At 44.0% G+C, this 267,849-nt stretch overlaps 2 long non-coding RNA genes across 2 annotated transcripts; one reads left to right on the top strand and one right to left on the bottom strand.

Annotated features, from left to right (window-relative positions):
• Nucleotides 1-131,461: 131,461 nt before the first annotated feature.
• LOC149872829 (uncharacterized) lies at nt 131,462-173,671 on the top strand. The gene is made up of 3 exons (XR_016439805.1): nt 131,462-131,553; nt 165,621-165,748; nt 172,057-173,671. It is a non-coding gene; the product is annotated as an uncharacterized LOC149872829 (long non-coding RNA).
• A 9,432-nt stretch (nt 173,672-183,103) lies between these two features.
• LOC149872828 (uncharacterized) lies at nt 183,104-249,525 on the bottom strand. The gene is made up of 3 exons (XR_016439803.1): nt 249,503-249,525; nt 191,611-191,695; nt 183,104-183,157 (listed from the first exon to the last, which is right to left on the bottom strand). It is a non-coding gene; the product is annotated as an uncharacterized LOC149872828 (long non-coding RNA).
• Between the last annotated feature and the right edge of the window lie 18,324 nt (nt 249,526-267,849).

Here is a 267,849-nt window from a genome sequence, read left to right as displayed (position 1 = left end):
TGATTTATTATGTCAAAGAATGTGACACTGGAGAAAGTAAACATCCTGCACACAGTACTGGCAGCTTTATCAATAGGAGCACAGTTTTTTCTTTTTCAGTCATATTTATAAGGCTACAGTCTCTGCCAGACTTGGCATAATTTTTAAAGCAGTCAGAGCCACAGTTTCTTTTAACTTGTCCCTACAAGGATCTAGTATTATGCTATCCCGTCATGGTAAAAGTAGATAGCCCTTAGACTAATGAAAGAACTTTCTGTACTGCACTCTCAGATTAGGCAACACTTTAATTGGCAGTCTGTTCAAGAAAAAAATATCACTAAATGACAGTTGTTATCTTAAGATGTATATTATATCTTGTTAGCATAACATATTACAATAATACTATATTTCTCCACGTTTTTTACATGAAAGCACTAGACTGTGTCAGCTCTTCAGTGAAGTGTCACTGCCCCTAGAGGAACAAAGCTCTAGTTCTGGCTCCCATTTTCAGTGCTGTTTATCCATTTTATCTAATGATTAGTCAATGTAAAATGGATAAACAGAATAGACCAGAACACAGGTCTCCCTCCCTCTCAGGATGGTACCCTCTGCAGTGAGCCAGAAAGCCAGCTCCCTCTTGCTTTTCCTCCTTCTGGTCCCCTATTTTTCACTCCTGGCTATCAAGTGACCCAGGAGGAATAGCAAACACCCTACAGCCCTACCTAGCCCATGGCCTGGCAATTAAAGCACTATTCTGGAAATTAGGACATCTGTGTTCAAATTTCCTGAGAATAAATGACAATAGAATCCAGGTCTTCTGTGTCCTGGAAAGGAGGCTAAATCACTACACTTTAGGGAAACAGGTACCGCCACCATGTCTTGCTCCTCCTTCATCAAACACTAGATACTTAAATTTTTTCTCTGATTAAGGATTTGGGGGTTTACACAGAATTTAATCAATATCCCAGATGTGTGGGGTATCAAAAGACTGTTGTCTAGAGTGCAATATTACTATATTTAGGGCATGTCTACAAATGAATGTAAAATGGATTAAAGTTAATGTCCATTAAACTAATGCAGATTAAGTGGGTGTTGGCAGATGTATACACATGGTGGGACTTGGGGTTAACTTTAGTTCAGGTCACTTCAGGCCTGCCATGTGCCCCTGTGGCCACAGGGAATAGCTCCAGCCTTCAGACACATGGCTGTCAGCACTTGGTAGCCATGCTAAAGCCAGACTTAGTTGCCAGCATTTGACAGCCATCTTGGAAATACACCCCTACTCTCTGATGCCTGGCCCTTCCCTGCCCAGGAGCCACATGCCCACCACAAGCCAGTACATGCCAGTTCCCTCCTTGCTCATCCTGCCTCTGTGCACCAGGGCTACTCCTGCCCCTGACAGCAATGCCCAGCACCCCACTGCTCCGGCCTGGCCCCTGCCAGTGATGACTGATGCCCCACACTCCTGCTGGCCACAGTGCTGGCCCTGCTGGCCCCATAGGCACCCTGCCACCCAGGCCCCAGGAGATCCTTCACCTGCCAGTTGGGACCAGGGCCCCTGCACCCACCAGTGGGCACCCACTAGTGGGGACTGGCTGTGGGAGGCCCTTGCTGACCTCCTCCCCTTGCACTTCCCACTCCAGCCCATCTGCTCTACTGCCCACATACCTCCTACCTCTTTCCCATCCCCAGCATCCTTCTTAGGATATGCACATGTTTGAAACAAAAAACTTTATTATCCTTACAACACCCACCCCATCTCTCCTCCTTTAACAAAGTGTCCCTCTACCATCCTCCCCACTCACCAATAATAAAAAGCCCTCTTACAAGTGGCAAACCGTATAGTAAGCAGCCCAGACTTGTGGGAGTGGAGGGAGAGGAAGACACCAGCCAGGAGCCCTGGGGCTGAGCTCTGGCCAGCCCTCTCATTGCTTGGCAGACCCAGGAGTAAATTCCCTGCATTAATGCAGAGTAATGCATTGTGGCAGTGCACTGTTTCTGCCTGCCACTTTAAGAATATCATTCAGACTGTGGAGTAGCTGTCAGGTTGGTCCAGGTCCAATTAGGTGGTTACCTGACCACAGGTGGCTGCCTGATTGGAGAAGGGCTGGGCAGGGAGTGAATAAGTCCAGACTCTGGGAGCAGGGCTGGCAGTCACATTTGGGGAGCCAAAAGAGCAACATCTCCCAGACAAAAGACTGTAGCTCCTGGAACATCTGGAGGTTAGGGTAGGAACTATGGGGGTGGAGGAGGTTCCTGTTGGTCCTGGGTAAAACCTGAAACTGCACCCTGCTGTGTGGTGGGACTGCCTATGGCTGGGCAGTCCTCAGGAAATGCCATGCCTGCATGTCCCCTATGAAAAGTGAGGATGGTGTGCTAAAATACCTCAGCCCCCGCTGCCTTGTGGGTACCCCATAGAGAGGAAGGGTGAGGGGAGCACACCCTGACAGAAAAGCACAGGGTCCAGGTCCATGGAGTGAGGCCTGAGACAAGGCCAAGGTCCACTGAAGGGGACTAAAGGCCCAAGATAAGAGTGGGCCCAGACAGAGGCCAGGCCAAGATTCTCAGTATGAAGCCTGTAGCCAATCGTGAGCAGAGATGGACTGAACGTGAGCAGAGATGGACTGTAGAGTAGGATCCAAGCGAAGTTGAGTTGGCTCAAAGAACTGCACAGAGTAAGGTCTAAGTTAGAGAAGTGTAGGTCTAGGAGGGGCCAGGATGGCCAAGGTACACAGAGTGGGGCCTAAGGCCGGGTTTGGGCCAAGGGCCGAATGTGGCACAGCAAAGGGGCTGGGGGAGTTGTAGACAATTTTGGATGCCATCTACAAGGCATAGGACATGGTGTAGGAGGGGTTCAGAACCATGTATTTGGCTCAGTATACCAGGGCTGGAATTAGGGCAGTCTCCCACATTTTCATCAGTTTACATCAAGGCACAGCTAGCAGTGAGGGCAGACTCCCCTAGAGCTGCGGGGGCATTGATTTTTTTCAGGTGTCCAGGGCCCCCCCTGTTACATGCATCTACACATGCACTAATCCAGATTAACTAATCCCATTTAAATTTGATACTTGGTTTGGGCAGGTCTCAAATTTAGGCTCACATAGCCTAAAATCACCATTTTAAAGCTGCATTATAAGGGCACGCACATGTAAACACATGCCCATAACCTGACTTAAACTGGGCATTAAATGACCATGTGTAAACATGCCCTTAGAAACTTAAATACCATGCAAGGACATTTAGAGGAAGAATAGGACCTGGGGCCCTAACATCTAAAATACAGACTACAAAAGCTGTTGTATGTTTAAAATTATTAAATAGTTTACAACTACACTATATATTTTGTTTGTATTGTGCTTTGAACTCTATACCAAGTACTTACACCTGCTTTAGCTGAATCCAGCAGATCCATGTGTGTCTGGAAAAATAACAGCATGAGATGTGTAAAGGAATTCTATCAACTGCCAAAATCATTTGTGCATAAAATAGGAGTGTGTAGGAGGGGATTGGGGGAGGAAGAGGTAGATATCTAGATGCATAGGGAAAAGAAATGGGAACAAAAGCTGAGCTTCACATGAAAACAAAGAGGCTAGATGTATATCCTACTGAAAACAGTCAATATTAAAAATTCAGCTTTAGGTAGCAATTATCACAAAACCTGAAGTAGCATATTCATATTTTAAGTGCAGAACTGTGTAAGGACAGTTAGCAATGAAGCCCATGGGTTTTCATTTACTTTCATTTACCCATGTGCTAGGTAAGCTTGAGTGTATCTGCTATTCCGTCTGGGCCACATAACAGCCAAGAGTTCATAGGACCAGAAGGAGAATAAGCAAGAGAAAGCTGGCTAGGTACACTGTCCTTCTTGGCCTGAATCTGTACCTGTTGCACTCCAGCTATTCCCAGCTGCGTTATGTCAGGGCCAAGACAAAGCTCAGCAAAAAGTGGGAGAATGTTATCCTACTCATATTGGCTGCTTTCTACAGTAGGCAGATAAGGTCCAGATTGAAGAAACTGATTCATAAATAACAGCCACTAGACTGAGTCAGATGAAGATGAGAGAAGATGAGAGATCTATGTGAAACAAAATTACTGTATTTTTCCTGGATTTAACATATCATTCCATATTTTGGCAACCTGTTGAAGCAGTTATCTGTAGTGATAGTGGGAAAAAACCCTCCCTTCCTCCCCCACCCTCCGCCTCCACCCCGCCCTTGAAGCCGAGCTTAAAACACCTATTAAATTCAATGATTTTACGTTTTATATTAATTGGTCTTCCACTGTTGCCCGCATATCTTCTGGTAGTACCTAAACATGATGGTGTTTAGTACATTACCTTCTTATGGATAAAGAAAGCTTGTTTTTCATCTTCTGTTTAATTACTTAAGAAATGTTTCTGCTCATCCTAAATGAAGATATTCTGTCTGTGTTCCAAAAATAGAAATAATTCTTTCCATTTTTGTGCAATATATGGTCAGTTTTACTTAGACGTGTTAAATCAGGTTACATCATATGAAACTCTATAACCCAACATAATCCAGCACAACCCAACATGTCTGAGTTGACATTTAAAGAAATATGGGTTTGGGGGGTTTTTTAATTGTGGGAGGACATGGATGGTATCCAGGAAAAGAGCATATAGTTCTTTGGCTTGCAGCTTATGGTAGTTATTCTAGATGCTCGTGCCAGTTAATTCCTTATTATTCTAATGAACTCATTTATAAAATGTAAATGTACAATAGTAAATGTTATGTTTTTTCCTAACATGATCTTCCTACAGCACTTCAAGTCCCTTTATTCTGCTTTTATGCCCTATGGTGTTCTACCCAATATGTGTAATAAGACAAAGATTTCCAGCTTTCATCAAACTCAAGATCATCATCACAGACTGGCCTTGTCTATCTTGAAAGACAAAGCAGTCTAGAAAATGCAGAAGGCTTTATTTTTACAATAATCATAAACTTGCTTGACAGATCTCTAACTTTTCAATAATTTACTTTCTTTTCACATAATAGGACTGATCATCCGCTAGTATATTTCAACATTGCTCCTTTAAAATTGTTACACACACAGGGGATTTAGTCAATGATCATGTCTTTAGTTGAATCTAGGTTGTGTGTGTGTGTGTGTATATATAAGTATATGTATATGTATATATGTTATGGATACATCTAATAAAAAGAAATATGTCCTAGCCAGTAAATAACAGTACTCACTAACAGTTTAACAATTCATTTTCCTTTCTTTACTGCGTTACCATTGAATGAAGGATCAGAGGCAATAATATTTAAATGGGAAGACTAGAAACTGCATGAGGGAGCCAAAATGTAAATCCCAAATTTAATAAATCATAGCAAGAACATTTTTGTTCTGTTTCTCTCCTAAAAGGAAGAGACTGTCAATATAATTAATAAAGTGTGACAATTCTTCCTTTATGAGGGCTGAACCATAAGCTTCTTTCTTAATTAACACAGGAAATACACAGAAAACTAATCTTAAGTAGACCCAGGTGTGTTCCAGTATTGTTTTGTTCTTGGATTTTAAATCCCTTCAGATATCAACAATGTCAAGCTAAGAATGAAACTGAACTTGATTTACTGGGATGCAGTAGCTCAGTGCCTTCTCCACCACTCACACTTCACAGTGCGTGACAAATGCAGGAAGGCCAGCAGAACATGGAGATTCCAAACTCTGTCTGAAGATCATGTCTCCAGACAGATTGGTTCATCGGAAGGCCAATGGAGGGATCATGTGATTGATAGTTATATAGTTACAGAAGCCAATGCCGCAGAACAACAGCAACCACAGCTGCTTTTTAAAATACCTGAACCAGTAAAGAGACTGCATAGCCTTCCTGTAGCTTGGATCCCACTTAATAGCCCACACATGCCTGATTATTTAGTGTCTATGCCAGAGGAATGCATTTCATCCTGAACAAATAAGGGAACATGCCAACAAACTGCCTACAAATTTCTTATTATAAATGAACTCTATGGAAGAGATACATTATGTTTATGTAATAGGCAATCATAGTTCCTCTGGATCATGGTGTACATGTAAGTGGTCTAGTCACCAACACTTTTGCCATGTACACATAGGCAAAAGCATGGAGAGTTGGAGGCTGCCCAAGACCTACCATCCCTTCTTTAGACCATAGAGACAGTATCCTAAGGCCAGACTGAGTCCAGATATTCAGTGCCTCAATGATTGTAGAGCAACAGATAAGAACTGCTGCTGACTACCTAATAGGCCTATGTGAAGAAGCAACTATTCCATTTGGATTCAGATGTGCCTCATTTGAGGGACAGTGATTTGATTCAGTGATTCGAATCACTGCACCGATTTGATTCGGCTAATTCAGATTTGGAGATTCAGCCACCAAATCGACTACGGAAGCTTCAGACAGCCCTAACAGATAGGGATATGTTCTCAGGTGGTGAAGGATGGAATGAGGCTGGGACTAGGGAAGGGGTGGGGGGAAGGGTTCTGTTTCCAGAGCTCCACTGTGCTCCAACTGTCCCCACTTACCCCAGCTCCTGGGCTTTGCCATGCTGTGGGGCAGGTAGCTGGTGTCGGCTGCTCCCAGGGCCACTGCAGTAGGGGCTGGGGGAATAGCAACAAGTGGAGCCCTGGGCAGCGCGGGACATGGCACATCTTGTCTGCACTCACCTTAGCCCCCACTGCTATGGCCTCAGGAGTGACCATGGAAAATGCCAGTTGGTGTGGAGGGAGTGATCAGGGTGCACCTCTTGCTGCTCCATGCCCCCTGGGAGGGCTGTGGACTGTGGGGCTGTGTTGGGCTCTTCCCAGGGGTGTGTGCCCCCCGGATCTGGACACAGGATAACAGCAGGTTGCCACTGCTGGCTGAGGCCAGTCGTGGCACCAGGCTGATTCTTCCCGGTGCTCAGGGTGGGCGCACTGAATGCCAGGAACAGCCCAGTGCTATCAATAGCCCCAGCCTGCAGTGACAGCCTGCTGTCATCCTGCATCCAGATCAGGGGCACTAGATTGTTCCTGGAGCTTGGGACAGGGGCACCAAGTACCAGGAAGTATCAGCCACTGGTGGGGAGCATGCACTCCCAGAAAGAGCCCAACACAGCCCCCATCCCTCCTGGGGGGCATGGAGCAACAAGAGGTGTACCGCACCTCTCCCCCCCACACCCGCTGACAGTTCTCATTCCAGTTGGCACTGGTCATGCCTGGGGCCACTGCAGCAGGGTCTGGGGGAAGTGGCAGCAAACAGAGCCCCGAGCAGCGTGGAACGCAGCACAACTTGTCCACACTCGCCCTCACCCCCACTGCAGTGGGCCCAGGAACAACCAGGACCAGCTGCAATGGGAACTGTCAGTGCATTGGGGGGGCATGCCTCTTGCTGCTCTTTGCTCCCCTAGGAGGGCTGCAGGCTGTAAGGGTGTGTCAGGCTCTTCCCAGGGGTATGTGCCTCTGGATGTGGATGCAGAATGACAGCAGGCTGCTGCTACAGGCTGAAATCAGCGATGGCACCAGACTGATTCTTCTCAACACTCAGCACACCTGCCCCAAGCACCAGGAACATCCCAATGCTCCTGGATCTAGACATGGGATGACAGCAGGCTGCCACTGCAGGCTGGGGCCAGTAGCAGCACTGGGCTGTTCCTGGTGCTTGGTACACCTACCCTGAATGTCAGAAAGAATCAGCCTGGTGCTGCCACCAGCCCCAGCCTGCAGCGGCAGCCTGCTGTCATCCCACATCCAGATCCAGGGGCACATACTCCCAGGAAGAGCCCAACACAGCCCCTCACCCTGAAGCCCTCCCAGAGGGCATGGAGTAACAAGAGGATTCCCCCCACACACACACACACCCACTGACAGTTCCCATTGCAGCTGGTACTTGTTGCTCCCGGGGCTGCTGCAGTGGAGGCTGGGATGAGTATGGACAAACTGTGCTGCATCCCATGCCGCCCAGGACTCCACTTGCTGCCACTCCCCCACAGCCTCTGCTGCAGCAGCCATGGGAACAGCTGACACCAGCTGCCTGCATCATGGCATGGTGCAGCCCGGGAGCTAGGCTGCATGGGGACAGATAGAGGCCAAGTACAGGGGGACACGTGGAGCATGGTGCAGCCCTGGGAATGGCACCCCTTCCCCTGCCCCTTCCCTAGTTCCAGTCTCCCTCCCTCCCTCACCTCCTTTGGAACCTAACCTATCCCTATTTGTTACATAATAAAATGGGTTCACTTTATGCAAGGCTTAAGGGAAACCTGTATAGTCTATGGCCAAATCTTCAAATCAGTGCCAAATCTCTCCAAATCGATTTAGAGGCTTCTGATTCAATTCTGACCTCTTAATGAGTCTCCCAATTCAATTCAATTTGGATTTAGAAATTTCCCCATGAATCAGGCTGAATCTCCCTGAATCGAATTGGCTACCAAAGCTTCACACAGCCCTACTGCCTAACACCTCAGTGAGGGCACTTTTCTGCTAGGGTGATGTCCCTTAGCAGTGGGACTAGGGTTTTAAGGTAGCTCAAATGAAAAATCAGAGACATCTGTTTCCACCCTCACAACCTTCCTTGCCACTAAGAATACCAAGAAGTCTTCAGACACTGAAGCCTAAAGCCAGTGGTGCTATGAAGATAAGTACTTTGTTCCCTTGATGGCCCATTCCACACAAATAGCAGTCTAGCAGGTTCCCACAAGTCTGCGTCTTTCCCTGTGTACAAGCTATTCAGGGAAATAGAAGCATGCAACATTATTGTAATATAAACAAATTTAACCCTAAAATATTATAAATCCCCATTGTCTGTCATACCATGTATACAGGCAGGAACATTAGGAACATACATGGTTAAAGTCTGAAGACAACTATTCTTTTCCCAACGTAATCAAGGAGCAAGAGTTGATAAGACAAGACCTAACTTTATCATACCACCCAGCTTCAGATAAGGTGAAAATTGGAAATGACATAAATAGGTATTTAGAGTGCAGACAGAAGTCATGATTTTCACCTGATCTGGCCCCTGAAACTGCTCTACAGCTGTGACTGAACACAAGTGCACAGCTGCAAAGTGCTTTAAAAGGACCTGAAACCAGAACAGCTCATTCTGGTGTTTGTCTGGCAGGTGTTAGAGGATGAGATAGGTAAATTTGAGCCCCCTCATCCCCGCCTCCCCCCCCGAGGTAGGGAGCTCCAATCCACCCTTTCTCTACTCCACCACAGGACTTCCAGAAGGCCTTCGACACTGTCTCTCACCCCATTCTCATTAAGAAACTGGGGGACTGTGGTGTCGATGCCCACACAGTCAATTGGGTCACCAACTGGCTGGAGGGCTGCACCCTGAGGGTGGTAGTGGATGGGTCCTTCTCAACCTGGAAGGACGTGGGCAGTGGGGTTCTGCAGGGCTCTGTCCTTGGGCCCACACTGTTCAACATCTTCATCAGTAATTTGGATGAGGGGGTAAAAAGCACCCTGTTCAAATTTGCTGATGACACTAAGATGTGGGGGGATGTGGGCACACTAGAAGGTAGCATCAGGCTTCAATCAGACCTAGACAGGGTACAAGAGTGGGCGGATGTGAATAGGATGGGATTCAACACCGACAAGTGCAAGGTAATGCACCCGGGGGGGAACAACCTGCACCATACCTACAGGTTGGAGAACTTCCCTCTTGTCAGCACGGAGGCAGAAAAGGATCTTGGAGTCATAATTGACTCCAAAATGAACATGGGCCTGCAGTGTGGGGACGCAGTCAGGAAGGCCAACTGTACCTTGTCATGCATCCACAGATGCATCATAAGCAGGTCCAAAGAGGTGATCCTCCCCCTGTATGCGGCACAGGTCAGGCCACAACTGGAGTACTGCTTCCAGTTCTGGGTGCCGCACTTCAAGAGGGATGTGGACAGCATGGAGAGGGTCCAGAGGAGGGCCACTCTCATGATCAGGGGACAACAGGGCAGGCCCTATGAGGAGAGGCTACGGGACCTGAACCTGTTCAGCCTCCAAAAGAGAAGGCTGAGGGGGGATCTAGTGGCCTGTTATAAACTAGTCAGGGGGGATCAGCAGGCATTGGGGGAGTCACTGGTCCCCCGTGCACTGCCACGAGTGACCAGGAATAATGGTCACAAGCTGGCAGAGGGCAGGTTTAGGCTTGATATCAGGAAGCACTACTTCACGGTCAGGGTGGCTAGGATCTGGAACCAACTTCCAAGAGTGGTGGTCCTGGCTCCTACCTTGGGGGGTTTTAAGAAGAGGTTGGATGAATATCTTGCTGGGGTCATTTGACCCCAGTATTATTTCCTGCCATGGCGGGGGGTCAGACTAGATGATCTACTCAGGTCCCTTCCAACCCTAGAAACTATGAAACTATGTGACAAAGCCCACCACTGTGTCTGAGGCTCCCTGCCCCCATGCTGATGCTGACCAGCCCCTGGGCTGCCACCTGGACCCCAGCAAGGATGCTAAAGATGTTCATATGGACAACACCAAGGGTACCTTCCACAAGCTCCTGGGGCTCCAGTCCTACCATCTGTGGGCCCAGCCTGCCAGCCAAAACTAGTGGCTCCATGTTGTCCAGCACACCTCAGACAATGAGCAGTGGCTGGACTCAATCTGGATGAGCTGGGCCATATTTCAGGAACTTCTCAACCAGCTATGCAGCAGTCCACAACCATGCAGATACTCCTTCCCACAGAGACTGGCTGGCCAGCTCTCTGCTCAAGGTGGCCATACCCATCAGCCTGTGCTACACTGGCCACCTCTTCAACGTAGGCAAGGCAATTGCCAGAGAGGCCATCCTGGAGGTCTGCAGCACCCTCCAGGACATGCTGGGGCACACTGTACTCCACAGCCCCCTGGAGTTGATGGTGGGGTTCAAAGCTCAGATCTTCCCACAGTGCTTCCCACATCCCTATCACTTGCCCACCCTGTGGGGCTTTGATTCGGTCATGTTACAGGTTGTCATGGACCACCAGGGTGCCACTATACCTCAGCCCAAGCCCACTGCAGGGCTTGCTGCTGGGCAGCAGGCAGCTGAGAGGAGGCAGGCAGGGCCAGGCTGGAAGATGGGCATCAGGAGGCACAACAGAGACTGCCAGGGCCAGGATGGCGTCCTCCTCTGTGGCATCCACTACCCTGACCCCAAAGTGGCCTGCCACTCCCGGGTCTCCAGCATCCTCTTGAGGAGGGCAATGTGCCTCAACTTGAGAGCCAAGAGTCTCTCCTGGAATGCCCAGTCCTCCTGATCCCTGTCACACAGCCTTCTCCTGCTCACACACAGCCCTTGTCCACTCCCACATGAGCCTCCCCACTCACACATGAATTCCACAGCATGCCAGACCCGTGAGTTGACCAGCTGCTCCTCCACCATGGTGACTAGTTAGTCCAGCAGCAGGGTACAGTCTTGCATCACTGCTGGAAGATGGTGCATATGAAGGGCCCTGGCTGAGGGTGGAAGTGACTCTGAGGGTGCTTCCCCAGTGGCAGCTGGTACCTCTTCCCCACATGCATCTCCTGGATGTGAAGAGCCAGGAGAAAGAGGCCATTTATGAGAGTGTGCAACATTTCAGAGATAGTATGCACTATACCAGGGACTGTGTGCTGCCTGGCCTGAGATTGGAGGTTGTGCACACAAAGGTGCCCAGGGACCATGATAAGTCAGCTGGGAGGCCCCGTCACCAGCAGCTGCCAGCCAAGCTTTCCATTCCTGCTCCCTCCACAGGGGCAGGTGTCCCACTAGGTGCTTTTCACAGGCAGTCTGCCTTCCCCACCCCCTTCCCAGGGGTTAGGGCTGGCTTCTGGAAGCAGCTGCCAAGCCTACTCCATATCCACTCTTCCCCTTCTCTTCCTGCAGGCCAGGCAGTCAGCTCCCATGGTGCCAAGCCCACACCAGCTGGGATCAGGGGTGAGAAGGCCCCGGGCAACTGGGATGCAGAGCTGGTGATAACTCTGCCCTCCCCTGAGAGGCCTCTCTATAGAAATGGCCTCAGGCAGGGTCCTCCCCTGCTGATGGTCTGCACCCTGATCATGTCTCTGGTGAGAGTCCATCAAGCATGCTGCAATGAGCTGTTCAAGCTCACAAACCCTGGCCCACTATGCCTTGCTGATTTCATAGACTTCATAGATTTCATAGACATTCAGGCTGGAAGGGACCTGAAGGATCATCAAGTCCAGCCCCCTGCCCAGGGGCAGGAAGTCAGCAGGGATCATAGGATCCTAGCAAGATAAACATCCAAAAGTGTCTTGAAGGCATTCAAAGTGGGTGTTTGAACCACTCCAGTGGCAGTCTATTTCAAACCTTGGGGGCTCGGACAGTAAAGAAGTTCTTCCTTATGTCCAGCCTGAAACGGTCACAGAGGAGTTTGTGACCAATTGATCTTGTCATCCCTTGGGGTACTCTGGTGAACAGATGTTCCCCCAGATCCTGGTGAACACCCTAATAAACTTATAGGTGGCCACCAGATCACCCCTGAGCCTGCACTTTTCCAGGCTGAAGAGTCCCATGGCTCTCAGCCTCTCATCATAAGGTCTGTTATCCTGACCTCTGATCATGCACGTGGCTCTCCTCTGGACTCTCTCAAGCTTCTCCACATCCTTTTTGAATTGTGGAGCCCAAAACTGGATGCAGTACTCCAGCTGTGGCCTCACCAAGGCCAAGTACAATGAGAGAATGACATCCTGGGATTTGCTTGAGAAGCATCTATGGATGCAAGCCAGCATTTTGCTCACTTTACTAGCTGCAGCATCACATTGAAGGCTCATGTTCATCTTGTGGTCAATCATGACCCCCAAGTCCCTTTCATCTGTAGTGCTAACCAGTGTAGCACTGCCAAGCCTATAAGGATGCTGCAGGTTTTTCCTCCCAAGGTGGAGAACCTTGCATTTTTTGGTGTTAAACACCATCAGGTTCTCATCCACCCATTTCATGAGCCTGTCAAGATCTGCCTGGATCACCCTCCTGTCCTCAGGTGTGGATGCTTTACCCTCAGAGTTTGGTGTCATCAGTGAAAACTTGGCCAGCCTCACTTCTGACACCAATGTCTACATCATTGATGAAGATGTTAAAAAGTAAGGCCCTAGGACAGAGCCTTGAGGGACCCCCACTGGTCACAGGGCACCACGATGATTGATTTCCATCAATCCACCACCCTCTGGGTCCTGCCATGGAGCCAATTCCCCAGCCAGTGGATGGTGGTGAGGTTGAGGTCGCAATTAGCCAGTTTTGCCAAGAGGTGATCATGGGATACCAGATCAAAGGCTTTTTTAAAGTCAAGATATATGACATCAATCTCTTTCCCCCTTGTCCGGGTGATAGGTCACCTGGTTGTAAAAGGAAATGAGATTGGTCAAGCAAGACCTACCCACAACAAACCCATGCTGGGTATCCCTCAGGATATTGCCGTCAGCTAGCCTGTATAAGATGGCCTTTTTGATAATCTTTTCCAAGACCTTCCCCAGGATAGAGGTCAGGCTGATGGGTCTGTAGTTTGCTGGATCTACTTTCCTGCCTTTTCTTGAAGACAGGCAGCAGACTGGCCTTCTTCCAATTTTCGAGCACTTCACTAGAGCACCAGGAGTTCTCAAAGATCCATGCCAGGGGCTGAGCTATGATGCCTGCCAGTTCTTTAAGTACCCTTGGGTGTAAACCGTCAGGGCCATCTGACTTGAAGGTATCCCACCTGTTAAGGTGTTCCTTCACAAGGTCAGCTTTGATGGATGGTAAGCTCCTTCATCCAGGCCTCCCTGTCCCACAGTGGGCAGAGTTGTCCCATGGGACTGGTGAAAAACTGACTCAAAGCACCCGTTTAGCAAGTTGGCTTTTTCCTGGGCCTTGGTTATCAGTTGTCCCATCTGGTTTAGCAGGGGTCCAATGTTGCTCTGGCTTTTCCTCCAGCTCCCCACATATCTAAAAAAGGACTTCTTATTGTCCTTGATATTTGTAGCTAGCTGGAGTTCCATCACAGCCTTGGCTTTCCTAGTTTGCTCTCTGCAAGTCTGGACCAGAGCAGAGTATTCCTCCTTTGAGGTGGTTCCAGTCCTCCATCCTTTGTAGGTCTTCCTTTTAAGACACAGGAGGTCTGCTAGTTCCCTGGAGAGCCAAGGGGACTGCTGTGCCCTTTTGCTGGGATAGATTTTGCTTCCACATCCAGGATCGTGCCGTTGAGGAGCAACCGCTTGTCCTGAACTCCCCTCCCCTTTGGGTTGTGGCCCTTTAGGGCCTCACTGACAAGCCTCCTGAGCTTGTCAAAGTCAGCTTTCCTGAAGTTGAGGACTTCTGTCTTGCTGACTGACTCACCAGCTTTATGGTGGATGGTGAAAGTGATCAGCTTGTGGTCACTGTCACTCAGCTTCCCTTCAATCATTAGGTCACTGATTAGGTTGTCCCCAGTTGCTAGTACCAGGTCAAGCAGCGCTTTACATCTCATCAGCCTGTAGACTTTCTGTGTCAGATAGAGGTCATCCACACATGAGAGAAAGCTTTGTGCCCACTCAGATCTGGCTGAGTGCTCCTCCCACCAGGTGTCTGGGTAGTTAATGTCTCCCATGACAACCATACACCGGGAGTGTGCGGCCTCAGCCAATTACCTGGCAAACTCCTGGTCAAGATCTTGACCCTGGGTAGGGGGTCTGTAGTAGACTCCCAACATAGTGTCCCCTGTGCCATGTTCTCCATGGATTTTAACCCAAAGGGTCTCAAGTCAGGGGTGCCAATGTCGGCTTGCAGGGATGCGTAGCTTTCCTTGACATAGAGAGCTACGCCCCCACTCCTTTTGTCCACTCGATCCCTCATGTACAGGGTATAGCCATTTATACCTGTGGCCCATAGGTGGAGTCCCATCAGGTCTCTGTTATCCCTATGACATCATAGTTATTTGTGTTTAGCAGGAGGACAAGTTCCTTCTGTTTGTTCCCTAAGCTCCTGGCATTCACATACAAGCACACAAGTGTCCCCTTGGGGGCCCTTGCCTTGCCTACAGTTCATTCCAGGGCCACAGCAGGGGTGGGCTCCCTTAAGTGCCTTGGCCTTCTGGCTTTTCAAGGGTTTCTCATAAGGCCAGCAGTGGCGGTAGTCCCCCCATCCCCCATGGGCTTAGTTTAAAGCCTGGTGGAACAGGTCAGCCAGTGTGGCTGAGAAGAGCCTCCTCCCCAGTGGAGAGAGGTGGAGGCCATCCCTTCCCAGCAGCTCACTGCCTCTATCACCAAAGGGTGGACTGTGATCATGGAAGCCAAAGCCTTCCTAATGACACCAGCGCCACAGTCGTTGGTTCACTACCTGGATCCTCCTCTCCCTCCTTAGCCCATAGCCCGAGACTGGGAGGGTCAATGAGAACACCACCTGCTCCCCCAACCCCTTAAGCCCTACTCCCAAACCCCTGTAGTGCTTCATGACCTGGCTGCGAGTGCTCCAAGCCTTGTCATTAGTGCCCACATGGATGAGGAGCATAGGGTACTGGTCAGTGGGATGGAGGAGTTCAGGGATCTTCACCACAGTGTCTCAGATCTGGGCTCCTGGGAAGCAACACACCCAAGCTAAGGAGTCAGGGTGGCAGATTGCCTCCTCTGTCCCCCTCAGGATGAAGTCTCCCATGACAAACACTGCATTTTGTCTTAGGGAGAGCAGGGGTTGTAGCTACAGTAGAGCCTGTGTTGCCTGCAGGAGCTGGCAACTCAGCAGGCTCTTATGGGGCTACAAGAGGTTCATACCTGTTGCAAAGCTCCAGCGGTAGGGGGGCCTTGGTGCGGCAGGCCTTGGGGCCCTTGACCACCTTCGTCCAACCCATGGGCTGGGCAGCACAGGAGGTCCTTGAGTCCTCCCCAGTCCTGGAAGGTGACCATGGTCGACCCTCCATCTGCAGCCTGAAGCTCCTCCAGCTGGCATGCCACCTGGCTCATGCACTGGCAGCCATGTCGTGTGTCTCCCTGGGGGGTTAGGCCAAGTAGGAGTCGGGGGGGCATGACTCTCCTTGGCCCACTCATCCCAGTCCCGGTTGACTAGGCCCCTCCCTCCATGGGAGTTTACCTGCGGGCAGGCTGGGGCTCACTGGGGGGCTTTGGGGTCTCTGCTGGGGTCCCTAGGCTCACGGGGGTGCAGTGGGTTTACACCCGTGTGTCTCACACTGGAGCCAGGACACAAATGATCATCATCATGGTGCCCCAGGTGCACCAGCAAACCTGGGGTTGGACCCTGAGCTTTGACAGTGTCCCAGGCAAGTCTGCACCTCCCCACAAAGGTGGACTACCGGCATTGTTTCTGGGATGAGCTATTCCTTAGAGAAAGAGCACAGAACATTTCTGCACTGTGCTGACTTGCACCACATGCCCCTGAATGCTGCTCGTATTAATACCTCAAAGGGAAACCTATTTTGCTTGTCCTGCCAATATGGGAGTTTGAAATCTGTACTTCCTTGGTACATGTGATATCTTAAATCTACAGTCACATATAAGCTAGGTACAGACATTCAAAAAGCTTGAGGAAAAATCAATCTAAGTTATGTGGTTTTCTGTAAGCTATGTAGTTTATATTGGTATTGATTGGTTAGACTTTGTGTTTCATCATTTTTAAAACAGTCTATATGTGCTGAACTTCATTGCAAGAATAAAAGGTAGACTCATGCATAAAGCTTGTCTACATGAACAGACTAACATAGATGTGAGATTCTTGAGCATAACTACTTCAGATTAATCAGTATGATGAAGTAGGCACATCTAAATTAACAACCAGCTTTTACTCTCTACAAGTCATTGCTCCCCTACATTGTGGGGGATTTCCTCCAAAGTAAATACATGTAAAAATATAAAAAGTCTTTAATATTTCTAAATTGTAAAAATGCTGTTTAATATTTCTAAATTGTAAAAGTACTGTATGATTTCATGTAGTAAACATTACTTAAACCAGATTGTGTGCCAGCATGGTAAACCTTGTGTAAATAGCCCTCCCTGATGCATACAAGAAACTATTTTGTGCATTGATGCAAGACTCTCCAGAAAAAGATGGGAAGGGTAACCATATCCCTGCCTTAACCCTGAATCTTGTTAGTAGCAGATAGAGCTGTCACTGTGAACTATGTCCCACACTCTCATAGACATTGCCAGATTTGGGTGCTGCATCCCAGGCTGCTGAGGGAATTGGAAGAGGTCAATGCAGGACCTCTGGCATGGCTTTATGAGCACTTGTGGTGCTCTGGCCATGTGTCAGAGGACTGGAAAAGGGCCAATGTGGTCCCCACTTTCAAAAAAGGGAGAAAGGAGGACCTGGGTAATGATAGGCCCATAAATCTTAACTTAGTCCTGGGGAAGCTCTTTGAGAAAAGTATCCAGGAACATATCTGCAAGGGACCAGCAGGGGAGATTATGCTTAGGGGCAATGAACATGGGTTCATTAGGGGCAGTTCATAGAATCATAAAATCATAGAAGTAGGGTCAGAAGGGACCTTGTAGATCTTCAAGTCCGACCCCCCGCCTGGGCGGGAGAAAAAAACAAACAAACTAGGCTCAAATGAGTCCAGCCAGGTAGTCATCAAGCCTCTTCTTAAAGATCCCCAGGGTAGGAGCCAGCACCACTTCCCTAGGAAGTTGGTTCCAGCTCCTAGCTGCCCTAACTGAGACAGTTCCTGTCACACCAACCTGGTTGCCTTCTATGACCAGGTCAAAAAATTCTTAGATGCAGTTCTCACGGTAGACATAGTTTTTCTGAACTTTAGGAAGGCCTTCAACACTGTCTCTCACCCCATTCTCATTAAAAAATTAGGCAACTGTGGCATTGATGCCTACACAGTCAGATGGGTTGCAAATTGACTGGAGGGCTGCACCCAGAGAGTGGTGGTGGATGGGTCATTTTCTATCTGGAGGGATGTGGGCAGTGGGGTCCCCCAGGGCTTGGTCTTTGGGCCCTCACTGTTTAACATCTTCATCAGTGATTTGGACGAGGGGGTGAAAAGCACCTTTTTCAAATTCATGGATGACACTAAGATGTGGGGAGAGGTAGGCACACTAGAAGGGAGGGACAGATTACAACTAGATCTGGACAGGTTACAGGAGTGGGTGGATGAGAATAGGATGGGATTCAATACTGACAAGTGCAAGGTACTGCACCTAGGGAGAAAGAACCAGCATCATACCCATAGGCTAAGGAACTCCCTTCTTGTCAGCACAGAGGCAGAAAAGGATCTTGGAGTCATCATTGATTCCAAGATAAACATGGGCCACCAATGTGAGGACGCGGTCAGGAAGGCCAACTGCACCCTGTTATGTATCCACAGATGCATCTCAAGCAGGTCCAAGGAGGTGATCCTCCTTCTGTATGCAACATTAGTCAGGCCACAGTTGAAGTACTGCATCCAGTTCTGGGTGCCGCACTTCAGGAGGGTTGTGGACAGCATCAAGAGAGCCCAGAGGAGGGCCACTCTCACGATTAGGGGGCAGCAGGGCAGGCCCTACGAGGAGAGGCTACGGGACCTGAACCTGTTCACCCTCCACAAGAGAAGGCTGAGAGGGGATCTGGTGGCCATCTATAAACTTACCAGGAGGGACCAGCAGGGAACGGGACAACACCTGTTCCCCCGAGCACTACTTCCAAGTAACTAGGAATAACGGCCACAAGTTGACTGAGAGTAGGTCCAGGCTAGATATCAAGAAACACTACACACTCAGGGCAGCTAGGATCTGGAACCAACTTCCAAGGGAAGTAATGCTCGCTCCTACCCTGGGGGGTTTCAGAAGGAGGCTAGATAATCACCTAGCTGAAGTCATTTGACCCCAGCATTCTTTCCTTCCCATGGCAGGAGGTCAGACTTGATGATCTGCTCAGGTCTTCTGACCCTACCAACTATGAAACTATGACTTCCTGGGGCTCCTGCCAAACTCTCTAAGGCTCCTGCTGCTGTTTTGTGGCTCCACTGTATTGATTACCAGTAATGCTACACAGTGAGCCTTACCTTTGCAGTGTAATTAGATTTAAAATACATATTAACAGGAGAAAATGTAGGAACACAGGATATTGGGTTACACCTGAGGGACATCTAGTCCCTCGAACTTCTCTGGCTGCCCCGGAGCAATACTCTGGCTGCCCACACCCATAGACCCTCTTTAACACCCACACATTCCCTTAGTCCCATTTTCCCTCTCCCCACCGACCCTTGGAGCTCCCCCATAGCTCTGGCTCCAGTCCCAGCCTCTGTGCTGGCATCGCTCCCCTGTTCTGCAGGCTTTGTACATTGTCTTTTAATCAATTAAGATCAATTAACCTAAAGTTACCCCCGAGCCTCTGTTCTTCAGCCTAAGCCCCTCTAGTCTACCATTTCTAATCCCAGTCCTGGTGACTTTCACTCTCAGCAACTTTCACTCCCTAAACTTCTACTTTCTTACCTTAACCTTTCCCCAGTTATCCCAAGTACACCAAGCACATACATACATACACATCACAACACCCAACTTAAGAACTCACCTGTGTGTATGTGTAAGTGGGTGGTATGTGTGTGAATTAGTAAATATATATATATACACACACACACATACACATACACACACACACACATATATATACATATCATTGTGTGTGTGTGGTATATTCATAGTTTCATAGTAGTTAGTGGTCAGAAGGGACCCCTAGACCATCTAGTCTAACCCCCCGCCACTGACTGGAGCACATGCTGGGATGACATGACCCCAGACAGGTGTTCATCCAACCTCTTTCTGAATTTACCCAAGGTCGGAGTGAGGACCACTTCCCTAGGAAGTTGGTTCCAGTGTAGGCCCCGGGACCAAGCCCAGGGGGACCCCACTATTCACATCCCACCAGGTGCACCTCATCAGCCAATTTTTGACCGATCCAACTGTGTAGGCATCAATGCCACAGTCGCTCAATTTATTAATGAGAATGTGTCAAAGGTCTTCTTAAAGTTCAGAAAGACTACGTTCACAGTGACACCATCTTCCAGGGATTTAGTTACCTGATCATAAAAGGCCATCAGGTTGGTCTGGCAGGACCTGCCTTTTATGAACCCATGTTGATTTCCCCTGGGCATGATCTCCCCTGCTGGCCCCTCACAGATGTGATCCTTGATAATTTTTTCAAGAATTTTCCCCAAGACCGATGTGAGGCTTATGGGCCTATAGTTTTCTGAGTCCTCCTTTTTCCCTTTCTTATAAATGGGGACCACATTAGCTTGTTTCCAATCTCCGCAAACCTGGCCCATGGACCACAATCACTCGTACAGCCGGACAAAGGGCACAGTAATGACCCCCACCAACTAATATGAATTAGTATTCCACTTACGTGTATTGGATGTGTAGGTGTTGGTAACTGATTCTGTCTAAACTTGGTGTGTGTAGCGTGTATGGATACTACACCTGTACCACCAGAAATGTAATATATTTCATCTAATGCACCAAATGCCCTAATGGAAAATATGTAGGAGAAACCCAACCACACCTGCTTACAAGAATGAATGCACACTGAAGATCTATCAAAGACAAGAATAACCAATGCTGACCTCGTGAAGGAACACCTTGAGAAGCTGGATACCTTCAAGTCAGCCAGCCCTGACAATCTGCACCCCAGGGTACTCAAGGAGCTGGCGAGCGTCATAGCCCAGCCCCTGGCACGGATCTTTGAAAACTCCTGGCGCTCTGGTGTAGTGCCCGAAGACTGGAAGAAGGCCAATGTGGTACCTATCTTCAAGAAAGGGAGGAGAGTGGATCCGGCCCATTAGCCTGACTTCTATCCTGGGGAAGATCTTAGAAAAGTTTATTAAGGAGGCCATCCTTGAGGGACTGGCCCAGGCTAACATTCTAAGGGACAGCCATCACGGGTTTGTTGCGGGTAGGTCTTGTTTGACCAATCTCATTTCCTTCTATGACCAAGTGACCTATCACCTGGACAAGGGAGAAGAGATTGATGTCATATATCTTGACTTCAAAAAAGTTTTTGATCTGGTATCCCATGATCACCTCTTGGCCAAACTGGACAGTTGAGGCCTTGGCTCCACCACAATCCGCTGGCTGGGAAATTGGCTTCGTGGTCGGACCCAGAGGGTTGTGATTGATGGCAGTCACTCATCATGGTGCCCTGTGACCACTGGGGTCCCTCAAGGCTCTGTCCTTGGACCCATACTGTTCAACATCCTCATTAACGATGTGGACATTGGAGTCAGGTGTGGACTGGCCAAGTTCGCCGATGACACCAAACTTTGGGGCAAAGCATCCACGCCAGAAGATAGGCGGGTGATCCAGGCTGACCAGGACAAGCTCAGCAAATGGGCAGATGAGAACCTGATGGTGTTTAACACCGAAAAATGCAAGGTTCTCCACCTTGGGAGGAAAAACCTGCAGCATCCTTATAGGCTCGGCAGTGCTACGTTGGTTAGCACTACAGAAGAAAGAGACTTGGGGGTCATCATTGACCACAAGATGAACATGAGCCTGCAATGCGATGCTGCAGCTAGTAAAGCGACCAAAATGCTGGCGTGCATCCATAGATGCTTCTCAAGCAAATCCCGGGACGTCATTCTCCCCTTGTACTCGGCCTTGGTGAGGCTGCAGCTGGAGTACTGTGTCCAGTTTTGGGCTCCACAATTCAAAAAGGATGTGGAGAAGCTTGAGAGTGTCCAGAGGAGAGCCACGCGCATGATCAGAGGTCAGGAAAACAAATCTTTCAATGACAGGCTGAGAGCCATGGGACTCTTTAGCCTGGAAAAGCCCAGGCTCAGGGGTGATCTGATGGCCACCTATAAGTTTATCAGGGGTGACCACCAGGATCTGGGGGAACGTCTGTTCACCAGAGCGCCCCAAGGGATGACGAGGTCAAACGGTCACAAACTCCTGCAAGACCATTTCAGGCTGGACATAAGGAAGAATTTCTTTACTATCCGAGCCACCAAGGTCTGGAACAGTCTGCCAGTGGAGGTGGTTCAAGCACCTACATTGAACACCTTCAAGAGTAAATTGGATGCTTATCTTGCTGGGATCCTATGACCCCAGCTGACTTCCTGCCCTTTGGGCAGGGGGCTGGACTCGATGATCTCCTGAGGTCCCTTCCGGCCCTAATGTCTATGAAATCTATGAAATTACCTGTGGGGGCACATTTCTCCCAAGAAAACCACTCTCTCTCCAACCTTTCGGTCCTAATCCTCAAAGGAAATTTACAAAACACCTTTCACAGACAAGCCTACGAACTTCACTTCATCAACCTACTGTATACAAAAAATCATGGACTAAATATAGACATTGGATTCATGACACATTATAAGCCTCTGGCTTCTTTATTATTCCATCCAGGAAGAGCACAGACCAACTGCCGATACTTTCTCAGCCTGATAAAGGGTATTTGAGCTCATGTTACAGAGGCTACTATTGTTCAAGTTAGAAGGATGCTATATTGTTAACGCTTGTGACAGGCACAGTGTACTAACTGTAACAGATAAGACATGGTAAAATAGGTTCTGTTTTAGAGTGTAAACTCAGTTTCTCCATATGCATCTTTTGTTGCTTTCCAAGTTACTACTTGGAAAAATCCCAGATTACTACTTCCCTTAAAATACTAAAGACTATGCAAGTAAGGAATTCCTTTGTGGACAATGGCTTTCATGCTTGGCATAAAGTGCATTGAATCATACCAGGTTAAATGCACTGAAATAACTAATATGTTAGAGTAGCTTTATTACACTGAATTTTTAACCCAACAAGAAGAATAAATTTCCGCTGATGTATTGCGTGTCAATATATAAAAAGGGGTGACAGAACTAACTAAACTACAACAATAATAATAAACACACAATAAAAATAATAAAAATTTGTGATGCTGTCATTGTAACAATGAGAACAATGAGACCAGCACTCCTTGGGCTGAAAGCAAAAACAGAAATCTGACCTGTTACAATGCATCTTTGCAATACCAAAGCGCAGTTAATAATGACAGTTTGGCAATACCCTGTCCCCCACTGAGACTTTAGAAGTGGAGTGGAATTCAGTGAATGATGGGGAAAATTAATTACAAACAGGTTCACAAAACCTAAATCATGATTTAGTTTTGCACTTTGTAAACCTTTTGTTCACTTTCCTGTGGATATTTGTGCACATCTTTTGGATTTGAATTTAATTACAAGAATAAAATATCAGGAAATTAACTATGAGAATAAATCTTCTTGGATCCCAGTGACTTTATTCCTGTAATACTCTAGCCAGCCAATTGCATTGACTGTTTATCTGAGACTGAAAATGTTAGGGTTCAAGATGAGATTTGTAAAGAAAATTAGGAGTAACAGTGAACAGGAAAAGGAAACAAAAATGAGCAGAAGGAAGAAAAGAACCCTCCAATATTTTCATGAATGACTTGATGAAGGAATAGACATACATTGCCTGATTAAACTGGAAAGGTTTGTAAGTATTTTGTAGAATGGGACTGGGATTGAAAATGATCATTGCAACTAAAAAATATCTGAAATAAGTCATTCAATTCAAGAAGGAAAACATATTACTACATTTAGGTATGACTTATCAACAATATAAACACAGACTTGAATGACTGGCTGGGAAGTAGTTCAGCAGTAAAAGGTCTTGGGATATAACAAGTGTCATACTGATATGAAACAAGCGTCATACTGACATGAAAAATCAAACACCATGTCATATGTAGTACACATGATGTAATCTTTTAAGCATGTTCAGCTTTGGTAACCCCTCAGGTGAAGTAGTGTGTCCAGCTTTGTACACAGTACTTCAAGAAAGGAAGGAGAGTCCAGAAAAAAAACAAGAAAAATGATCAAAGGTTTACATAACAAGAAACATGAGAAAAGCTTGAAAGAATTAGGTTTGTTTAGTCTAGAGAAAAAAAGGCTTAGAGGAAACATGATAAGAGTCTTCAAATACATAAAAGGTTACTGTACAGAGGAAGTTAATAAATTGTTCTCATGTCCACATGGGGATAAGACAAGAAGTAGTACACCTAAACTGAAATGAGGGAGATTCAAGTTTAACATTAGGAAAAAACCTTTTAGCTGTAAGGATTTTTAAGGATAATTAACCTTGTAATATCTTAATGATCTCTCAGAATGGTTTTGGTAAAGTTCATCTTGCCTTATAACAGGGGAATGAACTAAATGATTTCTAAAAAACACTCTTCCAAGCCTGTATTTTATGATGCTATACTGTTCAAGGAAAAGACAGGCCTTGACACAGAAACACCAGTCATGGCCTAGCCCTCAAACATGGAGTGAAGTGTCTGCACTTTGGCCATATGCTGGGTTGAAAACAATCTCTGTGGACAACTGGCATGAAAAAAGCACCTTTACTCAAAGCAAAGGACCATTGTAGGGCCTGATATGCTTCCTTCCTTCTCCAAAGTGCTCTCAACATTTTCTGATGTTTTTAACACTTAAATGACAGTGTATGGTTCAGGAACATGGACTCATACTCACCAGATGTGAATAATTTTCCTAGCTCTGACAAAGACTTCCTGCACAATCTTTGGGAAATCCTCCAATCATTCTACATCCCAATTCCCCATGCAGAATGTGAAGATTCTGCTTGTTTTACCTCAAGCAGGTGTTTTAATTTTATATGCAGAAAATATGAATGGATAAAAAAATCAAGACTGACTTCTTATTTCTTATATTTATCAGGGAACACCTGGCATATCACATAGGCTAAATACAGATGTTCAAAAAGCCCCTGGCTGAAGTGTTCTAACTATCATACTTTATCTAAAGCACTATAAGTTACAGTGGAAGCAAATGAAACAGCCGTTCACAGTTCGGGGGGGGGGCGGAGCTCAGAACTTGCCTCATCAAGGCCAGCAGGTGAGGGACACTCGCATATGCTTCTCAGGAGGCTGCCCTCTCCCAAGTCTCCTCCTCCCTGCCAGCTGGCAGCTGGAGGGGGAAGGGGAGGAGGAGCTGTTATGCCATGTGGGCCCCCCCAGATTGCTGGGTCAGGTCTTGGGGGAGGCTGAACTGGGTTCATGTGGCAGGGGGGCTCCTTTTCTCCACCCCCAGTTCCCGGCTTGGCCAAAAGCTGAGCCAGGCAGTCTCATGCTGTAGGTGCTAGTTGCAGCTGTCAAAAAGCGGGGCTGGGGAGAAAGAGCTACCTGCTGCATTACCTCCCCCTGATTGCTGAGTCAGACCTTGTGGGAGGGGGAGGGCTGAGCCAGGTCTATGTAGCAAGGTCTATTTCCCTGCCCACTGGCCAGCCATGCAGAGAGGAGACGGAGGTTTTTCTGGGGGCCCCAGAACAGAAGATGTGGCATGTGTCAGCTTCTGACCTATGGTCTGAGGAGCCAGGAAGGTGTTCATCAGGGCCCACTTTGGAGAGCAGCAGCACAGGAGGGGAGGGGGACACCTAGGCTACTAGTGGTCAGCATAGGTGCAGGCCCCCAACAGGTTCCAGGCCAGTCCTGGAAGAACATGGAACCACTCAGAATCCTCAGCAGTCCCTTGGAGTTGAGAATAATGTCCACCAGGCTTGATGGCTCCTCAGGTGACTGAGGACCCTGATTCTGGATACATATTCTTCAGCAATGGGGGTATGTTGTTGCACGGGGGAGTGGAATTCATAACCCTGGGTTGGTCTCCTTCTCCTCCCTCCACCTCTGCTATTCCACCTCATTATCAAGTCATTGGGCCTTGAAGTGGTGCACACCTTGGTGAACCAGGTGGTGCCACACTGAACAGTCAGCAGCTTGCTCTTCCCAGATGTTGGTGTCAATGCCTCCATGCTTGAGGACGACTTTAAGTGTGTGTTTGTACCATTTCCTTTAGCTGCCCTTTGAGCACTGGCTAGCAGAGAGCTGGGAAAAAAGAATCTGGCAAGGGAGGTGTTTCTCGGACATCTGGATGCAGTGGCCCATCCATCGGAGTTGATTTCTCAAGAGCAAGACTTTGATGTTGGTGGACGCAGCTTCATGGAGGACACTCACACTGGTCCGGCAGTCTTCCCATTTGAACCCCAGGATTCGACGCAAGCACTGCTTGTGAAAGCTCTTGAGGGTCTTAATGTGGCATCAGTAGATGGTCCGGGTTTCACTGCAGTAGAAGAGGGTGGTCAGCATGACAGCCTTGTAAACCAGGACCTCCGTTGACTTCCAAAGGCCTCTATTTTCAAAGACACATTGTTGCAGCTTGAAAAAGGCAGCACTGGTGCATCTGAGCCGGTGCTGGACTTTGTCATCAATGGTAGCCCATCGAGAGAGGTGGCTACCAAGACACAGATATACTCCAGAGCCTCCCAATCTATGTAGATAGGGCAAGAAATGTCCATCTGGCCTCTGGAGGGTCAGTGGACAACCTTCATCTTGGCAACATTCAAGGACAGACCAAGTCTCCTATACAAAGCATTGAAGAGATCTAAGGTTACTTGCACATCCTGTGCACAGTGAGCCATCACACAGCAATTGTTCACAAACTGAAGGTCATGGATGTCCTACGTGGTGAGCTTTGTTTTTGTCCAGAAATGCCCAAGATTGAAAGGCTTCCTGTCCAGTCGATACTGGATACTGATGCTGGATGGTAGATCATGTCAGATGAGGTGGATGATGATGGTCAGGTAGATGGTGAACAGGGTGCGGGCAATTACACAACCTTGTTTGACTCCAGTCCAGATGCAGAAGGTGTGAGTTTCAGATCTTCCACTCAGTACAGTGGTGGTCATATCATCATGCAGGAGCTTCAGCATGGTGACAAACTTCAGCAGGCAGTCAAGGCATTGTAGGATGGTCCACAGAGCTTCACAATTTAAGGAATCAAATGCCTTGGTCAGGTCAATGAAGGCAAGAAATAGTTCTTGAGTTTGCTCCCAACATTTTTCTTGGATCTGCCTGGCAATGAAAACCAGTCCGCAGTGCCCCATTATGGTACACTCAGAATGGAGGGGTGGTGGCCCACCAGCCCCTACACCCAGGCCACTCCAAGCCTGGGTCCTAATGCAGAGGATCAATGCAGCCTTTGTGGGGATAGGTAGGCACCTGTCCTCAAATCCAAGTTCTGGAGTGGGAAACATTCCAGTTTTTCTTAATTATGCACATGAAATGTTTGGCAGTTGCAAAATTTAATTAAACTGAGGGGTGTCAGTTTTGCATGTAGCATTCCCCCTGCCTCCCCAAGGAAGGTTTTTGTGTTTGTTGAGTTGAGCCCCAGCAGCTTCTCATCCCTCCTCCCCAACATCATAACTGTCCAGTGCAGCCAGAGTCTTTCCCCACTATCCAAATGTTAACTGAGAAGGTGGCTTCAAGTTCCAGTCGGTAACACTGTATGGTTTTTCTTTAATAAACGCACTAAAATTTGGGCAGTTTCAACATTTGATTAAAATGAAGCAAATCCCTGCTTTGGGCCACATTCCCCCACACCCAGTGTGTGCCCCTAGTAAGGGTTGGAGAGAGAGAGAGGGAAAAGGGAATAGCGTCCAGCCCAACTGTTTTGTAGGTAGTGCTGCCTGGGAGCTACAGGAACCTGGCACTGGAGACTCATGGCCTGGTGCCAGGGCAGCTGTACTGAAAGCCCACCACGTCTTCTTATCCAGGGAGGGTTCCCAGTCCATGTGGGTGGGGAGGTAGCCAGCCAGGGCTTCAGATATCCAGACAGCTTGACACTGCGCAGGGTCAGGACCACAAACATCAGCAGGGGGCGTGCCCTCTCCCCCATCTTTGCGTCATGTGTGCTCCTGGTGCCAGCCCCTGTCAGTAGTTGAAGTTCTCTTTCTGGTGGTCCAGCTATCCCACACAGGGCCTCATGAGCCCGGGTAGAAAGGGGTAAGCTGGACCCCTGACAAGGACTCGGGGGTGGGGGAGACGATGACATCACTAATGATGAAATCAGGGACTCCAGGAGCACAGCGTCCGCTCTCCATTATCCTGGGGAATGGGGAGTTGAGCAAGACACAGGCATCATCCTCATCAGTCACATGAAAGTTGGTGGCCCAGTCATGCTCTGGATGTCTGTGGTGTATTCGTGTGTGTGTGTGCCCGTGCACCCCATATATACACACATACATAGAACCCAGGCATTCTGGACTTGCACATGTGCACACATACATGCGCACACACACACAGGACCCAGGTATCACACACACACACACACACACACACACACACACACAAACTTGGAAGGCACAGGGTGTACTGGGCAACCATGTGTGGAACAGCCAGCTGGTGGCTCATGGCCATGAGGGTGCTTGCCATGATGAGCCACTGCTGCATCAGGTCCAGGTGAGAGAGGCCATGATGTCCCATAGCCTCCAGTGAAACTCACACAGGGCAACCAGCAGGACCTACCACAGCTCCTGGGTCTTCCTGCTTGGTTGCACAGGCCAGGAAATGAAGGCACGTGCAAGTCACAATGGCAGTGGGGCTAGGGATGTGGTTGCCTATTACCGGCAGCCTATCGGGGTGTCTAGGTCATTCAGCTCGGTTTGGGAGTCTTTGACAGCCCAGAGAGCCTGCTGGGAGGCATGTGAAAGCCTCCTCCACCTGCTGGACTCAGCCTGTGGAGGCAGGCTTCAAGCCCCACCCTGCAGAAGGGCTAATGTGTTCTATTTGATCCAAACCTAATTTTGGACACTTAAAGTTTGAAAATTAAAGTGCTTCCACCTCAGGCTTCTTGAATGCCTGTACTTAACCTAAGGTGCTATCCTGCTCCAGCTTCTGACAAACTTCAATTTAACAGGGCTAGCCACCTCTATCAGTTAGTACAGGCCCAGGTCTCTCTCCCATTTAGCATCCCCATCTGTAATCCGCTTAGATTGCTCTTGTTGGGTTTTTTTTTTTTCTTTTTCAATTCATTTCATTTTGACCTTTCATTCTGTAAAATTAAATTCCGTCTGACACTTTACATGCATATCCTGCTTTATTCAACCTTCTCTATGTCCTCTGCTATATAGTACCTTCTTTTCCTCCTATCCTAGTATCATCAATGACACATACAACCTTGCAGTTTTTCCTAATATGAAGTCATTTAAATGAACCTTAAAATAGAGTGGGTCCCAACACCCCCTTTATTGTTTTATTCCAAGCCAATTTCTTTTAATCTACTACTACTGTCTACAGTCTTCTACCCAGACAGTTTTCTATCCATGTTATTCTTCAGTGACAGACTGGAATGGAGAGAATTACCATTTACTTATTATCTTGTTGATCTTTATGAAAAGCCTGTCTAAGATCCAGTTAAACTTCCATTGTCAACTTATTTAAATACTTAAATCCCATTGAAATAATTATTCTGTCAGATTTGCTTGAGGAGGTACAGCATGATTCTTATAAACTAATGTTAACTATTGTTTAATCTCCCTTTGGCTAACTTTGCACTACCAAGGACTAAAGGAAATTCCATAAGAGCTTTAAATTGGCATGTCATTACAAACAGAATTTTCAGATTGGTAGACTACAATTAAATGTTACTGGAAGGCTTGATACTTTTCAAGATTCAGGTATATGGGAAAGGTTACTTGATCTGTAGCATGATTTCATGTGTAAATAAACTTAATGATGTTCCTTGATCCAAAAGCTTAGCCAGAAATCATCACGTTTCCATTAGAAGGGGAATTTCATTATACAGTCCAAATATGTCTTATACTAAAACATAACCAAAGTTAGTCCTGGTTCCCTTAATGCAGTGGGAATGCACAATAGTGTGAAGTTTCCTTGCTCACAGGTTCTACATCTGATATTCCAGACAGTCCTTTGCCTTGGGGACTCCCTACTCCCATGCCTCTCAGCTGCTTCTTCTTTGGCTTCTGCTGGCTTTCTGCATCTGCAATCAATCAAAGCCTTTGGCCTTTGCATTGGCAAGTATTCCCATGAGAAATTCCTTAGCTTCTTCCCAGGGCTTACCAGGTTGGACAGTCCCTGGCACACTTGATTGTTTTATTTCAGCCATCACTGCCCAAAAAGGGAATTCAACTGATTTCTCATTTAGACAAGTGAAGGGTGTTTAGCATAACAGGTTGGAAAATAGGATCCCTGATCTCCACAAATTTCCAATGGTTTAAAATACCTCAATTCCAAAACAGAACAAAAAACATCGGTAACATTTCAAAGAGAGTGGAATTTTGGAAGATACTCTTGGAAAATAAATATATATTAATTCTGGCCCCTCTGAAACGTTTTCAAGGCTCCTTGGAAATCAGGTAGCTTGAAGACCTGGTAACCAGCAGCTTAAGAAACCTGGGAAACAGGGTTCCTAATGCATTCAAAATCTAGACAAGCCAGGAGGTTGTGGCTTCAAAGCAGCCCACCTGGCAGAGTGCAGTAGAGCTGGGAACCCTAGAATCTGAGGGCATCGCAGTTCTAGGGCAGACCCTCAGTCAGCTTGCCTCAATGCCAGAGCTCTTAAAAAATCCTAGGTTCAAAGGTTATCATCCTCCCCCTTTACTCAGCCTTGGTGAGGCTGCGGCTGGAATACTGTATCCAATTCTGAGCTCTGCAATTCAGAAAGGATTTGGAAAAGCTTGAGAGGGTCCAGAGGAGAGCCACACGCATGATCAGAGGACAAGAGAGCAGGCCTTATGTGGATAGGCTAAGAGCCATGAGACTCTTCAGCCTGGAAAAGCATTGGCTCAGGGGTGACTTGGTGGTCACCTATCAGTACATAAGAGGTGTTCATCAGGACCTGGGAGAATGTCTGTTCACCAGGGGACCCCAAGGGAAGACAAGGTCCAACAGTCACAAACTGCTGGAAGACTGTTTTAGGGGGACATAAGGAAAAAGTTCTTTACTGTCCGAGTCCCCAGGGCATGGGATAAACTCTGCCCAGAAGTGGTGCGAGTATGTACTCTGGACACTTGCAAGAAATACTTGGATGCCTATCTTGCTGGGATCATTTGACCACAGCTGACTTCCTGCCCCCTGGCTAGAGGGCTGGACCCAATGATCTTGCGAGGTCCCTTCCAGCCCTATCATCTATGATATCTATGAAGAAGCTAGGAGTCTCGGAGCTTGGAAACCATAGCTGGAAACTAGAAGGGCTGCCAAGGAGCTGAGCAAAAAAGTGACCTGACAAGACCAGATGGAAGCTTAGGTTTCAAGACAAACTTTCCTGGATACTGTTGCATATTTGCTAAAATTATCTTGCTCCCATTGAAGAGTATAGTTATGATGAATTGGCATTTTCTAATTTAAAAAAATATAAGCTCCTGTGTATTTTTACCCATAAACTTTAATCAAGTCTGTAATTAATGACAAACAATCAACACGACTTCTGGCTTTTACAATACTATTTTTTTTCTTTTTCTCTTTTTCTCTCTTTTTCTTTATTGTAAGTTATTCTGAGTGTTTGGGGGAAAGGCAGCATGAAACTACAATAAATAAACAAATATTTTCAGGGATTTCTTCCTGTTAATATCCTAAAAATATATTGTCCTCATTTGGTTTTTATGTAGAGACGCAAGAAAGTAGGCCCATTTGCTTTACTAAAGGTACTCATGTCCTTAATGTTATACATGGATTTACAGGCTTTGCTATTTGAAAAGTTTGAGCGGTAAGTAAGAGTGCTGAATAAATAATTAGCTTTTGTGTGTGTGTTGGGGCGGGGGGTGCATGGACATGTGCGTAAAGGCCAGTGACAAAATTACTTCAGATTTTCATGGGTCTGTGTTTGATATTCAATAGACCTCCTAAGGGCAAGATACTTTCCTGGGAAAATAAATTAACTTGTTGATGCATTATCTTATTTCCTGTGGCAAAGATTTTGCTTCCTGGCTCTGGATACAGACAAGTCCTCATAGTCAGCTCTTAACTCCTCGTGGAATCTTGGCAACCCATTGCACTGTCTCTATTGCAGCATTCTGTCATACAGATCGCTTCTCGGGCATATGTGAATCTTTTATAAGGATTTTAGGTCTGATTTTTTCACATCCCATAGCCAACAAAGCAATGTTATCAGGACTTTGTAGTGTAGACAAGGGCTTTAAGGTATCTACAATAAGTATAATTATAAGGCACACACACACAGAGACACCTCTTAGCATTAGCTAGCATACCACATGCCTAGGGTCCATGGGGCTGGGGTCCATGCTGTGGGAGATGGGAGATGGGAGGGAAAGAGGGCGAGATTCCTGCTTGAGCAGTGAGCAGCCCAGTGTGGGTAGGGCAGGGGGTAGCCAGGCAGACCCTGCTGTGCCTGAAGTCTGCCAGAGCTCCAGCCAGAGAGCAGAGGGGAAGGGGCAGGCCAGAGAGCATGCCAGAATACTGGGGGAGTCTGGCTTATCTTAAACCAGCAAAGGGTCTGGACAGACACTGCATAAACTGATTTGACTCAAATCAGTTAAGCCTGATACTACATTCAACAGGGTTTATCTCTAACTGGTTTCAGCCAGTTACAGACTGGTTTATGTGCACTAAACATCTGTTCTGTTGCAGGTTTAAACCAGTTTTTGATCACTTAAACCAGTTTATGTGTAATGTCTGTCCCTAGCCATAGTGCCACTGGTATCTCTTCCTTCCCAGAGTTAAATTTATATTAAATTTATATTAAATTTATTTAGTGATATGATTATTAACATTTTAATGTCTCTGCAGGAACTATAAAAATGCAATGCTTTCCATTTAAGGAAAATCAAATGGTGCATCTGGTTTCTTTACTTGTCTGTGTTGTTAGTCTTTGTTGAAGTTAGGAATCACTGACTCATATTTTCTTTGTTACAGTTGCCTGCTTTATTTTTATGTCATCACCAGGGCAAGACTGAATTGCTGAAATTTTAGCGTTTTGATCTTAACAGATTTTAATAAGTTTATTTCGTTACACTGAATTTTAAATCATTGATCTGGTTTATTTATCTATTCTAACATCATAAAGAATCATGTTCCTAAGCATACATGGAATAATGCAAGAGAAACTTAATTTTCTTAACTTTCCTGCCACAAATTGGAATAAACTGCAGAGGGCTTTAAAGGCAGGTTTTAACTGCAGGTGTTAATGACATAATGTTTGGTGCAAATGTATGTCTACTTCTCTGGTGCACTTGTGTGCTTAAAACAGGTATTTGCAAATAAAAAAAGCCATTCTGAATTTAATCATAGGCACCAAATGTACAAATGTAGGTGCATAGTTTCAAAACCACCTTTACAAAAATACATCAACCAGTAATTAAAAAAAAAAACAGCTGCATGTCATTTGCAATTTGATTAAATTTCATAACATATGGTTGCATTTCCATATCATAGAAAAAAGTCTTCAAATAATTACCTGCATTAAAACATGTACTAGAATTCTGAGTGATAAATTGACAAATGAATATGCAAAATGCTTATTAGTAGTGTTACTGGTACTTTTAATGGCAAAATTTCAATTAGTGAATGGATTGGAACCGAATGGGTATTTATGTGAATTGTATGTGCAATTACACATGACATTATGGACACATTTTTGCATGTTATTTCAGGTATATCTGTCTGAAAATGTCCTGTTGACTAAACCAAAGTTCTGCCAAAACCAGCACTCAAAAGGACTTGTATGGTTAAAACTTGGCAGTTTCTATAGGTAAGAGCATCTGAGGGAGTGATGTTGCTAGCATCATGTCCATGTCCCTTTGTCTCATCGACCTGAATGATCGGGTACTCATCTGTAACTAGGTTAGCTGGAGTGGCTTATGGAATAATTCCAGGATGGGGCTTGAACTGACATCTTGAGAGATTTGGCAAAATACTTTAGCAATTGTACCACCATGCTCATAATCCAATATAGTGGAATCATTTCTTGTCACATGTGTTGATGGATTGTGGGAAGAAGACAAGGAGTTTAAGTCATAAAGGAGCGAAATAAACCTCCCAGTTTTTGCTAGATTTAAACGATGCTAGATTTACATTGAAGGTAACAAGTGAACTATAATGATTCAATGAAGAAAAACAAATAGATAAAGTTTCACAAATAGATCATCTTGCTTAAGAATGCCTTTGTATGCCTTATTCTTTCAAGAAAAATATATGAAATGGGTTTGCATTTTCTGTTAACAATCATGAAATTTGAGGCTTAAATAAATAGTTCACTTAAAAAACTGAAAGTCCCCCCCCTCATTTATTTTTGTATTCTCAATTTGTTAAAGTCTTAAACCAAAGGTTCACTGGTAGCTTACTGTAATGAAATAATACAAAAAAAATGGAAAATCTGTTCCAAATTAAGTTCAAAATGATAAATATATTGCATGTATTTTTCCCACAATACTGAGCAGATTAATCCCAATTTTATTTTTTCATTCAACTATTTATCATTATTATTAGCACCATTGATATAATGCCATAAATTTATATGGGATTTTGCAAAAAGTAATAATACACATTCTCTACCCCAAAGGTCTTCATATGTCCTGATTCCTCAAAATCCATAAACCCATTTGTTACCTTAAGCATGAATACACTTAGTAGGGTCAATGCAATTACTCATGTGCTTGAAGTTGAAAGCATCCACGAATGCCAAAAGCATCCACAAATGCCTCAAAGCCAAAAAGGAGGCATACACCCAATGGAAGGGAGGGGCCATCGCCATCGAGGATTTTATATCCTTGGCTCAAGATTGTAGGGGGCGTATTAGGAAGGCTAAGGCAGAGATGGAACTGGGACTAGTGACCCAGTCAAAGATAACAAGAAGTCCTTTTTAAAATATATAGGGGGTAAGAAGAAGGTGCCAAATAATGTGGGGCCTCTGCAGGACATGCTTGGTAATCTGGTGGTAGCACCAGATGACAAAACTAATCTCTTTAACAGATTCTTTGCTTCCACTTTTCTGAGCAGAGACAGGGACATCCCGTCCACTAGGATTCCAGACAGACCCAGGGGAGGCACAGCCAGGCCCAGAGTTAGTGAGGGCCTAGTCAAGGAACTTCTGGAGGGACTAAATGTGTTCAAATCAGCAGGTCCTGATGATCTTCAAACCCTGGAGTGCTTAGAGAACTGTCAGAGGTCATTGCAGGACCCCTAGCAAAGCTTTATGATCATTCATGGTGCTCTGGTGAGGTGCCTGACAACTGGAAAAGGTCCAATGTGGTCCCAATTTTCAAAAAACGGAGGAAAGAGGACCCAGGAAACTATAGGCCCATTAGTCTAACCTTGGTCCTGGGGAAGATTTTTAATAAAATTATCCAGGAACACAGCTGGGAGGGGCCAGCAGGGGAGTTTATGCTTAGGGGCAATCAACACGGGTTAATTAGAAGCAGGTCCTGTCAGACCAACCTGGTGGCCTTCTATGACCAGGTCACAAAAGCCTTGGACATAGGTGTCAGGGTGGACATAGTCTTCCTAGACTTTAGGAAGGCCTTCGACACTGTCTCTCACCCCATCCTCATTAAAAAATTAGGCATCTGTGGTGTCAACGCCTACATAGTCAGATGGGTTGCAAATTGGATGGAGGGCTGCACCCAGAGAGTGGTGGTGGAGAGATGTGGGCAGTGCTCAGTCTTCGGGCCTGCACTGTTCAATATCTTCATCAGCGATTTGGACGAGGGGATGAAAAGCACCTTGTTCAAGTTTGCAGGTAATACTAAGATGTGGGAAGAAGTGCTCACGCTAGAAGAGAGGGACAGGCTACAACTAGATCTGGACAGGTTACAGGGGTGGGTGGATGAGAATAGGATGGGTTTCAATATGGACAAGTGCAAGGTGTTGCACCTGGGGAGGAAGAACCAGCATCATACCTACAGTCTGGGGAACTCCCTTCTCGTCAGCACAGAGACAGAGAAGGATCTTGGAATCACTATTGATTCCAAGATGAACATGGGCTGCGTGAATGTGGAGGCACAATCAGGAAGGCTAACTGCACTTTGTCATGCATCCATAGATGCATCATGAGCAGGTCCAAGGAGGTGATCCTCCCGCTCTATGCAACGTCGGTCAGGCTGCAGTTGAAGTACTGCATCCAGTTCTGGGTGCCGCACTTCAGGAGGGATGTGGACAGCATGGAGAGGGTCCAGAGGAGGGCCACTCGCATGATTAGGAGGCAGCAGGGCAGGCCCTACGAGGAGAGGTTACGGGACCTGAACCTGTTCACCCTCCACAAAAGAAGGCTGAGAGGGGATCTGGTGGCCATCTATAAACTTGCCAAGGGGGACCAGCAGGCAGTGGGAGAGTCCCTGTTCCCCTGAGCACTACAGGGGGTAATAAGGAACAACGGCCATAAGTTGACTGAGAGTAGATTCAGGCTAGATATCAGGAGGCACTACTTCACTGTCAGCGTGCCTAGGAGCTAGAACCAACTTCCAAGGGAAGTGGTGCTTGCCCCTACCCTGGGGGTCTTCAAAAGTAGGCTAGACAGCCACCTAGCTGGGGTCATTTGACCCCAGCATTCTTTTCTACCCATGACAAGGGGTTGGATTAGATGATCTGCTTAGGTCCCTTCCGACCCTACCAACTATGAAACTATGAAACTATGAAGATGGCTGTGTTTAACATCTTCATTGAATCCAGGCCCAAAGATTTAAACTAAAGGAGAGTGTCATCAATAGAAGTCTTCTTATTAGTGTAGTATTTAAGTAAGCAATAATTTATTTCACGTAGTAAGTGTGTAAGTGGATTTATACTCCTCCCCACTCCCAAGACCAGTGCCCATCATCAGCTGAACACACAACCCCAACACCAACCCTGGCCCACCCTGTGGCCGCTCCAGACTTGTGTAGCCAGAGCAGACCAGCCAGAACTCATGTGCACAGTCCCAAGGTCAGCCCACACTGTGCCTGTTCTGGACTGCCCACCCACACTGAGGAGAGGCAGCAGTGGTGGTGGCCAGGCAGAAGTTCTTGCTGGCATGCAGGAAAAACGGCCCCTTCCCCTCACCACTGCTGCAGCTGCCCAGAGACTTCATTTGGGATGCCCTGAGGCTCCTCTCGACCACTGTCTCTGCCATCTCCAGGCCACCCAGAGGGGCAGCAGTGTCAGTGAAGAGGTGCTACAGGGCAACCCAGATGTGGGCTCCAGCCAACTGCAGCAAGAAGAGCCTGGCAGCAGTAAGGGGGAGGGGCCACTTTTCCCCCAAGCCAAGCAGTAGCTTCTGCCTGGCCACTGCTGCTGCTGCCACTGCTCAGCGTGGGCGGGTGGTCTGAAACAGGTGTGAGGAGGGCTGGGGTTGGAGCTGTGCATTCAGGTTTCATCTGGTTTAGAGGTGATCTACTCTGGCTAAGGCAAGTCCAGAACAGGTGTGGGGTGGGCCAGGGTCAGGGCTGTATGCACAGGTCGCCAGTAGTACCATGTGGCTGGGGCCAGCAGTAGCAGCAGCCGGAAGTAACCACCACTGCCTGGGCTGCCTAGAAATGTAGTCCAGCCACAGACCTACCCCAGCCCCACTGCATGCCTGGGGGCAGTAGGACACACCACGAGCCAGATGGCATCTGGGATAGGTGGGACCAAGGGGCCCACCACGGTCTGAACAAAGTCCCTCCATGGGCCAGATCCAGTCTGCAGACTGTATTTTGCCCACTCCTATCCTAATCTGTTCTTTCACTACTGCGGGCTGCTCATTTCCTCCCCAGACTTTGCTGCCCAGTGCCATAATCTGGGAGCTGACCTTGCCTGTGAAGACCAAAGTAAAAAAGGTGAGTATTTCAGCCTTTTCCACAGCATCAGTTACTAGGTGGCCTCCCCCACATTTTCCCTCTTGTTGCTAACATACTTGTAGAAACCCTTCTTCTTACCCTTTATGTCCCTTGCTAGCTGCAACTGCAACTGCACTTTGGCTTTCCCGATTTCATCCCTGCATGCCTGAGCAATATTCTTATACTCCTCCCTAGCCATCTGTCCAAGCTTCCATTCCTTGTACGCTTCTACATCCTCCACTTCTTGTAAGCAACTACATCTTTGTAAAGATTTCATATCATAACTAAGAGAAAAAAATAGACACCTTTTAAATTTTTTAATTATTTTTCTCACATAAATACAGAACATTTAGACAGAATACTCTCTCTGGGCCACTCCTACAGTCACTGAGGGAAGCATAAGAATTTCCACTTATATTATTAAAAGTAAGATAAGGCCCTAGGAAACTCAATTTAGAATTTTTAGAAATGTTTGACAAATGTATTTTGTATATTAAAAAAAAATTAAAAATACTTCTACTGTGCAATCTTTATTGACTAATATCATATACTATGTACTCTGGGCGCACACAAACTATTCCCCTGCCCCATCATTCTTTGTAAATTGAGTTTATGCTGAGCGTTATGGAATATCATTTTTATCTCATAAAAACTGAGAAAAGTCATATATTGTATTAGAAAAAAATTAGGTTCCCTGGAACTACAAGTTTACCGACAGAAAAACTGAGCTTAGCTCTTCATCCTTGCAAGCCAGTACTCAGTGCTGTAGTGTTTGCTGTGCAGGATCTCACATCCTGACTATTCTGCTTGAAGATTAAGGATGTTCTAGTATTATTTTGGGGGTTGTCTCAGTGTTATCCTCCACCATGGTGATGCAGTTTGTGTCCTGTTTCAGTTCACTGCTTCCAAAAGTCCAGTAATTTTGTGTTCTTCTAAATATGTGTACAACCAAAACTCAATTAATGTATTAGTCCTCTGAAGTAGAAATTACTAGATCTATATATCTACCTTACATACTCACCTGCAAAAAAATCTTTCATGTACTAAAACAATAACATTTACTAGACTCATCTGACCCTTTCTGATAACAATCACTAACCCTAATCTACATAACCAACCCTTTAAACAAAAGCCCTTTAACAGGAAAAATCTTAATTTGCACATAGTCCTTGAGATAAATCTTTTTTCCTGAAAGCTGACACAAACTACAGCATATGAGCTACAGATGTAAGGAGCATCGTGAGTTAATTAGATCTAGGTTTCTGCAGTCAGTTCAAACCTCTCTATGACTGATTAGGTGAAAGTATAATAAAATGTCCTTTTATCTTTTTAGTGTCCTCTGAGGAGATGATATAATATTGTATCCATCTAACTCTTTCGCTATCTTCAGTAGAAAGGGAAATGCTCTAAAACAATGCAGAAATTCCAAAGGAACTGAAATCTCTCATGAGAGTCTGGTCCAGAAGACTGAGATTGCAGCAATTGATCAAAAACGTTGATTTTATGTTAAAAAAATGTGGGCATAATCAGCCTTACTGTCTGTGAGCAATTGCCATAAATGTGTGTGGAATTTAATCAGTTGTGCACTCAAAGCTGTATCTGGGCAACTAATTACTCATCTGCATATGTAATAACCTAAATTATATTCAAAATTCAGTACCTTTGCATATTTGCATAGCCTCATATTTTTCAGCTCTTCTCACAACAGAGCCAAAAGTGCAAAAACTGCTCCTCTAGATAGTAGAAAATTCTAGAAGATGCTATCAAATTATTTCTGTAATAGCCTTCATCTTAGATGACACCTTACAAACCACTATAGACAACATACCTACAGACCACCACACTCATGTCTACAAAACTAGCAGTCAACCCAAAAACACCAAGAAAGCTGTATAATCTATAGTGAAGCCCTCAGGTACCACCACATTTGTTCAGAAGAGACAATTTGTGACTCCTACCTTACCAACCTGAAAACTTAAGTAGAGAAACAGAACACATCTTTGTACTACCCAAATGCCCCGTGCTACAATGCAAAGAAAACCCCTTAGTGACCACATACCCCTAATTGTCACATACCACCCCACACTACAAGAAGGATTATGAAACAATTACAGCCTAAACTTTGTTTCAAAAAAGAATCAGACTGTGAAATAAAAGTTCCCAACCCCCTCCTCTCTCCTTGTGCTCCTGGCTTTCAAACAACTTCCAAATCTCATTCAACTCAACAGCAGAAGCACAGTCCTTACTGATCAGTAGACACCAAACTAACATAACCCTGCCTTAACAATAAAAACCAAACCTGTCAACATATTTCCACTGCCACCACAACCAGCACCCCAATATTGAAACCATCAGTATCTATACATGAGCTCCTACACATGTTGTCTATCACAGAATGTTGCATATCTCTTCCAGTGCACCAGATGCCCTAATGGAAACTATGTAGGTAAAGGACTAAACAAAGACTATGGGTCAAAATGCACTCTGGGAGAAAAAAAAAGATAAAGAACAGACACACAAATGCAGGTAGGAAGACACTTTTCACAGAACAAGCGGCCCCTTTTTGACATTACCATCCCTGTAATCAGGGGTAATCTACAAGCACCTTCAGAAGACTAACCTAAGAACAAAAATTCATAACCTTACTGCACACTGAAAACCATGGACTACATACGAACAATGGCTTTCTGACTCATTACAATTAACCTGCTACCTCTGCCAACCTCTGCACCCCACAGACAATAATGACCCTTTTCTATTTTTTATGATTTTCCTCCTCCACATAATGAGGTTATCTATTCCATTCCACGTCACTTGTTTACAAGCTGCTCCTAATAACATCTCTTTTGCTTCTACTTTGCAGCCCTCCTCTATTCTCTATGTGTCTTTTTTCATTGATACATGAAGTTATACACAAGCCAGTTTTTGGTTGTTTACCTCAAGCTGTGTTTGCTTCTTTTCCAAACCTGAGAAAGAGCACTTTGTGCCCCAAAGCTTTGTCTCCTCACTATACAGTTGGTCCAATAAAAGATATCACAAAAAAATTGCCTCATATATAAATACTTACAATCATTTTAAAAATGCAAGCAAGTCTTCCAGAATACCTGGGTGTCCAAAGTAAGAACTATGGCTAAACTTTACACCTGCATAAAATGAGTTATTTTCATGAGACCAAATGAAGCCTTAAGAGTGGTGTGCTTGTTCTCCAAAGCAAGGGTAAACAGGAGAACATTACTCAATTTGTATCCAAATGGAAAAAGTTCCTGTTATTTGGGATAAATAGACAGCCAGAGCCTGCATGCATAATGTGCCTAACCAAGATTCTGACTGAATCAAATGGGAAATGTTTGCAATATAGAATGTATATATATGTGAAGATTAGACAAGTGTAACTGATGAAAAGCAGGACTCATTGAACAGGAGCATGAAAAGCAGGAGTCGGCAAGATGTGGCCCCCAAGGAGCCAATGGATCTAGCCCCAGGAGCTGGAGGGCTTTGCCTATGCCCAGTACCCACACCAGGCCAGGCAACAAAGAGCTGTACCAGGACTGGGCAGCTTCCAGCTCTGTGTGGTGCCATTTATCCACCCCCTTTCCCTTCCCTTCCAACTGTTGGAGAACTATGTCAGGGCCACGCAACTGCAACCTGCATCTGTGCTGCCCATGATACTCCCAGTCCCTCCCTTCAACTCCCAGCTATAGCATAGCTGCCCATGGACCCATTACACAGCCATGAGGCAGGGGTGGGGAGGGCATAGAAGTGGGGGCAGCATGGATGCAGTTTACAGCTGCCTGGCCTTGATGTAGCTCCCCACCAGATGGAAGCTATGGTGCCACAGCCAGGGTGTAGGGAGGCCAGGAGAAGCAGCAGCAGCATAAGTGCAGCTTCTAGCTGCCTCACTCTGGCGCAGAAATAGGCAAAGCCCCCCATCACAATTCAAAAAGGATGTGGAGAAGCTTGAGAGAGTCCAGAGGAGAATCACGCGCATGATCAGAGGTCAGGAAAACAGATCTTACGATGACAGGCTGAGAGACATGGGACTCTTTAGCCTGGAAAAGCGCAGGCTCAGGGGTGATCTGATGGCCACCTATAAGTTTATCAGGGGTGACCACCAGGATCTGGGGGAACGTTTGTTCACCAGAGCACCCCAAGGGATGACTAGGTCGAACGGTCACAAACTCCTGCAAGACCATTTCAGGCTGGACATAAGGAAGAATTTCTTTACTGTCCGGGCCCCCAAGGTCTGGAACAGCCTGCCATTGGAGGTGGTTCAAGCACCTACATTGAACACCTTCAAGAGTAAATTGGATGCTTATCTTGCTGGGATCCTATGACCCCAGCTGACTTCCTGCCCTTTGGGCAGGGGGCTGGACTCAATGATCTCCTGAGGTCCCTTCCAGCCCTGATGTCTATGAAATCTATGAACTGATCAGTACAAAGTTCTGCTCTATCTGCAAATTATTATCACTTTGTAATGTCCAAAAATAAGTTATTATTGCTATTGTTATCTTCTGCCATTGTCAGAAAGTTTGATTTACTGCCCTTCTTTCTCCTCTTCTTCCTACTTTACAAACTGAAAAAGGACCATTTGTGGGCTCCGCTGTCAGAGATTCAGCATTTAGATGTACTGTACAGACAATGACTTAAAAAATAATTAAGCACGGTCAAATAGACCATGAATACAATTGGACTGAAATTGGGGAAAAAAAACAAATAAAGAAAATAAAAAGGAATGAGAAATAATGGAGCCATAATTGTACCAAAACAGATTATCTAAGCTGAGCAATTTAAATTGGCTGCATTTGCACTAATTAACTGCATTAAAAACAGCCAGATTAGGTTTCATATTAAAACAATTACTCTAGATGTTAAAACCATGTGCTCCAGATGGGATGCATATGCCTAGTGTTGTGTCACAGCCCTCCAAAAGCATCTGTTTCGCCTTCTACTCATATTCAGGCTACCCTATATGGCCATTACCTGCTGCTGACTATTTTTTTTAAGGTCTAACCCAGGAGTTTTAATTTGGGGGGCAAAATGTCTTTCTTTTCTTTTTTTTCTAGAGGATAAGAGGACATTTTATTCATTAGCAAATAGGAAACTGCTGAGGTGGTTTAACTCTGTAATGGCAAACCAAATATAGCTTCATGACTTCCCAGAAGCTGCTGATGCATCAGTTATCATACAACAAGGACTTTGTGAAGTGAAAACAAAAAAATCATTACATGAAATGACCAAGATTGCTATTTATTTCAAGCAAACAGGAGCATTTAACTCATTTTTATATCATCAAAAGATACATTAAAGATAGACCCACCAGTCTAGAGCTCTCAGATGCCTACTCATTTGGGGTGTTTTACTAGAGATGCTTGGGACTTCATTTTTAAAGGTATATATATTGTATAGTATTTTATATGTTGAGAGCATTGCTCCTGTTGAGCTCCAATGTAGCCGCATACAGGCCTTGTTACACAGTAATTTTTAGGCAGCTCTTAACCCCTAGATTGCCTGCACATTAACACCTGAAACTAGTTTTAAATACACTTTAGGCAGTTTAAAGTTATGCCATTCTAGGGCAGGTTTATCTCTGATCTGTGCTACCCAGCTCATGTTCCATTAATGTGTGGCCACTCTGCAGATAAGCCACCCAAATTGCAGTCCTCCAGCATCCCAGGATTCAGTGTCCTGCACCCCACCCTCCTGTTCTGTGTGGCCAAACTTCCTACCCCTTGAACTCTACTGCCCAGGGGGCACCAACCCCTCCTGCACCTGGGTATGTGACCTTCCCACTTCCTGTTAGGCTGGAAGTTGTAGTGTCCCCAGACTGACTAATTGGTTTGCTTAAGAAATTTGCTTAACTGTCAGTTAGCACATGATCAATGTGGGTCAAACTCAGAAGATTCTGGGCGCTTTGAATTTTCAAATTGGCATTACATTGTGACCTACTTTTCGGTTATGAGCATGCCTAGTTCACAGTTGTTTTGGTGCCAGAAAGGTACAGAATACCCCTTGAGGTGATTATTGATCAGATTGGTTAATGCAGGGCTGGGCAAAATACAGCCCATGGGCCAGATCTGGCCCACAAGGCCATTCTATCTGGCCCATGGGGCCCCTAAAAATGTAGAAAATTAATATTTCTCTGCCCTTGGTTCCTGTCAAAAAACCAGGGGCAGTAGGACCCAGGGGAAGCCTGGCAGGCTCCAACAACAGCGGGGTCTGCCCAGCCCAGCCCTGCCCCACCAGCTGGAACTCCCTGCCAGGGCATCTAGCTTGGGAGTATGTGGCTACCCCACACTGGAACCTCAGGTAAGTTATAGGGGGAGAAGGGACGGGAGAAGAAGGGGAGGGGGGACCCTGGGCAGGGAAGGAGCTTAGGGTGGGAGGGAAGTGGCCAGAGCCCTGTGCTGCAGCTGCTCCCAGCTACTCACAGCCCACCTGGGACTGCCTGTGCCTGCTCCAGACAGCCCCAAATGGGCTGTGAGCACCTGCAGCAGGAAGCACTGGCCATGGGGTGGGGGAGGGGTCACTTTCCCCCCCTGCACTCAGCTTTTCCCTGGGCTTCTTACCTGTGTGGAGACAAGCAGCCCCTCACCCACCCCATGGCCAGCACTCCCTGGTGCAGGCACTCACAGCCCATGCGGGGCTACCTGGAGCAGGCACAGGCAGCCCCAGGCAGACTGCGAGTGGCTGCAGCATGGGCCACTGGGCATGGGGCAGGGAGAGGCTCTTTTCCCCACCACTCTAAGCATCACCTTGTAACCTGGCCCCACTGCCAGGCTGGCAGCGGGGTGGGTTACAAGCTGGTGCTGAGCATGGGTAGAGTGGCCCCTCACTTGCTATGTGGCTGGTGCCCCATGCTGGAGCCACTCACAGCCCACGTGGTGCTGCCTGTGCCTGCTCCAGACAGCCCCACATGGGCTGTGAGTGCCTGCAGCAGAGAGCATCAGCCATGGGGTGGGCGAGGGGCTGCTTTTCTCCACACTCAGCACCAGCTTCTTCCCTGCCAGCAATCAGGGGGTCAGGACTGTGCACTGCCCCCCACCTGTACTGTGGGGCTGGGGGGCACTGGATATGAGTGGGCAGGGAGCCAGCAGCAGCACGGGGCCCGCACCGGTGTCCTGGGGCCAGTGCTGGTGGGGCCCAGAGCAGGGTAGCAGGAGCACAGGGTCCCAGCCGGCAGGGGCTCTGTGGAGCTGGGCCAGCTCCCCCCTCTCCCTGCTGGTGCAGCCCAACCCAGCTCCATGGACCCCTGCCAGCCTGCACCCCACTTTGGGCCCCACCAGTGCTAGCCCTGGGACATTCGTCCCAAGACATTGGGACATTGCTCTCAAGATGGTTAACAGGGGGCAGGGCACCTGTCAAGGGGTGGGGCACCTGTCAAGGGGTGGGGCTACCCACGAGGCCCTCAACAGCCTGCCAAAACTGGATAAGCAGCCCTCTGCCCAAAATAATTGTCTGCCCCTGGGTTAATGTGTGGGATGTATTAAGTTTGTAGCAAATGATATTGAGTGACAGCCACCACTGAAAGATTGATTGGATTAGGAGGTGATTGGTGAAGCTTGTGTGATTGAATGTGAGGACTGGAAGGCCTGGGAGGCCAGTGACTCCTCACGTGAGTTCTGCATGCAGGTGCTGGATGTGCTGTTGTGTTGTGTCCATGTAAGTGTGAGGGCATGAGCCACTTGTAAGCTTAGCATGAGCCTAGTGGAAGTCCGGAAACTGATTTGTGTGTGTCTCCTGAGTCTCTAGTGAGAGCTCCTCAGGTGAAACCCTAATTGCAGTCCACAGCAATCCAGAGGGAACATAGTCTCCAAAGGATCTTGCATTTATGGTTACATATCACCCCACCCTGGAAACCAAGGAAGGTGAGTGCCTGTGGGAGGGACAGATTCTCAAGAGAGGTGGATGATTAGTGTTGCATGACTCACTTCTTTGCTGAGTAATAGACTGTAAGTCATGCCTGCAGTGTTGCTGTGAGGGTGAGAGTGTACATATGATTTCTATGTCTTCTCATCCTATCATTTGTATACCTTGTAGTTACTCTGCCAAGCTTGTTTGTTAATTGGTTGTATATATTGTATCTTGTTAATGCGAATTAGTTATTTGTTAATGATATACCATATTGCTTAACCCTTAATTGGACTCGCTTGTTATTCCAAGTGCAAGTTCACTAGCACACACCAGACATATTAGCTTAGGCTAGCAAGTGTTTAATCCACCACCTCTTTCACTGTGGGAGGAAGAATTTTGGAGGATTAATGACCTAAATTTACCTACTGACATTACCCATCTCCAACACCCTAGGGGTGTAAACCTGTGCAATCAGCCCAATTAGCATCCCAGCTCCGAAGCGAGATGCGCAGGTGTAAGCCCGCTGTGACCCCGTGAGCCCCGTGAGCCCAGGACCCTTGACAAGCCCTGGCCTGCCAGCAGGTGAGCAGGAGTCCATGGAGGGAAGGATCTAGCCAGCTGGCACTGAGCTAAGTGGACTGAGGAGGGTCATGCCCCCCCAGCTCCTACTTGGCCCAGCCCCCCATGGAGACGTGTGACCCCCCTGCAGGTGCACGTGCCAGGTTAGAGGGAAGTCACCCACCTGTTCCTTCCCTCAGTGGAAGGGAGGGACCCCCCTTAGCCCTCCAAAAGCATTGAGGTGCTGGTCAGCCCTTCTGAGCATGCGAGCATTTTAAAAAGGGCCCGGCAATGGCATAAGCCTCATTAGCATCCCAGCTCCTGTGCAAGATGCACAGGTGTAAGCCTACTGCACCCCTGTGAGCCCAGGGAACCCAGCAGCAACCCCAGAACCCCTGACAAGCCCTGGCAGGGGATGACGAGGTCGAATGGTTATAAACTACTGCAAGACCATTCAAGGCTGGACATAAGGAAGAATTTCTTTACTGTCCGAGCCCCCAAGGTCTGGAATAGCCCACCATCGGCGGTGGTTCAAGCACCTACATTGAACACCTTCAAGAGCAAATTGGATGCTCATCTTGCTGGGATCCTATGACCCCAGCTGACTTCCTGCCCTTTGGCCAGGGACTGGACTCGATGATCTTCCGAGGTCCCTTCCAGCCCTGATGTCTATGAAATCTAAAAATAATGGGAAATGTTCCTTCTCAGAGAAGCATTTCTATTTCTATTAACTGCTAGAAATAACTGCTACAAGTATCCCTCCAAACCTTTGCTTGTGTAGACTGTTAAAAGGACATGCTTATCAGAAATTTGTGCAAACTAATCACAAACTGAATTTGCACTAAATTGTAATTGAATCTTGAGATTGCTTAATAATTATGAATCCACAATATGTCATTATTTTATTGAACCATAGCTGGGAAAGTCAGATTTAGTTAGCTGGAAAACAGTTGACACAATTGTGTATTCTTTGGACACTTAAGTATTTTTTTGGTTTTCCTCATATTCCAGCATATATGAAAAAAATTTCAGTGTTATGGGAAAAAATGCAGTGTTGTGAGCATTTAAGAACATAAAAAATGCCATACTACATCAGATCAATGGTCCATCTAACCCAGTATCCTGTCTCCAACAGTGGCAAGAGTGAATGCTTTAGAGGCACAGCATTCGACTGAATATATCTAGAGTGATCTATCCCTTGTTGATTACCCTCCCTGGCATCCAGCATTATTAATTGATAAATGCCAAAGGAAACATCTCCAAACATTCTGTTAAACAGTTATTAATAGATCTATCATCCATGAATTTGCCTAAACCCTTTTGAACCTGGCTATGCTATCTGCTTCTACCACCACCTGTGGCCATTCCTGTGCCAATAAATTCTATTTTGGTTGTCGCTGCCCATTGAGCTGATTAGAACATCTACAATACCTACAAGGTCTCTTTCCTGAATTATAATAACTAGTTCAGAACCCAGCCTTGAATACTTGAGGTTATTTTTCCCCATATGGATTACCTTGCACTTATCAACACTGAAGGTCATCTGCCCCTTTTCTGCCTACTTACTTAATTTGGTGAGATCTTTTTGAAACTTCTCTCCATCAGCTTGGAACTTGACTATCTGCAAACTTGGAGATTTTGGTGTCCACCCCCATTTCTAGAACATTGATGAAAATGTTGAACAAAATTGGGCTTAGCATAGATCCCTGTGGGACCCCACTCTTGACCTCCCTCCATCCTGAAAAGCGACCATTTGGCCCTACCCTTTGCTTCCTATCTTTTAACCAGCTCTCAAGCCACAGAAAAACCTTCCCTCCAACCTCATGGCAACTCATTTTTTTTAAAAGCCTTTGGTAAGAGACCTTGTTGAAAACTTTTTGAAAATCCAGATACATCAACTAGTTCTTGCTCCATGTGTTTCTTAACACCTTAAAGAACTCCAGTAGATTAGTAAGGCAAGATTTCCCTTTACAAATGTCATACTGACTCCTCTCCATTACTCCTATTTGTCCATGTGGCTGCTGATTTTATTCCTTATTCTAGATTCTACCAACTTGCAGGGATGGACATTTCCAGGATCACTGGTATATAGTTCCCAGGATCACTTCTGGAACTCTTTCTGAAGATGGGTGAATTAAGTTAGTCCAGTACACTGAATTTTTGCACCAGATCCCCTATTGAGTCAAGTTAGGTCCCAGTCCTCTGGCACCCCATGCTCCTTTGTGAGTCCCTGCTAGCCCCCACCTGCAGGAAGGCACACTGGAACTTGCCCTATGCTTGGCTGCTTGGGCCTAGCACCAAAGCATGCCTTCATGATCTCCCATAGCCAAACCAATAAAACCTCTGTACCTAACTCTGCCTCCTGCCTGAGGCACCTCACTGCCTCATCTATAGCCAGGCAGTGAGGTGGGGAAGAAACAGAGGCTTCTGTGGTCCCTGCATGCTCCCCAGAACCTGCATACCCACGTCCCTGGGTCATGCCCCTGAACTCTGTCATAAAGCACCCTGTGATGTATACACAGACCTGACACAGAGTCCAGGAGAATGTGTGTGTGTGTGCAGCCCCACGAAACACACCCTGGCTCCCACACACCAGGGAACACTATGCCCCCATATATATTGGCATAACCCCACAAACTGCACCCCTGGCTCCTGCACCACATTTCAGTGGCCAGAGCCAGTAACCCTGCCACCCAGACCCCAGCATGGAACCACCTCGCAAGCAGCAGCCTGTGCAGGTTGCTCACTTCTGGTGGGTCAGGGTTGCAGGAGGCAGAACATTTGGACTGTGCTTGAACAGAGGCACCCCTGTGACCTCTGTGGCTTGGCCACTGCTAGCAGGTACCTGGTCCATGGGCACCTGACATGCTGCAAGTCTTTTTAAGACCAGAGCTACAGAGTCCTGGAGTAGTAGGGTGGGGGGAGGTGTAGGGGAGCCACTAAATATCCAAGCTGCGGGAAGTAGGTGGGGCATGGTGAGCTGCCTCCATGTTGCAAGTAGGGGCACTGGAAATTTCCAGATTGTGGTATGGGGCACTGACAGAATCACGAGGTGTCTGCAGGAAGCCCCTGGATAGTGCTAAGGTGCATTACAATGAAAATGTGGTTTGCTAACGTATGCCCAGGCTACTTGCACTGCATGCTGAAGAAATGCCATGTATACACTCTTAGAGTGACTCTGGCTATATCCAGCACTGCTCTCATGAGTATGCCCAAAACTTAGATCCTGAGAGTGGACATGCACACTCTGCTAGAATTGTCTATATGGCTTTTTTTCTTGGCATCTGGCATATGTACAGTGAGAATGAGCGGGCAGAACATGTTTTTATGGTAGCATTCCCTAGCATCATCTGATATGTGACAGATAGCCCAGAGATATTTTCCCAGAAGCACATCAGGGCTAAAACCTGGTAATATGTTTGGAATGGGTGAGGCTATTCTAAAAAGAGACCTGAATGAGGCATAAAACCTCAAGTGGGTCGATGCTGTCAGAGGCTGGACATAGATAGGACACAAATAATGCTTCAAATAAATGAACCTATTATTTGAACTGTGGACTGAAGGGCCAGATTGAAGTAAGAAGTAAATCTATCTCTGGATGAGTGACTGTAAGAGAACAGGTTTGAGAGGTGTACATCTCAGGCTCAAATTTTCTGTTAGCCAATAAAAGGTTTAAGAATATACACATTTAATAGCAATGCTATGAGAAAACAAATACTTTAAATTATCATTAGATGGTAGCATCATTTGTTTTCTATGATCATTTAATTGTTGTCCTTGACTATGTGTTTTATGTGCTTGAACCTACTTAGGTTTCTTTTTAATGTGAGGCCTCTGGAACTGTGTTTTGTGGAAGGTCACTTATAAATAAATGTGATTCACTATTAGATAGATATTAACGATTAATATACCCCCATAAAACATAAAACTGTGAAACCCTTGCAGCAGGTATCATGCATTCTTTATCTGCACATTCCAATCTGCCACTTGTGAGGAAGAAATATACAGTGCATTTGATGGAAGTTCTATGAATATAAGTGGTGAACTGTATTTAATCTTCCAGAATGAGAAACTCCCAGCTTCCTTTTCATGAAAACCTATCAGGAATAAGAATCTTGCCAAGATTGCAACTGGAAATATTTTATGAATGCATGTTTTACATTCTGTTATATTCCAAGATGACAATAGAATATACTCTGTTCTGCATGAGGAATTTTCATTGACGTCAATGGGAGACTACACAATGATGGAGAGAATAAGATACAAGGTCTATATAGACTGTGGCTCCCTTATTTGTTTCAGTTAGGCAAGTTGACCCATTTTTTTAATCTTGTCCTTCTCAGTAGAAAAAATTCACCTACTATGGAACTGTAATAACCTGTATTAATCTAAACTACTGAAAAAACAAGAATAGGTTATAAATAGGGGTGTCCCCCTGTAACAGATTGTTCTGTTAAAGTGAACTCTTTTCTTAGAATTTGCTTTTAATACTATGCTTTTAATACTACTATGCTAATTCACTTTTAATACTGTGCTTCAAAAATGTTTTGGTTCATATAGTCAGCATATTATGCCAAACCTTTCACTTAATCTTTATATAATATAAAACAGACTGTCCTGCTGACAACCTGCAGGCTCCATGAGGCCTGCAAGGGTTAAAGTTATAGTCCTTGGGCTCCCGATCAGCTGTAATTCCTGGCCTCACCCCCTTCTTCCAGCTTCCAGTTCTTAGCTCTGCCCAGGGAGCAGGGCAGTGCATCATAGCATGGGGAGCTGAAGCTACATGGGAGTGCTGTGGAGCAGGGGCGTAGGGGTTCCCCCACAAATGCAGAATGCAGTGGTGGTGGGAGGCCTGAGGCTGGCCCTGGTATGGCCCACAGGCATGCAAACCACAGACACAAACACTAAACGGTTGTGTAAGAAAACATTACAACTTTATATGGGCAACACTTTGCATTGGCAGGCTTTTGACATTCATTTTTTAGGTGTAATTCTGGAGAAAGAGGGTGCATTATTCAATACTACTCTTTTGCCTTATCTTTCAACTGCTTTACACTTTTAATGTAATCTTTCATGGAAAAAACATTCATAAAAAAGCATAGATTTTCTTTAAAAACACAGGGTCATTTATAGCTTTTTGTTTTTTCATTTTCTTTCCTGGCTATTCCTCAAGCACAATGTTCCAAATTCTACTCACAGTTTCATCATTGTAAATTTAGAATAATTAGGGAATAACGTCATTGCCTTGGGCCATGTTACTCAGAATTTAGAATGGTGGTATACTGAGAAAACAATTCCTCCCCACCAACTTCAAGACTGTGAAATTTAATACAGTTTTAAATATAATGGCATGAGATGCATTAGAATGATAGACAGACTGTATGGACATAACAGTACTTATAAGTTTTGGTTCTGCTAATTTATTGTTCATTATCTTAGTGTTTTGTCACCTATTCTTTTGCTTTCAGTATTTAAACTGCTTTTCCTTGGGGTTTTTTTATTTCTTTCCTCTTGTGCTTTTCCCTTTCTTTAACACACAAACCATATGCAGCTTCCTCCTCTCCATCGTTTTTATTCCACTTAACTGTTTGCCACCATACTCTATGACATCAGTTGCCCCCAAATCTTCAGAGGTGTTCAGGTGTGTGTTTGACCTCAAGTCCTGTACATAGGTAGTAGGACTGAACACTGATACTGGGAGGGGGGAAACTATGAACAATCAACACACAGCAAGAAATACCACTAACAATTTCTAGATTCTACAGTTTAAACTCTAAGTTTGCATAAAGTGCTCCAGAGAAGGATTAAACTGAATCCAGTAGTACTAAAAATAACAGATTGAAAATCAGGAATTGCTGAGAAATGCAAGAGATGCACATAAAGGAGAGAGCAAAACAACATAACAATGTCAGAGTTTAGGTCAGAGTTTTTAAGGTGTAATATGCCAAAGACATCACTGAGATGTTCAACAAAGATAGAATTAAGAATCCTCCAAATTACTTGAGAAGGAAAGGTGTTGCATCAGATTGTCAAAGGTGGTAAGCATATAGAAAAGACTGTATATGCTTAATGGAATAATGAAGCATACTGACTAAAACAGGAAGTTGGTAACATACAGCCTGCAAGCTGGATCTGGCCTGCAGAGCCAGTGGATTGTACCAGCCACAGCTGAGCTGGAGCAAGGTAGAGTGGGGAGCTGGAATCTGTGCCCGTTATCTGTGCCTCTTCTCCCTGCCCTGCCCTCCCTTTTACCCTCTCCCTCCATTCCCAAGAGGCAGTGTGAGCACAGCTTCTCACTGGAGTAGAAGTAGAGCATGGGGCAGCAGTGGAGAACAATGTGGAAGAAGTTTTTAGCTGTTTTTAGCTGGGTAGAAGCTGGACTTGAACGACAGCCAGGGGGTCTATGGCAGGCTGGGAGAAGTAACAACAACCCAGGGGCCTGAGAGCTGGAGTATGTTTCCACAATGCTCCTGGTCTCATATCTACTCAGCCTGGCCCCAGGACAGCTCCATTCCACCTGGAGGCTGTGTTCACACTTCAAGCAAGGAGCAGGAGGCTACAAGAAGCAGCATCAGTTGGGCCACAGCTCCCAGTCGTGTGGCTCCAAAATCAGGGCAGGGAAAGCCCATTCACTGCTCAGGCTTTCTGGTCTATATCTGACCAAAACTGAGTTGTTTCAGCCCACGGGTTGAAAAAGGTTTCATAGATTTCATAGACATTAGGGCTGGAAGGGACCTCGGAAGATCATCGAGTCCAGCCCCCCGACCAAAGGGCAGGAAGTCAGCTGGGGTCATAGGATCCCAGCAAGATAAGCATCTAATTTGCTCTTGAAGGTGTTCAATGTAGGTGCTTGAACCACCTCCAATCGCAGACTGTTCCAGACCTTGGACAGTAAAGAAATTCTTCCTTATGTCCAGCCTGAAATGGTCACGCAGGAGTTTATGACCGTTCAACCTCGTCATCCCTTGGGGCACTGTGGTGAACAAATGTTCCCCCAGATCCTGGTGGTCACCCCTGATAAACTTATAGGTGAACATCAGGTCACCCCTGAGCCTGGGTTTTTCCAGGCTAAAGAGCCCCATGGCTCTCAGCCTGTCATAGCAAGGTCTGTTTTCCTGACCTGTGATCATGCACGTGGCTCTTCTCTGCACTCTCTCTAGCTTCTCCACATCCTTTTTTAATTGTGGAGCCCAAAACTGGACGCAGTACTCCAGCTGTGGCCTCACCAAGGCCGAGTACAACAGGAGAATGGCATTCCGGGATTTGCTTGAGAAGCACCTATGGATGCAAGCCAGCATTTCAGTTGCTTTACTAGCTACAGCATCACATTGTAGGCTCATGTTCATCTTATAGTCAGTGATGACCCCCAAGTCTCTTTCTTCTGTAGTGCTAGCCAGCGTAGCACTGCTGAGCCTATAAGGATGCTGTAGGTTTTTCTTCCCAAGGTGGAGAACCTTGCATTTTTTGGTGTTAAACACCATCAGGTTCTCATCTGCCCATTTGCTGAGCCTGTCCAGGTCAGCCTGGATCACCCACCTATCTTCTGGTGTGGATGCTTTACCCCAAAGTTTGGTGTCATCAGTGAACTTGGCCAGTCTGCTACTGATTCCAGTGTCTACATCATTAATGAAGATGTTGAACAATATGGGTCCAAGGACAGAGCCTTGGGGGACCCCACTGGTCACAGGACACCAGGATGAGTGACTGCCATCAATTACAACCCTCTGGGACTGACCACGGAGCCAATTTCCCAGCCAGTGGATTGTGGTGGACCCAAGGCCACAATTGGCCAGTTTTGCCAAGAGGTGATCATGGGATACCAGATCAAAGGCTTATCGACCTCTAAACTAAAATGATACTTTTTTCCCCCCTCATGATTCCATTGTCATCTAATCCAAGCTCACTTCATTTCTCTCCTTCTTAAGATCTTTGTCATCCAAAATTTCTAGAGCAAACTGAAAGTCTCACAAACCAGAGTAAGAATGGGGTATCAAAAATGATGCAGAATGGTACAAACAGATCTGTTCACATAAGACCTCAAAGACCAGTCCCAATGCCTACATTTGCCAGTTGGGCTATGGTCCTATCTAACCACACAAGTTAAACAATGTAATCATATTAATATGGGAGTTTTCTAAAGAATATTACAAATGTAGCATTAGATGAATAGCACTCCTTCATCATATACTGTATCTCTTATGCCCCAGCCAGGTCATGAGGCACTACAGGGATTTGGGAGCAGGGCTAAAGGGTTTGGGGGCACAGGTGTTGTTCTTGTTGATCCTCCCAGTCTCGGGCTATGGGCTGAGGAGGGAGAGGAGGATCCACGTAGTCAACCAAAGACTGAGGCGCTGGTGTCATTGGGAAGTCTTTGGCTTCCATGACCACAGCCAACCCGAGAGAGGCAGCGAGCTGCTGGGAAGAGATGGCTTCCACCTCTCTCCCCTGGTGAGGAGGGTCTTCTCAGCCAGATTGGCAGACCTGCTTCAAGCCATTGCAATTAGATCAGCCAATTATCCATGACCCAATTATGGTCCACATGCTGAAATCTAAGGACATTATTTCTAGAGAACTTCTATGTGCCTTCTATGAGTCACAAGTGACTGAAGACAGAGACAGATTTACTAAAGTCGTTTTTCCTTTTTTCCTATATCAATGTTTTTGTCTAATAATTAACAAAGAATACCATTTTCAAAATTAACTCCAGAACACAATACAAAATAACCACAGAAAATAATCAAAATTCTTAATTATCAATTTGTCCAGGTTACTGGTTTCTGTTTGTTAGATATTATCATACTAATGTATGTATACCTGATGTATGTATAACTGAATGAATATCTACTTGAAGCACTTTGTGCTATGACTTGAATATATAACAATGTGTAGGCCCATCTTCTAAAGGTTCCCCAGTTAGTTCTTTCCCATTGCAGTGTGATTTATTTACTGACACATGAGAAGGTGAAATTTACCAACAGACACCAAAATCACTAATCCTATTTCTCATTTTCATCTTTTATTTATTATAAAGAGAAAGTAACAGCCACATTTGTTTCAATTGACCTTGTCACAGTTTCATTAGAAGATTCCTTTCTCAAACATCTGATTCATCAGAAAAATGTGACACCAGCACACCTAATATCATGTCTGGGGCACTTGATAACCACACAGGTTAGACATTTAGGGCACATCCAGACCAACTGGCCTGGGTAGGGCCCGTGCATGCAAGACCCACCCTGGCACAACAGGTGGTTCCCATGAGCAGTATGGGACTCTGGCTGACAACCCAAGCAGCCTGGAGCTGCCCAAAAGTGCACAGCTCTGAGCCAAGCCAGGCCAGGCCCACACAACAAGGCGCAGGCAGCACTGGGTGCCAGGCAGCCGGGGCAGCTCTGTGCCATGCAGGGAGGCTGTGCCAGGAGGCCCCAAGCACCCTGATGGCAGCTGCTGCTGCAGGTGAGTTCTGGCTCCATGAGAAGCAGGGGCTTGGTGGGGGGGTGCTGTGCCCTGTGAGGGGGCTTTGGCCCCTGTAGAGGGCTTTGGGCGGAGAAGGACTGTAACCCCTGCGGGAGTGGAAGGCTGTGGCCCCTGTGGGGGAGCAGTCTGTGAGCTGTGTGGGGAGCTATGCCCTGTGGACAGCAAGGGACCCACCCTTCCTGAGCAGCCCCACTCACATGCCCCCCCTCACCCAGTCCCCCACAATCTGCCCACAAACCCCACACCCACAATCCACCCCCACAAACCCCTCACCCATGTACCTGGCCCTGTGGGTTAGAAGAAAGGGGGTTGGGGTGGGGAGCAGGCTGTGGGCTCAGAGTGAGGGGCAAGGGCAGGGGCAGGGCACTGGCATATCAGTACTGCTCAGTGCTACACACCTTGGTGAGTGAAGGGTGCAGGGGCAGCTCTGATTCATCTATGACAAAAAAAGCCAAAAGTAAATGCCAAAGTGTATAGATATTTAGAATTTATATTATTATGATGATAGAGGCACTGGTAGGCTTCCAGATTGCTTTAAACTTGTAAATATATTGATAATTTATTGCCCAACTGATCTCTCTATATATAGTAGCATTTCATTTTAATAACAAAAGAACACCATTTTGGGTATTTCAATGACAGAATGTGGGTTTCTTATCAGAGAATTTGCAATTTTTAAACAGAGGACACCAAGATCTTTGCTTGGGAAACAAGTGGCAAGACCTGGGCAGGGGATCCTGTCCATAGTCAGCACTGGGAACCCAACTGGAGGGCAAATGAGCTGGCTGACCTCTTGGCTGTTTGGGGCCAAGAGGACACACTTAAACAATTCAAAGAGGGCCACCACAAGGAGCACATCTTCTGGGTGATAGCTGCCCAGATAGCAGAACAGGGGCACCCCATCTGGGTCTTGCAGGTGCACAGTCATAGTCCAAAGGGGTAGGTGCTGGCACAGGGGGCAGCAGGTCACAGCCAGACAGCAACCCCCACTGCCAGGCTGCTGCAGTGGGTAGAGAAGGCAGGGGCCACTCCAGGTGAGGGCTGCTTCAGCAGTCTAGCTGGCACAAGGGGTAGTGTCCCCAGATACCAACTGGCCATGCCCAAGAAGGTCCTGTCTGTTTGTATTACCCAAATGCTATGGATCCAAAGCCCACCCAACTAACTAGTGGCCCCTATGGCGTGGGACCAATGAATGAATAACACAACTAATTCCTTGGGACAACTCAAGCAAAAATAGGGTAGGAGAGATGTGGGGTTCAAAGGTTTAAAATGTGAAAATAAGTACTCCAGAGGGGGACACCAAACAGAGCAGAAGGGACAGGAGACAGTGTCAGTGAAGCTCTCCACATACACGCCCATGGCAATGGCTTCATGGAGGAGCCACCAGCTGAGGTCCCCAATGTGTCATGAGATGAGGGTAGAGTACAGACTCAGCCACTGGGGTGCCGCAGCCATGCCCTTGCCAAGCAGGTCCCACCACTTGGTGTCTGAGCAGGACACGAGGGTGGCATGATGGACAGTGTGGCATATGAGTGTGTAGAGGTGGCGGCAATGGATGGTGGAAAAGTGAACCTGTCTGGTGTCCTCCAGCTGGCTCAGGTGGTGGAGTGGGGAGCACCGTGAGGCCAGGCAAGGCACTGACCCCATGACAAACTCTGGTGGGCTGGAGGACACAGGGGGGTGGGGACCACCACCATGCGGGACCTGGTCAACAAAGGCAAGGGCATCAGGAGGAAGGGCAGATTTCACCTCCTGGACCAGATGGCAAGTTGCACTTGTCGTGGGTAGACCCATGCACTGGGCCAGCACAGTAGGATCCACCCACTCCTGCCTGTCATAGTCTAGGAGGTCTCCAAGATGAGTGACAACAGCCAGGATCAACCTCTGTCACAACTGAGGTGACTCTGCCATTGGCACCTCTAGCTGGGGGTTCCAGAGGAGGGACTTGATGAGCAGGTCAGCACCCTGGGCAAGTCTTGTGGGTGGCCTGGAGGCAGAGATCAGGAGAAGCTCCTGAGAGCAAATACCCTGAGCTGCTTGCCAGGGCAGGTTTTTATAGTGCTGGTGCTGGCCCCAGACTCTAGCTCTCCCTGCAGATCCAGGAGGAACTGGGCAGGGTTATTTTTCCAAGTGGCACAATTTGTTCCACACCAAAGTGCATGTCTGGGCACATGCACTGAGGGAAAAATCTCCAGCTCAAATTTGTGCCACTCCTATTTGAGCTGCTGCAAGTGCATGTGTTTGCATGTGTGGATGTACCCTTATATGGTAAATATATTTGGCTGGAGGAAATAGCTATTTAATGAGCTGCAAAGTTTTATTCAGTGCTGTCAATAGAAATGCAGGCAATTCCAATGTGATGAAGAGCTACAAATGCACATGAGCTAAATTGTTTCACCTACATTGTTTTGAGTTAGAAATGTCATTTTGTCATTGTATGCTGTTATTGTATGTATGTAAAATGATATTTGGCATATTGGCTGCATATTATCTTTGTTTAAAGGCTTAATACAGAATGCTCAGCTTTAGTGCTGAGTTTGCTACTGCCTTATGCTATCTTAGTTTCTCCTTCAAATATGTCCCTCTGTTATGGTGGTTCTCAAAGTTTTAGGGGGTTGCGTACCTCTTTTTGAGTTTCTTATTTTGCTGTATATACAGGCAAATCCATGTTATAGATAACAAAATTAATAATATCATTTCACAGCAACCACAATGTAATTTCTCCAACACCTTAGATGTAGTAGAGATGTAGTAATTTTAATTTAAATCTGCTAATGCCAATACGTGCATAGTTTTATTTTAAGGTTACAATATGTTCTGTGCCTGCCAGTCTGGCAGCACTCCTTCCCACACTGGTGGCTGGAGTCATTTATTTATGAAGGCCCTGAGACAAAACTAACAGTACCCTCAAAATGTTTGCAAGATGCTCCAGTTTGAGGAACAGTGCTCAGTTATTTCCATAAAGTATTTCTTTAAACTTGGCTTTGAGTCACTACAGTGATGATCCACTTAGGTACTTTATCTCATCTAACTATAAACACAAACAAAATAAGTAGTGGCTATACATTTTTTATGGCATTCCTCAATAGCTGCTGTTGTCAAGGAATTCTTTAGTTATTTTTACTGGTCTTCTCTTAGTCTGTATTGCTGCAGTAAGTCAGCTGTGGTCTATGTAGTTAATTTCTTAATTGGATCATGTACAAGAGTGAAAAAGGAAAGCATTTAAAAGGAGATTTATAGAGGTCTCTAGGGCATACTTGAGTTAGTTACTCAGAAAGATTCCACCTGCATATTTACCAAGTCACTTGTTTTTTCCACAAACTGTATTTAGGATCTGGCATGTTGAAAAAGCTCTTTATCTAACAATAGTTTTCCATTATTTTGCATAAGTTACAGCTGGGAGTTGCTCCAACATATCAGTAAAAGCCTCTTAGTTGCTAGGAATTCAAATGAAAAGGTTTGGGAGTTCCTTATGCTTTGCCCTGGGGACTAGCCCCCCACACAATAACTGGGGCACAACAGTCATTTTGCATTCCCCTTTCTGAGTTGTTCTGTGCACCGTGTATTCCCAAATATATAGGGCCAGACCTAAAAAAAAAATAGGCACCTAAAGTACAACCTTATGGTGGCGTGTGCAAGTAAGTTATCAACAGAAGCACCTACCTGTTTAGACAGCAGCAACAGTGAGCAGAGGAAAGCAAGGCAAGGGAAGGAGAGAAGAGATAAGGTCATTCTTGACCTGCAGTAGTCTTGATCCACCCACCCCGAGGGGTGCATGGCTTGACCTTTTCTGCTGCTGGTATAGGCTCCTCCTCATTCAATGCCAGGGCTTCATACCTGTTCTTCAGCTAGACAGCCACATGTCCATAAAAGGCAGAGGCAACAAGCTGCCTGATTCAGCTTCCTGAGTATCTGTGTATTCCGTATTTTCCAATGCCTTCTCTGGCTTTTCCTCATCCATGATGTAGGAGGTCTCTTTGTAGACCTCATGTTCCCCAATGAGTTTATCCACCTGCCTCTGCAGCTTCCGTACCAGGGGGCATCCCTCACACTCCAAGCACTCCCTTTGCCCCTGGCAGGGATATGTAGGCCACAGGCCATTCAAAGCCAGACCAAAACCTTGGTGGAAGCCTTCATGGTCAGTGCCCATGCCTGAATATAGCTTGCATAGGTGCAGGAAGGGGAAGAGTTGTCAGTGGCAGAGGCATTGGCATTGTGGCATATTCCATCTATTCTGTTGAATCACCTGCTAGTTCCTTCTTCTTCCATAGCACCTTCTTCCTCCTTACCTTTTTCTGTTCAGCAAGCTTTCAGTGAAGAAAGTGTTAGTGTCAAGACAAACTCCCCAGCAAACACCCCTATCTGAAAGGAAAAAAGCATGTTCAAGGGAATTTGAAGGTTTTATTTTACAGTGCATGTTGTCAAGTATTTCTGTTAGAGGAAAACATGATAGCTTGTGCCTCTTAGTTCACCTGTCCAAGCTGCCCCAACAAAAAAGTTCTGCCTCCCACACAGAACCCTTATTATATCTTTATTACAGACAGCTCTGTCATGCCAAAAGAGAGAATTTCTTAACCAGAGTCTATCACAGATTCAGGTAGTGTTTGGGATGTCTTGCCTCTAGGGAAAGGAACACCTTGAAGATAATGGTTGAGACCTTGAACTTAATCTGCAATTCTATGAGAAGCCCAAATGAGAGGCAGATTTGACGTGTCAGTGGTAGCTTTTATTAGTAAGGAAAAATGTTCCAGGATTCAGTATCAGTTACAGTTTCCCAAATGTTATAGGCTTCATGCCTAGGTATATCATATTGCAATGGGCCAGCCAAAAGATGATGAAAGCATGAACAACCGAGGTCCGATCAGCATCTGCCAGAAGGAAATGAATTTCCCAGCCAATTGAGGATGATCTAAAGCAGTGGTTCTCAGCCCTTTTTAGATAGATTCTGGGAACCCCTCAAAAATGCCAGGTCCTAGTTTTCATTTGCTTTTGACTACAAAAAAAATAATAGAACTATTCTTCTGTTTCAAATAATTCAAAAAGACAACAGGTCAGAATGTGTTTTGCACTATGGATTCCTATTTGAAATCTCTGGGAACCACTGAAATATTTTTTTAAAAGCAATATACACTGGCTCCATGGTTGTGTTTGGAAGGCAAGAGTTTTTTTGTTACAGATTATGGAAGGAGTTTTTAGGGAACTTGTGCTGATAATAGACTTGAACAGAATTTAAATGCAATGACTTTATACCAAATGAAGTCTTCAGTCAGGAGCCATACAGTCATAGTGGGGCATTATTTATCTTTACTTACAATTTCAGAGTTCCTTTAGTAAGCAAAGAGTATTTTAGTTGCTACTTCATCATCCTATCACTGAAGAGAATGATGTTCACCTCTTAAAGAGACAATGGCTACTTTCAATCTAGTTGCAAAGTGTGACAGGACACTGTAGGTGCCTGCCACTTTAAGGGCCTGAAGCTAGCTGCCGACAGGTGCCTGATGAGGGCAGCCATTTTGGATCATTTTGGAGGGCTGCCCATATAAACAGGGCAGTTTTGCTGCCGGAAGTCAGGTAGCAACATTGCCTGGCTGTGGGGCTGCTGGTGTCATCTGGAGTTAAGGGAGGAGCTGTAGGGGATGGTCAGGAGGCTTCTGGTCCTGCGTACAACCTAAAAATGCATCCTGCTGGGAGTGGGTGGCCTGGTGGGGATCTCAGTGGTGCAGGAGACCCCAGGAAATGCCAGGCCAGTTACCCCCCTGGTGAAAGGTGGGTAGGGGCGCCTTAAACCTAGCCCTCACATTTGGGTAGGTTTGGATACCATTGGAGGTAGTTGGGGGCCAGGCATGGCCATGGCCACCTGAGGCTTGTGGGGGTGCAAACCCTGAGGAGAAGAGTGGGGTCAGGCATGGCTGTGGCCACCTGAGCCCACTGGGGAGCAAACCCCCATGGCCCCCCAGTGAGGGGACAGTCTGGAGCCCCAAGTGAGAGGGGTAGAAATTAGGACCCCAGTGAGGCAGTAGCTACAGTGAAAGGGAGTGAGATCTGTAGACCCAAGTGAAAGCTGGTGTGGTAGCCCCAAGTGAGGGGGAAGAGTTGTGGAGCCCCAGTGAGGGGGTAGTCCCAAATAAGGGGTGGAGATCTGGTAGGCCCAAGTGAGGGGGCAGAGTTGTGGAACCCAAGTGAAAGGGACTCAGCCCCAGAGTGAGAGAGGTGATTCCTGACCCCGGTAAGTCCTCCACTGCTGGGAGGCCAAGTGTGGGTCAAATGTAAGATCTAAAGTAGCACTATGATCTGCTGCCCCACAGGGGGAATGAGAGTCACCTGTGAGACCCTGGGGCACCACAGTCGTGGTGTTAGGTACCCACATTCAGGAGGGTGGACCTGGAGAGAATGTGGGGCTAGAGAGGCCGGGAGTAGAGTGTCCCCTCGACTGGTCCATGCTGGGGCCAGGACCAAGAAGGTCAAAAGGGCCAGGCACCCACCACATGGGGCACCCAGAGTCATGGGCCTGGGACCCTGCCTGGCCTTTGAGGTGAGGCCAGAGCCTGTGTATGGCCGAAGGTCCCAAGTGCGGACCACGCCCAAGAGGGGAGCCAGCTACGAGGAGCTCAACAACCTAAATGAAGATGGTGTAGGCCGCCTTAGTAGAGGGATCAAAGGAGGGTCCTACCAGGAGGATTCTCAAACTTAGTGTGGGGCTGGTGTGACTGTTAACATCTGGATGCCATCTGTGAGGCTTGGGCTGCGGTGTAGGGGAGGAACAGAGCCGCAGATAGCGCCCCTTGGCATTGGGGCAAGAAATGGGCAGCCTCATGCCTTATTTAACAACTTATTAATTTTCCAACAAGTTGTGGTGGGCAAGACAGGCAGGCAGCGTGCTCAGAGGCAGGTGGTAGACCAGTGATGGCTGGCCTGAGAGAAGCCCACCTCGCCACAAAAAGCCACTGAATTCAGCAGTTATACTAGGAACAATGCATAAGCAGTAATGCATTCTAATCTAAACTGAACAATGGATTTAATATGAGACTCTGAACAATTGATTCAAATTCCTATGCCTCTGAAATAGAAGGAACAGGTCTGGTTTTGCTAAAATCTACTTCTAGTTAATCTAAGATAATACCAATTAACAAAAACTAGTAGATGGCATTTTTCCAAGTTTTCCTCTATTGTTGTTCTCTGAGGCTGCATCTACACAAGACGCTTTACTGTGCACCAGATTAATTTGCCACACAATGAAGCATCAGCATCTACACATGCACAGAAATTAAGGCACAGTAGACTAATTTACTGTGCTTCTGGATTGTCCTGTCAAATACAAGTGGTATCTGGCAGCACAGTAAATTACTGTGTTTAAATGAACATGTAGATGGTGATATCAGGATTAACTCGGTGATCTCCTGAGGTCCCTTCCAGCCCTAATGTCTATGAAATCTATGAAATAATTTTGAGCTGGAATATTTGAGCCAGAGTGTATTCAGTCATATTAATTGCACATGTAGACACACCCTGTGACTTTTTCTTTAATAAACTTTTTATAAAGCACAATAAAAATACTATTAGCTGGAGTAGCTTCAAAAACACTATCTTATATTTTTAAGTGAGCATCTTCTTTGTTTACTCCTAATCTGCTGGCATATTTTTATTTTCAAAGAATAAAGTACCTACCTTTTGAAGGTACCCTTTTGTAAATCACAATAAAGTGTTCTATTGATTCAAAGTTTAATGTCTAAAAGCTTCCATTGGATGCAACTGGATAGAATTGCATTGGTGGGAATGATACCCACCATTTTATGGTGTTTAATAGTATCACTCTTTTTTCCCCAAAAGAACGATTTGCAACAATAAAAGGACCATGACAACATAAGTATATTTAGGTTCAAGTTAAAGTTATTTTCAATAGAAGTGAAAAAATAATGTAATACAATTGAAAAAGCCAGCAAAAAGATTAGCGGCAACAATGCCTTTGTGATGGTATTTTGGAGTCATTGTCATCATCTCCAGTCCCATCTTCCCTTTTTTTGAATGCCTTCATTTTCTTGGTCACCTAATAGGGAGTTCAATGGCATCCATCTACATTACTGTCCTATTGGAACAATTAGAAAGTATAACCATCTTGTGATAAATTTACCGTGGGACCACAATGTAGACAATAGTGGTCAATGTGATCCCATACGAAATTTACCAGAGTTGAATTCTAGTTTTTGGAGATTTCCATGATGAGGTTTTGTGGCAAGTTTAGTGTGATAAGAAATAACACTGGTGTCTAATGTAAGTAGTGGCAGATGCAGGCTTTTGGGCTTTTTATTTTTAAATTTCTCCTGACCAACCAGGTAGTCCAAAAGTACAAGATAACACCCATGGCTAGGGACAGAAATTACACATAAAATGGTTTATATGATAAGAAACTGGTTTAAACCTGTAACTGAACATAAGATAAGTGAACATAAACCAGTTTCAAAATGGCTGAAATTGTTTTTAGGTAAACCTGCTTGAATGTAGCATTAGGCTTAACTGATTGAGCTCAAACCAGTTTATGGAATTTGTGTCCCAGGCCCCTTCCTGGTTTACCCCTTCCTGGTTTAAGTTAAACCAGAGTTCCCTCCCCACCCCACCCCCCAGCATGCTCTGCAGCCCTGCTTCAGCAGAACAGGGCTGGCCCTACCCCACTACTTCCTAGCTGGAGCAGCAGTGGGCAGGGGTGGGAGCATGGCCAGATGCCAGCCCCACACGAAATGAAGGGGGCAGGGAAAAGGTTTATTCCCCCCTCCCTCCCCTGTCCCTCCAGCACAGACCTGCTAGACATTTCTCTGCTCAATACTCCAATGGCAGAGATGCGTCTAGCCCCAGCAGTAGCCTTAAGTGAATTTAGCCAGGGAGAAGGTTTAATTCCCCTCTCCCTGTCCCACTGTCATGGACCTGAGCCAGGATCTGCCTGGTACTCCCTCCTCACTGCAGTAGTGGCAGGGGTGGGGGTGCAGTCAGACACTGGCTGGCATGGCCCCCTGAGGTGAAGTGGGCAGGGAGGGGGTTTATTTCTCTCTCCGCCCCTTCTGCCCCCAAGAGACCACAGCCAGAGTCTGCCAGCCCCAACTGCCACTTTTGCCAACTGCTCCCTGGGTGGGGCAAGCAGTGGAATAAGCTACCTCCCTGCCTCCTGCACCAGACACAAGAGGGAGGGGGAAAGTAACCTCCCTCCATGCCCCCCCTTGCCTAAGGGGGCCATACAGTATGGCCTCTGACTGCACCCCCACCCCTACCAGTGGAGCAGCAAGGGGGCAGGGATCATGAAGGGGACAATTAGCCAATCTTTCAACCTGCAAAGATTGAATCAATTCAGGCTCCAGCTTTTTTAATGTCTGTCCCTAGCCCATGTGCTTAGTTTAAGGATGCCTGAAAAAGATTATTTTTGCATTTTCTTCATAGTTTTTTTTCTGCCAGAAAGTTGGAACAGAAAAAAGAAAGACGCTGGCACACATTCTTTCCTTAATGTCATATCCAGAAATGTAATTTAATGAACGTTACAGCCAAAAAAAGAACTAATGTATATGCATATATGCATGTATTAACAATAGGTCACCTATCTGAGAGTGTTTCAATGCCTGAGCAAATTAAGTCTCAATAGAACAGATGGAACAAATTACAATAGTTTATATCAGGTTATGTGTCTTTACTTGTGTAGAGAATTACTGTGTGATTATAAATGTTCTTTTTCACTAATCCCATCTGAATCAAAGTCTGATCTAGGTCTGTGACATAGTTCAGCATTTGTGTCCAGATGGAAGCAGAAACACTTGCTTCCTTGTTCAGGAAATGCCAGAGAAGAAATGGACTTGATACATGTAAGAAGGGAGATTAATTCCTCACAACACCACATTTTAAAATACCTTGCAAAATACTCTTCATTCTTCCTCAAAAAAATTATTCACCTTTCCATTCATTGCAAAATATCTCATTCCCTACAGTAATACTCATGCATGATCTTAATTCTTCCACAGAAAACTGTACTTCAACTGTTATCCATGCTAAATGCTTTGTAGTAATTTCAAAGAAGATAAAGAATTATTGCTGCTTAAAGCAGTCTGGATATTAGGACTAATGGTTCAATTTGAATACACCATTAATAGTTGGTTAACCAAAATAAATTTGCATGTAGTTGTACTTTATAAAGCATCCTTTATTATCCTTTACATACTACTTTCTTATAAAGTTGTGTAAAACTGGGCTATGATGAATGGCATTATCTTAATTCTGAAAGAAAACAGATGATAAATAAACCATACTAATTGCATATTAAGCAAATTACATATAGTAACTACCTGGATTAAATTAATTTGAAAGTAACTAAAAATTTCATTCAACGATATGCCTAAACTTACTAACGCAGCTAAATACAGTGTGGATGAGTTATATCTAAAAGGTAAGAAGATTGTCTATACTCATTAATACACCTTACCTTTGGCCTACTTTACAAAAAAAAGCTCTCCAAAACTGTTGGTAGACTGTTATTTTAGTTTTACACAGACATTTCACTGAGAGAACCATATTACTGGAATCAAATAGGAATAACATTTATGATGCTGTTAGTCTCTTCATACTGATGGATAAGATTAGGTGTCCATGCTGATATTGTTAGATCTTTACTTTGCAGTTGAATGGACCACAAGATGTACTTTGTACTTACAAGTATGTGGATAATGGATAAGGCTCCCTTTAGATGACACTTCTATTTTCAGCTTAAGAAGTCATAAGAAGTTTGTTATTGCTCATCTGTTTTGAGAACATTCCTTTGTATGTGTCACCAGGGGCATGTCTACAATTAATGCACCTAATTAATGCACCTGAATTTTCTGAGGAGAAAATTTAGGCTTATTAAAGTGATCCCTGGCACACATTTACATGTGCACCCCTGTCAGGAGCAAATTGAGCCCAACAGGAGCAGCCCATCCCAGGGTTGCTCCTACTTTGCTCTGCCCACCTGAGGCAGGCAGGGGGAGCTCCAGACTCTCCCAGATCTCAGTCCAAGCCTGGCAGGGGACACGGGGCTTAGCCCTGAGCTCTGGAGTGTAGGGTGGGGCTGTCAAGGCCAGCCAGGGGAAGATCAGGCTGGTCCTGACCAGGGGATACTTCTCTGAGCTGCCGGGAAGCTGCCTCCCAGCCATGTGGAGTTGGAAAGTAGCTTCCTGGAAGCCAGGACAGTTCTTCCTGCCCAGTAGAGATTGTCATTGTCTGCACATATGATATGATATATTAGTTAATGCAACATTTTTCTAGCACCTGCAAATGTTGGTGATGCTTTACTACACATTAGATTAGTTTAATGCACAGCAAAGCATATTGTGTAGATGCACCTTAGGGCTTTATCTTGCCACACCTCTTGCTCAACATCTATTTGGCCTATGCTGCTGAAGAGAGAATTGTCCATTTGAAGAGTAGGAGGAATTTCTAATGTCACTGGCTTCAGACAGGGGGGAGCTTTCAGTTAGCATGAACTCTTCTCCGTAAGCTACTTGAATTCATGTCCTTTCCTGGTCACAACCTAGTTTGTGACAGCTCTGGCATAAACCAAAGTGCTGGCAGTACATCTAGGGCAGGGGTCAGCAACCCCAGGCATGTGTGCCAGAGCATGGCACATGCGGCTATTTTGCTTAGCATGCCACAGCTGGCCCAGGCTCTGGGCAGTCACTGCCAGCCTTGGAGTCCAGCCTGCCCACAGCAGGCAGCCAGTGCCCAGAGCCTGGGGTGACTCTAGCAGACAGCTGGGAGGCTGCAACGAGCTGCACCGGGGTCTGGAGCCCCAGAACTGGCTCCATGGCAGTGGTGACTGCACACACACCTCAGGACATATGGCAGGGAAGGGACCTGGGTAGCACAACCCCAGCCCCCTTCTGGCCATGTGCCTTGAGGCCCATGTAAAGCCACCACCCCCACAGAGTTAGTGCCAGAGCTCCAGACACCAGTGCAGCTGTTTGCAGCTCACTTTCCACCTGCTGCACTTGACGAGAGCCTGGGCCAGCAGTGGGAGGCTGCAAGCAGCTGAACCAAGGTCCAGAACCCAAGCTAGGCTCCCTGGCAGTGGCAGCTGCATGCATGCCTTGGGGCACATGGCTGAGAAGGGGCTGGGGCAGCACAACCCTAGCCCCTCCCCTGCCTGATGCTTGGAAGTACAAAGTGAGGATCCACCCCTGCACCTGCCACCAGCAAGAAGGATCAGGCCTCTTACAGCTTCCCCACCATGTGCTCCTGGCATGCCAAGTCAAGGAATGGATCATGGTTGGAGTGTTTTTGGCACTCCAACCAAAACGTTACTGACTCCTGATCTAGTGGATGTATCCACCTCCCACTGACAAATCTAGTTCCCAGACTTAGCCTCTGTAATCAGAGCCTTTTACCATTCTTTATGCTGAAGGGAAGCTACATATAAATAAAATAGACCCTACCACCTATCAGGAGAAGAGCGTAACCGTTTCTTGCCAATAGAATTGCTACATGGAGTTAGTATTCATTTATCAACAATGTAAGTAATATCTTCACTTAGCCATGTGCTTTAACTTCTCCATCCAGATTGATACAAATGGTGGAAGATGCTGCTTTAACAATAAGACTCATCTCTGATTTTAAAAAGGGCAGCTTTTAGGAATAAGAAGGCTGCTTACTTCACAGGATCAATTAACTCTGCTGAATCTGGAAACCCATGTGGTAATTCATGTCAGCTGTAGTGACCATGCTACATGTGAGCCTTTCCAATAGGAAACCACAACATATTTCAAAGAGATCAAAGAAAAATAAGTGTTGGTTACTAACAACCTAGGAAACAGAAAAGCTTTGTTTCCCACTGACAACCTCTGGAACCATTTACTTTACCCTAAATAGTACTATTAATATATGGTACTGTGGATAAATATATGGATAAATAACCTAACCTGTATTCTGATCAAATTTTCCTATCTAGAAAGATAACCAAAAACTGAAAAAAATATGAAGTCAACAAGAATTAAACTGCTAAAAACTCCCTAAATCAAGGGTGCGCAACTTTTTCTGGGTGCATGGCATAATGACCAGGTTAAAGGAGGGCACCAGAACCCTGATGCTGCTGGTTGCCTCCCCTTTGGCTCAGGAAAGCAACTGCAGCCATACTTCTCTCTGCAGCGGCACAGGCAGAACACCTGCAGAAGGGCCCTCCTTGCAGCTGAATCCCACCAACACACCATGTCTGCAGGCCAAATTGAGAGGTTTCATGGTCCAGATCTGGCAAGCGGCAGGTTGCCACCCCCTTCTCGAAATTAGAATTCTGAAGAAACTGTGCATCTGAAACATTTCTATATGGGAGTAACAATTGCAGGCTCCAGACCTTTTCTGCTAGAGCCTATAAAAACAACTGTGAAAATTCTGTCACTGCAGACAGGCTATTAACAGTACAATTGTTCTGTCCCTGGCTGTACAAGTTGGTTTTCTTTGCCAAAGTCTTTAGCAATATTTTACCATTTTAAGTGGCAATCACTGAGCTTGTTTGCAAAATGTTTGTTTGCTCCATTCATACTTTTTCTTTTGTAATTACCGTTAGTATATTAGGTTATTGGGGCCTAGAACATTCTTATTTAAAATGATAATGTGCCAAGATTACAAGTTTCTTTGAGGGACTTGTCTCTAAATAATAAATTTTGATTATTCCAGACTATACAGAAGAAAATATTTTTTTATTGAAGATAGTATTTCTTTGCAACAAAGTTGTTACTTGTTTAGCATTTCTAAAAAGAGGGAATAAATGTATTCCAAGAAGAAACCTAGTAAAACAAATAGGACTTTTTAAAATTAAGAACAAAAATTCTTAAATAAGGTGCTGTATGGTACTGTAAGCATATGTGAATAATTATATATTTAAACTAAAAGACAATATGAAATTCCCACTCCTACATTAGGACTTCAGTGAATCCAGTTACCACACACAATGATTAGTCTCAGCGAAGACTCTGTTCCACCGGGAATAACCAAGTTTGTCTCCCATTCCCAGATACCAGCAGTAGCAGAATTCCTGTGCTAGCTTTGTGCCAATAGAGCTGTTGTCCTTTACCTTTTCATCAGGAAACATTCTCCAAGAACTGTAATGTCAAAAAACATCATGAAGCTTTCATGGGCCATCCTGTTTTATGAAAGCTATTTTCTCCATTAGATTTCTCCCTCAAGGGTTGTAATCATCAAAAATCATCCTATTAGTTTTGACAATCTGAAAGCTAATTTACACAAAACTCACTTTAATAAGAAGAAAATTGCAATCAATATATTTGGGACCAGTGGGAGATGGGGGAATAAGAGTGAGTTCTTCAGAAGAGTTCTGTAATTCTTTTACCAAAACAGTAACTGATTTTGAACGAAACTTTAGTCCCCTTCCTCATGGAAACAAAATCATGATATCAGGGCAGGTACTCGGGACAAATAGTCTCACCATATATGAGATCCATGATCACCCAAGTTATAGATATAGTTTTATTCCTGATGAGCCAACAAAAATATGTTTAAATTCTCCAGTTCCTATTGTTCTTTTGTTAGCGCTTCACATTTTTGTAGAACTAGGACTGTGAAATGCTGAATTTGATGAAACTCTCTCACTTTTTAACAATACTGCAAATCCATTGACATAAATGAAATTACCCCTGATCTATACCACTGTTGTATCTGGAAAAATAAGACTTAATACATTTTGAAAATAAGAACACACTAAGTGACATGAAAAGGGAAAATAATGCAATACATTGAGTTTATTTTCATAACAATTTGGAGTACCTATGTACAACTTATGCATTCTATTGATTTTGATAGTGGGTAACTTTTTTATCTGTAGCTTTCAGATTGCAACTTCATACTGAATGTGAAGTTTTGTTGCCTTCCCTGTTGTTTTTTGTCTCTGTACTTAACTAAAGTCCATGCAACAGGAGAAATTCTTGAACATGGCACAAGGCTAAAAAGAGAAGGCAGTTAAACCTTTTTTTAAAGGTCAGCTATTTTAAATACAGCACTCTTAGACCAAGAAATTGGTAATGCAAAGGACAAACCATAGTTTTAAGCATGGATCCTGGAACTGTGGAAACTAATCAATATCACCTGCTGAAATACTTAATCACTTAATGGATCTGATCCAATGGTGTCCTGACAGAAAGGGCTGGAGACTGGAAAAGAGAGGTTTGCCTACAGGCCGTTTTGGAGCAGGATGGAGACAGAGAGAGAACACCTGGTAAGTCAAGAGGGGGCAGATGTTCCACACATTAGAGAGAAGAAGATTCTATGTTCTGGAGGAGAGGCCTGGCACACAGGGCAGGGAGGTGTGGTGCTAAGCTTCAAGGCTTAATCTGGCCTGCAGAATGACCCCAAATCACTCCTCTGGCCAATGGAGCCAAAAAAATGTGCACCACTGCTTTAGAGGGATAAGGAAATAGATCCAACAGAGCCTGGAAAATGTATGCAGGCTTTTATTGTTTCAAGTTAATCTTACATTTCTTTCATTAGATAAAAAACACATTGTTTTGGGACCCTTTACAAAAATGATGTGCTTAAACTACCACATGTCTCAAACAGGTGAACTTTACAGTGTCCCCCAGGCTGAAACTCCTTGAAGCATTGAGCACAACCTAATGATGTATTCTGGTGGTAAATAAAGATGTTGGAAGTCTAGAAAATCTGGGCTCACAGGGGTCATTTCCATGAAGGATAACACAGAAGGAGTATATGCTAAGGAAGTCTTGAGTTAGAGAGGCTGGCTGGAGCCTTTTGAGACCTGGGGATCTTATAAGCACACAGGTCCAGCACGTTAGAACCCAACCGAAGAGTTCACAATTCCACTAGAGGTCACTTCACCAAGGCTGTGATAATTCTAGTAGCTTTTAATCATTTGCAAAAAAATAAAACCTAGATAAACAATGAGTATTTTTTGGAACTACTGTAATTTTTAAAGCTATAAGCCTGGAAGAAAGGCCTGAGCCACAAGCAAGGAGCTTTCCAAATCATGTCATTCTAATTTCAGGGTTGTTGTTTTTTTTAATCATTATTGCCAGCAATCAAGGATGATTTCATGGCAGTTTGCTTTGACAGGGACCTTACATATTTTAAACCACTCCTAATGTGACTAATGCAGTCTAACAAACCCAGGGAGTTCAGAACTAATGAGTCAGGCCTGAAGAGTCATTAAATTGGCTATGAAATAGAAAGTTTACTGTTTTTTAAAGAACAGTTTTGGGGATTTTATTATTTGCCTTCTCTTGCTTAGTTTTTAAAGTTCACATTTTCAAGCTGTTCTTTGGAGTTACAGAGATCAGAAAAAATAATTATATAATTATATTTATATTATATAATTATATTTTTTATTTTCATTCACAAAGTGGGGCTTTAAGAAAAATAAATTAGTATCTTCTTATAGGATATATGATTAAATTTTCAATTTTAAATAATACAAATATAGCTTCCTAGAAGTGCTCAAAAGTTATGCAGACCAATCCCCATAGCTCTGCTACAATGCAAATCAGGTTTGGAGTGACAAACCTTGCCTAAGTTTCTGATTCCTTAGGTAGGAATAGACTACTCTGAGAGTGTGACAGATGTTGAAAGTGTGTGTGCCACTAAGCAGAAAACAACAGTGATCATACTAATAATTTTTGCTTAATAAAATTATGCAAAACAACAGTGATGATGGTAGTAATTTTGACTAGAGCACCTGCCCAGGGGATGGGAGACCTGGGTTCTAGGCCCACCCCTCCATGACTTGATTCATACCTACTTTACTAGAATAGAACTTGCTATTCAAGAGTAAAGAGAGGTTGCAGTGCTAATACCCCATGCTGCTGTAAGTTAGGGTACTATGCTTCCAATAGTCATCCCTACTGTGATTTATCTGAATTCCAACATGAATTTGCATTCCTTCATCTGCTGAGTTAGATGCATTAACACTGAGGAGAGCGTGGAGGTCAGATATAACTATGTGGCCCATGTTCTTATTGGCTATTTGTAGTCACCTCTCAACTGAGTAACTAGATGACTGGTTTGGCTTTGGGTGACACCCTGGTCTCCCTACTTGCTGCCTCATTTACACAAGATGCTGACTGAGCAGTTGTTACTGCACAGTCATTTAGTACTTGTGTATACTAAATGCCAGACTCTGTAAGTCAGTCTGGGACCACAGAGGCATCGGAATGTCGATGAAACTGAAGGTTTACAAAGCCATGCTTCTCCTGACCCTCCTTTATGCCTGAGAAAACTGGACCATCTACCAGCATCATGCCAAGAAACTAAACCATTTCCACCTGTGCTGACTGCAAAAGATACTAAAGATCAAGTGGCAGGACAAGATTCCAGACACTGAGGTGCTCAGAAGATCAGCTCTCCCCAGTAATCGTACCCGACAGAAATTGGCGCAACTAAGATGGGCCAGCTACCTTTCAAGAAGAAAATCTTCTACGGCGAACTGTCAAATGCTTTTGCGGTGCACAAAAGAAGCAGTGCATAGACACACTAAACCCTAAAGAGTTTCAGCATTGACCCAGAGGCATGGGAGCAAATCACTCGCGACCATCCATCCTGGAGGTTATCGGTCCGAAGCGCAACATTGGCCTTCAAGCAGCGGCACACAACACAGGCAGGGAGGAAGTGTGTGGCCGGGTAAATGAGGATCTCTCATGTCCAGTTCTTATTGCTCTCCTGCCCAAGCTGCAGCAGATTGTTCAGGGTAAAGATTGGGCTTATAAGTCACCTGCATACCCATGCAACCTAACTTCCATCCCCCTCCTCTCTCTTCTTTCTCCTTTTTCCTCTCTTTCTCCCTTTCTCTCTCCTCCCTCCCTTTTTCTTTCCCACTTACTTTCTTTCTTCTCTCCCTCTGCACTGGATAGGGTCATCTTCACTTGCGAAGGACAAACAACATACTAGCACTAAATGACTGCACAGTAACCAAATTTTACTGCACAGTAGCATCGCCCAATGGCCTTTAGGTGCACTTACTGTCCTGTAGCTCATTACTACTCTGTAGAAGTGTCACATCACGCTTCGTGTCATGTGATGCTACGGCACAGTAATAATGAGCTACTACACAGTCAACATCTTATGTAGATGTGGCCACTGTATAGGAAACCTAGATACCTAAGGCTGACAATTATTAATTGCCTCTCTGGCTAGGGATAGACATTCAAAAAGCCTGAGTCTGAATTAAGTCAATCTTTGCAGGTTAATCTAACCTGCAAAGCTTGAACCCATTTGGAGGTGGATCAACATTCCCTTTTCAGTCCAGAAATGCAGACACATGCCTGTAGTGGCTCAAGCTAGAAGCTGGGGGGAGTTAAAGCAGCCCTCCCTCCCCTTCTATAATGCTGAGATGAGGGGGGAGGTGTAGGAGGCCCAAGCAGTTGACTCGAGGAAGACCAGTGAGGGACCACAAGGAGGAGATTCAAAGAGCTGACAGAGCTGAGCCAGTGGGGTGGGAGCAGTTGCCCCAGAAGAGCCAGAAGGAGTGGGACCTGCAGGCAGCAGTTGGACCTTCAGCAGCGCAGTGTGCAGCCAGCAGGAGAGGCTCCCCAGTGGGCAGGATCCTCTACGGGAGGCTGCAGCCAGCAGGAGAGGCTCCCCCCAGCTCCAGCAAGGATCTGAGCAATGACCTGAGAGGTTCTCAGCCCTGCTTCCAGGTCCTCCAATAAGAGGCCAGGCAGCTCAACATGAGGCCAGGGTTCCGGGAAGGTTAAGACCCCTAGCAGCTTTACACAGTATCAGCACTGGGGTGAGTGAGCTAACAGAGAGAAATTCTTGTTGCAGTAGAAAGGGGCCATTGTGTTTTCCCTCTTTCTTCCCCTCCAGGTACCTAGGCCCTATATTCTTTGTCATTTGACATTCTGTATTTTGTACTTTTTATATTTCACCAACCAGTATTGTTTGTTCTGCTGTTTGTGTTTTATATTTTGGTTAACCCTGTCTTTTGTCAACTGGATGAATATGTCTATGATTGTAAGTGTCTAACCTTTGTTGAAACCTGCCCCATAATTGTAGTGTCCATTATACCCCCTGGTTTATACTGGTTATGTTCCCAGTACTGTTCTGTCATTAAAAGGTTAAGTCCCCATTGGTGGCCTGGATCTGCTCTATAGATGGAGAAGAGTCCCTACACCTCCCACAGTGCTTGCACACCTGCTTTGATCCCTTCAATTGGACAGCGGGTACCACTTGGAGTACCGCCTGGGTTACAATATATATCCCATTGAGCTTCTCAAGTTTTCTTTGCACCTTCCTATCTATTTCTCTGTAGTTCTACTGCCCTCTGGGTCCATGAAAGTGTCTTGGGGTCCATGAGAGTATCCAAGACACTGCCATGGACCCAGAGGGACAGCCTTCCATCTTCAGATCCCTCTGTCCAAAAATGAAGTTTATTTCCTACCTATGGGGACTTTTTACCATCTTGTAGCATCTATACTTTTCCCAAAGCCTGATGAAGGGACTTTGATCTCAAAAGTTCTCAGAAAAAGACAATTTTCTTGTCATTTCCCAATTGGTCTAATGAAAGGTATCGTTTTGGAACCAAGAGTTCTAATTTTTTGTACGTCTTCTTGTCTCAGACCAACACAGCTACCAAGTACACCCTTGTCTCATCACAGTCATTCTCAGTGCATTCCTAACTTCTACCTGAGTGACAGGTATTGTAGGGGGCATATGGATCTGGCAGTTATGTCAACAAAATTGCCAGCAATTCTTGTTCTGTTGTGGAATGAGTTCTTATGTTATATATTGGCAGAAAATACTGGTCTATTCTACAGAAAAGACCTTTACCAGCAGAAAAGTTTTGCTGGTATAATTCTAGAGTCAAAGCCCCTTAGCGTAGGTGCCAACTTCTATTTTCGGGGTGGGTAGGAACTAAGATGGTGGACATATGGAAAGTTTTACACATTTCAGGTGACAGCCTTCTTCCCTGGGGGGGCGAGGGCCCTCAGGCCGCCATGTAGTTGGCACCTCTGCCCCCTAGTGTGGACTCAGCCTGTACTCTTTAGCCAGTATACCTCACACTGGTTTTCTGACTAAAATACCAACAGAAAGTCTTTTGTTTCAGTGTAACTGTGGTTATACTAGGGCTTTTGATGATATAAACATGCAATAAAAGTTATGATATTAACCAACATTATACCAGCAAAAACATCACTTTAGTTGTGTGACCCTGATGGAGAGGGGGGTGGTAACACTAGAAGCATAATCATTACATTCCTAGAAAACAGACAGGTCCCTATTTTATGCCCAAATACTACCCATTGAAGGTTTAGAACCTTAAAGTCTGATTAAATATTTTGTACTATGCCACCCAGATAACTAACCTTGGATTTAGGGCTAGGGATAGACATTCAAAAAGCCAAATCCTGAATGATTCAATCTTTGCAGGTTAGTTTAACCTTCAAAGATTGAACTGGTTTACAAGTGGACTGACACTCACTTTTGATTCAGGCACATGCCTGCAGTGGCCCAGACTAGAAGCTGGGGGGCACTAGAGTGAGCCTTCCTTTCCTTTCCTCTGTGCTAAGCTGAGGGTGGGCATGGCCAGGCCCTGGCAGGACAGTCTGATTAGGGAGGGGTTTAAACCCACACTGTGGCCTGCACAGTCCCTTGTGTGCCTGGAGGAGGGGTGGAGAAGAAGCCCTCACCCGGCTTTCCTCCCCCCATTCCCCACCGTCCCCCACTTGCTGCACAAGAGGTGAGAGTGTTGCCAGACCCCAGCCCCTGGCTAGCACTTTGAGGCAAAGGGTGGTGGCAGTGGAGGAGGCAGGACTGCTTGTGTGGACTGTATGCATATGTTGATGACACTGAGCCTCTTCATACTGTCTGCAGCAAACTGACATGCACTGCATTCATTGCAAAACAGGTCATTTCTCACACTTTTCAGAAAGCCTCAACCAGCAGGGAGCTTATCAGAGCACAAAGCTTACTATCCCATCAAGAAAACAAAGCCTCTCTCATTAGTTCAAGCTCTTCTTAAACAGCTTTTTGCAAAGCATGTTTAAGAAAGAATGCAGGGTCATTACTGGCTGACCCATTGATTAGCTCCAAAAAGGAAAGCCTACAAAGGATGGAGGACAGGATTCACCTCCAAGGAGGATTATTCTGCATTGGTCCGGTCCTGCAGGGAGCAAACTAGGAAAGCCAAGGCTGCTGAACTCCAACTAGCTTCAAGCATCAAGGACAACAAAAACTCCTTTTTCAGATATGTGGGGAGCCGGAGGAAAAGCAAGGGCAATGTTGGACCCCTGCTAAACCAGATGGGACAACTGACAACCGACGCCCAGGAAAAAGCCAACCTATTAAATAGGTACTTTGCATCAGTATTTCATCAGTCCCATGGGACGCCCATGCCTGCTATGGGACAGAGAGATCTGGGTGATGGGGATCCCCTACCCTCCATAAATGCTGACCTCGTGAAGGAACATCTTGAGAAGCTGGATACCTTCAAGTCAGCCAGCCCTGACAGTCTGCACCTCAGGGTACTCAAGGAGCTGGCAAGCGTCATAGCCCAGCCCCTGGCACGGATCTTTGAAAACTCCTGGTGCTCTGGTGTAGTGCCCGAAGACTGGAAGAAGGCCAATGTGGTGCCAATCTTCAAGAAAGGGAGGAGAGTAGATCCGGCTGACTACAGGCCCATTAGCCTGACTTCTATCCTGGGGAAGATCTTAGAAAAGTTTATTAAGGAGGCCATCCTTGAGGGACTGGCCCAGGCTAACATTCTAAGGGATAGCCAGCACGGGTTTGTTGTGGGTAGGTCTTGTTTGACCAATCTCATTTCCTTCTACGACCAGGTGACGTATCACCTGGATGAGGGAGAAGAGATTGATGTCATATATCTGGACTTCAAAAAAGCCTTTGATCTGGTATCCCATGATCACCCCTTGGCCAAACTGGACAGTTGTGGCCTTGGCTCCACCACGATCCGCTGGCTGGGAAATTGGCTCCGTGGTCGGACCCAGAGGGTTGTAATTGATGGCAGTCACTCATCGTGGTGCCCTGTGACCAGTGGGGTCCCCCAAGGCTCTGTCCTTGGACCCATACTGTTCAACATCTTCATTAATGATGTGGACATTGGAGTCAGGAGTGGACTGGCCAAGTTCACTGATGACACCAAACTTTGGGGCAAAGCATCCACGCCAGAAGATAGGCGGGTGATCCAGGCTGACCTGGACAAGCTCAGCAAATGGGCAGACGAGAACCTGATGGTGTTTAACACCGAAAAATGCAAGGTTCTCCACCTTGGGAGGAAAAACCTGCAGCATCCTTATAGGCTCAGCAGTGCAACGTTGGATAGCACTACAGAAGAAAGAGACTTGGGGGTCATCATTGACCACAAGATGAACATGAGCCTGCAATGCGATGCTGCGGCTAATAAAGCAACCAAAATGCTGGTGTGCATCCATAGATGCTTCTCGAGCAAATCCCGGGACGTCATTCTCCCCTTGTATTCGGCCTTGGTGAGGCTGCAGCTGGAGTACTGCATCCAGTTTTGGGCTCCACAATTCAAAAAGGACGTGGAGAAGTTTGAGAGAGTCCAGAGGAGAGCCACGCGCATGATCAGAGGTCAGGAAAACAGATCTTATGATGATAGGCTGAGAGACATGGGATTCTTTAGCCTGGAAAAGCGCAGGCTCAGGGGTGATCTGATGGCCACCTATAAGTTTATCAGGGGTGACCACCAGGATCTCGGGGAACGTTTGTTCACCAGAGCGCCCCAAGGGATGACGAGGTCGAATGGTCACAAACTCCTGCAAGACCGTTTCAGGCTGGACATAAGGAAGAATTTCTTTACTGTCCGAGCCCCCAAGGTCTGGAACAGTCTGCCAGCGGAGGTGGGTCAAGCACCTACATTGAACACCTTCAAGAGTAAATTGGATGCTTATCTTGCTGGGATCCTATGACCCCAGCTGACTTCCTGCCCTTTGGGCAGGGGGCTGGACTCGATGATCTTCCGAGGTCCCTTCCAGCCCTAATGTCTATGAAATCTATGAAAAAGACCTAAGTGGATACTGTTCTGGCTGCCTTTGTTCCAATGAATTTGGAGATACATGCATAGGCACCTCTCAGCATGATCTAGCATGATAGTTTAAGCTTTTTTAAATGATCTCATAGACTTAAATGGTACATGAACTGCACATCTCTGATATTTAAATTCACAATATAAGATTCTGAGGTAAAAACTAGGTTATCAACAACTGTATCCCTTACTCAGTTTTATTATAAAGCAATATTTTATCATTATTTAATTACTAAATCAAAGTAAATCCACAATTTTTCTGTAGTTAAATGGCTTATAAATAACTCAGTTCTTGTGTATATCTGAAATTAATACACTGAAGCCAATGGAAGCCAATGGTATTACACTGGTTTAATGAAGAGCAAAGTTTGACCATTAATTTCTAATTCATACTGCATGAAGGAATCATAATGTGTATAGCAAGTTAATATGAATACATAATTAAGAATGATATAGAAGATACAGGGCATGTCTACATATGCATTAATCCGCCTTTGCTACTGTGCACTAAGTTCAGACTATAATAAACTAATTATACTGTGCATTAGGAGATTAGCACAGTTTTTGATGTGACATGCTAATGTGCAATAGAATTAGCATAGTGCACATTATGCATCTCATGTGGACACACCCATGTTGTATAGATAAATGAGTATGTTACAGAAAGGTACATATCAAAGAATTATTAATGAAAAAACAAAGATGTAAAGAATAATGTAACAGGGCAATGGGCTATATTTTCAAAACTTATTGTTGAACATAACAAAGATGCAACCAATTTATCTTTTGATATGTAGAAAATGAGAGAAAAAGTAAGGGAAATGTAGGGCCCCTGCTGAACAAAATGGGACAGCTGTTAACTGACACTCAGAAGAAAACCGAACTCCTAAACTAATACTTTGCATCAGTATTCCACCAGTCCGAGGGTGTTAGCCTGCTGGACAGGATATAAGATGATCAAGGTGGGGATGATCACCCTTCTATAGTTGACAAAGATCTTGTGGGGGGAACATCTAGAGAATCTGGATATCTACAAGTCAACAGGACCAGATGAACTACACCCAAGAGTGCTGAAAGAACTGACCAACATCATCACGTGACCTATGACAAAGCTATTTGAGGACTCGTGGCACTCAGAAGAGGTCCCAGAAGACTGGAAGAGGGCCAATGTTGTGCCTATCTTCAAGAAAGGGAAAATGGAGGACTCAGGAAATTACAGGCCAGTTTGACCTCAATCCCTGGAAAAATTCTGGAAAAAATTATCAAAGAATCCATTATTGATCGGCTAACTAATGGCAGTATTCTAAAGGACAGCCAACATGGCTTTGTTGCACGCAGCTCATGCCTGACCAACCTCATTTCCTTCTACAATCAAGTAACTCACCACGTGGATAAGGGAAATGAGGTTGATGTCATATACCTGGATTTCAAAAAGGCCTTTGACTTAGTCTCCCATGATGTCCCCTAGGTAAAATTGGGAAAATGCAGTCTCAGCTACTTTATGGTCCAGTGGCTAGGTAACTAGCTCCAAGATAGGACCCAGAGAGTACAAATAAATACTACTGAGTCAACATGGCGGAAGGCAACTAGTGGCATCCCTCAGGATTCAGTACTCATAGAATCATAGAAGTAGGGTCAGAAGGGACTTTGTAGATCTTCAAGTCTGACCCCCTGCCTGGGCGAGAGAAAAGACTGGACTCAAATGAGTCCAGCCAGGTAGTCATCAAGCCTCTTCTTAAAGATCCCCAGGGTAGGAGCCAGCACCACTTCCCTAGGAAGTTGGTTCCAGCTCCTAGCCACCCTAACTGTGAAGTAGTTCTTGCGGATGTCTAATCTAAACCTACTGTCCAATAATTTGTGTCCATTGTTGCTTGTCATGCCAGGAGGCGCTAGGGGAAACAGTGTCTCCCCTAAACCCTTCTGGTCCCCCCTAGTGAGTTTATAGACAGTCACCAGGTCCCCCCTCAGCCTTCTCTTGTGAAGGCTGAACAGGTTTAGGTCCCGCAGTCTTTCAATGTAGGATCTGCCCTGTAGTCCCTGGATCATGTGGGTGGCCCTCCTCTGGACCCTTTCAATGTTTGTCCTCATCCCTCCTGAAATGGGGCAGACAGAACTGAATGCAGTACTCCAGCTGTGGCCTGACCAGTGTCACATAGAGGGGGAGGATCACCTCCCTGGCTTCACTGAGATGCACCTGTGGATGCACGACAAGGTCCGGTTACCCTGCCAACCGTGATCTCACATTGTCAGCCCATGTTCATCTTGGAGTCAATAATAACTCCAAGATCCCTTTCTGCCTCCGTGCTCTCAAGAAGGGAGTTTCCCATTCTATAAGTGTGCTGCTGGTTTCTACTGCCTAAGTGCAGCACCCTGTACTTGTCAGTATTGAAACGCATCTTGTTTATGTCAGCCCATTCCTGTAACCTATCCAGATCTTGCTGCAATCTTTCCCTCCCTACTAGTGTGCTCACCTCACCCCAAATTTTGGTATCATCAGCGAATTTAAACAGGTTGCATTTCACCCCATCGTCCAAATTGCTGATGAAGATGTTGAACAGCGCAGGCCCCAGGACCAAGCCCCGGGGGACTCTGCTGCCCACTTCCTCCCAGGTTGAATATGACCGATCTACCACCACCCTCTGAGTATGACCCTTGACCCAATCTGCAATCCATCTGACTGTGTAGGCATCAATGCCACAGTCGCCTAGTTTTTTAATGAGGATGGGGTGGAAGATGGTGTCAAAGGCCTTGCTAACTCTAGAAAGACTATATCCATGGCGACACCTGCATCCATAGCCTTTGTAAAAGGCAATCAGGTTGGTCTGACCAGACCAGTGCTTTTAAACATGTTCATCACTGATTTGGATTTGGGTGTCAAAAGCATACTGGCAAAGTTTATGGATGATACCAAATTATGGGGGAGTGAAGTCACACTTGAGGATGGGCTCAGATACAAGCTGACCTAGACAGGCTTACAAGGTAGGTGGATCAAAACCTGATGATGTTTAACATGAAGAAATGTAAAGTGCTCCACCTGGGGAGAAATAATCCACAACATACCTCCACATTCAGTGGCACTACACTTCCCAGCACCACAACTGCATAAGTCATGGGGGTCATGATAGACCACAAAATGAACATAAGCCATCAATATGATGCCATAGCTGACATAGCAAATAAAACACTGGCATGCATCTACCGATGCATCTCATGCAAAACTAAGGATGTCATCCTTCCACTCTACTCAGCCTTGGTGAAACCACATCTGGAGTACTGCATCCACTTCTGGGCACTGTACTTCAGGAAGGATGTAGAGAAGCTTGAGAGATTCCACAGGCAGGCCACATGCATTATTAGAGGGCTGGAGAGACAGTCATATGAGGAGAGGCTGAAAGACATGGGACTGTTCAGCCTGGAGAAAAGAAGATTTAGAGGGGATTTGGTGGCAGCCGATGAGTATATAAGGGGTGTACATCAGGGCCTGGGGGAGCATCTGTTCACCAAGGCACCCCAAGGGAAGACAGGAAACAGTGGACACAAACTGCTTAAAGACTGCTTCAGATTGGACATAAGGAGAAACTTCTTTACAATTCGAGTGCCTGGAACAACTAAATTCAACTTAATTTAGAAGTTCAGAAAATAATGTTTAGGTTTTATATGATTGTCTGTTCAGTACAGTTACCAGTTTATAAAAATATGTAAGTCTATCAAGCAAGATCAAAAGTAAACAATTGCTAAATTTTATTAAAATATCCCTGTGAACATAAGTGTATAAGCAGTCCCTACAGCCTATTCCTGGTTTGGCCACAGTGATATATCTAGCCCTTACAACAGTGAAAGCAAGGAGACATAAATCAGTGTGCTGATATAAATCCGTGCTATGGTATAACGTAGTTAAATCCAGTGCAGAATGATCACAGGAAAAATCAGGGGAAAACATTAGTGTGATTTACCTCAAAGCAGGTATCATGAGTCCTCAGCTTATCCTAAGTTACCCCCTGGGTGCATCTGCACATGTGTTTTAAAGTGCAGTAGCCTATTCTACTGTGCATTAAAGTGGCATGTAAAAAAAGTGCTAATAAACTAATGTGCAGTAGAATGGGCTACTACACATTAAGGATCACCTAAAAAGATTGTGCTTGCGCTACTGCATATTAGCTCAGCCTGATGCACATTTATTTAGTACCTCATATTGGAGGTACTAAATTTAACATGCATTAAGTAAAACACATTGATGCATGTGTAGATATTTCTTTTTACCTGACAACCCCTATATGAGCAGGACCAAGAAAGGTCCTCCATACATGAAAGTCATCAGAGCACTCACGCAAAATACAGGTATGGGACATAGGATTACTGGGTGAACCAATAAGGTTCTGAGCATAAGTAGAAGATGAAGAAGCATATAGTATATGTGGAGTGGGAGGGGAGAGAGAAATGGGCAAAGGGATATGTACAGTTTTAGCAGCTGACCTGTTTTTTTTCTTTCAGGAAGTTATTGTCTGAAGACCATGAGCAGAGGGAGGCATCTGTCCCTGATCTATCAGCCAGATATACTAAAGTGACTGCTTGAGCAAACTGTTTCCCTGAGTACTTCTCTCCTGGTTTGCTTAGACTCCTCCCTACATAGTCCTTTGCCAATGTAACAATGCTTGAAAGGAACCAGTTTCACAGGATTGGAAGGAAACCAGAGAAAAAGTAAATACAATGCATATATACAGCACCTTAGTCTGAAAAAAATGTGTACAGTTTTAGCATGATTCATTTGTTTAACGACTATCTCAAAAGAAATGCAGATACTAAACTACTTGACAGAGGAAAGTTTTATTTCCTTAGATCTTAAATCATAGATTTTCATAGACATTAGGGCTGGAAGGGACCTCAGAAGATCATTGAGTCCAGGCCCCCGCCCAAAGGGCAGGAAATTAGCTCGGGTCATAGGATCCCAGCAAGATAAGCATCCAATTTGCTCTTGAAGGTGTTCAATGTAGGTGCTTGAACCACCTCCGATGGCAGGCTGTTCCAGACCTTGGGGGCTCGGACAGTAAAGAAATTCTTCCTTATGTCCAGCCTGAAATGGTCTTGTAGGAGTTTGTGACCATTCGACCTCGTCATCTCTTGGGGCGCTCTGGTGAACAAACGTTCCCCCAGATCCTGGTGGTCACCCCTGATAAACTTGTAGTTCACCATGAGATCACCCCTGAGCCTGCGCTTATCCAGGCTAAAGAGCCCCATGGCTGTCAGCCTGTCATCGTAAGGTCTGCTTTCCTGACCTCTGATCATGTGCATGGCTCTTCTTTGGACTCTCTCAAGCTTCTCCACATCCTTTTTGGATTGTGGAGCCCAAAACTGGATGCAATACTCCAGCTGCAGCCTCACCAAGGCTGAGTACAGGGGGAGAAGGACATCCTGGGATTTGCTTGAGAAGCATCTCTGGATGCAAGCCAGCATTTTGGTCACTTTACCAGTGGCAGCATCACATTGCAGACTCATGTTCATCTTGTGGTCAGTCATGACCCCCAAGTCTCTTTCTTCTGTAGGGCTAGCCAGTGTAGCACTGCTGAGCCTATAAGGATGCTGCAGGGGTTTTTTCCCAAGGTGGAGAACCTTGCATTTTTTGGTGTAAAACACCATCAGGTTCTCATCTGCCCATTTGCCGAGCCTGTCCGGGTCATCCTGGATCACCCACCTGTCTTCTGGCATGAATGCTTTGCCCCAAAGTTTGGTGTCATCGGCAAAGTTGGCCAGTCCGCTTCTGACTCCAATGTCCATATCATTAATGAAGATGTTGAACAGTATGGGTCCAAGGACAGAGCCTTGGGGGACCCCACTGGTCACAGGACACCATGATGAGTGACTTCCATCAATTCCTACCCTCTGGGTCTGACCATGGAGACAATTTCCTAGCCAGCGGATCATGGTGGACCCAAGGCAACAATTGGCCAGTTTCACCAAGAGATGATGAGCACACAAGCCTCCATGGATCACCAAAAGCATCCGGGAATGCCTCCTTGCTAAAAAGGAGGCTTTCACCCAATAGAAAGAAGGGGACATCACCAGGGAGGACTATTCTGTAGTTGCTCAGGGATGTAGGGGGGTAGTTAGGAAGGCCAAGGTAGAGATGGAACTGGGACTAGCTTCCCAGATTAAGGACAATAAGAAGTCCTTTTTAAATACATAGGGGGTAAAAAGAAGGTCCCAGGTAATGTGGGGCCCTTGCAGGACGTGTTGAGAAATTTGGTCATCACACCAGATGGCAAGGCTAACATGTTTATATTTCTTTGCCTCTGTCTTCCTAAGTAGGGACCAGAACAGCCACCTCCCTGCTGGGCCCCCCTCGGGCCCCGGGCGAGGCACACCTGGGACACGGGTTATTGAGGATTTAGTTAGGGAGCTTCTGGAGGGGTTGGACATATTCAAGTCAGTCGGTCCGGATGATCTCCGCCCTAGACTTCTAAAGGAACTGGCCAAGGTCATTGCAAGTCCACTGGCACGGCTTTATGAGAACTCGTGGTGCTCTGGTGATGTACCAGAGGACTAGAAGAGGGTCAACGTGGTTCCCATCTTCAAAAAAGGCAGGAAAGAGGACCCAGGAAACTATAGGCCGGTTAGTCTTACCTCGATCCTAGGCAAGCTGTTTGAGAAAATTATTCTGGCACACATCTAGGAGGGGCCAGCAGGGGACTGCATGCTGAGGGGCAACCAACAAGGGTTCATCAGTGGCAGGTCCTGTCAGACCAACCTGGTGGCCTTTTACGATCAGATCACCAAATCATTAGATGCAGGGGTAGCAGTGGATATAGTCTTCCTGGACTTCCGGAAAGCTTTTGACACTGTCTCTCACCCCGTTCTCATTAAGAAACTGGGGGGCTGTGGTGTAGACACCCACACAGTCAAATGGGTTGCCAACTGGCTGGAGGGCCGCAGCCAGAGGGTGGTAGTGGATGGGTCCTTCTCAACCTGGAAGGACATGGGCATTGGGGTTTCGCAGGGCTCTGTCCTCGGGCCCGCACTGTTCAACATCTTCATCAGTGATTTGGACGAGGGGGTAAAAAGCACCCTGTTCAAATTTGCTGATGACCCTAAGATGTCGGGGGATGTGGGCACACTAGAAGGGAGAAATAGGCTGCAGTCAGACCTAGACAGTTTACAAGGGTGGGAGGATGAGAATAGGATGGGTGCACAGACAAGTGCAAGGTGATGCACCTCGGGAGGAACAACTGGCACCATACCTACAGGTTAGGGAACTCCCCTCTTGTCAGCACGGAGGCGGAAAAGGATCTTGTGGTCATCAATGACTTCAGGATGAACATAGGCCGGCAGTGTGAGGAGGCAGTTAGGAAGGCCAACCGCACCTTGGCATGCATCCACAGATGCATCTCAAGCAGGTCCAAAGAGGTGATCCTCCCCCTCTATGCAGCACTGGTCGGGCCGCAGCTGGAGTACTGCATCCAGTTCTGGGCACCACACTTCAAGAGGGATGTCAACAGCATGGAGAGGGTCCAGAGGAGGGATACTCATGTGATCAGGGGACAACAGGGCAGGCCCTATGAGGAGGCTACGGGACCTGAACCTGTTCAGCCTCCAAAAGAGAAGGCTGAGGGGGAATCTTGTGGCGTGTTATAAACTAGTTAGGGGGGATCAGCAGGCATTGGGGGAGTCCCTGTTCCCCCGAGCACCACCAGGATTGACCAGGAATAAGGGTCACAAGCTGGCAGAGGGTAGGTTTAGGTTAGATATCAGGAGGCGCTACTTCACGGTCAGGGCGGCTGGGGTCTGGAACCAACTTTCAAGAGAAGTGGTGCAGGCTTCTTCCCTGGGGGTGTTTAAGAGGAGGGTAGATGAACATCTTGCTGGGGTCGTTTGACCCCAGTATTCTTTCTTGCCATGGCAGGGGGTCAGACTAGATGATCTACTCAGGTCCCTTCCAACCCTAGAAACTATGAAACTATGATCATGGGATACCAGATCAAAGGCTTTTTTGAAGTCAAGATATATGACATCAATCTCTTCTCCCTTGTCCAGGTGATAGGTCACCTGGTTGTAGAAGGAAATGAGACTGGTCAAGCAAGACCTACCCACAACAAACCCGTGCTGGCTATCCCTTAGGATGTTGGCATCAGCCAGTTCATTAAGGATGGCCTCTTTAATAAACTCTTGTAAGATCTTCCCCGGGATAAAAGTCAGGCTGATGGGCCTATCATGGGACAGATCCACTTTGCTCCCTTTTTTGAAGATAGGCATCACATTGTCCTTCTTCCAGTCTTCAGGCACTACACCAGAACATCATTAGATTGAGGAAATAAAATATTAATTTTTGCATCTTTCAATTTGTTATAAATTAAAGACATGTAAGGAGACAGAATACTGAAGTTATACAAGTAAGTGAAGCTAAAGTATTAAATGTTATGAAGATATTTACATTTTTCTCTTTGAAATCTTCATTCAATGCTTTGGTTTTCAGGTTTTTTCCCAATCTGTATTTTCAGCCACTACAGTAAATACTCTGTACTTTGCAGAATATTCTTTAAAAGAACATAATATTTTTGAAGCGGGAACTGTTGTTTACTCTATTTATGCAGCATGTAGCGTAATGTAACCCAACCTAATAACAGAAGAAAAATGTAAAATAAATACAAGATATACCAGCACAATATATAAACTAGGGCTATGCAAAATTTTGCCACCAGTTCTGTTTCAACACTGTTTCAACTCATTTCGAGGTCGAACCAGCAAAATTGAAATGAAACAAATATCGTAGAAACAGACTTGAAACAAAATGAGGCAAGTCAAAACGTTTCGCTGTTTTGACACTGTTTTGATGTTTCGCCAATAGGCTATAATAGGGAAGGTTGAAACAGCCTATACCTTTGTCACTTCTGTCCTGATTTGGGTGACACTTGTAGAAATGGTAGCTCCTTCTGAGGGCATGAAGCCTGCCATGGAGATAGGTGCAGGGAGTTTGGGGAAACTGCATCCCAAAGTCTTGAAAGCAAAACTTATTTCACGTGTATGTGTTAAGCCACAGCAGGGTCAAAACGTAAGGCACACTAGCCCCTGCTGAGGTCACAAAGCCTGCCAAGTTTTAAGGAGATAGGTGCAGGGGTTTGGGCAAAACTGTACCTCAAGCTGCAGGCAAATGAAACTCGTGATATGGGTGTCACAGGCCAACTGGGCACTGTAAGTGTATCAATTTTGGTGCAGCCCAACTGGGCACTGCAACTGTATCAGCCACTGAGCTGTTTGGCTCAGAATTGTGGAGTCAGAGTTGGGAGTGAACCAAAGACAGGTTTTACTTATAATGGTAAAGATAAATTTTACTTATAGCAACACAATAGCAACAAAAATATGTTTTACAGCAAAATAAGGTTTACACATATAACAGTTAATAAAAAGGTTAATTTAACAAACAGATAATATGACAATAAAAATTAAAAGTTGGCAGTGATAATAACAGCAGACAGACACATTGTCAAAGAGTTCCCACTTGGTGGCAATTTATCAATAGTCCCTCAGTGCCAGGTACATGCCAAGTTGATTCAGCAAAGTCAAGTGTCCCCAATTGACACTGTCAGAGGGAGCACCGGGGAAGGTCCCTTAATCAGGATCTGATCCTTGCTCACACTGGGAGTCTGTAGTCCGGACTTGGAACAGCAATGGCCGTTCTGTTCTGTCGATCCTACTGGTCATCTGACATGCATATTCTTTTATATTTTGCCCTTTGCTAATCTGTTGTCTTTAGAGCCTCTCACAATCTTACTCTCCAGCTGTTACCCTATGGGATTAAAAGGTGTTAGAAATTGTCATAATAGGTTACTGCCTAAACTTGGGTTTACCCAATAAGCAAATCACACCTCATCACTTTGGGGTCTGAGTTTAGCATTTTCTCCGCCTAAGTTCAACCCACTTGGTTACTTCCTCCTTGGAAATTTTTGGAAGGCGTTAATTATACCTTATGGTCAGGTTTGTCATTTTTACTGACCTTTAGGCAAAAACCATTAGATCAGCTAAAGTTTGCAGTTCTGTTTTCTAGTTCTGCTTCTTGGGGCCCATGTTAGTCTTATAATTGGTACAGACAGTTAATTTTAACATTGCGGTTATACTTATGACAGACAGGGTACATTTTGCCGGTTACAATATTTCAAGCTTTGCCTTAGCTAATATTAACTGTCATGCCAATTGTCAGATGCTTCCAAGAAGCAGACATTATTTGTTATAATTTGCTCATTAACCTCTTTAGTTCTGGCTGTCACACATGGTGACACTGTGTGTGTGTTAAGGTGCAGCAGGGTGAAAGCTGCAGGCATGCTAGTCCCTGCTGAGACTATGAAGCCTGCCAGCTTTCAAAGAGACAGGTGCAGGGGCTTCTGGGTTCTGGCACCCTGAACCTCTGGCTGCTGACAGGCAAAGCTCATGTCATGGGTGCTTGTGCAACTGACTGTCTCCGTCTTGGGGCACAGCAGGGTGAAAACTGGAGGCCTGCTAGGCCCTGCTGCAGCCACAAAGCCTGACAGCTGTTAAGGAGATAGGTGCAGGGAGGCTCTGGGGCCCTGTACCCCTAGCTGCTGGCAGGCAAACCTAATGTCATGGGTGCTTGTGCAACTGCTGCCTCTCATCAGGCAGCAGGACTGAAGATACCCCATCACTTGCCACCACAGACCTGGGGGTAATAATTGACCACAGTATGAACATAAGCTGGCAGTATGATGCTGTAGCCAGCAGGGCCAACAATACCCTGGCATGCATCAATTGATGCATTTCCAGCAAAACCAGGCCCCTGCACCAAGCAGGAAAGACAACTGGGGTCAGGTGACCCCAGCAAGGTGACTGTCTAGTCTCCTCTTGAAGATTTCCAGGGTAGGTGATCACACCACCTCTGGTGGGAGCTTATTCCACAGTCTGAACTCCCTAGTTGTGAACTAGATTTTCTTAATGTTGAGCCTGAAATGAGCCTAAAACAATCTTCCAGAAGTTTGTGAACATTACTTCTAGTTTTTCCCAAGGGTGCCATGGTAAACAGTTGTTCACTGGGCCCTAGATGTATGCTTCTGATGTAGCAGTGAGCTCCTACCAAGTCCCATCTCAGCCTTCTCTTTTTCAGGCTGAAGGGTCTCAGATCCCTCAGCCTTTCCTCATATGGCTTGCTGTGCAAGTCTCTGACCATATGGGTAGCCCTTTTCTGGCCTCTCTCAAGCTTTACCATGTCCTTATTAAAGCATAGAGCCCAAAAGTAGATGCAGTACTCCAGCTGCGGTCTCACCAATGCTGAGTAGAGCCAAGTAGCGCAAGAGAATCACTTCTTTGCAATTATTTTACTGGTTTTGCTGGAGTTCCATCAATTGATGCGTGCCAGGTTATTGTTGGCCCTGCTGTCTACAGCATCACACTGCTGGCTTATGTTCATACTGTGATAAATTTGTAGCAAAACCCCCCATTTTTCTTTTTTTACTTTTTTTTTAAAATGCATTCCTTCCTCTTCCCCAACCATTTCTGACTTTTTCTCTCCCTCTCTATTCCCTATAGATAAGTAAGCTAACATGTAGGATTAGCTTTAACATTTTATTTTAGGTAGTAAGTTTTATTTTTCTCTCCCCTCTTTGATTACTGTTTTAGGCCTATATATGTAAGTTAGCATAAGTCATGTCAAGTTTCCATCTTGTACTGTCAAGCCTCCATCTTATCCCCATGCCCAGTTGTGTAACCTATGACTCATACTACCCCTCCTATGTAGCTTGGTTCCTGAATGAATGGGGATGAATGAGGGTGCTTAAGAGACAATGACAGTAGGTATAAAAATAGCTCCTTCTGAATGACCAAACCATCAACACCAATACCTGAACCAATGACCCAGCCCTTGGAACCAGCCTCAGCATTCAAGAAGCAAAAGATGAGGCAACTCACCATTGTATCAAGGCTGCACATGCTCACTAAGAACACCTGGAGCCCTCTGGAACAGGACTGACATTGCCTGGACAGGCCCTCCCATAGGAAATCAGAGGTAGTCTGTCCCATAAAAAGGGGTAGTGAAGACTGACTCCTTGGGACACCCTCTTCATCTGGCCCAGCACCATGCCACACCACCTATCCACCCAGAGGCCCTGCCAGCGACCCCCCTCTGGACAACACCTAATGGACAAAGACCCCTTTTCAGCCTGGATAAGTAGCTATCATCCCCACCCCCTCTTCAACAAAGGACTTGGACTCTGTTTCTCTTCCCTACCTAGACTCCAACCCTTCCACTGAGTCTCTTTCTTCTGCTCCCAGTGTGTGTGTGTGTGTGTGTGTGTGTGTGTGTGAACCAATAACTTCATCGGGCTGTGTAGTATGTTGTCTATGTAATAAACATGTTATTTTGAAACCTCGAGTTGGGTTTTTGTCTATTTCCTAACTGTTTCCTCTTTGCCACCACTTATCTGCCCCCCCCCATGTCTAAGCTGTCAGCCTGTTTTCAGCCCCAAGCTCCCAGTTTTCTGCCTCTCTCTCTCTTTCCTGGCTGTCTCCTCCTTGCCACCACTTATCTGCCCCCCTCCAATATCTCAGCTGTCTGCCTCAGTTTCCAGCCCCAATCTACCTTAAGTAACCCCAAGCCTCAGTTCCTCAGCCAGCTTCCCTCTAGGCCAATGGTTCTAATCCCAGTTCTGGCAACTTTCACACCCTACACTTCAATGCTCTCTCACCTTAACCTTCCCCCACGTACCCCAAGCACACACATACATACTGTACCATGTATGTGTAGGTGGGTTGTATGTGTGTGAACTGGTGAGTGTGTGTGTATGTATGTATGTCATTGTGTACATGATATACAAATTAGTGATCTGTGTATGTCTACTGAATGTGTGGGTATGGACAACTGATTTTTGTCTAACTTTTGGGGTATATAGTGTATGTGCTTGAATTGGTGATTGGTATGCATGTACCTAGGCTAGTTTGAATATGGATGTGCCTAACTTGGTAGTGTGTGTGTATATGCACCTACTTGATTTGTGTGTTTGTATATGTGCAATTGCGTCACACCCTCCTGTCTAACAGCACAATATTGAGATCTTGAGAGTTGGGCTGACCCCACAGGGCAACAAATTATTACCCCCAGGTCTGTGGTGGTAAGTGATGGGGGATCTTCAGTCCTGCTTTCTCATGAGAGGCAGCAGTTGCACAAGCACTGGTGTCACGAGTTTTGCCTATCAGCAGCTAGGGGTGCACGTCCCTAAAACCCCCCTACACCTACCTCCTTAACAGCTGGCAGGCTTTGTGGCCACAGCAGGGCCTCGCAGCCAGGCCTGCAGTAGTTTCCTCCACCCCATGCCCCAAGACAGACATAGCTGCACAAACACCCGTGACGCAAGTTTTGCCTGTCAGCAGCCAGAGGTGCAGGGCCCCAGAAACCCCTGTATCTATCTCCTTGATAGTTGGTAGGCTTTGTGGCCTTACAAAGGCCAAGCAGGCCTGCAGCTTTCACCCTGATGCACCTTAACACACACAGTATCACCCATGTCACGAGTTTTTCTTGTCCACAGCTTGAGGTACAGTTTCCCTCAAACCCCTGCACCTATCTCCTTGAAACCTGGCAGGTTTTGTGACTTCAGCAGGGCCTAGCACCCCTGCAGTTTTGACCCCACTGTGGCTTAACACATACATATGATATGAGTTTTATTTCAAGACTTTGGGGTGCAGTGTTCCCAAACTCCCTGCACCTATCTCCTTGAAACTTGGCAGGCTTCATGCCCTCAGAAGGGGCTACCATATCTGCAAGTTTCATCCAAATCAGCCCATAAATTACAAAGGTATAGGGTGTTTTGACCTTCCCTGTTATATCCTATGGGTGAAATGTAGAAACAGGGTCAAAACAGAGAAACTGTTTTGACGGAATGGAACAGAAAAACTGTTTCAAATTGAAACAAAATTTGAAACCGAATGTTGCCATTTCACAGAGACCTAATATAAACTCTTGTTACCCTGCTCCCTTTCAACACTACAGTATAGGCAGATTATTTTCTCCTGTTCAGTGCTCATTGCAAGAAAAGAGAACAAAATCCATTCCCTCCTTACAGTTCATGTTTTGCTGGTTGGGAGAGAATAGTCATATATAGAGAATTAAATTATAAAAGGATAAAGGGCAAATTTTTAAACAATTGCTCGTGCACCCAGCCCCAATTTGTTCAATTAAATTCAGGTGAGTAAATTATTACATATGACTTTGAAAATATTAGTAGTACAGTCAATAGTCTAGACTATTAATAGCAAGCCTTGTAAATCACTTAGAACAATGTATAGTAAGATAAAACACAGGATGTAAAAAGAGGGATTTGGCAGATGTGAACTGTGGTAGTATAGTCATCAGGATTCTTGTCATGATACTACTTGCTTCTTCCCCAAAGCACAACTATGACATACTCTAAGAGCAACTAGTATTAGTAAAACTTCTGCAACTGACACCATCCAGTCTTTCATGGTCATGGTGTCAACAATTTCTGAAGTTTATGATTAGCCAGGTCCAATATATTAAACTGAAATTATATTTTACCTCCTTCATAGGCTCTTTGTTCTGATGACCCTTTTTTTCTGTCACGTCTTTGACAGGCCTGATGTTTGCTGGTTGCAGTGCAGTTGTGAGGCTCCCAGTGAGCTCAGCTTAGCTGCCTGGGATGCCAGCTTGAGGGCTGAAAACCCTTGTCAGGCTGAGGAAGCACCTGCAGTTGGTCCTGCATGGAAGAACTAGTAAAGAATAGTAAAGAAGCCAGAGGCTGGCCTGGCCCACAATGCAGGCAAGAAAGCCAGTCAGTGAAAATGGAAATGGAGGCATCATGACAGGAGGGACAGGCTGGGGTGTGGGGTAAAGGGAAAAGGGAGATATAGCAAGGCAGATAAAAGAGCAGAAGTGCCTGGGGTGTCAGATGTCTGGCAGGTTGCAGTGTGCCAGAACTGCACTGTCTATATTGAGTCCATGAGTTTCTGTACCTACTGCCTAGGAGGCTGAGGAAGTGGTTCATAGGCCCAGCTCTGAAAAGTGGTTTGCATTGTAATTTGTTCCTTCTCAGGATCAGGCCAGAGAGACTGGAGGCAGAGTGTTTTCTTGGTGAGGACTGCGCTCCCACAGGTAGTTGGGTTTTGTTGTCTTTGATAGATTCTGGTGTGCAGTTTTTGGGGGTACTGGACACAGTTGGCAGGCTTTGTGTTTTGAGCTGTGGGAAGTTGGCTTCAGTTCTGGTGATGAGGTTAGATGTTTGTTTGAATGTACAAACCACTTTTCAGAGCTGGGCCTATGAACTGCACTTCCTCAGCCTCCTAGGCAGTAGGTACAGAAACTCATGGACTCAATGTAGACAGTGCAGTTCTGGCACGCTGCGACCTGCGAGACATCTGCCACTGCAGGCACCTCTGCACTTTTACCTGCGTTGCTGCATCCCCCTTTTTCCCCCTACCCGCCACCCCAGCCTGTCCCTCCCCCCCGATGCCTCCATTTCCATTTTTACTGACCGGCTCTCTTGCCTGCATTGCAGGCCAGGCCAGCCTCTGGCTTCTTTACTATTCCTTCCATCCAGGACCAACTGCAGGTACTTCCTCAGCCTGACAAAGGGGTTTTCAACCCTAAACCTTCTGAAGATACATTTTTTAAGTATTCCTTTTTTTTCATAATACACATATAGAAATAAAAACACAAGATAAGCCATCACACACCATGAATAACATTATATGTCCAACACAACACAACATTTTTACTTCTTGCTGTCAATTCCTTTATAAAACGACAGGCTCTGTGACCGTTCCGTGTGGGTACCTTTGATGCTGCTGTTAGAAATGGAGTATTGTTAGAAATGCACAGCTTGCATCTTGCATCTGATAAGAAAGAAACACTGCCAAGGACTTTTTTCCTTGTCCAGCCTTGCCACAGCTTTTCTTATACTAAATCGCAGACTCTCCCCCAGCTTCTCCCTAGCCTTTCTCATGCAGATTACAGAAGCTGGAATTCAACTGACTGTGTCCTTGAAAGGAGGGGGGGGTTGAACTCTTGGTGACCTATAGTAGTCTCTGAGCATGCTTAATTAGCTGATGCATATTTACCTCTCCGCCCTGCATACTTAAGTAATTAATTATACTATACATGTGATGTATGTAGTGATGTAACCACATGTATGCTTGTATGAAACGGAAGTGAGCTGTAAGAGTTCCTGTTTCTGCACACGTGCCCAGGAGGAAAAAGATAAATACAGCCTGCAAAATTCCTTGGTGGGTTCAGAGTAATCTGAGTTCTTGACTCTGCTCTGACCCTATTTGCAAATACACCTTTTGTGCCATCTAATGAGTGTGTGTCTGTGATTTTGGTGGCCTCCAGAGAAACGAACCGCTTTAAGCATCAGTTCTATGATTCCAGAGCAGCTGTTTTTATACAGCAAAACTTTAGAAACGGAATCCAACATGAAACTGCAGAATAACAGATCATTCACAGTATGGTCTAAACCAGGACTACAGATTTTTATCCCATTACCTGGATTAGATTTTGTGACATCTTTGTCTCTGTGGTTTTATTACTTGTTTTTTTTTCCCCAACCAGTACTGCCTTTCTGTCACTCCCTTCCCTCCCTCTTTTTCCTGTCCTTTGCATTTAAATCAGTCCCTCTGTTTGATACCCTGCTCTGTGTATGTCCTTTCACAGAATCTGATTAAAGCAGATTGGGCCCATGCATCTCTGAATTAGTTAATGTGTAAGGTGCATCTCCTCTTTGCCTTCTGCCTGACTTCAGGATTAACATGGCTGACCTCTCTTTCTGCAGTATGGAATAATTACTATCTTATCTCTTCTTGTCTATGACAAACTCATTTGTCTTCCCTGACTGAACCTTAGATTTCACCATTCTCTCTTGTCTTAGGCAGGAAATTCTTAGAGAGAATCGGATAAGATTGTGAAAATAACTCTAGGTGAAAGCCTGGCCTTTATCCTTTTTGTTTTAATAGAGACAATGACTTAGGTAACATTCTCTTCCCTAAACACAAACATATTATGCTATAAAATTACCTCATCACTTTTATCTTAATAAGTATTTACAAAGAGGAATACAAGCATAGAAACATTCTAAAAAATAAAAGGAATACATAGGTTTTCAGTCAATACATTTACTTAAATTCATGACTCAGGGCTAATTCTTGCGAGTATGTCATTATAATAAATATTAAAGAAAACAGATTGCAGAGATAAAACAACAATATCTCTTCCCAGTCTATACCTAGCTTACACATGGAAACAGTTAGGCAAATCATCTACTCTGCCAACTGAAAAACACCTCAGTTTGGTTTCTCTGTGATATTTCCAAAACCGTCTTTGAAGTCTGATATGAAACAGCAGATCCCCTCAATACTAATTCAGACCTGCTTGACCAAAAGGAATAATTCAATGAATTGGATAATAAACAATTCTATTGTTCCCATGGTCAATTGTCCCTTTTGCCTCAAACCTGTATGCAAAAGAGGGATTATTCTACTCTAAGTCTTTTGTTGATATGCAGTTGAGCTGTTTGAAGTAACAGATTTCACAAGTAGAACTGGTCAGGAATTTTCCAATGAAATATTTTTTCTTAGGAAAATGTTGTTTCAACAAAATTGAAGCTGTTCACAAGAATCTTCTGATTTGAAAGTTTTTATATAACATCAAATGCTGGCATTTTCAAAATAAAAAGTTTTGATTCTTGGTTCCAACCAGTTTTCAGGTTAGTTAATTTTTGACTAAAGATTGTTACAAAATCCAAAAGGTCAAAATTAAAATGAAATGTTTTGAAATTACTGAAACAAAAATATTTTGATCCACTACTTATTTTTTGGGGAATTTTTAAATCACAGAAGTTTTCAAGCTTTTGAACTGTTATCGTGTTTCAGGTTTGGAAATAGTTTTGAAATCCTGAAAACTCTCATAGGCAACAAAAACTTTTAATTGCCCAGTTATGATCCTACCAATAATGTTTATTAAACTTAAAAATGATCTTAGCAGGTTTCCTTTTAACAATAATTCCTATTCAGAAACAATAAATCTATAGTTATCTACAAAAGCTGAGTGCATGACAGAGATGCCAGAATCCTGGACAAGAATAGCTAAAATGGAACTGCAGATAGAAAGCAGTCCACAGTGCTAAAGCAATGGAAAGATACAGGGTGGAAACTTGTCAGAGCAGAAGGAGAACAAGTATACTTTGTAAAAAGAGAGAAGCTTTACTAATATATAGAATTACAAATGCATTAAGTTGTTGTAAATAAATTGATTAGATGTAATTACTAGGACTGTGTGAGATGGCAGCAATTCAATCCGGCTTCAGATCCGGCATACTTAACAATGATATAACAACCTATGGGTAAAGCAGGGAGACCATAGTGGCCAATGTTCTGCTGCAGCAAACTTTGTTAAAATAAGCTTGAGAGATCCAAGGAAGAGGGGCACCCCCGATACAGAGAAAGGCAAAAGCCATGGGGTCCATAACAATCTGATCACAGAGTAAAATTCCTTCCTGAAGGGAAATATGACAATTGGCCTGACCCTGTGTTTTAGTCCTAGCAGAAGCATTGGCACACTCCACACCCCTGCTTCTGAAGAAGGTAAATCTCCTCTCCCCAGGCACATGTGGCATCAGGAAGGGGGAAAAAATCCTTTCCAGCCCCAGATGGCAACCAGCAAAGCCAAAAAGCAAGGAAAAAACCCAGGATAAATCATAGGCATAGCTACATGTAAATCATGCCTGACCAATATTTGTCCAACCTCTTCTTTAAACACCTCTAATGATACATTATGCCTCTCATTTTTTTAAATCTAGAATATTACAAGAAATGGACAAAGTAAAAAAGATTCATGACTGGAAGGTTTAATCTATAAAACTAACTACCAGGGACATCAGCATCCTCTTCCTGGTATGGGGGACAAGGTGGGCTAGACAGAAAATTGGGGAAGGGGGGGACTACACAGAAAAAGGAAGTACACAGACCATGTGGGCCAGGCCAGGCTGTCCTGGGCCAGAAGCATCATGTCTCTGCAGGCTGTGGGCAGAAGTGGAGTGGATTCAGCTGTGTGGGGCAGGTGGCAGAGGCCTTGGGGGGAGATGGGAGGCTTAGACAAGGCAGCACTGGAAAGGGTGGCTATGGGGGAGCTGTTGCGGAGCACCAGTGGGGTGCTCGTCACTAAGGGAGGTTGCAAGCCCAAGCTTATGGGCTGAGCAGCAGGTAAAACTCTCCCCAGGAAACATGTTAAGCAGGAAGGCATGTGTCAGAGCACTCATGGCTCTAATACTTTAAGAAGTAGGCCAGACAGCAGGCAGGTGCAGCCCAATCTCGATGAGTGGCCATCTTAAGACTTAGGCCAGCAAGGCTGGAGGCAGCAATTGCTGCCTGGGGCTCAGGAAGGAACATTTCCTGGTTCAGCTGCTGCTTCAGAGACAACACAGAGGTAAGGGCAGGAGCTATGTGGTGGCTTGGAGGATCCTAGTCCTGGGAATGACCTAAAACTGCACCCTGATGGGATAGGAAGGCCTGGTGATCTTGCCAGTGGCCAGGATAGGGCCAGCGAATACCAGGTTTAAGGACCATCCAGGTGAAAGATGGGTCAGGGTGCCTTTATAACCCCTCCCCCCACCACCCAGTGGGTTATGAGTAACATCAGAGGGAGTTAGGGCCAGGTATGTCTATGTGTGGACACCTGAGCCTGATGGGGCACAAGACCCAAAGTGGGTAGTGGGGCCAGACATGTCCATGGGTATAAGACCCTCGGGGGAGAAGGAAAGTTGTGGGCCAGGTGTGCTGACAAGGTGCACCTGAGCCTGCAAGAGTATTCGGCCCTGGGCGCCAGAGAAGGGAGTGGAGTAATTGAGTTTAGTTGAGGCCCTGTGAGTAGGGGGCATGAGTTGAGGTCCGGTTAACTTGGGGGACCAAAGTTGATCCAGGTAAGCCTTCAGGTACCTGAGGCCACAGGTGAGCCTGTGGCCAACTGGAGGGCAGCAGAGGAGAAGCTGTGGAGGAATAAGAGGGCAAGTCAACAGCCCTGTATGGAGAGCAGCTTCAGAGAGTTGCCCGGTTACAAGACAGGGGCAGAGTAAGCGCAGTATTTTGTGAACCACCCAGTGCTTGCTTGGATGAGGGTAACAGGAGATGCTCAAAAGGCCACATGTTTGCTGGCCGGGGAGTGAAGAGAATCAAGCCTGAGGACCTTCTGGGTGAGGGCAGGGTGAGTGTGGCCCTGGGGAAAAGGAGGGGTGATGCAAATTAGGCCCAGCAAGAGTAGTATGAGAGAGCTGGCATGAGAGATGTTGTAGTGCAAGACGCCTCAGTGAGAGAGAGGCATTGTGACTGTGGCCTGTAACAGGGCAGGCTGTGAGAGGCCTAATACTGCAATGAGTTGGGCCCAGCCTCAGGCCAGAGCTTTACACAGTTGTTAGAAACATCTGCAAGACATAGGGCACATAAGGGGAGGTAGGAGCATGTACTCAATGCCCTAGACACCAGGGTTCAGAAAAGGCAGCCTCTCACCTAATTAAGATTGTAATTACATAACACCAAGGCAAGATAAGTGGGCAGCATGCCCAGAGACAGTGGGAGACCAGCACTGTGGCCGGTTAGGGAGCACCCACTTTGCCACACAGGCTAAGGAAAATTTTGAGGTTGCTGTAGTCCCCCTGAACCGCCTCTAGTGCTGCCCCTGCTAACTACAAATAAAAATCACAAAACTTCTTCAGATGAATGTAAAAGATTCCAGGATACATAAAGCAATGAAAACAAATACAAGTTAAAATGTAAAAGGTTTTAGGAAAAGACCATTGTTATTTAATGACTGAGAGAGAAAAGAAGTAGGGCTGTGTGAAATCTTTCCGGCTGTTTTCTTTTGACACTGTTTTTGACTCACCCTGAGGTTGAAACAGCAAAACTGAAGTGAAACAAAGGGCATCAAAACAGCCTGAAACAAAACGAGCCTAGTTGAAATGGTTCGAAAGTCAAAATATTTCAACCATAGCACTGGGGATAGGAAGTCAGCTCAGCTGGGCTACCCCCTCCCCACCGCCCCCAGTACTAGATCATGCAGGGGGTGGGAAGTCAGCCCAGTTGGGCTGCGTTCCCATCCCCCGCACTAGATTGTGCTGATGCAGGAAGACTATAGCATGGGGGTTGGGGAGGCAGCCCTGCTGGGCTGACTTCCTGTCTCCAGTGTGATCTTGCACAGGGACGGGAAGGCAGCCTAGCTGGGCTGAATTCCCACCCCCAGCTGGGGTTCCGAACTCAGCTGAGTTCCCTAGACCCATGGCTGGGTGAAACATTGAAACTGCATCAAAACACCTTCACTGTTGTTTTGATGAAGCGAAACAGTGAGGCTGTTTTGACTTGAATTGAAATTCAATACAAAACACTGTTCCATCCAGATCTCAAAACTGAAGTTGGAATGGAACAGTGCTGTTTCACACAGTCCTAATACGTTTATGTATAAACTTTAAGAATAAACTGAGATTTCAGAATACAACTTAGAACATTTTAATAAGTCAGTAACTTGCTAGTAGGGCTGTGCGAAGCTTCGGGTGCTGATTTGATTCCGAGATTTGGCCTGATTCAGCAGCTGAATCTCTGAATCTGAATCAAATCGGGAGACCAATAAAAAACTCAAAATCGATTTGAAGCCTCCAAATTGATTCATAGAAAGATTCAGAGATTCGGTCATTTGTGTAGTTCCGGCTCCATGCTGGTAAATAGGGGTGGTAGCTGGAGAAGGGAGGGAAACCATGAAGGGACCCCCACCAGGCCCCATCCCCTGCTTGCTCCCCCAGCCCCCCTGAGTACTCCCTGACCCCTGCCCATTCTCCCAGTCCCATCAATAGCTGCCTCATCCAAGCCCGGCATCCCAGCTCTTTAAAAAAACAAAATAAAAAACCCCACACTCACCGACTTGTGCCACACAGGGGGGCAATCCCTGCTTCCCCCCACTGGCCCGCAGTGCATGGGGGGCTTTGCCATGAGCTTCCCTCCCTCACCCACTCTCCAGCTCCATCAATGACTGCCCCAGAGTTCTGGCTCAAAAAAAAAAAAAAAGCCCAGCACTCACTGACTGGCCATCGGTGCTTCTGGTGGATCATAGCAGACTTCCCCTCCATGCAGTGCGAGGCAGTGGGGTGCAGTGGGGATCACCCTCCCCCACCCCCGCCTAGCAGCATCCAGTGAGTGCGGGGCTTTTTTGAGGGTTTGTTTTGGGTTTTTTTTAAGAGCTAGGAGGCTGGGGCCAGGCAGGGCAGCCATTGACAGGGCTGGGAGAGTGGACGGGGGATGGAACCTGTTTGCTTCAGAAATTCAGCCAATTCGGCAGTGGCCAAATCAATTCAGGACAGTGATTCAAATCACCAAATCGAATCACTGTCCCCCAAATCAGCTGAATGCAAAGCGAATACTAGCCCCTTCACACAGGCCTACTTGCTAGTTCTATCTAGAGATGCAGCTGAAGATTTGGAATTACAGTACATTAATTTTGTTGTAGTATTTCTTTGTAAGCTGCCAGAAAGAGATTGAATTATTTGTGTAATGGTTTTTATTACACAAATTCAGAAATATCTGGCTATTCTTATTCAGAGGTAGAGAGAGCTCCTCTCAGACTGTACTAACTGTAATAAAAAGTTACTTAGGCCAGAGGTAACCAACATATAGCCCATGGACTGATGTAGCTGTTGCAGACACAGCTCCACTTGCCCTATGGCTGCTTGACCTGTCACCATACTGTGGTAAGTGGTTGCTTGATCAGTGGCCCTTTGCTCTACCACTGTTGACCCTACCGCCACCCCAAATCTTGTGTTGGATATCCTACCACTGGCTCTCTATGTCCCATACCAGTGCCACAACCACCAAATTCCCTTAGCCCAAGCTAACCCATGGGGAGCTCTGTGGTATGGATCTGGCTATGACTTTGACATCCCTGACTTAGATGATGCTAGATAATCATTGTGTTCAGGAAAAATCAACTATTGCTGTTTCTGTTGTTGTTGTGCTTCCTAAAAGACCCAAGTAGGGTTGGGCTTTATAACACAGAAAAGGAGCAGACCCCTCCCTGAAGAATTTATGATCTAAAAACACAACAAACAAATATGCCTGGTAAAGAATTCCCCTAGGTTTCTCAGTGACATGAATGGAGTTTGCTCTCTTTTTGTTTTGTTTGAATTATTTAAATTTGAGGTTAGAGGTGGGAAGAGAGGGAATCAAAAAAGGGGAAAGAATGGGAAGAGGAACAGTCAAAGCTCATTGCCATTTCATCTGTGATCATTAAGTTGGATTTTGTAGGCATTATGGCAAAAATGAATCTATGGGAACTTTTTGAAAGAGGCTAAGGAAGTGAATGTTCAGATTTGTGAGTGAAATCAACTCCTGAATGAAGACAGCATATGTGCTAAACTGTTGACTTTGACACCCCATTTGGGGCTCAGTGGAGTACAATACATTTGGTCTTTCAAATTTAGAATGCTTCCCAGTAATGAAATATTAAAAGCATCATTGCAGAGGTATAGTAAGGCAGCTCTGTGACCTGGGCAGCAGCAGCCAACACGACTGCGCCAGCTGCTGCACTGCCGGTGGCATGGCAAGTCACCAGCTGCAACTGTTTTTGCATCCACCTGCTAAAGGCAGCACCCAGAGCTGCTGACTGTCATCCCTGTCACCCTCTCCCCCACTCAGTTAGGATACAGCATTATTGCTATTAGTCATTATACACTCTGCTACTTCAGAATGAACTCTGTAGTTTCAGTCAAATAAGAAAAAAAAATCCAGATTGGAATTTTTATCATCCTCCACATAATCTTTTCAATATACGCTGAAGTGCTTGCACATTTATTCTATGAAATAAATATTTATGATATAAAACTATAAACATAATTTAAAATATATATGCCTGTAATGTGGAAACTTTTTTAAATTACCATCATTTCAGAGAATTTTCTAAGGTATGTCTGATAGTAAAAGAGCAGGAAGCTTGTTTAATATGAAGAGATAGAAGGCCCCTGTGGCTTCAGAATAGTCAGGTTCAACAACTCAGCAATTCTACTCTTAGATATTCTTTCAAGATCAGATTGATCAGATTCATATGAGATAGCATTCATTTAAATTTTTCCACCAGTCTCCTTTTTTTACAGGGTATTTCTACCATTCTGAAAGTATTCAGAACTGGGAGGAAGCATTGGCTTTGAAAAGAGACTTTAAACTCTGGTAAAATATCTGCCTTGTTTTTTATGATGATATATTATCTAATCTGGAGAGTGAATGATGGCATAGAGCCACCTGTATTACAGCAGGCATCAGGACTGGGAAGAAAAAAAAATCAGCATTCCCTTCTTTTTCTATCTTCTGTTCTAGCAAGATTTCACTATGACAAAGTATTATCTTCAATCAAGATCTTAATGCCAACGTTGATAGGACAATGCATACTTTTATAAGAAAGTGATGAAATGGAAAAAAATATTTCTTAAAACTTCACTGTCTACAAACAATAGTAGAATTGCTGGCTTTTGTGCCATTCAAATATAGAGAGAAATATTTAGTTTCCAAAGTATCTGGGAGAATATTGAACTGCAATAGTCTGCACTGCATAGAAAATTCTTTAAGATCTGTACCTCGAACTTACAAGCTAAGTCATACAGCTAGACTTACAATGTGAAGCCATATACTCTATCAGTGCCACATGAACAATAAAACAGACACTTGTTTCTATTGTACAGACAGCACAATAGGCCTAAGGAAATTTTTTTTTGTAGTTTTGCTTCCTGGCCTGTAGCATAATTTCTGTCCTGCCACTATCATGACCATGACAACACATCCTAGGAAAAAATACTTGTTTCCAGAAAATTCAAACAATTTTTTTAATGGAATTCCTGGTTACTGTTTGGTTCTGGTTCAGAGTGTCACACCTACTGATGGATAATGACCTTTAAAAATCAAGATCACTAAGATTCATCCATATTTTGGTTTCATTCATTGCCTTAATATGAACATTGAGGAAGTTTTTTTGACAGTGTTCGACAAGTATGATGGTAGTGAATACCATACACATGAAAAGTATCCAGTAACAAGATGCTGAAAAGCTCTCAAAAGTTGCCAGAATTCAGAACAATGAGATCCTTTCATTTAAACAGCTTGTGAAAGATGATATAGAAAACAGATGTTCCTACTATATAATGAATATATTCCTCATCACAGAGTAGACATCTCTGAATACATCATCAACAATGACATCATTTAAAGCACTGTTCTTCATTTTGACCAGTGGCTAATGCTAGAACACCTGTTTCACATCTTCAAACAATTGTTCACTGCCACAAAAGGAGCAAATGCTGGTGAAGCCAGCATCATTAGTCACATTGTCCCAGTTCTCCACCTGTTGAAAAAAGAATTGAAAAATGGAGGCTGAAATATGCAAAGGTAATAAAAAAAATCTGTTTGTTGGCTCAGCATGACCTAGAGTTTAATAGAACTAAGCACTAGCCACACATTTTGGTCCTTCTTCAAGAGATATTATGGCCCCAATCCAGTCAAGCACTTTAGCATGTGTATGATTTTAATCATTCAATTAGTCTCATTTACTTCCCTATGGCAGTTTACATGCTTAAATTTACACACATGCTAAGTGCTTTGCTGGACTGGAACTTAATTGCTCAGTGTTGGCTAGTAAGCAGTTATGAATGGCAGAATGCAAAGGTGCTTTGTATTTTATGAACTTCTAGAACCACAAAACTGGTGTTTCTTCCACCACCTCTGAGCCTGGCAAAACATCATCTCACTCAATTTAGAGCATTGTGTGATTAATGTATTTTAGCCTAAATATACTGACATCATCTTCTTCAAGATAGCACAAGACGAATCAAAGTGAGTAAGGGGGGAAATGTATTTTCTGTTACACACCATCCATCTGATCCTTTTCTCTCTCTGAGAGAAGTCCAAGTATGTGAACATGCTTGTCCCACTATACTTAATGGGAGTTCCACATAGTTGTCTAATAGCAAAAAATGGCCTGAAATATGTTTCTATTTTATTCTCTCTTTGTTTCCTTTTTTTTTTTTGGCGGGGGGGGGCAGGGAGAAGGAGATGGCATTCATTTTTAAGTCTAAGATTTTCAAGGGAATGTAAAAGAGTTTGACATCAAAGTTATGTTCAAAGTCCACTTCATTCCCTCTCACTCCTTTGAAAACCGCACTTCAAGTTCCCGCTCTACGTTCAATTATTTATATCATGGATGGCCTTAACCTACAGTGGTAATGAATTACACAGACACTAGCCAATATGGCTTTGAAGAATGGGAAAATTGCATATCTGTATAATCTTTTAAAACAAATATTAAACATACAACCTATCAGGTCAAGAAAAGAAGATAGCCTGAGGGTGGAACAAGAAAATGCTTTCATTGGGCAGGTAACAAAGAAATAGCATCAAAATTAAAAATTTTGTAAAAAGAGATCTAACCTTCAAAGAGTGCATCTGCACATTCATTAATGCTCCTTTGTTACTGTGCATTAAGTTTTAATTGGCACCATCGTTCTTTACAGAGCATGGTATATGTGCAGATGAGTTCTTTGATGGCTGCCGAGTCCAATGTGTGAGTGACAGTCCTGCCCACAGCTAGGGCACACCCATGCACTAGCCATGCTCTGAATCTAAGCAGCAGATTCTTTTCTCCTTCGACACCGGTCATCACAAGGCTTGATTTAGTCCGCCTCACAGAGCCTCACTGCATCTGCAAGCTGACTCTGCCAACCATAGCAGGAATCTGCATTCCATTCCCAATCATCCACAGAGATTCGAAAGGATGCTAAGTCATCTTTGCAAGCATCCTGAAGTCTACAATGGTCCATGAATGACACGTGCCTCCAGTAGCTGGTGGGGCACAGGGGCACCAGGAGCACAGCAGCAGTAAGCAGGAGCTCCCAGAGATGCCACCGGCGCTGTCAGCAGTGGGGGAGAAGGGGTGGCGAGCACCAACCAGGGTCAGCAACCACCCACAGATGCCAACAGCAATTGTAAGGATTTCACAAGTTTAGCAGTATAGGTGGACAACCAAGCTTCTTGAGAACAATGTAAAGCCCAGAACAACTAACCATGACACAGGCTTTTGTTCAGTCTATAAAAGCCATGTACAGTGGGTTACACTTCCCTCTGCACTTCTCCTACACTTGTCTTACAGAGAAGACCATATCTATGGTGGACCTTTCCAAGCAGAAGCCGCACTGGCTCTCAGGATAGATTCTGAGCTAGTATTTGAAGTTATGTAAAAAAATACGGCTTAAGGTTTTTCCCACAAAGTTGAGAAGAGTCATTTCTGTCTCCCTTGTTTTTATAGAGTTGGATGAAACGAGAGTCCTTGAAATCTTGCAAAACGGTTTCTTCTTTCCAACAGAGTAGCAGTACGTCATGCAATCTTTGCAGCAAGTCTGTTTGCACATTTCTAAATTTCAGCAGGTAAACAGTCAGATCCTGAAGCTGTATTATTGGGAATCTTTTTGGTGCATCATTCAAGTTCCCTTAGTGTATGTTTTGCATCCAGGAAAGACATAACTTCAAACCCAGGCAATCAGTCTAGCACAAGTTGGTTTACTACAGACTCCCTTGAGTATATCACTCCACAGTGTTCAATCCACCTCTCTAGTTGCTTCCCTTATCAGTTATGATATTACCATCCAGATTTTTCGATGGATCTGTCTTGTATTTTGTCAACCTAATGGCCTTTCTAATACCCTCATACAACTGTCTGTTGTCACCTGCGTCAACCGCCTGTTGAAACCGTTTGAACAGCCTTATGAGCTTCTCTTAGGGTGCTGAGTTTACTTCTTATAGCAAACCCTACACCATTCTCTCTCCTTACTCCTTCACTTTTGCCATGTCAGTAATTGGTGTAGCCCTTGTCCTTTATGAAGCCTGTATCTGAAAGCTGAGTTTTCCAAAGAGATGCAATATCATTTCTGAAAGTCCAAGCTCATACTCAACACTGCTGTTATCCTCAGATCCGAATCCAGATCAAATTCATATCCAGGGGTCAAATATATATATTTCAGCAAGCAATTCTTTTTATAATTTCAGTTTAGCCAGGATGTAAGTAGTGAGGGAAACCCTGTTTGACCTGCCTTTTCTAGGGCCACCATCCTACAAGGCAAGCAGGCCATCTTTAAACAGGGCTGCTTAGAAATCTTGGTAGCTGCCTCAGGGACCTTATGCCTCTCTCAGTTCCCTGCAACTATCTTGCCAAGACCTTGAGCGCGTATGCCTAGACAGAGTTATGGAGGACCAGTGGCTGCCATAGGCTTGCCAGCCCTCCTTTAGACCACTGAGCCAAAATCCAAAGGCTAGAATGAGCCTGCACATTCAGTGACACAGAGGTTGTAGCTTCTGCCAGAGAGCAACCTGAATAGAGCTGCTGTCTGTTGCTTCAGTGTGAGCACCTTTTCTGTCAGGGTGAGGTCCCTTAAACTTTCTTCAACCAAGAAGTGTTCACAAGGCACCAGAAGATGCAGTTTAACATCATACCCAGGACAAGCATTAAGTTTAGTACCTCTAATACAAGGTACTACATAAAGGCACATTAACCTGTGCTAATGCACAGTAGCAAAAGCAAATGGTTTTTTTGTGATGCTTAATGCACCTGAGTAATTCTACAGAGCATTAGTGCATCACAGCAAAAACCATGGTAATACACACTAGAATAGACTACTGTATAAACACTAGAATAGACTCATGTAGACATGCCCAAACATCATTCCAGCCTTGCAACCAAGTTATTTCTATATATAATTTTTAGAAGATGTCATTACATGAGACAAAAAATACTTTAGAAACAAATAATTCTACATTTCAAGCAATGGCTTTCAATAAAATAATACATTTTAACTAAAAATATCAAAAGTTCAGTTCAAATTTACAGCCTACAATGTTCAAGTGGATTCTAAAGTTAGCAAAATGAATTATCCTAGATGAAATGTTTAATTAAAGAAATGGAAGCACAAGTCAATCAGTTGGAATGGTTTCTTCAGCAGCCATTCATCTGAAAAGTCCATCCCCATGTAATTACCATCTGCATTTTTTTGTATTAGTAGTCCCTATACAGAATTTTTTCAATTTAAGTCATGCCAGTACTTTTATGAGATTTCTAAATTACAGCAGAATGATATATATTACAAGGGAAAATGTTTCTTTTATGAACAAACATAACTGAAGTTTAGATGTTAATGTTAGCGTGCTGTTGTCCATATACTTTCACTCTACCAAGTGAGTCAAAGATAGCTCCAACTCCTGAATGCTTTTCTGCATATCTTGCATATGACAAGTAACAATAAAATGGAACACCCACATGTACATACCCTCTGATTATTTTGCACATATGTATTAAAACCATGTTTTTCACTACCATCAGAAAGATTGGACACACAGCCAATTTCTATTCTCAGTCACTCGTGTAAATTCAAAGTATCCTCCCCAAAGTCAGCAATTTATACTCCTGTGACTTGCTGCAAAGTTTGACCTTTCCTGTTCAAATGTTTTCAGTTATGAAGAATGTCTGGCTTTCTAGAACTCAAAAGCTGTCAGTTCAGTAATAAAAAATGGGTTCTTTTCTGTTTGTTTCCTGCATACAGCTCCAATAAAATGACTTTCATTCTAGCTCCCATATGCTTATCGCCAGAGACTAGCACAGAGAAGCCAACATATTAACCACCATGTTTCTGTCAAAATAATTGCTATTATTTTATGAGTGCTTCAAACAATTCATGAGCTTCTTTTTGAGTTTTTAAACTATTCTGAAGTAGAGGAGTAAGACTGATTCCTGCCCCCAAAACGTTAAGTCCAGTTTTAAAAACTCTTACAATAAGAAACTATAGTCACTAAAGCTTTGTGTCTAGCTGATCTATAAATGGTCCTTAAAGGGTTTGGTCCAATTCAGTAAAGAGCCCTCAATTAAGAATATTATTCTGAGAGGAATTTAAGGGAAAGAGATATGTTCCTTTATGGGGAAAGTGAAATTAATGATTTGAGGAACCAGCAGGAGGGACCACAAAGAGCTCCCTTTATGACCTAATCTGTTAAGTCTATAATATGCTGGACACTCTTATTCAGGGAAGTGCTCAGAGACCATGGGAAATGGTTTACATAAATAGCAGCAATACCCATTGCTGGGTAGTACACAGAAGTACTGGGAGGTGTAGCACAAGACTAGGTCATTATTACTGCAAATTGAGGGAATGGCCAGACAACTGTAGACTGAAAAACTGCACATTTAATAAAGCCATTATACTTTCAAGTAAAACAAAGTAGATCCATGAGCAGGAAAAGCCTGAGAAAGCAGCACTAAGGATTCTGGGACATGACGTTCATGGCAGGGAGAATGAAAACATCAGTGATGCAGAGAAAAATCTGCAGTGAGAAGTGGACATACTGACCAGGGAACTTAGCTTCATAGGGTAGAAACATAGGAATGAAATCCACTCCAGGACAAGACATCAGCAAATGAAAGAGCTGCAACAAAGGCCAAGCCACCACTGTGTGTTAGCAGAGGGATGTATCATGTTCAAAAGGGGAGCATTGCAACAAAATGATTCTGATGGCTGGGTTTGTATCGCACATGCACAGACACCCTTTAAAGAGCTAGAGGCAAAGGATCCCTGATTCAGGAAATAGCACTAAGAAGTTTAGGAAGTTTCCTGCTGGAGAACGTAGAAGTGAAACTGATTTGAGGGAGCCAGTAACATCAGTAGGAAAAAAGGGACATCCCTCTGTGACCTCTTATTATGGAGTATTTCCCAGATAAGCACGTGTCTGGGATGCCTAGTCTTATATAGTGTTGTACTCCTTGAAGCATGCCCAGACATGAGATAAGCACTTGACCCCTTGGAAGTTGTGGCTAAAAACATACAACCAGTTTGACACAGCCCTGATTAGCCCAGAGTCTTACTCTCATCAAAACAGGGGTGGCACCGCTATTTACACATTAGGCTTAAATAGCAATTAAATTGAATTAGCCACTATTGTTCTGAGGCAAATAAATCACAAGTACTTAATGTGGGGCAATGGGTTTTGTCAGTCTGAAAGGTCTGGGTTCCCTCTGAGAGAGATGTCTATTTTTAGCCTGTGACCTGACCATTTGGTCCCTGCCTTCCCTGGTTATCCACGGCCCCCTTATAGAGATACTTCTGGCTTAGTTCCTGGTATGGTTTAATCAGGGACAGTCCTGCCTTGAGCGGGCTGGACTAGATGACCTCATGAGTTCCCTTCTAGTCCTACTTTCCTAAGACTCTGTGGGCGTGCTTACATGTGGCACTATGGCACCATTGTTACTATGCTGTCATTAATACTTCCATTTGGAAGTACTGAAAGGCAGCACAGTAATAGCTGATATTGCTCCGTGCATGCTATGAAATTGTTATTTTAGGTGTAACCCAGGCAGTATTCCAAGAGGTACCCCCTCTCCAATTAAAGGTATCAAAGCAGGTACACAAGCACTGTGGGAGGTGTAGGGACTCTCCTCCCCCTATAGACTATCAATGGGGACTTAACCATATACCTTTTAATGATGAAACAGTACTGGGAACATAAGCAGTGTAAACCAGGAAGTCTAGGGGACACTACAATGCCCCAAAGGGGCAGGATTCAACAAAGGTTAGAAGACACAACAGCCCCTTTCCACTGCAACAAGAACTCTTTCCCACTGCATCACCCACCCCAGCTGGGATTTGAACTCAAACCTCTCATATGGTAGCCAGAAACTCTACCACCCAGCCATCAGTGCTGGCACTTTATTAGTGTGCTAGGGGTCTTGACCTTCCAGGAGCCCCAGCCTCATGTGAAGCTTCCTGGCCTTTGATTGGAGGAGCTGGAAGCAGAGCTGGGAACCTCTCAGGATGCTCCAGATCCCTGCTGGAGTGCGGGGAGCCTCTCCTGCTAGCTGCAGCCTCTCGTAGGAGATCCTGGAGCCCAGCGGGGAGCCTCTCCTGCCGGCCGCACGCCGGCAGGTCCCACTCCTTCAGCCTTTTCTGGGGCAACTGCTCCCACCCCACTGGCCCAGCTCTTGCCAGCTTTTTGAAGCTCCTTCCTTGTTGTCCCTGATCTCCTTTGAGTCAGCTGCACTGCCCCTTTTATCCCCCTCCAGGTGACCCAAGGGGCCAATAAGGGGACATGGAGGGTGAGTCTCTGGAGCCTCATTGGTGATGAAGGGGAATCCCAAGTCCTCCAATCATCTTTTACCCTTTCAAAACCCATGGGCTAAGTCACTACCAGCTAGCCCGTCACATAGACATTACATCATAGCGACATGCTATAATGGGGGAGCGCATTGCTATGGCAACATGTGCTACAGCAATGTAGCAGCACATGTAGATGTGCCCACTGATCCTGAAGAGAGGGGCTACAGGGGACAGAGAAAGGTCATTAGCCATGTTAATCTCAAATCAGATGGAAGTGGTGCCTTAGAGAGCATAGTGGCACCTTAGAGGTTATTTTGTTCAAAAAAGCATAAGCTTTCATAGACAACAGCATACTTCATCAGCGTGAACTATAGTCACTTGCAGCAAAGCAGGAAGCTTTTAAACAAAATATTTATTAGTTCACAACAATACTGCAGGCAATAGATTGGCTAACACTGGAGGCAATCACTGATGGGGAAAACTGTTCTGTTTCTCAGGCTTTTCTCTCAAGCCTCTCAGGCTCCTTGTCTTTGTCCCTCTCACTTTGGCTCCAGGGTGTCTCAACACAGGCTCTTGACAAGGAGCTTCTCTAAAGTGTCTCCCTGACATCAGAAACAACAGGGAGTCTCTTGGGCATTGTACACGTGACACAATTGCCTTTTTTAGTGATTTAATCGCATCACACTTTACATGTGCGGCAGCATGTTGTGCTTTAATTTCATCACACTGTACATGCGCAGTAGCATATTGTGAATTAATTGGCTTTGTTACTTAGCAAGCTAAAACACATTCCAATGTATTTTAGTTTGCAACATAACAAATTGCAGGGGCCACTTGGCCTGCTGGCAGCTCACTCCCCGGCTCCCAGGCTCTGCAGGGGAGGGAAGGGGGAAAAACACGGCAAGAGGCTTGGTGGGCTTCCACTGCACTGTCTCTGCTGCCTTTCTGCTACCTGGGACCACCCAGAAATGGGCTGGCTTGCCCCTGGGGCAGTGCAGGAAGGTGGCAGGAGGGTGGCTGGGTGTGCTTGCAGCCAGAGAAGGCTTTGGGGAGAGTGACCACGGTGGTGGAAGCCCAGGTGGGTTTGCAGTAGCTTCGGCTTGGTGGCCTTCCAGTGTCCTGTGCACTGTCCCTGCTGCCTTCTCTGGCCACTAGCACACCCAGCCATCCTCCTGCTGCCTTTCCACATTGCCTCAGGGGCAAGCCAGCCCATTCCTGGGCAGTCCCAGGCAGCAGGAAGGTGGTGGGGACAGTGCATGGCGCACTGGAAGCCCTGGCTGAAAAAAAGTTAAAAAGCGGCAAGAGGCCCACTTTTTCTCCCCACAGCTGGGAAGTAAGCTGCTAGCAGCATCTGAGCTATGGGAGGCCTGGTCCTTCATGGTGGTGGCACTCCCCTCCCCCCAGGCAATCTACTAGTGGGCCAGGTGTTGTCCCAGCTTGAAACCAGCACCTGGCTCACACACCCTGCTCAGATGGCCCTGGGGAGTGCCACCATGGAGGGAAGGACTGGGGTTCCCTGCAGCTCAGGGGCCACTTAGCCCACCACCAGCTCTGCTCCCCACACCCAGGGCAGGCGCCACTGGGGAAAACATAAAAATAAAAAAAGCAGTGAGGGGCCCAGTCCTTTTTTTTTTCTGGCAGATCCTGCCCATAGCCAGAGGATGAGCCGCCAGTGACATCTGAGCTGCAGGGAGCCCTAGTCCTTCCCTCCACAGCAGCAGCACCCCCTGAGCAGCCCAGGCAGGGGTCTAGAAGGCCAGGTGCTGGCTCCAAGCAGCTCAGGGCCTGCTGGCAGCTCACCCCCCAGCCACAAACAGGCTCCACTGGAAAAAAAAATGGGGCCCCTCACTGTAACAGTGACAGAGGCCCTAAATTGAAATATGGGTTTTTAATGGTCACAATTCAAAACCCACCAATTAAAAGCCCATTGTTTCAATTTAGGGAAAACTAAACTCCTGTCATGTGTACAAGTGGCCTGGGGTGTCTCCTTTCAGTACAGGCAGAAAATAATGGCAAGATTAAAGCAAAGCTGATTAATTTTCCATGCAAGATAGAAAAAATCTGTTGCCACCTTATACAATTCCACCTACTTCCTCTTAATAGAAAATAAAAATATTTGTCAATTAAACACGGCATTTTACTTAATGTAACTCACATGAATATGTATTATACCACTGAAGTCAAAGGATGTTATGTCTATAAAAATAGTAGTAGGAAAGTCAGGCCATTTGTTATCACAAAGAGTAGAAAGCAAATGTTGTAGGCCAAGTGTGTTTTCTTGTAATAGCACCAAAATCCAAAGAAAATTATATTGAAAAAAACCTGACCTAATTGATTGTGTCTGGGCCAAAGCTCACTGAAATCAATGATAAGACTACCAATGATTATGTTGGATTTTGACTGAACACCTCAATGGGCGCATCCAAACATGCATGGACATTTGGTTCTCTGGGGACAAGTAGTAGCTGTGCACCTTGCGTCACCACTACTTCTCCCCAGGGAACGATCATGCCATGCAAGCTTTGGCTCATGGCAAGTTATCCTGGGTGGGGCAGGGGAGGCTGGGACCACCACTGTGCTGGCCTCAGCAGCCTTACTAAGGGTCCTGGGGGCCTCCCAGGGCTGCAGCCACAGCGATCCTGCCAAGTGGAGCCTGGTTAGCAGTGGAGCACAGCTCCAGCCAGCCCAGCTCCTCTTGTCAGCAGTGCACACTGGCTGAGCATGGTTTCTCTGGAGTTTTTTCCCACAGTTTTTTTTGACCCCTATTTATTTGCAGCGCCACACACTGCACAACTGCGGTTGTCTGAAATTGCTGAATCACTTTTCTGCAGAAGTGACTATTTCTGTTTCTATCATTTGAAAGATACACATGCATGCAAGAGAAAAGAAATGTGATTTTAGAATAAGACAGAAGTCAAACAAAAAGTGAGCAAGTTGCCTCCTCTCAAAGTACTGAAGGAGAAGAGATAGTGGAATTTACAAAAGAGTGGCAAACTGCAAGCGGGATAACAGCAATACAGAGCAAGACTTTCTCCAACCACATTCCCATCTCTTTGGGAACTCTGCGGACTTGGTCTCATCTTTCATTCTCAGATTCAGCAGAGAACTCCATTCGTTAATTAACATCCTATAAGAAAGAAATGGAAACTGGTTGCAGCCAATGCCATCCTGTTCTCCAACAAAAGGGCAAAAGTCAAGAGAAAATGTGAACATGGTTGCAAAATTCATGTCACCTTACTTCCATGTGGTAAAACTGTCGTGAGTGGAAAAGACAAGGACCACTGAGAGCAGTGTTTGGCATAGGGAGAGTAGCTATTAAGGACCTTTTGCACTGTACCTCTTAAACTGTGTCTTCTGCGTCTGTATTTCGTCTCAAACGTTGCTGTAAATCAGCTGTCAGCAACTTTAACCAGCATGGGCCAGAGCTTACAACCCAACCTTTGCCACAGGCTCTCTCTGCCCTCCCCTTTCCAAGCAGCTAGATACCCAACCTCTCTGCAGCAAGGGAAGTTTAGCCACTGCAGAGCAGAGGTTCCTCAGCAGAAAGGGGTGCTGTGGACAGGATGGGTGTCACATTTCTGTAACCCAAAGCTGATGTGAAGGATTGGACTTCTGCAAACTAAATCAGACCTCATTGTGGGCCAGATCCAGCCTAGTGGCCATGGGTTCCTGATCCCTACTCTAAATAGCAAAAATAAGTTTCAATGGCATTAAAAAGCCTGAATAATTTTTACCTCAAATCAAAAGACATAGTCCAGTCACCATATAAATACGTGAGGCAAGGATAAACTGTTCCTTCCTCCTACAAAACCACTGCCTTCAGTGTAGCTGATTTTTTTCATTTTATCTGAATTTGGGCAAACATCTCTGATTATTCATAAACATAGTGACTTCTCCAGATCCTATTTTATCTTCAAAACATTTGTTAGAACCATTTTACTCACAGTTCAAAGTATCAGTTGTCCTAAATAAAGAATATAACTCTATCAAGCATTTTTCAGTAAATTAATTTTTGGATATCAGACAGTTTTTCCTTCTTTGTGAACTAGTTAATCTCAGGACTCATCATTCCTCTTTATTGTTCATGCCATTTGATTGGTCACATGAGTTTCATGCCATTTTTTCTGTGCTGTGATTGGATAACTTTATCTTTCTAAGTGGGAGGAATTATTTATTTCTCTTCGTAAGTTGTCCACAAACAGCTGTGGCCTTTAAATAATTTGTTCAGTGATTATAAAATATTAGGCACTCAAAAGATTTGCTTAACAAAATGAACTGCCTCTCAGAAAAAGGCACATAACCATATTGAAACAAATATATCTATGTGTGTGTCTTTATACATTACTATAAATAAATATATATATAAAAGAAGATCTTTTTCTAAATATCTTTGTACTTTCGGCTTGTACTTGTACCTGTATTTCATATTTTAAAATAAGATTCAACACTTCAGGCCCAATCCAGAAACCATTGAACTTAATGGATCAACTCCTGATGACATCACTAGATGAGACTCTTTATAAAGTTTTCACCTTGTAAATCATAATGAGCTAGAGTTTCAGTTGGTGTAAATTACCACTGACTTCAGTTGAACTATAATTTATATCATCTAAAGATCAGACTCCATGTTTCAAATCTTCTTCTTCATCATTGTGTCTTAATCATCCAATCCAACCTTTCTATATGATCTGTTCCCAATATTCTGCGCAGGCCACTGCTTCTGCCTCTGCTGCCAGATCTTGTGGGGTGCATTGTAGTGCTACAGGGTATTCCAGGAGATGATCCATAGTATGCTTCTCCTGACAAACACACTGGGCATTTATACACATGCTTCAGGGGCAGGGGGAAAAGGGAGTAGTGGAAGCCTTCAATTAAAGTGGCTCCAAGAGCCACACTAATTCAAGCGCCTGGAGCATCATGTGCATCAGTGTCCCCACACTGAAAAATGGAGGCAGGGGCTCTTTAACTAAAGCTCTTAAAACAAGCTTTATTTAAAGCGCCTCTGCCACCATTTTTCAGCACAGAGACATTGATACATGTGACTCTGGAGTCTGCTGGAGCACAGTAATTACCATGCTTCAGCAGACTCCAGTAATTACCATGTAATTACAGCATATCTGGGAATTGGCTTTGCGGCAGGTACCAGAGGGTGGAGGTTGACAAAAACCAATCGTCTTAGTGTGCGGTCACCAGTGGGGTCCCTCAAGGCTCTGTCCTAGGGCCTATACTGTTTAACATCTTCTTCAATGATGTGGACATTGGTGTCAGAAACAGGCTGGCCAAATTTGCTGACAACACCAAACTCTGGGGTAAAGCATCCACACCTGAGGATAGGAGGGTGACCCAGGCAGATCTTGACAGGCTCATGAAATGGGCAAATGAGAACTTGATGGTGTTCAACACCGAAACATGCAAGGTTCTCCACCTTGGGAGGAAAAACCTGCAGCATGCTTATAGGCCCGGCAGTGCTACACTGGCTAGCACTACAGATAAAAGGGACGTGGGGGTCATGATTGACCACAAGATGAACATGAGCCTTCAATGTGATGCTGTGGCTAGTAAAGCAAGCAAAACACTGGCTTGCATCCATAGATCCTTCTGAAGCAAATCCCGAGACGTCATTCTCCCATTGTACTTGGCTTGGTGAGGCCACAGCTGGAGTACTGTGTCCAGTTTTGGGGTCCGCAATTCAAAAAGGATGTAGAGAAGTTTAAGAAACTGCAGAGGAGAGCCACGTGCATGATCAGAGGTCAGGAAAACAGACCTTATGACTAAAGGCTGAGAGCCATGGGACTCTTCAGCCTAGAAAAGCGCAGGCTCAGGGGTGATCTTGTGGCCACCTTTAAGTTTATCAGGTGTGCTCATCAGGATCTGGAGGAACATCTGTTCACCAGCGACCCAAGGGATGACAAGATCAAACGGTCACAAACTCCACCGCGACTGATTCAGGCTGGACATAAGGAAGAACTTCTTTACTGTCCAAGCCCCCAAGGTTTGGAATAGACTGCCACCAGAGGTGGTTAAACCACCCACTTTGAATGCGTTCAAGACACATTTGGATGCTTATCTTGCTGGGATCCTATGATCCCTGCTGACTTCCTGCCCATGGGGCAGGAGGTTGGACTCGATGATCTGCTGGGGCTCCTGGTCCTGGGTACAACCTAAAACTGCACCCTGCCAGGAGTGGGTGCTGGGTGAGGCTCCCAGTGGTGCGGGAGCCCCCAGGAAATGCCAGGCCAGTTACCACCCCAGTGAAAGGTGGGTTGGGGTGCCTTAACCCCTAGCCCTCACCTTTGGGTGGGCTGCGTTCCATCAAAGGTAGTTGTGGAAGTACAAGCCCCAAGAAGGAGAGTGGGGAGTTGGAGGCCAGGTAAGGCCAAGGTCACCTGAGTCCTGTGGGAGTTCAAGACCCCAAGGGGGAGAGTTGGGGCTGGGCATGGCTGTGGCCATCTGAGCCCACCCAAGGAGGGAAGCCCTGAGACCCCAAGCAGAGGGAGAGTTATGAGTGGTGAGAAGCCCCAGTGTGAAGGGACAGCTATGAGAAGCTCCCCACGTCCATGAAGGACCCAGAGCGGGGGACCCTGGGGAAAGAGTAAGGGCCATACATCAAGGCCTGTCAGTTTCCCCTGACTGGCCCATGCGGGGGCCAGGACCAGGATGGTCAGAAGGGCTAGGTGGCCCACTGAGAGGGGCGCCCAAGAGCCAGGGATCTGGAGTCCCAATTGGCCCTGGGGTGGGCCAGGGCTAGAGGAGCCAAAGGTCCCAGTGAGGGGACCACACCTGAAGGGTAACCAGTGGCAGTGAGATATATGGCCCAGTATGATGGCAGCAGAGTCCGTCTGAAGGGAGGAACACAGGCGGGGTCCTACAGTAGGATTCTGGGGCCCATCGTGTGGGACTGGTGCATATGAGAACATCATGATGTCATCTGCGACGCTTGGGCTGCAGTATAGGGGAGAAATGGAGCCGCAGATAGCGCCCCTAGCATTGGGGCAGAAAATGGGCAGCCTCCCACTTAATTACATCAATGAAGCAATTAAGATCAAGGCATGGCAGGTGAGAAGGCAGGCAGTTAACCCAATAACGGGTGGGCGAGCCACACGGAGATTGGGCCTGAGCAGGCCCCCTGTTACACTAATATCCAACTGAAACTTCCCTTTCTGCAACAAGAGAATTACTTCTTGCTCTGTTAGTTGTCACCACTGGGAACAATCCAGTTCCATCCTCTTTTGAACCCCACTTCAGGTAGTTGAAGGCTGCTATCAAATCCCTCTCAGTCTTCTCTTCTCCAGACTAAATAAACCCAATTCTATCAACCTCTCCTCAGAAGTCATATGGCCCAGTCCCCTAACCATTTTTGTTGCCCTCTACAGGACACATGTCTCATGATTTCCAATCTATTGTCTAGATATTAAACTAAGATGCTCCCAGAGAAGCAGCTCACAATTTATTCTTCCCTATATTCCTTCCTCATATTTGGTAATATATGTACTGGGAGTTGGAGGTAAGGGATAACCAGAATCTCTTGGCTGAATGACAGAGGCAAACAGTGAGGGTGTCAGCCTAGGAGGTCTGAAACCTAATTTTTTTAAATAAAATGAAATTGAGACCACTTAGGCTTTGAAATATGAATACTGGACTGAAAGCAGTTTCCAGCCAAGGTTTGATTCTTCAGGGTTCTGAGTTGCTAAACCAATTCAGCACAACAGTGTGTGCTGTAATTTAACCTCATCCGCTTCCAGGATTTTCTTTCTGGTTTCTCAGTGTTCAATTAAGACATTTTCTATACAGACATATTAAATCCACCTTCACCATAAATGAATAAATTCAGCACCCTAAATTTTTCTTGTATTATTCAGATTATTAATACTCTAAATATATGCTCTTTTAAAATGCATATCCTCCCAGAATATCTAGATGGGTAATATATATTTTAAAAAGAACAGTTACTTTTAAAATGTATATTATCCATGCTGATATTCTGAGAGTGAAAGATTTATGAATAACCTTGGGCCTGAAATTTTTAAATGTAAATATAATATCACTTAGGGTATCTTAAATTAGTTTAGAAGACTGTAAAGACTGGAAAACCATGAAATGGCATCAAAAGAACTGAGAAAGTAAAAACAGAGTAAATGAGCAGGAAAAAGGTTTTTAATCAGGCTATTTAAAAGCATTTTACTTCAGTTTTCTTACCATGTACTTAACTTCAGTTACTAATTAATATTTGGAAGATACTGTATCTTTTTTAATCAGTACTGGTATTTTTAACTGATTCCTCCCTGAGCTGCCTCATTGAATATATTATATACCCATTGTAGTTAGATACAAAATGGTAATTTTCTGTAACTGCTTTTCAAAACAGTAATCTACAACTTTTTCTGAATCTTTCTACATCTTTCTCTGCTAGACTCCTATCTCTTTCCCCTTTCCTTATTGAAATCCCTCTCGTTATTCTTCTCCTGTGCACCTCTCATCAGTATTGTTTTTAAAAATGCCATGATCTATTTAGAGACATTTTATTGCTCCTGTTCCCTAGTAGATTCCAGTTTCAAGTCAAAGCCTTGATTCTGCAGGGGTAAAGCCCATGTTATCTCAGAGACATTTAAATGCACCTCTGGCATGTGACACTGGGAGAAGACTTTTGAGAGAGAGGTGTGGATGAAAGAGTTTTAAATCTGTGAGTAAAGAAACTAACTCTAGTGGCTTGTCTCCTCCTGTCTTGTAGAAGGAGAACTTCATGCATTATGGTAAATAATGAAAATTGTTTCAGAAGGACCAGACTCAGTAATCAATTTCTACTTCAACTAGAACAAGATGCCAGCTGTTGGCTAGGTACTTCAGTTCATAAGAGTGAATGTTACTGAAGTTCGGAGTAAAATCCAGTTTCCAATTAAGGAAATTGTAAGCTGGTATTCTTGTTGAAATAAGTAATTGAGGTGTTCAAAGAATCCAATATTATATAGATATAGATATATTAAAAGAAACCCAAAGCAACAGCTGGAGATTTCACAAAAAGAATTAATACAAGACCTGAAATATCAGAGGTTTTGTAAAAGGAATTAAAACAAGCTCTTTAAAAAAAAAAGCCTTAAGGGGTCCCAGGAGAAAGGCGTCAGCCATTCAGACACCACTCCACAGGAGGTGTGAGGCTGGGGTGTAGGGGTGGCAGAGCCCCGTAAGTAACCGCCAGGAGAACCGCGGTCAATGAGCACGCCCGATGAACGACCCCAGACACTCAGGTCCAACAAGTTGTGGCAGACGAGTACGGGATTGAAGACTCAGGTGGAAAACACCAGCTCAGATGGAAACGCAAACCTGTGAGGAGCTTAACACCAATTACTCGAGCAAGAGCTGCACGAGAGTGACTGGTCAAAGCCCGACGGCTACACCAACCTTGAGCCTTCAGCCATCAGTGATATAGTTGGGCCACATAGTTCTGGTTAAGCAAGGACAGTTGAATCAAACTGTGTGTGAATATCAAAAATGAAGGACTTGTCTACAGCTCCATATCAGTGGCAATCCAGAAACCTAGTCCACACCTCACCCAGTCTAATCTACAGGCACACTCCAAACATGGAACTTTGCCAGTGAAGCTGTTCTGAATTCATCATGAGTGCTTCCTCACAGGCCCACCAGAGAACAAGGGCCAAGGGCAACAAGATGGTGAGCCTGATGGGGACAGCTGGTGATGAGCCCAGAGCAGCTACTATGACATATTTACTGTTTCAAATGTGCATACTCAGCAAAGCAGGGAAAAACAGAGTATATTTAGAGTACACGCTGGAATCCATTTCTACAATGGTGTTGGTAAGCCATAAATTATATACTAGGTACAGGTTCAATGCAGTTTTCCACACTGGACTTTAAAGTGGACTTTGGAGACTCAAAGTGGATTGAAAAGATAGAGGTTGGGAGGAAACATCTCCACAGTAGGATCAGGACTGTGGCAATGTAAACATGTTGAGTTCTGGCTGGTGCAAGACATCTACCACATTTGAGAGTTATAAAGAGTATTACATGGTATGTCCTTCTGATGTCTATACTGCAGGAACAGAACTTTCCTGCTAAAATGGCCTTTATCTTGACCCACCCTGAGCATATTTAAATTAGAAACTATATCTATAAGGCTGTTTCAAAACCTTGGTCTCTTGCATGCTTGCTCTCATGGACATTCAAGCCTTTAGCTGGGTCTCAGTGATACCCTGATGCAGAGGTTCCCAAAGTTTTTTCTTATTATGTACACTTTCCAGATTTGCCAGCTGCCAGCATACCCCTACCAGCATATGTTTTATATTTTTACCTCTTAAATGCCAATTATTATTATAATAAAAATTAAATCCAACATTACACAATTTATCCCTTGTACTCCCCAGAGATGTCTTCCATACCCCTAGAGGTATGTATACCACAGTTTGGAAACTCCTGTCCTAGTCTATGGTAAATCTTTCAACCAAAAGGGATATATTTCAGATAATCTATGGTAGGCTGAATGTTGTCAACCTAAAACTGAACCCAAACAAACTTCAGTTAGTTTAAACAGAAGTTGTTTACTTTCCACACCAAGTCAGTGAAGAAAGATTTTTTTTAAAGCTAACAAATGGGGTAATTCCCTGCTGCTCACAGATGTGCAGAGTTTTGTAGAACTTCTCCTTTTATAAAAGTTTAATTTGTTAGATGGCCAGTATTACAAAGCTCTTTCATAAACTGGGGGAGAAACAGAAATTGCAGTGTTCAACAGAAACAGAAGGCTTGCTCCTGTGTTTCATAGTTTCATAGTTAGTAGGGTCAGAAGGGACCTGAGCAGATCATGAAGTCCGACCCCCTGCCATGGCAGGAAAGAGTACTGGGATCAAATGACCCCACCAAGGTGTTCATCCAGCCTCCTCTTAAAGACCCCCAGGGTAGGAACCTGCACCACTTCTCTTGGAAGTTGGTTCCAGATCCTAGCCGCCCTGACCATGAAGTAGCGCCTCCTGATGTCTAGCTTAAATCAACCCTTTGCCAGATGTGGCCATTATTCCTAGTCACTCCTGGTAGTGCTTGGGGGAACAGGGACTCTCGCAATGCCTGCTGGTCCTCTCTGACTAGTTTGTAACAGACCACTACATCCCCGCTCAGCCTTCTCTTGTGGAGGCTGAACAGGTTCAGGTCCCTTAGCCTCTCCTTGTAGGGCCTGCCCTGCTGCCTCCTGATCATGCGAGTGGCCCTCCTCTGGACCCCCTCCATGTTGTCCACATCCCTCCTGAAGTGTGGCGCCCAGAACTGAACGCAGTACTCCAGCTGTGGCCTGATCAGTGCCACATAGAGGGGGAGTATCACCTCCTTGGATCTGCTTGAGATGCATCTGTGGATGCATGACAAGGTGTGGTTGGCCTTCCTGACTGCATCCCCACACTGCCGGCCCATGTTCATCTTGGCATCAATGATGACTCCAAGATCCTTTTCTGCCTCTGTACTGATGAGAAGGGAGTTCCCCAGCCTGTAGGTATGGTGCTGGTTCTTCCTCCCCAGGTGCATCACCTTGCACTTGTCGGTGTTGAATCCCATCCTATTCTCATCCACCCACCCCTGTAACCTGTGTTGTCTTTCCCATGTTTTAAAATCCTATTCATATTTGACAATACATGCTGGTGCTAGTGGTTTGGAAGTTTTGCACAAAAAAAGATTAAAGACTAAAAAGGATTATGTCATATTTCAGCAAAGAGAACAGAATGACATTTTTTTGGTTAATTGTAAATTTGCCCAAAAAAAAAAATGCCTTCAGTTATGCTAAAACTACTTGCAAATTCAACCTGAATTCACTGGATAGTTTTACCTTGAAACAAAATTTGGGGGTCTTAATTCACAAAACTGGTGATGAAGAACATTACCTGAGAAATGAAAGATATGTTTTACATCTTTTCTCTCTAGATCAAGCGGAGAGTGGATTTGACTTCGAGTTTCTCATCTTGCTGGTGACTGTATTAATTAGAAGGCTGCAGAACATTCTGTAACAGCAAACTCATAATCTCACCTGATGAAACTGTTCTGTGTTGTTTAAAATACAGAGTCAGAGAAACACGGAGCAAGTGCATGAGAATGATTCTCTACATATGTGGGTAAAGCACTCTAATGGCATATAGAATATAGAATCCCATTAAACCTATGTCTTAAACATCTCGCATAGGTAGAAACAGTCAAAAAGCCTGGATGCTGAATCTATTCAGTCTTTACTGGTTAGTCTAAACTGCATAGATTAAACTAAAACAGAAGTGAACAGACATTTGCCTTTGATTCAGGAAATGCAGCCACATGCCTGCAGTGGCTCAGGCCAGAAGCCAGCGGGCACTAAAGCATGGCTCTCTGGCTGTGTGTTTACTTCCTCTTCCTGATGTCCCAGAGGTCTCTGGCATTTTCAGTCCAGAATTACAGCAACAAGACTCTGCAGGGTTGCTTATCACTTTCTCTTCCTGCTTCCAGGTACCTCTGGGATTTGTAGTCTACCGTTGCAGCCAGCAGTAAGTTTGAGCAGGGGAAGGGGTGTTTAACCCCAGAACCCAGCTGAGGTTTGCCAGGGAGGGACAGTCCCCCCTCCCTGTAAGCTGAGCTGCATCTCCAGCTGGGCTTGTCCCACCCCTTTGTCAGCCAGCCCTCACTGCTCCAGCCTAGGGAGCAGAGAAGCGAGGCCAGCCCTGCTCTCTGGAGCCGACAGCACAGCCAAAGGCTGGAAAGCATGCTGGTATGCTGAGGGCCTGTGATTTAACTTGAACCAGGAAGGGATCTGGGACAGAAGTTTCCTAAACCAGTTTGACCCAAATTGGCTAAGTCTGATACTACATTCAACCAGGTTTATCTTAAACCAGTTTCAGCCATTTTGAAACTGTTTTATGTGCACTGAATTTCTGTTCTGTTACAGGTTTAAACCAGTTTCTGATCACTTAAACTAGTTTATGTGTGACTTGTGTCCCTAGTCCTTGAGTGAGTACTTACCCCATAGCTACTAAATGGGGGAGGGGCCACCTTTTCCAGTAAAATCGTTGTGAACCTAGCCCTTCTTCTCCTTTGTGTTTCTACTGAACACATTAAATTTTCAGATTTTTGTTTTGGCAAGGTTGGTTTAATCTAAACCAAGGCATTTTAGATGTTTTAGTTTAATGGCTAAACTGAAAAAATCAATTATTCACAAAGCCTTAACAACAAGGAGCTAAGAGCTATACATTTCACTTGCCATGCCAGGTAGCACTGTGCTGGGGCACACTGCACTGTTTCATATGTGTTGCCTCCAGAAGCAGCATAACTACATTCATGCCATGCTGCACATGGACTAACTGACTCTGACTTTCTGCCCTGACAAGATGAACTAATTTGGGTAGCTAATTACAAATACTACCTTAAAACAGGAAACAATAAATTAACATCTGAAGGGATGAGCACAGGAAGATATAATTGATAGATAGATAGATATGTATATGTGTATATGAGTGACTATATATATGTGTGTGTGTATGTGTGTGTATGTATGTATGTGTGTATATAACTGGGATATAACTCTCTTCCTGTAATTTGCAGAGGTGCAAATATCTTGCCCTAGGACCAGAAAATCAGTTGGTAAATGGAACCACTCTCACATATATTATCATCTTAGAGTGCTGTAAGAGAAGCTTTCTGATCACGGAGGAGCTTGAACTTCAAAAGATGAATTATTTTATAGGAAATGGTAGGTTGTACCAGGTACACTAACAGTAGAGACTGTGGAGCATTTGGGGTTGCAAAAATATTAACCAAACTAACAGGACATTTCTACTGGGTAACATTCAGCCAAGATGGAAAATTGGTGCAGGAAATGTAATGATTGTATTTCAGAGAAAGATCTTTCTAAGATAGGGGAGCACCTTCACAGCAGCACCTCAGGGGATGGGGCACCAATGAAGCGTACTGCTGTTAGTGTCCTGGCATTTGCCTGAGACTGACAATCAATATTTTCTTGTAGTTGTGGACTCTTAGACAACTAAGAGTGTGTAAGAGTTTCAATGTGGCCTGAAACTTAGCCAGTGAGAAATCAAGAGGCTGTGCTAGTGGCAGAGGCTCTAGTGATGGAATCTTCCCCAAATCTGGGGTTCTTAATGAGTAACATGAAGATCGAGGAAGAAACTTTGAAACCAAGCTGTCTGAGCAAACTTGTGAGATTCTAGGGAACCACAGAAATTAAAACACCATCTGAGATGATGATGGAAAAGTTTCTAGAGGAGTTTGTGGAACAGCACCAAAGAACTGGGACTGGCATATCCAAATTATTTTGACAGCTTACAAAATAGAAGTTCTAAACTGGATAAACCTTGAGACAGAGGTGCAGTTCCTGACTTGAGTGCATGAAGTAGGCACAGGATATATTTGGATTCTAGAATGAAACCCAAAATTATCCATAAGAAACATCTAAGAAAGTATCAGGGAGACAGAATTTCAATGCGCTTAACTTTCCACATGCACACTCTCAAAACTGTGGAAGCTAAGGCTGGAAAATATCTTACAGTATGGCTGTTCCATTAGAATAGAAGGGGCCAAATATGTCTGTATCCACAAGGCCCACAGAAACAATATACACTCTTCACAAGTTTGTAGAGGGCTTCCATAAAGATTTAAAAAAAAATCAAGCAAAGAGCCAAAGACTCCAAAGAGGTTTGGAGCAGATGAAATTGTTTGGGCTGGAGGTAAGAAGCTGTGCTGGCAGAAAGACACTATAGATCATTACACTTTTGTCAAATGCAATTTGTTAAACTACATCTTGCCTTTCCATCTGGGTGAATTGTTTAAGGTGTCCCCATTTTAGGTTCCATCTAAAAAAATGGATGAATTTAAGGTAGGACACATGGTAGATTTATCCACTACTCTTCATTTAAAATATCTCTAAGAGAGTATGAATCATACTTCCACCCAGAAGGCAAGTATAATCCTGCACAGGAATTTGAACACTATTAGGCACAGGGGCTGGATATTGTTTGAGCAAGAGCGTAGGTGCGACTGAATGAGAAAGAAGGAAACAGCACATAGGCCAAGAAGGAAGTTTTGACGAAGCCTGAACAACACTGGCCCTTAGGGAAAACTAGAAAATAGGCTTTGGGGATCAGGATGCTGGGTGAAAGAAATTTAGAGTTATGAGGTAAGAAACTCTGGTCATTTGATTCATCCTGTGCCCAAGTCAGTAGTCATATGTACTTATAAATATGTGTTGCCTCAAAAATACCTAACTCTATTACCAATTTCTCTTTCTAAATGGAATAATCTCCCAAATTTTGACTAGTTGTTCAGCTCAGAAAGTTACACTACTTATTCCTAAGGGAAAAATAGCAAACAAAACAATAAGACAAGCAAATAAACATAAAATGAAACATTTTGGCTGAAGATTGAAGTGCTAGTTTATCCTTGTTTCCATTCTCCTGTAAGAGCCAACATCCCCAGCTGTACTATACCTCCCACAATTTCCCCTGTCAGGGAGAAGAAGCTGAGCAGGGTGGAGTTCCCAGGCATAACACAGTATAGGAGGTAAAGCTGAGGATTCTCTATTTAGCCCATAATTTTTGGTTTGAGCCAAAATATTTTGACAAAAATAAAAAAAAAATTCTGAGACGAAGGGATACTTTTTACAAAAAAAGCTGTTTTATTGAAAAAACAATTTCCCATCAATAAAAGTTTTGACATGCTGTACTTTTTTTTTAGCCGTACCTCATAATTATCCCCTCTGAATTCAAAGATCTTTTCCTGTGAATTGTTGCGAAGTCCTCAGTTTTTCCTGGGCATAGGCATGAAAAAGAAAAACAATTAATGTTTGTGAGTGTAGCTGTTTTTTAGAAAAAATAATGGGTGGAACCCAGACATTCTTTTTGTGGCTGTTTGCTTATTCTGAAAATGTTGCCACGAAAATTAATTCAGAGAAAAATATTTCAGCGGGAAGTCAAAATTCTTAGGAGAGGAATGAAAGGGACATTTACAGAGCTTCTCTTTCATTCTGAATATTTTTTATTTCCATTCCAATGTCATGCTAAGCACCTCAACAGGATGCCACTGGGAATATTCAGAGAACCCTAACATAGAAACAGAGGGATTTTTCCTCCTACTAGCTTTCTCATACTAACCTTCAGTACCTTAACTCACCATTATGCCCATGTCCACTCAATCAGACTTCTGCTGCATCGCTACATCAGGCAGGATGTAAGAAGGTACAAGCCCAGACTTACATAGCTGTGCCAGCCAAAGCCTTTTTGACAAAGTTTTACCAGCATAATGTCAGTTTTCCAGTCCAGTTCTTTCACTCATATGGTGGCTTTACTACATTGATGCAAAACAGCTTTCCTCATAAAGCTTTATCTGCAATAGGAATACTTTGCACAAGAACATAAGAACTGTCATACTGGGTCAGACCAAAAGTCTGTCTAGCTCAGTATCCTGTCTCTGACACACTGGCAAATGTGAGACACTTTAGAGCATGGGCATTAACTTGTTTGCTACTGCAGGTGGATCTGAACTCCAAGCCTCTTCACAGGCTGGATCTTGACTGCAAGATTCCTCTTAGATTTGGATCCACCTCCAAGGGTGGAGCAAGGGGTGGCAATGACACTGTGTCAGCTCAGAGACTTGCAGGGGTTAATGCAGTCATCATTCACCTCATCATCAGCAAAACAAGTTCCCAATGGGGCACCGTACCCCAGAAATTGACAGCAGGCCTGACTCCCACTTGCTTCTCACCAAAATCCCTGCCCTCTCTAGGAGCTCTATGGGCAGATGACAGGCTCCGTGGGTCAGATTCAGGCTGCAGGCCACAGGTTGGATGCCCTTGCTTCAAAGGAAGGGTAGAAGAAACAGGGCATGTGCACAGTATAGTCATCCATCCCCTGTCATACCCTCACAGTTATCATCTGTAGGTTATATTATCCCTAAGCTGCTTTAGTCTGTTAGTATACCTGTACACTACACTAATAAACACTTTGTGTAGACAATATGAAGTGAGGACTCATTAACCCCATCTGTTTTAATCTTATGCAGAGCCCAATAACCTCTGGTGTCATGCATTCTGTCTGCTAGTATCTCCAAAGCAGTATCACTTACAAGACTTTGTCTGCTATCTCAGTCCAGACTTGTCATCAGCATTGTTCTTGGCAATGAGAAAAAATGGAAAGCCCCAAGGGTAGGAAAATAATGTGGCATATGTGCCATGCTTCAGCAGTCAATCCAGACATATGCTGGTAACTCAGGGTCAGGAATTAAGAGGCAAGTCATGAATGAACATGTATGGCTTGTCATTCTTGCTTCTCCCAGCAGCTGTTGCTCTTAGCAGAGGTCATCCTCTTCTAAAATAAGGAAAACCTTAAGAGAAGTTCTTAAGGTATTGGACAGGGGAAGACCTTTCCAGTACAAACTTTATCTCCATGGCTTTTTTCAACAGCTTATCCTTTATAATGTATTTTCTGCACTCTTTGCTCCATAATTAAATTAGTCTGCTTTATACATAAACATAAAGAGTTGCTGAGTCAAAGGCAATAAATACAGGACAGTGACTAATCAAATAAGGATAAGACATCTGTCTTCCTGTGTTGTATAACTCTGTTTCATAATCATGAATCAGTTTACACTCCAATAGGGTCACAGGAATGAGCATTTTTTCATCCAGTAAATGCCAGAAAATACATTGGGAGATATATTGGGAGACGTAGTAGTGTAAGACTAAATATCAAAACTTTCAAAATATGGAATGCAGATATAATGAAGGTATTTCTATTCCGACATTAAAAAGTGCCAGGAAGCTAAAAGTGTCTTGCAAAGTTACCTCCCCCACCACTATGGTTCAACTTAAACTTTACAGTTAAATAATTCATTTAAGAGTGAAACTATCCTGAAAAATATTAAAAGCATTTCATTTTGATCAAATCCCACTGTGGAAGAAATCAAACTTTGCGCTGTGGTTGAATCAGAACTGACAGAGCCAGCTTTTCTTTATTTAAGGCTATACTGCGATCACAGGGAGAATTCCATACAGCAAGGGGAACCACCCTTGTCTGTTTCAAAGAATTTCTCAGACTCTCTAAGTTTACAAGCGTATTTATACTTAAGACAGAGAAAGAGATAAAAAACACAACCTTGGAGAAACAAAACAATAGTAAATTACACAGAAATTTAGGAAGTGTACTTAAACAAACTATCTATACACAGGGCAAGATATCAAGATAACCTAAGGATAACCCAAGGCATGCAGGATTTCTTATCTCAGAACATTTAACTGAAATAATCAGTATCAGCCTTCTGGTCTCTGTCTGTTTTTCTAGTCAAGTAAGGCAATTACTTCTACACCACTAAAGGCATATATCAGTATTTTTGTTCTCCAGAGAATCATTTGCGTAAAGGAGGACTTCTGCTTCCAAAATTTCATTTGTTTCTGTCTTTTTTCTGTATTGTTTACCAGTTTGAAATCAGATTTATTTGTTTAAAATACTATTTCTTTTTCTAGATATTATAGCAGTTGGAAGGTGCACACAAAAGTGCAACTCCTGGGTCTAACTCATGGCACTTCACAGAAAACACCATGAGTTACACCGGCCCTCCCGACCCAAGAGACGTTAGACATTCGGTTAAGAGGGTGAGTGATTGAGCTTCAATTCGGAGCCCATCCAAGAAGACAGGCTGTGTCTCTGCAGCCTCTTCCCCAAGCTCTGCCCCTCCTCTACCAGCTCCCATTCTGTCTCAGGATGGGAAGGGGAGAAGGCAGGGAAGGGACATCCATTCTGCAGTTTCTCCAGCTGTACTGGAGTGGGAAAGGATGGATTGGAGCTCCCCAGAGGTGGCTGGGTAACCCCCAGCATGTGCTCTCTCTGCTCTTTTTCCTCCCTTCCATTCTGAAAATAGCACCAGGAGACACACAAACAGAAGTTAACGACAGTGCTCCAGTTTGAAGAACCTACATCTGAACCCTCAGGTAACAAGGGTTCAGATTGTGTTGGGATTGGGCACTTTTAAAGTGCTCTGCAGACATGCACTTGTGTTTGGTCACAGCTCTAGTGTGCCTAGAAAGTCACAGACAGAGGAGTATGACTATGTTGTGGTAAGGCTAGTAAAAATGTGATCCTACAAATGGCAAAGCAAGTTAAAATAACCTCCTCTTTCAGTAGAGCCTTTCACAGGTGTTGGTCTTTGTGTTTCTAACCTCAGTTGTGGCTCATTGCTCTTTAGAGGGAGGAAACTCCAGCGCTCTTAAAAACAGCTGTAAAAAGCAGTCTTTCCTTTAGGTTTGCACTGAGATGAAACCTAAAGTTATGCAGCAGTGAAGCTATAGAAGTGAGGTTCCTATATGTATATACAAATCCTAAGGAATTCTGCTCTCTTTATTTGGCAATACCACTGAACACTAATGCATACATCTGTACTCTTCCTCCTTGATCTGTCACAGGGTTTCAAAAGTGAATTATAACTTACAAGTATAATTTTGTTCCCAAACTGGGAAGAGCTAGTAGATGCCTAAACAGTTCACAAGACAATCTAGAGTGCTATTTTTAATTGCATAAATCAAAGGTTTTGCAAGGGCTGTATTAACTCATGTCTCAGGGTTTATAACATCTGTATTTGAGATTAGAATGAGACTTTCCTGGGGTAATCTGTCCAACAACCACTGTAAGGTTTCCAGCATTTTCATCTGAAGCATCTGTTACTGGTCACTATGAATTACAAGATACTGGCTTAGGGCCCAAATTGGATATGGTATGTTAGTAACCATATTTTCAGGGAAGTAAGTGACCTGCACATGGATATCTTTTTAGCTATATGTACAACTTAGGTACTTGATGTGCTCTTTTGCTCAGAATTTCACCTGTCAGTACAGATATTTCATTATCTCTTAAAGACGGTGTAAAAATAAACTGTTTGTGATTACCACAGAAGCCATGGTGAAAAAGTGTTATAAATAAGGAGATAGAATACTACATAAATAGAATTTATGGACAACAAGGATGCTCCTGTGAGTGATTCACTCAAAACTAATCTCAGTTCTATCACCCAACAACAAAAAATGAAGATATTTGTTATTAGCTATAGGCATCGGATTTTTACAAGATAATACAAATTTACATTACAGGCAGTCCTCAGACTTATGATAGAATCAGTTCCTTAAAACTGCATCTTAAGTCGAAATGTTGTAAATCAGAACCAATTTTCCCATAGGAAACAATGTTATAAATGGGGAATTGGTTCCTGAGCCAAGGCCTGATACTCTATTTTCACCAAAAATAACCCAGAATTTTATATTCAATCAATTATAGATGAGCAATATAGCTACATTAATGTATTTATATTGTAAATAGCTATCATATTGATTTGGAAGGACTACTTTGAGGTAACTTTGCTGGACTTTGTGAAGAGCTCTGGGTTGGGCCTTTTGAAGGGTTCTTGGCTGGAGTCTTCTCAGGAGTCTTTGCTGCAGGTTTTTCTGGAGTATTGTCTGCTTTGGTAAAGAAAGAGTCTAAGGAAGTTTGACGAGATGTTCTCCAGGGAGATGGGCAATGCAGCAAACTTGTTCATTGGTGTGGCACGGCATTGGATCAAGCATTGCAAAGTCAAAACTGATGTCAGAAAGTTAAAACAGGGTGTCAGTTTATAAACGTTATAAGTACAAAATGTTGTAACTCAAAGCATTGTAAGTCATGGACTGCCTGTAATAAAACACTTTTCACAGACAAGCCTATGAACTTCACTTCATCAAACTCCTGGATACAAAAAATCATGGACTAAATATAGACATTGGATTTATGACACATTATAACCTGCCTGACATCTGACTCTCCAGGTACCTCTCCACTAATTACCTGCTACATTAATCCCCCTTCTCTCTTCCCCCTCCCGCCAACTCAGCCTGTCTCTAACCCACTGACTCTTCAATTTATATCTTCACCGGCTGCCTGTTTTGCATGCATACCAGCCCAGCCTCTAGCTTCTTTACTTTTCATTCCACCCAGGAAGAACACGCACCAACTGCAGAGGCTTCCTCAACCTGATGAAGAGTTTGTAAACCCAAAAGAATGCTAAGAAAAATTTTTTCCAAATATTTGGGTGAGTCTGATAGCTAATAAAATCTCACCCAAAGAACCTTGTCTGTAATAATGTCTCTGTCACTCTGCTCTTGGATCTCTTCGCACTAGCAAATGTAATGGAGCTGCCAGCTTTTAACACACTTTACTCAGAAATGATATGTCAGTGGTATAAACTGGTTCCCTACAATCAGAGTTATTGTACAGACATGAAAAATTTATCTATATTTATTTCCCTGGTTAATGAAATGCCATTTTGGTTTTGTAATTCATGATTTAAAAGCAGGTCATAACCTGTATATCTGAAGTATTCTGAAGTACAAGTCCTACATATTATTGATGGCGTTATATATTTAATTGCAGTTTGGCCACTAGCATTTACTCCTCATATTAGCCTTGGTTTAGGACCAAAGAACACTTATGATCTGCACAAAATGAAACCTCAGTTTCACCAACAACAAAAAAATCAGCTTACTAATTTTGCTTAGAGGAAAGTGCAAAGCTCTGGGTAAATTTTGAATAGAATGGGAAAGCATATGACAGCTCACATGCTGGACTCATGATTTAGCAGGATACAAATTGTTTTGCATAAAAGCAACTAAAGCTTATACAAACACAAAAATGAGACTTCATCGCACATTTGCTATCATGGATGGAGCTGTCATCTTGTACTTTGTACACTGCCTGAGGTAAATAAAGTAACTTACTTGGGGAGTAAATAATACTTGAATTTGATCTAGAAGAGTGTGAAAAAACATCCGAATACATGGAAGGGAATATCATGTTTCTTTGCATGTTTATTTTTTTCTTTTTATTCATTCTGCAACAGCTGCTGAATATCCCAACTGACATCCCATTGTGACAAACTTACAGAGTATACAGTAGGGCTGTGCGAAGCTTCAGGTGTTGATTCAATATTGTGATTTGGCCCAATTCAGCGGCCAAATCTCTGAATCAGGATCAAATCAGGAGACCAGTAAAAAGGTCTGAATTGATTCGAAGCCTCCAAATTGATTCAGAAAAGACTGGAAGATTTGGTGATTTGGACAGTCCCTGCTTGCCGCCGCAGGGAGCTGGACCCAGGCTCCATGCCAGTAAATAGGGGCTGGGAAGGGGAGGAAAAGGAGGAGTGGGGAGAAGACCATGGGGGGACCCCCACCAGGCTCCATCCCCTGCCTGCTCCCCCAGTCCCTCTGAACACCTCCCAACCCCCACCATCTCTCCCAGCCCCATCAATGGCTGTCTCACCTGGTCCCAGCATCCCAGGTCTTAAAAATATCACTTTTTTATCACTCACTGGCTCCTGCCAGGCAGGGGGGGAATCCCCACTTCCCGCGCTGTATGGGGGGACTCTGCCATAAGCTCCCATCCTCCACCCATTCTCCCATTCTCCCAGCCCCAACAATGGCTGCCCCGCCTGGCCCCAGCATCCCAGGTCTTTAAAAAAAAAAAAGCCTTACATTCACTAGCTGCTGCTGCAACTGTCAGGCCCCCCACACAATCCCCCACTGCACTGTGCTGCCAGACACCCCACGCTGTACCTTGCACCCTGCTACTACACCATACATAAGGTACCTTCCTCCTGCACCATGACCCCTGGTACCCCCTCCCACTGCTCCCCTCCCCTGCACTGTGCATCCCCTGTTGTTGCTCCTTACAAGCCCCACTGCACCATGCACCTGGGTGCTCCCCCATTGCGCCCCATCCTGCGGCCCTCTGCTTCACTGCACTGTAACCACCCCTACTCACCCTTAGCTCCTCAGCCATGAGCTCCCCCACTGCACCATGCCACTCAGGCTGTAGGCTCCCAAAGGACTATGCTGTACTGCCCAGCCCTGCATGTTGGTGCCTGATGTTAGTACTCCACTTGCCTTCTCCTTGCCCACTCTCCTTAGTTTTGATACTGTCTTCATAACTGGAATATTTTAAGTAAAGGTTAGACAATCATTTTAGACAGTGAGGTATTTGTCTGGGATATGTACTGTCATAAACCAGAAGCTGGATTAGGTGATTAGGGAAATAGTTCCCTTCCCATTCACATAAGCTAGCCAGCTGACAGGGGAGCAGCTCAACATAGCTTGCAGGGAAAGGTGTGCCTTAAATCTCTCTGTCTCTCTCTTTCTAAAATTAAGGTGCTTCCCTCCACTCAGGATTTACAGCACTTAAACCTCTTCTGGAGTTAGGTTCCTATGACCTTTCTGTCAAAAGCCAAAGATGGGTCTTTTCAAACATAATCAGTGTACTTTTGTTTGTCTAACATCTCAGTGGCTAAAGTACTCATTCAGAATGTGGAGGCTGTGTAGTTCAGATAGTTGAAAAAACACCTCCTTTTTGCTCAGAGAAAGGCTGAGACATGATCTAAGTACCTAGCTGCTCAGCATGGTTAGGACTGCAACTCATCTAGACATGGCAAGAAGCAGATTTTTAGGTACATATCAAATTACACTGGTAAATACTGAGTCACCAAAGGAGATTAGGTGCTTCCAAGTTTAGGAAGCAGCTGATCATGGGGTTTAAAGATTTTGAATCTGGCTTTAGGCATCTGAAGTGAACTCCTAAGCTCATCTATGGATATATCCCAATGGATATAAGGAATATATTATATAATTGGTAACAATCATTTGGACCCCAGTGTACCCAAACAGTTCTTTCACATTACGTATGAAGAGCAAAAGCATCATCCACAAATAAGATAAACTCAGAGCTTGGAACTATAAGCTAATTCTTGCATCAAAGTAATCATTTCCTGAGCATTTCTACTCAGCACAAGGTCATAGGCTATCACTTGTTTTGCCGTCCCTCCAAAAAAGTGACTTATTTAGAAAAACGTATTTGTTCACTTTTATACTGATGATTCTAGCTTTTTTCCCCCTAAAGGACACCACAACTATCCAGTAAACATTTACATAACCCAAAAATACAGCCAATATTGAAAAGACTACCAAAAAGTATGTACTTCAGGAATATTAAGAAGGTTTAACCTTTCAGTTTCCATCGAAGAAAAGTAAACTTGTTAATGAGCTATAACTTTTTTTCTAAAGCAGTAAAAACATTATCAACTGTTATTTTGAAGAGTAATTAATGAGCTACATGTATCTTCTTGCAAGCCAGGTAACCACATTTTCCCTGATTGTTGAGAACTGTTAATGGCATGGCATAATGGCAGAGTTAGAAAACATTCTTTTCCATTGATTGATTCTAATTTTCCATTTTTTAAATGCCAGTAAATACAGCAGCTATGGAAATTACAACCAGGACAGTTATAAAGCAACTGGTTGTTTTCATCCTAGTCTACTATGCTTTCTTAAATGTATCATGTCATCACTACTAGTACTTTTATTCTAATGCTAAACTGTATGCTAACAGGTAGTAAAATATTTACTGAATATTTAAGCTATGTGTAACCTCCTTTAAAACATCAAGCAGCTTGCAAGCTTGTGGTATATTTATTCATACTATCAGCTTAACTATGTCTATGTATTTTTCTGTGAAAATCAGGAAGCAACTACTGGAAAAGAATCTTTGCCTGTCTGAATAGAACAGTCACTGTACTCTTTTAAAAGATCCTCTGAAATCTTGACATTCTTGTTTCTATACTTTTTGCCACTCAAAAAGCATTGGCAATTCCTGTAATTTTTTCTGCATTCCTTTTTCTAAAGCCATTAGTCCATTCCTCAAACTTTTTCACAACTGTTTTGCTCTTTGCCATTATTTCCTCTTTTTCAGTTTCCTTCTACACTCCACCTGTAGAGCTACTAGGAATATTTCTGTGTTTGATGTACTATACAGAGAAGGAGCTGGTAGTGTGATTCCATTAAAAAGAAACTACTCTACTTGATCTCCAGCATGGAGGTAAAGTGCCTACATGTTGATGCACCTGCCTTGCAGCAGATTCTAGGGAATACATTGGTTTAGGATGGCATTGATCTTCTGGATTTCTCTGTGAATTGGTGCACAAGGTCTTGCCTTATTTTTTTATTAACCTCTCGGAGAAATATAAAGGAAAGTGAGATGTAAAAGGAATGGGAAGGAAAAACACAGTGTATAAATGTAAATATAAACATTTTTTAAATCCTACTAATCGAATTGTATTCAACATGCTAAATATTAGCTGGCTTTCAGAGAGCAATGCTGTATTATAAGAACCTAAGGCTAGGGACAGGCATTACACATAAACTGATATAAGTCAGAAATTGGTCTAAACCTGTAACTGAAGTACAGTGCACATAGAACAGATTCAAAATGGCCAAACACCAGTTTAAGATAGACCTGGATAGATATATAGTCTCAGACCTAACTGAATTAGGTTAAACCAATCTATCAAACTTCTGTCCCTGATACAAGTTAGGTCTCAGTCCCCCAGCATCCCAGGATGCATTGCAGACCCCACTCTGCCTCACAGCTGAATGGGCAGCCCCATTCCTGGCTATCACAGAGTTGAGGCAGCCTCCCCACCCCCTCTAGCAATGGCACAGGGGGGCAAGGGAGGCACTCTGGCCCAAAGAGGTGGGGTGGAGGGAAGCCACCTGAGGCCAGGGATTTACCCCTCCCCACAATGCAGCTCTATCACCCCAGCTTGGCCCCCTCATACCTCTCAGCCATAAGGGGTAGGCGAGAGGGGGGAAGGAGTGGACCCCCCACTACAGCCCCTGAGCCAGAATCTGCACAGCAGTGACAGGGAAAGTCCTCAAGGCATGGGGCTTTATCCCCCACAGTGCAGCTCTGCCAGACTGCAAACATCCCAGCCCTGCCCCTCACCATCCCTGTCAGCCATGGGAAGGAGGAGGGGGAATGAATCCATGGTCTGGCCCCCAGCTAGGCTCTTCACAGTGGGTGGGAGAGAAAGCCCCCAAGGCAGGGGCTCTCTCCCTCACAACACAGTTCCACCAGGCTGAGAATGCTCCAGCCCTCTGGCAGGGCCCTTGCCCCTCACCAACACCCCAAGTATCAGCCATGGAGGGGTGGGCACCCCTAACTCTGGCCCCCCACCTGGGGTCTGCACAAAGTGAAGGCTGTCCCCTCTGCAGCACAGCTGCACCAGGCTTTGAATGCTCCAGCCCCTGACCAGACACCTCTGTCCATCCCCTCCCGCACACACCCATGGCTGACAGGTGCAGAGCTGGCAAGGGGACAGGGCTGGGGTGTTTGCAGCCCAATGCAGCTGCATGACAGCAGAGGAAACCCATGCCCTGGGGCTTTCCCCCCATCCACCCATTGTGTAGATCCTAGTTGGGGGGCCAGATCAGAGGCCCATTCCCCCTACCTGCACCTCCCATGACTGACAGATTTAGGCAGGGGCGGTGGCTGACAAGGGGGTAGGGGTGGTGTATTTGCAGCCTGGCAGACCTGCATATTGGGGTGGATGCCCCTGCCTCCCCCAGGGACTCCACCCCCTCACTGTGCAGACCACCACTGAGGAAGCCAAGGCAAAGAGATGTGTTCCCCACCCTGCACACCCATCCCTCTGTGGCTGAGGTCAGGGGTGGGGGGGAAGGCAACAGTATGTGGTAGGGACTGGGGCTTTTCCATCCCAGCAGAGCTGGGAGACATGCATGAGCATTCCTCACCTCCTGGCCTTAGCCACAGCAGACATCTGTCTGCCTTGGCCAACTGATGAGTGAATATTCATCTTTGTCATGCATCCACAGATGCATCTCAAGCAGATCCAAGGGGGTGATCCTCCCCCTCTATGCGGCACTGGTCAGGCCACAGCTGGAGTACTGCATCCAGTTCTGGGCACTGCACTTCAAGAGGGATGTGGACAACATGGAGAGGGTCCAGAGGAGGGCCACTCACATGATCAGGGGGCAGCAGGGCAGGCCCTACAAGGAGAGGCTATGGGACCTGAACCTGTTCAGCCTCCACAAGAGAAGGCTGAGGGGGGATCTAGTGGCCGGTTACAAACTAGTCAGAGAGGACCAGCAGGCATTGCAAGAGTCCCTGTTCCCCCAAGCATTACCAGGAGTGACTAGGAATAACGGTCACAAGATGGCAGAGGGTAGATTTAAGCTAGATGTCAGGAGGTGCTACTTCACAGTCAGGGCAACTAGGATCTAGAAACAACTTCCTAGAGAAGTGGTGCTGGCTCCTACCCTGGGGGTCTTTAAGAGGAGGCTAGATGAACACCTTGCTGGGGTCGTTTGACCCCAGTACTCTTTCCTGCCATGGCAGGGGGTTGGACTCGATGATCTGCTTGGGTCCCTTCCAGCCCTACAAACTATGAAACTATGTATTCTATTTGTTGAACATCCAATCTACACAGTTTAAAGAAGGCTACATAGATTGATTCATAGATGTGTGGGTCTGAAGGGACCTCAGTAGGTCATTGACTCTGACCCCCTGCCCTGGGAAGAAAAGAGTGCTAGGGTCAGATGACCCCAGCTAGGTGCTTGTCCAGTCTCCTCTTGAAGACCCCCAAGGTAGGGGAGAATACCACCTACGTTGCAAGCCTATTCCAGATTCTGGCAACCCATACCGTAAAGATTTCTTCCTGATGTCTAACTTAAATCTGCTCTCTGTCAGTTTGTGGCCATTGTTCCTAGTTGCTCTGTTTACCAGGGCAACACTTGGAGTATCTCCTATTCCTTGCTACCCCACACCCAGATGAATTTGTAGGTGGCCACAAGATCTTGCAGAGGCTGAAGAGATCCAGGCCCCTCAGTCTCTCCTCGTAGGGTTTGCCTACAGGTCCCTAGCCATATGATTGGCCCTTCTCTGAACCCTCTTGAGATTGTCCACATCCCTCTTGAAGTGGGGCAGCCAAAACTGGATGCAGTACTCTAACTGCAGCCTGACCAATGCTGAAGGGGAAGTATCACCTCCTTGGACCTGTTTGTCATGCACCTGCAAATACATGATAAAATGTGGTTGGCTTTACTGATCACTTCATCACATTGATGACTCAAGTTCATCTTGGAGTCAACAGTGACTCAAAGCTCCCTTTCCACTGCTGTGCTGCTAAGAAGGTACTCCCCCAGTCTGTAAGCCTACTGGTAATTCCTTCTTCCTAGGTGCAGCAGCTTGCATTTGTCCTTATTGAACTGCATCCTATTCTGTTCTGCCCATTTTTCCAACCTCTCCAGATCCACCTGGATTCATTCCATACCCTCTGGTTTATAGACAGTCACCAGGTCCTCCCTCAGCCTTCTCTTGTGAAGGCTGAACAGGTTTAGGTCCCGCAGTCTTTCAATGTAGGGTCTGCTCTGTAGTCCCCAGATCATGCGGGTGGCCCTCCTCTAGACCCTTTCAATGTTGTCCACATCCCTCCTGAAATGGGGCACACAGAACTGGACACAGTACTCCAGCTGTGGCCTGACCAGCATCGCATAAAGGGGGAGGATCACCTCCCTGGCTCTACTTGAGATGCACCTGTGGATGCACAACAAGGTGCGGTTAGCCCTGCCAACCATGACCTCACATTGTCGGCCCATGTTCATCTTGGAGTCAATAATGACTCCAAGATCCCTTTCTGCCTCTGAGTTCTCAAGAAGGGAGTTTCTCATTCTATAAGTGTGCTGCTGGTTTCTACTGCCTAAGTGCAGCACCCTGCACTTGTCAGTATTGAAACACATACTGTTTGTTAGCCCACTCCTGTAACCTATCCAGGTCTTGTTGCAGTCTTTCCCTCCCTACTAGTGTGCTCACCTCACCTCAAATTTTGGTATCATCAGCGAATTTAAACAGGTTCATTTCACCCCGTTGTCCAAATCGCTGAGGAAGATGTTGGACAGCACAGGCCCCAGGACCGAGCCCTGGGGGACTCCGCTGCCCACTTCCCCCCAGGTCAAATATGACCCGTCCACCACCACCCTCTGAGTACAACCCTTCAGCCAATCTGCAATCCAACAGACTGTGTAGGCATCAGTGCCACAGTCGCCTAGTTTTTTAATGAGGATAGGGTGGGAGACGGTGCCAAAGGCCTTGCTGAAATCTAGAAAGACTACAACCACGGCAACACCTGCATCCAGTGCCTTTGTGACCTGATCATAAAAGGCAATCAGGTTGGTCTGACAAGACCTGCCCCTAATGAAACCATGCTGGTTGCCCTTAAGAATCATCCCTGAAGCCGGCCCATCACAGATGTGCTCCTTGAGAATCTTCTCAAAGAGCTTCCCAAGGATAGAGGTTGCCCGGGTCCTCCCTCTTCCCTTTTTTGAAGATGGGGACCACATTAGCTATCTTCCAGTCATCTGGCACCTGGCCTGAGCACCACGAGTGCTCATAGAGCTGTGCCAAGGGCCCTGCAATAATCCCAGCTAGCTCCCTCAACACCCTGGGGTGGAGAGCATCTGGACCCACTGATTTGAACATGTCCAGACCCTCCAGAAGCTCTCAAACCCGGTCCTCCCCAACCTGAGGTCTGGAGGCATTCCCCTTGAGTCCATCTGGCATCTCAGTGGGGAAGTCCCGGTCCCTGCACAAAAAAACGGACATGAAGAATTGGTTAAAGGGTTCCGCTTTCTCCTCTGGCACAACGACCAGATTGCCCAGTGTACCTTGCAGGGGCCCCATGTTACCCAGTGCCTTCTTCTTCCTCCCTATGTATTTGAAAAAGGACCTTTTATTATCCTTGATCTTGGATGCTAGTCCTAGCTCTATGTCTGCCTTACCTTTCCTGACAGCCCCCCTACAGGCCCAAGCAGAGGAGGTATACTCCTCTTTGGAGACAACACTCCCCTTCCACTGGGTGTACACTGCCTTTTTGGCAAGCAGGCATTCCCAGATGCCCTTCATGAGCCAGGGGGGCTTCCAGGTACTCTTGCCCCCCTTGCTTCTTGTTGGGATGGACTCCCCCTGGGCCCTGAGTATCGTTTCCTTAAGGAACGACCACTTACCCTGGACACTGAGTTCCCCTGCCCTCAAGGACCCCAGCGCCTCCCCCATTAGTCTCCTTAACTTGTTGAAGTTAGCCCTCCTAAAGTCTAGGGCTACCACCTTGCTACAGGCCCTTGACACCCTACACTGGATGGTGAATTCCAGCAAGCACCAGGGGATCAAGAACCTGGAAACCCCTTACCAAGTCATCACCTGTGGCCAGGACCAGGTCCAACAGGGCATTTCCTCTGGTGGGACTGTGCACCTCCTGGATTAAGTGGAGGTCCTATATCTCAGCTAGGAACCTCCTGGAATGGTCCGTCCTAGCTGACTGTTCCTCCCAGCAGATGTCTGGGTAATTAAAATCACCCATGACAACTACATCCCTTGCCCTAAGTGCTTCTGCAAGTTGGCCCTAAAATTCCCGGTCTAGCTCCTCCCCTTGGTTGGGGGCTCTGTAGTAGTCCCCCACCGTCAAGTCACTCTCCCCATGGTCCCCTTGAATCTTAACCCAGAGCACTTCAGCCTGCCCTTCCTCTGATCCCATTCTGCTGGCAGAGGATGTGTATTGCTCCTTGACATAGAGTGCCACACCCCCACCTTTCCTTCCCTGTCTATCCCGCCTGTAAAGCCTATAGCCCCTAATGCTAACTGCCCAGTCATGGGACGAATCCCATCACATTTCTGTTAGCCCTATGATATCTGGGTTTGAACTAGCTATTCTGAGGGCGAGTTCCTCCTGTTTATTCCCCATACTGCAAGCATTGGTATATAGGCATTTAAGGTTTACGGTTAGAAATATCTGTCTTCTGTACACTCTCCAAGATTTCATGTCATGTAATCCATATTTAAAAGCCAACATATGGGTGTCTTAATTTGACACTTCTTGGATTAGTTGTATAATTTATTTGCAGAAGAACTTTTTTCCAATTAGCTAGCAATGAAGATCAGAAGCAAAACTAAAATATTTATATTGCATCCTATTAAAAACTAAGGCTGTCTTGCTATTATAATAAATGATAAATTATCAAAAGAGAAATATTTGGTAATGAGTTAGATGAGTACAGAGACGTTGGAATCCTCAGAACAGCTTGTTCCATCAGCAATGAATGTTGATTAAATGAAATAGAAACTAGATAAATCAGAAGGATTGTGCAATATCTCATGTTGTGGCGACCCAAGCATAGTAAGCTGCTTCAGGAAGCGTCCACATGTCTCTTGTGGAGTATGTGGGGCATTCACATTCTGTACTAACAGATCGCCATGAAACATAAAATAATAATAACTTTTGTATAATTTTTTAAGTTTAAGAGGAGAGTCAAACCCTCACTGCCTTGTACAGTAGAATGTTCCATTTTGTATTTTAAACTGCAATCTTGATACTCCCGGAGAAGTTTGTTTCTCAGTGGGCACATCTACACGAGATACTTTACTGAACAGCAGACTAATTTGCTGTGCAATAAAGCACCACTGTCAACATATGCACAGCAATTAGGGTGCAATAGACTAATTTACTGCACTGCCAGATATCACTGGTATTTGATGGGACTATCTGACAGTGCAGTAAATTACTGCACCTAAGTTGTCCCATCTAACTGGAGATTTGAAATTTGTGAGGCATGGGGCACAGTGTAGGGAAGGTATGTAGCCATGCAATTTGCACTTAAGGTAAGTGATCCATTCCTCCAGGTGTTCCTTGGAATGAGATGATACCTGGGAAGTGCTCAGGCAGCCTCCCCTTGAGACAAGGAAAATCAAGATGTGGTGGGCAAGTGAAGGGGAGACTGTTCCCAAAGTGAACAAGGAAAAGCCAGGTCTGGGGGGTCTCCAGGGGCATGCAATCACCCTGGGGATGGTGCCCTGCTACAGAGCCCAGGGACCTGTGGCCACATTTAGAAACAAACAAAAAGTCAATACTGTGGACCCAGCCTGTGGAAAATCATTAGTCAATAGACAACACTTTGGAAACTCTAATAGTCAACACTTAGGATGAAGCAAAGATTTACACTTAATTATAAGGACAAGGGTTGTTCTATGGGGTTTGAGTTCTCATAGGACTAATAATATCCTAAAAAGATGAACATATACATAATTATCTGAAAGATCAGAACCTTAAAATTTTGCTGTCCTATGGGGGAGGGGGATCTTTTTCCTAAGTACAAATGACTGTATACATTACAAATACCATTAGCAATGTTTAGTTGCACATCAGTACAGCACAATGATTCTTCATATTGTGGCTCAGTTTATCAGCTCTGCCAGTGCCTTCTCCAACCTTTAAAACTGTGACAGAAAGAATAGGTCTGTCTACAAGTGATGCTCAATGTGGACTATAATCATGGGCTGAATTAGAGATATCCATAAATTATCTTCTAATTTTAGATGAATGTGAAAAATGAGGCCCATCAACCAGGCAAGATCTAAGATAGGAAGTCAAGCATTTGAAAGGGGGCTTAATAGTATTGCTAAAGGTCTTTCTTCCCTTTCCTACACAGTCTTTTAGAGGATGGAACCTGTGAATGTTTACATCAAACATGCATTTTTCTTCAGAAGACTATTTGCAGAAACAGAGGCTGTCTGAAAGAGTAATGAACTGCGGGGGCAGGGAGAGGGAAGAAACTAAGGACTTGAAATGGACACAGAAGCTTGAAAGAGTACCAAGGGTCCCCCTCATTGTCATAGGCTAGATGGAGATTGCCATGGTGATCAGGCAAAGTGATTAGCAAAGGGAATCATATCAAGAGATGTGAAATGATCTATTCTCTATAACCAAGGTAAGAGAAGCTCGCTTCACTGGGCTTTACAGAGTGTCCAGATGATTCTTGAGATACAAATGGTTTTTTTGATTCTCCTCTCATTTTTTCCTATTAATATATGCCACTTTGGAGCTATCAGATAAATGCATGGAAAGAAACATAAAAATAAGGATGAGATGAGATGACATGACATTTTTTAATCAGTATTTCAAATCTTCAGGTGACAAAACAAGGGGAAAAAAGCATGAGAGGTTGAATTCCCTCTTTAGTATCAGAAAAAATGATCAGATTTCTCCTAAATTAGAAATCAACTAATATCTTTTCAATGGGTTTGAAATTTGCTGAAGCCATGATGGTCCAGGACATATAGGAGAAGCAAAAGAAGCAAAACTTTATAGTTGGGAGGGATGGTAGACAAGCTTTTGGGCACAGTGCCCTTCTTTTTAATTATTAAATTCCATGTCATCCACTGTTAACTTAAATATATTTTGTTATTTGAATTCATTTAATACTATCTTTATTAATGTGGGCTGTCCTTTTTGATGATGGTAGTAATTCTTGCATTTATTGTTAACCCCTACTGAAAGCCCAGAAATTATGTGCTTAAAAATTGGGTGTGGGGGAGGGAGGGAGTTAGCAACCACATGCTATGTGAAAACATTGAAAACTGTTATAGAAGCCACAGTAGAAAAGGCATTGAATTATCTATTACCACACACAGGCAGGTTTGATTGTGAGGGGATCCCTCTTTAGTTTAGTAAGGGAGGTAAGGCAAGTAGACAAGAATTACCCTTCTCCAGATAACAAAAATTATAGGTGCCTTTGCACCAAAGGGAAAGATGTCTGTCTCCAATTCCTTCTCTCCTTCTATTTTGGTTTTTAGAAACCTATTTCTCTGGGGGTGGTGGTAAGAGTTAATGGAATACTAATCTCCGCTTATATAATTCCATAACTTAGTGGTGGGGATAGTTTGTTGTTGTTTTTTTGGGGGGTTGTTTTTTCTTCAAAATTGAGAGTAATTCTATTTTAGTATTAATGTCTGCACTAAAGTGCTATCTAACTGTACTTAGCAAAAGTTTAAGATGGACAAAGTAAAAGGTGTCAGTTCTTGATCCATGATGATAAGAAAGGACTGTCAACTTGTAGCTAAAATTTCATTTGCTTTTAGAATTTGATTCCAATTATCTATATACTAACACTAAAGGTTTTATGTCACAGCTAATGAATATTACTAAGAGCTAGATTATGTCCATTCTCCAAGCTCTTTTCACCCCTTGGGCTCACTTCAATTTAAATGTGAGCTGTTAGCGCTAAACCAGAATCTCATCAGAGGTATGGGTAACACAGTATTAATCAAATAGGCATTCACTTATAGTGTGCATGTGGAAGCAAATGTGGTGTTGCTCTAAAGCGAAGTGGTCTTTGATATCTTAGAAAGTCATAATTAAAATGACAAATGAAGCTGGCCGTTTTCAGGCAAAAAATGTAACAGTCAAAGTTAAACATGAAGTCAGCAAAGCAAAGATAGAGAGGTTAACATTGTACATAATGTCTCTCATTCTCACTCTCTCTTTCTCTCATACAAAATGTTTATACTAACAAAAGCAAGAGTTTTAGTTTATGGTTTATAATGAAAGCTATCAAAGAATGGGCACAAACCAGTTGACCAATCCAAAAGACCTTTTTCCATTCAGAAGTATGGACGGAATTTCCTCAAACCTCAGCAGACCGATGTCCTGATTCATGAACCTGAGCATGCTAACTCACTGAAAGAAAATTATGCCAATTTTTTTAACACAGTCTCCTTGAATTTTATATCAGATACCCTTAATACATGTATAAAATGTAATTATTTTCATTTCTGTTATACGGGTAACCTGATTATAGTTCCGTGTTAGTAAAGAAATAGAAGAATATGTTATGCTTTTTTGGCCTTTGCACAAGTTCATAAAGACACTATGAAGGTACAGCTGAATTCCAAATAGTGAGTGCATGTACACATGCAATTAAATCTGAAGCAATAAACTCCAGAGCAGTTTGAGCCAGACTAAACTACTACCAGGTGCTGTGTCTACATGTGCACCCAGGACAGTAACAATTTGAGCCAAGATGGAGCAGTTTACGCTAGGGCCACTCTGCCCCCAGTGGTAGTAGTGGGTGTATTGACAACACGTAGAGGGTTCACACAAGTGCATGTGCACCCCCCGAGATTGGTGTTGCACCCCCTGCAATTGGCCACTGCCAACACTGCCGGCAGCATCTGCAGGCAGTCACCGATTGCTGCCAACACCTGTGGGCAGTTTCCATACCCACCCCCCCAGCCTCCAAGGGCACACCTCATTCATGATTGGGTAGCAGAGGGGCTGGTTGGGGCATGAGGCTGCTGAAAATGTGGAGTCATATGGCTGGACAGCAGGCAGGAGTCTAGCCCTGAGCTGGTGAGCTGACTGGGCACAATTTATGCCTGTGGTCAGTGTCTACCCATGCATTTAATTGCAGTAAATTATCCTGGCATAAAATACCACTGTTAGGGACAGTGCTACTTTACTAAGGAGTAAATTAATTTACTGAAGCCTAATACCATCACACGTGTAAACAGTAATGCTTTACTCTGCAGATAATTAGTCTACTCTACAGTAAAGTGCATGTATAGACATGGTCAATGTTTGCTAACTATACAATGATAAAGAAGGTTCAGCTATACACCAGTTATTTTTCTTACTGCCTTCTGCACTGCTACAGGGATCACAACTCTTAACATTATGTTGAACTTTTCCTATGCTTTGTTTACTCTATAAGGTACAAATAGCATGCTAACTTTTCCCTGTACTTTGGTTAGTCTATAACAGGGATTCTCAACTCCTGACCCACAGACTAGATCCAACCCCCAAGCACTATGTCATCTGGCTTGCAGGAGTCCCCGCAAATCTGTGGGGAGCCCCACATGTCATGGTCCTACACACTAGATTGGGCATCCAGGGCAGCATGGGGCCTAATCCCAGCTGGGTTTTGGTGGAGCCCAATACTAGTCAAGCAGAGGTGGTACAGGACCCCTGGAGCCAGATTCCCTTCCAGATGCAGGCAACACAGGGCCCCATCTTGCCTGAAGACTGGCCCCATGTCATTCACCTGACCCACAGGGCCAAAACCATGATGACCACTGGTCTATAAGGTACAAATCTACCCTGCATTTTACTATATATTATAGAATAGTCATATGAAGTTCAGTGATTTGTATTTACTAATATAACCTTTATGATATGTGTACAATCCTGTGAATAGGGTTCGGGTTTTTTTGTCAAATTATCAAATAAAGCTGTTTTGTCAAAAAAATCCCCAGCCAGCTCTACCCATCATCTTATTTCATATGGCAAGAGATGCAAACAACAATGTTCAAAATAAGAAAATGCAGATTAGCAAACCAGGGGATACTTTCAGGACTAGTTGGTGGAAATCTCTTTATGCCCCCCAACAAATGATCAAAGCAGATTTCCAGCAGATTGCAACTTGTGTCCATTCTCTGTCCCATTTTATCTATAAGTGTGGATGTCATGAAATATTCATTAAAATTTTAAAAATTTATAAAATAAAAAAAACATAAAAAGAAGAAATGGAATCAATTATTCCTGGAACAACTTTCCCAACCACAGAACAACCAGAGAAACAGCACCAACACCTTATAGCATTCCAACCTCAGAGTTGAAATAAGCAGCCAACCTTCAAATATCATCACTCTCTCCATGCACATATGTACCAAAGCTGAAAAATGTCCTCTCTAAAGGCCTGAATTTCTGTCCAGAAAAATGCCCTAATATAACACTACAATGTGGAGAACTAGAAGAATTCTTCTGACACCTCTGCCTGAAGGGATATTTCCCCAACCAAAATTAATCCACTTCCAACAACACTTAATCCTTTGAAAACATTGAGAAAAAAATCAAACCCCAAACACACAAAAAAAATCAGATTGGACACCTCACAGTGGACAAAACTCTATCCTTGACTGCTATATTGACTGCTTCAGGGAAAGAATTAATAATGAAATAATCAACAACACATGCCACCATAACAACCTCTACCCATCAGAGAGAAAGGCCATAGAATTTCTAAGATCTAACTACCAAATAATGATAAAACCAGAAGATAAACGAGGAGCCATAGTCATCCTTAACAATGGAGAATACATTAAAAAGAAGCCAACAAACAACTCTGACACCACCTATTACAAAAATCTACAGGAAGATCCTACTCCCCTTTTCACCTTGAAACTAAAAAATTTCATCAAATCCTTTTCATCAGAACTACAAGGAAATGACAGACCTCTATTCCCTCACTGCCTAACCCAGGGACTTTTTACATGCTCCCTAAAATACACAAACAAGGGAACTCTGGCAGACATAGCATATCTAACCATGGAACCCTCGCTGAGGATATTACTAAACTTATACACTTAATCCTCACACACTACAATTTCATCTTCAATAACCAACACTCTCCAGACCATGGACACAGTTATGGGCACCAAAATGGCCCCACAATATGAAAATCTTTTTATGAGCCACCTGTAAGAAACAAGTGGCCTTTAAACAAGTACTGAACCTCACCAACCTCTATTAATGTACCCCAAAACTGCATTTGTTTTTTGTACAGCTGCATCACACTGCAGACTTATATTGAGTCTGTGATCTACCAAAATTCCCAGATATTTTTCCATAGTGCAGCCAAGTGTCACCCACTTTGTATTTGTGTTTTGATTATTCTTCCCAAGGTGTAGCACCTTGCATTTGGCCACACTGAACTTCATCCTGTTAGCTCCAGGCCAGCTTTCCAATGTGTCAAGATCCTTCTGTACAGTGCTCCTGGTCTCCAACATGTTCACAATCCTTCCCAGTTTTGTGTCATCCAAAAACTTGCTCAAGAAGCTTTCTATGCCAGCATCCAAATCATTAACAAACACATTGAACAACACCAGATCCAGGACAGACCGCTGTGAGACTCCACTCAAAACTTCCTGCCATTCTGACATGGATCTTTCAGTAATTACCCTTTGCTAGTAGCTACTGAGCTATCGACCTCATGGTAGTTTTGTCCACCACACAGTAATTTTGTCTAGCCTACATGAATTCCAGAAAGATTAACATCACTGTATTGCAATTATAATGCTTAAACAAACTGAAGTAAAAGGAAGAAAATTTCACCAAGGCTGAATTACTATAAAGAATATTAAACTTAACTAAGAAGGAAACAGTTAGGCCTATGCAAAGCAGTAAGTATTTGCTTCGGATTCAAATCACTGTCCCAATTCGATTCAGCCAAATCAGATCTGAACATTCAGTGCCACTTAGGGGATTCAGCCATAAACTAAACAGGCAGCAGTCCTGACAATGCTGGACACAGCTGGCTGGCTGTTGTGGTGGGCAGAGGGGGGAGGGAGGGGGTACAGAGGGGGGCAGATCAACACCCCCACAGTGAGGGAGGGATTGGGGCTGGGGTTGGGGCTGGGACAAGCTGCCCAGCAAGGTCAAGGGGGCAGGGGCAGAGCCATCCCTAGGGGTGTGCAGCACCCAGGGGGGTGGTGAGTGGCTGGAGCCAGCAGCGCATGGCAATGACAGAGCCAGCATTGCTTAGCGGCAGTGGCCACAGTGGGGCCTGTACAGGACTGCCCGTGGGAGCCCCCCCAAAATGCAGGGCCCAGGGCAGTCACCCCAATTTGCGCAGGGTGTGGTGAGCTAGGCTGCACTCTGGATGGGCAGCAGAAGGTGCTGTGAGCAGGGGTTATGCCCTCCTGCCACCCACACAGCCACCCCACACCCTCCAGACAAGCCACAGTTTTGCCCCAGTTGGGCAAGCAGCAGTAGGGCATGGGGACAGGTGCATGCCCCCAGATTGGGCCTGGCCAGGTGGCAGAGGCTATGGGGAATTTGAGGATGTCTGCAGCCCCCCAATAGCCCTTGCTCCACTGTGCTCTGCAGGGCAGGCAGAGCCAGGGCTGAACTCTGGGCTGAGCTCTGGGGCTAGTCTCCCAGAGTGCAACCCAGGCTAACCTGCTCCACACAGTTCTGGGGAAACAAGCCCATTCCTGTGCCCTCCCAGACCGGCAGTGCACAGTGGCAGGAGCCCCCCTCCCTGAGTCCCATGCCTCCCCACCCCCACCCCCCACCCTGGCTGAGCAGCTTGTCCCAGACCCAGCCCCAATCCCTCCCTTGCTATGAGAGTGTTGATCTTCACCCATCCCCCCATGCCTCTTCTCTCCCCCCTCCACCCACCACAGACTTACCAGCTGGAGGCAGCTGTGTCCATTGTCCTCAAGGACTGCTGCTTGTTTAGTCTACTGCCGAATCTCTGAATCTTTTCCAAATCAATTCAGAGCTTTTCATTGGTCTCCTGATTTGATTTGGATTGAGAGATTCAGCCACTGAATCTGGCCGAATATCCTCTGAATCAAATTGTCTACCGAAGCTTTGCGCAGCCCTAGGAACAATACAACTGTCCAGTCTAATGCAAATCAACAAATCAAATAGCCTCAATACTGAATAGAAGCCATCAAAATAAGATACCTCAGACAAAAGTGGCTTGAAAACTCTTCATTTCCGGCTGTAGGGGCTTGAAATGTACTTGAGACAAACAGTGACATTCTGTTGGCAGAGCACTTATTACCAAGCTAGTCAGGGCTTTAGGGAAAAGAAGAAAAAGGGGGGAAAAAAAACTGTTCTAGCCTTCAACAAGCAGTTTTATGACTTTCATTCCCTTGAGTGATCAGTCTCCAAGAGCATTAGTTAGTTCCTTGGACCAAAAAATGAGGCTTCTTTTCTTTATTCTTGATTTTTATATAGGAATACTGAGTACAAATAACATTGAAATGATGTTTCACAAGGGTTTCAGTTTGAAAAGCTTTTAAATAATTTTCTTCTCTCATGATGAAGATTCCAAAAGATAAGTTCTTTCCAAGCTTCATCTGCTTTGCCTTGCTTTCCTGCCTCTTAAGATTTTGGACAAATTAGGTGTGAGGCCTACCATTTGACCACGTGTCTTGGACCAGTAACATTCATAATAAGTCACTGTTAGAAAATGTTGCCTTGAAAAAGTGTCACTTAAAACAGGATTTGTTTTTAAAAGTTGGACATTGCCCGGGCTGGGAGTGGGGAGGGACAGGTCTAGGGGAGATCAGATGCAGACTTGCCACCACTCCAAACTGCAGCTCAATCCCCCAACCCACCAGACCCAAAAGCAGACATCTGTTGAGTCTGGGGGATCATTGTAACTCATGGTACTTCCTTCAAGTGCCATGAGTTACAGTGGAGCTGTGTGTTTGTCAGTGCCCATAATCAACACCTGATGAAGATTGTCTTTGTTTGACAAGCTTTCAAATGCATCTCAACTATGCAGTTGGTCCATAAAAGATATTACCCTAAGAAATCCCTGCCTTGGGCGAGTTTTTTTTTACGTTTCCTCATGTATATCTCTTGCTGGGATATGACCCCAGCTGACTTCCTGCCCTTTGGGTGGGGGGCTGGACTCAATGATCTTCCGAGGTTCCTTCCAGCCCTAATGTCTATGAAATCTATGACATCTATGCAGAAATTGATGTCTATGTTCTCCCTGAACTTCCCCTCTTCTCCCACATCACCCTTCCCAAAAAACAATACATCAGGATCATAATGAAGTTGTTATGGTCTTATCTGGCGAAGGTCTTACAATGACAGGTCATCAATTTAAAAAATGCATATCAATATACAAATCCAATAAAACTAGCTATTTGAAACAACTAGGTATTTAACTTATTTAGTAGCAACATTAAAAATATTTCTCAACTTACACTCAGTTTTCTCATTCTCCATTTCTTTCTAAGAGGCAAGGCATTTGCAGTAGCTTTTTCTGTTTTGGGGCTGGACTTTAGGTCAAACAATTTACCTTCTGGAATCTTCATCACGTAGAAGGAACTTATTTCAAAGCTTATCCACATGAAATCCACTCGAAACATGAATTTTATATTTTATAAAAGTTCTGTGTTCCCATATACACTATTCCTCTAACAATCTGGGATACAGTCACCTTTAAAAACATTTCCAGAAACAATTATTGGATTTCAGGCATCCTAATTGTTCTACACTCCAAAGTTGATTTTTAGTCTGTGTTAAACATGACTAATGGATTCCAAAAAGAGATTTCCTGTATGTCTGTGGTTTCCTCAGTTAAAGTTAATGGTTAAATATTAAGCAGCATTGAATTTGTTAATGAAAATGATGAGCTTCACATTTCAGTCTTAGAATGACTATGTAATTCATATTCTATATATAAATATATCAAATGTATTGATTGTATGTAAAAAGCAATCAGAACTCATGGACAGGTGATATCTTTTATTAGATCAACAAGATTTTTGCAAAAAAAATTATTTAATTGCAAGGTCTCAGGCACAAACCCCCTTCATCAGGCATCACAGAAAAGGTTGCAAAAGTTCTTCTAGGTAGAACTGAAAGTTCATATTTCATAGGATTTCACAGAGGAGCCAATAGATGGAAAAACCCTCTGGGCAGCAGTTCTTAGCTGGTAAGGAGTCTCAGCTCTCCTGTGAGGTGCAAATAAAGCTTGATTGTATGTACTGATGTATTGTATACACATACAATAACTCCCTATGTTGCTATCAAAATGGTAGCCAAACTAACAGTATCTGATGTGTATCCCAGGATGCATATCCATTGCTAATTACCTTCACAGAGGACAGAATTAGGTCTACAGTACTTATGATGACAACACAACAAGGATATTCAAACAAAATATTATACATGGCCAGCAGACTTAAACATTCTTCCTCTTCTATTACCTTAGGGATGCCTATGTGAAAAACCTCTTAAACAGATCAAGTTTCAAGTGTTACAGTGGAGCTGTTAATAAAGCTCTCTTCTCTGAAACAAATTGTTCACATTCTTTGATTGCCAAAGTAAGATGCATATACTTACTGGAAAAACAGATGACAAATTCTCTTTTCTTCAGCCATCACCTTGTCTAATACACACACAAGGAGAGATTTTTGGCTTCCCCTATGGCTGATAAGGATTCCTAAATGAGTCATTAGCGGCCAAAAAGCCAAGCTATTTCAGCGTAGCCTCTGGGCTGTTCTAAAGCATGCAGAACACTTACTTTGAGCCACTATTCATCACCTCCACAGCTCTGCTGAAAGCCCTGTCCTTAGCTGTAGTCTCTTTCCCCTACAGGAAGTTGTGACAGATTTGTGTCCCAGGGTCAGCCATGACACCCCCTGGGGGGGCACGCAATTCCTGCCTGGCTCTAATGTTAGGGGCTCTCACCTCCTTTACACACCAGCCATGCCTTGGATGTTGTTATTTATTAGCATAGAGGCTGCCTGAGGGTCTCAAAGAGCCTGCAGTTGTTCTTATGTCAGGCTTTGGCATTCTTGGCCTCTACTCTTTTTGTTATTACTGACCCCTCTAGCTCTAGTCTGTCTAAGCCAAAAGCAGAAAGTGCTGATGACACATAGTTAAAAGGAACAAGTACGAACATGCAGGTGGAAAGCCCCTAAGACAAGTGCGCATGTTCAAACACACGCCACACACATGGCCAGTGTGTGATGGAGTAAGGTATTTAATTTGGCAGAGCATGCATGCCCGGTCATGCACTAAGCAGATAGCCATTTGTAGCAGAGCACTAGGATGCCTGCTACTGGCAACAGGAATACCGGCTCAGCTGCCACTCACCAGGGCAGCACAGGTGTGGGTTGCTAAGATAACCAGTTGGGTCAGCTGACCAGAAGGGGGCAGGGCCTGGCCTTCATAAACAGCGAGGCCGAGGCCAGAGTCAGTTCCCTGCTTGCAGACTAAGAAGCAGGAGCTCTGCTGGAGCAAGCAGAATGGGCATAGTAAGGAAGCTGGATGGCTTGAGCAGTGTTGGCATGAGGATATGGGGTGGAGAGAACCCTGACAAGGGTATCAATGAAGGATAGCCAGTTGGCCTAAGATTTATGTTATAGCCAAAGGGCTTTGTGTTTTCTGTTTTGGTTGTGAAATAAGACCGGAGGACTGGGCGAGGCTGTAGGGGTGTAGGAGGCCTCATGGGAGCTTGCCAGTAGTGGGGGGGGTTCCTAGTGCTGCAGAGGGCTCTGTGTTTTGGGGTGTCCTGACCCTGGCCCCAGTGTGGGCGACATTGGGAGGAGCCCAGTGTGGGCGTAGGCAAGAAGCCCCAGTGGGGCATAGGCCTGAGAAGGTGGATCTGGGGGCCAGGTAAGGCTAAGGCCGCCTGAGTCCTAATTGGGAGAAGCCCCAGTGGGGTATAAGACCCAGGAAAGGGATCTGGGGCCAGGTAAGGCCAAGGCTGCCTAAGCCCTGATTATGAGAGTGTGGGGAGTGCGGGGCACAGGCCTTGGTTGGGGGGCAGGGGCATGGGGAGCGTGGGGCACAGGTCCTGGTGGGGGTGGAGGTGTGGGGAGCGCGGGGCACAGGCCCTGGTGCGGGCGATGGTATGGAGACCAGCCCAGGGAGGGCAATGGTATGAGGGTAAGGCCCCGGTGCAGGCTACAAGAGCTGTGGGAGATAGGCCCCGGTGCGGTGAGGGCCGCAAGGGAAGCGAGGGGGCACCCGTGAGAGTGCAGGCAGGCAATTGGACAGAGCCCCAGTACAGCAAGGCACCGTGCCAAGGAGGGCAGGAAGGCAGCCTCCCTTTGATATTTACCAGCAAGACATGGCGGGCAAGATACAGAGGGTGTATTAGAGACCCAATTTGGCACAGTAGGTAGAGGCGCTAGGGGAAGTCACGGCACCCCTAAGGCTGCCCTGCCACACCATTACATAACCAGACTAGAACATTCCACAAAAGGGATCGTATGATTGGCTACTTGAAAAGTATTTAAGTCAACACAGTTTCCGCCAAAGGCAGAGACCAGCTCAGAGATACCTTGGGTTACCCCACAAGCCGGCCACTTATGGAGGTCTCTCTGCCACCATTGTCTCCAGGCGTACCCTGCACCTGCATGCTCGGAACCAGTCGATTCGTTTTCGTCAGCTGTCGTTTTCAAATTAGAGTTCGATCATACTAAGCAACTAAAAGTTTACAACTGCTGTAACTGTGAAACCTACGCTCTCTACAAGCGTAAGTAATAAAACAACTTTGCAACCATTACGCGTTAGTGCTGTCTCTGCCCCATTAGCCCCCACCTGTTCATCCGAGCTTGTCATCCAGCACCGGAGCTCCGGACTACCGACAGCCAGTGACTGAACTGAGCTTTGGGGATCCCAGCTTCTGATTTTGCCCTAACAGGCTCTGGCTTAGCCCCCTAGGGCTTCTAGGCCCCCCTGGCCCCCCTGGCCTCTCTCTCTCTCTCTCTCTCTCTCTCTCTCTCTGAATCTGGGCTCCAGGCCTCAACTCTGGCTCTAGGCTCCCTGGCCCCAGTCCCCAGGCTTATCTGTTCCAAGGTCTGCTTCACCCTTCTCAAAGGCTATGGGATTGCCCCTCTGGGCATATGCTACATGTGCCCCTCATAAGAACTATGGGATTGCTGTGCCCCGCTAGGTGCTCTGGGATCTCCAAGCTGCCCCTCAGTTCCCCCACAAACCACCAGGTCACCTCTCAGTATCTAGTCCCTCCTCGGCACTGGACCTTCCTGATCCCCTCCTCCCTCCCTTTCCCCCTCTCCCCCACCACCTCGGCACTGGAAAAAAAACTGAAACCAAACACAAGCCTTCTGGCTACAACAGAATTCCTACCCAACCCTACCTGGGTCTTAATCAGTTGCTATCCATCACACTAGCTATCCCTAGCTATCTTCAAGCCTAACGCACTCACAGTTTGTCTGTCAGTCAGAAGCACTTCTGGAGAGCTCCTCCCTACTCAGCCTCCATGGCCAGACTGCCTGCCCTGGCTCTGCCCTGCCTTAGAGGGTCTTGCCCACTTCCAGTCAGGTGACTCCCCTGGGTTGGCTGCAGATTCCTGCTAATTAATCTCCTTAGTCCATCTCTATAGCTACAGAGTCCCAGCTGCATCCTGCCTGCCCTGCAGGGCTCTCCCTGGGCTACTTCTCTCTAAAAGCAGCAGAGTGCCCCAGGCCCTCCATCACACTGGCGAATTCTGAAGAGTACACTAAGGACCTGTTACACATTACAACATTCTCAGTGTTGATCAGTGTTAGTGTTAGTCTGAGTTTAGGGCGGTCAATGTTTTCAAGCTAAAAACGTCCTCTGACTTTTCCCAGCCTGCAGAACTGTGACTTCCCACTAAAGAGCTGGTGAGTACAGGTCTGACAAGCAGCTACTGGTGTGAGGTGTCCATGCAGAACAGGAGGGTGGTGGAAGGGACATGGCATGCTGCAATGCTGGAGGACTGGAACTTGAGCAGCTTCTCTGGGGAGTGGCCACACACTTCTGGAACATGAGCGGATCAGAGATAAATCTGCCTTGGAGTAGAGTAACTTTAAGATGCCTAAAGGATGCTTAAAAGTAGTTTACACAACTTAATGTGTGGACAATCCAGCGGTTAAAAGGCCCCAGGGCCACCTAAAATTAACATGCAACAAAGGCCTAAATAAATGGCATCTTATTCTTCATTTTTTGATGTTGCAAAATAGAAAAACTTTCGGACATAGAAAGCACATAACTTATATCTAAAAGAAAGATCGTATATACCATATTTTGTCACATACAACATGTAACTTACCCCAAAATTCAGAACCTGAAAATTGGGGTATACATAAGTGAAGAATATAACATCAGTGTTTGCCTCTACTGGGGAAAAGTGAAAGTAACACTGCAGGGCTGCATGTGGGGCTCCCAGGCCACTGGTTATAGATACTGCTGCAGAAGCTGCTATTCAGTTGCTTACTGCTACTTAGCAGTATTTGCAAAGAAATATCATTCTTTATTCACTCACTCTGCCTTTCAAAAAACAAGGTGCATATCTTACTTGGGGGCATGTGGTATGTTAGAAAATATATAAAGAGGCAATGAATATATTTTTCTCAGACTCCATATTTCTTGAGGTATGAACAAAATCAAAATATATTTAAAGAGCCCTAGCCATCTTCAGTCTCTCAAAATCTATAGGCCAGATTCTTAGCTTATGTAAAGCAGCGTATTTCCACTAAAGCCTTGAGAAGCTTATATAACTTGCTTTTGACTTGTTGTTTGCTTCTATGAAACTTTCTGTTACACAGTCTGATCGACACTTGTGGTGTTACATTAGCATTCTGGAAATTAATCAAAATAAGCAGCTGTTGTTTGTAGTCCACAAAAAACAAGAAGGGATTACATTAAGAATGAAAGAAATTATAATGAAATAACTGAAAGTGAGAGAAATGAAGCCAATCTTTCATTTTCCTTTATTGTGAGGTGTACAGCAGTCCAAAAAAATCAAATGTGATAATCCCATCAAGTTACAGCTTCAAAGAGGGTGAAAACTTCCCATAACTAGAGAATGCATAATGCAGCCAGAACTATTAGATATTTAGTACATTACATGGATCTTGCTATGTCATTAACTTGTTTGACACATCTGAAATGACAGAGACATTTCTGGAAGATACTGTTGCTAGAAGAGTCATCATAAATTATACATATACTGAATTCCATCCCTTATACAGGATTTAGTTAGTAGGCCATCATTAATATGCCATGTGTCATAAGACTTAAAGAGGCCAATACACTCTTTCTTCAGGCTCTAAGACAGGGGTAGGCAAAGTCTTTTAGCCAGTGCTGAAAAAGCTACAGTGTCTATCTTGGAAGGTGCCAGAGTGCCAACGTGCCAGAGCCCGGAGCAGCTGCTTGCAGCCACCTGGCTGCAGCCAGCCCATAGAGCCCGACCTGCTTGCAGCAGGGCTTGCAGCCTCCTAGCTGCCTGCTGGGAGAAGCTGCTTAGAGCTCGGGCTGGTGGTGGTGTGCCGAGCAAAATGGCCTTCCGTGCGATGCTCAGCACGCATGCCAGGGGTTGCTGATCCCTGCTCTAAGAAAGAACAAGTGCATGTAGGGTATATTATAGAATTTTGTTATCCAAAACAGCCTGTTTTCCTAGATTTCTACTAAGATTTTTACTATCACTTACCTAGCATTCCTTCAAGACAGATTAAGAGGTTTAATTTTCAGTATTTATGGCACACAGGTAACTGAGCTATTTCTGTTCCTACACAAATGACTGATGTGAAGAAGTACTAGTTTATGGTAAAAGTAATTAGTAAATATATTATTACAGATTTGTCCTCTTGATTCCTGTAATTTAAATATATTTTTTTTTAAATTTAATATCTTGGTTAGATTTTCCTCAAATACTTTTCCCTCCAAAAAAGGCAGCAGTAATCCTAAATCCATTCTGTAACTGATGCTGGCAGCCCAGCAGCCCATCTCTTATAATGCATACAAGCTGAGCTTTCAATCAGTTTTGCAGTTCTTTAAAACATTAGGCAGATAGAAGAGCAGCTCCCTGTTGCACTAGCACTTTGTAAGAAACACTCTGAGTTGCAATGATCCCCAGACCAAGCAGAAGTTCACTGTTGGGTCTGAAAATTGGGGGTTCCAGCTGCTTGCTGGGAGCCTGCAGCCCAGTTTCCATAACAATGCCACTCCATCCTCCCTGCCTGGATGCTGCTTTCAAAATAAGAAGAGCAAAAGGGAGCAAAGGAAACTCATTCTTAGGGTTCCAGCTGGTGCTGGAAAGTAAGGTGGGTAGATTGAAGCCCCCCTAGCTTGGGGAGGGGGAGACCCAATACACCCACTCCACCTTCCAGCATGGGCTGAAAAAAGCCCAAACCAAATTCACTCTGTTCCCTTTCCTCCCTCCCATTCTGAAAACATCAACAAGTTGGGAGCTCCACAGACACAAGCTACAGAACACACTCCATTTTGAAGCATGGTCATCTGAACCCTCATTCAATGAGGGTTCAAATTTTCACAGGCTTGGGCCCTTTTAAAGAATCCTGCAGCTATGTACTTCTGTAGACAACTTTCTGGGGCCAGATCAGGCAAAAATTGTCACTTCTGTCTGCACCCTTAGCTTTTTTTTTTAAGTCTCTGGCTATTGTGGTTGTTGAGGTTAGGCTTGAAAAAAAAGCTTATTTGACAAGTTTTAGTTAAAGCACTGCTACCACCATTTTGAAGTGTGGGGACATTGAATAGACATGATACACAGGCTGCTGCAGTGTGCCAATTAGCAAGTTTAATCGAGTCTGCTCCAACACGCTAATTAGCATGTCTTAGAATAGACAACCAGCACATGTGTAGGTGCCCTATCATTCTTTAACAATGGAGCAGTCTACAAATGGTTCTCATCATTACATTCATTCATTTCCACCAATTACGTTCTTTGTGATTGTGGCGGAGCACCTTTGGGGTGCTCACCACTTTAGAGTTCTCACAGGCTCTGAGGAGAGCCTGCTTGGAGGAGCTGCAGGGGAAACATCCCCCTTGTACCATTTAAAGGGGGATGGTATTTAAGACCTGGGGCCAAGCAGCCAGCAGGTGCTCAATTGCAGCAGCCATTTTAGAGCTCCGGCCGCCCATATAAACAGAGCAGTTCACTGCTGGTAGCCCAGGCAGTAACATTGCCTGGCTGTGAGGCTCCATAACATCCTGGAGGTAAGGGAGGAGCTGTAGGGGATGGTTTAGGAGACTCCTGGTCCTGGGCATGACTTAAAACTGCACCCTGCCGGGAGTGGGTGACCTGGTGGGGCTCTTAGTGGTGCAGGATCCCCAGGAAATGCCAGCCCAGTGATCACCCTGGTGAAAGGCGGGTAGGGGCACCTTAACTCTAGGCCTCACCTTTGGGTGGCTCACATAACACCGGAGGCAGTTGGGGCACATGGCACATGGCTACAGCCATGGCCACCTGAGCCCTGTGCAGGGTGCAAGACCCTGAGAAAAGGTAGTTGGGGCCAGGCACAGCTACAGCCACCTGAGCCCACCAAGAAGGGAAGCCCCCATGGCCCTGAATGAGGAGGTGGTGTGGAGCCCCAAGTGAGGGGGCAGAGATGAGTAGCCCCAGTGAGAGGGCTGTCTGGAGCCCAGGTGAAGGGGGAGGAAACCAGAGGGCTGAGAGCCCAGTATGCTTACGTATGTATATATAGAGTTGCCCCCAGAAGGGGCCAGAGCAAGCTTAGACCCAGTCGGGTAATTGGCTGGCCACTACCCCAATGAGAGTCATGGCAGAGGCCCAAAAGATGGTACATCTGCCACTCAAGGAATGAACTAGCTAAGCCTATGGCCTAAGGGGCTCGCTCCAAGAGGGAGCAAGGCAGGATAAGTTGTTGATGCATGAAAGAGACCCTGTGAGAGAGGATGGAGTGTGAGAGGCCCTAGTGAGAGGAGGGCGGTATAAATGTGTGTGTGACTGAGGCCTGACAATGAGGCCTAAGCTTGGTCTGGCTGTAGGCCGGGAGTAGTGTAACATCAGGATGCCATCTGCGAGGCATGGGCTACAGTGTAGGGAAGGTATGGACCTGCAGACTGTGCCCCCTGGCATAGGGGCAAGAATGGGCAGCATTCTTAATTAATTAAGAACAAGGCATGGCAGCAGAATCAGGTGGGGGGTGTGCCCAAAGGCAAGTGGGGAACCAGCACTGTGGCTAGGTGGGGAGCCCCATTTTGCCACAGTGATCATTTCCAAAAATCTCATTTTTACTGCAAACTTCCTGGAAGGTTTCTAAATCAGGTATTCAAAGGCCAGAGGACAACTAGAAAAAAAATAAAGTGTTGTATATAATGAACATACACACTTGCTCTAAAGTTCAGTGAGAGATAAGAAACAGGCTTGGATGAATCCCTGAATGAACATAAAAGGAGAAAAGAGCAGGTGCAATGGTCCTGGTAAAGGCAAAACACAAGTCTTAGTGGAAAAGCAGGGTGAGGCTTTAAAAAAAGTCCTCAGAAGCACCCAAAAGATGGAAACCAGTGGTAGTAGAGGACTTTATACCGATTACCTATTGGAAAAAGCAATACACAGATAGACCATCAAGTTATTTGAATGTGTTGGTGTAACTTACCCATCACTGGAGCGAAGAACTGTGTGGCTTACCACCTGGGTCTTACATCATTATCCCCCTCTGTCCTCCCAGAGTTTGTCCACGCTATTTCACCTACCACACCTTGATGTTACAGTTCATAAGGAGGCTACCACAAAGAGACAGGAGTCGGTTTTGAGGTAGCCCTTGTCATGGCTGAGGCCTCCTTCATCCTTGGCTCATGTTAATCTAGCTGGGTTCTTTCCACCCAGGGCCCACCATGCCCAAACCCCAGGCTTATAGACCCCAGCCTACCCCTCAGGCTGTGGGTCTCTCAGCCTTACAGCCTCTGGGCTTGCATCCTCTCAGTCTTTGCTGCTAGCTATTCAGTCCTCCGGCATGCCACAGTCCATCCTCCAAAATTTTGAGTTTTCTGCTTCACATGGACTACTGGGCTTCAGATCCTAAGTTGTTCTGTGCTGGGTGCCCCTGCAGCACCTGTTGGACTCCAGTCTTCCCCTTACAACCACTTTCAGTCCTCCAGTTACAAAGGTAAATCAAAAGCATGAGCACCGACTCCAAAAATATAAAGCTCACATAATAAAAGCTCCCCTGTCAGGGTCAGTCTCATTCTGCAATAGTCCCAATGCAAACATTTGAGGCACTTACCTTGTGTTACTCATGGTGCGGGGTTTCTTCTGCCCTTCTGAGGTTCATGGTTATTTTTCCCCAAGAAATCCAGACTGGCTCCTCCTCAGAGTCCTGCCTCCGACTGGCCCCTTTTTACCATTAAGTCTGTTCGATGGGTTGAGCTGGCCAGTGGGTCCTGGGCTCCCTCCCCATTTCAGCAATGGGATGGGGTCCTGTTACAGTTGCAGGCAACTTTTTAAGCTTCATAAGATGAAGTTAACAGGGAACAACTATTTTAAATTTGATTCAGACTGGTAAGTAGAAATTGATCAGGAATCTTAAAGTGAAAGGCAATTTGGATGAAAGGGATCATAAAATGATAAGAGGGGTTTTTTCCCATTTTCAGTGCCTGTTGGCCCATTTTATACCTGGCCAGAAAGCTATATTCATGTATGCCAGGTCTCATTCTACCTCTGACTCAGGATGGAAATTAATTTACTTAACTAATGTAGGACAACTGAAGCATGAACAGTGATTACAGAAATATAGTCAGAGTTCCACATGGTATCACATCTCCCTTTCTCTCCTTTGTTCCTATGTTGTCCTGAGAAGTGAAAGGTTTATCTGTGTCTTACACACACATTTGCCATTGCCAATCCCTCCTTTCAAAGATGATCTCTACCATAGATCATTGATGGGTCTTGAGATTACTTAAGAGTTCAATCCTTGAGCCAAAGTTGAAGGTTTTTCTTCAGGGGAGAGTTGGCTGCCTCTCCTTTTCCTTCCTTTAATCTCTTCTCTGCTTTGAGGGCAAGATGCTTTACCTGAAAACAGGCTTCTGCTTGGTTGAGGTTGCAGTGCCATTGGGATTGGCTGGAAGCCAGTTCCTCCCAATTTTTTTTATTATTGGCACTCATTTTCTTGAGGTATGCCTTCAATGTGTCCTTGTAGTGTTTCCTCTGGCCACTGAAAGATCTCACGCTATTACTAAAACAGGAGTACAGCATTCATTTTCAGAGTCAAGAGTTGGCCATCTTCACACAATGTCAAGTCCAGTGAAGGTGATGCTTGAGGTTCACCAACTCAGTGCTAGTAACACTGGCTTCAGCAAGGATGCTGGCATTTGTGCGGTGATCTTCCCACTTGATGCAGAGGATTTTCCAGAGGCATCATTGGTGATATCTCTGCAGGCTCTGGATGACAATAGTAGGGCACCCACATTTCACATCCACACAGAGGGGTGGAGATGATGACTATATTTTAGACATGTATCTTGGTGTCTTTCTGGAGATCACAATGAATAAAGATATACCAATGCAATTTCCCAAAGGAGGCACTTGCACACTGGATCCTGTGCTGGACATCAATGTTCACTCTGAGAAAGGTGGCTTCTGAGGTACGAGAAGTGCTCAAATACCTATAGGGTCTTTTCCTCAATAGTAATTTGGGGAGAGAGGTCACATCCATGGCCTATGGCAGGCTGATAGAGCACTTGCATCTTCTTGATGTTGACAGAGGGGCCCAAAGCTCGGTAGGCTTCTCCAAAGAAATCCAGTACAGTCTGGAGGTTTTCCTCAGTGTGTGCAAGGATGGTGCAGTAGTCAGCATACTGAAGGTCAAGGATGGTTGTTTTGAATACTTTGGTCTTTGAGTGAAAACGTCCCAGGTTGATTAGCCCTCCATCCATTCAGTACACAAAATCAATTCCAGAAGGAAGGCAGTCCTTAACTTGAATTAGGATGACTAATAAGAAATAGAGAACAGAGTTGGACAATGATGCATCCTTGCTTGACCCTAGTTCAGATGACAAAGTTTCCAATCTGCTACACAGTCATCTGGTCTTGGAGAATCCTCAGGACCTTGATGTACTCTCCAGGACATCCAAATCTGACCAGGACTTTCCACAAGGCTTTACAATTAGTAATGTTAATGAAGGCCATATACAAGTCCTGATGTTGTTACTGATACTTTTCTTGGAGCTGGCAGACAACAAAGATCCTGTCAATTGCCTCATAGGATAGTCTGAAACTACACTGAGATAGAAGATGATTCAGGAGAATACAGGAGAGGATTTTTCCTGCTATGTAAAGGAAATTGATACTTTGATAGTTCCCACACACAGACTTACCTCCTTTCTTGAAGATGGTCACAGCATTGGCATTCCTCAAGTCCCCAGGGTGACTCTTCATTGTTTCAAATTCAGAGAATAAATTCATTGAGTCTCAGAAGCAGTTTCTCACCACCAGCCTGGTTGATTTCTGCAGGTATGCCATCCAGTCCAGTAGTCTTTTCTTAGTTTCCTTGATGATACACCAGACTTCTTCTAGGATAGGATAGTGTAACAGGTATAGGGCACTCTCCTGTTTGGGCAGCCTGTTGCCCTCTTTCCTGTCACATCTTTATGTACTACTTAAATGAAGAAGGATAGTGTGGGAGGCTGCCTTGCAGATGTGTCTGTAGGGTTTGTAGCATAAAGTACATGGCTCCACCTTTCTTCAAACCTTATTTGTTTCCACCATGGGAGCTTAATGGTACTGGGCAACTAAAAGAGTCTTCCATGAAGAGTCATAGGGTGTGTCCACACATGCAAGCACTTGTGCTTGCAGCAGCTCAAATAGAAGCGGTGCAAATTTGAGCCGGGGCTTTTTGCTTCAGGGCATGTGCTTAAACATGCACTTTGTTGTGGAGCAAATTGTGCTACTTGGGGCAAAATAACCCTGCCTGGTTCCTCCCAGATCTACAGCCAGGGGGAGCTAGAGCCCAGGGCCAGCACCTGTGCTGTCCCCAGTAGTATAAAAAGCAACCCTGGCAAGTAGCTCAGGGCTACTAGCTCTCAGGAGCTTCTGGGACCCAGCCAATTGGTACCCGGGGACACTACTCCTTGTGCCAGCTGGACTGCTGAAGCAGCCCTGAGAGTTCCCTGCACCCTCTACCCACTGCAGCAGTCTGGCAGTAGGGGCTGCTGCCTGGCTGTGACCTGCTGTACACCTGCCAGATCCAGATGGGGACTACATAGCCAGTAGACATATCTGCCCCTCTGGGCCAGCTGCCAGTGGACTATGGTTGAAGGCTTGGCCTCTGTGTGGCGCTACTGCCATGTGTGCCCCTGCCCAGCCATCTTGGCAGCTGTTGCCCAGAAGCTGTTCCAGGTGTGATGGCCTGCTTTGAACTATCAAACCATGTCAAAGCAGCCACAGCCAGCTGGGTCCAAGGTGCCAGGTCTGAGCAAGCAGGGTCCTACCACTGGCCTCCCAAGCAGGAATTCTGGTGTTCTCTATTGGAAAACTGAAAAATCCCTGATTAAAAAAATCCCAAAGTCACTGTCTAAAATACCCACAAATCTATGTTCCTCCACAAGTAAAACAAAAGACCACCATAAAGAGAGAGAGTGAGACAGAGACAGTGATCAGTTGGACAATGTTTTATTGATCTATCTTACAGTGTTAAAGCAAGTCTCTTATCATTATAATAAAGTGACCTCTAAATACATGTTGCACAAATTCATGAATACATATTTTTCTGCCCACCTACAGGGGCCATGGCCCCCACACAAGGGCTACAGCCCCCCAACAAGGGATTTGGCCCACCACACGTGGGATTCAAGCCCCCACACAAGGTGTTCGGCCCCTCAACAGGGGCCAAATGGCACCTCAGGGGCTACCACCCCCCCGCAAGGCTTACAAGCCCCACCCCAGCTCCCCAATGGCTGCCCCACCCAGTCTTACCCCCCAACTTGCACCCCCAGGCCCCCCATGACTACCTCCACAACCCCAGGTGCTGTAAAAAAAAAAAAAAAAAAACAGAAAAAAATGGTGAAAAAAGCCTCTGCTTACCTTAGAAGCAGGGGTGGGGGAGCTCAAGGGCCTCCTGGCAGAGCCCCCATGGGCAGCACAGGATGGCTGGGGGGGGCAGCAGGGCCTGGGCTGGGGCTGCTGGTGCTGTCACCCTGCCCTGCACTGTACGAGCAGGGCCCCAGTCAGCCAGATGGCAGCCAGACTGCCAGTAAGTGCCAGGGGGGTTGTTTTTTTAAACCACGGTGTGGCGGGGTAGGGATTGGTGGGGCTTGAGGGCTGTGAGGGATGGGACCAGCCAGGGCAAAGGTAGAGGGCCTCGGGGGGGCTAGTGAGGAGAGGGGCCAGCCAGGGCAGGGGTCGGGGGCCTCAGCAGGGGGGGCTGGCAGGGGTTGGAGCCAGCCAGAATAGGGGTCAGAGGGGCTGGGGGAGTGGGCAGGGCCATCGGGGGTCCCACCCATGGTCCCCTCCCCCCTCCTCCAGTCCCCCCAACCCCTTACTCACCGGCACTGGAGCCCTGATTTTTTAAACTTCAGTATTTTTAGACCCCTGAATATCCAGGGGTCTAATTTTTTCATTCCCAAATGTGCTTGTTGCCCTGCCTCAAAGGGGTTTGAGGTGGGGCAAGAGGCAGGTGCATGCTCATCTGGAAGTGCCCACTGTATCCTTATTTAAATTCTGAATCCAGGGCTCATTTTGGTCTAATTGTCCATTTTTAGTCTTCTTACTTAAAATTATTGCAATGCACAATAATAATTCAAAACAAAGAGTCGTTATTTACTAACAAATTCTCCCTTCTCCTGGGGAGCTTTATTTGTAATACACATTATAATGAATTCAAAGTCACTGGCTACATTTAGCTGGTTTATACTTTTCCAGCTAAGTCTCTGGTTTGTTTGTTTGGGGGTTGTTTTGTTATTTTGTTTTTGTTTTTTTGGGGGGGCGGGAGGTTCAGGGATACTTTCCCAAGCTGTTATTCTTCACAGCATGGGTCTAATTATCTCTTTGTCAACAATTACATTGTTGTGTCCTACAAGCTGACTCCTGCCTCACGGCCAGGTCCTCCCCACCTGGATCTTCCCTTCCCAGGGTGGGTCTCATCCCTGGGCAGGAGTCTGACTAATTTTCTTTGTCTGAAACCTCTCTTTCTCTTACTTCTCATTCATAGGTCTTGATGAAATCTCTGCTCTGGTGCTCAGCACACACCAGAGGACCAAGGACCAGCTTCTCTCTGCATTGCTCCCTGGGAAAACCATTTTATCCTTTTCTCTTCTCAATGCCTCCACACCAGCACAGGTAAGTTATTGTACCCTGTCTTAGCCCCTTTTTGTGCTTACTCTTTTCTCCCCTGCAGTTCGGAGTCTTTTCTTTTTTCCCTGTTTCTGCATCCCTTGTTTTTCTTTAGTTTTTTTTTTTTTCCCACCCTGCATCATTCCCCTGCAGCCCATTTAAAGAGCCCATGTCCCCTTTTAATCTAGTCTCACTGCCGGATCCCCAGCGCTGGCCTATCCACAGAACAAGTGTAGGAGGGGCAAACTGTGACTCCTTGCCACATATAGTTGACAAGGAATCCTTGTCCCCCCAATCCTTTCAGGGTTTGGGGGCATTGACTCAATGGTAGCATCTGTCACAGTCAACTCACAGTTCAAGAGTGCCTCAAAGTGTTCTTGCCATCTAGCTTAGATTCATTATCTTTGGGAAGTGTCAAGCCATCATGAGATCACAGGAAATAGTACCATGGGAATTTGGACTGTAGCTGGCTTTTGTTACCTGAAAAACACTATGCATTCCATGTTTGTCAGCATAGAGCTCGCTATATCTTGCCATCACTGATTTTTGATTCTGTCTTTGAGCTTTGTCTTTGAGGAACTAATACATCTCCTCCTCCTGCTGAGGTGAGGTGTCATCTTGGCAAGCAGTATGAGCCCTACTCTTTCAGTCAAGGAGGGCTTGGATTTCAGCATCACTTTCATTGAACCAGCTGTAGTGTTGACAAGTGATACAGTGAAAGATTTAGAACAGGCCATATAGACAGTGATTTTAAACCCCTTCCAGAGTTCCTGGTGTTGCCTTCATTTGTGGACAAGACAATGAGCTTTTCAGGGAGACACTGTTGGAGATCCTTACAGACCTTTGAAGGTCCTTTGGGTGTTGAGAGTCACACCAGAGGAACAAGGACCAGCTTCTTTCTGCATCACTCCCTGGGAAGGCCATTTGGTCCTTGGTCCTTCAGGTGTTGAGTCCTTTGCATTGCTTTTGGCTGTTTTCAGTGTTTCAGGGCAAGCTGTGTGTTCAGAATGGATTTGATAAGACAGTGATCTGTCTAGCAGTTATCACTCCCCTGCATGGCTCCTATGATATGGACATCTACTAGATCATGGTCTCTAACGATAGAATAGTTGAGAAGAAGCCAGTGCTTAGAGCAAGGATGTCTCCAGCTGCTCTTAGATTTGTCTCTCTGTCTGAAGATGGAATTAGTGGTGACAAGACCATGTTCCATGCATTTGCTCAGAAGAACGATGTCATTGGAGTTGGCTTTCCCTATTCCTTTCTTCTCAGACTCAGCACAGGTGACTGCCAGATTCAGTAGTTATATCTCAATCACCACTGACCCACCATGTGAGGAAGCTGGTGAACAGAAACAGCAGCCACACAATTTTGTCAAGATTGTGGGTCCCACTGGCAAAGCAAAACCTTAGAAAACAGGAGACCTCCTTCTTGCTACAGCCACCTTCTGTATTTAGAGCCACTGGGATCCTGACATCTTCTGCCTGATCCACTGTTGAGGAGTTGAGGTTAGATGGTGGTTTGTCTGGAACCTTCCCTTAGTCCTGTTCACCATGGGTGACCCAGACAGAAGTGTGAGATTCCAGCCACCACTTTCTTGAGGTCATCGTCTACAGAGAAGACACACACTACTGCTGCTATGCGATACACTGTTATCTTAGTGTGTGACCTGTGTTCACTCTGGATTTAGGACCCAGATGCCTTGTTCCATTGGTCTTGTTGTGTTAGACAGCCTGACTGCTTTGAAGGCTGTGTGAAACTCTATGTGGGTGACCCAGGCTTTCAGAAATCAATTAACTCCTGCTGCCCATCCTGAACCATTCTAATACATATATACCTATAAGCGAATTCCCAAAAAGCAAACCTTTAAAGACCATTTTCTAAGCCAACAAACTGATGTGTCTAAAATCACATTTTATGAACATAGAATCCTTATTACATATAAGACCTAAATGTGAAACCTTGACTCATGCCTCAGGAGACATTCATATAGAATATAAAAGATTCATAGTCAGCCCCATCATTCTTAGAATAATAATTTAAGAATGCTCTAATATGACTGCCACTATACAAATGTGATGCTAATAAAATTATTGGCATTGTTGTATAATTATTGGCAAAAATCAATCTCATTATTTATGTTTTGCTCTTAGCAAATGGTAAAATTTGCTAAGAGCAAAACATAAATAATGAGATTGATTTTTTTTTACAAGTGTTTGTCCTTGTGTTAATGAAAGGGGGAAAAATCCTAAGCAACAATTCAATGTCCATAATGCTTTCTTGATGAAAAGCTAGAAAGTATTTACCTGTGCTACTGCTTTGCATAAGATAAGTAAGTTTGATTTTTTTTTCTGAGTTTGGTAATTGTGTACTACATGTTCATGGCTTGCAGCTTTCCTTCTTCTGACTTAAATTGAAACATTTTCAAATGGTTACTTCAAAATGAGACTCCTGTTCTTTTTTAATAAATGGTTTCTATTAAATATCCTATTTTTTTGTACTTTTTAAACTTGTCTTGGGATTTCTTTTCAGTTTGTTTCTGTTTGTTTAATCTGCATTACATCAGACTGTAATTAATTTAGAATGAAATGGTGAACTCAAATAAAATAGGTATCACAATTCATTTTAAAAATTAAAATATGCAGATCCTTCTCCCTTTCCTTTGATCCTTTACCCTGAGTTTCCACAAGATGTTAGGCATCTATTCAGTGGGATTTCTTATGTCACCATGTTGGAATTTTTTGCCTGTAGTTTTAAAAGGTTGTATCATGTCCTGCTTTACAATTTATGGGTGGAAACAATTTGCCTATACCTAAATGTTTCTGTAGGATAAGAATTTTTAGAGCCTAACATATATTTTTGGTTGGAGGCTTAGAATCTTGGTAAAGAGCCTAGCGTTGTGTCAAATGAGAGGTTGATTATAGATATTCAGTAACTTGTCTCTCTAAACTGACTTTTCTAATGCTGCAGACTCAGATGTTTTCCTCAAGCTGTTTTGCAGTCCTAACTAAATAATAATAGACAAGAGGAATTTTTTTCATGCTGCCTTGGTGTTTCATCAAAAAGAGATCCTAACTATTCCAACTGTAATATATTGTTGAAACATTTAGTGGGGAAGGAGGATTATCTTTCATGTTAATCCCACTTTGATCTGTGGAGATTCATAGGATTAATCTCCATCAAGTCAAAGTCAGATGTCTACCCTATAGACACAAGAGAGCAATATAGCTAGTATTAGGTCCAGCTGCCTTTGACTCTCCAATGGAATGACTAGAAACCCATTTACAGTTGGGTCAGCAAGGGTGTATCTTTCAGCCAGAGCAAGACTTAATTAAACTCATGCTTTTGGAACAAAATGCCTTAATGGCCCTACCAGACTGCCTTGGCATTTGTTTGCATGAATCCCTATAAATGGCAATATCAACTAAATGAACAAATCTTCCCCACCTCCCCAATGTTTTTATCCACTTACAATTTCTTGTCATGTACTTAGATTATAGCTACTTGTGGGGCTATATGTAGAGAATATATGCATTACCTAGCACAATATCACCTCAGTCAGTGCCTGAGATACCTAGGCACTACAACAGTACAAATAATAGAAGCTAGAACAGTCATTCTTATAAGAAACAGAATTGCCTGGGATTTTTCTGGAACTTTTACCCAGAACTCAACCCAAGCCCAAGAAAAATATATCTGAGATTCCCCAAAGAGTATTTATTTTTCTTTATTTTTACTTTCCTCTGTATTTATTTTGGCCAGATTTTGAAGCACTGAAAATATAGGGATTCTCATGAAAAATGCTGAATTCATAAGTGTCAGCTCAATCTTGAAATGTAAGTTTCAAATAATCATCCCACTTGTGACGACAGTACCAAAATGGAATACTCTGGTTCATATTGAGTGGAATTCAACATGGCCCCATTGCCTTAGGTTAATGTACAGCCACTGATGATCTGGATCACCCCTCAAGATGATGAAGCTTCCATGGGTGCAACTCCAGGTGTGTTTTGTTTCATTCAGTGTCTGAGACCTGATTGCTCAACATCATGTTACAGGAACCTTTGCATAATACAAATGACTCCAACTGGTTTGTGCCAGAGTGCATTAAAGTTACAATTCAACATACAAAATTTACTCAGATACCATGCTCACCTTTGCTCCAAAAATCAGCCTTCCAAAATTGGGATGCATGTCTTAAATGAGGAAGCTGATTTTGTGCCCAGAATAAATATATAGAGATGCTCTAAGATGACTGCTAATTCTTTTCTTTTTTCTTCCTTCCAGTAGCTGCATGAAGACAGGGGTGGAGTAAACCAGGGGGAGTACAGTGGTATGGTTTGATTCATGCTCCACCTAAAGTTTGAAATCAACTGCCCAACAACAGCAGTGGCATTTCTACCCAGGCAAAATGAATGGAGTCAACTGACTTCATGGCATTATAATCTACTGATTCCTCCTAACTGCTTTTTATTTCACAGGTGTTAATGATCCTCTTTCCTTTTTAATGGTCTTGATATTCAACTAATCAAGCTACTATCCCTTCTTCAGCAATATTTCTGTCTGTTAGCAACTCCTGGTCTCTCTTCTCCTTTATCACATCCCTGTAACTGTTTTTAGCTCTTTTCAAAATCCTGGACCTGCCCATGGAGTTCAACTTCCTGAAGCAGCTACAATCTCGGCTTTTGGCTCAGAAGCCAAGAGCTGCTTAGTTCAGCTGTGAAAGGGTTAAAATAATAGCCTTTTTTGCCCAATCAGGAAAGGAAGGTAAATGAGCTAAAGATTAGGCTTTATCTGTGGCCTATGCATCCTTATGTCTGAAAAAATTATCTTTTTTTCCTCATTCTGCCTTCCCAAAAACAAGATGCATGTGTTATTTTGAAGTGTGTGGTATGTGAGAAAATATGGTATAGTGTGCAACATTTAATACACTCTAACCATTTATTTTTTGTGTTTTGAATACTGATCTAATTGAGTAGTTACCTTCATAACCCCAATCCTTCTACTGCCTAGAAAAAAAAACTTGTAATAAAATATTAAAGAAATATAAAAAGAAATTTCAACATGAAAAAATGTGACAAATGATTAAAATATTTTCTATTTTCTAACCATCTTTTGGGGCAGTTACAGGTGCTACATTTCACAAGCCGCTTCAGTTCACAATTCAATTATACTTGCAAGTCTAAGGCTTGCATTTTATAACAATCACTTGTTCCTGAAAATCTTGAATTGAAAGATATTATTTTGCTAGTATTTTCATATATGTAACAATTTTTCTAAACTTGTTTAGAAATCAAAAATAACTTTCACTAGCCCACTTTTCCGAAGTACTGCAATCTTCAAATAATATATATCAACTTTTTAGAAAAGCTGATCTACACAAAAGGCTAAGTTCAGTAGGGATATTGGCTTTTTGTTAGTTAATAAACAATCTCCCCCTCACCCAAGCATTATTTGGATCCATCAGGCAATTTTCTTAGCAAAGAAATGTCCATATATGACATAGCAAGGAAAGAATTTGGATAGACTAATTACCCCAGAGAAATAGACTTTGATCTGGAAAAAGAGGAGAAGCAAGCTTAATCTTCACTATGATAAAAGAAAATGTCTTTGATACCATTTCAAGGACACCTTACAACAATCAGAGTAAAATATACATAGATTAAAAAGGGATAATGCTGGAGAAGTTATGAGACAAGGTGAGATTTTGTTAAACATATGTCAATGTAAAAAAAAGCATACTATACTCCTGAAAACTCACATTCCTCCAGCAACAAAAAAAAAAGAAGTGGTCCTATGCTTTGAAATCTGAGCATAATCATTGCTAGCACATTATTACAATGACTGTTTAAAGAAATGAGAATTTTTTTTAATATTATACACTGTAAAATTAGCAATGACTACAGATTTTCATTTAGGGTGTGTGAGAGTTAAGCTACACCTGCAAAAATAAATCACAATTTCTTGCTTTAATATGAACTGGTTAATTTCCTTTATTTCTTGTCTGCCATGAATTTGATGGAATAAGGTAAGGAAATAAACACAGTCCTGAGAGATGAAGAAGATATCATGTCCGTGGTTCAACAAAAATAACTCTTCTGGACAGTTATTATGTCTCTCTTAGATAACTAACATAGATATATTTAGTTCCCTCTTTGGGAGCTTTCAATTTCTTGATTGCTTGCTCTGTTCTCCTCCACATGGGTCCCAAGCAAATGGCAATTCTATGCCACCTTGTACTTTCTACTGATATCAAAATGTGGGGTTCTCTTCTCTTTGTTAATCTTCATCCACTCTTGTTCCTTTCTCTTTTTTAGGTCTTTGGGACGGTACTTGATGTCCTCAGGTATCCGACTCAGCAACTCAGAGATCTCCCTCATTACCTCACTTCAGCTTCCCAGGTAAGTCTCTCTCCAGGACCCTTCTTCTGTTCCCTTCTCTTGGTTGTCTGTTGTCTCTTTCTTGTAGTAACTCCATATTTCTTCTGGGTTTCTTTCTTCTCTTTTCAAGAGCTAATTCTGGGCTCCATTCCCCTTTAAATCCTTCTGGCCATCTTCTACCTTTCTCACAGCTGGCACTCTCTCCTCGCTCCCTCCCCACATGCTGCTCTTTGTTTGTTTTTTCGGGTCCCTCTCTCCTCCATCCAGATATCCCCGCCCCTCTCCTCAGACTTGTTGCTAAGGTACGTTCTCTGTTTCCCTTCACTCTCCTGGAGTTTTGTGACGGGGCAGACTTGGTGCCCTGTCACAGGGTGGAATATACTGGACAATTTCTAAAATGACTGGTTGGGCTACAGTATTGCAGAGAAGGATCGTGGGGTACAGTGAATGATAAGCTGAGTATGAGACAACAGTTGCAAAAAAAAAGCCAACAGTATACTGGCTTGTATTAATAAGAGTGTCACTTGCAAATCAAGGGAAGTGATCCTTCTCCTCTATTCAGCACTACCAAGGCCTCATCTAGGGTAAAGTGTACAATTTTGAGCCCCACACTTCAAGAAAGGTGTGGACAGATTGGAAAGAGTCTAGAGCAAAGCAACAGAAAAGATTATGAAAATGACTTATGAGGAAAGGCTGAATGAACTAGGGTTATTTAGTGTAAAGGACAGAAGGCTGATGACAGGATTTGGACCGGACTAGAAACAATGGCCTCCTATACACATGCAGGGAGCCTGCTTCAGTGTGCTGTAATACCAGTGTGTTGGAACAGACTTGATTAATCAACCTGCTGGAGTGTGGAAATTAATGTGCTCCAGTGTCACAGGTATCTGCATCCCCACACTGAGAAATGGTGGTGGGGCACTTTAACTTAAAGCTCATTCAACAAGCTTTAATTCAAAACATTGCCACCATTTTTCAGCACAGGGACACTGATATGCATGACACTATAGGCACTTTTAATTAACACAGCTCTTGGAGCTGCACTAATTAAAGCACCCTCCCATGCCTTCCAAAACATACGCATAAATACCCAATAGCCTCAAACTGTAGCATGGGAAATTTAGGCTGGAGATTAGGAGGAACTTTCTGACTAGGAGGGTCATCAAGCATTGGAACAGGCCACCTAGAGAAGTTGTAGAATCCACCTCTGGAAATTTTCAAGAGCATGTTGGGTGAATAGTTGCCTGGGATTGTATCCAGTTTGTCGTCCACTGTAACCTCTAGGACCTTCTCTGCAGTACTTCAGCCTAACCAGTCATTCCCAGTCTGTATTTGTGCAAGCAATTATTCCATCCTAAGTTCAGGACTTTGCACTTTTCTCTGTTGAATCTCACCCAATTAACTATAGACCATTTTTCCAGGCTATCCAAATCACTTTGAGTCCTAGCCCTGCCCTCCACCAACTTGGTGTCATCCACAAATTTGCTAGGCATGCACCAAATCCCATCATCTTCACTAATGAAGACATTGAACAACAGGGGACCCAAACAGACATTTAGTTAGGTATGACTAATAGCATGGTGTTCCAACAGTTACATATCTACCTTCTAATACTTTAATCTAGTCTGTTTTTCCTCAGCTTGTTAATGAAACTGTCATAGGAGACAATGTCAAAAGCCTTGGTAAAGTCAAGGTAAGTCAAATCCACTATTCTCGCTCTCCCCACCCCCATCCACAGAGCCTGTCCCCTTATCATAGAAGGAAATCAGGTTGTTCAGGCATGATTTAGTCTTGGTCAATCCATGCTGGCTGTTCCTTGTTCTCCTCCAGGTGCTTTACAATAGATTCCATAAGGACCTACTCCATGATCTTTCCAGGTATCAAATTCAAGTCTGTAATTTCCCAGGTCCTTCTTCTTCTCTTTCTTCAAGATGGGTACTATATTTGTCTTTTTCCAATCATCCAGGATTTCACCTAACCTCCACAAGTTCTCAAAGAACATAAGTAATAATCCTAAATTACCTCAACCATTTTTTTCAGAACCATAAGGGGCATCCCATCTGGCTCTGCTGACTTGAAAGCATATAGATTCTGTAAGTAATCCCTAATTTTTTCTGCTATTATTTTAGGCTGTTGTTTGGCTCCTTCCCCATATTTGCTTCCAACTGCACTCATCATCTGATAGCTTCCGCTATCTGTGGAGACTGAAATAGAAAAGGCATTGAATACTTCAGCTTTCCCTGCATCATTTGTAACTAGATTGACTTCTGCATTCTGTAAGGGACCTGTGGTTTCATTAGCAATGCATAGGGAGATTGGCGGTGCGCTGCTGAAGCTGCCAGCAGTGCGTGCGGGCAGTCACTGCTTGCCATCTCCCCCACCACCACCACCGCTGCTGCTGCGGTCCCCTGCAGGAGCTCCCCACTCAGCCCAACACCACCACTGACACTGCCATAGTTGCCTGCTGGAGCTCCCCACTTGCTGCCACCATGCCCCTGCCACCGACACCACCGCTACCACCTGTGGGCAGTCACCATGCCATCCCAGCCTCTGGGGGCATGCATTGTTCATGTGTGGTTTCTTTAGTCTTCCTTTTCCTCTTGATATACTTGACATACTTTTAAATGTCATTTGCCAGTTGCATCTCAAATCATGCCTTGGCCTTTCCAGTTTTTTCCCTAAATGCCTATGGGATACTCTTATACTCTCCCCTAGTACTTTGAACAAGTTTCTACTTTTTTATAGGATTTCTTTTTGAGTTTTGCCTCTCTGAAGAGACTGCTGTCTAGTGAGGCTGGCCTCCTGTTGCACGTCCCATTCTTTTAAATATCAAGCAAATAATTTCTGGAATTCACATCAAAACCTGAATGATACTCAAGATAATCAGACCAAGAAACCTCAAGTTCATAGGGCATATGGCTTAGCTAATTAAGTCATGATGGGTAGAGAGTTGGTGATAGGTTCAGTTTCCTGCCACCCCTACCACTAAAGAAACATACCAGAAGTAGTTGACACTTCAGAAAATGGCTGTACTCCAAATAGCCTAGTTTCTTCGAATGCACATCACTGAATGTGTTCAAAATTAGCTGGAATATCTGGTCAATATTTAGGTCACCCTAGTCTTTTTCATGTGTAGCTGTTTTGTAACAATAGCATAATAAAAACATAGAGGGATACTCAAGATAATCACATTTCCTTGATTTGCCTTTGCCTTAATAACAGCTCTTTGACAGTGAATGGCAAGTCATGCCATGGATGTTAACCATTTAACATAAAGTTGAAGAAAGCTGCCCAGATTTAGTACAGGGGGTGGGAAATTTTCCATTGGAACAGCTCACTCAAGATCTGTAAACCAGATGGAACTGCTTCAAGTACAGAACTAAACATAACACTAGTGAAGCTAAAACTACCTTTTTGATCCTTCAAAGCTTTGATTCCCACTAAGTAGTTAGTCTGAAAAATATCCTACAACAAAGTGTTCCCATTCCTCCTGCTACATAAGGAACAATCAAAAACCTCTGAACTAAACTAAGAGTCCTCTCTAACTACTTTTCCATTGAGTCACTGATTAAATCTTCTAGTCTTGGAGAAATGCACAAGCTACAAAAGATATATCCTATTACACCTTTTTTTTCCATGGAATCTCTCATTTTCAAAATAAAGACCTAGAAAAGAATCAGTGTAGGCATTTTAATGGATAATGTTAAGACCTCATGATCTTTAAGACTAGAACTAAAAGGCATATTATAGTACAACATGTTTTGGGCTTTATGCAGAAATCACTGAATGAAGATATCTGTGCTACTCAGAGAGCCTACAAGGTGATCATAATGGTCTCTTCTGGCCATAACATATATCAATATATAGGCAATCTCTCTCTTCTTCCAAAAACACTCCCACAAGCCTTGCAGAATAAAAGTGCATCTTTTTCCATCAGTGGATCCTCTGTAAAATCTATATTCAGTGTATCTTCTTATAACATATCCATTAGGGTAGTATATGCTTTCTTTGTCATGCTTCACTAGCAAACATGGTGAATTGCATGATGGTCATTGGGGCAATGAGCTTTGTGTGGTCATTTAAGAGAAATCAAATTAACAAAAGCATCTAAATTACAGTTCTGCACTTACCAGAAAGGAAAGTAGCCTAATGGAAAGTAACAACTGCATAAAAAGTCTGTTGCATACTGGTAATCCAAGAACAACATTTGGCCAACACTTACAACTATGACAACTATATAACTAGACACTGATGGACATGCAGCCAATTTTTAAATATTTTTTAAGTCTCCAAGGGATGTGGGCACTTGATAGATGATGGAAAGTGTGGGGGTGAAGGTGAGGAAAATACTTTTCATGTAGTTAATCTACTTATTTTTGCCTACATATAAAATGCCAAAATGACAGATTCTTTCCTTGTGCCCTGTTATATAAATCTTGATGGTTTCTTTGGGCTTTGATCTGAAGTTCTGCCCGTGACTTCATTAGCACCAGAACTTATCCTTTGACTACATTATTTAACATCCAGATGAACTTATTATGATCATCCTGTATTTTCATTTAGTAGTTTTAGAGATTTTAATAGATTATTCTTCCTATGCTTCTGCACAACCAGACTTCTGCATCTTTCTAAATGACACCAAAGACAAGCATTAACAAAAGCAGAGAACATCCAAACTGAATACTGGCTGTCTGAGGAAGTAGTTATTTTACAGTAAATAACTATTATTGCCACTATAAAACATTTTATCCTGATTTAGACATAGGGCTAAATGCAGTAAAAAAAAAAAAAAAAGACTTAAGCATCTAAAAAGTTAGGTACTGCAACATGCCTGAAATTCCATCCTACTCTGAGTGTATGCAGCTCTGTTCATTTGGACACACAGTCCTTTCCTGATGATAAGCACTGATGATTGTTTTTTCAAAGAACTAAGTAGGGGTGCTGGTACTGCCCCACCTTTATATATTAGGCTCTTGTTATAAGTTAAACTTACAGATTTAATTCTCTCTTCAGTTTAGAGGGTTCGTGCCCCACCTTCCATCTCCTGGGAGTGTCCCATCCATTATACTGTAAGTTACGATGGGCAGAAGGATATTCTTCACTCTTCCTGCTGAAGTTGCACAGAAAGGAATGCAAGAGTGATTCCTGAGACAGGAAGCAAGTAACATTAAGCAAAGAGTATACAAGGAGAAAGCCTGTAATTTCAGTTCCTCCTCCTAAGCCCTGCTTCTCTTTTTATGCATTGATAAAGTGCATAAACGGTTCTTGGGGCCTGATCCAGAATCTAGATGTTTCCATCCTCAAATGAATGTCATAAACACTAGATAACACCATCACAATCCTTCTTTTTGGCTCTCTATAATCTGGTCCAGTTGGATAGCTTTAACAGGAAGGATGAAGAGAGTCCCCACTTGTGAGTCCTTATAACCTGGAAATTATGGTACTTTTCAGGTAGCTTGGAAAATGTGAGTTTGAATGTTCTCAAGCTACTACTGTCCCCTTCCTTTAAAAAAGTGGTCACAGCTGCATTTCATGAGAATCTGATTTGCTCAGTGTGTATTAGGTATGCTCTAGAAACACAGATCAGACCCCATGTAGAATTTAGGCTGAAGAAGTATCTAGTTTCTGAATCTCAGAAGTCTTAAGTACTTTCTCTCTCATGTTGCTCTTGACTTTAAAGTGGTAGGAATATATATTCCAGTGCTGAAGGTTCAGGGTTTACACTCTGCTCAGGGTGCAGGATGGGGAAGTTGTTATAGTTGCATATGATATAATTTGTTGTGGGGGCCTGAATTAGATGATCCTTTCCAGATCTTCCAGATCCTTTCCATTCCTGTGATTCTATGAGTGATATGTCAAGCTTCTCATACTAGGGCAATTCTTGGGCATATGCAGGGACACAACTCTCAGTGTTCAGGGAACTTTAAATTTGAAAAGAAAGATGGCAGGATGAAGCAGCAGCTGAGTAGGGGTTTTCAGGATTCCATCACTTAGGATTGAAATTCTGCCTAAATCCTTCATGGGCTTTAGACCCTAGCGTGAATATGGCCCCCAGCTCTACAATATGGTCTATGTAGATTAGCAATGATATTGTATTTCCATTGTCTGGACACCATACTTTTATTTATATTTCCTGGTTTGAATTGATGGGGAAAAATTTTTCCCTTTGATAAAATAATTAGCTGAATATATGAGGAGGATGCGGAAAAGAGAGAACTTCTTTTAAGGTGTTATCCTTTAAACCTTACTGTAACTTTGAATCAACATCTTTTTAATTTCCAGACACTGTAAAAGTATATACCGTATTTGCACTGGACTTATTTTGTCATTGTCTTCATAATATATCATAAAAAACATATTCATAGTCTTGAATTTATATTACCAGGCCAATCAATCATAGACAACTAAATATTAGAGATGGAAAAAATACTTAGATCATCTAGTCCAAATGTCTGCCAGTGCAGAACTATTCCCTAGAGTATATTCCCCAGTGATTTATTATCAGATTGGACAAATGACTTATGTGATGGCTTTCATTTCCAAATGCAATTCAAACAAATGAGAAATTAACATTGTTACAATATCTGTTATGAAGAAACTATTGTAATTCCCAGTAACTATTTTTATCATAGGTTAAAAAAATCAAACAACCGAAGGAAGAGCTATATAGGAATAAATAACAATTACTAATATTCAGGCTGATCCATACATGCACCTCACCCTCTTGGCTCATGTAGGAGCAGAGCAGTAAATCAGCCTTTTTCCCCAGTCATCTGGAAACAATCTGATCACCTCTAGTAGTTTTCAAATTCAAGAAAGAAGATAGAAAATACTACATACTATATTTCTGTGAAAAATTTCGGTGTGAAGGTGATGTTTTGTCTGCTATAACAGAAGCCAAAGATGTATTGCCATTTTCAGGGTCCAAGTAGCTAAATATTGTAATTCCCCTACCGAACTATAAAACATGTATTCAAATATATTCAGAGGGAACAACCCTCTTGACATATTGATTCACAGTAAGTATAAGCACACAAAATTTAGGGGTACCCAAACAGGTCGAACCGCTAGTCCTCAACAGTTTTAGACTCAAGGCACTTTGATTGAGAATCACTGAGTTAAACTTTGGAGTGAGTCTTCAATGTGACAGACGTTGCATGGTGACTTCCCATATGCATGCCTTACCCCATAGTAATCAGGGAATGCTACTCATATTTACCACAGGGTAAGGGCATCTGTATGGGCAATTGCCACAGAGTAGCTGATGCATTGTACATTTATACCCCAGCTACTGCATGATAACTTATTTCTGTCCCGTACCATGAAATATGTAGTCAAAAGCTATCTACATGCACATTTTATATAGTATTGCAAGGTTTGTGAAGCATGTAGCTAGTTATACCAGGTCAGTGATAGATTACATTTTTCAGCCTTAAGCAAAAATTGTAGGTGTGATTCTCTACTGCCTCGCACCCTATGTAATGATTTACAGCTTTGTCCTCTGACTGCTAATTGAATGTCAAACTCCAATTTTCCCAATAGCGTTTCACACCCAATTTTCAGTCCTTTCGCACACTTGAAAACAAGGTGCAAGACCCTGAAGAACTAATCCTGAATCTGTTGCTGTCTGGCCTTTACTTTCTTTGAGTAAGAAGCAAAGACTTTGCCCTGATACAGCCCCCATTCCCTTGGTGACTGATACCATTTTTTTTCTTTTGTCAGGCTCAAGTACACTGATGATGATGATGTTGTGTGTGCACACTCAGAAGCAGACTTTCAGGCAATCATCAGCATCTTGACCAATGCATACAAGAAAATATGACTAACACTTAACATTCAGAAGACTATGGTCCTCCATCAACAAGCTCTTAATGAGCAGTCCCTACCTGTCGTCATTCAGATTCACAGTGAGACTCTGGAGAATTTCCCCTGTTGAGTATTAATCTGTGGGGTGACTCTTCAGTGTGACAGATATTGCATGGTAACTTCCTGTGCACATGCCTTACCCCACAGTAAATGGGGAAATAAGTATATTTACCATACCTTGGAAGGCATTTCTCGCAAAAGGCTGACATTAACAAAGAAATCGAACATCAAATGTTCAAGTGCAGACTTTGGACAACCAAGCTCATGGTTTATCAAGCAGTTGTGATCCCCACCTTACTATATTAAGCTGAGATGTGGACAACGTACAGGAGGCACCTCAAATCCCTAGAGGAGTACCGTCAATACTGCCTGCAGAAGATTCTTCAAATCCAGTGGGAGGATAGATGCATGAACATTAGCATTCTCTCACAAGCAAACACCACAAGCATCAAGGTAATGATCATCCAACATCAACTTCACTACGCCAGTCATGTATGTCATCCAGATATCTAACTCTAGACTCCTAGCTCAGTCAAGGCATATACTTAAGGTGAGGGCAGAGAAAGCATTTCAAGACCAACTTGAAAAAATGCATTAACATCAACTCATGGGAGACTATCACCTAGGACTGCTCAAAATGGAGGAAGAGTCTGCTAAAACCATATGATGACAACAGGAGACAGAAAAATGGAAGCAGCAGAAACAGTGTGGCATAGACCGAATCAAGAATCTGGAGCCTTCCACCCTGCACAGAAACACATGCCTGAGTTGCAGCAAAGTCTGTCAATCCCAGATCAGTCTCATCAGCAGAGATCCTGGTTTTCTCTGATTAAAAAAAAATCCCCAATTTTCAGATTAAAAAGGTAACCCAAAATCCACATTTTTCCATGATTAAAATGAAAGACCACTAATATATATATATATAGATATAGATATAGTAGTGTTTCATTTTAATCATGGAAAAATGTGAATTTTGGGTTCCTTTTTAATCCAAAAATTGGGGATTTTTTTTAATCAGAGAAAACCAGGGTCCCTGCTCATCAGTCATTTTCAGACTTACCACTAAGACAATCGTGAAAGACAGTCATCCTCAACTACAAAGGATTACCAAAGAAGATATCAATATCAGAAATAAGGTACTATTCACTCAAGTAGTAGGCAAGTAATTAAAAAGCAGACCAGAGCCTTAGCCATAGAATCAAACCAAAACTAGAATAAGTATTTGAAAGATCATCTGTCCATTTCTGTGTCTCTATTCCTCCTTTACTCTTGCCATAGACTAAAAAATGGAATACATTAATACGACATTAAATCACTCCCAGTCTGACCTCACATTTCTCATTCTCAAAGCAAATTTACCAAGCACCTTAGAAAGAGGAGTTTGGAAACAAAAATATGTTAACCCATTGGACACTAAGTATCACAGACAATGACTTCATGGTCCATTATAGTCTATCTACTACTTGCTAATCTCTGCATGTCATAGGTGATAACAACCATCCTGAACAATCTTGTTCTTCCATTATCAAGTTTTACTGCATCTCTCTTGTTTTTTGGCTACCTGATAATTTCTCTTATATCGTGTTTTTATTTACATATTAATATTTACACAAGCTTTTGTTCTATCTACTACATAGCTCTGTAATGTCTGCTTCTTTCCCAGAGACAGAAAGAAGGGTACACTGTGATACCTGAAAACTTGTCTCTCTATACTAGCATGCTGTATTGCCTGGAACTTTACCTTGAGGCCACTGGAAGTCACTTGCAAAGCCAGATTTTAGAAATATAACTTCAGTGTCTCATCACTTGCTACTTTTGCCTGTATTTTGAAATAAAGGTCTGCTACTATATAATACAGACTTCTAAAAATAAAGCTTTTCCTTGAAAGAGTACAATGGTCTAGTAGCTAAAGGCAGTTTCAACAGATTCCTGGTTCTTCCATTGACTTCCTGCAGGCTACTCTTCCTTATCTATAAAAATGATGAAAACAAACCTTACCTACAACACAGATGTTGTGAACTTTCTGTATGAATATTGACAAAACTTTTTAAAGATTCTCTGATGGAAGGCACTGGGAAAGTGCCAAGTGTTTATAGACATATTGGCTAGGTTCACACATTCAAAAACCCCAGCGTGAAATAGACTTAAGTTAGGCAGTTTTCTGTAAGTGGCATAGTAGTAGATCAGTAGTGAACAGAACACAAATTTGCCCCGGGGTGGGGAGGGGAGCAAGGCAAATCTTAGACCAGATTGAACCATTTTTAAATCAGTCTGTTTGCCAAACTTTTGTTTTGTTATGAGTATAGACCGATTTTGTGTGCCAAATTTCTGTTCTGTTATGGGTATGGACCAGTTTCCAATCACGTATACCAGTAAAAGTGTAATGTCTATATTTGGCCATTGTTACTAATTCCATATTAAGTGTTTCTTTGCCCCATTGTACAGGAAGTTGGCAATGGTACTCCACGAGGGCCATGCAATTGGAGATGTTGACCTAAACATAAAACATGCTACCATATTTCCTTTACAAATGCCAGTTGTCCAATAACAGTATATGAGTGTCTCATCTGCAGCTGTTTCCTCAAGTACAATGATGCATTCGGTCTCTGTGGGTGGGGAGTCAGACTTTCAAGGTCTGAGTAAAATAACTATAAGGTTTACATTCACTGACTAAATACTGTACCATCTTTGGATATGCTTGTGTCAATTTAAGCTTATTTTATTCATAAGCTGAGGACTATTGACTTGCATGTAATGCCATGTAGGATCCTTATAGGAGATATATGCGAACCCATCATAACTTCCATAAACACAACACCATTTCCAAATAGCCTAGTTTTAAATTCATCTACATCTTCTATCCAGAACAGCCTTGGGATGCTTCAGAAACCAAATGCAAGTAACTCCAATTTCAGTATTTTTCTCTCCCATGTCTTTCCAAAGACTTAACATGATCCAGGGCCTTAACAATATGTCAGAAAACTTCTGACTGAAATAAGAGTTTGGCAGTGCACTGCTATAGATGTAATGCTGTAGATGGCTAACATGATCCTTAGTTAGAACAAAAGAATAGCAAGTAAGAGTGGAAAGGCAGTATTACCTATGCTTACAGAGGTATGGTGTCCAGTTCTGTGATCAAACTTCAAAAAGAATTCTTCTTAATTGGAAAGAACTGAGAAAAGAACAACAAGGATGATTCAAGATCTGGAAAACATGGTTTACAATGAAAGAGATTGAGCTTCTTAACTCAGTCTAGCCTATTCAAAGAAAATGTGACTTGATCCTGCCTCATTTATATTTGAGAGGAAATTTCATAACACAGAGCTCTTATATCTCACAGGCAAAGCCATAATAATAATGCTGGAAATTATTTTTCTTTACTAGAGACATGTATTTTCAGTTTAAATTACTTTCATTTATTTTACACAAAGAAAACCAGCAACAAAAATAAACATTTCCCTCCTATATCACATATCTGAAATTAAACAATGCTGGCAAACATCTGAAAATATTACTTTTCAAAAGACAAATTATAAAGATCAAAGAGTTTATAACTAATTTCAGACCTGTTTGTATGGCATTTTAAAATCTATTCACATGGATGTACGAAGCATCCAGGAGGGCACTATGTGTAGAGGTACACATTATTCTTGATGAGTGTTAAAAATGTGGACTCCTGTGTGCCTAGGGCCAGTTTCAAAGACTGTCGCAGTCAGTAGGCTGAGCTGTGGATCACAACGTTCTAAAGGGAGATCTAGATTTCTTTAGGTCCCTTCTACTACACATTACATATAATACACAATTAACTGATTAATTGCACAATAAATTCAGATCATCCACACATGCATGGTAATTATCACACGATAAAAATGACTGTCCAGCTATAAAAAGAACTAACTAGCTAGAAAGCTAGCACTTGAAAATGTGTAACAATGCTATAAATGGTTTGTATCCAGCTTTAATTTAAATGTATAAAAGGGCCCTTAGAAACTGAGCTTTGGATCAAGGCCTGGGCACATTTTAACCTTAGTCTTCAAGACTCCATCACACTCAAACTTACTCCCACACAAAAAGCAGGGTAGCTGTACTTGTGTGATGCTGTGGCAAGCTATTTAGCACTGCCTCTCACTGAAGTATTTTCAATCATATCCATCAAACTGCAGCACCACAAGAAAGTTATTATGATGCTTCCAATTCAGACATTAGAGGACACAGCAGCATGATGAGTATAGCTGCCTGTCTCAGGAAACTTGCAGTATAGACATGTCCATATATATCTAAATCATTAACACCACTCAAGACAGAAACATATCTTTACAGACTTCGTTGGAATTTGTATTTTTTATCAATCTTCTACCTGTAATCAGGACTTTACTACAGTAGTAGTAGTAGTAAAGTTGCTAATATCTTCAGGCTCTCCTCAGCCACTTCAAACAAGGTTCAGATCTTGTCCAATTTTTACTAAACAACACCTATTTTCGATGTGAAGACTAACACCTTGCTTCTGCTATAAACCTAGGTTCCCTCAACCAAACATTGTGACATTTACAGCTTGAATTACAGAACTTTACCATGAAGACACTACTGGACTCCACTACAGTGCCTTTAATCTGTATGTGCCAGGTGTTAGAGGGGAACTCCTGCTCTGCTGGCAAAACTTTAATTGTGTGTACACTCTACTCGTGTAGTAGCAGGACTTCCCACTCTGCTGGCCAGGTTATTCCACCTGTGCCAAGTAAAGAAAGATTTTTTTGCCACCCGTCAAATGGTGTACACATGCACAAGCACTCTAGTGGTTTGGATATGGCAGGTGTTGTCTGTGACCAGAAGGGAGCCTGGTGTAGACAAGATCTGAGATTTATCATCCATACTCTCAGCTAGATCCATTTCTACCTTGATATTGAATTGTTGCTTGACCTTCACTCTACTTTTGTCCAATTAAAAATGTGCAGCCTTTATTATAAATATTTCTCTTACTTGTCTAAGACTAGCTAGAGCAGTTTTGGGGGAAATAAACACTTCAAATATCTTATACAACCCATTTTAAAAAATTGGCTAACTGAAAATCTTCATTCTGGAGTCCCATTCTAAATTAAGGTTTTATTTAGTGTTGGCTTGTAAATCATTGTTTGGTTTAGGTCATTATATCACTAATGTAATATTTAAAACACTGTCACTAAGAAACTTTTATAATTCTAGATTAGAGCTGAAACTACAAAGAGTAAGAGGCACAGAAGAGCACTCATTAAATATTACAAACAAAAGTGTGTAAGCTGACTTACAGCTGTGACCACAGACAGAGAGGCTGCAAATACTTCCCCTCCCAGGGATTTGTCTGAAGAGATATTGCACTCAGGCCCAATCTTAGTTTTATGCACTGTGAGGAGTTCTACTGACTAGTGTCTGGGTGCATCTACATGAGACGTTTACTGCACAGTTGACTAATTAACTGTGCAATAAGCATCTCAGCTTCTACACATACCCCTATTACAGGACACAAAACTAATAAACTCCATAGCAGGGTAGTAGTTGTAAATGTAAGTATTTCCCTGCTGTAGAGTTTTTCATGTACAGCAGCACACGTGTAGATGCTGACCGGCTGGCTAGGGCATGACGGTGCTTCAGTGCCAGAGCTGCCGGCCTGCAATGAAGCACCCTTGTGCCCCAGCCAGACCCTCTGCCGCACATTAAACCCAATCAAAGCAGTCCCAGGCTGGCAGGCTGACACACTGGGCCCTCTGCCAGCCAGGGCTGCTGCGACCTGGCTCAACATGCTGCAGTCTGGGTGCACATGCAGACACGTGGCCAGGAGCTTCCTGGGCAATAAACTGTAAAGCAATAAACTGTAGAGCAATAAATGGAGCAGTTTATTGCTGTCCCCTAATGGCACATGTAGATCCACCCTCTATGAAGTGAAGAGCATGTATAAGCCTCTGTAGAGCCAAGGATTTAAAATAAAAACCAGGCATACTGAAAAAAATCATTAGTGTTTTTTCCATATCTTACACCTTAGCTGATTTGGCACCATGAGAAATGGAGGAGGGAGGAGAGAAAAAAAGTATGCTAACATTGAAAAGCCAACTTAAAAATATAATAATGTGAACCAAATCTGCAGGTAATTTAACTCTGAATAGCTGTATTGAGGTCAACAGAACTGTGCTGCTTTACAATAGATAAGGATCTGGAGGTTTTTGTGAAGAGAAAATAAAACAGTTTAATGTTGTGGATGCTGGGGAAGAATTCATGGAGACTTCTACAAAAAGCCTTTCTCCATATTCAAAAAGACCAAATGAAGCTTCTTATTTTAAAGGAAAAAAACCCTTTTTTTGGATTGATTGCCTGTAGTAAAACGTTACAAAACTTCCATTCCAGGGCTGTTATCTGGTGTTTGGGTTCCTGGAAAATAAAGTAAACAAAGCATATTAAGAAAATCAGTAATACATGGTAAAATTGCCAAGGGAATTGTTTAATAAGTTTTGTATAATGAAGTCTGATAGTGAAACCCATATACTTTGAGAAATTTATTCAGCTTTGTTACTCAGTTTTTTGGCATAGCTTTATATAAACTGTGTTTAAAGCACTTTAGGGAAATTATTAAGGCTATCCCACTACAGTAAAATGCAAAACAATAGATGTTATCATCACTTGTCTTACAATGGTAAAAAAGGGACAAATCTGCTGTCTGTTACACAAGTACAAACTTAGAGCAGTTTTGCAGATTACATATTCTCCTCTCAGATTGGTTTGAGATGTTCATAAAGGAGGCATGTTTTGGACTGACCTGTTCAAAATCAGATTTAAGACCAGTTCTAATCTGGTACCAAATCTGTTTTCCTAGGCTGTCTCGTTAAGGTTCCAGCAGAACTATAATTAGCACTTAAGGGCACTTGCCTTTGCTGAGATTCCTATGCTTGGAGGCCTTTAACTGAAATTATTGTATAAAAAATGTCTATATGTGACTTTTACACATTTCAGCATGCTGCCACCTTTAATTCTAATTTAGAGAACTGCCTTTGAATTTACAATCCAAGTTACTTGAAAACTTCTAAGTATAGCCGGCCCTAAAGAAAGCCCCTGGACAAAGGAGTCAAGTAAAAACCCAATAATTGATATTCTCTGATTATCAAAATCATGGAACAGTTAGCACAACTCATTCAAATATTATTCTTCTCCGTGCCTCAATTAAAACAAAACTCCCAAAAATCAAGGTCTTCTGGAAGTTTTAATTTATTAAATTCTAGCAACTGAGTGCACAAATATGCATTTTCCTAATTGTTCAAGAGCTGGGGATAAAATGCATCCTATTTATTTTTTAGCAGAACTCTGCTAAATTACTGTTTATCTTAGTGTCCCAGACCACAAACTTTCAAAACAACAAGCCCAGCTGCTTAATGTCAGTGATGACCTTGCACTGGTCCTGAATGTGTGCTGGAACCTGAAAGCCTGTGGGTCATGGAATTCATCCTTTTGAGGTTTAGCAAACATCAGCTGCATGCATTAAACTTTCATGTCACCCTGATCTGTTTGAGGTAGATGAATAATTTCATGAACCCTCGCCCATTTTTTTTATTTTAATGTCTTCAAATGAGATGGAGTCCCTCTCTTTCCATGAGCAACATCAAAGTCCCATGTGGGGAACCAGAGGGAGAGAACTGCCAAACATTAGCCAAGGTTTTTTCCCAGCTGGAAACACACTTAGTGACCACCATGCTGCCAGACTATGACCATTTCATCAGAAAGCACACTCTGAAGCCTATTTTTATTATTTGTTATCACATCTTTGACATTCAGAATAGGGGAAAGGAGATGTTCTTCCTGTAATTCCATTAAAGATCAAATCCAAATGGGAGTGTGTTTTATTCTTCAGGTGAAATTTTGCCAAAGTTCAATTTTGTCAAGGAAGAGGGAGATTTCTGTTTACAAAATTCACATTTTATTAGATTCTACTATGGTTTTCTGCTAACGCTTGGTACATTAAATCCAGAAATGCCTTTTAAATATTACTATTGTAATGGGAGATGACAAACAGACATTCAGAGTTAATCTAATAATTACATTGCTCTCTCTAAAAACTGAAGTAATTCTATTGCTTGGAAAGGTTAAAACAAGGACAATGGCAAGCCAGCTTCTTACAAGTGCTTGACTAGAAGTCCATGTTTTATCAGTATATGCTGCATCTGTAGAAGATTTACCATTACTTGCTGCCAAAATACCATAGCAGCTGTTGGTCCGGGTTCTTCAGCTGCTTATCCACCACTATTGCCATTGTCTGAGTACCCAAAAGCATCAGCAGTAGTTACCTTAATCTGTACATTATAAGAAGGTCCCCGCTAAAATATATTAGCCCAAATTCTTTGGAAAGTTTTCAAAGGGTTCAGTTTTCAACTACGGATGCATATGTGAAAGCGAAGTGTGGTCAAAGGTTCACCTAAGCATAGCCCATTTGGATAGCACAGTTTAAATACACTAGTTTCTATAGCCAACAGCATACAAGGGAGCAATGTGGCTAGCATTCATGTACAGCCACCTTTGACCTCCCTGTCTTGAATGACAAGATATCTATTTGCAGCTTGTACTGTTGTAGGGGCCATGGTCCTCTTCTCTGGATCTCTAAGATGTATTTTAACAACCAGTCTTGTCCTTGCAATGGCAGGACATTGGCAGTACTCTTGTCCCCCCTGCTTCACCAGTGGCATGTTAGGGTGTTCTTAGTGTTTGAGGGTAATGTGCCTGGTAGTTGTGTGACAGGGATGTTGTTAATTTTAAGAATAAGTTATACAAACATTTGTGTAAGATAGTTTATATAGGGATGATCCTTCTTTGAGCAGGGTGTTAGACTAGGTGACTTCCAGAGGTACCTTTCAGCCCTACTTTTAGTGAAAGACAGACTGTATTGATTTAAATTCACACCAGTCTGGCCTCAACTACTCTCATTTAGACTCTAGGTAGGCTTTGTCATGCTTATCATAGTATCATAGAATCATAGAAGTAGGGTCGGAAGGGACTTTGTAGATCTTCAAGTCCAACCCCCAGCCTAGGCAGGAGAAACTCGGCTCAGATGACTCCAGCCAGGTAGGCATCAAGCCTCTTCTTAAAGACCTCCAGGGTAGGAGCCAGCACCACTTCCCTTGGAAGTTGGTTCCAGATCCTAGCCACCCTAACTGGGAGTTTCCCATCTTATAAGTGTGCTGCTGGTTACTAGTGCCCAAGTGCAGCACCCTGCACTTGTCAGTATTGAAACGCATCCTGTTTTCGTTAGCCCACCCCTGTAACCTATCCAGGTCTTGCTGCAGTCTTTCACTACCTACTAGCGTGCTCACCTCACCCCAAATTTAGGTATCATCAGCAAATTTAAACAGGTTGCTTTTCACCCTTGTCATCCAAATTGCTGATAAAGAAATTGAACAGCGCGGGCCCAAGGACCGAGCCCTGGGGGACTTCACTGCCCACTTCTCCCCAGGTCAAATATGACCCATCCACCATCACCCTCTGGGTACGACCCTTCAGCCAATCTGCAATCCATCTGACTGTGTAGGTATCAATGCCACAATCACCTAGTTTTTTTAATGAGGATGTTTGCTGAGGTACCTTCTGCTACTAAATTTAATTCCTCTGGTTCTGAATTTTGTTCAGACTGAGGTCCTTGGAGATTATGTGCTCCTTTCTTTTTTATCCCTGTTTGATGGAAGAATCTTCTCCCTCTCCTCTAAGTCTGTTTATGGTCCCCAATGACCTCATATGAATGAGGAGTCCTGACCACTGCGTTTTTGCACCCATGTTTTTTTTACCTTTATAGATCTGTACATTGTCATCTGACTGCAAAGTGGCAACCCATGCACCATTCTTTCATAGTACCTTTGCTCTCTGCTTCTTTCCTGTTGTCTCCAGAAATTTCAATAATTTTTAGGTACCACGTGTCTTCTGAGATAGCCTGATACTACATCTGGCAAACACAGGTTTGATATGAGTGATGCCATGTTTGGCCATTGCATTTCCAGTATTTTAATTTCTGAATAATGAGGAAAATAGTCTATTACATCCTCTAACCTGCAGACACAAACAGAACGATACCAAGTTTGAACTATGGCTTTAGTGCGTGTCATGATGACAAAAAAATGGAATTAAATGAAAGCTTGCTTCACATCTAGATTTATACTTCTTAGAGGCTAAATTAAAAAAGAATTTTCAACTAAGCTATAGATGAAACCAAAAAAAAGTCTATATACCAATTTGCAGGATCTAGCAATGCCTCTTATTCAGGCCACCAGTTCAGAAATACTACACTTGCTTTCCACATCAGCTCTTCTCAGATACTTGCACACTCAATAAAGTTCAGACTTTCTTTGAGACAAGGCTCTCCAACTGGCAGCCTGCAGGCTACATCTGACCCCCAAGGAGTTAACTTGCAGCCCCAGGCTCCCAGTACAGACACCACTCCCTCCATCATTCTTCCTCGGTTGTCACATTGGTCTCTGGCCTCCCCTTCTCTCCTCCTCTTTCCATGCAGGCACCAGTATGGTTGTGAGGGGGCATGTGACACAATGAGCCAGGGCCATATGGCAAGCCAGTGCAGGGAGGGACATCCTTTGCAGGGGTGTCATACGATGCAATACACTGCAGCAAAGGAGGACACTCACTCACTCGAATATGTAAGAGGTAATTATGTAGAGGAAGGAGACACAACTGTTCTCCAATGTCCCCTGTAGTTAGAATGAATGATAATGGGCTCACACAGTAACAAGAGAGGTTTAGGTTGGCTATAAGGCAATGTTTTCTAGCTGTGAAGACAGTTAAGCACCAAGGGAGATTACGTACAGAGGATGTAGAATCTTCATCAGGCCTGTGCCACCTCTGGGTGGCAGGAACCAGGCTTTTGAAAACAGGGTAGACAAACTTCGGTTTATGTATAGCTGAGCCTGCCTTGATAGTGTCTTGAGGTCTCTTTCTGCTCTAGTTTCTATGATTCGGTGTTCCTATTTACTGTTTAAAGCTGGCATGTTCAACCTCCAGCTTGCAAGCCAGGTAAGGCCACATCACCAGCAGGGCCCAATGGGACAGGAATTTTGGTGGCGGGGGAGCAGCAGCCATTACTATGGCCAACCTCCCCCTTGACAAATTCTCAAGCCCCACTCGGGAGCCACACCCCACTCCCCTTTCCTCCACTGAGGCTGGATCAGGGCTGGGCCACACCCTCTGCCCTCCTATGGGGGGCCAGTTTGGGGCTGAGTCAAGCCCCCTTTTCCCCCCTCAAGGCCAGGTCAAGCTCCCTTCCACCCTTCAGGGCTAAGCTGCCCCCTGCCCTCTCCTGTGCACCTGGGTGGGGCCTACCCTGGCCTCTGAATGGCACAACAGGCCAGATCTGGCCCGTAAATGGACCAGACACTGCCGATCTGACCCACAGGACAAAACGATTGGGCACCACTGGTTTAAACTAAGCAGGAATGACAGGTTATTCAGTTACCAAGTATAAAACTGATAACAGAAAATAAATGAATAACAGAAAGATAGTATTCAGGTTAAGAGCTGTGGCTTATTATCATTATTTATAAATAATTAGTTTATGGTACTGCATTCTACTATATGTTAATTATAATATAATACATTGCAATTTAATATAATACGTACCCTCCCAGAGATCTTGAATGGTTTCAAGTTCTGTGATAACTGCTGGATAGAGGCAGTCATTAGCTCTTCTCCCAAGGAGTTTGAACTTTTAAAAATATTCAGACAAAGACAGGGAGAGAGATTAGAAAAAAATACTTGTAACTTCTTAACTGGTTGAGCAATAGATGAGTACAGACAGGTGGTACTCACAGGTTTAGCCCTACATACCAGGTGAAAGCCACAGAGCCAGTCCTCAGGCCAGATGCAGCTCCACATGCCAAGATTAGGCCCTGGAACCCAGCACTGCTCCTGTCTGGCCAAGATCAGGCTCTGCAGTCCTGTGCCATCTCTGGGCACCAGGAACCAGGCTCCAGGGCCCCACACTGCCCCCACTCGGTCCCTATGCACCAGGATCGGGCCTCATGATCTAGCCCACAGGGCCACAGCCCATGAGACTCCCCACAGATCCGTGAGGAGCTCTGCAGGCAAGATGCCATGATGTTGGGGACTGGATTTCATCTGCAGTCTGGGAGTTGAGCAACACTGACATAGACTACTACTACCTGCATATCTAAGAAAATGAATGTATAAATATTTTCAGATGCATGAGAAATATAAAAGAGGAGTAACTGAATTATCAGACTTGACAAAAGTATCTAGCTGGTTCATGTTTTTCCCCATAGGGTTCTGATTTACAGGGCTTTTATAATACTTCATTTAATATATTGCTTTATATGATTTTTTTTTACAGAGAATTTTACAGGAACTGCAAATCAGATCCGGTTGTGATGTTTATTTGGGAAAGGAAATGAACCCCAGCTGTGTCTGCTTTTTTGAATGCTTTGAGCAAAATTTTCTCTGATCCACAGTGCAACCCTCTATTGAATATTCTGACATCAGCTGGAGACCTATGCTCAGAATTAAAATAAAATATACAACAGAGATCTTCAGAGCAGGTGAGAGAACCATGGAGAAGATTATAGAATTTAGTCCTGTTTAGTTCGAAGCTCTTGTAACAATTCTTCACAAAAAGTGCTTTTAGTCAAAACAGTGTTGTGTTTTATTATAAAAGGACCTAAACCATAAAACCTGGATCCTGATTTCCTGAAGTTAGAGTCATATCAGTTTTGACAAGGATCAATTGTTAGTTTTTACCATATTTTATTTTTACCATACCATATGCACTTTCCCCCCTCAAAATTAGGTTGTATTAAAAGTGGAAAAAAGATTTTCTGACCAGGATAGAAGCGCCCTGCTTGGATTCCCTACTGCATATTCAGGTAACTACGGGAGTCAATTGAATTAATGACTCATTGTTCTTCATTCCAAATGTGTTAATGATCATCTCTCCTTTTTAAAGGTCTTGATGGTCCACTAATTAAGCTAACCTTTCTTAGGGCAATTTTTCTGTCTATTATCTGATCCCAGTCTCTTTCCTCCTGTTTCACAGGCTTGAAGACTCTTTAGCTCCTTTCAAAATGATATGTATCCACACATGGAAACCAGTCTTCAGCAACAGCCAGGGTTTCAGCTAAATTTAAGAAGGAAATAGAGATTGAGTCAGCTAAAGATTAGGTTCTATCCCTGCCACATGCAGCCATATCGCTGGAAAAAAAACTTTTTTTCCCTTCACTCTGCCTTTCAAAAACAGGGAGTGTACTATATTCCAGGGTGTGTTAAAGGTCAAAGTATGGCATTTAAATTCCTCTGGTTCTATCCAAAACATGACAGTAATTTTTTTCCCCTTTTTGCTGTCCCAGTACTTGGCCTCCATAGCATTTTGTGTTGATTATTTTGAGTTGATTGTTTTGCAGTTTATTCTCATAGTTGTTTTGAGTTCAGGACGAGATCACCAAATTCCTTTTCATTTTTCTTCTCCAAAGAGCCTACTTCCATTCATTTAATCCCTCTGGAATAGCAAGAAAAGCAATAATAATGAATAATATTTCATAGATTTCATAGACATTAGGGGCTGGAAGGGACCTCAAGAGATCATCGGGTCCAGCCCCCCCACCCCCCCACCGCCATACACAGGAAGTCGCATAGTCATAACTGCCTCTCCAAAGTTAGCTGGATTTCCTAAACATTCAATCTTTTCGTAAACTGTAACACCCACAAATGCTTGTTCATTGTACATTCAAGCTGATGTCACTGTAATGCCTGGATTGGACTTCCGTTTCAATTTTCAGTATTAAGTACCTCTTTCTTTAAGTCCTCCCTGATATTTCCCCTGAACAGAACTGAACATATTCACTAGTTTCTGCAATTCAGTGGAAGTGAGGAGGACAGGTGGAGCTGGGGGTGGTGAAGGAGAGGCAATAACCAGTCTGAGTTGCTGTTAAAAGGGAGAGCCAGAAATAAATGCTATTATAATGTTGTTTCTTAACAAACACCAAGTGACCTGTCAGCCCAGGATTATTCTCAGGTGACTTCAGTGTGATGAAAAGACCTGCATGGAGTCCATAGTGAAGAGCAGGGAAAAGAGCAGGCAGGCACACCACAATAAAGCAGAGAACCCCATGGACCACTTCAGGCACCCACCCACGATCTCAAACACGCACAGAGGGCTGTTAAGCCTCTATACCTTACCCACCTCCCTATTAGATTTGAGGGACACCAACGAGTTAAGTCCCTCTGGAAATTGGCCTAGCGCTCGGCCCCGACCAGAGGTGAAAATACCAAGCAAAACCCCACACGAATGTAAAGTTTAACGAGTGTATTAAGACAAGAACCAACAGACCCAAACACAACAGTATACAGATGCAGTATACAGAACTATAAACAATTAAACTATAGAACAGCTAAAGAACCCAAGAGCAGTCCGTCACCCGAGCTGGCTGACTATCACCCTCGAGAGCTGACAGGCAGGGCAGGCCTGCTCTGCAGCCTCACACCCCTGAGGATTTCTATGCTGTTCCCTCACATGCAGGTGGGTACTCAGAAAAGGGGTAGATGATACTTCACCCAACTGATGTGACACGCAGAAGCAGTTGAGTGGCCGGGAAGTGCTCAGGATGCTCCTGTCGTTGCTCCTGAACACCGTCCCACGCAGACTGTTCTCACTCTCCCACGGTCAGTAAACGATGGGTTCCACAAACACAAGGACTCCAATGCTAAATCAGTTGCACACGCGCACACATCAGGCAAAAGAAGGAGAGAGCGTGAGACAGAGCAGGTGTCAGCACGCTCTAACTCCAAAGACAATGACCCCCAAAAACAGCGCTGAACCCTACACTCGACAGGCTTTGTAACGTCCCAATTATGCCACCTGTCAATCATGTCCAGATCCAATCATTACTCTCTCAATCAGTGCCCATCAAAGTCAATCACAGCCAGGACCGTACAAATCAAACTATCCCAACAACCCATAATAACTCATTAAAATCATGGTCCTAACTGCCGCAGTTCCCCTGGTTACCAAACAAACATCTAGGTACTGGTCAGACAACTCAGTGCACGTACTCAACTTTCAGAAGTGGGTCATGACATCGTTAAGGTTAGGAGTTCAAATGTTCTAGAATACTCTAACCTCAAGTCATCCTACGCACACGGCACACGTAACAACACCAGGACTCCACTGTCTACCATAGGATGTAGGCAGAATTCCTAAGTCCTTAAAATAATGGATTGTCAGAGCATACAAATCTCTTTGAGGGTTTCAAGGATGTCATATAAAATGATCTGTAACATGGTGACCTAAGTCTGACTGATAGTGATTGTACCTAGGTGCTGGAGAAATTTATACTATATTTTAGAGAAGGTTGGAGGGGAAGCAGTGGCTTTTCATTTCTACCTGTAATTTGTAAGGGTATATGCAATTTCTAAACTGATCAGTAACACCTGAGTCACTGCCAGCCTTGGACTGAACATGTCCGTTCACTCCAGCTACTGTTCAGATTCCTTGAGCTATGGAAACAGAGCACTGCTTAGTGAAAAATAGGCCGTAGTTAGAGAGACAGATGTATAGCTATGAGCAGATCATCAAATGGCTTATAATCCATGTACTTTTGTCAATGAAAAGTCTTTTGCATCCAAACAATAAAGATTGCATTTTCTTACCAAGGTACAATGTAGAGTGAGGTAGTAAGCCATTTTACTCTGAAGTTAGGCAGAAGGCAGGGCAGGATAGAACCTTATAGACTAACTTGTCCAGAGCTGCATGAGCTTTCATAGGCTACAGTTAATTTCATCAGATGCTATGAATGGATTTGTAGAAAACAGGGCTACTAAATAGAATAAAATAAGGGCATTTAAATACAAGGAATAGGAAAAATGGGAGGAAAAGTGGGAACACTGCTGAGACAGGCAAAGGTGAGTTGAAAAGTTCAAAGGGGATAAACAAAGCAGTTAACCCACTGAGGGACATAGGGGCTATAAAAGCAACTTCAAGTAATGGGATAAGAATGCAGAGACTCTGTTGAGACCATACCTGTAGATGATTTATTGCTCCCTAATTTCACATTCAAGTCAGCTTTTGAAGTTTTGTTAAGAACAGCTACTCTAAGGTCACTGATGGCATGTCCAGGGAGGTTAAAGTATTCTGTGACAACCTTTTGTGTCTTTCTGGAATTGATATTAGACCTTTGTCCATTCTTTCACAACACGCCATATAGATAGCAGAAGGGCTCTATAAGTTGATTGCATACATGATGTTGGTAAGAGAAGCATGTGAATAAATGCTGTATGTTATAATAGCTGTTGTTTGGTCTAGTGATGATGCAATCTGCATTGATGAAGAGGCATGGATGTTATCTGGGTCCATTGCAAGGCCTGGTGCCCTGGTGAGAATAGGAGTTAGGTAATCTGTTGCTGGAGAGACATCATTTGAAGTTGAGGGGTTGACTGTCAGTCAGAAGAGGCTTGTCTCCCCAAGGCTGCCATGAAATAGTCATCGTTTTCCAGAAGGGGTTGAGATCATTAGTGATGTGTCCAAAGCATTCAAGCTGGAGGCTATCTGGGATAACAAAAGGGATTCTGTTGTCCTTGTTACAGAGTTGGTATTGTAGAAGGTCAGAGTGGGGTCTGTGTCTGGCTCTTTTGAGTAGCTACAGTCTTGGGATTATATTATAGTGTAGGAATCCATACTCTGGATTAATCCCAGATCAATATGGGGCAGAGATTCCAACACTTACAATATAATGCTGAAACCATAGCGTGCCTAGGTACAATGTGTGAAAGTCAGTTTCTCCTGTAGTTAGGTTGCTGATCTGCATCCAACATGTTACTTACTGGCTGTCAAGGACACATTAGTCAAAGTTTATGTGTTCTTGTTGGAAAAACGTTAGGTAGTGATCCAAGGACAATTAATGACAGAATTATACAAAAATGTTATGTTTTTAAATTACTACCTGTAATAATCTATCCATTTAAGAGGGAGCAGGCAGTCCTGTTGAAAAAGCCCAGCTGCAGAACAATTTGGATAGAGAGAGCTATGAAAAGCTCTCAGAAGGGGAAGCAGGAGGAGGAAGCAAGTGTTGAGTTTAGCTACTGCCAGAAAGAGCCAGGCTGCTCTGCTGGGAGCGAGAGTCAAAGGTTCCTCCTCAAGTGCCAGGGATGAATGGGTTTGGCTTTATTTGTTTGCTTGTGTGTAACTTAAGAAATTCATTGTTTGATGGATTGGCTGAAAAGCTTCTCAGGAGACAAGGCCACCTGCAAAGTCAGCAGGCTAGAATACCCTTTTATACTCCCCTACCATACCGTGGTGTAAATGAATAAAGGCAATTAAGTAGAACATCAATAACCTTGCTGCAGCCTTTACAAACTATGATTTTTGCATTTCCCAAGAAATGCCCATAGCATATAATGTGTGGTTAGGCATACAGCTTTGTTTGCAATGAGCAGGATAAACAAGATGCAAGGTAAATTACCTGTGGAATTGTTTTGCACATATAAGTTGGCACCTACTTAATTTAAAGTTTCTCAGCTTTCATGGAAACCAAGAAATTCAGGATTTTCTGTGAAATCAGCAAAAATCAACAGCAACAAAATAAAAAAGCCTTAGTAAAAATAAAATAGTGGCTTCCCCTGGGAGCCAGTAGTCATCGCTGCCTCGCTACCAGGAGGGGAAGGTGCCAGCTGGTGGAGCGGCATGGAGGGCAGCAGACAAGATGCCTGCCATCCCCTCATCCCTCTTCCCCTCCCAGGACTTCTCCACCAATCCGCACAGAGGGGCAGGTCCTCTCTCCCTATCAGTGCCAAGGGGCAGGGCCACAGTGAAATGACCACAGAATAAGAACTTTAGATCATGATCAACCTGTGAAAATTGGTAAGTCCCCCCACAGTTTAGGTAGACCTCTACATATAGCAGATGAAAAGCATTTTGGCAGTAACTTCAGATGCTAGCTAACAGATCCATTTCCATGAGTTTCATGCACTGATACATGTTTTTTGTTTATTCCACAGTTTATCAGCCCATTACTTATATTAAAGAAGTATAATAAAAGTTTTATACAAAGTTGTTATACCTGTAAAAATTGAAGTCACTTAACATCTTCCATTTACATAATATAGAAATCTTAAAGCAGATAGCTCGGTTTTACTCCATAATTTGCCCAATGCAGTTAGAAACCTGGTCATTCATTTTTATATCTACAGATGTTGTCTTTAGAATTTTAGCAGGCTGAGAATACCAGGGAAATCATAAAACACTGACTATTGGAAATCTTCATATAGCAAAATTATTCACATGCTTTCTAGCCTGTTTTAGTGTAGCTCACCATTAGAAAGAATTCTGCAGTATGCTTGGAAAATGCAATGCTATCATCAGACATAATCCTTTTAATAAGATTGATTTCAATATACAATTTATACTGTAAACCTATTTCATTCCATCCATAAGTAGCATAATGCCCATGACTAGCTTGTATATACGTATCTTGGAATCAAAATGGTAATGTGACGCTCCCCTATTGTTGTCATGAATCAGAAGGAAACTATTCAAATACTACATCGTGTTGGCCATTAGGATTTGACTACAAATCATGTTGCGCAGATAACATGAATGACTACTTATTTCAACAAAGACTTTTAATGCATTTGATCTCTGCAAAATAAACTATAAAATCTGCTTCTTGAGCAAGGATTTCTCCAAATAAACAATAAAGCTAAACTAAACACTGGTAGCCTCAGTAAGAATTATATGAAAAAGTCTACATCATTATGACTGGTGGCATGATGTACATGCATATCATATATTGTTGTATATGTGTTTAGATCATGCAGAATGAGAAAAGTATTCCACTGAAGAGCAGAAAAAAGTACTATTTGATTCTTCTAGATTCTCCAATTTGGATGTAGAGTTTTATCTGAATATTTTCCTGATTTCATTCTGTTCCTCCTCATGTATTTCCTATTTATTAAATGTGTTTATAACTATTAATGTTGGATACATCCAGAGTTCACCCATCTATACACAGACTGACACCTAGTCAGCCAACAGATGCAGTACAAAAACTTTTAGTTTCCACCTAGATGTTTTCCTAGGGTACTTAATGTGTTTTCCTGATGCAGGTTCTGTTCCCTATAGCCACATGAGCTAGAAAGGAGAAGGACCCAGCCAGTTTGCAGGCCTCCCTATAGTGCATACCCTAGGGCACGTATGGAGGTTGACACTCAAGAGCACCCTTTGGCCCTGCCCTTTGGTGGTTACATAAGTAGGAACAGGGGAGTTTCTAGTATTTCTTATTATATCTCTTTTCAATTGAATAATGGGCTTGTTGGGGGACAGAGGCAGATGAGTGGGATTTGGGAACAGCTGCTGCGAGAGAGGGAGGCCTGAGCTTGAGGAGGCGTTAGGGTTTGGAGAAGAGGACTCCCCTGAAGGAAAGGGAGGAGAGTGAGAATGATTGGGAATGAATGGGAGAGAGTACGCGAAGAAACATGAACACTGCATACTCCAGAGGCTGGGGGTAGGGCACGGTGACCACCCACAGGCGACGGTGGTGGTAATGGCAGTGGGGACATGGCAGCGGCAAGTGGGTAGCTCCCACAGGTGGCCACAATGGTGTCAGTGGCAGGGAGGTGGAGGGGTGGTGAGCACCATCAGCAGTCAGCGACCACCCTCAGATGCTGCTGGCTGCGGTGGCAGTGGCGATCAGTGACCACCCACAGATGCCACCGGCAGTGTCAGTGGTAAGCAGGTGGGTGGCAAGCAGCGACCACCTGTAGGCGCCACTGGCAGCATCAATGGTGCTTCTCTCAGGGGGTGCACCCTCAATCTCAGGGGTGTACGTGCACCTGTGTGAACCCCCTATGCATTGCCAGTGATAAGAAAATTCTTTATTTAATGGAGGACATGAAAGGAGTTGAGAAGTGAGGTTGGGCTGGACAAGGCAATGGAGGACACTGTCCTATGTGAGAAGCATGTGAGTGGGAGTGGGTGGTGCAAGTGGCACTTCTAAGTTTTGGGGCATTATTTGGGGAGAAGTTTCTGGTGTTATGGTATTTTAATATTTTTAAAAGATATTTTTTCTTCTACTGTAAGCTACCCTGAGCCTTTTGGGGGAGGGCAGCATATCAATCTAATAAGATAAATAATAAGTAACCAGCCCTAACCCTAAACAAATGTAAACTGTGTCTACCAGTCAACAGACAGAGATGAGTAAAAAGAACAGTGTAAGTAAAAATCAAATGAGCATAGACATTATCAAAGTTGTACTTGGGCTCAAAGTGAATTTTAATGTTACTCAATAATTATCTCATTCAGATAAGAAATTCTGTGAAAAAAGTCCGCTCTGGGAAATTTATATATGTCCTTGCCAAGAAAAGAATTGGCGGCTATGACATCAGTGCACATTTTTTTTAACATACTTCTTAGTTTTTCTTAAGGTCTGAAATCTGTCATTAAACCACTGCACAATTGATTTTAAAAATATGGTCCCCTTGGCCAGAAATGGCTTCATGGCTCTTCTCTACATCCCTGAGGTAAAATCTTGGCCACACCAGGGGCATCTACATGAGACGCTTTACTGTGAAGTTGACTAATTAACTCCACATTAAAGCATCACCATCTACACATGTGGCATTATTAGGCCAGATTAAACTAATTAACTCTGCTGTAGCATAGTACCTATTTACTCCACTGCAGTGCATGTACAAACGGTGACCAAGGCTGACTGGAGCATGAAGGTACTACAGGGTGGGGGCTACCTGCCAGCTAGCCCCATGCTGTAGCACCCTCTTGCCCCAGCCAGCCCCTACACAGTACATTGGGCATTTTTACATGTGTTCTGGTAGTGGCAGGGTGCTTTAATTAGATTGGCTCCAAAAGCCACTTTAATTAAAGCACCTAGAGTATCGAACAAACTTTAATTAAAGTGCCCCTGCCTCCATTTTTCAGTTTCAGGGACGCTGAAACACGAGACACTGGAGTTCACTGGAGCGTAGTAATTACTACACTCCAGCAGACTCGATTAATTGAGTCTGCTCTGATGCACTGTAATTACAGCATGTCAGAGCAGCCTTGCTGCTCATGTATAGGTACCCATTAAGCCAGCTCCAGTCTGGCAGACTGACACAGTGGGCTACCTGTCAGTCAGGGCTGCACCACCTCACTCAACATGCTGTGGTCCACATGTAAATGCTATGCCCAGAATAAATAAACTCCACTGTGATTGCACCAGAGTTCATTCAGCCATGCTAACTGCATTCACAGATGTTCCTGCTTACTATTGTCATTGATTTCAGTGGGACTGGTTTTCCTTCCAATCTTTGTAGACTGGCCCTCACCATGAGCTGAACAATGAAAGCAGAGATTCATCTCTGCCTATGACAGTGTTTCCTAAACTTTTTATATCTGGGGCACACCTTTTTTCTAGATTAAAATTAGTGGCACACTTCACTCTTACACCCCCAAAAAGGTACGTGTACATATTTTTTTCCTAACATATAACATATTCCATTTCCCTGCCAGTGCTAAGATGTACTGTTAAAAAATAACTTCATAGCATTTTCTGCATTTCAAAGCACCCCAGCTGAAAATCACTAAGCTAAGATATAGAGGGAGGCCTTGAGGCTAAAAAGTTGAGAATCACTGATCTAGCTGGTTTCACCTAAGCCTGGCAGAGGCATGATCTCACTTGCTGTGCCCTGATCTTTTCACTGTCTGCCCCCTCCTAACATCTGCTCCATACTTCAGGGGGCAAGGGAAGCCCCTGCTGCTAATGCTGCTCCTGCTGGGTCTTGAATGCCAGTGACCATGTCTATAACCTCTTCTGCCAGCTGCAGCAGTGTGGGAGCAGTGGAGGGGATGAGCCAGGCTGCAAAGTGCAGCTCTGTCTGTGTATTCATCCATCCACCCACCTGCCCTGCTTGCAGGACAGCATGCTGCTGAGAGTGTGGTGGAGCTGGCACACAGGCTGCCTGGAGGTGGGTAAGGCAGGGAGACAACAGCAGTCCCCAAGGTCCCCAGCTGCCAGTGCTCCTGGAATAGCTTGGGCAGGAGCATGGTTCTGGATAAGGAAGGACAGCATCTCCCTCCTCACATGGGGGGATCCCAGGGAACACTTCCAGCGTTCTTGTGGCATACTAGTGTCCCACAGCACACCGTTTTGGAAATGACTGGCCTATGAATATAAAAAAGCAGAGTTTAACCCTGCAAATACAACTGGGCATGCTACTTGGCACTATGCACAATCAAATCCTACTTTAAACATGAAGAGCAATGACCGTTGGGAGGATCAGGATGGCATTAGAAAGGAGGATAAGGCCTATAATAAATGCAAAAGGAGACATACTCAGATTGAAGTAATGGCCCTACCTCTACCAGCTTATTTGCTGCCTTCAAATAGTTACAAAAAGCAAATGTAGGCAATGATTAGCAGGTTTATTTGAGGTAAATAAAAAACCTAAATTAAGCTGTTAGGTTTTACAGGCTCATAAATGTCAAGACTGCTTGTGCTCCCAGGTGTAAAAATGCATTATGTTATTAGTGGTATGGCACAGTTGAACATTTCCTTTATCAGACATGTACCAGGATACTTTGTTTCATTTACAAAAATGTGAAAGTGAACAAGATGTAGTCTTGGTTAGTTCCATTACTTTGTTAAGAAAATGAAGCAAGCCAATTAGGAAATATAATAAATGGGAATGAAAGTTCTTTGACAAGTAAACAGCCAGAAGAGCAATAATAGAAGTCATTTATTTGATGTCATGCCAACATCAAATTAGACAATAGATCTTCTATTACTGTATTCCAGCTCTTAACCCAGCCCATAATATATTTCTTCATTTAATTTGTAGAAGGTGCTTTTAGAAAATTATAGCAAACATTTACCCTGCAGGGTGACTAAGAGCAGATATATCATCATTATTAATTCTGAATACAAGCTATTAGAGAGCCTCTCTCATCTTTGCTGTCCACTACCCACTGTTTCAACAATTTAAATGTCTAATTGAGAAAAAAATAAATCCTCTAACCTTAATGGAGGTTACTACGGCACTCATTTGGTGGTGACAAAATACAGGCAGTCCTCAAATAAAAGTGGGTAGGGAGTAAACATGAAGTCTCTATGATAGTTGGAGAAGACCTTCTGCACAGGGCTTTTTACAACTGTCCCATCAATTCATCTGAGGTCTCCAATCTAATTATAGTCTACTTCTAACCATGAAGCAAATGTACCACCAGCAGGAATGTGCGGAAGGGAGGAGAAGATGAAGTAAAAGTAGAGGAGACACTGGGGATATAATCAAGCTGCTGCTCTAGAATGTTTTTCTGCTCATATTTCAGCAGCTGCTCCTCTCATGATCAACAGGGAAGAACACTGGAGCCCCACTCACCTGTGGCTGGCACAAGTAAACCTCAGACTAGCATTTGTTTTCTAGTCTGAAGCATTTTTTTCTAGTAATGTTCAAGATTAGTGGTACTCATCCTCCAACCCTCAGATCAGAACCAGCCCATGAGACCACATCATCCAGTCTTCAGTGCTCTCCATGGGTCAAGAAATCTGGCAGCAGTAGGGTGGTGTCACAGGCTAGCTGGGCACTGTGAGTGTACTGTATCAGCTGTAGCTCATCAACTGTATGAGCTGTTTGGTTCAGGATCAAGGAGGTGAAGTTGGGAGGGAAGCAATAACAAGTTTCACTTATGGCAGTAAAAATTAATTTTACTTATAACAGCAAAAGATATAGTTTGCACATATAGCAGTTAATAAAAAGGTTAAGCTAATAAACAGACAACATAACAATAAAAGTTAAAAATTGACAGTGATAATAAAAAAGGACAGACAAATTAACAAAGAGTTCCCACTTGGTTAGCAACTTATCGATAGTCCCTCAGTGTCAGATACACGTCAAGTTGATTCAGCGAAGTCAGGCGTCCCCGATCCATGCTGTCAGAGGGAAATACCAGGGAAGGTCCCTCAGTCAGGATCTGGTCCTCGCTCACACTGGCAGTAAGAGATCCGGGGGCATGGGACAGCAATGACCATTCTGTTCCATCCTTCCTGCTGGTCACTTAACGTGCGTGTTCTTTTATATCCTGTTTATGCAAATCTGTTGGTTGTAGAGCCAATCACAATCTTACTCTATAGCTGTTACCCTATGGTGTTAAAAGGTGTTAGAAATCATTATAATAGGTTACTGCCCGAGCCTGGGTTTACCCAATAAGCAAATCACACCACATCACTTTGGGGTCTGAGATTAGCATATTCTTACTGAAGTTTATTCTACTGACTCTAAGCAAAAATGTATTAAATTAGCTAAATCTGAAGTTATTCTTTAGTTATGCTTTTTAAAACTTATATTTGTCTCATGAACAGTGCAAACAGTTATATATATATTCTTTACGGTTATACTCCAGACAGACAGGAAACATTTACAGGAAGCAGTTTCATAAGGTCTATTTTAGCCAATGTTTCCAGATACCTTCAAAGAGCAGATTTCTTTCGCTATAAGTTGCTCGTTAACCCTTTTGGTTCTGGCCATCGCAGGGTGGTAGCAGTGCTAATTGTCATTCCCCTGCTGCCAGATTTCTGGACCCTGGGGAGCCGCATGAGCTATATGATGTGGCCCTAAGCACTAAATTGTGCCAACATGCAGTGAGGATGATGCATGAGCTCAGTCCATAGTCAGATCAGATACATAGAGTCAGGGTGGTATGCAGCCAGATCCAGTGCACAGCATTGGGCTGGTGCACACCTGGATCCAGTGTCCAGGGCCAGATCCAACACACGAAATCACACCCAGGAACTAACCTTGCACGCTAGTCCTATGCTGGATCAGGTCCATGGATTAACCCCATGCATGGGATCTGGCCCACAGATCCATCCCACAGGGTGGGAAGGTTAAACACCATTGATTAAGATAGTTCAGTGGCTTTACTTGCATTTACATTTTTATGTTATGGTAGACTGACAAGAACCCTATAATTCTATCATTGGTTTTAAGATTCATCACTTAAAGCATTTTTCTAATGCTTTTTCAGGAAACTATTATCCAAAAGCTATTCAAGTTACAGATAAAGGTCTTTCCAATGCCAGAATGAACAAAGTCTCCATTCCTACAGCTTTCATCTGTTGTGTTCATCCTTATTTGGGATACCCCTTGCATTTATTTGGTCATTCCTTACAATTAAGTGAGTTCTTTATCATATTGCCAGAGTGCCTTCAGCTTATTTATCCTAATCACAACATTGGTCATTTTATTTTAGGATTACTCAACTAGCCTTCAAATGGTTTTTATGGTCTGGATGGAGGATTAAGATATGAAACAGAGTAACAGACAGAATACTGTTAAATCAGACTCCAGGGGATTCTTATCAAAAAGACAGTAAAACTATTGTTTAGGTATTTTCTCCCAGTGTGCTGCTAGCAATTCCAAAACTTAACTATATCCAAATAAATTCAAGTTAGAATTCAAAGGAAAATATGAAGTGTCTAAAGCCTATTGAAATCAAATGTCAGTATATTAATGTAAGAACAGGCTCTATTTCCTGCAGTGTTTCAGATGCCAGCTAAATTTATTATTTCAGATCTTCCAAGTCATCATTCTCTATTATGCAGAACAACACGCTTTCATGAAAAAAACAAAAAAACCCCCCAAAAAAACAAAAAACCTCTTCTCCAGTGTTTAACCTTTTATATGAAATAAACATTCCTTGTTCCTTCAGGACAATTTCCAAAGTAGGGAAAGAAAAAAATTCTACACTAACAAATAAAGCACTTTTCAATTACAGACAAGAAGCAGAAAATTAAAATAAACTTTTTTAGACTCCCTGTTGGTGTTTATAGGCAAGAGCTGCTTTTTTTTCCCCTCAACCAAGGTAGATTAAAATAAAAATGAAAACTTGGAAGGGAAAAGTTCCTGTTATGGTTTTGTTTGCACTTGTTTAGGTATTAAGATACAAGATCCTGTTCCAGTTATCACAGTGTCAAGCCAGAACAATTCCATGAAATTCAGTGAAGTCATTCTCAATTTATACTAGGGCAAAAAACCATAAGTTGAGGTCTTCTGCATTCTACATATATAAAGAGCTCAGTTCATCTGTGTATGTATCCTGTCCGTAATGCTCTTGGGGGGGCGTGGCTCCTGGCAAGGCGTGGGTCCAGCCTGTGCGGGGGGGGGGGTTGGAGTGGGGCCAGACGTGAAGGGGGGGGGAGATAACAGTGGAGATAAAGAGGACAAAGCAGGGGAGCGAGTCCAGCACTGCTGGCCTTGCTGTTCCGCCCCCCAGGCCCTGCTCCTTGACGGCAATGGCAGCATGGAGTGATAGCAGTGCGGCACTGGCCTCACTCCCTCCTCCCCCCGTCCACATTGTCATAGCAGTGCTCCATCCCTGCGGTCACTCTTAACGGGCAATTCACTAGTGTTGGAATATTAAGCCTCCTGTTTCTACTATTCTATTCTACTAAGTTTCTTGTATCATTCTGGTCTACATTAAGCAACTTAACTAGCAGTTGTCATTATGATTCTCTTTTCTGCCTTCTTTCTCCCCAAGCTTAAAATGTATGAGTCTTACTATTTCCCCCTGTAAATTGAAACCTAGATTAGAAGACCATTTTTGCTTCATACAAAAATCTTTCAATTTCAAAGGCATTTCTCAAGTATATAAATGTATGTCTATTCAAAAATAACGTTACTGGATTTTCAGCTACTCTGGAATCTAACACTGATGTATTGAGTAAAATTTGCCGTTTTAATTTAGTCAGACTTTTTATGTCTTCTGCAACTACTTTGTGAAAAGTCAAAGAAAGTTGATATAAACTTGGTAAAATAACCACTGTTCCTGTTCTTGATTACTGAAAAGTCTTTGTTACTTTATAACCTTTCAAGTTAAGAAGTTAACTAAAATCAACTAACATGACTATTTCTTAGTTTGTCAAACACAGGCCCAATGAAGAGACACAAACTTTATGGTTTTCTTATAAAAATCAAGAGCATATTATACAACCCTGATGGACAAGAAAAGTAATGTTTTAAATTACAAGCTATAGTTATGATTATTGTATAGAAATTACCACAGCAAAGTAATACCCTACTGAGAAACAACTGATAACTGTACATAATAATCATCATTGCTGCTCATATCATAGAGTAACACTCTTATTCAGGAAACAAAATTATAGCTGAGAGTTTCCTGTCAACATACACAGAAAATTTTCCCATGACTAATATCTACTGCAGCAATAACAACACAAAATTCATATAAATAACTTTTTTTATGCTTGCTTCAAAGCATGAAGGAGATGATTCTGAACCAGGCTGCCGTGGCATCCTAGGGTGCCATAAGATCCTTCTGTGGGTGCTTTGGGATGCTGTGCAAAGTGAGCACTGTTAGGTATGAAAATTTCTACACAGGATTTACAAGATAAACGCAGAAATTTCAAAAAGGAATCCATAGTGTCAAATCATTCTGCCCTGTTTTGGTCTTCCTGAGTTCTTTGCAATAGAATTGTTCTGCTATGTTTCTGTAGTCAAGAAATGAGTGAAAGCACTAGAACTAATATATAGGCTTCCTATATATTACACAGATAAAGTTAAGTACTTCAAAGTTGGGGGAAAACAACTTGCATATTGAGTGACTAGATCCAGCCAACAGGGAAATGCTGAGAACAGAAGTAGGTGTTTTTCTCCACTTGGGATTAACAGCCTGCAATCCTCTTCTGAAGATAAGTATCTAAGCTCTTTGGGTGTTTGTATACATGCTTCGGGACTGGGTAGGGAGAGGGGGAGCTGCTTTGTTTAGAGCAACTCCAAGAGCGCTTTCATTGGAGCAGCTCAATTAAAGCACCCCTGCTGCCATTTTTCAGTGCAGAGACACTGATACACATGATGCTGGGGTCTGCTGGGACACAGTAATCACCATGCTCCAGGAGACTCAACTAATCGAGGCTGCTCCATCATGCTGTAATTACAGCACGTCAGAGCAGCCTCACTGCACGTATATAGGTGCCCTTCACTTACAAAACTGCACAGTTGTCACTTTTCTAGGCTTTTAGGCAACCCCAAGTAAGAACAGGATGTACACTGATGGAAATATGACTTGGACTTTGCGTTGATTCCTATTCTGTGCCCAATCATCATCATTCCCTGATTAGTTACTAGGCCAATCTCAAAGACCCAGATTACAAGCCCTATCAAGCAGCCAATTTGTGTGACATTCAATTCTTTCTTAGTCATTTAAGTGGCCATTTCTGGATGTCTGAAGTACATTGGTGGTATTTGCTTATCCAGAGGTATTTTATTCCTGGACACAGAGCCCTGTGCATGCGGACAACTAGGTATTACTATGTAGTCATGCCAACTGAGCCTGCACACCAGCAGTCCTAGCCTTTATGAATGTTCCTTTTGGATATGCAGTGGACTTAGTTATCTGAAAATAGAGTTATCTAGAACATGTAAACTACTCACTTAGCCTTAAGAAGCAGAAAAGGGGTGGGTGGGCTTCCCTCTTTTGCTCCACATAACTCAATGACTAGGGCATTCACTTGAGATGCTGGAGGTCCTGGGTTCTGGGCCACACTCAGGTAGAGGTCTGAACCAAGGTCCTCTATAACTTTCCAGCACAGCACAAGAAGTTCTCTACCATAGGTCCAGCATTACTCACAGCTTCCTCCAGCACTCCTTTTAACACTGATGGAAGACAGTGTTGGGGGGAAGAGTCCTGCATGAACATGACCTGTCAGTGCAATGTGGTGGTCAGCAAGGCAAATAACACATGGCATGCATCAACTGATGCATCTAGCATAAAACTAAGGAAATAATACTCCCTCTGTACTCAGCACTGGTGAGACTACTGCATCCAGTTCTGGGTGCCGCACTTCAATAAGGACCTGGGAGAGGGTCCAGAAAAAAGCCACCTGTATGATCAGGGACTTGCAAGGCAAGCCATATGAGGAAAGGCTGAGGGACTTGGGCCTCTTTAGCCTAGAGAAGGTTGAGATAGGACTTGATAGTAGCTTACTACTATATCAGAGGACTGCATCAGGAGCTTGGTGAGCAACTGTTCACTAAGGCACCCCTGGGGAAGACCAGGACCAATGAATACAAACTCCTGGTAGGCTGGTTCAGGTTTAATACCAGAAAAAACTCCTTCACAGTCAGGGTGTCCAGACTGTGGAATAAACTCCCTCCAGAGGTGGTGCAGTCTGGAGGTTTTCAAGAGGAGACTAGACAGTCACTTCACTGGGGTCATGTAACCACAGTTGTCTTCCTGCCTAAAGCAATGAGGCTGTACCCAATGATCTGCAAGGTCCCTTCCAGCCCCTAACAATCTCTGAATCTATGAACCCCTGTCATGACTACCCAGGGGACAAGTTTCAAAAGGAGTGCCAGAGAAGAGGAGAGATAATGTCTAAACTTGTGCTGTGGTGGTTAGAATCCTGTGCTGAGAATTCATTTAGACCCATGCCTTGAAGTAGAAGATACCAAGGATCTCCAGATTTCCAGGTGAGTGGCCTAGTCAATCAGTGCTTAAAGGCGAGGGAGAAATAGAAGGTGTCCCTTTCATTCTTCTTCTGCCAATCTGGGCTCATACATAGTTATCCACATGCAAAGGGCTACAGTGCATTGGAGCAGACTCGATTACTTGAGTCTGCTGGAATGTGGTAATTACCCCGCACTTAAAAATGGCAGTGGGGGCACTTTAAAGCATGTTCAATAAACTTTAGTTAAAGCACCTCCATTGTCATTTCAGTGCAGGGATACTGATATACAAGACACTCCAGGTGCTTTAATTAGAGTGGCTCTTGGAGCCACTCTAATTAAAGAGCTCCCATGTACCCCCCACTCCCAGAGCACATGTATAAATGCACATTGGCTAAGTACAGATATTAAAAAACCCTGGGGCAGAATTGATCTAAGTTACACAGTTTTCTGTAAACAACATAATTTAGATCAGTACAGGTTTCCCTCACTTTATGAGGGTTCTGTATGTGCAAATTCACTCTTACGTGATGACCCTTTTTATACCAAAAATTCATTGTACGCAAGGTAAATTCACTTATGCAATCAGTGTGTTGGAAGCCTGCTTTCAGCTGCTTTATGTGGTGCATTGTGGGAGGGATGTGCACCAAAATATAGTCCCCTGTGTGGATTTGTGCTCTTCACTCATTGTCTGTGACCCGTGTTTCTGTAGTTGCCATCCCCACCAATTTAACATTCACCACTGCCCTGTGCTTGTGTGTCTGCTGTTTGTGAGTACCAAAACTGTCTTATAAATGGGTCCGGGGGGTCAGTTCTGGCATCAGTCCAGTCGAGGTCTTGGAGCATATCCTTATTTGTTGCATTGTAAAGTGGGGTCCCTTTATGTGAATTTGAGTTATGTGCCATTTTCCAGGAACATATGTACAGCATAAAGTGAAGGAAACCTGTAGTGAACAGAACATGCATTTGTCCTTTGTGAGGGGCAAATCTTAGACCATGTTGTGCCATTTATAAACCAATCTATGGGTGCCAAACTTCTGTTCTGTTACAGGTATAGACCAGTTTCCAATCACTTATACTGGTAAAAGTGTAATGTCTGTACCATAAGTACCAAAATAAATATAAATACCAAAAATGCTCTGAACCATAAGTACCAAAAATGCTCTGAACACTATGGAAAAATGGCACTTAGACAACCAGGAAAGAACAGAATGCCACCCTTGGCTGTTTGTATGTAAGGCAGCCCTGATAAATCTTTACTTGGCATCAGCACAGTGTGTTATAATAAAACCATTCATACTTTTGCTTTGTAGCCTTTGTGCCATGTAGAGAAAAATGCTGAGAGCTGAAGGGTTCTGCCTGTTTCAGCACTACTAAAGGAAGCTGTCAGTCTTGAAAGTTGACCAGAGTTGCTGAAATGATGCCAATTGCTTGGGTAGCAACCAGTAATTCTTAAATGCTTTCTCTCAAGAAATAGGAAATTATTTACAAGAAGCCAAGTAATCTACTCCATTACACAGTACAGACTCTATCAGTTCCAATCTGTAAGTAAATCATTTAGGGAAATGCCCTTAGCAATTACATACAATGAACCATTTAAATCTGTTGTGTCACTCTTACCAGGGGCTCTCCCAGCCTATAAGGATTATGAAAAAAGTTTTGTTTGTGTTGATCAGAGACAGAAGAGTATATTTATGGGTCTAAATGTAACATTAAACAGGAACTAAACTACATAACTGATAGTTTGTCAACAGATTAGCATAATGCACAAAAGATAATGGCAGAGGCAAGCAACAATTATAAGGCTTTCATTCCACTACAGATCAACCAGTGAATTAAAATGAAATGGCAAAAATGTGGTGGTACAAAACCAAAAGCAAACTAAGATTATTATCACCACTGTACCATGTGTCCTGTAATATAAATTGTGCCCTAATAATGCTATATTTAACACTGCAGTAGGATTTAATTATTAAATACCTACTACATTTTCATTTGATAATAATTTTGGAATAGAAACTCTTTCTGAGGTAAACTAGATATTCTGACTAACAAGTATGTTTCTGAACACACACACACCTACTTCTTCGGCAATCCCTCGCAGTTTAGGATGATTGCTTTCTATTATCATCTTATCTGTATGCCCAAAGATGACTGAGCAGCCTATCTAGGGTTGAAAAACTCTACTGTAGCTTGAAAATGTGTTTCCATGCAGTGTGGGTGGCGTTAGATTCTTGATTTGATCTGTGACACACTGTTACTGCCACTCCTGCTTTTCCATCTCCAGTTGTTGTCCTGACATTACAAAGTACTGAGATCCCTGCAGCAGATTCTTCCTCCATTGAGGGGGTGGTCCTGAGCAATAGTTTCCCATGAGTTGACATCAATGGTGCATTTTTAAGTTGGTCTTAAGGAAATGTTCAAAGCATCCCTGAAGCACTCTCTCTGCCTTGATCTTAAGTGTACACCTTGGCTGATCTAGCAGAATAAATCTTGTTTCGGGAATCTAGAGTCAGACATCTATGTGATATAGTCGGCCCAACGAAGTTGATGTCAGATGATTATTGCCTCACTGCTCATGGTGTTTGCTTGCAGGATATCACTAACATTGGTGCATCTGCCTTCCCACTGAGTTCAGAGGATCTTCCTCAGGCAGCATTGATGGTATTTCTCCAGCAACTTTAGATGTCTTTTGTATGTTGTTCATGCTCCATACAGCAAGGTGAGGATCACAACTGCTTGATAAACCATGAGCTTGGTTTCAGATCTGATGTCATTTGTTATGTCTGGATACCTGTTTCTTCAGGTGTCCAAAGGCTGCACTTGCACATCTGAGGTGATGTTGGATTTCTCCAGAGTCTCACCATGGATCTGGATTATTGGATCTGGGGACTGCCCATTAGGAGCTTGTTGGTGGAGGACCTTAGTCTTCTGAATGTTAAGCATCAGTTCCATTTTCTTATACGCCTCTTTCTAAAAATGTTGAGGATTGCCTGCAGGTCTGCTTCTGAGTGAGCACACACTATAACATCATCAGCATACCAGAGCTCAATGATTGAAGGCAAGGTGGTCTTGATTTTGGTTCAGTCAGCTGAGGTTGAAAGCTTACCATCCATTTCATAGTTTAGCTTCACTCTGGCTGGAAGCTTGTTGGTGGTCAGATGTAGAATCGTGACAAGGAATATTGAGAAGAGTGTTGGAGAGATGATACAGCCTTGCTTAACTCCTGTTTTAACCTCAAAGGGATTGTGATAGATTCATTTCTAAGAACCACCAATCACATACCATCACTGAGTAGGCAAAGAATTGTGACACATTTTGGTGGGCTTCCATACTTCAGAAGGATCCTCCACAATGCTTTTCAGCTGACAAAGTTGAAAGCTTTCCTGAAGTCAAAGAAGGCCATGTAGAGAGGCCTATGCTGTTCCCAACATTTCTTCTGAAGCTGGCAAGCTGTGAATATCATGTCAGTTGTGCCTCTTGATGCCCTAAACACACATTGAAATTCTGGGTGGAGCTCTTCTGCAAGTGGAAGAAGACAGTTCAGGTGGGTTTTTGCAGTGACCTTTCCTGTAGTAGATAGCAAGGCAATCCTTCTGTAGTTTCCACAGTTGGACTTGTCTCCTTTCTTGATGATTGTCACAATCATGGCATCCCTAAGGTCCTCTGGTATTTCCTCATCATTCCAGATCCTTAAGATAATGGCATGAAGCTGTGATGTGAGCTCCTATCCTCCCTGTTGGAATATTTCAGTGGGGATTCCAACTGCTCCTTAATGCCTTGTTCTTCATCTGCTTGATGACCTTCCTCACCTCATCAAGAGTTGGAGGGATTCCAAGATCATCTCTGACTGGGTGGGATGGAGTTGAGAACACTTTTGTCAATAGCAAAGTCTCAATTGAAAAGGTCTTCAAAATGATCCTTCCAAAAGGTCACTGATGGCTCCCCTTTCCTTGATCAGGTATCCTCCATCCTCAGGTCTCAAGAGGGTTAGTCCCTGAGTGCTCAGACCATAGATGGCTTTGATGGCACTGAAGAATCCACACATAACAGAAATTAGGTGAAATGACTTTTTAAGGTATGCAAATCCAGCTCATTTGTTCTCAGACTTTTAGACTCAAGGAACTCCTCCATGACTTTTTCTGAATTTAGCACTACTCTTTGCAAATATGGATAGAGGGAGCTCTCTTTTTCCTCATAAAAGGGAGACATGGTCCCCTATCTTTGCAGGGGCATGGGTGGCAATTACTGTACACCTTCTGCAAAGGTGACATTGGTGGTCTGGGTTCTCAGGAAAGTCAGAGCTGCCTTATGGTGGCCCTTCCCATCAGGCTTAACTGCAGTGTGATGCTCCTCCTTCCACACTGGTTTCCCAGTTTGGCTCCGCATGTGCCTTCTGAAAACAAAGTACACAAGGCAGTTCCAGCTGGCTCTGGTGGCAACAGCCATAGTGGCATTTCAACACCCTTGAAAGGCTCTCACAGGACCACAGGACCACAGTGGAGAATCACTGATCGAGCTTAATATATTGTGGGGAGGTGGAAGGGATTCTTAGTACTTGCCAGAAAAATTCAAACCCCTCCTTTTTTCAAACAAATTAGTTCTTAAACGAGGACTAAGGATTTTTTTTAAAGCTATTTATAAACGATTTTATGACAAGGCATTTCATAATTCCACTGTGGGAATACCCCAAGCAACACTTGGGGCCAGATTATACTGACCGTTCCTCATCCAAATGGCAGTTTTCCATCCGTGTAAGTGGCATTTTTTGCACTTAGAGTTTGCAAGTGTCAAAAGCTGGGAAGTGCACTGTTTTGTCTTTGGAATTTGAGGGAAAGAATACTAACATCTTGAGATTTCTTTTTTTTTAAAGTAATAGTATAGTCAGTACTAATCAGTACTAGTACTAACTTTCTCATGAGTCTAAGACTTGATAAAAATCACACTTACCTCAACTGTAGGCAAGTTGGGACACTGCTGAATGATTTTGAAAATCTCACCCTAAAAACATTTTTCAGGCAGCAGGCCACAGTCCCATCTAACCATGCCCTCAACTTCTAGTAGCCCACCTCTAACACAGGGGGCTGGATGGAATGGTTTCAGGGGCTTGATCTGGCCTGCAGGCCATTTGACACTGAGGCATTAGGTGGACAAAGCCAATGTAAATTACTGCAAGGAAACATGTCCACTACTGTATTATTAGGGGAAACATAACCTGCTGGAATGAACGAGATTTGAAAGTGCTCGGAGCCATTTAGGAAAGACTTATAGAATTTAAGAATGATTCATAGATTCATAGATTGTAAGGCTGGAAGGGACTTTGGAAGATCAACGGGTCCAGCCCCCTCCACCAAGCAGGAAAGATAACAGGAGGTCAGGTGACACCAGCAAGATGACTGTCTAGTCTCCTCTTGAAAATAGGGATGATGGAAAATAGGGATGGAAGGGACCTTCTGTAAACTGGCGCAGTAAGAACTAAAGTAAAGTCTAGTACACGCAGTATATGCAGGGCTGGATTTCTTCCAGGGAGATGTCATAACTTTCGCCCTGTGCTCTTTTTAAAGGGGACCTTGTTTTGCTTTTTTAAATTTTATTTATAAGCATAATGAACATTTACAAGCCTCTCCTTTTTGGGTCACTTGATTTTCCATATTCCTCCCACTATCACACTTCACTCCTTTATTAAAACAGTAATCCCAAGTAATAAAAATCTGTCTTGTACTGTGCCCAAGTCCAAATTCCAAAATCCAGTCTACCACTTCTGAAAACGTTTAAGGTGCTCCAGTCCAACCATGTAGTATGACACCAACAGAAAGTCTAAGATATTGTTACTAGATAATAACTCATGCCAAATTTTGAAGGGCTACTAATCTATTTAGCATGCAAGTTTCTAGTGCTCATCTGAAACAACAATCAATAAATGTCTTATGTGCATTAATATGATAGTGGAAACCACTTTTGCATTGGATTCTCATTAAGATCCTGCTATGCTAACAGCCGGCTAAGGCCACTAGTAGAAGAATTCCTTTAAGCTCTCTCATTTTTTATTCACTCAGACAGGAAACAAAAACCTTTTCTGTGTTAATTAGTGATGATCAAGACCTTGATTTTTCATCTTGCCTAAGACCAGCTCAAGAACAGGAGGGCAGCTGCCATAGGAGGTAGTACTTCTGCCTTCAAATGTTTTCTGCCAGGGAGAGTTCCTCGGCTCAGGCAAATGACTCCATTGGCTATTTCAGGACAGTGGCACAGTCCTTATTTGGCACAAAAGTCCTTGGTTAGGTTTGAGAAGGTGGTCTCAATACTTCAGAATATTATCAGCATCAATGTCCAGCTAAACCCCTTCTTTTGCTTTATAACTCACTCACTCTATTTTGTTCTGTGCCACATGGAAAGCCCTGGTATTTTATTTATACAAAAGGTGCTATTGATAGGATTGGCTGACCCTCAGGAAGGTCAAGTTCAGCTTGATTAAGCTTCCAAAACTTGCAAAAAAATTGGATGAGCATCTGCATGTCTGGATGGTCCAAACTGCTTTCAAGCGTGAAATTGGAATGGAAAACTCCCAGGAATATTCTCTGTCATAAAGTGGGTTTTCTTTCACGCTTTTTGGTTTCTGGTTAGGAATTAGAAATAAAAAGCCCTTAGCAGAGTTTTCAGAACTTTAAAATCTGATTAAAGCCAGATCTGTGTGTGTAATATTCTTAAGGAATCAAGTAAAATAGGGCCCTCAGGAGATCATCTGGCATAACTCCCTTTTTATGGCAGAATCATTCCCATCTAAATGTTTGACTACCCTGACTCAAAACCTTCAAATGACAGATATTTTAAAATGTTTCTAGGTAACCTATTCCATTGCTTAACTGCCATATTAGGAAGTTCTTCCTAATATCTAACTTAAATTTCTTTTTTGCCATTTAAATCCATTACTTTCTGTCCTGTCTGATATTGACACACAGAGCAATTGATTGTCATCCTTTTTTGAAACACCTCTACTTGTACTAATCAAATCTGTCCTCAGTCTTCTCTTCCCTGTCATGTTTACTGGACCTTTAAGCAACTGTGTTGCTTTCCTCTCTATTCTTTCCAACTTGTCCCACATTGTTCTTGAACTGCAGTACCCCAAACTGGACACAATACTCCATTTAGCAGTGCTGAATGCAGTGAAAGAATCATTGTGACCTGAATCCAATACTCCTGTTATTAGCTAGCTATTGCTAAATCCTACGATATCTGCTGTCGTTGGACCAACATTATACTGTTGACTCATATTCAGTTAGTTCGCTATCCATTATAAACCACAGATCCTTTTCTGCAGTACAGGAGCATAGCCATTTTCTATTTGTGCATTTAACTGTTCCTTCCTAAGTGTAACACTTTGCATTTCTCTTTATTGAATTTCACCTGACATGTTTGTTTCAGATCATTTGTCTATTCATCAAAGCCACTATGAATCCTAAACCTGTCCTTCACAATGTCTGCGACAATACCTAGGGTAATATCACCTGCAAATTTACTAAGAATGTGCTCATTTCCATTCTTCCAAGTTATTGATGAAGATAGTGAACCATACAGGACCCAAGGCAGAACCCAGGAAACTCTACTTGATGCTTCCTCTCAGCTTGTCACTGAGCAGTTGATGACTACTCTTTAGGTATGTTTATTCAACCAGCTATACATCCAACTTATTGTGGTTCCATCTAGACCCTAGCATACTTACAAGAATGCTGTAGAAGTAGTGTCAAACAGCCTATTTAATGCAAGTTACAGCATACCCACTGCTATCTTCCTCTTCAAAACATATAACCTTTTCAACAAAAGGAATCAGATTGGTTAGGCATGATTAGCTCTAGATAATCCATGTTGGCTGTTATGTATCATCTTGGCTGCATGTACCTACTCAAATAACCTGGGAGAATTCTCCCACGTTTGTACTCCTGGTAAAAAAAATATGTAAAGGTGCCTAAACAGACATTAAACTACTGAGCCCTTGAAGAGAAGAGAGCTTGCAGTCTTTCAGGGAGGGTTGCAGGGGAAGGGGAGAAGAGGATAAGAGCAAAGTACCCCAGGATACTAGGGAACTACTATATTGTGGGCACATCTATATGTGCCCCCCATGGCGCAGTTATAACTGCACTATCATTTAGTATTTGCTTTAGGAAGTACTAAATGACAACACGGTAACAGCCATTACTGTGCCATCCCAGTGGCGCATGGTTATTTTTAGCAGCTACATCACTGTAGCAATGCGCTATATATAATGAGATAGCTTGATGATACATCACCATAGCGACAAGCTATGTCACCATAGTGCATCGCTACAGTGACTTAGCATCTTGTGTAATTGTGCCCTGTGGCTTCTGTCATAAGAGAACATTTGCAGATATTCTCTGTCCCAGGAGAAACTGAATGTCTGCACGTGGCTCTTGTTATCCACTAAAAACTTAGAAATGGGTTGTTTGAAGATATGCTCTAGTATCTTTCCAAATATTGAAGTTAGACTGATTGATCTGAAATTCAATGGGTCCTCCTTGATCCCTTTAAAAGTTGGGCAGTATATTTGCCATTTCCTGTCTTCTGGGACCTTAACTGACTGCCATAAGTGTTCAAAAGCAATAGACAATGGCTCTGGAATTACCTCTGTCAATTCATAAAGTACTCTAAGATGAATCTCACCTGAACCTGATAATTTGAAAGCATGCAGCTTACCTAAGTGATCCCTACCATGTTCCTCCCTATGCAATTACTTTATATTTGCTGCAGCAGTGCTCCTTGACCTTTTATGAAGACTGAAGTAACAAAGGCCTCCTCCACATTGTCCCTTATTAACTTCCCCATCCCCTTTCTTAATCTTCCTCTTACTTCTACAATTGCATCAGAAGTAAAAGGCTTTCTGTTATGTTTTATGGGCGCCTGTACATGACTGTGGAGGCTGCTCTGACATGCTGTAATTACAGTGCTTTGCAGTAGACTTGATTAATCAAATCTGCTGGAGTGTGGCAGGTACTGCACTCCAGATAGCCTCTCCATTTTGTGCATCAGTATCCCTGTGCTTCAAAATGGCAGTGGGGTTTCTTAACCTAAAGCTCATTTTTCAACACAGGAATGCAGGATACATGAGATGCTGAGGCACTTTAATTAGAGCAGTTCTCAGAGCTATTCTAATTAAAGTGCCACCCCCCACCCCCACTCCCACAGCATGTGTAAAAGTGCCCTATGTCCCTTACTAGCTGTACCTGAGTTTATTATGCCTTAACCTTCCTGATTTCATCCATACATGTTCATACTCTATAGAAAACCAGACTCTTCCCTTCCAAAATGAGTTCCCTAACAATTAGCCTACAAAGGTTAGACTTGGAAGGTTTGGTTTTGGTTTTATTTGGTTCAGTTTTTCTTTATTTTTCTGAATAATTTTGTTCATCTTTAGTGACAGAAATGCTATTTTAGAATCTTTTAGACAGATAGGTAGAAGAAACAGACATAACAATTACTAATACTCTTCTAGATACAGTCAAAGAATCCCTCTGACCAGGAAGAAAAAAATATTTTAGATCTAAAGGGGATAAGTCTTGCCACATAAAGAAGAGGACAACATCATTTTCAGTGATGCACATTATATAGGTCTTTATTCAAGATGATATTTTTGTACTTGACTTTATGCACATATAGTCAGTCATGTGTTTAAGCAATTATACACTCGATCATAGCCTTAATGCTATACTCAGAAGAACATGAATTCTGTATGAGTTCACAAAAAAATAAAGTATGAATTTTGTGAAAGATAGATTTTTGTTCTGAGTTATAGGTAAAAATAAGGATGAATCACAAAACAAAGTACAAAGTACATTTTAGAAGGGGCCTAACACCAGACTTTCAACCTATTGCAAATCATTGTGGTTATTATTTTTAATTGTGTTGTTTATGTCAAGAAGGATTGCTTAACTGATGATATTCTGTGTTGCTATAAAACTATCAAATCTTGCAATGAATGTCTTGAGATGTGAATTTTTAGATCATGAGGTGAATACAGTTTTTGGAAAAATATTTTCTTCAAGCAATCCAGGCTTTTGACAGATATGACACTTACTTTGTGCTGATGCCTGAAATGTGCTCATTCTCTTTGACAAGCTTCTATATATAAATTTTACAGTACTTTTTAGTATGTTAAAATAGTGTTACATAATTTTAATTGAAGACAGCAGCCTGTAATCATTAAAATCGATATATTTATTCCAGCCATCAATCCCTTATTCATTAATAAGCTGCTGGCACCTATTTCTTTTCAGTGTATGGTAAAACATAATTAAGTAATTTATTACCACTGTAAAACTTGTCAAACAGCTATATTAGCAATATAACATGGTATTGCTTGTGTCTATTTAAAAGTTTTGGATAGGCTATCACATTTTGATAGCAAACATCATGAGATGACTTTTTACTACCAATGTTCTTACACTGAATCACCAATATCAGCCCATACAAAAAATTATAAATACCAGTGTTTGAGTACTATTGTGCCATTGAAACGAATGCATTTTGTCAGTCATCAAATGATGCAAATGTGTTACTGTCTTTTCTTATATACAACATGTACATTTTCTCCCCAAATCACCCCACAAATTGGTATGTGTTTTAAGTGGAGAAGCTGTTTTCTTTGCTGGAAAAGAAGTAAGCCTGGAGGTACTGTGAAAGATGGCTACCAAGTTGGTGGGATCCTATGTTAACCCTGTCATAACCATAGTTTAGTTGAGCACCGTAGATTGTACCTAAACAGCAAGTAAACTGGTGGCAGTATCTTGATGAGGCTTGTGATGTGGGAAAAAACACTTTATTTACATTGACTTATATAAAACACCACTTACAGTAACAAACTAACAGCCTTGCTACTGCCCTTGCAAAGATTTGGGGCCTAATCCTGTGTGATATAGGTCTCTTCTACATGTTACACTTAAGATGTGACTACAATTAATCACGCCTTAAGTGGCCACATGGCCATGTGTTCAAACAATTAATGGTGCGACAAAATATGTGAAATAACTCTGTAGCTGCTTCCTATCATGCCATAAATTAAACATGTGTCCAGGGCCCCCTGTGGCTGGAAGCCACATCAGCTGATCTGAACCCCCAGCTGCGGTGGCCCACATACACCCCGAAGCCTGGGAACTCCCAGCTGCTGTGATCTACAAGCTGTGGGGCACACCATGCACCCCCGCATATATAAAAGTCCATCAACAAAAATCACCACTAGAACCTCGCTGGAAAAGCCCATTCTAGGTACTCTTAACCACTGCAATAAAGTGTCAAGGACACCCCACGTGGACTCACGCTTCACACAGTAAAAAACCATCAACCCCGTTAGACTCAGAGTCTCCTCTGTTTCAATTTTGTAATCAGCCTCCACAGACTAGTAGTAAGCCTACTGCCTGCTAGCAGGAGAGCACAAAACCAGTAGTGAGACAAGTGCCTACTGGTAAAGAGGATTTACCACTACAGAGAGAAGAGGATATGACACCACTATGCCCTTCAGGACAGGAAAAAAACCTCTGCCTAGTTCCTGGTTCCCGAGGTGAAGTTGGTTAGTCATGATTTGGGTGATTCTCAGTTTTTCCAGTTGAATCATCTTATATAAACTTAAAAACTCACCAGCTAAAAAGAACTTTATAAATCAAAATATGCTTCAAAACAGGTTAAGAAGCTCACTCCCTCCCTGACAGGTTTATCAAAATGTTTTTCTCCAACTATCATACCAATATGCAATAGATTTAAATGTTTCTCATTGCTGGATATGGAGCCATGTCCCTCTCCATTCCACCAGAGGGATACCTATAATACCAATACTGTTGGATGCAACCCAAATGCTAACCCCTTACTATTAAAATCTATATAGAAACAAAACTTGGCAAAATGTAAATTGTAATCGATCTGACTATATACAATTAGTGTATGCCACCCCGGAAAAATTTTGCTGAACCTGTAATGGATCCTGTGTTGCAGTAGGAATCAATAAATGCAAAATAGAATTTAAGGTAAATGGTGCATAGCTCTCTAATAATTCCTGAATACCTAATTATTCTCCCCGAAGTGAAATTTCAAGTTATTATTCACAATGGATGATGGCATCCCTGTAATACAGGGGGGGTTTACTACACTAACTAGTCACTATTTTGTATGTAGAGATAAGGCCTATAAAATTCTTCCTTCCAGTTGGGAAGGAATATGCTATGTCTCTGCAACACATTCTGCCTTTACTATAAAATCTCACTTGCCTAAAGAAAAGATTCGCAATGTGCGAAAGATTACAGAAACTCAAAAATTCTAAGGTATAATGTTCCCCAACTATAGTGCAAGCTTAGCTATGTCCGAAATCAAGAAAGTTACAGCATCCCTAAAGAAAATAGCAAATGCCACTGCCATTGAGTTTCATGACATAAGTAATAAAATGAAAGAGGTAAGATGTGTAACTCTACAAAACAAGCTTGCCTTAAATTGTTGCTAGCTAGCAAAAGAGGAGTCTGTGCTTTAATAGATACAGAATGTTGCACTTATATCCCCGATAATTCAGAAGAAATCCAGGATTTAACTCAGCATATTCAAAGGGAAGTAGCCAAACTACATGAGTCAAACAGGTAGAATTTAAATAAGTAGTTTACCTCCATTTTTAGTTCCTTAGGCTCTACTATCATTCATGGTTTGTTAATATTGTTTGTTATTTTTATTAAAATATGCCTAGTGCTTATGCTCATACTTTGCTGCTTAAATTGTGCAGCTAAGCAAGTGCAAGATAGCTTATCAACCTCTATGCAAAGAAACGAACATGTATGTATGTATGTTCAACATGCATGTTGAAGTAGCTAACAGTAAAGAAGAAGAAGAGTTAGAAGTCAAAAGATTAATGGCTATAAATATCTAGTATGTTGGGCCTTCCATAAAAAAAAAAAGGAGAAAATGTTGAAGTAGATCAATCCAGGCCTCTAACTTGACTAAGAAAAAGAGTGAAGAAAAAAAATGGTCGTATTTTAAACATTTTAAGACGATAAAAATTCTTCTGCTTATTATGACTCCATGCACAGTTCTTTTGGAACAAATGTTCCTCCTTTCCTAAAAACAAAAAAGGTGATAACAGTTTTCAAAACAAAACGTGTTGCTAAGCAAGCAACTGTTACGATTTACCCCTGACTTTCTTTTCAAGGATGCTTTGTTTAAACAATTTTAGGTATTAAAAAGTTATGTTAACTTGTAGAGGGGAAGAATTCTGTTAGATCTCCTCCCTACGATCGTATGGTATAGTCACCAATAAATTTAGACTGAGTCTGTGAATTCTAATACCAAACACAACGCAAAGTTTAATTTCTTCCCCAATACATGTTTTATTTGAGGATGTGTTATGTTCAAGAAAATATGTATTAAAAACATTCTTAGCAGAAGTTAAAGTAGTGATCCCACATGACACATTTGGGATATATTACTGCGGTCTATTCAGCAACATGCATTAGTTACCATCAGCTCTTGCTGTGAGACTTGAGAGCCATCAAAAAAATGAAAGCTGCTGTATTTCACACTAATAATTAAAATAACTGCTTTCAGACAATCAGCAACACTCATCCACTTGAAAACCAAAGGTTTCAATCATAAGAAGAAAGTAAAGTCATTTTGTTACTTTTATTAAATACGTCTCAAAGCATATCCACATTCTTGCCTGAAATAAACACAGAACAAGAATAAAACCTGTGGCAGACTAATTAATGAATGCAGTCAAATGCGAAAACAGTATTATTCTTTAATTTTTAGGCCCACAAAAGTCAATAGCATTTTGCAATAGATAGGGATCTACATAAAACGTACTACTGGGCCTGATCCAATAGATCTGAGATTTTTTCTTTCTCCAGATCATCAGAAATATTGCAATAGACACTTTTGAGGGGCTAGCTAGGCTACTTCTGTGCACTTAGCCAACATCAATGGTCAAGAGGCAGTCTGAGTGAGAATGACTATCAAGTGAGTATGGTTAAGGCACACAAGAGAGTGATGTCACTGGCTTCACATCAAGGCACTTCAACTATCCACCCACATGACCAGGGACCCTTTTATATTGGTGTCAACATGGGACAACCTTCACTGTGAAGGCTCAAAGTTACACCTGTGGATCTATACCTCACATGATCTTCCATCATGTTCCTTCTTACCTAACATATTCTCTGCCATTTCTATGACCACATCATTCATTCTTATCAATACCTCTCCAAAGAAAAAATAGTTTTAATACTGCTGTCTGAAACAAGTCATCACAGGTGATAAATAACCCTTTTAGTGAGCAATTAATTCAGTTTCTCTGGTATTTTACCATGCATAAGCCATTCTCTTCCACTTGAGTTAAGCAACCTAAAACCTGCTACAGGTACATATATAGAGAGAGTGTTAGGAAGCAGAAATTTGAAATAGGATGCAGCCATTTTTTAAAGGAATGGGACTTTTTCAGAAACTACAGTGATGAAGGCCATAGAAATATTTAGATAAATTCAACTATGTTATTGAATTGTAATACAGCATTGGTGGCTCCATAGAAGAAAGCCGTATTTTGTTGGATGTCAAATAGTGAGCCATTAGAAAAAGACAGGGATCATCCAAACGAACATGCTGTTTTACTTACAATTATTTACAACAAAATAGTTACATTTATCTAAATATGTTATGGCCTTCGTCATTGTAGTTTCTGAAAAAAGCCCCATTCCTTTAAAAATGGCTACAACCTATCTCAAATTTCTCCTTCCTTACACTCTAGAAATAAGCTTAGGACTTGGAAAGGGGTCTGAATATTGCTTTTTGGTTTTAGTTTTTGTGTTGTTTTTGTTGGTGGTGCTGCTGCTGCTCCTGTTTTGTTTTGTTTCTAATAAATAGGTAAATGTATGAGAATGAGGTTACCAGTTTGGCAGAAAGGTGCATTTTGCACTTGGTTCTCAATGTAGTTGGATTAGAGGCGCCATGTCTACTTGAGACGCTGACTGTAGTAGCCCATGACTACTGCATAGTAGTGTTGCATGACAGGAAGCATGATGCAATGCAATGCTATTGTGCAGCAGTCATGAGCTACTGCACAATCAGCATCACAAAAAAACCATTCCTTGCCACAACTGCACAGTAACTCCAGTTACTGACTGTGCAGTCAGTGTCTCGTGTAGGTGTGGCCAGGTTTTCTTTATTTCTTCAAGCAATGAGAGTTATATTAAAAACATGGGTGAGTTAGATGAAACTTCTGTGCATACATACTGCATACATTCTAAGTTCATCTAGTCCATGTTATTCACAGATGTAGGATTCATGGGAATCATGGTCAACTACTGTGAAGGTTATGTCTCTTGCGGTCATAAGCCTTTCCTTGCCAGTCAACAGTACTGAAGTTCTACTAAGACTTAGCTTGTCACTAAGGGCATTTTTACATGTGATCCTGATGCAGCCCCGGGCATTTTTAATTAGCAAGTAAGTCACACTTATTAAAAGCGCCTGCGCGTCATGTGGATCAGCAGCGCAGCATGCCTCCATGCTGAGAAAATGGCAGCAGTGTCCTTCGAATTGAAGTACATTGAACGTGTTTTAGTTCAAAGTGCACAGCCACCATTTTCTCAGTGCAGAGGAGCACTATGCCACTGATACATGAGATGCGCAAAGCTGCCAGAGCACGTCAATTTACATGCTCCCACAGACCTGATTAATAGAGACTACTCTGACGCACTGGATTTCTAGCACATCAGAACAGGCTCCCCACATGTGTGTAAGTGCCCCAAAAGTTTAGGATCAGAAAGAGATCTGGAACATACCTACATATGTATACATTAGATGGGATCTTTCCAATAAGCGATAGCTCTGTCAGCAAGTAAGTTACTGTAGAAAAAATAAACCAAGTCTGGAATTATGTTATGTTTATGGAATCATCTATCATTTTCACACATGCAGCTCATTTTTTGTGATGACAGTGTTCTCCAAAAACCGTAACAGCTCAGTCAGCATAAACTACGATAAACATCTTTTGTACAACTTTACCTACACTTTTTCAGTGCCTTGGATTTCACAATGTTAGTCTTTCAGTCGTAATTAAAGTTTCTTGCTTGATAGCTATCAGTACTGAAAGTGTCCTGACAACTTATCTAGAGAAATAGCAACACTCTCAAATCTCATCTTTTAAAATTGACTGAGGAATGACAGTTACATGGAACAAAGTCATATGAATTTTTCAAGCATGTGCTAATATTGAAATATACCTATTCCTGCTACTTTAATATAATTTCACCACAGACTATATAGGTAAGTCCTGTGCTGTAACTAGTTAGGAAAGATCAACAGATTTCCAAGAATGCATGAGCACAGTCCCTTTCACTCCAGTCTGCCTGCACCCTGGCACGCTGACTGCACAAAAATATGAAGCGAGTAAGACAGCAGAGCACAGCCCTGACATCAGGCCAGAAGACAATTATGAAAGGGTCTTTTGGACATGCACTTGCCTCTCTAAAACCAAAAATACATAACACAGAATCAGTGTCATTAGTATATTGTTTCTATTATGCAAGTTAGTTACAGGTGGCATTCTCAGAATAAATAACATCCAGAAGCAATTTTTTTAATAGGTGACTAGGGTTTGTATAACAGATCATACTTGTTGTAATGGGACTCTGTGCATGTGTGGCTCCATACCACACTTCAGATTGTATCTACTAGCATTATTCAGCATGTGAATGCACTTAGTGGCACCTGAAATCATAAAGTATCAGATTCTGAAAATCCTTCGAAAAATGCATAACTGACTTTGGAGAGTTCGCCAAACTACAAAGCATTTATGGAAGTCCTCTTCGCAGAGATAGTAAAGTTATACAGCACATAATGAAACATTACTTGTTTCCAAACAAAGAACTGTAAGTCTAAGGTCTTAATTGCTTACTTAGCTCCGACATTTTGTGGCGGTACCCAACTTACAAGTGTCTGCCTTACCTGCCTCTTACTGAATAACACTGAAATGAAAAGGCAGCACAGTTGAACGATTTGAGCAGAAGACTGAGAATCAGGCAGCCTACATTTCAATTGTAGCTCATTCTGTGACCTTAGGCATCATTTTGCACCCTCTTATGTGTTTCCCCATCTGTGAAATTGGAATAAAAAACCCTAACCTCCTCACAGCTTTATTCATGTTTGTAAAGTGCTTTGGGAACCTCAGAAGAAAACTGATACAAAAATTAAATGGACTGATGAAGTTACATGCCTAAAATTATTCTCTGTCCGTTAATTTCTTCTGCCTTCTTACCATAAGCTCCATCAACAATGTGAAATGTTTTGCTCTGTCCCCGGTGCACATGTACACACCAAGGAAGTAGGAGTTCTTAGGCCAGCTGCTGTAGTGCCTGCTGAATGCCTCTGTGAGGTTGTGAGCCTATCATATGTGAGCCACTCCCAAATATACCATATTAGATAGCTGACTATATTGAATAAATATGAAAAGCAAACAACTTTCAGTCTGCAAATTACTGTCTGGTATCCAAAATTATTCTGTATTTCAGTTAGAAATTCTTCGTTTTCCTGTTTTTAACTGGTTCATTGCACCTGTTTAAAATATCACCTATTGTATATAATAAGAAACGTCCAATAAAAATCAGCAAAACTTTTTTGGTAGCCACTTCAATAGCTGCAAATTTTTGAAAGTCTGACCTCATAATTAACAGTAAAATAAATCTGAGCTCTTTATTCATGAATGTATTTTTGATTCCACATTTGTCATTATTGTAACCTGACCCAGGTAGTCTTGCTTCCCTCAAATGAGACTAAGCCACTGCACAAATCCCATATGTATTTTATAGCACAGTAGAAAGAATGTCCATTTATTACATTTACCTGGGTCAGGTTACAATAATGACAAATGTGGAATCAAAAATACATTCACCCACAATATACGGATAATATAGTAAAATGGCTCATATGATTGTACCGCCAGTGCTGTAAAGGGAAAAACTCCTCTTAAGCACAATATAGAATAAGGCCTTTTAAATGTCTTTTAGCCTTCCTTATCTTGAAGAGCATTTTTATCTATAAAACTGACAGAAAGATGGGGGAGAAGTGCAAAAATATCTTCTCTGAGTTGTATAGATTGTGTCAATTCACTTCAAAATATTTTCTATAGAAATCCTTGTTTTATGGGATTCAGTATGTTTTATATCTTTTATAAAACAGGACTGTAGTTTAAGTCAAATAGAAAAATCATGAGCTTCCTTGTATTATAAAAGTAAATAATTCAGATGATTTTCAGTACAAATTTGAAAGATTTCCATTCATCTCTGGTAATTCAGAAAAAGCATCATTTTTAGAAATACCTGGGGAAAGACTGAACTTTTTTTTCTTAAATGACAGCAAGAAAAAACAAATTCAGTCAAAACGTAGATTAGCATTTGTCAAACTCTTTGATGCCAATGTCTCACTCTGTAGAACAGACTATTTATGCTTCTTGAGAAATTTGCCTGAGGAAGAATTCACTGATTCAGCAGTGTACTATTTCTTTCCATAGATGGAAGGCAGAGTCATGAGGCTCTGAAACATGTACATTTTGTTTTTGAAAGTGCAGACACATTTCTTCTTAGGTTTCATCACGTTGCCTTTTCCCAGCATGGGTGGTATAACCATCACAACCCTCCTGTAACATTCAGAGGACAATCTGTTCAGAGTAAGCTAAGGGGACATCTAGATATTGGCCTGCTGAGGCAACCACAAGGGCATCTTGCCAGGAAATTGATTCCTGCATTAAGTTTGCAGAAAAAGGATTGCTGAAGCCATCCTGATTTCCATATTAAAAATGACACTTGACATGTGTTCAGTGTCCTGTTCAACGAGCTTTAGTTAAAGTATCCCCACCACCATTTTGAAACATGGGGACAATGAATGCACAACACACCAAGGCTGCTGGAGTGTGCTAATGACCATGCTCCAGCAGACTCGATTAATAGAGTGCATTTACAGAGCATCAGAGCATAATTACAGTGCATCAGAGCAGACATCCCACACATCTGTAGGTACCCTAAACTACACCATATGGCTTACAGAACACCATGTGACTTAACAGCCTACAACACCAATTGACTACCCCTGCTTTTTTAACTTCAACCTTTTTTTGAGTGCCATAGTCAAAGGAACAATAATTCATCAACAGAGTTATCCATTCCATTGCTGAAATCTATTGCAGTTTAGTCTATTGCATTCCATGCTGCAGAGCTAGCAGAAGCACTCCTCAAGATATAACGATGTGAAAATACCGATCACCTTTAATGGAACGAACTTTTTCTTTCCTACGTGATTTCTCTTTTGCTTCTTGGATAACTGAACCCTCTGGGAACATTTATGTTTGGAACATGCAATGAAAGAATTTCTCAGGCTTGTGAAGACTTAGATTTTTTAGTCACATTAATATTTCTGCTGAAAGAGACTAACATTTAAAGGAAGCGAGCTAACTGGATTTATAGCATACATACATACACAAAATTCAGGGGAAACTATGGAAATTCAACCTACAGAAATTCGAAAGCATCTTGATTACTGAGGCCATGTTATAATTGACACTATCAGGACATATTTCAAACTATCATTTTGCCAGGATAGCAAAATGGCAAGCTGTTAGTAAAATGGCACCATCTGCATCTGACTGAAAGGTTACTCCAGCACTACTCCAATGTGCTGTGTACCTGGATAAAAGTAAAAATCAGTCAGATCATATTACACCTGTTTATTTGTACTCTCCAATTATTCAAATCCCTTATTTGCTGCTATATATTTTCCATTAGGACACATTGTTAAAATGCATTAGTATGGAATATAAAGTTCATATATAAACATCTGTTCCATACAACTTGAGACTGGCCACTGCTGGTGGCTGTGGGCAGTTGACAACCCCCCCATCCCTGCTACCACTGTGGCTGCCGGTGGCTGCGGGCATTCCCCGTTCACTGTTTGCCACTGCCAACAGAATGGACAGCAGCTGCAGGCAGTCCCCACTTGCTGCCCACCGCTCGCCACCCCCCCTCGCTACCAACACCGCTGCGGCTGCTGGTGGGCGGTCCCCACTTGGGCCACCCTGGCTGCCAACATCACTGTGGCAGCCTGCAGGCGGTCCCCGCTCGCTGCCACCATGCCCCCACTGCCAACACCACCTGCAGGCAGTCACTGTGCCCCCCCAGCCCCCAGGGCCATGCATCATTTATGTACACCTCCATTGTCTATCCTATTAATAAAACTATGCAGTCAACCCTGACACAAGCACAAGACATAGCATAAGCTGCCACAGTCAAAGCAGGGGAACCACAGTGGCCAATGTCCTGCCACTGTAAAGATTGGTAACATACACTCAGAAGATCCAAGGAAAAAGGTCACACCCCCCTCTACACAATAAACCTCACAGTCTGTACCAATTTGACCACAAGGTAAAATTCCTTTCTGACCCTAAATATGGCCATCATTCTGATGCTGATCAACCATGAGCTGTAACATCATTTGTCTGAAATAAATGAATCACATAAATCACAGAATCATAGAAAATGTGGGTTGGAAGGGACCTCTGAAGGTCATCTAGTCCAACCCCCTGCTCAAAGCAGGACCAGCCACAACGAGATCATCCCAGCCAAGGCTTTGTCTAGCCATGTCTTAAAAACCTCCAAGGAATAAGCTTCCACCACCTCTCTGTTCCAGCACTTTACTACCCTCCTAGTGACAAAATTCTTCTTAATATCTAACCTGAACTTCCCATGCTGCAACTTGAAACCATTTCTCCTTGTCATCTGCCTCCATTGAAAACAGTTCATCTCAGGGGTAGGCAATTATTTTGGCTGTAGGGATGCTTAATGAGTTTTAGTGAGCTGTCAAGAGCCACAAGGGTAGACCCACCCCCTGACAGCTGCCATTTTGGGACCAGAAGTCCTGCCAGAAGTCTCTCCTTTGCCCCAGAGGTACTCCTTTTGAGCAGAGAGGGTTTTGGGCAGAAAGGGTCACTCTCTTGCCCTCTGTCCCATACCTGCTGAGCCCACACATTGGTCTTGCTGCTGCTTCCACCCCAAATGCCTGTCCTGCACCTGCCTGGCAGGGCTGAAGCCAAGCTCACACTGGCTCTTGCTGCTGCCCCACCTGTCTGTCCCATTCTTGCCCTGTGGGACTGCAGCCAAGCTGACACTGGCTCCTGCTGGTGCTGCTCCCACCACACCTGTCTGTCCTGCTCCTTCCCAACAGCACTTTGGGAGCAGCTGAGCTCCTTCACTTTCCCCACTTCTGCACCCATGCACTACCCTGCCCAGCCATGCATAACCAGGACCGAAGTGAACTGCAGGCAGAGCCTGTCCCCTACCCCACTCCCCTCCATGATGTAGCTTCCCCTCCCTACCTGCTGTAGGGACAGGAGGAGATGTTGCTGGAGGCTGGAGGAGCCCAGCAGTTCCCCAGGCAGCTGCAGCAGTGGCAGCAGCAGCCATGCCCAGAAGCTGTGCCCACTGGCCGGAGCTGGAGCCCCCTGGTGGAGGAGGCCTGGAGCACAGCACACTCTGGCCCAGGTGGGAGAGGACAGGACTCAGCCCCATGTGGAAGAGTGCAGCAGGGGCAGCCGAGGGCCAGGTAGGTGCCTGCCTGCAGGCCAGATCCAATCAGCTGGTGGATTGGATCTGGCCCACGGGCCATATTTTGCCCACTGCTGGTCCATCCTCTTTGGAACCACCTTTCAGGTAGTTGAAGGCTAATATTAAATCCCCCCTCTTCTCCAGATGAAACAAACCCAGTTCCCTCAGCCTCTACTCAGAAGTCAAATGAATCACTTAGACCCAACTTCCACGTGTGCACAAGAGGCTTTGGAGATGTGAAGGCCAACCTCACAAAGCTCTGAGAGACAAGATTCCAGCTCTATACAGGCATTTCTGACCACAGAAAAAATGCAGAGTGCCGTTTCCCAGTTCTGTTTTGATTTGAGTTGGTTAGAGTCTCTTTATAGTTCTGACCCACTGAACAGCTTTTTTGGTCATTTAGTTAAACGTGCAGTGCTGTTTATGTGCTTACCTAAGTCCAGCCATATTTAAAGCTATTGTGGACATCCTATAAGATGAGTACAGGAAAAGGTTGTTTTGCTTTGATTATATGGTACTTCCAGGTCATATTCAGATCAGTCCAGACACTTTTAGTACTAGTTTTAGTTTCTTTGTTGGCCAGAAGAAAACACCATCAGTAATTTTTGACACAATAGAACCCAGAGAGGATAATCCATAATAATTTCATTTATAAAATATTTATTCCTGGATTAGACTGAATGAGACAAAAGACTGTATGGGGACATTTTTTCTACTGACAAAGCAGCCTGGAGTCCTGCATTCTTCTGTCGTGTCCCGTCCCCGTCCCCTCCTCCCACCCCCTTTGGTCAAGCCTTGGTCATGAGCAAAGTTTTGCAGCCCTGCCTACCCTGAGTGTTGTTGAGTCCTGTAAGTTTTCCTTAGCTGATCATTGATTTGATTAGTTTTGTACTGCACAGCAGCTCAAACTGGCAGTCTGGCAAAGTAAGATGGGAAGAGTCCAAAGCCCTGTTTACACAAGAAGACTCACTAAACCCCACTGCTATACTTTAAGCAAGCCCTGATGCTCCTGGAGAGCTGTCTACTACCCTGGAAGCAATGTGGTCATGCCCATGCATGGTCTGGCTTGGGAATGGGCTGACACACAGACACAGCTTCACCACCTCCAGGTTAGGAAGCAGTCAGTGGAGGGCGACACAGTAGCCTTCAGGGTGCCAATACCAGGCATGGTAGGTTTACTATAGGTTTACCATGTTGATATGTCCTAAACATTGTATTCAGCTTAAGCTTATATAAAAAGGATGCTAGCAGCTGTGACAGAAAAGGGAGAAAATGGAAAAACAATTAAGAAATAACCTCAGTTCTGATAGAAAACATGTATTCAATAACTGAAATTTAACACAAGAGTGTCACCTAGTGATCACGTATTAAAGGAAGTTTGTTTTTTTCTTGCAGGGTCGGGGGGGTTAACATACCTATAGCGTATAGCCAGAACTTCCTTGCTATATTTTTATGTCCCTCCCCAACCTCTCAATATCTTGCGTTATATTCTTGGTAGCAACCCTTATCTAAATGTATGTCCCACAGGTGTCATTCCTCTAGCACAATTTACAATAGGGGATTAAGATAAAAAGGAGGAAACCAGAATGATTTCATAGCATGTCAGAAATATTTCTCTTTGGTATTGTGGAACTTCTTGCACAAGCCGTTTGAACATGTACTGGTTTATCTTGAGGGTAACTGGGAAACTGGCAAAAAGTCAAGAATAGATTCCTAAATCAAAAGGAAACTCCCAGACTATGTTGTTCTTTCATGTTAAGAGTAACTCTCTTTTCTTTAATCTTTGGCCGCTTTAAACTAGCAAAAAACGTCAGTAGCATGGGGGAACATTTCATAGAAAGTCTGTAGAAAAATCCTATCTTGTGCATGTGGGCAGCACTGCAATAGTTGTGTAAGTCAATTTTTCTGCTTGCTTATCTGTGCAAGTCAATTTTGTTGATGGTCGCTTGACAGGATTTTTATCTACTAATACATGAGAGCTTAACATGTCAGAAACGACCAACACTATTATTATTTGTTTCAACTCTTGTTGGGGGTAGAGAAGGGAGCTACATAAACCAGAGTTGTCCTTGCTAAATGAGGGTGAGGCATCCTGCTAAAGAAGCTTGCCCTATTTTTTTTTGTCTCCAAGAGGATCAGGATTAGATATTTCATAACCAATCTAGTCCCCTTGATGTCATTAGCAGAAGTCCCACTGGGGCCACTGTAAATGTATGTTGTGATATCCCTTAGGACTACAAAGAAACAAGACTCCAGTATAGTAAATGCAAAAGGCAATTCTTAATTTTGGGTAAAGAATGCACACAGCATCAGCAGCCCCTTGGCTCTGACTTGCGGACTCAGGCATACATTGTGCTGAGTTGCCAGACAGCCTCTAAATCATGACTCAGAGTGAGCGGTCATAGAGTGGATGGCTTACTGTGCTACACCCACCAAAATGGGGGGTGAGGAAGGGAAACACTTCTTTTTATTCACTGTACTAGGCCTAGTATATCTAAGAAATTCACTGTACAAATAAGCAGTCATTATATTGTAGGGAGTCACCTGGTTTCTCGCTCACTTTTAGTAACTGTTTGGGATTAATTTACTTTAACTTTAGACATCCAAAGCTGAAGAATGTTGGCTGTAGTGCTCTAAAAGTGACAAATGAATAGGCACCAATTAAGGCTACGCAAAGTACAAACAGATACTGTTCAAGCTTCCTCATACTCTAACAATGCAATGCAATTGTCACTAAAATCCTTGGGCTACCAAAATTGATCCAATCCATCTGTTATTTGTATATAAATTAAACTAATTTCTTTCTGGAACCTTATTATCAATCTTATCTAGAAATAAATGAGAATATGGAGTATCCAATAACATCATTTATATTAAATATGCTTAATATCAGAACATCCCATTGAATATAAAGCCCAAACTATAAATGCTATCAAGATTTAGATGCCATAAGCCCAGCTCCCTGCTGGCCAGGCAAATGCTGTTTAGCACACAAACAAGCCTCTGTCATTCCTTTTATAGCCTTGGCTACTCTTTGCAGACCCACTGTGTTGTTAAATCCCCTTAGATTATCCTTTCTGAGAATAATTTGACAAAGGGATTGTTTCAGTCAGCTCCCCCACTTGCCTAATGGCATGTCTGCCAGAGCAGATTCTCTGGCTTCATTTTTAACATATTGTGGATATTTCCAACTTCTTTCCTGAATAATTTTGGAGCTAACAAGCTGCTGAACTCTGATAAATTCCAGGATTTGTTTTAAATTCATTTCATTTAATGCCTAGTATTTTTCTAAACCATTTGCTCTCAGAGGTGTGTAGACATCTATCTATACTTTTGATAGATTTCCAGATTGTACATCCATACGTTAAACTAGAAATAACATCTGAATCAAAGATTCATAGTGTTCTTTAATTGGTAGATTTTCAGTGACCAGTTCTTGCTTAAGTTGGTGAATTCAGCTTACTGCCTTGCCAATTCATGACATGATTTGATTTCCTTCTCGATGTCCACATTTGCATGTACATTATTGCTGACATATACAAATAGAGTCACCTCTTGTATCTCTTATCCTTCTAACATATTGCTGGAGCTGGGAGTTGAAACTATTTGCATAAGTATTAACCCCACTTTAACAAGAAGCCAGAGGCTTTAAAGGGGAAATGGCCATGGAGAGTAGGCCTGCTCGAGTAGGCAGGCATTCTATCCAGCTTCAGATCCAGCCACTTTGGTGTCAGTGATCTGATCCAGAGCTCCAGATCAGTTTGCCGCTTTGATCTGGCCGAAGCGGCTCCAAATCTTTGGAGCAACCTTGGACATCCAGACATAGGGTATAATGGGGGATCAATCAAATAGCTATAACTTTGTTGTTTTGTCTCTGATTTGGGTAACACTTGCAGGAGTGGTAGTCTCTGCTGAGAGCATGAAGTCTGCCAAGTTTCAAGAAGACAGATGCAGGGGTTTGGGGGGAACTGCACCCCAAAATCTTGAAAGCAAAACTCATGTCACATGTACGTGTTACACCACAGGGGAGTGAAAACTCCAGGGGTGGTGGCTCCTGCTGAGTCCACAAAGGCTGCCAACTTTCAAGAAGATTGGTGCAGGGGTTTTGGGGGAACTGCACCTCAAGCTGCTGACAGGCAAAATTTATGACATAGATGACCCTGTGTGTGTTAAGGCGTAGCGAGCTGAAAACTGCAGGGGTGGTGGCCCCTGCTGAGGCCACAAAGCCTGCCAGCTGTGTGTGTCTCACTGGGGGAGTCTGTCTTCTGGGGCCCTGCACCTCAAGCTGCTAACAAGCAAAACTCTGGATGTGGGTGGTGACACTGTGTATGTGTTAAGGTGAGCCCTTCCTGGTGCTGGGGCCTCTGCACAACATGGCAGTGTGCCCCAGTGAGGCCTGTGTGTATTAAGGCATAGTGAGCTGAAAACTGCAGGGGTAGTAGCCCCTGCTGAGGCCACGAAGCATGCCAGCTGTGTGTGTCTCACTGGGGGAGTCTGTTTTCTGGGGCCCTGAACCTCAAGCTGCTGACAGGCAAAACTCGTGATGTGGGTGGGTGCTTGGGTGACTGCATCTGTCTTGGGGCACAGGGGGGGTAGAATCTACTGCAGGCCTGGGTGCTGGGCCCTGCCAGACCACAAAGCTCTGAGAAGTGGCTTGCATTGTAATTGGTTCCCTCTCAGGATCAGGCCTGAGAGACTGGAGGTAGAGTGTTTTTTTGGTGAGGAATGTGCCCTCACAGGTAGTTGAGTTTTGTTGTTTTTGATAGATGCTGGTGTGCAGTTTGTGGGGGTACTGGAGATAGTTGGCAGGTTTTGTGCTTTGAGCTGTAGGAAGTTGGCTTCAGTTCTGGTGATGAGATTAGGTGCTTGTTTGAATGTATAGAGCTGGGCCTATGAACTGCACTTCATCAGCCTCCTAGGACTCATGGACTCAATATACACAGTGGAGATCTGGCACACTGAGACCTGCTGGACAACTGACACCCCAGGCACCTCTGCACTTTTACCTGCTCTGCTACATCCCCCTTTCTCCAGTCTCCCCCCTAACAATGCCTCCATTTCCATTTTCACTGACTGGCTTTCTTGCGGGCCAGGCCAGCCTCTGGCTTCTTTACTATTCCTTCCATCCAGGACCAACTGCAGGTACTTCCTCAGCCTGACAAAGGGGTTTTCAACCCTAAAGCTTCCGAAGATACATTTTTTTCAAGTGCTCCTTTTTTTTTTTTTCCATAATACATATATAGACATAAAAACACAAGATAAGCCATCACACACCATGAGTAACATCATATGTCCAATGCAACACAACACAGCATCTTTACTTCTTGCTCTCAATTCCTTTATAAAAAGAAAAGCTCTGTGATAGTTCCATATGGGTACCTTTGATGCTGATGCTGATGCTACTGATGTTGAACCAGCTATTTTACCTGTTGTCACGTAAAGTGGTGGACCGGGCGTGAGGCTGTAGGGGAAAAGGAGGCCTCACTGGGGCACACTGCCATGTTGTGCAGAGGCCCCAGCACCAGGAAGGGCTCACCTTAACACATACACAGTGTCACCACCCACATCCAGAGTTTTGCTTGTTAGCAGCTTGAGGTGCAGGGCCCCAGAAGACAGACTCCCCCAGTGAGACACACACAGCTGGCAGGCTTTGTGGCCTCAGCAGGGGCCACCACCCCTGCAGTTTTCAGCTCGCTACGCCTTAACACACACAGGGTCATCTATGTCATAAATTTTGCCTGTCAGCAGCTTGAGGTGCAGTTCCCCCAAAACCCCTGCACCAATCTTCTTGAAAGTTGGCAGCCTTTGTGGACTCAGCAGGAGCCACCACCCCTGGAGTTTTCACTCCCCTGTGGTGTAACACGTACATGTGACATGAGTTTTGCTTTCAAGATTTTGGGGTGCAGTTCCCCCCAAACCCCTGCATCTGTCTTCTTGAAACTTGGCAGACTTCATGCTCTCAGCAGAGACTACCACTCCTGCAAGTGTTACCCAAATCAGAGACAAAACAACAAAGTTATAGCTATTTGATTGATCCCCCATTATACCCTATGTCTGGATGTCCAAGGTTGCTCCAAAGATTTGGAGCCGCTTCGGCCAGATCAAAGCGGCAAACTGATCTGGAGCTCTGGATCAGATCACTGACATCCGAAGTGGCCAGATCCAAAGCCAGATTGAATACCTGCCTACTCACACAGGCCTAATGCTAAGCTAAGCTAAAATAAGCTAAACCCTACCCAATCCTTTCTAACAACAAGGCAAGTTCAACTACTGAGTAAAGCAATCAAGCTGAGATGCAGTACCTGAAAGGGAACAAGCTTGCAAAAGGCACAGCATGTCTCCAACAGCTTTTATGCTGTTTCTAGGTCCCTCCCCCCAGACACTGTCATTGGAAATGCAGCCAGAGAGAAGTCCTTCTCACTGGCCACCTACACATGTCAGTTCCACCCCCCTCCCTCCCTCATTCCCCCTCCCACTTCTAACTTTCACTTCCAGCATCCAAAGCATCCAAAACTTTTCCGAAGCGCTTTGGAAGCACTGAACCACTTTGGACAGCTTGAATGGGTCAGCGCTTCGCTCCGGGCATGCTGCTTCAGATGCTGAAGTGCCCAAAGCAGCCCCAGATCCCAAGCGCGATCCAAAGCCTCGCACAGCCCTAATAGAGAGTTCCCTGGGGGAATGGAAATACTGGAAATACTGTTCAGATGAGCAGGCTGCAGAGGAATAGACTCAGCTGAACTGGTGCTGAACTTTCTTTCTTTACTTACTGGCTGGCTGAACTATTACTTCGAAAAGTTATCCTAAGAGCAAAATCTAAAGGCATGTCTACAACACAGATGCAGCATGTCCTAGGCAGGCTGTTCCCAAACACTTTTTATCCTCAAGCATTCTCCATGCCTAGAAACACACCAGATGCTGTGAGGTGTCTCTCTGCTGCCACTCTTGAGACTTTGTCCCTAGCATGCTTCATATGCAAACTGAAAAGTGGACTCTAGCATACTTCTACTTTGGAGCATGCTGCAGGTGCGGGTGGATGGGATGTGCTTGGCAACAACCCAGCTGGGACATGTCACCACCATGGGGCAGACAAACCTTTCAATCTTCTACTGCACCATTGGTCAGCTATAATAACTGTCATGATGAGGTCAGTGCCAAACAAGAAAGGTGAGACATTCTAGCTGTTCAACACAAGTTGAAGCCATTTAGGAACAAATCCACATTTACTTTGGCTATGCAAGCTGCACCTGGATGTAACATTTTGATTAATTATTTTTGCAAGTATACCACAACATTGCAGGATGCAGTGAATTGTAATAAAGACTGGTAAATTCTTTTTTAAAGGTAAGAATTTTATGAGAATTTTTTCCTAATAGTACTCTTCTGGTTTCACCTTTTATGATTAAGACAAAAACTTTGTAAATGCCTGATCTTCCAGGTCAAATCAAGACTGTTTTTCCCATATCTTGGTTTCAACTGCTTGCTTTATTCTGCTCAAGGTGAAGCTGCCAAAGATTTTGCCTATCACTGAAAGGAAGACAATATTTTATCAGATACTCTAATCAGTTAGATGACTTCACTGGTGTTTGGTTATTGTATGGTTTTTTCCCCTTTTTTTGCTGGAGGCTTTCCCCTTCTCATATTTTGTTGAAGAATTTGACAGACAAGGTTCTTTGGGTAAATCCAATATCTTTTATTAGACCAACTCAAATAGTTGGAAAAATTATTCTTTGCAAATTTTTGGATATTAATACCCTTCATGAGGCAGAGGATGAATCTTTTCATAACTTTATGAGTAATTTGGTTATTTTACCAGTAGTTACCAGTAAATCACCTGTTACAAGTTATCATGTCCCTGGTGTCTTTGTCTTCACCTGCACTTTTCCCAGACTTTCACAGTTTCCCCCCCCCCACCCCCAACCTTTACTTCTTTGTGATGTGAAAAGTTGCAGTGCCATGATTTTAAGTTCTTTGTACAAGAGAATAGTTTCTTGTGGTATCAGTCTATTTATCACCTTTCAGACTGGTCTGCCTATTGTATTCACTTGTCTTTTCTGTTGTTAACACCTTTTTTTAAAAATCTTTAACAGCTTCTCTGGTCGGTGTAAACTTGACAATAAGAACCTACTTAAACTGATGACATGTTTTACTTTCAGCAGCCCTTTCAGTTTCTTTGGCAATGCTATCCATGTATTTCATCCTGTTTCTACTCATGCTGCTTTCTCCTTTGTTTTATGAAGATATTTAACTGCTGCTTATTCTGGAGGTGCTTTTGAGGAGTGGATGTTTGCTTTGACCCGCTTCCTTTCTTCCCACAGTTCTATGTGTCCTTTTGGTTTGCTTCCCTGGAGACAGCTGTTTTTATTGCAGAACCCAAAGGAACTTCTTATGGTGATCATACCATTTTGCTGTATTACAGGTCCCACCCCTCCTACCACCACCCATGGTGCCATGTCTGCCCTCTGGGAATCCACCCCCTCTGGGTTTTCATTGTTCCTAAACAAGCAGAGCAAATATAAAGGGAAAATTGCCTGACTCAGGTCTTGGCTGAATCCAAAACTTTCTGCTTAGGATCTTAGTTTCAGTGATAGTCCCTCTTCAAAACTACCTTTCCTCAGGGAGTCTGTGACTATAACATGAGAATGAGTGTAGCCCCAGTTAACCCCATCATGGAAAGGTCAGGATAATATACTTCATCACAGTATTTGTCACATAACAGACAATGGTGATTTTTTTTCCCTGTCAGTCTTGCAGCACCTGAGATCTGTTCTTAGTCCAGTTGCTTCTTTCAGCTGAAATTGCTGATGAAATGTGTTGTCCGTTATCTTTCAGCTGTTTGTTTTCTTGGCCAGTTTTACATTTTTTGTCCTGGAAAAGCCCACGGTTTGAAATTCCCCCAGCAGTTGGGGAGCAGGAGCTGAGGGAGCATGGCTCATATGTGCCACACACACGTGTACCCCCTTACCTCAGCGGCGGAGGCAGCAGCTGCGGAGGAGACAGCAGCAGGGGCAGCAACAGCTGATTCCCCCTAAGGTAAGTGGGGCAGAGGGTAGAGCACAGCTGAGGTGGATCTGGAGGGGAAGCCCTTCGGAGCCCTCTTAGCTCACCTGACAGGGAGCCACGCTCCTGAGCCGCACGTGGGCAGTGCACACAAACAGTACGCGCAAACAGACGGACTCTGTAAGGGCGCGACAGCATTTGCCCCAGCGTTCACATAAGGCAGGCACGAGGTAGTTGCCCAGAGTGGCACCTCCAGCAAACAAAAGCAGTAGGCACAGCTCTGCAGACATGGTGCATATGCGGAGCGCGGCTGCCAGGGGCCCCGCCCTGGCGCTGCCGCCTGCCGTGGGCTCTTCTGAGGCCTCCACCCAGATGGAGCTCATGGTGGGATCTGTGGCCCCTTGCCCCCCTGTCTGCGTGGGGGCTTGGTGGGGTCCTGGGGGGGTGAGGCCTGGTGGTCCCCTTGTTTGTCCCTCCTGTGCACGACTTAGGCCCCTGGAGGAGCAGGTGAGGGAGCTCCAGGCTGAGGTGAGCAGGCTGAGGGGGCTCAGGGATGCAGAGGATGAAATTGATGCCTATCTGTGTTCTCTGCAGGCTCAGTCGCCCACTGGACAGCCCCCACAGGAGATGCATCCAATGCAGGAGTAGCAGAAGGTGTCCAAATCCACCTCAAGCCTTGAGTTGTGGAAGCTTCCCAGGTTCACCTGGGAGCAGGTTTGACACCTTGGCAGCTGTGACAGAGAAAGACAGAGAAATTGCCTCCAGCAGGGACGATGCCACTCCCCATATGACAAGGAATGGGCAGAGAGCAAACATCAGCAGGAAGAAACACCGGGTCCTCATCATTGGAGACTCCATCCTACAAGGACTGGAAGGTCCCATCTGCCAGCCTGACCCCATGGCGCAAGAGGTCTGCTTCATGCCTGGGGCTCGGGATAGTGACATCACGGAGAGGATCCCAGCCTACATCTGACCTGCAGACCAGTACCCCATGGTTGTCATCCATGTGGGAACAAATGACATGGCCAGGGGCAACCCTGACCACATTATGAAGGAATTCGAGGCTCTGGGGCACAAGCTTAAGGAGATGGGGGTGCAGGTGGTATTCTCCTCTCTTCTCCCGGTGAGTAGGTGGGGACGGTGACACGAGGCCTGCATTGGCGAGGTTAACCGGCGCTTATGTAGTTGCTGCCGCCAGGCAGGCCTTGGGTTCCTAGATAATGACCCATGCTTTCGGGCGGGGGACTTGCTGGGATGGGATGAGCTTCACATTTCTCCTAAAGGCAAACGTGCCTTCTCTTCCAGGTCGGCTGATCTCATACGGTGAGCTTTAAATTAGCCTCGCCAGGGGAGGGGGCCCCAGGAAGACGAGGAGACACCACCCGAGCAAGACAAGTGACAAATGCAAGGAGTGCCCAGGTAAGAAACAGGGGTCCAGACAGTCTCCCAAATCGGGGGGTGGCACACGCATCTCTGCAAGGCCTTAAATGCTTATATACCAATGCTCGTAGTATGGGGAACAAACAGGAGGAACTGGCCGTCAGATTAGCCAGTTCAGACCCAGACATAATAGGGCTTACAGAAATGTGGTGCGATTCATCCCACAACTGGGAAGTTAGCATTAGAGGCTACAGGCTTTACAGGCAGGATAGAGAAGGAAGGAAAGGTGGGGGTGTGGCGCTCCATGTCAAGAAGCAATACACATCCTCTGCCAGCAGAATGGGGTCAGAGGAGAGGCAAGCTGAAGTTCTCTGGGTCAAGATACAAGGGGGCTGTGGGGAGAGGGATTTAATGGTGGGGGTCTACTACAGATCCCACAGCCAAGGGGAGGGGCTGGACTGGGAATTTTCGGGCCAGCTTGCAGAGGCACTTAAGGCAAGAGATATAGTTGCCATGGGTGATTTAAATTACCCAGACATCTGCTGGGAGGAACAGTTAGCCAGGTCAGACCGTTCCAGGAGGTTCCTGGCCAAGATACAGGACCTCCACTTCATTCAGGAGGTGCACAATCCCACCAGAGGAAATGCCCTGTTGGACCTGGTCTTGGCCACAGGCGATGACCTAGTAAGGGGCCTCCAGGTTCTTGACCACCTGGGTGATAGCGATCATCGCTTGCTGGAATTCACTATCCAGCGCAGGGTGTCAAGGGCCTGCAGCAAGGTGGTAGCCCTAGACTTCAAGAGGGACAACTTCAATGAGTGAGGAGATTCGTGGGAGACGTGCTGTGGTTCTCAAGAGCAAGGGAACTCAGTGCCCAAGATGAGTGGTCATTCCTTAAGGAGACAATACGCAGGGCCCAAGGGGTGACCAACAAGAAGAAAGGGGGGCAAGAGTGCCTGAAAGCCCCCCTGGCTCACCAAGGGTGTCCAGAAATGCCTGATTGCCAAAATGGCAGCGTACACCCAGTGGAAGGGAGGTGCTATCACCAAAGAGGAGTATACCTCCTCTGCTCGGGCCTGTAGGGGAGCTGTCAGGAAAGCTAAGGCAGACATAGAGCTAGGACTAGTGTCCAAGATCAAAGATAATAAAGAGTCCTTTTTCAAATATATAGGGAGGATAAAGAAAACACCAGGAAACATGAGGCCCCTGCAAGATACTCTGGGCAATCTGGTGGTTGCGCCAGAGGAGAAAGCAGACCTCTTTAACCAATTCTTCACCTCCGTTTTCTTGTGCAGGGACTGGGACTTCCCTACCATGATGCAAGACGGACTCGAAGGGAATGCCTCCAGACCTCAGGTTGGGGAGGACCGGGTTAGAGAGCTTCTGGAGGGACTGGACATGTTCAAATCAGTGGGTCTAGATGCTCTCCACCCCAGGGTGTTGAGGGAGCTAGCAGGGTTATTGCAGGACCCTTAGCATGGCTTTACGAGCGCTTGTGGTGCTCGGGCCAGGTGCCAAATGATTGGAAGATAGCCAACGTGGTCCCCATCTTTAAAAAAGGGAGGAGGGAGGACCCAGGCAACTATAGGCCCATCAGTCTTACCTCAATCCTACGAAAACTCTTTGAGAAGATCATCAAGGAGCACATCTGCTATGGGCCAGCTTCAGGGATGATGTTCAAGGGCAACCAGCATGGTTTCATTAGGGGTAGAGCATGTCAGACCAACCTGATTGCCTTTTATGATCAGGTCACAAAAGCATTGGATGCAGGTGTCACTGTCGATGTAGTCTTTCTGGACTTCAGCAAGCCTTTGACACCGTCTCCCACCCCATCCTCATTAAAAAAAACTAGGAGACTGTGGCATTGATGCCTACATGGTCAGATGGATTGCAGATTGGCTTAAGGGTCATACTCAGAGGGTGGTGGTGGATGGGTCATAGTCGACCTGGGGAGAAGTGGGCAGTGGAGTCCCCCAGGGCTCGGTTCTTGGGCCCACGCTGTTCAATCTCTTTATCAGCGATTTGGACAACAGGGTAAAAAGCACCCTGTTTAAATTTGCTGATGATACTAAAATTTGGGGTGAGGTGAGCACACTAGTAGGGAGGGAAAGACTGCAGCAAGACCTGGATAGGTTACAGGGGTGGGCTAGCAAAAACAGGATGCGTTTCAATACTGACAAGTGCAGGGTGCTGCACTTAGGCAGTAGAAACCAGCCGCACACTTATAAGATGGGAAACTCCCTTCTTGAGAGCACAGAGGCAGAAAGGGATCTTGGAGTCATTATTGACTCCAAGATGAACATGGGCCGACAATGCGAGGTCACGGTTGGGAGGGCTGACCAGACTTCGTCGTGGATCTACAGATGCATCTCAAGTAGGGCCAAGGAGGTTATCTTCCCCTCTATGCAACACTGGTCAGTCCACAGCTGGGGTACTGTGTCCAGTTCTGTGCACCCCACTTCAGGAGGGATGTGGGCCACAGGAAGTTTGCTTCTGGTGAAGAGGTTGGCAAGGTTCAGTGCTTGTTTAAAGGCTAGGATGGATGGATCTGGAAAGATCTTTTTTAAGATTTGGGTCTTCTTCTAGTATGGGTTGTAATTCTTTGAGTATTTTCCATATAGATTCCAAGGACAGATGGGATGTCATAACTTAAGTTAGTTATGACATACCCTCCTAGCCTCCAAGCAAGAACCAAACCTTGCCAACCTCTTCACCAGAAGCAAACTTCCTATGGCCCAATGCACAGGGAATGGATCCAGACCAGGCTGGGATAAAAAATGTAAAACCAGCCAACACATGTCCACCACCCCAATAATAACTACACCCCACAACACAACCATCACTATTCCTGAATCTTACACCTGCACCTCTAGAAAGGTAATATATCTCATCCAGTGCATTAAATGCCTGGATGGACAATATGTAGGAGAAATGAACAGAATGAACCAGAATGTACCAGAATGAACACGCACTGAAAATCTATCAAAGACAAAAACAAACAACTTCCTGTGGGCGCACACTTCTCACAAGACAACCACTATCTTTCCAATCTCTTAGTTCTAATTCTCAAGGGGAATTTACAAAACACCTTTCATAGATGAGCCTATGACCTTCGCTTCATAAATCTACTGGATACAAAAAATCATGGACTAAGAACAATTTTTCAAACTATTTGAAAAAAGATCAAAGATGTGGCCTGTGTTCTCAGATCCACAGTAGCTATCACTCATCCTGATGCCAAATTTCCAGCCCATTGGGCAGTCCTGTGAGCCAGATGATACATCTCTGTATTCCAGATCCAGCCTGCAGGGCTGAATATGAGTAATACCTCTAGTATAACTGGGTGTTTCTACACATGCTATTACGGTGAATGAATAAACTGTGGAGCTTATTGTTCTGGAGATTATTGCTCCCAGGTGCTTCATTTGAACATGTGCCTGGAGCAATTAACACTGGAGCAAGAAGCTCCACAGTTTATTCATACACAGTATGTGAAGACAAATCAGAGCAGCCCCAGTTGGCAGGCTGGCCCCAGAGGCCAGCCTGCCAGCCCAGGACTGCTCCCCACCACAGCTCAATATGCTGTAGAGGGGCTGGCTGGGGTAAAATGAAGCTTCAGTACAGGGCTAGCTAGGAGGCAGCCCCCTCACTGAAGCACCTTTGTGCCCTAGCCAACCATTCCAGCTCCTACACATGCTGCTGTGGAGTCTTTTACTCCACAGCAGGATAGTACTTTCATAGATTTCATAGACATTAGGGCTGGAAGAGACCTTGGAAGATCATCGAGTCCAACCCCCCACCCGAAGGGCAGGAAGTCAGCTGGGGTCATAGGATCCCATCAAGATAAGCATCCAATTTACTCTTGAAGATGTTCAATGTAGGTGCTTGAACCAGCTCCGATGGCAGGCTGTTCCAGACCTTGGGGGCTTGAACAGTAAAGAAATTCTTCCTTATGTCCAGCCTGAAATGGTCTTGCAGCAGTTTATGACCATTCAACCTCATCATCCCTTGGGGTGCTCTGGTGAATAAACGTTCCCCCAGGTACTTGTAACAGTGTATTTACAAGTCCTACCTTGCTGCAGAGTAAATTAATTTATTCCAGCCTAATAGAGAAGCGTGTGTAGATGGTGAGATGTTTACTGTGTAGCTAATTACTCAACTGCACTGTAAGCTCATGTAGATACACCCACTGCTCTTTAAACTCTTCATCAAAGTTGCTTGTAGCTGTGTGACACTGCATACTCATCTTTTTCATGTGTAAGGTTTGAAACCTAATATGATTGAACCTAATAGTCAATGTTAGGTCCTGATCTGTAAGTAATTTTCCTGCTTTGGAAGTCATAATTAATACCACAGGTGTTAACTGTTTTGCTTCCTCCAATACATTAAACTTTATTTCCATATTTAAATTGCTTTTTTTGAATCCTGACCATCAGCATACATTCACTGCAAGGATTTCAAAATTATATTTGTCCATGTCTTTCAATACCTGCATGGTTTGTTGTGCTGGTTCAGTCATTGTTCTGTTGTTCTAACAATGTACCTTCACAGTCTTTTTTAACCTTAGTAAAGAATTTTCACCAAACCTTGATATTCCTCCACAACAAAATCCATTACTTTGACAAGCTGCTTGGAGGAAAGACTACTGGTTTCTATAATTTTTTTTTTAATAGGGATAGGTTATCATCCTTTTTTTTTTATCACCAGCCTGAAGGACCATGGGCTCCTTTATGTCTGACCTACCTGTAGCTAAAACTCTCACCTACATAGTTTTTAGGAGTATTGGAGTGCCTAAGCCTTCCCCCTATATCAAGGTGCTGTACCAAAGGAAGAAGACATCACAATGGGCATATCTACACATGCTATTAATGCACTTTAAGCTTACTATGCAGTAAGATAAGATGCAGTAAACTTTCCCCAGGAGCATGTCTATACATGAAACTGACAGGAGCAAATTTACCCCTGACAGGAGCAGTTCACTTCAGGACTTCTCCCCTGCCCTGTCCTGCCCACCTACAGAAGCCAGGCAGAGCTCTAGGTTCCACCAGGTGTAGTCCCAGGCCAGCCATGGACACCGGGGTGAGGCCTGGGCTCCAAGGAGTGGAGGAAGATGTCCTGTCTATGGGGCAGCTGCCTCTCAGCATGGCACCCCAATAGGCAGGGGTGGAGGCAAGGGCAGGGAAAACCTGCCTTGGGCAGCTGCCTGCCCTCCCAGCCCCCAGTCCAATCAGCAGATTGGAATGGGGTCTGGAAAGCAGGCAGCTGCTCAGGGCAGGGGCAGTGTCGTAGCCCCTGCTCTCCTCTGCTGATTGAAGCAGGGTCTATGAGCCTGGGGGAGGGAACAGTTCCCCCACCCACTGTTGCCTGGGCTGACTGGGAACAATTTGCTCCCAGTCAGCTATCTACACATGTGGTTCTTCATAGTAGCTACTGTGTGGTAAATCTACCTGTGTCTACAGGTAGTAGCCAACCATGCAGTAGATTAATTTACTGCCCAGTAAATGTTGTGCATGTGCAGACTGTGATGCTTTTGTGGAGCAGTAGATTACTTCACAGTAAAGCATCTCATGTAGAAGCACCCAATATGTTATAAAAGCAATAGACAAAATTGGATTAAATTGATGGTATATATATTACCTTATTCTCTTAGGAAAATGAATAATCAACCTAGTATTGAGAAAAAAATGTGAAGGTACTGTAATTATAAAGGAGATTAAAGGTCATGTTTCCAATTCCTAATCCCAGAGCCAGGCCTGTGAAAAAATGATTTAGATGGCAACAACACATTTTTGGCCAAAGGAAGAGCCCAGTATACTTGTCAGAGTTTAATCCCAGATGATTCTAAATGCAGAGACTAACCCTGCTGGCTGGTTAAAAGGAAATTTGGCTTCCAGATGTAACACTGACTACTAAAGCCAAAACTGCTATATGGCTCCAAATCACTGAGGCCTGATCCCATAGGCATATGGAGTTAAAGCTTTCTGGTGACCCTCTCAGTTAGTGGTCATTCAATAGCATTAGGCACAGATGTACAATAAGGTTTTTCTCCCTTGTTTCAACTGCTGGATCATTGCAATGCTGTGTCTCAAGGACTGGGAAATATATACATTAGCAACAGCCAAGGAAATGTTCCTGGACCAGCTAAACAACATACAATCCTTTCCTGTGGGCTTACAACTCTTATGAACTGCTGTAATCATAGGAACAATGCCAGATGGGGAGACCCCCAAGAACAAATTAAATGATGGCAGCTTTCAAGTGGCTGCACCAGCCTTTTACATTTTCCAACATATAAATAACAGGAGAAGCCCAGAGGTGTCACATCGTATCTTCCAGTGGACATTTGTGTTAAGTTTTGATGGGCAGCTTTATTCAATTTTGTTTGATCTCTCCTGTCTGGAAAACAGAACACCTGTGAGACATACCCTATGTTCAATGCAAAACCCATAAATGAAAGACAAATGTAGCTGGAATTAATGCTCACAAGTTAGAACATGTATTGAGATAGTGCTTCCTCTGAGCCTTGCTGCTAACTTCTTCAAGCACCATCTTAGAGCTGTGTGTCTAAGGCTTCTTGCATTTCATTACTAAAAAATTTCTTGGCACTGAAATACAGTTGGCACAGAGAAGCTCAGTTTATTAACTGGCTCGAGGTGTATGGTCCGCCTGTTTACAACTCTCTTGTGTAAAAGCCAATTCTTTTGGCTACAGGGAAGCAGGTTAATGTGCATAGAAGAGTCACAAAAGCATACTGGGAGAAGGTGGGACTCATAATCCATTGTGCTCCTCTGGTTATCAGTATGCCTCATAGATATAAATTCCTCCTCTGTCGTTTCTACCCATCTCCCACATACTTCACTAGCATGAAGAATGACTACACATCTGACACATGTTAGGATCAAAAATATATTCCATCTGGAATTAAAGATATTAAATTTATGGATTTTCCCTAAAGTTCACTGTAGGGCAAGCTAAGGTCCAAGTTTTTTTTTTGGCTTGTTGTTTGGTTGGTTTTATGTTGTTTTGTTATTGCTGCTGCTGCTGGTTTGACTTTTTTCTTCACAAATTCTGTTCCTTCATTTTTGCTTTTACAAAATTAATTGTTAGTTCAAATCTGAGTACCTTCATCTTTAGTCTCTGGTTCAAGATTATTGACCATCAAGAATATGCCTGTTTGTTTAGGTATGAAAAGCTAAGGCTGCTCTTGTAATAGGTTATGTGCCTATGGGGAAGGAAGTCTAGATCCAAAAAAACCCATTAAACTTCCAATTCAGCAAGTGAACACTTGAATACTGAAATTACTTAAAGTTAGGTGCTCAAATAATTTATTCTGTGATGTTAAATTCTCTGCATTTGTCCTTCAGCACAAGCATTGCTGCAGACATACAGGTGAAAGAACAGAGTAAACTGAAAAACAACCAGCCGTGCAAAGAGTATATTGACAATTACAAACATAAGGCTAACACTCCTGATGGTGTAAGCACCAGCAACTACATGAAAAGCAATGAAGTTTATATGCAAAACCTAAGAATTTAGCCCCAAGTGTAATCATTGACAAGAATATAATTTTCCATGCAAGTTTCCCTCCAATGGCTTTGCTATATGTGCTCCTATATTTGCTAGGAGCACTTACATGTCAAGTAAAACCAAACAGGAACATGAATATCCTGAAATATTTTCTCTCCATGGTCTTGAACAATGGAATAATCCATTGTTCTAGAACTGTTTTCAAAAAGAATAACATTTCATTCTAAGTCAAATCAGAGAACAATGTTTAAATGGCATAGCTCTACTAACTAAGCACCTAAGTGAACAGAGCTTTCTCTCTATGATTAGAGAATCAATAATATCATGAACTGCTTTTTTTAAAAAATTCTCTTGTATTAAGACTTTGCTTAAAAATTTGTAATTATCTGGTGAATTAAAAGTTAGTCTGGGGTTAGATGTGGTAGTGGAAAAAAATAGCTGGCTGGCAGGTCTAATGGAATGTGTTGTAATGATTTTGAAAAATGCTAGAAATCTAAAGCTAAGGAATTTTATAGAAATTTAGGACTTACTGGCAGGCTCCGTGACTTCAGACAGCTCAGTGGCAATATCCTCATCCTGAAAAATGCCTCATGAAATTTCTGGATTTTCTTTTTTCTTTCTACGACAATATGCTGACATCTAGTGGACTTGATACTCCTGGGGAAAATATTTTCAACAGGCCTGAAAATATTCTGTTTAAACTTGTTTTTAAGGAAATTTAAAGTTTTTTAACTTAAACATTTTTATATAGAAAAGCAGACTGAAATATTTTCAGTTTGGAGGCAATTTTTTCTGTTTCTGTTTCTGTTTTTTCAGTGAAAAGTTAAACCTCCTGGTTTGGTTTTGTTATGGAAATTTTCCATATGCTATATTTGCAGCTTCCATACTATGCTGATTTCTGTTACTTCTTTTCTTGTGTAAACTGCTCTCATTAGTGTGATACTTCAGCTCACCGTAAGTAACCTATGCTCTGGACAGAGACTGCATTATGATACATGATAGGATATTTGGTCTATTCTCACACTGATAGGTGAACTGTGGTTAGCATCAAGTCAACTTAACCCAGTCACTGAAATTATGTATTTTCCAATGTGGAAAAGTACTTTGTTTCAGATTTCCCATCTGTAATGTGAGGACAGCAGCAAGGTTGTGGAATTACATGCAGTCGTGAATGGATGTGAGACATTGTTAGCCATGACATGGGTGGCAGCACCCAGCTTGAAGTAGCCATTGTACACAGGTGGGTTACATAAAGGCAGGAGACACAAATGTCTCCTTTTCCACAGGTTATGGAGCAGTTCCAGTGCTTCTCTATAACTACTATTGCAATTGCACCTCCATCTCCACCCACCCCCACTTCCCCTTCCAGGGATCTTCATAGGCTATCTAGCCTCATTCTCATCATCCCATCATTCTTATCATCCCTTGGAGGTTTTGAAGACCCAGCTAGACAAAGCCTTGACTGGGATGGTATATCTGGAGATGGTCCTGCTTTGAGCAGGGGTTAGACTAGATGACCTCCTGGGCTAGTGACAAAAGTTACACATAAACCAGTTTAAGTCATTGGAAAGTGGTTTAAACCTGTAGCAGAACAGAAGCTCAGTACACATAAGCCAGTTTCAAAATAGCTGAAACTGCTTGTGGCAGTTCACCCTTGGGTGTCTGCCACTTTAAGGGCTGGAGGCAGACAGCTGCCAGGTGCTTGATTAGGGTGGCTATTTTAGGACCCAGCACATATAGGCTGCATCAGCAGCCTGCTGCTAGCAGCTAAGGGAGTAACATCAGCTGGCTGAGCTCCTGCTCCTAAAACAACTTGGAGGTAAGGGCAGGAGCTATGGGGATAGCAGGAGGCTCCTGGTCCTGTGCATGACCTAAAACTTCACCCTGCCAGGGAAGAGGGGTCTGATAGAACTGTCTGTGTTGGGACAGCCCCCAAGAAATACCAAACCAGGTACCCCCCCGTGAAAGGTGCGTATAGGGGTGCCTTAACCCTGGCCCCAACCATCTGGTGGGTAGTGTAGAGTTGTAGCAGGGGCCAGGCACACTTATAAGGAAGCACCTGAGCCCAACAGGGGTGTAGGACCTTGAAGGCCCCAAAGGGGGTAGCTTGTTGTGTGTGCTCATACAGAGTAAGATGTAATTGGGGCACCTTAAGGATTGTGCCAGTGGGGTGCAGAGTAGGGCTGCAGAGGACCACTTGAAGAGCTGCACCAGGAGCATACCAAGTAGGGCTGCAGGGGAGGCTTGGCCAATCCCAAGTGCGTGAGTAAAAACTAGCTTTCCAGTGAGGGGTTTGGGGCAGAAGCAGCCCAGCATAGGCACAAGGTGATGTCACATTGAATAGATGAACTTGCGGGATCCAAAGTTGCTGCATGGTAATGCCAGAGTGTGAGTAGTAAAGCCTAATGACCCAAGGGGGTTGCTGTAAGGGCGCTAGGGCAGTAGAGAATGGTCCAGTAATGGGCAGTATGCAAGAGGCCTCTATGAGAGGGGGACAGAGGGCAAGAGGCCCCTTTGAGAGGGAGGCAGCATGAGTGAGTCTGGATGAATGAAGCCAACAAAGGACTGAGTTTGCTCCGGTTTCAGACTGGGGAGCAATAATAATCTGGATGCCATCTGCGAGGCATGGGCCACGGTGTAGGCAATGTATGGAGCTGCGAATAGTGCTCCCTGGAATCGGAGCAAAGAATGGGCAGTCTCCCACTTAATATATTATCATAACGTTCAAATCATGGCAGACAGCTCAGGGCAGACTGTCCTAGGCAGGTGGATGGGCTAACCTGAGCTCTAGCCCCAGAAAGGCCCCCTACCACACTGGTTTAAGATAAACCTAGTTGAATGTAGTATCAGACTTAACTGATTTTGGCCAAACTGGTTTATGAAACTTCTGTCCCAGACCTCCTCCTGATTCAATTTAAATCAGAGTCCCCTGGCATGCTCTGCAGCCCTGGGCTGTGCTGTGCTGTCTGCTCTAGCAGAGAAGGGTTGAGGGGGAGAGAGGCAGGGACTGCCCCTCCCTGGCAAAACCCAGCTGGGGTCTGGGGCCAGGGATGGGGGTTAAACTCCCCTTGCTCCGGTTAAACCCCCATTTTCCCCCACGTACAGAGCTGCCTGGCTGCAAAACTTACTGAGAGTTACTACTGGCTGTAACTGTGGACTAAAAATCCCAGATGCACCTGGAAGCAGGAAGAAGTGATTAGCAACCCTGAAAAGTCCTGGTGCTGTGCTGTTGGACTGCAAATCCCAGAGACCTCTGGGGCAGCAAGAAGAGGAAGTGGGAGAGGGTCATACTCTAGCACCCCCCATCTTCTGGCCTGAGCCCCTGCAGGCATGTGGCTGCATTTCCTGAATCAAAGGTAAATGTATGTCCATTGTTTCTCAGTTTAATCTTTGAAGTTTAAACTAACCTGCAAAGACTGAATCGATTCAGCCTCGGACTTTTTGACTCTACTTAGCCCTGAGATTCCTTCTAACCCTCACTTTCTATGATTCTGTTTTGAGGCTCAATCTTTATGGTGTTGCACCCTCAAACAAGTATTTCTTCCAATTCATTGGCTTTCCAATAGTGCTAAATATTGATAAGGCAAATCTTCCATTTCCTTTTTACTCTCCCTTCCCACTCTGATCCCTATTTTAAGATACAACAAAAACAGGACCTCCATCTAACCCAGGAGGTGCACAGCCCCACCAGGGGAGATGCCTTGTTGGACCTATTGCTGGCCACAGGTGGTGACCTGGTGAGGGGGCTGTGGGTGCTCAACCACCTGGGTGACAGCAATCATCGCCTGCTGGAATTCACCATCCAGCACAAGGTGGCAAAGGCATGCAGTAAGGCAGTGGCCCTAGATTTTAGGAGGGCAAACTTCAACGAGCTAAGGAGGATAGTTGGAGAAGCGCTGAGGTCCCAGAGGGGAGGGGAGGCAGGTGTCCAAAGAGAGCACACAAGCCTCCATGGCTCACCAAAAGCATCCAGGAATGTCTCCTTGCTAAAAAGGAGGCTTACACCCAATGGAAAGAAAGGGTCATCACCAGGGAGGACTATTCTGTAGTTGCTCGGGGATGTAGGGGGGTAGTTAGGAAGGCCAAGGCAGAGACGGAACTGGGACTAGCTTCCCAGATTAAGGACAATAAGAAGTCCTTTTTTAAATACATAGGGGCTAAAAAGAAGGTCCCGGGTAATGTGGGGCCCCTGCAGGACACGTTGGGAAATTTGGTCTTCACACCGGATGGCAAAGCTAACATGTTTAACGATTTCTTTGCCTCCGTCTTCCTAAGTAGGGACCAGAACAGCCACCTCCCTCCTGGGTCCCCCTTGGGCCCCAGGGGAGGCACACCTGGGCCACGGGTTATCGAGGATTTAGTTAGGGAGCTTCTGGAGGGGTTGGACGTATTCAAGTCAGCTGTTCTGGATGATGTCCGCCCTAGAGTTCTAAAGGAACTGGCTGAGGTCATTGCAAGTCCCCTGGCACGGCTTTACGAGCACTCGTGGTGCTCTGGTGAGGTACCGGAGGACTGGAAGAGGGCCAACATGGTCCCCATCTTCAAAAAAGGCAGGAAGGAGGACCCGGGAAACTATAAGTCGGTTAGTCTTACCTCGATCCTAGGCAAGCTGTTTGAGAAAATTATGCTGGCACACATCCACAAGGGGCCAGCAGGGGACTGCATGCTGAGGGGCAACCAACACAGGTTCATCAGTGGCAGGTCCTGTCAGACCAACCTGGTGGCCTTTTACGATCAGATCACCAGATCATTAGATGCAGGGGTAGCAGTGGATATAGTCTTCCTGGACTTCCGGAAAGCTTTTGACACTGTCTCTCACCCCGTTCTCATTAAGAAACTGGGGGGCTGTGGTGTAGACACCCACACAGTCAAATGGGTCGCCCACTGGCTGGAGGGCCGCACCCAGAGGGTGGTAGTGGATGGGTCTTCTCAACCTGGAAGGACGTGGGCAGTGGGGTTCTACAGGGCTCTGTCCTCAGGCCCGCACTGTTCAACATCTTCATCAGTGATTTGGACGGGGGGGTAAAAAGCACCCTGTTCAAATTTGCTGATGACACTAAGATGTGGGAGGATGTGGGCACACTAGAAGGGAGGAATAGGCTGCAGTCAGACCTAGACAGGTTACAAGGGTGGGCAGATGAGAATAGGATGGGTTTCAACACAGACAAGTGCAAGGCGATGTTCCTTGGGAGGAAGTGCAAGTTCCTTGGGAGGAACAACCGGCACCATACCTACAGGTTAGGGAACTCCCCTCTTGTCAGCACGGAGGTGGAAAAGGATCTTGGGCTCATCAATGACTCCAAGATGAACATGGGCCGGCAGTGTGGGGAGGCAGTTAGGAAGGCCAACCGCACCTTGTCATGCATCCACAGATGCATCTCGAGCAGGTCCAAAGAGGTGATCCTCCCCCTCTATGCGGCACTGGTCAGGTCGCAGTTGGAGTACTGTGTCCAGTTCTGGGTGCCACACTTCAAGAGGGATGTGGACAGTATCGAGAGGGTCCAGAGGAGGGCCACTCGTATGATCAGGGGACAACAGGGCAGGCCCTATGAGGAGAGGCTACGGGACCTGAACCTGTTCAGCCTCCAAAAGAGAAGGCTGAGAGGGGATCTTGTGGCCTGTTATAAACTAGTCAGGGGTGATCAGCAGGCATTGGGGGAGTCACTGTTTCCCCGAGCACTGCCAGGAGTGACCAGGAATAACGGTCACAAGCTGGTTTAGGTTAGATATCAGGAGGCGCTACTTCACAGGGCAGCTAGGGTCTGGAACCAACTTCCAAGAGAGGTGGTGCAGGCCTGGGGGTTTTTAAGAGGAGGTTAGATGAACATCTTGCTGGGGTCGTTTGACCCCACTACTCTTTCCTGCAATGGCAGGGGGTCGGACTAAATGATCTGCTCAGGTCCTTTCCGACCCTAGAAACTATGAAACTATATTTCAAATTATAATTCCTACTGCCCACCTCTTCACAGCTGCATGTTTCCTTCCTAATCACTGCGTCCCCCTTTGAGACAAAATTTAGTAAATGCATTTACAACCAGAGTCATCTTTTCCCTTTGCTCTCCCCTCCAAAAATGCATGCTCCCATCGGTAGATGTGATTAATGTATTTGCTTTACAGAGTGCTTTTTTCTCCTTGCTGTATGCTCCTTTCCCAGCTGCAGTTTCCCACCAATGATTTCCCTAGTCACTGAAAAGTTTAGATGGAAAAATCCATCCCCTCCCTCTCTTGCTTCTAAGCCAAATGCCACTCTCTGAGCTCATTTTAACTAGACAAGTTGAAAGCTGGACCACCTCAGAGATCTCAGTGATGATGTCAGCAGTCTCTTTCTTTCCCACCTGGCTATAATAATAATAATCTGTGAGTGAGGGAGCAAAGCAAGCTGGACGTGAGCCTAATGTGCACAATGAGGAATAAAACATCATTTTTCATGAGACTACAATGGATTTATGAACTAGTATGCTCACATTTCTCGAAAACTGTTCACAGAATCATAGAAAATTAGGATTGGAAGTGATCTCAGGAGGTTATCTAGTCCCCCGCTCAAAGTAGGACCATCCTTGACTAGATCATCCCAGCCAAAGCTTTGTGTAACCAGGTCTTAAACCTCTAGTTCACTGCAACAACATTTGAGGACAGACATAAATGCTGAATTCCACCAACCTACAAGGGAATCCTAAGAAAACATTTAGGGCGAATCCAGATGAGCACAGACTTGCGATATGCAACACCACAGATCCATCTGTGGCACAGCACACCACACACACTGGACATGCTAGCATTCCCCACTCTGCTAATTTGCAGCATGGAGTGAGGAGGGTGGAGGGGGAGGTTTGACCCGAGAAGATCCCAGGGTAAAAAAAAACTGTGCCTAAAAAAACTGAGGCAGTGTACATGGCAACAGTACATGCCAACCAAAACCAGAGCCTGGCCAAAGCCACACTCCAGCTGCTGGCCAGGCTCCCTGCTATAGGATCACCACAACTGCAGCTCCTGGAGGGCCCCAGGACCCCAGGTAAGGCTACTGGGGCCAACCCAGTTGCTGGACCCATCCTTCCCTACCCCACTTGAGGCACCGTACCACATGCATGGCACCAGTGTTCCCCAGGGATAAATAGCAGTGGTACACATTGTGCCACTGCTGTTTGTCCTCAGGGAAACACATGTTCCTGCTAGTGGGCATGCACCCTTAGATTGCATACAGGTTTCCCTCCCTTTATGCGGTACGTGCATTCCTGGAAAACAGTGCATAACTCAAATTCGCATAAAGGGAACTCACTTTATAATGTAACAAATAGGGATAGGTTCCAAGACTGACTGTAACGACCCCCAGACCCATTTCTACCACTTTTACAAGACAATTTTGGTACTGACCAACGGCAGACAATTGGAGATAAGCTAGCAGGATGCTTCAAAGCCATAATAGGGATGGCAACTACAGAAACACGTGTTGCAGACAACAAGCAAGAAGCACAGATCCACACAAGATATACATTTTAGTACACATCACTCCCACAATATACCACACAAAGCAGCTGTCTGCAGGCTTCCACCACACCAATCACATAAGAGTGAATTCACCCTGCATATAACGAATTTTTGGTATAAAAAGAGTCATCGCATAAGAGTGAATCTGCACATACAGAACCTGCATAAAGCGAGGGAAACCTGTAGTTATAGTATGCAATCAAAGCTTCACTTACATGGGGATTGCAAGAGCCATGCTAGGGATAGTCATCTTTAAAATGATTTTTCTTGATGGATTCTGGCCTGGTTTCCATGATATCCAAACAGGAATGATCTTTGTCTTACGAATATCACCATATTAAACCAAATTCAACAGCAGATAAAAAAGGGAAAGCAAGGTTTATAGTGCTTTAAGGCCAGGGAAGAGACTCAAAGAATAACGGTTCTATAACTGGCTCCTCCCAAAGTCATATTATGTACCTCAATAAAATGGGGATATTAATAGTAGCACACTTTCTCACAGCTGCCTTGTATTTTGTTCTAAATCATTATGTTGATACAGTACAAGTTTCCAATGCATTCTCTGGTAATGTAGGCAGTCATTTAAATTGTGGCATAAGCCATTTGTCAAATTCCATTGATTTCAGTATTAGATTAGATCCATTGATTTCAGTATCCATTCATTTAAACCAGGTAGTCATGCTGAAACAACACAACTCAGTCATTCACATGTATTAATTTATTACTTAATGGGATGTGCTCAGTGTTGTGCTGTACTCTCATGCCTGCATCTGTGCTGCGCAGATTGCTCTCGAGGGTGCACCTACATGTTCACTTTACTGCGGAGTTGACTAGTTAGCTCCAGTAAAGTGTCACCGTCTACACATTTGTCTCTATTAGGGCACAATAAATTAACTAATTCCACTGTAGGATAGTACTGTCCAGGGCAAGTAGTGGAGTAATTACATGCACTAAACCACACATGTAGATGGTGACCAGGGCTGGCTGGGACATGAGTGTATCACAAGGTGGGGGCTGTGGCGGCACAGTAGGGGGGTGCCATTACACAAAACCATGCACCTCACTCTGCCAGGCCCAAAACCATGCTTCAGGAGTCTCCCTGGGGGAGTCTACGGCAGACCATCCCCCTTCTTGGAGGACACCTGCAAGCCTGGGGTAACACTGCCATCACCCAGGCACTGGTCTCTGTTAGGGCTCTGTGAAGCCTAGGGTATACAGACCCTACAAGCCTTGGGGGTGCTTTGCCCACTGGTGATATTTCAGGGTGCATTTTTCATCCTGAAGCATCCAAAGATAGCCATGCTCAATGTAGCTGGCCCAGCAAAGGGAGCAAAAAGGCCTCTCTGTCCCCTATCCCCACAGGAATTCACAGCCAGTCATGCTGTAACCTGAGGCCTTTATTGATCAAGGGACTAAGAGAAAACACTTTGAACAAAGCAAAATAAGTTGAGTCTTACAGTTATGGGCACAGAGACCCTTTTAATACGTGACTAAATTACTTAGTCCTAATTTGCTAGTTATTTTTGGGGTGTTTATTTATAGGTTCATCCAGAGATTCTCTGGAGTCTCATGGCTTCTGTGTTCCAAAATGCTGCCAGAAGAGAAGAACCCAGGACTCCCTCTCCCTTGGGAATTTATCTAGCCCAGTCCCCTAGGTGACCACATTGAACCAAATAACAGGCAAGTGAAAGAGAGAGAGAGAGCGAGGGGTAGCTGAACTGACCTAAGCAGGGGCAGAAAGAGGTGGATTTCTTCACAGAGGCTGCCTGCCAGCTAGCCACCACACTGTATCACCCTTATGCCCCAGCCAGGCCCCCCACAACACTTCGAGTTGCGGTGGAGCGGCTCTAGCTGGCAAGCGGTCTGGAGAGTCAGCCTGCCAGCCCAGGGCTACTCTGCACTGGCTCAATGTGCTGCAGTCCCAGTGTATGTGTAAACACTGCACTCAAGAGCAATAAACTCCAGCACAAACTGCACCTGAGTTTATTCAGCTGTATTAACATCATGTGTAGATGTGCCCATTGAGAATCAGACCTGCTGGACAGCCCCAGTTCACCACATATCTATTTCCCATTGTGATTTTCAACATTATAAACATTATTTTTTACTAAACTTTGATTTTCTACATCCTCCATTTTAAATAAGTAACATAATTATGATTAGGATTATAGAAAGACCACAGATCCCACTTACTCTTCTATTCAGTAGAGCTAAGCAATAAAGGTGCATTTCAATATTACAGTAATGGGCAGAAGTATAAAATCCAGAGTACATATTTTGTAACTTATTCTATGAATTAAACCTAAGATTGTGAAACATCTGTATAGTTTCTTCATGGTTTCCTCAATGTTTTCATTCTTTACATTTATTCAGCTATCTAGTGTGATTTCAGGTTGTGCTGTTTAATAGAGGTTGGCCAGATAAATTAGCTAGCACTGTTTTGGAAACAAATAAATGAACATTTACCCCAACACAACTTGGCATTTAAAATGTTATTGAAGAGTAAATTTGTGTTTATTAATTGCTGAATTGAATTTTCTTACAGGTTGAATGCACACAGAAACTACTGTGGACTATTTGCTCTTGATTCTTGCTCTTGGGGAATAAATAGGAGGAACTTGTCCTCCTGCTTAACGCAAATAATTACTATGTCATAGGGATAACGGAAACCTTGTGGGACCATGGGTATAAACGACTATACCCTGTACAGGAGAGATCAAGTAGACAAAAGGGGTGGAGGTGTAGCTCTCTATGTCAAGAAGAGCTACGCGTCCCTGCTACCTGATACTGGCAATCAGGGTGGATGGCTGGAGACCCTCTGGGTTAAAATCCATGGGGAACACAGCACAGGGGGACACGATGTGGTGGGAGTCTACTACAGACCTCCCAGCCGAAGTCAAGAGCTTGACCAGGAGTTCTCCAGGGAATTGGCTGAAGCCGCATGCTCCGGGTTCATGGTTGTCATGGGAGACTTCAAGTACCCAGACAGCTTGTGGAAGAGCAGTCAGCTAAATCCGAGTGGTCGCAAAGCTTACTCTTGTGCATGGATGACCTCTATCTGACACAAGAGGGCTATGGGCCAACAAGAGGTAAACCGCTGCTCAACCTGGTACTGGTAACCAGGGACAACTTAACCAGCGACCTAATGATCGAAGGAAAGCTGGGTGACAGTGACCATGAGCTGATCACCTTCACCATCTGCCATAAAGCTGGCAAGTCAATCAGCAATACAGAAGTCCTGAAGTTCAGGAAAGCTGACTTTGACAGGCTCAGGAGGCTTGTCAGTGAGGCCTTAAGGGACCACGACCCCAAGGGGAGGGGAGTTCAGGAAGAGTGGTTGCTCCTCAAGGGAGCAATCCTCGATGCACAAGCTAATGCTATTCCATCTCGGAGGAAAGGCAGCAAAAGGGCACAGCAGCCCACTTGGGTCTCCAGGGAACTAGCAGACATCCTGTGGCTAAAAAGAAAGGCCTGCAAAGGATGAAGGATGAGATCCACCTCCAAGGAGGAATATTCCTCACTGGTCCGGACCTGCAGGGAGCAAACCAGAAAGGCAAAGGCTGCAACAGAACTCCAACTACAAATATCAAGGACAATAAAAAGTCCTTTTTATATATATGGGGATCTGGAGGAAAAGCAAGGGCAACATTGAACCCCTGCTAAACCAGATGGGACAACTGATAACCAACACCCAGGAAAAAGCCAAACTATTAAATGGGTACTTTGCATCAGTCTTTCATCAGTCCCATGGGACTCCCCTGCCCACTACAGAACAGGGAGGCCTGGGTGAGGGAGATTCCCTGCCCTCCATCAATGTTGACCTCATGAAGGAACCTTGAGAGGCTGGACACATTCAAGTCAGCTGGTCCTGACAATCTGCACCCCAGGGTACTAAGGAGCTGGCTAACATCATAGCCCAGCCCCTGGCATGGATCTTTGAGAACTGCTGGCACTCTGGTGAAGTGCCTGAAGACTGGAAGAAGGCCAATGTGGTGCCTATCTTCAAGAAAGGGAGGAAAGTAGATCCAGCAAACTACAGGCCCATCAGCCTGACCTCTATCCCAGGGAAGGTCTTTGAAAAGATTATTAAAGAAGCCATTCTTAACAGACTGGCCAACAGCAACATCCTGAGGGATAGCCAGCGTGGGTTTGTTGCGGGTAGGTCTTGCTTGACCAATCTTATTTCCTTTTACAACCAGGTGACCTATCACCTGGACAAGGGAGAGGAGATTGTCATCATATATCTTGACTTCAGAATAGCCTTCGATCTGGTATCCCATGATCACCTCTTGGCAAAACTGGCCAACTGCAGCCTCAGGTCCACCACAATCCACTGGCTGGGTAATTGGCTCTGTGGTCAGACCCAGAGGGTGGTGGTTGATGGAAGTCAATCATCACGGTGCCCTGTGACCAGTGAAGTCCCCCAAGGCTCTGACCCCAGCTGACTTCCTGCCCCTTGGGCAGAGGGCTGGACTCAATGGTCTTCCAAGGTCCCTTCCAGCCCTAATATCTATGAAATCACTGATTTGAGTACTTGATACATCATTAAATATTTTCAGTGCCTTGTTTTGATGGATTTGTTGCTCAACTTACTTGAATGACTGAGTACCATGTTCTCAGCACAGCCAGAGAATTTGGCCCTGAGTGCAAAGCCGCTCAACTTAATGCAGCATTAGCAAGAGTATAACAGAAGGACCAACAGTGGTCTAGTCTCCATTCATGGCAGTTTTAATGCCTTTTTCCACAAAAAGGAAGGCACAAGGGATTGAGACCTTGCTTCATAAATAATATGGTAATATAGGTAAGAAAATAATTTTCTTGTTTTTCATTACATTTTTCATTTGTTGTTATATTCAAGGTAGATAAACATACCAATTACAATTTGTTCTTTTCATTATTATTGTTGTGATTAACAATAAATAAGGCATCATTCAAAATATTAGCCAAAAAGCTTGCTCAAAAATATTCTTAAAATGTACCAGATTTAGCTGTCCTAGATAAGGACAGTGAATCTTGAAGTGATCTGTATAGACTAGACAGTTCTCCAATCTTCTAGGTTATGCACTGAATCAGACATGCATTAGCACTTGGATTGTCGTCTTTGGAATTTCCCCATAGTCTTCCGGGAGGAAGCTTGCATTTGACTGCATTAAAAGACGGATTGTTTTTGTTGTTTGGCTCCAGTCCCTACAACAGTACTCTAATCGTTTCTGCAAGTCTACAGCAACAACATTTTGTCATCATGATAGGCCTAACACTGGCTAGTGAGTACTAAAATAAAGCTACTCTCTATGATGTTTTCCTCTCTCACAGGGGGAAGCTTGAACAGTTGTGGCCTCGTTTATTCAGTGCAGAAGTGACATATGCAGAGCTACAGACTAGAACCTTAGGCTGAATGAATACCAACCACTACTTGAGTTGTCCTGCTTGTTATTCCTTATACCTATGTAGAGAAGTATGTAAGAAGTGCCATACTGGGTCATGTTAATAGTCCATATAGCCCAGTATCCTGTCTCTGGAAGTGGCAGAAGTGGATGCTTTGGAAAGACAATATATGAATAGTGTGTGTGATATAGAATGATCCCCGTCACACCATCCTGGGAACCCAGCACCGTGAACATATAATTGAGGTGATTTTTCTCGAGGTACATTATCTTGCACTTGTTGACACTAAAACTCATCAGCCTTTTTTTGCTCACTAACTCATATTTGGTGAGATCTTTCTGCAGCTCTTGTCCATCAGTTTAGGGTTTGATTACCTAGAATAATTTAGTATTATCTGAAAACCTGGAGATTTCATTGTGTATTCCCATTTCCAGATCACTGATGAAAATGCTGGCCAAAACAGCCCAGAGTTTTGAAGAATCCCACTTTTGACCTCCCTCCATTCTGAAATGTGACCATTTATCCAAGGAGTGGGCCATTATTTTGGGTGGTGGGCTACTTAACAAGTTTTGCTGAGCTGCTGAGGGATGCACAAATAAACTCTTTCAGAAGATATCATTTTAGCAAATTATAGATTTAAAAACATCATATACTAGAAGTCAAACATCTACTATAACATTTTATTGCAAAAAAATTTGTGTCCTTATTTACATGATTTTGAGCAGTCTTTAAAAAGACAATTGCATAATAGCTCAAAATAAAGTCTTATTCTTGTATATACGGAGGGGGTGCACATGTGTGGGGGGAGCTACCCACATGCTAGGTCCCAGGAGTTTTCTGCAGGTGCAGGGGCAGGGAAGGTGGGGGGCACATGCACCAGAGCTTGCCCCAGCAGTCTGGTGCAGGTGCAGTCCACCCTCACCATCCCAGCATCCAGCCTACAGCTGCCCCCACAGCACTCCACATGGGGCTGAGCCTCACCCACTCCTACCTGGGGCAGCCCACACCATCATTTGCCAACAGTCTTGGCCCTGCCCCTGGCCCCAGCCAGTATGCATAGCTTCCTAGCAGGGCTGCTTCTGCTGCAGTTGCAGTCTCCCAGTGCTGCTTAGCTCCCCCTCCTCCAGTGGCTCCTCCTCCTCCTGCCCCTGCTCCAAGTGGCAGGGAGAAAACAGCCACCATAAGGATGTATGCCACTCAACATGCCAGGCAGGTAGAGTGGGTAGATGGCAGCTGGGAGCTGGAGCTGGAGCTGAAGCCCTGCATGCTTGGGCAGGAAATGCCCAGCTGCAGCTTCCCCACTGCTTCGCTGGGCATGTGGTGTCTGGCACATACCCACATGGCTGCAATCACTTCCCCACACTACCTGCTTCACAGAGCAGTGGTAGGAGGAGGAGCTCTGGAGGTAGGGGGAACTGAGCAGTACCCAAGTGGCACACCAGGCGCAGCCCCACTGGGAAGCTGTGTATATTGGCTGGGGTTGAGGAGGGCTGGGGCAGTCAGCAGGTACAGTCAGAGTGCGCTATGGGCTACTCCTGGAGGAAGCAGGCAAAATTAGGCCCCATGTGGAGTGCTGCAGGGGCAAAAGTGGGATGGATACAATCAACTGGTGGCCACCCACCTGGTCCATGGGCCGTATTTTGCCCACCCCTGATTTAGCCCTACCCTTTGTTTCCTGTCTTTTAATCAGCTCTCAATCCATAAAACAACCTTCCTCCAATCCCATGGCAATTCAGTGTTTTTTAAAGCCTTTGATGAGAGACCTTTTTGAAAGCTTCTTGAAAATCCAAATGTACTATGTCAACTGGATCCCCCTTGGCCATATGCTTGTTAACACCCCCAAAGAAATCCAGCAGATTGTTGAGGCAGGTGTTCCATTTACAAGACCATGCTGATTCTTCCCCAGCAGATCCTATTTGTTCATGTGACTACTAATTTTATTCTTTATAATAGATTCTACCAACTTGCCACAGCTGCAAGTGAGACTCATTGGTGCTGCAGTTCCAGGATCACCTCTAGAGCCCTTTATGAAGACAGGTGTTATTTTGGCAACCTGCAGGTTGTCTGGCACAATGACTGTTTGTAATGATAGGCTACATACTATTGCCAACATTTCTGCAATTTCACTTTGAGTTCCTTTAGAATTCTTGGGTGAATGTTATCCAGTCCTGGTGACTTATTAGTATTTAATTTATTAATTAGTCTCATTCTAACTAGTTTCCTCATTTTTGTGTAATTTCCCTTCCTAAATATCAGTGAGAGATTTTTTTTTTTTTTTTTTGCCTACTCCTTATTGCTAGGAGGTTGCACATGATTATGTTAAGGTCACTATTACAGAGTAGTTCACCTAGCTTTTGAAGTGTGGCCAGTGTGTTACTCTGGATTATGTCCAGAATTGCTTCTCCTTTTCTGGGTTCCAAGACAAGTTTTATTACATCCAGAAATGTTATCTCCGCATCTCACCATGATGACTAGGGCCCATGTGGAGTGCTGCAGGGCAGCCATTTCACTTCTGATGTGTTTTGGCACCCAGAACACTGAATCCGAAATGAAATGGAAGGCTCTGAAACATCTCCAAAACTAAACAAAACCATCCGAAACGTTTCAGAAAATTTTGGAGTTTCAGAGCCAGGCTTGCAGGGAAAAAGAAACTAAAAAGAGGGAGGTAGAAGAGGGGGTGAAGGATTGCTCTGATATTGACATCTGTAGCTAGCCAGTGTCTGCGATCTGTCCCTGAGGTCCCTTCCAATCCCAGTGCTCTGGGGGAGGGACGGAAGCCTGCTGTCATCCCGTGCACGCATCCAGGGGCCCGTACCCCCCGGAAACAGTCTGGCACAGCCCCGCAGACCTTCCATGGGGCGTGGACCCCTGGATCTGCATACGGGATGACAGCAGGCTGCCACTTCCAGCTGAGGCCAGTGCCAGCACCCAAGTCTGCATGGCGCAGCCTGCACCAAGCATTGGAAAGAACCGAGCGCTGCCACTGGCCCCAGCCAGCAGCAGCAGTCAGCTGTCATCCCTCATGCAGATCTGGGGGCCCGCACCCCCTGGGAGGAGTCTGGCACAGCCCTTCAGCCCTCCCGGGGGCCAGGCCCAGATGTGCACGTAAGATGATAGAATGCTGCCGCTTCTAGTTGGGGCCAGTGGCAGCACCAGTCTTCCCAGCACTCGGTGCAGGCTTCACCAAGTGCTGGTCCCAGCCAGCAACGGCAGCCTGCTGGCATCCCATGCAGAGATCCAGCAGTCTGTACCTCCTGGGAGGAATCTGACATCACCCCACAGCCCTCCCGGGGGGCACAGGCAGCAGGCTGCTGCTGCTGGCAAGTGATACGAGTTTTGGTTTGAAAAGTTTGAGGTGCAGTTTCACAGAAACTCCTGTACTCATCTCCTTGAAACTTGGCAGACTTCACACCCTCAGAGGGGGCTACGATCCCTGCAATTTTCATCTGAATCAGTCAGGAAATGACAAAGTTATAGGCATTTTACTGTTTCCCCATATAACCTATGGTCAAATCACTGAAACAGTGTCAAAACTCCGAAACAGATTCGGCCGAATTGAAACAGAACAGTGATCTGAAACACCAAAATTAAATCACTGTCCCTCTGAACTGGCTGAATCCAAAACCTAATTGAGACATAGGCATTTCGCACAGTCCTAGTGATGACATACTTACCCAGTCTATGTAAGGACAGCTAGAATCTCCCACTATTATTACCTGCCCCACTTTTGCTGCTTCTCTAATCACCCTTACCATTTATGTAATCACTTTTCCTTATCCTGATCTGGTGATGGGCAGTACAATCTTAGTACCATGTTCTTTTTATTCAAGTACATAATTTCTCCCATGCAGATTCTATGGTAGCTTACTTTCAGATAAGATTTTTATGCTGCTACTGGACACAACTACATGAGATGCTTTACTGAAGATTAAAGGAAATTACTGCACCGTAAGCATCACCACCTAAACGTGCAGATTCTTACTACACGGTAATTTGCTCTAATTGTGAGTAAATTTGCTACCTGTAAATACAAGTAGCAAATTTACTCTCAATTACTTACTGTGTGGTATGACACATGTAGACAGCTGAATGGAAATAAGTTTGTTCCTAGTCATCTGGGAAGCAGGGGGCAAGAGATTGCTCCCTGCCCCCAGGAGCTGCCTGCTGCTGGGGCATCGGAGGCCAGGCACAGACAATGTCTACATGCCCCAACAGTATGGACCTCCCAGCCCCCACTCCCCAATTGTGATCATGGAGTGGAGGCTGGGGAGAGCCCTTTATATATATATAGAATTACACTTTCTACTCCCCTACTATCCTTTTCAGGAGGGTACAAAGTTATCTTGACATCCTTTGGGGTTGCATCAATGCAAACTATGTGCTCTTCCCCACATCAGCTTTCTCCCACTTGCTGATGGCACTATAACCACAAGCTCAAGGCAAACCTTGTCGATATTTAAACACAAGTGCCCTTAGTATATGATTAGTACCTGATAATCACTCTGACAGGGGTCAAAAAGAAAATAATCTTTTTAGGGGCTTGGGTATGGCAGACACTTTATAAACAGACAGTGTGAACGCTACAGTTTCTAGTTAAATCCCCTATGGGTAGTTAATGCAAACAAGAGTCCAAGCACATGAAAAATTCATAGATTTTTTCATAGGCTGGAAGGGACCTCGGAAGATCATTGAGTCCAGCCCCCCACCCAAAGGGCAGGAAGTCAGCTGGGGTCATAGGATCCCAGCAAGATAAGCATCCAATTTGCTCATGAAGGTGTTCAATGTAGGTGCTTGAACCACCTATGATGGCAGACTGTTCCAGACCTTGGGGGCTCAGACAGTAAAGAAATTCTTCCTTATGTCCAGCCTGAAACAGTCTCTCAGTAGTTTATGACCATTCGACCTCGTCATCCCTAGAGACGCTCTGGTGAACAAACGTTCCCCCAGATCCTGGTGGTCACCCCTGATAAACTTATAGGTGAACATCAGGTCACCCCTGAGCCTGGGCTTTTCCAGGCTAAAGAGCCCCATGGCTCTCAGCCTGTCATCATAAGGTCTGTTTTCCTGACCTGTGATCATGCACGTGGCTCTTCTCTGCACTCTCTCTAGCTTCTCCACATCCTTTCTAAATTGTGGAGCCCAAAACTGGACACAGTACTCCAGCTGTGGCCTCACCAAGGCCGAGTACAACAGGAGAATGGCATTCCGGGATTTGCTTGAGAAGCACCTATGGATGCAAGCCAGCGTTTTGGTTGCTTTACTAGCTGCAGCATCGCATTGCAGGCTCATGTTCATCTTGTGATCAATGATGACCCCCAAGTCTCTTTCTTCTGTAGTGCTAACCAACGTAGCACTGCCGAGCCTATAAGGGTGCTGCAGGTTTTTCTTCCCAAGGTGGAAAACCTTGCATTTTTTGGTGTTAAACACCATCAGGTTCTCATCCGCCCATTTGCTGAGCCTGTCCAGACCAGCCTGGATCACCCGCCTGTCTTCTGGCGTGGATGCTTTGCCCCAAAGTTTGGTGTCATCGGCGAACATGGCCAGTCCACTCCTGACTCCAATGTCCACATCATTAATGAAGATGTTGAACAATATGGGTCCCAGGACAGAGCCTTGGGGGACCCCACTGGTCACAGGACACCACGATGAGTGACTGCCATCAATTACAACCCTCTGGGTCCAACCACGGAGCCACTTTCCCAGCCAGCGGATCATGGTGGACCCAAAGCCACAGTTGGCTAGTTTCGCCAAGAGGTGATCGTGGGATACCAGATCAAAGGCTTTTTTGAAGTCAAGATATATGACATCAATCTCATCTCCCTTGTCTAGGTGATAGGTCACCTGGTCATAGAAGGAAATGAGAGTGGTCAAGCAAGCCTACCCACAACAAACCCATGCTGGCTATCCCTTAGGATGTTGGCCTTGGCCAGTCCATTAAGGATGGCCTCTTTAATAAACTTTTCTAAGATCTTCCCCAGGATAGAAGTCAGGCTAATGGGCCTATAGT

Source organism: Crocodylus siamensis, chromosome 1 (assembly GCF_052110815.1).
Source record: "Crocodylus siamensis isolate JL-2025a chromosome 1, ASM5211081v1, whole genome shotgun sequence".
Taxonomy (NCBI): Eukaryota; Metazoa; Chordata; order Crocodylia; family Crocodylidae; genus Crocodylus; species Crocodylus siamensis.
This window is presented reverse-complemented; position numbering and strand designations above follow the sequence as displayed.